This window comes from Chiloscyllium plagiosum, chromosome 22 (assembly GCF_004010195.1).
Source record: "Chiloscyllium plagiosum isolate BGI_BamShark_2017 chromosome 22, ASM401019v2, whole genome shotgun sequence".
Taxonomy (NCBI): Eukaryota; Metazoa; Chordata; class Chondrichthyes; order Orectolobiformes; family Hemiscylliidae; genus Chiloscyllium; species Chiloscyllium plagiosum.
In genome coordinates, this window is record NC_057731.1 from 35,754,132 (window position 1) to 36,008,156 (window position 254,025).

The window sequence follows — 254,025 nt, forward strand, 5'->3', positions numbered from 1 at the left end:
AGGTCGCCACTGATGATGTTACCTAGCCGGGTAACAAAACGTTGGATATCAAATCTACAGCTCAGTGAGCAAACCTACACCCTATAGTGGATTTTGTTGCAAATTCAGTTGAAGGCAAAGGTTTACATCTAGGACCTGTAAGTTAACAAAGTACAACTTTTAATTCCTAAATCATAGCAATCTGGAGCTTGACCCTAAATTCTCGGAAATTGCTCAGTATGAAAGGGATGTTATTACATTAAACCTTTTATTAACTGGTACCAAGGGACCAGTAGTGTGCCTGTTGTTCAAGTATTCTGGTTGATTAAGAAGTCCATGTAATCAATGTAAAAACATATACTAAGTAATAGAAATGTAATGCAGGAATTATAGACATCACTGTTATATTTTATTTATTGCATAAATCACACAAAACATAATGCAACTTTGCCTTAAGTAAAATTTACTGGCAGAGAGCCTTCTCACTCACACCCTCAACTGACTACTCGGACATCGTGAAGATCGTGATAATACAGTAAAATTCTGGTATTTGAGGTGCACAGTTTATTCTAGTTGATTTAGAGTGCCAGTTCTTAAGGTGCCAGCTAAAGCAAAGTTTGCTGTAATATTGTTTCAAATTCTGATTCTCAAAGTCTGCTAAGAGCTGCAGTTTGTTGTAAGTATTTTAAAAATGCAGGTTTAATTCTGGAAACACTCTAGGATTGACTCTGATGGAATTCGGCTGCTGACCCTGTAGAAGGTCATAGAATAATCTGTTTTCAGAAGTGTGAAGGATATAGATTAGCAAGAATGCTTCAGTGTATGTACGTACTCTGCTTGAATTTAATTTCCTCTGATGTTTGTAATGTGCTGTATTAAACTGATATCGAATTCTAACTTGTGATTCCCTTATTTTATCTTGCAATTGTTTTGAACATTAAACCTGGTCTTGACTTTGTTCTGCAGAAATATACAATTTTAAGCAATGTCATCCTAATATTAATATCATGAAACTTGAATGGAAGTTTGATTTAAACAGTCATATAAAAGTCCCTTCTTAGAACTAAGATCATGTATCTGTACTATATTGGGCTTGACATTGTTTTTAAACTTACATAAGAGAAAAAGCTTTTAGTTTTTTTTAAAGTTAATTTGATTCCAAGTTTATACTTGATCTGTGTTTGAATCATTTCAAACTGGCCACTCCAAGCCAGAAACCCTCCTCTGTCCAGTTAGCTAGCCAGTCCTTTCTTAACTATTTCATAAATTTTCAGGTGATTTATGCACAATTCAGAAGTGGCAAGGTTATACTTTTAATTTAAATTCATATTTATATTATTATAGTTGTAAATACAATGCAGAAGCTGGATGCAGTTCAAATAAACCATAATATTTTAAGTTTGATTTGATGTTCAAATTCACATGGGCAAATGTAAGTTTTCAGCTGATGTGATGCCAACTGCAGAGTACCTCTTGAGGTGGGGCAATAAAAGGAAACGTGGAACAAATCTTGCCTGGCAAAATGCATTCAAATGCTCTTTTTAAAATAATTTAATGTATATGCTTATGGTATTTGTATCAGTATCAATAATCATAATCAGAGTTACTTCATACTGTTTTACAGCTCAAAGATTCTCTCTAAACATAAGCTAATTATGAATAAACAGTATATATAATTGTACAGTCGGACGTCTTCCAAAAATAAGTAAATGCAATATGAAAATGCATGCTTGTCATTAATATTTACCATTAAAATACCAATGGAAATGTACTTTAAAGAATGATCATGTTAACATTTTACTTGATCATTATTATGTTTCTCTTGCACCTGACCAGCAAGTTTTCACATTTAATCAGTGTATGTGAGAAGTCGGCATTCTAGGCCATCAGATTTCATGACATTTAACATGATTTTCATGATAAATATAGAAATAATTTTGCACTGTCATATTTATTTTGTTAACTGCTGATATCTTTTTGAATACAAACAAATATCTTCTAATTTCCTAAGTTATAGATGGAGCATAGTTGTGTTGCATTGGAAAATATCATAAGAATAAAAGAATTCACTTTGTAACATTTAAATGTTTTACACATTTTCCAATGTGTTGTTTAATCCCATTCTCTTGCATTCAATTTCATGTTGCAAATGTTTTTAGTCACTTTAGTTCTCAGGTTTAAACAGAAGAAAGCCACTCAACAATTAACAATTGTGCAGTTGGCTCAGGCACTCTTGATTTTTGCTGAAGCAAATGTTGAGTTTTCTTCAAATGTGGCTCCATTACCTCAGTTTAAAAATTGCTAAACTGGAAAGGTGTTTACATTGTTAAACTTATTGGGTAGAAGTTACCTTCAGCTATAATTGCAGAGAATTTTTAAAAAAATTGAAATTAATTTATTTTTTCACAGGTTACTATCTGTAAAAATAACAAATTACTAAACAGCTGGACAGAAACATCAGCATGTAAAGGGTGTGCTTCCGTAAAGCTTTGAAGGTGGCAGGACATGTTGAAAATACTGTTTTGAAAAATAAAAGGGATATGTGATCCTTGGCTAAGGTTGGGAATTCTATGAAGAGTAATTCACTTGTTTATTCCCAAAGGCTGTATGTCATCAACAAGGCACAAGCTAGGAGTGTGATGGAGTATTCTCCACCTGCCTGGATGCAACTCCAACACTTGAAAGCTTGACACCATCTAGGACAAGGCATAGGGAAGAAGGCAAGTTGTGAGAATGACACAGAGTCTGCAGAGGGAGATAGACAGATTTCTTAAGCGGACAGTAACTTGGCAGATGGAATATAATGCAGGGAAATTGGCAGTTATGCATTTTGGCAGCAAGAATAGAGGAGCTGAATGTTATTTAAGCAGAGAAAGACTGCACAAAGGTACAGCACAGAGGGATTTGGACATTCTCATCAATGAATCACAAAAATAGAGCATTCAAATTCAGCAGGTAATGAGGAAGGCAAAGGCATGTTGGCCTTTAATTCGAAAAGAATGGAGAATAAAATTAGTGAGTTTTTGCTAAACCTGTTGGCTCAGACCATAGCTGGAATACTGTGAACAGTTTTGTGGTCATTATCTAAAGAAAGATATACTGGTATTGGAGGTAGTCTAGAAAAGCTTCACTAGGCTGATACCAGGTATGGAGGCACGGTACAGAGGGAAGGTTGAGTAGGTCAGGCCTGTAGTCAACTTTAGAAGAATGAGAGGCTACCTTATTGACAAATACAAGATTTTCAGGAGACTTTAAAGGGTTGATGTGCAAAGGTTGTTTCTCCTTGTGGGAGACTGTGGAACCAGATGTCAGAATCGCAGAATAACAGGTCCCATATTTAAGACAGAGATCAGAAGAAATCTCTTCTCTGAGGGTATAGAATCTGCAGAATTCTTTACTATAAAGGGCTGTTGAGGCTGAATCGTTAATTATATTCAAGGCTGAGGTTGACATTTTTAATAAGCAAGGGATCCAAGGGTTATGGGGAAAAGGGATGAAAGAGAAGTTGAAGATTATCAGATCAGCTATGATCTCATTGAATGGCAGAGTAGACCTGATGGGGTGAATGACCTACTTCTGTTCCTACGTCTTATGGACTAACCCACATGATTGGCCCCATCCACCACCTTCAGCATTCACTTCACAGCAACACACAATGGCAGCAGTGTGTCCAATTCAGAAGATGCATCATCATTTCAAAGTTCCCCTCCAAGTCATAGACCATCCTGATTTGTAATCATGTTTGTTTCTTCATTTGCTGATTTGAAATGTTTAAATCCCTTTCTTTGACAGCACTGTGGATATGCCTTCAACAAACTGTTGTAATTCAAAAATACATTGCTGGCCTAGCTGTAGCAGCAACATCAACATCCCATAAAAGTTTTTTTTTTAAGAACGAGGGATAAAGGTAGGAAAATGATCAAATATTGGCTCTGCCCAGGCTCAAGTATTGTCAGTGTTTCGAGGTAGAACATGTTTGGCACGATGTCAACATCTCAGACATGTGCAAGCAAATTAATTTGAATGGGAATAAATATTTGCCAACTGCAAAATATGCAAATAGTTAATGGTAATCCCAATTCAGAATTAATTTCTGATAAAATATTATTTTTTGAATATTTAATAGTCAAGATAAATAAGTTGAACCAGACTAAAATGTAAGATTTTCTTTGCTAATAAGGGAAGTTTTTGGTTTGGCAGAAAAGCCATTTGATCCGTTTCTGAAGAGCTTTGCTTGCTCTTGGCAGCAAAGCCTCAGTTATGGAACATCTTAATGGATGGAATTTATACTAATAAAACATAACGTCTTCGACTACATTATATATGCCTCTGAGCTGAACAGTAAGAGTTACTGACATCGTTGTAATATTTGGTAAAAGGAGGATTTTGGAGAAAAATCAAAAGTAAAGTGTTGATTTAAAGAGAACTATTACAGGCTAGCAAAAGATTCCTCTTACAGGGTCATAGAGTCATATAACATGGATACACATACCTCAGTCCAACTCATCCATGCCAAACATGTTTTCCAAACTAAACTAGTCCCACATGTCTATATTTGGCCCATATCCCTCTAAACCTTTCCAATTCATGTACCTGTCTAAATATATTTAAAAGTTGTGACTACCTTTCATTCAATATCTTTGGATTTTTTTGTTTTTTAGATAGTCTTCAATTTCTTGATAGCTTTCTAATTTTATTAGTTCATGAGTTTTACCAATCATTTATATAATGACTACACAATTTTGGAAGTTCTTGGTTCAGAAATAAAGATTATTTTGACACATTTTACTTAGACCAGTGTTCACTTAGACAAAAAGTACACAGGAAAGAAGAGGATTATCATCCCATTTCAAAAATTAATGTATTCCCAACTGTTTTAACTTCAATAAACATATGCACAGAATTATATGTATGTATGTGCATAGAACAATGATTTTTTGTAATGTATTTTATGAAGAACTGTTTTCTTGTAAGACAAATTGTTAATATCATAGATGTGATGATGCCACTCCTTTAATAAGGTGTGATGTCCTTGGTTTTTTTTTCAGAAGGTTCATAAATGCAGAGTTGCCAAGAGCTCTGGCTTGGATGGCTTTTGAAGCCAATTTAGAGTCTTAGAGTCATAGAGATGTACAGCATGGAAACAGACCCTTCCGTCCAACTCGTCCATGTCGACCAGATATCCCAACCCAATCTATTACCACCTGCCAAGACCTGGCGCATTTCCCTCCAAACCCTTCCGATTCATATACCCATCCAGATACTTTTTAAATGTTGTAATTGTACTAGCCTCCACCACTTCCTCTGGCAGCTCATTCCATACACGTACTACCCTCTGTTTGAAAAAGTTGCCCCTTACGTCTCTTTTGTATCTTTCCCCTCTCTCCCTAAATCTATGCCCTCTAGTTCTGGACTCCCCCACCCCAGGGAAAAGACTTTGTCTATTTATGCTATCCATGTCCCTCATGGTGGGGGGGGGGGTGCGGCCAGTTCTCCCAGCTCCGTTTTTTCTGGTTTGGTTTGGTTTCAGCAAGCAATTTTCTTTGAGGCTGCTGCTCTAAGAAATAGCTCCATGGAAGAAGGTGTTGCATGCCGAATATCTCTGCCATTTTCTCTCACCTGTGTTTGATTTTACCTTTTTTTGGCCAAGGGATGGTTATGGGAATTGTTGTAGGAATTTAGAACAGCATTATTCAGTTGGGATAACCTGTTGGGTTTTCGGATAGGTTAAGTTATTCCATTTTCTGTTATCTTTTGTTTGTGTTTCATTCGGTAAGCTTGCAAATAAATTCTGTTTTTAAATTAAACAGTTGGGCCAGCTGCATCACCCCTGGAATATCCACTCACACCTGCTTAAAACAACTCGCAAATTGAGGGTCCAGGCTACTTATTTTGAATTGTTTTGAGGGGCTCTGGCCTGGTCCATAACAGATTGGAGCCCTTTGCAGAATTTATTCTATAGTTTCAATTGGGATTAGGGTTGCTGGACTCAAAGGCAGCAAGTGGTAGGTGTTCATGTCTTTTGTTCTGGTGTTGATTTTGGTTGGTTGAAACAGTGCTTGGGATAGCAATGTCTCTTTCTGTCAGTAAGAATTTTCTGGGGGTGGAAGAAGTGACTTTGGCAAAAGTTGAATGAGTCATTCCTGAAGAAGGGCTTATGCCCGAAATGTTGATTCTCCTGCTCCTTGGATGCAGCCTGACCTGCTGCGCTTTTCCAGCAACACATTTTTCAGCAAGGTTGAAGGTAAGCTTAGTGAGGAAGAGAGTGAGGTTGACCGAACCCATGGTAGCCAAAGGCCTGGTGAGAAACTTTAAATATATTTAAGCTTTGCCTAAATTTGATGAGAAGGATGTGGAAGTCTTTTTCATCTCATTTGAAAAGGTGGCAAAACAAATGCGATGGCCAGTGACCATGTTTTGATCCAAACAAAACCTGTAGGTAGAGCCAATGAGGTAATTGCTTCACTATGGGACATATTAGGAGGTGAGGAAAGCCTCTTAAGTGAATATGAGCTTATTTCAGGAATCTAAGGAGTGATTCTGATCAAATCTACATTGAGTTTTAAAGGATCAAACAAAGTAATTTTGATAGGTAGATCAGGGCATTAAAATAGAGCAAATCTATGACGCTCTCTTAGAGAGACCGTTATTTTGGAAGAGTTCTTACTGAATGAGTGAGAAGTCATGTGGAAAAGCAGAGAGTTAAAATGGCAAGATTAGCAGCTAAAATGGTTAATGATTCATTTGGGCAATAAATCAAAGTTTGGGTTCCAAAATCAATTTCAATCCGTGAGGGATAGAAATTGGGAAAAAGAGAAATCCTCGATTGGAAAGCGAAAGGTCGATCTCAGTGAAGATCATAAGGATAACTTAGCATACGGTTAAAAAGGATATCCTTGAAGGGGAATGAGAAGTTAGAAAGCTCTGATGTTAGCAAGTTTTGAGAAGTTTTGTAGCTCAGGTTGAGGTTCTGGATATAAGTTTGCTCGCTGAGCTGGAAGGTTCGGTTTCAGATATTTTGTCACCATACTAGGTAACATCATCATTGAGCCTCTGGATGAACTATTGGTGGCATGGCCCGCTTTCTACTTATGTGTTTAGGTTTCCTTGGGTCGGTGATGTCATTTTGTGTGGTGATGACATTTCCTGTTCTTTTTCTCAGGGGGTGGTAAATTGGATCCAAGTCAATGTGTTTGATGGTAAAGTTCTGGTTGGAATGCCGTGTTTCTGGGAATTCTTGTGCGTGTCTCTGTTTGGCTTGTCCTAGGATGGATGTGTTGTCCCAGTCGACAAATCTACTGCGTACCATCCAGAGTCACAGGGAGCAATAAAAAGGTGGCGTCAGACGTTAAAGACCTTGTTGAGGACTTATAATCAAGGCTATCCAGATGCTTCAGATAAAGGAATTCCATTTGCACATATTGCAATCAGAGGTGCATGAAATTAATCAATCAAATTCAGTCCATTTTAATTAATTTTTCAGCATAAAGCGAGAGGACCGCTAAAATTGATTAAGAAGAAATTGGTAAGTCGTAATTCAGAGACCACATATTTGGACAAATTTTAGGGAGCAATTACATAGATTGGGGGAGTTGACTAGACAGCATTTAAAATTTTCACAGCATACAATGAAACATGAAGCAGACAAGAAATCAAAAACTTGCTATTTTGCTGTCGGAGATAAGGTGTTAGTGTTACTTCCAGTGATCGGTGAACCTTTAACAGCAAGGTTTAGTGAACCTTATCAAGTCAAAAGGAATTGAGTGAGGTGTACTATTTGATAAGGACTCCAGACAGAAAGAAATCTCAGAGTGTGTCATGTGAATATGCTCAAAAGGTATTTTGACAGAGAAGGAAAGCCAAAGGAGACTGTATTTATGGTTACAAAACAGAGGTAAGAACCAAGTTCAGCGGATTCTGAATTGGGCATGTTTCAAATTAAATTGGACAATGAGCAAGTTGTCAAAAATTGGGATATATTATTGAGTTACCTTCCAGAGGAAAATCAAAATGACCTGAAAGAGTTGTGATTATTGCATGAGGAGATATGTAGAAATAAATTGGGAAGTACTAACCTAATTATACATAATGTAGATATAGGTGATGCTGTTCCAATTAAGCAACATCCTTCTTGGTAGCACCCTCTAAAGTTGGCACAGGTTCAAAAGGAGATTGAATGCATGCTTCAAGGCGATATAATTGAAGTGAGTTACGGTGACTGTAGCTCACCCATAGTAATGATGCCAAAACCAGATGGTACCCAATAGTTATGTGCGGACTATCGCAAAGTCAACGTAGTTACAAAAACTGATGCATATCCAATTCCGCGTTTGGAAGGCTGTGTTGAAAAGGTGGGACACGCAACTTATATTTCTAAGTTGGATTTGCTCAGAGGATACTGACAGGAACCTTTGTCCAAAAGAGCGAAGACAATTTTGGCTTTCATAATGCCGAATGGACTGTATCAGTTTAAAGTCATGCCATTTGGTTATGAAAAATGCACCAGCTACGTTTCAGAGACTAACCAATAAAGTCATTTTCAGAGAAAATAGAAAGACCTATCAGGTACTTCTCCAGGAAATTGAACATTCATTAGCAGAAATATTCGACAGTTGAGAAGGAGAGTTTGAGCTTGGTGTTGGCATTGCAACATTTCAATGTTTATGTTACCAGTAATGTATCTCAGGCATCCTATACACTGATCATAACCCAATGAATTACAGACTGTTTAGATGAAGCTTGTTGTTATAGCCATTCAATTTGAAAGTTGTGCATGTGGCCGGATGAGAAAATGTGATTGCCGATGCATTGTCGAGACTTGAATGAGAAACTGAGGCATTTGATGGCAGGAGAAAACAGACTGAAACAAAATGTAGTAGTGCATCTTTGCATGATTATCGTGTAGTTTATATTGATGACCTGATGATTTGTAGTCACATATGGAAGGAATATTTGCAACATTTATCAGAATTGTTTGATCGACTTAAGGAGGTAGACTTGGTGATAAAGCTGGCTAAAAGTGAATTTGCCAAAGCCCAAGTCACCTTCCTGGGCCATGTTATTGGACATGGACAAATGGCCGCATGCGATGCAAAGACACAAGCAACTGGGGAGTTTCCCAAACCATTGACAAAAAGAACGGTACTACGATTCCTGGGATTGAGTGGATTTTATCGAAAATTTGTACCAAGTTTTAAGTGTGGCTGCTCCACTCACTTCTTTGCTAAAGAAAGGCAAGAAGTTTCAATGGACAGTGAACTGTCAGAAGGCATTTGACAGGCTGAAAACTGTGTTAACCACTGTCACAGTATTATCCATGCCTAATTACACAAAGCCATTCAAAGTGGCTATCGATGTGAGTAATGTAGGTGTCGGTACTGTGCTGCTACAAGAAATAGAAAGAGCTATCAAGTACTTCTCCAGGAAATTGAACATTCATCAGTAGAAATATTCGACAGTTGAGAAGGAGAATTTGAGCTTGGTGTTGGCATTACAACATTTCAATGTTTTTGTTACCAGTAATGTATCTGAGATTATCATATACACTGATCATAACCCATTTAAGTTTGTGGAGAAATCTAAGGATTTACAGACTGTTTAGATGAAGATTTTTGTTACAGCCATTCAATTTGAAAATTATGCGTGTGACAGGATGAGAAAATGTGATTGCCGATGCATTGTCAAGACTTAAATGAAAAACTGAGGTGCTTGGTGGCAGGAGTAAGACAGACTGAAACAAACTGTAGTGCTTGATTATTGTCAATGTAATGTGTATGGTGTTTTAGTATACTACCAATTTAAATTTCAGGGGTTTGAAATGAAGCCATCTTTGGATATTGATAGTCCTTTCTTTTTAGGGGGGGAGGGGGGAGGTGTGACGATGCTGCTCCTTTCATGTGGTTATGTTGTCCTTGGTTTTTTTTCCAGAAGGATCTGCTCCTTTCATGTGGTTATGTTGTCCTTGGTTTTTTTTTTCCAGAAGGATCTTAAACGCAGTGTTGCTGAGAGGTCTGGCTTGGATGGGTTTTAGGGCCAATTTGATTATAGCTAACTGATACTGCCTCAGGCAAAAGGCTTTCACGTTTTAAAAAAACTTGTACATGAAGGGGGAGTGGCCAGTTCTCCCAGCTCAGTTTTCTTTGGTTTGGTTTGGTTTTAGCAAGCAAAAAGCTGCTGCTCCAAGAAACTACTCTATGGAAGGTGTTGCATGCTGAATCTCTGTGCCATTCCTCTGTCTCCTGTAAAACCCTGTGTTTGATCTTTACCTTCCTTTTTGCTAATAGATGTTTATGGGGATTGTTGTAGGAATTTGGAACAGCATCATTAAGAAGGGATAATCTGTTGGGTTTTCGGATAGATTAGGTTATTCTACATTCTGTTCTCTTTTGTTTGTGTTTCATTCAGTAATCTTGCAAATAAATTCTGTTTTGTTTAAAACTAAGTGGTTGGGCCAACTGCATCACTCCTGGAATATCCACTCTACACTTGTTTAGAACAACCAGCAACGTTAGGGTCCAGGCTGCTTGCTTGAATTGTATTGAAGGGATCTGGCCTGGTCTATAACCTAGATCACAAGTCCGTCTTCAGATTGCTACTTCAAGGTGTACTCTTTAGCTTTGAAAACAATACTTCAATACATTTCAAGATAAATTGTAATGGCTTCTTACATTTAATATTATGAACTGTAATAAACAATCCACGAGATATGATAAACAGTTTAGAAAAGGTCACAGGCATTCTGGTAAGTGTGTTAAGGTAATTAAGGTACAATGAGAAATGGTAGAAGATGTAGTTTAGTGGTCACGATCATTTGAATGGTGGAGGAGGCCCAGCGAAACAAATAGCCTTGACCAGCTCCTATTTTCTATGTATGTTTTGGGCACTACTTTATAATTATAGGTATATTTATCTGAAACAACTTGTGTTGCAAATTTTTAATTATAGTTTAAAAATTAAACATGGTGAAATGTGATCAACTAGCTGTTTACTTGGTAAGTAGATCAAAGCCAGTCATGTATTTTTTTTAACAGACTGATTCATTAGGTATTTAACTGTTGCCACTTGGCCCTGTCTGCAGAGATAATAAGACAAATCTAGTGTGACCTGTGCACTCATTTAATTTTTAAGCGGATGTTGCGTCTGTCTCTTGATGTGAGACACACTGATTTCATGGTTGAATTAAACTACAGAAACAAGTGATTTCATTAAATTTAATTCTATAAGCTTTAGAGTTTTAATATTTCCACAGTTCAATTGATTTAAACTCAAAATTTTCAAAAACTGTTTATTTGTTATGATTTGTAGATCTGAACAAAACTGGATGTTATTTCATTTGTAATCCTCTTTTACTTGCTGAACTTACAAACATGCAAGAGAGTTAGCATCATGGAATACTTTGATGAATAGTTTGACAATTAAACTTTTCTTTTTATCTTGTTATTTTAATAATTTGCCCAGATTTTAGAATTATAATTAATATATTTAAACTTTTGCAGCCTATTAGTACAGGAATTCTTACATTATTGAAAAGTGAAATACTAAACTTATTTTACGAATTGTTATCTTGAAGATCGGCCAAATGCAACACTTGATGCTTTCAATATGTATTTTGTATATTTCATATTTGTAATTGCTAAAATTTTGTGTTTGAACTATTCCCTTGAGGCAACCAATAATCTACTCAAAGCACATTCTAACTGCATGGCTGTGTGATTGTTATCTGCAAGAGGAAAACATTATTTTGGATTTAGAACAGTACAGTACGGGAACAGGCCTTTCGGCCCACCAGATCTGTGCTGACCATGATGCCATTCTGCTATAAATGGTCCATAACTTTCTATTCTCTGTCTGTTCATGTGTCTGTCTAAATGCCTCTTAAGCATTGCTATCATATCTGCTTCTACCGCCTCCTCCTGTCTAGATTCACCCACATGAGGTGTAGGAAGGGTAGACAGGAAGAAACTTTCCCTCTTGACAGAGGGATCAATGATTGGGAGCATAGATTTAAGGTAAAGGGGCAAAGGTTTAGAGGAGATGTGAGGAGAAACTTTATCACCCAGAGGGTGATGAAAATCTGGAACTCACTATCTGTAATGACGGTAAGACAGAAATCCTCATACATTTAAGAATGGGCAAATCTGTAATGATATTAAATTTTCTGGGCACACTCCCAGTCACAGCTAAAAATATTAGACTTCGGGCACAGAAAGATCCAGTCCTTTCAAAATGGTGATGATGGGGAAAAAGCAAAGGGCCATCAAAACTAGAATCAAAACTATTTTAACCTTGAGAGACCAGCTCATGGTCGAGGATGTATTGTTATAGGGAGCTGTCTATTTCTATGTCGTATGACACTGAGGAAACGTCCACCCAGTCAAATCCCCTTTGCTCCCAACTATCTTCTATTAAGTAAAATTTGGTGTATATATTGTTTCCAACACCATTCAGCATGTTAGACAGATAGTGGTGCTAGTCATGTCATTCATAATCATCAATTATAATAACTAGATGCAATAAGCTAATTCTGCAAACTTAAGTTCAAATATCCATTTTAAACCAGCAAATTTCAAGAGAATTTGGGTAGAGTTTTAAGAACTGAAATATTCTAAACCATATGAAAGTGTTTCATATTAAGGCACATCAATTAAAAAGAAAGCTGTTTAAGTCAAATTCTAAATTGATATAGGAATAATTGCCTCCGTAGAAATATTATTAAAACTCCGATCTCGTGGGTACCATTATTGAGGCAAAGACTGCAAAATTATTCAAGATGAATTTTTAAAACTGAGAAAACTTCACTCCTCCAGAAAAATTATTTAGAGACCAAATAGTCTCCCTTTACTAGTATCTATTTTTTGTAATCTCTGTGAACATGTCTTTACTGCAACCTTTATTTTACAGTAAGTACCATAAGTGGTATTTCCAGTTAATATTCAAGTTAAAAGATGATGCCAACCTCCAGATCTATCAATCAGTGTTATGCTGTCATCAGCATAAATGAATTGATAGCTAAAATCAACATGCAGAGGGTTGAAAGGTGTGCATTTGTGAATTTCTTCCAACAAACAGCTTTTAAATATAGGAAATTTAAATAAGAATTGCTTTGTGTTGAAAGTATTCCCTCCAGCAAACATATGCTTCCTGTTAAAACATAAATTTATTTTTTTTCTTGCTATGGATTGGAGAATGAGTGTTATAATAGGAGTTGTTTTTTTTCCATTACATGGTGAAACATGAACAAAGCCGTAAGCAAGATATACCAAATGCAGTTTTATCATTGCTTTTCAATTTCATTGTCTGAGGTGTTGAAAGGGAAAAAGATACCAGGCTGACTTTTCCACGTGTCTGCAGCAGTTTTGAAGGTGATATTTATAAAATCCAATGTGTGGATCTCCTGCCATTTATACACCCATCCTCAACCTGTGTGAAGCTTAATGGAAAGCCACTTCAGGGCCTTTCCCACCCTGTTGTTATCTTACCTGTAACAGCATTTGTTGTGTGAGCTGATATTAAGTGGGATAGAAAACTACCTATGCGGGACTGTTATGCCAGTTGGAGACAGTTCTCCCACAAGATCACACTTTTTCTTCCAAGTTTCATTTAGCCTCTCAAATCCAGCCTTAAACCTTTCAGTGGAAACTCTCAGCCTATCTCTTAGAATCCAACAATGTACCCGCCACTGGTATCAGACTCGCCGGTCTGTAATTGTTAGGCTTTTTCTTACAGCCTTTCTTAAATAAAGGCACAACATTAAACAACCTATAGTCCTCCAGCACCTCACCTTTGGCTGTAGATGTTACAAATATCTCTCCTAAGGGCCCCACAATTTCTTGCCTAACTTTCCACAATGTCTGGGATACACTTGATCAGGTCCTGGAGATTAGCCACCTTTATGAGTTCTTAGAATCGGCCCAACAAGTCCACACTGACCCTCCAAAGAGCATCCCACCCAAACCCATTCCCCAAACTCTGCATTCACCCCTGATCAATGCACCTAACCTACACATCCCTGAACACTATGGGCAATTTAGCATGGCCAATTCACCTAATCTGCATATCTTTGGATTGTGGGAGGAAATTGGAGCACCCGGAGGAAACCCATGCAGACACCGGGAGAATGTGCAAACTCCACACACAAGTCACCCAAAACCAGAATCGAACCTGGGTCCCTTGTGCTGTGAGGTAGCAGTGCTAACCACTGAGCCACCATGCCACCATGTTTTTTTTTTAAGGCCTCCAGTATGTCCTGTTCTGTGATGTGGATTCTTTTCAAGACATCAATATTTATTTCCCCAAGTTCTCTAGCCTCCATTTCTTTCTCCACAGTAAAAACTGACGCAAAATATTCATTTAGTATCTGTCCCATCTCCTGTGCTTCCACACATAGATGACCTTGTTGATCTTTTGCTCTTAATGTACTTCTAGAATCTTTTTGGATTCTCCTTAACCTTATCTACAAAGCAAACTCATATCCTCTTTTTTACCCTCCTCGTTTCCCTCTTAAGAATGCCCCTATACCCTTCTACTCTTCAAAAGATTCACTTGATCGCAGTTGTCTATACCTAATATATGACTCCTTCTTCTTCTTCTTGACTGGAGCCTCAATATCTTTATTCATCTTTTGTTCCCTACTCTAACAGGGACATAATGTCTCTGAACTCTTGTTATCTCACTTTTGAAAGCCTCCCACTTGCCAGTCATCCCTTTGTCTGTAAATAGTCTACTCCAATCAACTTTGAAAGTCCCTGTCTCATACCTTTAAAATTTGCCTTACTCCTATTTAGAACTTTAACTTTTATGCAAGGCTAATCCTTGTCCATTACTGTTTTAAAACAAATAAAGATTATGATCACTGGTTCCAAAGTGCTCCCCCACTAACACTTCAGTAACTTACCTGTCTTATTTCCCAAGAGAAGATCATGTTTTGCTCCTTCTCAAGCACATGCATCTACATATTGATAAAGAAAATTTTCTTGAACTCATTTAACAAATTCCTCACTATCCAAGCCCTTAACATTATGGCAATCTCTGTCTATGTTTGGAAAGTTACAATCCCCTACTATTACAATCCTGTTATTCTTATGTATATCTGTGATGTCTCTACATATTTGCTCTTCAGTTTCCCGCTGACTATAGGGGGCCTATAGTACATTTCTGAGTTCCACCCATATAGCTTTACTGGAATATCTCAGAAATATCCTCTGAAATATAGCAGTGATATTTTCCTTTGTCAAAAATACCACTCCCTCTCCTCTCTTGCCTTCCTTACTTTCCCTCCTTTTTTTTTAATCATTTCTAAATTTAAAACATTGCAATGTCAGTCCTATCTGTCCCTCAGCCATGTTTCAGTAATAGCAATGATGTCCCAGTCCCAAGTTCCCATATTTTATACCTTATGTTTGCTCATACGTGCTGTCTACAAACTTAACTTGTTTTTGTAATTCTTGTGTTTTTTTTTATTATAAGCTCCGTTATCCATTTAACAAAAAACTTCATATCATGACAGAAGTCATCTGCCCTTCAAAGGAGTTTGTTTATTCTGTAAATTGTTTTATTCCAGCACAGAGTTAACACTTCTGGTACTGCCAAAATCTGCTTTGTTTGATCAAGCATTAAGTTCAAAAGGCTACAGTGAGTTCAAATTTCCCTCCTTTTTCAATTATACACCACTGCTTACCCTCACCAGTAAAAATAAGATCTGTTGGAAATGAGAGCATCTTTCCATATCTGGGACCCACCCACCATTTTTAAAATCTGCAGTGTCTTCTGGATTCATTTCAAACCAGTCTAAACTATAGCTGGTGTGGGATCCTCTCAGGATCTACCCTGCTCTGTCCTTTGAGATTTGTATATGTTTAAAAGAGATTGTCTCTCATTCTTCTAATTACGTGATCTCTCTTACAGCAGACAGTACCAAAGGTAGTCTTCTGTTTATTGCAATGGCAGGAACTCATCAAATATGGGTCATTTTTCTAGAAGATGGAAAACTTCATAGTGGAATGTAAGTAATTGTTGACAATTTTTTATAACAATATTCTCCATATATAGAGAAATATTTGATGGACATTTGAGTGTACTTCTGAAGGCTTTCTTAAACTGTATTAATTTACACAATATATATGGCTTCAAAATGGCTCACTGACATAGAGTTATATATTCATCACCTGTATAGTTCTTTATCAGACTGGGATTGCATGCCCCTTTGAGAACATTTTTAATTTGCTGCAAACCAGATAATGATAAAGTGATTGATACTTCAAATCCTCTAAGCGTGTTTTAGATAGTACTGTTTAATTTCAGTTTACTGTATTTTCAATTCATATCCAAGAACAAATAATATATTCATCAATTAAACACCCTGTTCCCTTGCAACATTCTCCAATTGTAGTACTAAAGTGCATCTGTATTTCATAATTGGAAAAGAATGAAAGCCATGTAATTCAGATTGAATTTTTAAGAACCGTGTTATTTACAAAAGTACAAAGAAAATTACAGCACAGGAACAGGCACTTTGGCCCTCCAAGCTTGTGCCAATCCAGATCCTCTATCTAAACCTGTTGCCTATTTGCCAAGGATCTGTATCCCTCTGCTCCCTGCCCATTCATGTAGTTGTCTAGATACATCTTAAATGCCACCTCTGCTGGCAACACATTCCAGGCATCCACCACCCTCTGCGTAAAGAATTTTCCACATATATTTCCTTTAAACTTTTCCATCTCACCTTGAACTTGTGACCCCTAGTAATTGAGTCCCCCACTCTGGGGGGAAAAAAAGCTTCTTGCTATCCACCCTGTCTATACATCTCATCAGGTTCCCCCTCAACCTCTGTCTTTCTAATGAAAATAATCCTAATCTACTCAATCTGTTTTGATAGCTAGCACCCTCCATACCAGGCTACATCCTTGGTGAACCTCCTCTGTACCCTCTCCAAAGCATCAAGATCCTTCTGGTAATGTCGCAACCAGAACTGTATGCAGTATTCCAAATGTGGCCGAACCAAAGTCCTATATAACTGTAACATGACCTGCCAACTCTTGTACTCAATACCCCATCCAATGAAGGAAAGCATGCCATTTGCTTTCTTGACCACTCTATCGACCTGTGTTGCCATCTTCAGGGTGCAATGTCATATTCATCGTCTTCAGTAAGGCATTTGATAAGGCTCTCCATGGTAGGCTGATGGAGAAAGTGAAGTCGCATGGGGTCCAGAGTGTACAAGCTAGATGGATATAAAATTGGCTGGACAACAGGAGACAGAATGTAGTAGTGGAAGGGAGTTTCTCAAAATGGAGAACTGTGACCAGTGAACACTCAGATCTCCTTGTACATTAATGTTCCCCAGAGCTTTTCCATTTACCGCATATTTCAGTCTAGAATTGGATCTTCCAAAATGCATCACCTCGCATTTGCCTGGATTGAACTTTATCTGCCATTTCTCCATCCAACTCGCCAATCTATCTATATATATTACAGTCTCCTTCAGTATCTGCGATTCCACCAATCTTCGTGTCATCGACAAACTTGCTAATCAGATCACCGATACTTTCCTTTAGATTATTTATGTATATCATAAACAAAAGTGGTCGTAGCGCGGATCCCTATGGAACACCACTGGTCACAGTTCTCCATTTTGAGAAACTCCCTTCCACTACTACATTCTGTCTCCTGTTGTCCAGCCAATTTTATATCCATCTAGCTTGTACACTCTGGACCCCATGCGACTTCACTTTCTCCATCAGCCTACCATGGAGAGCCTTATCAAATGCCTTACTGAAGACGATGAATATGACATCTACAACCCTTCCCTTATCAATCAACTTTGTCACTTCCTCAAAGAATTTTGTTAAGTTGATAAGACATGACCTTCCCTGCACCAAACCATGCTACCTATCACTGATAAGTCCATTTTCTTCCAAATGTATATAGATCCTCTCCCTCAGTATCTTCTTCAGCAGTTTCCTTACCAGTGACGTCAGGCTAACCAGTCTATAATTACCTGGATTATCTTTGCTACCCGTATTAGACAAGTGGACAATATTAGTAATTCTCCAGTCCTCCAGGACCCCACCCATGATCAAGGTTGCTCCAAAGATATCTATTAAGGCCCCAGCTATTTCCTCTCTCGCTTCCCTCAGTAACCTGGGATAGATCCCATCCAGACCTGGGGACTTGTTCACCTTTAACTCCTTTTAGAATACCCAACACGTCCTTTCTCCTTATGCCGACTTGACCTAGAGTAATCAAATGTCTATCCCCAACCTCAACATCATGTCCCTCTCCTCGGTGAATACCGATGCAAAATACTCATTAAGAATCCCACCTGTTTTCTCTGACTCCATGCATAACTTTCCTCTTTTGTCCTTGAATGGGCAAACCCTTTCTCTCATTACCCTCTTGCTCCTTATATATGAATAAAAGGCTTTGGGATTTTCCTTAATCCTGTTTGCTAAAGATATTTCATGACCCCTATTAGACCTCTTAATTCCTCGTTTTAAATTGGGCCTGCTTTTGCGCTATTCTTCCGAAGGTTCATCTGTTTTCAGTTGCCTAGCCTAAGTATGCTTGCTTTTACAACTTCACAATTTCACCTGTCATCCATGGGTTCCCTAATCTTGCCATCTCTATCCCCCATTTTCACAGGGACATGTCTGTCTTGCACTTTAATCAACCTCTCTTTAAAGGCCTCCCACATATCAAATGTGGATTTACCCTCAAACAGCTGCTCCCAATCCACATTCCCCAGCCCCTGCTGAATTTTGATATAGTTGGCCTTCCCCCAATTTAGCACTCTTCCTTTAGGACCACAGTCATCTTTGTCCATGAGTATTCTAAAACTTACGGAATTGTGATCACTATTTCCAAAGTAATCCCTTACTGAAACTTCAACCACCTAGCCGGGCTCATTCCCCAACACCTGTATGGCCCCTTCCCGAGTTGGACTATTTACATACTGCTTTATAAAAACCTTCCTGGCTGCTTCTTACAAATTCTGCTCCATCTAAACCTCTAACACTAACTGAATCCCAGTCAATGTTGGGAAAATTAAAATCTCCCTGTTGCTCCTACATCTTTCCATAATCTGTCTTATATATTTGTACCTCCATCTCACACTTGCTTTTGGGAGGCCTGTTGTACAGCCGCAACATTGTTACCACACCATTCCTATTTCTGAGCTTTGCCCATATTGCCTCACTGCTAAGAGTACTTCATAGTGCCGTCCTTCAGCACAACTGTGATATCCTCTCTGACCAGTAATACAACTCCTCCACCCCTTTTACCTCCCTCTGTATCCCGCCTGAAGCATCTATACCCTTCCCTTAACCAAGTCTCAGTAATAGCAATAACATCATACCCCCAAGGTACTAATTCAAGCCCTAAGTTCATCTGCCTTATCTACTACACTTCTCATATTAAAACAAATGCACCTCAGATCACTTACCCTTTACTTTCATCCTCTGATCCCTGCCTCGTCTTCCCCTTAGTCATGCTGACTTCATTATCTAGTTCCTTACAGGCTTTAGTTACTACCTTCTTACTGTCCACTAACATCCTCATTTAGTTCCCATCCCCCTGCTACATTAGTTTAAATCCTTCCCAATACCTTATCGATAAGAAAAGGATTCTGCTCAAAAAAACGTACAGTCTGTCGTCTTGGATCAGTGATCTGTTTGACTAACTGTGAAATTTATATATCATAAGTAAGAATTTGAAAAAAAAGAGGGTGAAATTTTCCCATTTGTAGGTAATGTTTTGTTAAGTGAGATTCACAGTGCCATGGTTTGGATTGATTTTTCTGTTGCAATCTTCCACTTCTCATCTCATTAACTCAGATGTGTTGGGTACCTTTCGTGGGAAAATTGCATAGCTGGAGGGGCGGGGGGGGAGATTCTCACCACTGTTAGGAATTTCTGGTTTTCATACCTCTGGTGCCATTTTCAAATCCCAGCTACACATCAGTTCAGCAGCTGCAAGATAGAAAGGAGCTCTCACACTTTGGTGTTCATCTAACATTCAACATATAGCCCATTAGAAAGGAAAGTTGCTGCCTGCCCGGCCGAAAGGGATCCTGACATGCAGATGGCTGGACTGATAAAGAGGAGTTTCTGGATTAGTGGTGCTGGAAGAGCACAGCAGTTCAGGCAGCATCCAAGGAGCTTCGAAATCGACCTTTCGGCTTTTGCCCGAAACATCGATTTCGAAGCTCCTTGGATGCTGCCTGAACTGCTGTGCTCTTCCAGCACCACTAATCCAGACTCTGGTTTCCAGCATCTGCAGTCATTGTTTTTACCTTGATAAAGAGGAGCACAGTACTTTTTCCTACTGATATATCCGCCCCTTTTGTTTTGCTAAATGCACTCCCACCATCACAAGTAGCCTCTCTATCTCTGTCTGCAATAAAAAGCAATTTAAGCCACAGAGGATGGCAACCTGTAACTTAGCTCTAAAGATTGTTTGCACAATGAAAGTAATGCGGGCCACTGAGATTAGCAGCCTGTAGGTCAGTACTGAAGCTAGTGAATGTGCCTTAAAGTGATGTGAAGTGTGCAAAGGCTGGCCCAGGTTAGCAATAAACTGAAAAAGTACTAACTAAACAAACTAAGTGCACTAAGATGCTTCCCATGCACATGCATGAGATGCATCAATGTCCCTGCACAGAAAACAACCTGAAAGAAGCATGTAAGTCATTGGATGTTTCTGAGCTCCAAAGTGAAGTGTTAATGGTTGAAGTGATGTCTGATATAGACAGGCTGGAGGCTGGAAGAACACAGCAAGCCAGACAGCATCAGGAGGTGGAAAAGTCAACCTTTCTAATGTAACCCTTCTTCAGGACTGGGGTGCACGTAGGGGGAGCTGCAGATAAAGGGTGTGGTGGGGACAGGGTCATGAAGTGAGGATAGGTGAAGACAGGTAGAGGGTACGACTTGGTTAATGGGAGGAATTAATCTTGTTGGTAGGGCAGGGAGGAGTGGTTGAGTTGGGGAGGATCTGGGAAGGGAGGTTATTTGAAATCTGAGAACTCAATGTTGAGTCCTCCAGGCTGTAGGTTGCCCAGGCGGAAGACAAAGGTGTTGGAACATAGAACATAGAACAGTACAGCACAGAACAGGCCCTTCAGCCCACGATGTTGTGCCGACCATTGATCCTCATGTAAGGTAAACCTAATGTATGAACCCTCAAGTTTCTGTGAACATATGCATGGCCAGCAGTCTCTTAAATATCCCCAATGACCTCGCTTCCACAACTGCTGCTGGCAACGCATTCCATGCTCCCACAACTCTCTGCGCAAAGAACCCACTTCTGACATCCCCTCTATACATTCCGACAAACAGCTTAAAACTATGATCCCTCATTTTAACAATTTCTGCCCTGGGAAAAAGTCTCTGGCTATCAACTCTATCTATGCCTCTCATTACCTTGTACACCTCAGTTAGGTTCCCTCTCTTCCTTCTTTTTTCCAATGAAACATGTCCGAGCTCAGTCAACCTCTCTTCGTAAGATAAGCCCTCCATTGCAGGCAGCATCCTGGTAAACCTCCTCTGAACCCTCTCCAAAGCATCCACATCTTTCCTATAATAGGGCGACCAGAACTGTTCCTCCAATTTGCAGTGTGGTTCATTGTGGCAATGGAATAGGCCAAGGATGGTCATATCGGAAAGGGAGTGGTTAGGGGAATTGAAACGGGCGGTGACTGTGGGGTCTGGTCGGCCCCTGTGGGCTCAGCTACGATGCTCAGCCAAACAGCATAATGACGTGGTGAGGCTGGTAGTTTGCAGAGTTGCATGGACAAAGGGTGATGAGGGTGGGTGGCCTTGGAGCATGCAGAGACTTTGTTCTGTTCTCTGAAAGAAAAATTAGAGACACCTGTGATGGGCACTGGGCTAGCTGCAACTGCCCAGTATTTGTTCTTCTTTGCTTGTCGGGAATTTGCACTGGCTAGTATCTTAATGAAGGAGAGGGGAATACTCATGGTGTATTAGTGGGGAGTGTTGGGGCTTGAATGAGATGAAAAAATAATAATAACATACTCAAAATCACTCAGTGGTAAGATTCAGAAATCGCCATTTAAGCCCCAACAGAAAAATCAGGAAAAATGATTCTCAATGTCATCTGTCAGATTTCTCACTCTTTCTGCATTACCTTCCTTGCCATTATTCACACCACACTGGGGAGAGGAAATTCCAGCCAAATGTTTCATTGCTCAATAAATGTTGCCTGAAATAAAATTTGGAATTATTTTGTGACTGACATCATGGATGCATTTGAAAAATAACTACTACTTTGTAGTTACATTAAACCTAGAACATGACCAAAGACCATTCTCATTTAGATCATTTCAGCTATTATAACAGGAATGGGTTAATTGGTGTAGCAGTGTATTTATATCTGCTCAGTGTCAGTAAATGTAAACAAAGCTTCACAAGCATGTCCTAGTGGAAACAATCCATACAATTTAAATCTCTAGGCCATGAGTTGTTGTCGGAACAAATCCAAAGTCATCTACAGTTAACAAGACTTGCCCTTACACATTTAAGTGAATTTTTTACATAGCATATTTTTGAAAGTTGATGATGGCACAGGAAAGGAAGCCAGGCATGTGAAACCGGTGTGAACAGAGCATAACATTGCTATCACTTTAATCAATCAAATTAAAGTATTGTGACATGAATAGTGCAAGGACTTAGAAGTGAGTGAATTCAAAACCAACTCAAGCAAAGAAAGATTGTTTTATGACCAAAAGGAAAAGTTTTATGTTCGTGAAATCTTCAACAATAGTTCATACATGAAGAAATGAAACATACTTGTAATAATTAATTTTCAGTGCTAAAGATCTTAATTGATGTAATTAGCACTAGCCTAAGCAGTGTTTTTTAAACAAAAGGCAACTGGACTGGAATGAATAAGATATAAATTTCAGTGGTAGATTAGGTTCATCAAACATGCAAATACAACTAATTCACAATGATGAAGCAGGTAGCATGATGCAAGTTTCTTGAAGGTAATTGCACACATCTTGGACAACATCTGGTTATCCATGTATAATAATACATCCATCCTCTGCTTGAATTTGTTGTACATTAACACATAAATAGCACTGAGCAGCATCAGTTTCATAACCAATGGCCTAGTGGTATTATCACTGGACTATTAATCAGAAACTCAGGTAATGTCCTGGAGACACAGGTTTGAATCTTGCCATGGCAGCTGGTTAAATTTGAATTCAATAAATATCTGGAGTTAAAGAGTCTAATGATGACCATGAATCCATTGTCGATTGTTAGAAAAACCCATCTGATTCACTAATGTCCTTTAGGGAAGGAAACTGCCATCTTTGCCTGGTGTGGCCTCATGTGACTCCAGACCCATAGCAATGTGGTTGACTCTTAACTGCCCTCTGGGCAATGAGGGACAGGCAATAAATGCTGGCCTAACCAGCAACACCCTCATCCCATGATTTTTTAAAAATTGCCAGTAGATTTTAACCCAATGTCTCCTTGACATGGAATAGTAGAAGGAGGAAGAGTTTTAGGCTGACTGAAATGATATATTCCACTAGTATGCCAGCCGTAAAACCTACAATTTATTCCTTACGTCAATGAATTTTAATAAGGGAATACAAGAAATTATAGATTTAATTATCCATGAGTTAGGAAAATAATGTGTAGAGTATTTCGATACAGATTTCCATTGAAGTTTAAAAATGAAAGAAAATCTTATGAGCTTGTGCATCCTTTTTCTTTTGCGGAATAATTAAGGCATTAGTATATTTGTTGACTACTGAAACTGGCCATGGGTAATGATGATTAATATGTTAAGAATATAATCAATCTGCTTGGCCTCTGATTCAAAACATTTGAATGTGATCTGGTACAAAAACAGATTTTATGATTGTGTTCAAGTCAGGATTTTGTGCAACACTGGGGATCTCAGATGCGACTTTTCTCCACTGCCATGAACCACTACGGTTTCTAAACCAAAAATAATATCTGAAAGTAGCCACATTGTTCTCTGGCTGCTGCCAAATCTGCTTAGGCACATTGCAGGCAGTGGCACAGCCTGAAAAATACTGGGTAATATAGCTTCCAAAGTGGTGGTGTTTTTGCAAAAAGAACAAGTTGATATGTTGTTCTATCTGAACAGGATCCAGTTATTTTGAAGAGATTATGCAGTTTATAATTTGGATTGGACCATATTCAAAAATTTACAATAACGTGAAGTTTGTAACCAGTTGAAATATTGCAGTAGTACTTTCATATCTTGGTACACTTACAAAATTTTTGAAGAGAAAATGTTTCTGAAATTGTTTCATTCATTTTTTAAGACAAAGTATAGCTAAAAGTACAACTTCAAAATTTATGTTAGTGTTACAAACGTGTGTATGTATATGTTTCTCCTAGTGAGTATAAAAAGGGAACATGCATTCGTTTTGCTGGGAGTGGGAATGAGGAAAATCGAAACAATTCCTATCCTCACAAAGCAGGATTTGCTCAACCATCAGGTCTATCTGTAGCTCTTCCAGAATGGAATTGCCTTTTCATTTCTGACAGTGAGAGTAGCACAATCCGCTCTGTATCCCTGAAGAATGGTGCTGTAAAAAATCTTGTGGGAGGAGAAAGGGATCCTCTGGTAAGTAAGATCTTTCATGTTTTAAATGAGCTTTGGTTGAGTAAATTTGTCATCTTCAATGGTACAAACTATTAGTTACTAAACCCAGTTATAGGAATTAAATACATAGCAGCAGCATCTCAGAACATATGCAGTTGATTGAAGAAGATAACATTTTAGAAAGTTCAGTAGCACCACTTATGTTTGAATACTATTTTAATATGTGACCAGCAAGTTGTAAAAATTCTTTCAGTTGTTAGAAATAAATGGCTGATGAGGCCCAGCCGAGTTGCTATGCACATTTCATTTTTCAGGTAGTTGCTACTATCCAAATTTACTTAAATGGAAGAAAAAAAAATGGTAGTAAATACAGTGGGACTTTTAAAAATGGGTTTTATGTAATTTTTTTCCTGTGTTAGCTGCAAGAATGTTATAATGAAGTACAGGCCATTCTGTTTTAAAGCACATTTCGTTAGCACGAATTAGCTGTAATACAATTGACAAATTGTGGACATTGTTTGGATAATGCAAGTGTTCGACTGACCGGATATAGCCATTTTCTATTCGTGATCTTCTACAGTGTGATTTTCTATAGCGATTTTCCATAGTGCGATTTTCTATAGCGCGACGTCGCAGAGGATCACATCCGTCACCTTATAGCAGAATGACCTGTAGATTATAGAATCTCAGAGTGTTCAAATATGTACAAACTCATTTGTTTCTGTTTTATCAAACTATATTATGCTATACAGCATGAGTTTAAAGTATTCAGATTAAGAGTAAATGGAGCTTGATTTGGTATGTAAAATTATGTAACACTTCCCAATATTTATTTGAATTCTGAACAGTTGTCACAGATGTGTGCCATAAATAAAAGCTTTTCTGGTTAGAAAACAAAAAGCTCAAACATATTAAGTTATGTTACACTCCATGAATGTAGTCCAGATTTGAAATATGCATTTTGATATTGATGTGCACATATGCTATATGCATGTGTCTATTTATTGAAGCTTGCATCTTGCTTGTCCATGTCCATTATGTGATAGTTTGGATGTGGCACTTGACATGCTAATTTCGTGCAACCTGTTTATAAATGAGCAACAAATCACATTTGCACAACAGCAGGGAGCAGAGCTCATAAAATACCAGTAACTACTAATGATTTACAAATCAAGCATGAGTAGTGAAAACTTCAACTAATTAGTAAGAGTTATTTAGCCAACTAAATTGCTGAAAATTATTGGCAAGTTGGTTTGAATTACCATATTAAATTTTGTCCAAAATTCAATTTTACTGCTAAACATAAACTCATAAAATTTAAATTATTATTTTAAAAGTATTTATTCTTATCCAACCAAAATTTTCAGCATGAAATGACTTGCCACAACTGTTGAATACTTGGCTAGAGATTAAACCGTTGCTCGGACTTTGCACTGATCAAACCAGATGCTCAACCTGAGCTCTCAATGTTATCCAGTCGGCTAATGCTTAGACTACACCACATGAAACAAGGAAGAGTCCACACTCTACATTTTGTAAAGTCTGTATCTTTTTTATTGTTTGTATTTTTGATTGAGGACTGAAATGAAGAAAGCACTGTTTTACTAACCAAGACAATGGAAGAGATTGCTGCACTTTTCAAAACAAGCTACCAACGCTTATTGTCAGTGTTATCTACATTGCTGCTTGTTCAAGCAGTGGAGTTGAGGTCACTCCAAAAAGCTAGAGCCAAGGGGTGTATATGAAAGGAGATTTGGTCAGCAACAAGTAAATGATTGGTCTGTGGAGTGATGACGGTTATCAATAACAAAGGCCTTCTGCCTTCCCTGCTATGCCTTGCCTTGCTTTTTGCACTATATCCCCTCAGCTAGAGCTTCAAGGCTCCTAGTATTTCTGTCTTGCTTTTTTAGCACAGACATGCAGCCAGGCAAATTCTCTTGTTTGTCAACAGTCATCAGTTAAGGAAGTGGATATTTTTCTGTACATCATCATGCTGTCTCAATCTCACACCTGCACTATGTGCGTGAAGCATTAGTGACAAATGCACTGCTTTTCCTTCAGCCAAATGATCATGTCTCAACATAATCCTCAGTCATAACAAGGGAGGCATCCTTCAGTCTAGGGTCATGGGATCATACAATCCCTACAGCGTGGAAGCAAATTATTCGCCCTCAAATCCACAATACTCTGCGAAGAGAATCCTGCCCATCCCCAACCCCCTGCCCTGTAACTCTGTATTTCCCATGGCTAATTCTTTTAACCTACACATCTCTGGATACTGTGGAAAATCTTGCATGGCCAATCCACTTAACCTGCACATCTTTGGACTGTAGGAGGAAATGGAGCACCTGGAGGAAACCTGGGGAGAATGTCTTCATGGAGTTTGCACAGTTACTTGAGGCTGGAATTGAACCCAAGTGTTTGGGTCTGTGAGGCAGCAGTGCCACTTTTGCACATGGGTCTCAGCACAGTATGTCAAGTGCAGCCTCTGATATTATTCCAAGGTTAGTTTGCCATTTGGGACAGTCAGGGTCAACAACCTCTCCTCGTGTGGATGAAGAGCACCCCACCACCCATCTTGGCTCTTTTTCTCCCTATATTGGGCCTCTCTCTTCTCATGCAGGGTATTCCTTTAGATTGTGACAACTGTAGACCAGGCTGGCAGCATCTGTTTTGACAATCCAGAGGGAAGAGGGCAGTCTCCTTCACATCAACTCCTTGTCCTGGTCCCTGTCAGTAAAGTGAAGTGCCAGTTTTCCTCTGTCAGGTGTGTTTGAGGCAATTCACACTGATCATGAAGAGCAGTGCTTCACTGGGTGCAAGGCTGGGCTTTAAAGAGTGTGGAGATCCGAGGAGTGGCAAGTATTTCCAACGATGAATGGGAAAATACAACAAGTGGACCACCATAGAGGTATGGTGCATTGGTAGTGAGATGAGTTTTAGAAAATAGTATTAAGAAACTTGATAACCTTTGTGGAGAGAAACAGTTCATGATACAAACGAAAATTGACACTAAACTGATTTCTGGTAAAATTCAATCCATTATCTCACGAAAGTAACACAAAATGCAAATGGCTATAGGCAAAACATTTTGCACATTTAAAACTCTTAAGATCACCGCAATTGTAAAAGTAAGGAGGAACTTTCACCAGCTTGATATGTTATCGAGTCGCAGTCACATAGCATGGAAACAGATCCTTTGGTCCAACTCGTCTGCACCAACCAGTTATTCCAACCTGACCTAGTCCCATTTGCTAGCAATTGGCCCATATTCCTCTAAATCCATCTGATTCCTATAACAATCCAGATGCCTTTTAAATGTTGTCATTGTCCTTGCCTCCACCACTTCCTCTGGCAGCTCATTCCATATACGCACCACGCTTTGCATGAAAATGTTACCCCTCTGGTCCTTATGCCTTCTAGTTTTGGATTCCCTCAGCCTAGGAAAAAGGCCTTGGCTTTTCACCCTATCTATGTCCCTCATGATTTTATAAACCTCTGTGAGGTTACCCCTCAGCTTCTGACTCTCCAGGGGGAAAAAGCCTCAGCCTAATCAGCCTGTCCATATAACTCAAACACTCCAGTCCCAGCAACATCCTTATGCATTTTTTCTGCACCCTGTCAAGTTTTAAAACATTCTTCCAATAGAAGGTTGATTAGAATTGATTACTGTATTTTAAAAGTGGCCTCACTGATGTCCTATACAGCCACAACATGACATCCCAACTTGGATACACAATGCTCTGACCAATAAAAGTAAACGTGCCAAATGCAGCCTTCATCACCCGATCTACCTGTGACCCCAATTTCGATGAACTATGCACCTACACCCCTAGATCTCTTTGTTTGACAACATTCCCAGGGACCTGCCATTATTTGTACATGTCGTATCGTGGTTTGTCTTAGCAAAATGCAACACTACATTTATCTAAATTAAACTCTATCTGCCACACCTCAGCCCATAGGCCTATCTGATCATGGGCCTTTTGTACTCTGAGATAATCTTCTTCACTGTCCACTACACCATCTATTTTTGTGTCACATGCAAGCTTACTTATTATACGTCCTACATTCTCATCCAAATAAGTGATGAAAAGCAGTGAACGTACCACCAATCCTTGTGGCACACTGCTGGTCACAGGCTCTAGTCCGAAAAGTACCTCTCTACCACCACCCTCTGTCTCTTACCTTCAAGCCAATTTTGTATCCAATTTGCTTGTTCTCCCTGAATCCCATGTGATCTAACCTTACAAACCAGTCTACCATGCGGAATCTTGTCGAACACTTGGCTGAAGTCCATATAGATAATGTCTCCCACTCTGCCTTCATCAATCTTCTTTGTTACCTCATTTTAAAAAACTCAGTCGAGTCAGCAAGGCATGATTCCTCACTCACAAAGCCATGTTGACCCTCCCTAATCAGTGCTTGCCTTTTCAAATTCATGTAAATTTTGTCCCTCAGAACTCCCTCCAACAACTTACCCATCACCGACGCATGGCTCACCAGTCAATAGTTCCTGGACTTTTCTTTACAGCCTTTCTTAAATAATGGTACTACATTACCAATCTCCAGTCTTTTGGCACCTCACCCGTGGCTGTCAGTGATACAAGTATCTCAGCAAGGGGCCCAGCAATCTTTTTCCTAGCTTCCCACAAAGTTTTGGGAAACACCTGATCAAGTCCCGGGCATTTATCTAACCTTATGCATTTTTAAGACCTCCAGCACTTCCTCTTCTGTTATATGAACTCCTTTCAAATTTTATGTTTATTTGTGATTTGGCTATTGCTGTAGTAATTACTTTGGAAATGGAAATTAAATAATGAAAGATGTATACAATTTTAATATAGTATTTGTGAAGAAACATTCAACGTCAAATACCATTGATCATTCAAATATCACATAAAATGGGCATTAATAAATTAAAAATAAAATGTTGCATCATTTTTTTAATTAGTGCAATGTGTTGTGGTTCTGTTCGCCGAGCTGGAAGTTTTTGTTGCAAATGTTTCGTCCCCTGGCGAGGCGACATCATCAGTGCTTGGGAGCTTCCTGAGAAGCGCTTCTTTGATGTTTCCTCCGGTGTTTATAGTGGTCTGTCCCTGCCGCTTCCAGTTGTCAGTTTCAGCTGTCCGCTGTAGTGGTTGGTATATTGGGTCCAGGTCGATGTGTTTGTTGATGGAGTTTGTGGATGAATGCTATGCCTCTAGGAATTCCCTGGCTGTTCTGTCTGGCTTGCCCTATGATAGTAGTGTTGTCCTTGTCGAATTCATGTTGCTTGTTGTCTGCGTGTGTGGCTACTAAGGATAGCTGGTCGTGTTGTTTCGTGGCTAGTTGATGTTCATGTATGCGGATTGTTAGCTGCCTTCCTGTCTTCAACCGGAAGCGGCAGGGACAGACCACTATAAACACCGGAGGAAACATCAAAGAAGCGCTTCTCAGGAAGCTCCCAAGCACTGATGATGTCGCCTAGCCAGGGGACAAAACGTTTGCAACAAAAACTTCCAGCTCGGCAAACAGAACCACAACAACGAGCACCCGAGCTACAAATCTTCGCACAAACTTTAATGCAATGTGTGTGTCATTCCCAAGGCCACAATCATTGCCCATCCTAATTGCCCTTGAGATGGTGGTGAGCTGTCTCCTTGACAACTAAATAACTTGCTGCTAGGCCATTTCAGGGAACTATAGACCAATGAGTCTTGCGTCACTAGTGGGTACTTTGTTGGAGGGGATTCTGAGGGACCGGATTTATATGCATTTGGAAAGGCAAACACAAATTAAGGATAGTCAACCACAATGCAGTGGAATCATAATGGACCAGACCCATCACATGGACTGTAGATTTCCTTCTCAAATAGATATTTGTGTACCAAATGAATATTTACAGTGATGTGGTAGTTACATGGTCTGCATCATTCATACTAGCTTTCTACTTGAAATGTATTTCATCAACTGTAGTTGAATTGTCCAGCTGCAAATGAAGGGATTTGAACTTACTTTTGAATCTTAAGTCCAGTCCTTGGATTTTAATTTGCTCTTTCAATGTAAAACAAATCAAAACTCTGCTTACATAAGAAAATTGCATCATATTATGAGGTCATGCTTCATGCTTTTATATTTGATGTTCTCCAGTGGTGTGTATCTGACATACTTTCACGTAAACATGATCAGCAATGAAACTTCTGTAAGATTATGAGAGTACTTGGCAATAGGCAAGCAATAAACATGCAGTCTAGCAGTAATATGTAACATACACACATGGCAGTTAGTAATTAGCATTGATGAATACATACTGAGCCAGCTTAATTAAACTATGCTGTCATTTTCCTTATACCATCTTTTATACCACTTGTGGGAAATGAGTAACAGTGTGACTGTGGCTGTTTTCTTGTATCTTTCCATGCATAAGTTACTGGTATCAGTGGTAACCAAAAACATTAGGATTTTAGCATGTTGGAAAATAAAGTTTGCAGAATGTTAACCTGAGTGCTAAACTGTTAGGACTGAAGCAATCATTCTCTTGAAGATTTAGTTAGTAGACCATTTTGCAAAACAGCTTTACATGTTCCACATCCTCCAGGAAACAGTTGTGTCGGGCCCAAAATCCTTTTAAGAAACCTAGTTATGCACTTCATTAGTAATTATCCTTTATTCTACTTCAGTTAATGTCTTGTTTGAACATGTTCCTGTTTTTTATCAGTGGCAGCAGTCTCAACTGTCTGTACACATTGAACAAGCAAAGACATCTGCATGTATAGCTTTGTTTAGACAATTAGTTAATCAAAACCTCTTATCAGAAACTTGTATATGTGGGCACCTGAGCCTTGCTTGCAAAGAGAAAGTGCTAGCACGTTAAAAAAAAAAGTATTCTTGTAGTATTTAAGACACAGGGTAATATTTTGTGTGGAGAAGCATTTCAGATGCTGCTGATTGATTTCTAAATTTTGACATTTTGTGTAATTATTTCAAATTCATTATTTCAATATGCTAATTTTCTTTAATAACCCAGGCTTTTAGAGACTGGATTTCTTCATAGATTAAGACAAATCCCGGCCATCGAACACAAGTAAGCTTAAATATCCACCTGTTTCTGACTGCTAAATGATCAGATTTGCTCCCACCAGAACACTTCAGCATCACTAAATTCAAATGTGTTGCTTCAGTGAAAGATGCATATTGTTGTTGCCTATGGCTGAATATGACAAAGTAGTTATTAGGGATTTTGTTTTTAACTGACACAGACATTCAAAGGAAATTTTAGCTGATGTAACATTTCATATAGTTCAAATCATGGCCTTCACAGCCAGACAACAAAATGCCTCTGAGTCTTCGTAAACTGGGACTAGAATGCAAGCAGTAAGATTCTGATAAGGCAGCTCAAATGAAAACCATCTGATTTGAAACTTCCGATTTTTATATGAAATAGAAAGGAAAAGCTTGACCTACCTAGATGAGGCTTTTAAAATAATTATAATTACATATTAGAGTAGACACATATTCATATAAGAATGAGTTTAAATTTATTAGATATTGGGGAATTAAATTTATGAAGGCAGTTAGCCATGAATGCAGACATTAGTTTCAATGAATACCTTGAAAATGTTTTCATTCTTAGCAAGGTTAGAACAACAAAAAAGTATAAACAAGATAACTTCATATGAGTACCAAGAAATAATATGGCAAAAGGGGCAGAAATAATTTTGAAATAGGTCACTATAACCTTGAGAGAATAAATAATTTTTACTTTGCAAGTCGGATAAGAGGGAAGCTGTTAACAAAATTGTTAGCTTTGTCACAGAATCATACTAGGTTTAACTATGTATAGCTTTATATTAGAGTTGATACTACAAATATTATAACAATGTTAGAAATAAACATCCTTTTTAATCTTCTGGACTAAGATCAGCAAGGGATGTAAATTGCATATCTGAAAAGTCAACAGTAATAAGCAAGTATATGATACAGCTGGCAAAAGTCTGGGAAGCGACATAACAATCGGTGTTGGAATGTGGTCAATAATCATAGTAGCCCAAGGATAGGTGATAGGGTGTCTGGCAAACATCATGAGATGATGGGAGGACCATGAAGTTGTCCATCATTGATCGTGTATTCATAGGATTGGATGTGTAGGTCAGAGGGGATGTGGCAAACACTGATGTTAATATTGCATGTAACCATTTTAATGCGGTATGTCTAAATATCCTGTACTTCATTGGAAAGGTAGAGTGTCACTAACCTCCAACCTGAGTTAGGCCCCATATGAAAGCCAGATCTCGAATGGTCTCAGGCCCCTCCCACGTGGTATAGGGGCTCCAAATATAGATTGGTTTGTGCGAAACTCAGTCCTCTTTAAAACCCCTCTCCAACAATTGGAGTTGTGAGCAGGGTATTGCAGTGTTCTGCTATCAACTGTGTGGTCTCTAATTGTGTGAGTATGTTTGATATTGCAACTTTTTTAGTGGACAAACCAGCTAGTTGATCCCAGCTATAAATTATGGTACTAAAAGAACTAAGGAAGAAAAGGGAATCTTGCTGTATATGGTGGTCATTCGATCGGCCCTAGTTCACCCTGGGGACAGTAAAGAACCCCATGTTAAACAAGGAGAGGACAAGCCCTAGTTCATCTTGGGGACAGTAAAGAGCCCCACACTTGAACAGGGAAAGAAAACAATGTCAAATGGGGTCTGGAGGGATCCGAAGTCATGACTATAGTCGACCAAACATACAAAACAATTGACCAAATGTTCAAAACTAATTGGAACCCCATAAATCCAAGTGGTTTGTAAAGAAAGTGATTTTAAAAAAAGGAAACAAAGAAAACAAGGCAGTTTGAGCTCATGTAAAATTAATAAAACATCTGAATCATTTTAGAGAGAAACAAATGAGTCCAAAGTGATGCCATCTGAGGCAGTATTGGCAGCCCCTGAACCAAGTGGAATAATTAAAGGAGCGATACGGAGGTAAACTCCCTTATTGTGACTGTGTGTTAAAGCTGCTGGTTCTGGAATATGAAAAAGTGGATGTAAAACTAGTTGTGTATCTAATGCTCACTACAAGCAAAGTAGAAAGTTAAAAACTGAGATTGGAAGAAAGTAAGAAAGTGTTCATAGTTGTAGGACAGAGCGAGACCAGTTTTGGTGTTATGGTCCCTGTTGACTCATGCTGGTCTGATTCGTGTCCTTTTTCATTTATTAGCTGTTAAATGTTGTCTTGTGTAATTTGTGTTTTCACTCCCTAGAGCTTGAAATCTGGGGATACTTTGACGATGACGATGTAAAAGTGTAGTGTGTATGTGTGTTCTTATCAGTTTGAAACATGTATAGTTACAGTGAGGACCCTTATAAGGAACTATCAGTGGTTGCATAAAAGAGAGGCCTTTTATAAATTGATTTCAAATTTGTTTCTCAGAGGCTTGTTTTTAAAAATGGATCTTTTTGGAATCTTTTGAATAAAGCCAGTTGAAGGAGGAAAAATCAAGTGAGATAACTTATTTCCCCTTTCCTTAAAATACTGGTCAGGAAATGAAATTCCAAACATGATAATTCAAAGATTTGCTCATCTTAAATGTTGATTCGTGTGAATTATACTCTAACAATTGGGAAAACTGGAATTTCTGTAGAGAAGGAAGAGGGGCTGATGACATAACTACATACAAGAGGTTTCACTCTACCTCTTTAGATCAGCAGTAAGCTATCTGCACAAAGAATTTATATATTCCATATGTATAATTTTTATCGACAGAGGTACTTGGACTAATTAACCCATTCTTCTCAAAGTGGGATGGAAAGCTACTATTCTGTTTTTCAGATAACTGCAGATACAGAAAGTTTTTCCAATGGGCTTTGAATTTCTAAGTTTTGCTGCAGACTTACAACGTCGTAAAACAGTGATGGATGAGTCATCCTTAACCCATCAAGCCACTTGTGAACAACACACTTCAATGTCAGAGAACTACTATGAAAATATCAACTATATTGAGTATCAGACATTTCAAACCACTAAGCCTGGGCACATTTATGCATATCATAATAAGAAATTATATTAAGATTTACATGTCTAGCATTCTGAAGGGAATAATTACCTGAAATTTAAAAAGATTCTGGAAAATAATAAATACATGCACACCCGTCTAGGTAGTTTCAATGCACAGAAAACAAAATTGTTAGCGTCTTTGGAGGAGTAAATTAAATATTGAATTTGGACAAATTTACATAGATATGTTAAATATCCAGAGAGAGCTATCAAGTAACGTTTCATAAAAGAAGTCATTTATGAGAAAAAAATGAACAGTGGATGTTATTATCTGGAATCAAACAAAAATGTTTGACTTCTGTTTTAAGATATTATAAGAATATGTTTCCTTGGACTGCAAATCTCTCCAGGATTCCAGAATGTGATAGGATGGTGACTAGTTAAATTGCAAAATTGGATGAAAACAAGTGTTGAAAGAGTAGGGTAGTGGCAGAAGAAGCCAAACAAAATTATTATGAGTTATTACTGCAATTGGGGTTAATATACATTCTATTGAAAGGAAAGTTTTAGATGACAGAGCACTAAACTGATAGCTTTCTCTTAGTTAAAAACTGAAAGAACTGTGAATGCTGTAAATTAGAAACAAAAATTGCTGGAAAAGCTCAGCAGGTCTGGCAGCATCTGTGAAAAGAAATCAGAGTTAAAGTTTCAGGTTTGGTGACCCAAAACAGCAGCCTTCTCTTGGTGATGTTTGTGTCCTTGTCTTTCCTTTTAAGAGAATTGAATTTGATGATTGAGCCACCACCTGAGGCATTGGAGAGATAAGTAAAACTCACAGATCTTTTGATGAGAATGTGAGGCATAAAAATGAGTTACAGCATATAAATGTGCAAAGATATTCTGAGACTTGTCCAAAGTAGACTGGTAAAAAGGAGGGAAAATAAATGCACTGAAGAATGGGTTTCAATCATGTTCACCTACTTGAAAAGCAGTATGGCATGAAATGGTTATTGTAGCCAATAAAGTGAGAAAACGTCTTAATCTACAAGACAGTGGACGCCTACTCCCTAGAGAAACTGAACATAAAACAATTGGCATAGAGTAAAGAGTGGAATTGCGAGGAGAATTTAGATTTAAACAATCAAGGGCTTTAAGATTAGAACACTTAGTAAAAAGTATCCTTAGGGCAGATTCAGAAGAAAGAGAACTGGAGAGTTTTAAGTCCTTGTATGATGCTATTTTATTGTTATTGATCTGTGAATGGAGAACTGGAAGAAAGCAAACTAAATTAAGGAGCATAAATCTGAAAGAAAGTGCAAATGTAAACAATTTGAGCAGATCACCACAAACACCAAGGGGAGAGGAACAGAATGTCTGAGAGAAGTCGATGATGGAGAGTAATTGGCAGGATTGCTGAGAAACTATTGGAAGGAGATGGAGTTATTTATAGATGGATCTAGAAATTATTATAAGGGACCGCTCTGCATTGTGTGGGATGTGGTAGACATTGAGGGAGACTTGAAAGTAGGAGTACAGATCCCTCAAATTTACTCAGCCCTAGTAGCAGAATTAAAAGACCTGATGAAAGCATTGAAATTAGCCAGGGATGAGAGAGTTAACATATACACAACATGTAACCCTCTCATGAAGCCTATGATAGCCTGTACTCTGCGAGGGTGTATCACTTCATCCAGGGACCACATGCAACATGAAGAGAAGGTTAAAGATTTAGTGGAAACTGCAAAGCTCCCCAAACAAACTATAGTAATTAAAATTATGGAAAGCATTGTACCCAATATGAAGAAGAGCCTGTGATAAACCCAACATTGTGACTGAAAAAATTGGATACTCATATTGAAACTGGTGGTGAAAAAAATCAAAACATGTTTAACAGAAATCTGTGAACTGACAGCAGCAAAGACTGTCACCTTGTAAACCTTAAAAATATTATTGGCAGCATTCCTCCCCCCACCCCCACCGAGTTTCATCTCTGTGTACTGAGACAAAGCCAAGGTGTAATGTCACCTATGAGCCAGAAATTGTGGACAAAGGGGTACAGTTAGAGAAGAGATCAACTAGTTCCTTTTCCCCAAGTGAAGTTAAAGAAACCCACTGTGAAAATTGGATTGTTATCACAGAGAATTACCATAATAGTTAAAAAGAAGAACATTCTTTACATTTGACTGAAATCAGTACTAAAACAAGGAGTAGTCCAAAAGTATCATAAATTCAAGACTTTCAAATCTTATTTTATTGAATACTTTAAAAAGTCTTTTTTAAGCTGCCTGTAGAAAAGATGTTGTGGAAAAAGTGGTTTAGCTTGTTCTCAAAACAGATATATCTTTTTGGAAGACATCCAATTTGAACTCTGAATTTGGAATGAGAAATGTTTTGTCTGTGTACCTACTTAGAAAATGTTTTCTTTAAGACAATAGAAATTTAAAATGCAGTTTGAGATTATTAAAAGATTTTCTGACAGTTTTTAGAAAGTGAATTCATGAAAGTATGACATATGCCACCTTGGGACTTGGGCTCAGCCCCTTCTGAGACCAGCAGAGTTAATTCCCACTGGCAGTTTTAAATCTTCTCATACACCCCTTCTGTATGGTAAGATGTATTTCTGTGGATATTATTAACCCACTGCGCTTCTTCCAGTCTCAGTGGATTTTATGTTTGAATAGATTTCAAAAACATAACAAGGTAGCTGGAAATCTTGTGGAGGTAAAGTCTTTTCTGAAATTGGGATTGATAAAATTACTTGATACATGTTCAAATACGCAATGGGAAATTCAATTGAGTGTTAAACATCAAACAAATTTAAATTTTAAACAAGAGCCCAATGGAAACAGACTAGGTGGTGTTAATGTGTATCAGGAAAAGTTGTGATAGATTATTTTGGAAGAAATTAATTGAAGCCTGTTAGCCTAACAACACTGCAAGGGCTGTACATAAAAGAAACTTGAATCAGTTGTTGTTGAGTTTGAATTTAGAATAATTTTGAAAAGAGGAAAGTCAAGTATAACCTGACAAGTCGCATTTGAGAAAATTGTATGTATTTTTTCTAAGAAAGACCAAACAAGTGAAATTTGGTAATGCTTGAAATCACACAGTAATAATAATTATTGCCTGACCTGCTGTGGATTTCCAGTGCCACATTTCTTGACAATAATGATTGTTTGTCTCATTTAAAACTGTTATGAAAACATGCTTCTTTTGCTTAATACTCTGTACAGTAAGGTTTGTCCAGGGTTCCTGAATCATCATAATGGTAATTAATGGGGTATTTTTTAGAATAAAAGAATAGTAACAGGAAAAAAATAGTAACACTGCATCAAATGGATTTTGGAATGACTCACCTTGGGTGTAGTTAAATGGAATGTATCCAATGAAATCAAAGTGTAGATAGAATTAGATAACTAACAATATTCTCTTAGAGATCTGCATGGAAACTTCTTTATGCAGAGGGTGGTGGGTGCCTGGAATGCATTGCCAGCGGAGGTGGTAGAGGCGGCACGATAGCGTCATTTAAAAATGTATCTAGACAGATACATGAATGGGCAGGGAGCAGACGAATACAAATCCTTAGAAAATAGACGATAGAAGAGTTGGATCAGCGCAGGCTTGGAGGGCCAAAGGGCCTGTTCTTGTGATGTAATTTTCTTTGTTCTTTACATGTAAGTCCTGAGAGTTTTTTTTAAAGGAAACTAAATTGGCTGATTTGTCCACTGTTTGGAATAACATACCAGGTAAAAAGGATACACAGGCACGCACTAGAGACTTTTGATCTTTCACAAAGATCACCTGGAAGTTAAAAATACATTACATGATCTTGTGAAACCATTGTAAAAACGCATGATGGTTGTTACATCCGAAGTAATTAACATGCAGGAATGCATGACAAAACTGCACTGAAGCAAGGGCTTCAGACATGTACACCTACTTAACAAAATGATTAATGTGGCCTGGAAGAGCGCACAAACATAGTTTAAATAATATGACATTCTCACATAAGCTGACTTTTGGGTGTTGGTGAGAAGAAGGCAAAAATTACAATTTTAGATGGAAAAATACTGAAGAAATATCCACAAGATGGGTAAAAATGAAAGAACAGCTGGAGAATCTTTCAAGTCCATCCACAATCTTTCTCCAGTTAAGCATGAGCCGATCTTAAACTTTATCATATGTATAATCAGCTTGCAATAATAGAACAAAATGAACATGCTAATATAAATAGAGTGTGGGGTGCTGAAAAAGCACAGCAGGTCAGGCAGCATCTGAGGAGCAGGAGAATCAATGTATCAGGCAAAAGCCCTTCATCAGGAATGAGGCTTGTGAGCCACGGGGGTACAGAGTTAAATGGGAGGGGATGGAGCTGGTGGAAAGGTAGCTGAAAGTGCGATAGGTAGATGGAGGTGGGGGTAATGTTGACAGGTCAGAGAGGAGGGTGGAGCGGATAGGTGGGAAGGAAGATGGACAGGTCATGAGGACGGTGCCGTGTTGAGAGATTGGATCTGGGATAAGGTTGGGGAGGGGAAATGAGGAAACTGGTGAAAGCCACATTGCTGCCATGTGGTTGGAGGGTCTCAGGGCTTATATAAGGACCTATTACAGGTTGGACATTGTGATAGGGTCAAAATGATATCTTCAAAACATTCCACTAAGGGTGAATCATTAAAGGTTAATTGGACATGACAATGAGCAATTGGTTAAAAAAATTGGAAAAGTAGACAGAAGAAAGTTGGGAAAACAGGCATTATGACTTAGGTCAATGATCATAAGATTTAGGCCATCTTGGTACTAAGGATAAGAGGGAAGCTGTTTGCAAAATGGTTAGCTTAGTCACAGTATTAAGTTTAACTATGTATAATTTTATTGGTTACTTTATGTCAGAGCTGAAATTACAAATATTATAACAATTGGTAAAAATTAACATCCTTTCTAATCTTTTGTACTAAGATCAGCAAGGGATATGAATTTCATAACCAATTTGAAAAGTCAGTAGTAATAAGCAAGTACGTAATGCAGCTGGCAAATATCTAGGAATGGATATAATAATCCGTGTTGGAATGTGGTCAATAATCCTAGGAACCCAAGGACAGGTGATGTTCGTGTATTCACAGAATTGGATGTGTAGGTCAGAGGGGATGTGGCAAACACTGATGTCAATATTTTATGTAACCATTGTAACGCAATGTGTATAAATATCCTGTACTTTACTGGGAAAGTTAGAGTTTCACTAACCTCCCAATCTGAGTTATAATAAAGAAGGCAACTGGGCCCCAAATGAAAGCCAGATTTAGAACGATCTCTGGCCTCTCCCACACGTGTGGTAAAGGAGCTCCAAATAAAGATCGATTTGTGCTATTGAACACGGGAGTCAGACTCCTCTTTAAAATCCGTCTCCAAAATGCAAAATTCATGCAAAACGTTGTACCCAAATTCTTGATCTGATGGCTGTATTTCTACATTTCAAATGCGCTTCTGCATCTGAATTGCTTGCTCAGTGATCTCTGTTGACCCAGTATGTTGATGTCATGGGGTTATTTGAAACACAAAGCAGTCTGTAATGTACAACAGCAACTTCTGTCTCACCTCTCAACCTGATGACAGGTTTCTACCTTCAAACATGGTATTCATGGAACATTTCAAACTCGAAACGAGTTTAGACAGATGTTGACATAGTTGTAAAGGAGATAAGCAAGGAAAGATTCCTTTTTATGCTGCTCTGGCAGAACCCATCAGGATACACAAGTTATGACAAGTAGATTATGTATTATGATTAGATTAGATCAACCATCAAGACTTGATTCTTCACATAGCTGTGGCCTTTTCAATAATTTAGGTTGTCAAGCTATCCTCCTTGGCAAGTCTTTTTCTAACTAAATTTCTATAGAATCATCTGCAAATAAGTATCCATTCTCTTCTTTTTTGGAAAAAGCAAGGAGGTATTTTGTGCCTTCCATTCTATGCTGTGGATAATTTCACACATTTAAGGTAGAGCAATCAAGGACAAGTAAAATCTAGCCTTCTTGCATTAAGCATCACACCTATTAGATGTTCCAGCATAGCTGAACAACCATACAATGGAAATATAATCTTGATGGCTCAATTTGCTTTCATAACCATTACGAGTCTAAAATTAACCAAACAAATAATTGTCAAGGCAATTGCGGAAGTCTGAAAGCTAACAGCAAAATTGAAGAACTTCACCACAGGATGTTGAACTACAGTGACCGTTTATTGGATTGAAATATTGCATTGATCTTTATATAAGTGCTAGATTAAGTTTTCAAAATTAATTTGCACAGTCAAATTGCAGCTAATTTGCTTATAGTCTTTTATTAGTGAAAAATCTAGTTAACGACACAGATTCATGAAAGGCGCTAACCCTCAGATTAGTCTTTTTCTTCACCAATTTAACTATAGCTTGAAATTTGAATTTGACTACGTCAGAATGTTTTGAATTGATGACCATAAGATTCTTGTGCTTAAAAATATCACTCTGCCACACCTTATTTAAGAATGCATGTATGTAAGGCAGTTCCCAGGCTGTCTCTTTTATTACTGTTGCAGACTGTTTTGAATTACACTTTTCTCAAGGAATCATTTAGCCAACTAGCTTATTTAGTTTACAGTAGCTATGGGTATGACCCCTGAACAAAGTAGGAAATGGCATGATTGGAAAAATTAGATTTGCAGCGTCAAGAAAAAAAAGTCCAATTTTCAATCCCAGATTTCAGCAACACGATGAGAATCTCATTAGTGAGTAGCAAGAAGCCAATTGCATGAAGTATTTGCAAAGATTGTGTCTGTGGCAGTCTAGTGCATGTGCTTCATAGTGTTGGCAAACACAGGCAAGTTTTTATTCAACTGGCTGCTTCTCAGGATCCACTGAGGACCAGTGTGGGACCTCTTAGTTTTCAACCTGCAATGCATCAAGACTGTTACCTATGCAGTTTGTGCCAGATCACACTGCTTCATCACATTTCCATAAGGTCAGTGCTGCAGCCTGAGCATTTGGCTTCGCTAACGTAGATGCAGGGTGCTATAATTTCAACACGTGTTGCATTGAGAGCAATGTAACGTAATAGATTTTAGTAATAGAGAAGCCTTCCATTCAGCAACTGTACGAGGAGTTTTCACATTCTCCATATGTGTCTGCGTGGGTTTTCTCCGGGTGCTCCGGTTTCCTCCCACAGTCCAAAGATGTGCAGGTGAGGTGAATTGGCCATGCCACATTGCCCATAGTTTCAGGGATGTGTAGGTTAGGTACATTAGTCAGGGGAAATGTAAAGTAATAGGGTAAGGGAATGGGCCTGGGTGGGTTATTCTTTAGAGGGTCGGTATGGACTTGTTGGGCCAAATGGCCTGTTTCCACACTGTCGGGATTCTATGATTGGTTCATTACATCTTAGTGTGCACCAGGTATCCTGGAAGCTGCCACGATGCCTCTCCTGAGGAACTCTCCTGTTCCTAACAAGAGTGGTTACTGGGAGACAAGGGCTGCCCTCGACAACCATGTCAGATAATGCCATTACCCGATCCCTGACTGAGGTCAAGTGTTGATACAATGCAGATTATGGGCCGCCAGAAAGTGAGGTTCTGATTCTTCAATTTGTCTAGGGGATCTTGCAGTTTATTCCCTAGCATGTTGAATAATCCAAACAAGCTATGCTCTGCATAACTGGACCAGGCAAACCGAGAATGAGACAGATGCTGAAAAGCTGGGAGAGCAGCAAAAGTCTTCTAGGGGAAAATTGAGTTGGAAGAACATCACCTTCACCACAATAGATTGCTTCACTGTTGGATGCAACGAGACAGACAGGACTTAATTGACATCTAGTGCTAGTAGATGTGAGGTGGGTGCATTTGTTGACTGTAAATTTGTTGTTACCCAAAAGCCTTGGAGTCCTTCTTTCTTCCCAGAAGCAAATGCTGCTTTTTGGGCTTTTTTATCCTTCACTTGCACTGTTGTTTAAAAAGATTTAATGTTTTCATTTGTTTGAAGGCATTCCAGCCTGTGATTCTCCCACAGTGAACATAGAAAAGATGTTATGCTGCCCTGGATATTAGTAAAAGAGTCGCACTGCTTTTGTCAGGGTTCTACGTATGGTATGGTACGAAGAATGTGCAGCATGTAATACTTGTGTCATGTAGCTGCAGTTCCAATTACAGTAAGTCAGACAATTGAGCTTGTATTTGCAGTGAAATGTCACTTAAGTACCCTCAGAAAATTTTCTTTTTCATTTCCCCCTCTCTTTGCAGAGTGTGAAGGGCTATCTCTGGTTGGTAGATTGAGTTGTTCAGCAGCTGGACTGCAAATATGGTGCTGGTGCGAGAAATCACAGGAAGTCCCAGCACTGGCAATATTTCTGCTGGTGAGCATACAATAGTGGAGTGCAGCACCGTAGAAGCATGGTGTATGCATAATAGGTGAGCTGTGTAGAAAACTTACTAGGGCCTATAGAGGGACATAGAGTCATAGAGATGTACAGCATGGAAACAGACCCTTCAGTCCAACCTGTCCATGCCGACCAGACATCCCAACCCAATCTAGTCCCACCTGCCAGCACCCAGCCCATACCCTGCCAAACCCTTCCTATTCATATACCCATCCAAATGCCTCTTAAATGTTGCAATTGTACCAGCCTCCTCCACTTCCTCTGGCAGCTCATTCCATACCTGTACCAAACTCTGTGTGAAAAAATTGCCCCTTAGGTACCTTTTATATTTTTCCCCTCTCACCCTAAACCTATGCCCTCTAGTTCTGGACTCCCCAACCCCATCCTCCATGAAATTTCCCAAAATTGACACTTAAATAATTTTTAATAAAATTCAACCCTGTAAGCCTAGATATAAGTGGAGTTCACTGAAAATTAGCCTCTGCACTTTAACCCACTATTACAGGTTAGTGTTTGAAAGGTAAAAACTGAAGCCAGGTAAATTGGTAAATATTGTAGCTCATCATAATTGTTTTTAAGACTGGCCCTTTACTTATCAAGTCTACGCCATTATGAATTCCAGTTGATTCTTCTAGTCTTTGCCTGCTTGAATATTCAAGGATCTGTCAAATTTCATCATCAGGGTTTAGGGACTCCATTGTAGAGAGTTGTACATATAACCATCTCTAGAAAATAATTTCTTCTATCTTTTCCTAATTTATCCATTATACAGTAGATCTCATTTTAAAATTAATTCAAAAATTATTCTCTTGAATACTTTAACTGAAGAAATAAATTATTATACTGTGGATAAGAACTTATTTAAATGGCTTATGTACGGTTGCTTGCTATGAGTTCTGTCAGAATCTTAGGTTTTGTTTTATTTTATATCTTAGAACTTAATATGGTGAATAATTATTTAAATGTAAATATTCAATAGCTTTGACAATCATTTCAATTTCACATAGTCATGTTACACCTTATAATTTCTAAATGTTTTTATTTTAATTTTAGTGCTAATCAGTTAGAATTAAACTTATCGACAGAACAACTGAAGTCTAGTTAACTTTGTCTACTGTTAGTTTTAAATATGTTTTGAGATTAAATTAAATGTCCTGTTAGTGAGCAATCTTCACTCATTTTTATGGATGCGTTTATCTATGGACACCTAAGAATATAAAATTGTCAAACTGCCTGTTTTAACTTAGTACAAGTTTGTTCAAAATCAGTGCTGAAAGTGGCCTGATATGATTACAATTGCAGTCTCATTTCTTCTCAAGGTCTAGAATGTTGATTACAGTGAACAAAAGGTGGTTTGATGATACTCTCTTATGCTGTCATGCTAAAGTAGTGTGAAAAGTTTACCTTGCAGTGTACTGTTAATGTTTTACACTTGGTACTGATTCAGTCATATGTCTAGACCTGGAGAGTCATTGCTCAGGTCTATTTCAGGTATAGGATGGAAAACTATGTTGAATATATCACAAAGATATCAGATCTAAGGTAATGTGTTCTTAGTAGATAATTTTGTAAATACTTTGAAAGGAACTTGCCTCTGAAGCTTAAAACTAAATTTGATAATTGAAGACAGTTTAGTGTAAAGCAATGTAGAAAGAAAAAAAGTTTTAAGAAGTACCTTAAAGCTCACTCTTGCAATTTGCTCAGCCTCCGAGCAGAGTTTTTGTCTGTCCCCATCTCAATAAAAAGACTACAAATTGTAATGGTAAGGTAGAGGTTAAAAGGATTGGAGGAGCTTATACAGAACAACCTCGATTATCCAAACGTGACAAGCGGGGAGTATTTTGTTCGTATAACTGAGAGTTTGGATAGCGTTTTTATGGGACCTTGAGATCTTGTTCGGATAATTGATATTTGGATAACTGAGTTTGTTCTGTCAATGTTAAAATATAATTCAAAATTGGTCAAAACTTTATTTTAATAATTTCATAAAAGCAGCTTCCACAAGCAGCTGGATAATCTCCAAAATTGAATTTCTACTTGCCACTCATGAACCGTCAGTAAGTACCATAAAACTGGAATTATAAGGAATGTGTGAATAAAGATGAAAGGGTGTTTAGTTGGCTCCTGCAATGACCATCAGAGTTCCTTGGAGTGGGAAGGAGAACAGATTTACTTATGCACACCACATGGCCTTTAATTTAAACTTCCATTTTTGATGTCATTTACTGACTACAATGCATTCATCCTGGGGAAAATCGGAGGAGGTCTGTATTTGTCCTGTTGCAGAGAGCCCAGTTTTTGTTAGGGACCCAAGACCTGGGTTAAGGCCCTCATTAGGATGTGCACAGGCCTCAAAGTAACACTTGGACCTGCCAGAAGAATTACTTTTCGGGTGTCGTCTTTTGTCCCTGCAATTGCATTATGTTGCATCTCTTTTAAACTGGTGGAAGTCCAGATCTTTCCACCAATTTTAAGCCATTAACTGCCATGTAAAATATTTTTTTTAATATAATTTTGCAGAATCTATTTGCTTTTGGAGACCTGGATGGTATTGGAATAAATGCAAAGTTACAGCACCCTCTTGGAGTGGCTTGGAATGAAAAGAGGAGTCTGCTGTATGTAGCAGACTCTTATAATCACAAGGTAACTGATTTTTTTTGTCTTAAAACTAAAATAACAATTACTTTGTTTCAATATTTGTTTTCAAATTCAAGAGATAAGTTCAGCTGTGATTAAGCTATTTAGATTGAAACAGAGCAATTAATTAGTGCCTTATAAAAGGCTATATGAAATCATTTCTTTATCTATAAAATTAAAATAATTCTAAATGTAATCTATTTCTTAGTTTAATTTATGCTCTCACTGATAATCTGAATTTGCATTTTTAATTCAATAGGGAAAACAATATTAATGCCAAGTAAAAAGGGAAATGTAAATACCTAATTCATGAGATTAAGAAATAGGGCAAATCAAATAGGTTTAATATCTTGAAAACAAATTATCACAGACTATGGATTTATTACTGACTGTGTATGATTTAACTGCCTACATTAAACATGTCTCCTATTAAAGAACTGTAGAAATATTTTTATTGTCATCTGTTATGTTCACAAATATCTCAAATATTTATAATTGGTATTTTAAATGTAGCACACCAACTTTCATGGATATATTTTGGAAGGGCACTTTTTTAGAATGTTGGGTCCTTAGCATTCCCATACTTGGTGTGATTATTTTAAGCTATGAAATATCTTATTTAGAGAATTAAAGCTGTCTTTAAGATTCTGATTGTACATCTGTTTTCATTTACTATGGGACTGAAATATTTACTTGTTTCTCAGATCAAAGTAATAGACCCGAAAACAAAACAATGTACTACACTAGCAGGAACCGGCAAACCAGACAATGTAATTGGTGCTAAATTCAACCAAGTTACATTCAATGAACCAGGAGGTGTATGTGTTGGTGAACATGGGGATGTGCTATATGTGGTGGACACAAACAATCACAAGGTCAAAGTGCTTGATTTGGAAATGCAGACAGTCTCTGTGGTAAGTTACATTTTCTTTCACCAATTACAGTAAATAATGTAACATAAGTTTGTAATTAAACAATTTTGCAGTGTTAGACTAAGGTTGGAGGGATGCACCAATCTCTCTTTAGTCCCACTCCCTCACATTCTTTTTTATTTAACCAGAGTAGTAATATGGCTAATTATACAGATATCTAGATTTGTACAAAAAGCAAGTCAGCCAGGTTTGTTTAGTCAACAAAGACTAGCAAGTCTAGTACAAATAAAACCTACTCAAACAAACATGGAAATATTATTGAGATAACAAGATTTAAATTGTGCTATGCCAAATCGAATTTATATTCTGACATCCCAAGATTAATATGAGACCAATATGAATAACATTATAAATTATGATTGAACACCCCACAGAAAATATCAAACAGCAAAAGCAATAAATAAATCATGGAATCCCTACAGAGTGGAAGCAGGCTATTCAGCCAATCAAGTTAACACCGACCCTCCAAAGAACATTCCACCAACACCCACCCCTCTACCCTATCCCTGTCATCTTGCATTTCCTATGGCTAACCCACCTAGCCCTTCACATCCGTGGACATTATGGACAATTTTAGCATGGCCAATCCACATAACCTATGCATATTTGGACTGTGGGAGGAAACAGGAGCACCCGGAGGAAACCCACGCAGACACTGGGAGAACATGCAAACTCCACACAGACAGTTGCCCAAGGGTGGAATCAAACTTGGGTCCTTGGCACTTTGAGGCAGCAGTGCTAACCTCCCTGACTCACCATGCTACCCCTTGTATCCTATGGATTTTTTAGCAATCTTCCTGCTCTATATATTAGTGGCACTGTGGGTAATCAAATATCATTGGAACATCACAAGGGATGAGGAATCTTCCCTTTTGATGATATAGCCATGAAGCATCCTCAGAATTATTCCATCACAGATTGCCTTAATGATTTTTCTATTTCTGGTGGTTTACATTCCTTTCCTGGAAGCACACTTCCTTGGATTCGGTTTTTTTGTGCTTTAATCTTGCTATGTTATACCAAGCAGTTATTACTTGTGAACGTTCAAACCCCAATATCTGCTGTATTGAACGATTAATAGCATACCGCCTCAGTGCTCGCAGCATTTTTCTGAAGCCCAGATTCCTGATTCCATAGCTGCCTACTAATTCCTATAGCTTCTTGCTGAATTCAAACAGCACAGAACTATCCAACTGCTGGTGACTTCTTACGGAGTCCCCTACTATATAGATTCATTGTTGTTCAGTTGCCTTTTTCGAAGCCCAGCTAAATAGTTTTTTTTCTGCATCAGGTTTGCTTCTATATCTATCTTTTTTGACTAATTATGATGACAGAATTTATCTCCAGTGACCTTTGAACTGTGTTAAGTGAGCTATTGAAAACCTTCAATCAAGCCCTACCCTTGTTTCTAGGCAAAATTGAATGTAACTGATATTTTGGAACAGTCAGTGTAGTAATCAGCAGTGGGACTTGACACTAACAACCTCCTTGAGTTGTCCCCAGAATGTTTGTGTTACTGAGTACTGGTTCTGACAGCGTAGAAATGGAACTGGTCACAATAGGGACCACCTTTGGATTGCTGAAGTGCATTTTGTGAAAGTGGGCAGACTAAAAGTACGATGACGATTAGCTTCGTCAGTTGGCAGGAGAAAAGTGATCCCAATAAAATATACAATTACCCTGATCCAGTAATCAAAGCAAGGATCAGAACCCTCAACTGTGCAGAAGCCATATCTAAGAAATCAAAAGAAAACTAAACGATTGGGGAAAAAAAACTCCACCTAAACTGCAGGCTGTTATTTCAAATAATCTTAATCCTTTAATCTTAAAATAAAGGAGTTTAGCTAATTCTAATGAGAGGGAGAAAGAGAATATCCCAAAATATGATCTAATAAGTAGATGTCTTCCTGGTACATGGAAATTTTCCTTTGTACTTGGTAGAAAACGTCAACTTTTTCTCGAAGTGAAAATACATGTCGTTATTTGATCAGACATTACACAATCTGTGATTCATCTGTCTGTGGGTTAATAGTTTGATCTCTTTCAGTGTCTCTCATTTTAAATGTATCTATCAAATTCTGGACATACGCTTTGCATTCAAACTTTTTTAATTCATGTAGATTAGGTGTTCTTTATATTAATGATAAGCACAGAATTCAAAATGTCATCGGCAATGTAAACCTATTTAAAAACTTAAATCACTTTCAAAATTGTGCATGAAAGTACCCTACTCCTTTTGGTAGTATCTCTTGCATTTTGTTACTGACCCCTAATCACATTTAGTGTCCTCTGTTTTAAATTTTGCAACACTGCTTTCTTCTTGCTTCTGCAGTCAGCATTGGCACACATCTAATCCCATCTTTGATGCTCCTACCAGTCGTTTCAAATCAGACTGACTGCCTACTTTAGTCTTCCACCCAGCCCAAAATCTATTTCCCAACTTGATAATTTTTCTTCATCTTGGATTTGAGCATCAGTGCATCATGACCTTAAATCTCCCTGCTGTTGACTTGAATTAAAGAGTAAATGTCCAAAATCTCTCTTTGATGGATTCAAAAAGGAACAGCTCCAGCTTTCTGGCTGGCAGCAGGTGAAAATTGACCACTATTACTTATCCTTAAAATTATTTCCATTACTTATTTCTGACTGCATGGCCCTTCTTTCACTTCAGGCCATCAATTACTTCAACACTAGATCAAAATATTCACTCAACAACGCATTTTTTCCTCCCAGAATTTCACTCCGTTTTGCTGCTTTGTTTTTCACTCAATCTGAGTTCAAAGCCTCAATGTATTTATCATTCATCAGCCAACAATATCCAGTCCCAACTTAACACTCACTCTAAAATGAGCTATAGGTGATTTTAGCCTCTTGTGCTCAGAGACCGAGAAATATGATTAACATAGTCTCGCATTAAATCCAGCACTTTCTTACTGAAAATTTTAAACAAAATAATTTCAATGAAATCATATAATTATCCTTCAGGTCATGCATATGAAATTGTTATACTTTGCTTAGGAGAGATCTTTGACTGATACCTTCCTGCTTGCTTCACCAGGATTCTTCCTGACACTACATTTCTTCTGTCTTCTTTCTGGAGAATTCCTATGTGGGCCTTTTTTCCAGAGTTTACAGAGGTTTGACATATCCTAATTTCTGAGTCCAGGCATGTATAAATCCCTGAAACTGGAATTAACATTTCATGAGTCCCTAGTTAAGAAGTCACCATTTCTTACTTCCCAAATCCACAATGAGTTCTTGTTCTGTTCCCATTTGCTTGTTTTTAAAAATTTCAGTCAATGTCAAAGCCTGTCAATACTGTAACCAGCAACAAATGTGTGATAAAATAACGAAATGTTAAATTACTCTTGACAATCAAATTACAGACCTTAATGTAAAATAGTGTGATACTTGTGGATTTTTTGTTTCATTTTTATACAGTTGGCAATCACTGCTGCAGTTGCTGTGGATGCTTCCAAATCTACAAAACCGATGAAAATTTCTAGGTTACCAAAATCTGCGCATTCATTGCAAATGGTTCCATTAGTTGTGTCATGTGGTCAGACTGTGCAGTTCTGCCTGAAGATTGATCTACCAGAAGGAGCAGAACTCACAGAAGGAGCACCCAGTTACTGGGCACTCTTTGCAGAAGGTAACGTATATTTTAAATGAATACATTAAACAGGAGAAGGCTCAGAAGAGATCTACCAGGATGTTGCCTGGAATGGAAGGTTTGAGTTATAAGGAGAGGCTGGATAGACTAGGACATTTTTAACTGAAGCATAGGATGATCTCATAGAGATTTATAAAATTATTGAGGGCCATAGATAACGTGAATGGCAGGTGTCTTTTCTTTAGAGTTGGAGATTTCAAAACAAGAAGGCATATTTTTAAGGTGAAAGATGAAATGAACTTCCAGGGAAGTGGTGGATGCAGGTAAAGTTACAACATGTAAAAGACATTTGGATAAGTACATTAATAAGAAATGTTTGGGGGGATATGGGTCAAACATAGGCGGGTGGGACTAGTTTAGTTTGGGATTATGGTGGGAATGGACAAGTTGAGCCAAAAGGTCTGATTCTGTATTGTTTGACTATTACAAATGCTATAATATTTTAGATTAGATTAGATTACTTACGGTGTGGAAACAAGCCCTTCGGCCCAACAAGTCCACACCGGCCCGCCGAAGCGTGACCCACCCAAACCCATTCTCCTACCTTTACCCCTTCACCTAACACTACGGGCAATTTAGCATGGCCAATTCACCTGACCAACATTTCTTTTGGATTGTGGGAGGAAACCGGAGCACCCGGAGGAAACCCACGCAGACACGAGGGGAATGTGCAAACTCCACTCAGAGAGTCGCCTGAGGAGGGAACTGAACCCGGGTCTCTTGGCGCTGTGAGGCAGCAGTGCTAACCATTGTGCCACCGTGCCGCCCACAAAGTAACTGTACAATTTATTTTCTAAACAAGTAAATAAGGTTAGCACTGCTGCTTCACAGCGTCAGGGACCCAGATTCAATTCCCACCTCTGGCAACTGTCTGTGTGGATTTTGCACATTTTCCCCATATCTGTGTGGGTTTCCTCCGGGTGCTCCGGTTTCCTCCCACAATCCAAAAGAAGTGCTGGTCAGGTGAATTGGCCATGCTAAAATGCCCATTGAGTTAGATGCATTAGTCAGAGGTAAATATAGGATAGAGGAATGGGTTACTCTTTGGAGGGTCGGTGTGGACTTGTTGGACCAAAGGGTCTATTTCCATACTGTAGGTAATCTAATCTAATCTAAATGTGTGCCCCATTGATCAGTTTTTAGGATTAAATATTGCACTTGTTAATTTTTGTTTTGAGACATAATAAATTATGTCGGGGCAAATCTTTTGTTCTAAAATTTCAGGAAGATTTGCTAGCCCTTTGTGGAATAACTATTCATTTGACTGTGAAAAAATTGCATTATTTTCTGTTTTGACTGAAATAGTTTGCATATACATCAGTGTTGAAGTTGAGTTCAGACCTAAAAAGAAGTACAATCGGCACTGGAAAACCATTGTGTCCAATCACAGAACTAAGTAATCAAAGTAGATCAAAGTATAAAATCAGTGAAGGAAAGGACATTGAATTCGCCCATAGCTTGACAATCTTGCCCCATTTTATGCTTCAAAATCTCAGCATTAGCAGCAACAAGGGAACTTCAAATTCCAGGGTGTCAGTTTATCTGCTTCCATCATGCAAAGTCTTCCTGAATATGCAGAAATACTTTGTACCTTAATATTACAAAAGACAAAGTTGAGTTAGTCTTCAAAAATTAAAGTATTATTCCTTTTGAAGAGTCATAGAAGATTAGAATAGGATATCACTTCAGGTATTTTGTATCTACAGAAATAAAAAGTAATTAGCAAGAAGTTAAGAAACTGATACAAAAAAAAACTTGTATAATGGTAACAGCCATGATATACATTCTGTGGTAACTCTGGAAATTGTGTGCCAGAACTTAGGTCAAATGTATAGATATTTAAAAATATTCCATTTGTTTGTGTTGCTAAAGTAGAAAATCACTTGGCTTAGACATTGAAACATTATTTGGACATTAATAAGACATAATTCTAACAGACATTTTAGTTATAATTTGCATGCTAATGTGGTTGACCATTGTTTTGGAGTCATGGAATGGGTACAAAATATATGATGTCGATCTTGCAATTCTATCGAGGCTAAATATCAAAGAACCTGATATCCCAGAATCAGTGAAGGAGTAAAAGAGGTGATGGAGGAGTTGAATCAAGTGTCATCAGCATACAGTTGGAAGCTGGTTGTTTGTCTGTATAAAGTCATTGTGAAGCAGATATATTTGGGTATAAGGAGGAACGAAGGAAAGATCCCTGGAGGAACTTAGAAAAAATGATGCAGAGCAGAAAGAGAATCATTATTGGAAATGCTCTGGCAACAATCAACTGGATAAAAGTGAGTTGGACAACAGAGGAAGGGATTGGCAAAGGATAGTATAATTAACCACACCAAAGAATGCAGATCAGCCAAGAAATCAAGACTGAGAATCATGAAAATCTACAAAAAAATTGTAATATAGTGTTTTGTCACACAGAGAAAATCTGAAAAAGCTCAGGACATTTTGCCCAGTTTCTTTCTCAAAGAACTCTAGTGTTGAAGTAAATATAGGAAGAATTGATGAGTGATTCTGAAATTTAAAACTCTTTGTGGAGAGTTTTATTCATCCATAGGATGTTGGTGTCATTGATACAGCCAAAGTTTATTGCTTATCTCTAAACAGCTGCGTGGCTTGTTAGGCAAGTACATCACATTGTTGTGGTTGTCGTGTTACATACAGACCATATAGATAAGGATGGCAGACTTCTTTCCCTAAAGGATATTAGTGAACCACCTGGACTTCTACAAAAATTCTGAAATGCCATGGTCATTATCATCCATTCTAGCATTTTTTTTTCACATTTATTCGATTAAAACAAACTTAAATTCCCCAGCTGTTGTTATGAGATTAGAGTTCATTTCTCTGGCTCATTTGTCTAATAATGATACTTCCTACAGTCAGGTTTTGCTCACGTATTTGCTCCTTTTCTTTCAGTTCAACTGGAATTAGGGTTTGTTCCATAAATTTCCATATTCCTTTTTTCTCTTACTTTATTTGCAGGTGAAATTATGATCTTTGAAGGTTTCCCTTCAGTTCAGGCATTATTCTACAAATGAATGAGCTAGTTATTCATTTCTTTCCTCCTCTCCTTGTACATTTATTATTCTCTGGCTAATCATTGGAACATAGGATCAGGAGTAGGCCATTCAGCCCTTTGAACCTGCCATATCATTCAATACAATTATGAATGTTCAAACACCTCAATGCCTTTTACCCACCCCATCCCCGGTCAGTTATGCAGGTCATTGGTGAGAAGCACCTGTACAGTGCTGGTCACCATGTTTAAAAAAGGATTTTAATGCATTGGAAGCCATTCAGAGAAAGTCTCCTGGACTAATACCTGGAATGAGCAGATTGTCCTATGAGGAAAGGCAAGCCAGACTAGGCCTGTATGTTTTGGAGTTAAGAAGAGTCATGGTGAAAACACATTAATTGAAAACACACAGTATCCTGACGCAACTTGACCAGGTGAATCTGAAAGCATGTTTCCTCTTGTGGAAGAATCTAGAACTAGGGGTCATAGTTTAAAAATAAGGGGGTGCCCATTTAAAACAGAGAAAGGGAAACTTTTTTTTCTGAGTTTAAGAGTTTTGTAATTCTCTTCCTTAAAAAGTAGTGATTGCAGAATCTTTAAATATTTTAAGGCAAAGGTAGGTAAATTGCTGATTACCAAGTGGATGACAGATTGTCAAGGATATGCAGGAATGCAAAGTTGAGATTAAAATCAGGTGAGCCATGCTCTTATTGAATGGCAGAGCAGACTTGAGGGTAGAGTGGCCTACTCTTGTTCCTATCTCTCCCAAAATACCATCAATAATCAAAAATATACCAATCTCTATCTTAAACATATTCAAATACTGACCCTCCACAACTCTGCATGATTTGGAGATGTCAGTGTTGGACTGGAGTGTACAAAGTTAAAAATCATACAACCCCAGGTTATAGTCCAACAGGTTTAATTGGAAGCACTAGCTTTCGGAGCGCTGCTCCTTCATCAGGTGGTTGTGGATTATAAGATCGTAAGGCACAGAATTTATAGCAAAAGTTTACAGTGTGATGTAACTGAAACTATATATTGAAAAAGACCTGGATTGTTTGTCAAGTCTCTCATCTTTTAGAATTAATATGTTGGTTTCAGTTCTTTCATATGTAAATCGCAGAATTTTTTTAAAGTTACATTCTCAAGTGAACTTTAATAATTTTTGTCATGTCGGCCCAGATAATGCCCTGTGTGAAACTGTCTGTGCCATAATGTTCAGACTGATTCTAATCTAAAAAACAGATTTATGGAATCTCACATGGATTCATGCAGCTTTTGAGCAAAATAGAATTAATTCTGCAAGTACAAATTCACCCATCAAACATGTGTGTGTGTATGGGGTGGTTATGAGTGTTTGAGAATGTTTGTGAGAGTGAGTGTGAATGTAAAGGGGTATAAAGTCTGTGAGAGGGTTCATGTGTGCGTTGGAGTGTATGTGTGAGCATACGAAAGAGGATTTGTGTGTATGTAGTGCAGTGGGGTCACCTGTTGTGTGACATGAACCCAAGGTCCCAGTTGAGGCCATCCCCATGGGTACTGAACTTGGCTATCAGCATCTGCTCGGTCACTTTGCATTGTTGCCTGTACTGAAGTCCACATTGAAGGACAGTCACCCGAAAGTCTGAGGTCGAATGTCCTGGACCACTGAAGTGTTCTCCGACGAAGAGAAGGACATTTTATTTTGCTCAAAAACTGTATGAATCCATGTAAGATTCTGTAAATCCGTTTTTTTAGATTAGAATCAGTCTGACCATTGTGGTACAGACAATCTCACACAGGGCACCTCACACCTTAAATGCACTATCTGGGCCAACATGACACCAATTGTTAAAGTTCACTTGAGAATGTAACTTTAAAAACATTCTGCAATTTACAATATAAAAGAATTGAAACCAACATGTTCATTCTAAAAGATGACAGACTTAACAAACAATCCAGGTCTTTTTCAATATATAATTTCAGTTACATCACACTGTAAACCTTTTTGCTATAAATTCTGTGCCTTATGACCTTATTCTCCACAACCACCTGATGAAGGAGTAGCACTCCAAAAGCTAGTGCTTCCAAATAAACCTCTTCAACTATAACCTGGTGTTGTGATTTTTAACTTTGTACAGCTCTGCATGTTACTGAATTCCAAAGTTTCATAGTCCTCTGACTAAAACAATTTCTCCTCATCCTAACCTAATTTTAAGCACTTTACAAGTTTCAGAATATTGAAATCAATATATTTAGTGTTCATTAAAATGGAATATAGGCAATACATTTATTACCTACATAGCTTTTATATTGATGTAGAATACAGATGGTGGTGTTGGAGGGTTGTCTTTCAGACTGGAGGCTTGTGACCTGTGGTGTGCCACAAGCATCAGTGATGAGTGGACAACTTTTTGTCATTTATATATATGATTTGGATGTGAAAATAGGAGGTATAGTTAGTAAGTCTGCAGATGACACCAAAATTGGAGATGTAGTGGACGGCGAAGAAGGTTACCTCAGTGTACAACGGGATCTTGATCAGATGGGCCAATGTGCTGAGGAGTGGCAGATGGAGTTTAATTCAGATAAATGTGATGTGCTGCATTTTGGAAAAGCAAATCAGAGCAGGACTGTTAAACTTAATGATAAGGTCCTAGGTAGTGTTGCTGAACAAAGAGACTTGGAGTGCAGGTTCATAGTTCCTTGAAAGTAGAGTTGCAGGTAGATAGGATAGTGAAGAAGGTGTTTGGTAAGATTTCCTTTATTGGTCAGTACATTAAGTATAAGAGTTGGGAGGTCATGTTGTGGCTGCACAGGACATTGGTTAGGCCACTTTTGGAATATTGCAGGCAATTCTGTTCTTCCTATTGGAACTATGTTGTGAAACTTGAAAGGGTTCAGAAAAGAATTACAAGGATGTTGCAGGGTTGGAGGATTTGAGTTATAGGGAGAGACTGAATAGGCTGGGGCTGTTTTCTCTGGAGTGTCTAAGGTTGAGGGTGACCTTATAGAGGTTTATAAAATCATGAGGGGCATGGATAGAGTAAATAGACAAGGTATTTTCCTTGGGGTGGAGGAGTCCAGAACTAGAGAGCATAGGTTTAGGGTGACAGGGAAATATATAAAAGGAACCTAAGGGGTAACTTTTTCACGCAGAGGGTGGTGCATATATGGAGTGAGCTGTCAGATGAAGTGATGGAGGCTGGTACAATTACAGCATTTAAAAGGCATCTGGATGAGTATGTAAATAGGAAGGGTTAAGAGGAATATGGTCCAAATGCTGACAAATGGGACTCGATTAGGAAAGTATATCTGGGTGGCATGGACAAGTTGGACTAAAGGGTCTGTTTCCGTGCTGTACATCTCCATGACTCAAAGAAAAAGATCAAAATGTGAGAAAAATACTTTAAAAAAAGCAAAATAAAATTAATACATTACAATCCAGTTTAAGACAGAAAAAGTTCCTCTGATCATTCAGTTTAGTCATCTCACAATACAGTCCTGCTGTTGTCTTCTCACAAAGTCCTGTTTATTTAAAATCATTCCTATGTCCTAGCTTCACAAGTTGTTGAACCTCTTATGTTTTCTTTAAAATATACATTAACATTTTCCTTTCACCTTGATGGTACCCTACAATACTAAACTCTGTTTAGAAAGAGGAAGGAATATATTCTTAGCGGCAGATAGAAATTAATTCATTAAATAATTGAAGTATAAAAGCAACAAAAGGAGCTGTGGGAATGAAAGATATTGGGAATATGTTTAGTTCAAGACTTCCTGTTATAGTTCTAGATTATTTAGTGATTTTTAGAGGCTAACACAATTACTGATTGTGATGTAATTCCTTTGTATGTTTTGGCCAGTGATTTATAATGTTGATGAAATAGCATAATTTTAAATTTAGACTTCAATTTTTGTTTTTTTTTTCCAATTTGCAGGGCATGACTGGCTATTTGCTGGACAGAAGATCAGTGGAACAATTGTTGATCTTGCAAATCACCCTGGAGTGTTCTTTGTCATTCCTGCTCAAGTAAAGACAAATGCACTTTTGTTATCTATAGATGTGTGCCTCTATTTTTGTAAAAAGAATGACAATAGTTGCCAAATGAAGGGAATTTCATTTCTACAACCATTACAATTCTCCAACATCTGTCAAGGTACTATTTCAAAAGTGAATCTCAGTTTCAGCTTTTAAAAAATATTTTAAAGAATGATCTCGGAGATAGTAAAATCAAACAAATGTATATCTTTTAGTTCTAGACCATAAAGATCTTATTAAACATTATTTTTGATGGCATAGCAGGTTAATAAATTCTTGATTTATTTATAGTTACCAAAGTTTGAATCCAGCCCAACCTGATAAGTTGAAAATCTTGGTGTGACTTTATACAACCTAATTCCAGGCCCCATTCATTTTTGACCTATTATAGCAAAACTCTTGGCATTAATGGCATTGAAATTGGAAACTTCGCATGCGCCATAAAGAAGGCTGGGTTCAGAAATGGACATACTGTAACATCCCAAATAAAGAGATTAATCTCCTGCAGTTATAGTTGGGATACATTTTTAACAAATTAAAGAAGCTTTACTCTACAGCTAGCTGTACTGTACCTAAGCAAGAGAGCTTAAAGTTGTCAACACTGTAATTTGAAATTATACAATTCCTCAACACAGGCCCCACTTGCTTTGCTAAACATAATGTTCACAAAAAGTTAACTAAGATTAAAAGAAAATCCATACAAGACAATTCTTCTTCTAAAATAGAAACAAATAGTTTCCTGATGAAAAGATTTTTTTAATATAATGAAGTATACAGGTAAAACTAAGGAAAACACATTTAACCAGAATTCAGGCAGTTCTGTCCAAATTCTCAAGAAATGAAAGAATACTTTGCAATCCTCAGTTGAGCTTTTAAGTATAGCCAACAACCAATAGAAACTGGTTAGAACAATAAGAATTCTTGGTGCTGTCTCACAATTGTAATCAGTGCAGTCTTACTTATAAAATGCAAACAGCTGTTGCTAAGAATTGGAGTGATATAGTACCATATAAAATCTTGAGTGCGCTGACATCATTTTCTTAAAAAGCTTATAAATACCAAAATGTTTGTTTTTTTAAGTTTATTATTGTTTAAGCTTCAACCAATGAATAAATGAATTGGATGAAAATGAAAGAAATATTGTATGTATTTAAATCAGATTATGAATAATGGCATACTAAAAAAAAACTGTTAACATTGATAAATGAAAGCAGAAAGCACTTTGAATTCTGATAAAATGAAGTGCATGATTTGTAAGCCTAAACAGTATATAGTTTAGTCTGATTATGATCCGCCAAACCTTCTTTTGACAATATATAATTAATTTTATATTCTTATGATATTTGAGTTTTGCAAATTAAAAACAGTGAATACAGTGCTTTCTGTTAATTTTTATATTGCTTGTGTTTGAAGCACATTTTGTCTCACAGTCTTGTATTTTGCATACATTTTGTTGCATTGTCTGAAAGAAAAGTGTCTTTGTATTTAAGTTGAAACAAGTAAACCTAAATGTTCAGAATTCTTTCCACAGAACAAATTTATTACATTAATGCTGGGTATATTGAAGCAATAAAGCTGATCACTTTTTAATGTAAAAGTGAAGTTCAGTTGTCAAGTCTGCAAATACTCATGAAGTAAATTTACTTGGTCTCAAACCAAATTAAGTTTTGTACATATGACAGTGCTAAAATCTTTGGGACGTGTAGACTTATAAAATGATGAACTAGTAATTACTATTAAGTGTTCTCTGACCTGGTAAGTCACTCAGTTCAGGGGCAATTAGAAATAGGCAAGAAATGCTGGCATCCAAATGAAGACAACTTCAACTGGTAAGGCTGTATTTCTGGAAATTTAATTCAACATAACTTGATGCATGGGGGGGTGGGGGAAGAGATATTTTGAGTAAAATTCACTGAAAGAAGTAAGATATACTGAGTGAAGAGTTTGGTGAATGGAGGGAAGGAGAATTTTGTTTTTTCTACTACTTTTTTCAGGCCCTAGCATTTGACTTTCAATTTTAGTCAACAAGAGAAAAACATAGATTAACAACTAGTATTATTAGAATCTGGAAGTTTTATTGTAAATTTTAGTGACAGTGCCAAAACCTTTTAAGTGATATAGGCTGTATTATAAAATAATGAATTAACATATCACTGTCCTGCCATTTCTAATATGATGCAGTTGCAAAATGTGAGACCTTCTGGGTGTCATTGTGATCAAAGTGAATATATCTTAGGATTAAATACAAGAGAGGAGTGGTTATGTTTACAGGGCATTAATACTAGTTACTGTACTTATAGAAGGATGTTGACCCATTGGAAATAGTTCAGACAAGGTTTACTTGCTAATATTTCAAATAAGAGGATTGCCTTATGAAAAAAGGCTAATCACACTAGGCCTTTACCCAGTGAGGTTTAGAAGAGTCAGAGGTGACTTGATTGAAACATAAGATCCTAAGGAAACCTGACTGGGTGGATGTCAAAAGGATGCTTCCTCTTGTGGAAGTATCTAGAACTAGGGGCCATAGTTTAAAAATAAAAAGTTGCCCATTTAAGACAGATGAGGAAACATGTTTTCTCTCAGTGGGTTGAGAGTCTTTGAAATCCCTTCCTCAAAAGGCAGTGGATGCAGAACTTTTCAGTAGTTTTAAGGCAAAGGTAGATAGATAAATTCTTGATTACCTACGGCATAACAGACTTTGGGGGAATGCAGCATTATGGTTCAAATCAGATCAGCCATGATCTTATTGAATGGGAAAACATATTCAAAGGCCAAGTCGCATGCTCTTGTTCCTTGTTCATATGTTCAGATCTATGATAAGTAATATTTGGTTTGATAGCTGTTTGGCAAATTTTGCAGAGATTTTGGCTAAAGCTGGATATGTAAAACAATGGTTCTTAAGAAAAGTAGATATTTCTGAACAGTTCTAAAACTATGTTACCTCAGCATAAGGAATTCAGTTCAAAGTTCCAGTCCAGAAGTATTTGGTTAAAACTCTCGAGGGATTATTTGAGGCTGAACAAATCTATGCTCAGTTAAATAAAGTCTGCAGGAAGAGGCTATCAGAGTCTCAAGACCAGATATTGAAATATCGGTTAAGTCAAAGCTTATTTGTGATAGAGCAGGGAATTCCCTCTCTGGCGTGAGTACTATATAAAGGAGTACTGTGGGATTAATGGGTTTGTATTTTACTGTATTTCAGAATATTTAAACTCATGTTATATGTAAGTAATTTGTTTTATTCTACTTTGTCTTCAGTTACTTTGCATAATAAACTTCTGTTTTGCTCCTGAAACCAAATTGAAGCATTGTGTGCTTATGTTTGGGTGGGAGACTACCTGATTAAAGCCCCCCCCAAAAAAAATCTATCAAGCCAGATTTCAGTCTGGGTTCTGACTTGTCCATCACAAGTGTTGAGATTGTAACAGTGAAAAAGGTCAGTCTTTTCGGTGAGTCCAGGACTAAGGGATGATTTTACAATTAGACACTGTCCTAATAGGACAGAGATGAGGGGTATTTTCTTTCTCCAAAGAGAGTTGTGTGACTTAGGAACTCCCTGCCTCAGTTGGCTGTGCGGGCAAGATTGTTTATTATTTTTAAATTAGATAGATCTTTGTTAGGCAAGGGAATCAAAGGTTAATGGGGAGAGATGGGGAATGTGAAATTCAGAGCACAAACACATCAGCCATGATCTTATGAATAGCCTACTTCAGCTTCCAATTTGTAAGTTTGATACTCATGTCCCATTAAAGAATAAAAGAAAACTTGACTTTTTTTATTGAACTAGTATGTCGGAAACTGAAAGTACATCATTGGCAATGACTTTTTGCAAGAACACTCCACTCAAAGACCTGAAGTGTAGTTATGTTGTTTGCCCATTATGCACCATATTGATGGTTGATATATTAAATAATTGCATAAAGCAGAGAAAAAAAATAAAACATGAACCATGCCAAAGTGATTTTTTTTGTAGTAAATATTAACTGAAACGGGTGTTGAATATGTGAATAGCCTACCAGTTTCCTACACGTATACTTATTCCTGGTTGGGTTCATCTTCTTTAATCAGAATTCCATACCCTTGAAATACATCTATTCTTGATTCAAATGCAAAATAGAGATTCCCAAATATAGAAAATTATTTAGCGAGATTGCCTCTCTTGTTGTCACAACCAAGATTCTCTCATTCAGTATACCCAGTTACTTGGCATTTTCAAGACCATTAGTTGCACAAGCGATATGCTTTTAACATGTACAACATTTTAAATGTATAATATTGTATATTCCTTATTTGGACTTTGCAATGCTGTGATGCACACTAACATGTATCTGCACTCTTATACCACTAGATGGAGATTTTTAAGCTCCAGACACGAGAGATCTCCGCATCTATTCTTATTGCATCATTAGTAAATTATGAGCTGGACTGGATATCTCAGATATTGGAGTATTGTGCTTAATAATGCTGACAACACAAGTTCAATCCCTGGACTAGGTGAGGTAGTTTTTGGGGATGTCCCCTACATGTGATATCCTAGCACATTCAGCCATGTTTAGCGGCCCTCAGAAAACCAAGGCTGCAATATGAGGAAAAAGTAAGTAATTTGTAAGGAAATTTTGCTTTGTCTTTATTTTCTGCAAGTATAGGCTAAGATCAATCCACAGGTACAAAATATAATATACATTGGCCTAAATAGTCTAAGGTTGTCTGCACTCTACACAATTAATTGTTGATAATTTCATTGAATGATTTTTTTTAGAAAAGGTAACTTTATCTGCTACTGCTAATTTAAAGAGAAAAACATCTGAATTAATTTTGTAAATAACAATTTTTGCTACTTTGTATTGTAGCATTAACATAAGTGACCAACAAGCCTTCGGCATCCAATCTGTAATTATTACAAAGGATTGTCAACTTTTCAGCTGTTCTAATCATTTTAAAAGTCAGTCTTTTATATGTACATGTTAATTCTCAACTTTGCTGCTCCTCCAATGCTGTCTGATCTGCTGTGTTTTTCCAGCTACACATTTTATTGACTCTGACTTCCAGCATCTGCAGTCCTTACTATCTCCAAACAATAGGGTAAGTTGGCCATGGCTCACCAATGACCTTCTGGGTGAATGGTTCAAGATCAATCTTCTCAACCCACCAGCAATGGCCTTAAGCGGTCAATTAATGGACACTTAAGTCCTTCAACTTGCCACTTAAATGCTTTCCTAGTAGATAAGAAAGGCAATTAGTTTTCTGACTGGGAAACCGGGGCAACCTGCCTGTTGAAGAGGGGACTGGATTAATTTCTCCGATCTAGGAAAAGTCTGAGGTGTTGATGGGACAGGAAAGAGAATACCCTGTGAAAGCTCCATCCCTGCTTATAACTCTAATTCACCTGAACTCCACTCCCTCCAACCCGCAAAGAGTTGAAGAAAAATCAACGTCTCACCATTTGGTTCCCCAAGACTGGTGGCCTTTTGACCTAGAAGCTGCCAACCTCTGGTGAGTGAAGACACCAACTGTTGTGGCCTGCCCATAGACCAAAAAAGCTGCCCACACTTGGCTATGAGCTCTTAATGAGTTGATTGCTAAATGATTGGGATTGGTGGATTAGTTGCCACCTAACATGGTTGTCCTCGGCCTTTAAACAAAGATCATGCTGTTACAATATTACTTGATTGATTTCTTCTCACAAACTGTGATTTAGTTATTACAGTATTACATGTTGGCCTCCGTTAATTGCGGAGTATCAGATTGATTGATACAAAATTACTTTGAAAGTGAACAATTGTCTCAAAACAGCAGAAATTATTATTAGTGTATGCTTCTAACAGACACGGTATCCAAATGGGAAAACAGACATCTGACATGCATATTTTCTGACTTTTCAACAAGTTTTGCCAGGAGTCAAATTTGCCCACTGGTTGTACAAACATAAATTTGTTTCTGATATATATTTATATCCATATCAATGGAGAAAACGTGACAAAGGAATCCTGCTTTGGACATACTGGCAAAAGGGGGAGTAGTTACATCAGAACAGGTTCTGCTTAAACCAGACAGGGAACAGTGAACCAGATTTTCTGAGGAATGCCATTCCACCCCTTTTCACAAAAGAAAAGAGCTCCACATTTCTATCGGTAACCGCAAGGTGATACCAATCAGAGCCCCTTCCGAAATATAGAGACGGATTTCCATTCTGCGAGTTCTCTCTCTGTGCAAGACTGTCGGAAGAAAGCAAACATGCCCCCTTTTCACAGCAATCAGCTGCTAAATTCTGAAATTTAAAAGATCCAGAATCACAGCCACTTTGACAGTTGCTTTCAAACAGTACGTTCGTAAGGTAATAGGAAGTTAATGGGCACCTTGCCAAATGGGTAGGGGGCTTGGAGTGCTAGGTTGGTAGTGTGCCAGGGTGGGATGCCAGGTGTAGAGGTAAATGATCCAATGTTTAGAGCAGGTTGAAGTGGGTGAGAGAATTTTGCATGGGAAAAAGGGTTTGGGAGAGGAATGGAGCAGATTGAGTTTGGACCTGGAGAAGTGGGGTTCATGTCTGGCAGCAAGGGAAGGGATCTGGTCTGGAGCAGGATAAGGGTGGGATTGGGCAAAGTAGCAGAGAAAGGGAGCAGGTAAGAGGGAGTGTGACATTGGGGGAAGGAGGTTGTTAAAACTCAGGGATTGCAAATGGTGTGAGCTAGGTTGTTAGGAGTATGAGAGTTAAATTCTCCAATTTAAACAGAGTCTTTCAGAGGATTCCAAGCAGAGATGATTTACACAGCAGAATCTTCAGTTTCCTGGGCAGTTTCTTTGGAGTCTTTTACAATGGGGATTCCACAGGATCCCAAAGCACAACTCTCTGGTTGGAAAGTCCAGGCCACACTCAAATCTAATAACTCACGCTATGAATAAAACTTTTAACTAATAGGAGGAAGAAAGTTTTGGTGAATGGAAACATATCTTTAAACAGCAAGTAAAGCTGTGTGATGATTGGATAAAGTGTGCGACAAGGAGGAACATGGTCTAATGATGAGAATGCAATGAATTAATGCAAATGTCAGAGAAATAAGTTAAAACTAAAGACAATGTAGATAAATGTGAGGAGCTGCATTTTGGAAAAGCAAATCTGGGCAAGATTTAATGGCAAGATCCTGGGGAGTATTGCTGAACAAAGAGACCTTGGAGTGCAGGTTCATACTTCCTTGAAAGTAGAATCTCAGGTAGATAGGATAGTGAAGAAGGCATTTAGTATGCTTTCCTTTATTGGCCAGAGTATAACAATTTGGAGGTCATGTTGCAGCTGTACAGGACGTTGGTTAGGCCACTTTTGAAATACTGTGGGCAATTCTGGTCTCCCTCCTTTAGGAAGGATGTTGTGAAACTTGAAAGGGTTCAGAAAAGATTTACATGAATGTTGCCAGGATTGGAGGGTTTGAGCTATAGGGAGATTCTAAATAGGCTGGGGCTTCCCTGGAGCATTGGAGGCTGAGGGGTGACCTTATAGACATTTATAAAATCATGAGAGGCATGGATAAGGTAATTAGACAAGGTCTTTCCCCTAAGGAGCAACTTTTTCAAGCAAAGGGATGGTGCGTGTATGGAATAAGTTGCCAGAGGAAATGGTGGAGACTGGTACAATTGCAACATTTAACAGGCATCTGGATGGATATATGAATAGGAAGGGTTTAGAGGGGTATGGGCCAAATGCTGGCAAATGGGACTAGAGTAATTTAGGATATCTGGTCGACATGACGAGTTAAACTGAAGGGTCTGTTTCTGTGCTGTACATCTCCATGACTCTATGACACTTGATCCAATTCACAAAGTATTTGTAACTTAATAGACAAAATAATTGCACAAATACAAGTAAATAATCTGAAACCATTACAGAGAAATGCTGCATGATGTCTAAGGTTGGGAGTTAAACATTCCAAGATATTCAACATTTCATGAAGTCAGACAAAATGGAAAAGGATTGAGATAGCAACTCTGACAATAAAACATTTCGTAGAAAGATGGTTAATGAGGAAGCATACTGGCTCAGAAGTGCAGCAAGTGGAATCAAATAAATGCAGATAAGAAATCAGGGAAACAAAGAGAAGGAAGGTGTAAGATATAGTAACCCACCCAGCCTCCCCCACCCCAATGCACTCCCCCAGTCTCCTCCCCATGTAAGTCAAATGGTAAAGCATACTTGGGAATGTCAGGGATGCCTTGCTCTGACTAAGAATGGATAAACCAGTTTGGCAGGGGGATGGGAATTGGAGCTACGGATCAGAGGATGGGGAAGCTGGTGATCAGGCAGATATAGTGTGCGGAGAGTCTGTGAGAGAGGATAGACAGTTGGGAGGGCAAAGTTGCAGTCATTGTGATGGTTGAAGTGTGTCTATTTTAACACAAGAAGTGTCAGGAATAAGGGTGATGAACTTAGAGCATGGATTAGTACTTGGAGCTACAATGTTGTTGCCAATACGGAGACTTGGATATCACAGGGGTGAGAATGGTTCTTGGATGTTCCGTGGTTTAGATGTTTCCAAAGGAATGGAGAGGGAGGTAAAAAAGGGAAGGGAGTGGCATTGCTGATCAGGGATGGTATCACAGCTGCAGAAAGGGAGTTCATTGAGGAATGTTTGTCTACTGAGTCAGAATGGGTGGAATCCAGAAACAGGAAAGGAGCAGTCACTTTATTGGGAGTTTTTTATAGACCAGCCCACGCGCCCCCTCCTCTCCCCAATAGCAACAGAGACACAGAGGAGCAGATTGGGAGGCAGATTTTGAAAAGATGCAGAAATAACAGGGTTGTCATGGGTGACTTCAACTTCCCTAATATTGATTGGAATCTCCTTAGTGCAAATAGTTTGGATGGAGCAGTTTTGGTCAAGTGTGTCCAGGAAGGGTTCCTGACTCAACATGTAGATAGGCCAACTGAAGGGGTGGTCATATTGGATTTGCTTGGCAAAGACCCAGGTCAGGTGTCAGATCTCTCGGTGGGAGTGCATTTTGGTGATTTTGATCGCAACTCCCTGACATTTACTATAATTGTGGAGAAGGATAGGAGCAGATGGGATGGGAAAGTATTTAATTGCGGGAGGGAAAATTACAATGCTATTAGGCATGAAATGTGGAGCATAAATTGGGAACTGATAATTTCAGGAAATACACAACAGAAATGTGGAGATTATTTAGGGAGCACTTGCTGTGAGTGCTGGATAGTTTCTCCCACTGAGACAAGGAAGGGATAGTAGAGTGAAGGAACCTTGGATGACAAGAGATGTGGAACATCTCGTCAAGAGGAAGAAGAAAGCTTACTTAAGATTGAAGAAGCAAGGATCAGTCAGGGCTCTAGAGGTTTACAAGGTAACCAGGAAGGAACTGAAGAATGGACTTTGGAGAGCTAGAAGGGTGCATGAGAAAGCCTTGGCGGGTAGAATTAAGGAAAACCCCCAAGGCATTCTACACTTACGTGAGGAACAAGAAGATGGCCAGAGTGAGGGTATGGCCAATCAGGGATAGTGGAGGGCACTTGTGCCTGGAGTCAGAGGAGGTGGGGAGGTCCTTAGTGAAGACTTTGCTTCAGTATTCACTAGTAAGAGGGGCCTTGTTATTTGTGAGGACAATGTGAAATAGGCTGACATGCTCAAACAGATTGATGTTAAGGAGGATGTGCTAGAAATTTTGAAAAACATGAGGATAGATAAGTCCTCTGGGCCAGTCGGGATATACCCAAGGTTGCTACAGGAAGCAAGGGAATAGATTGCTGTGCCTTTGGTGATGATCTTTGCATCCTTACTGTCCACTGGAGTGTTACCAGGGGGTGGCATATGTTATTCCCTTGTTCAAGAAAGGGAATAGGGATAACCCTGGGAATTACAGACCAGTCAGTCTCACGTCGGTTGTGGGCAAATTATTGGAGAGGTTTCTGACAGGGTTTATAATTATTTGGAAAAGCATAGTTTGATTAGAGATAGTTAGCATGCTTTGTGAGGGGGAGGTCATGTTTCACAGCTTTTCTGAATTATTTGAGGATGTGACAAAATGCGTTGATGAAGGTAGAGCAGTGGATGTGGTGTACATTGATTTTAGCAAGGCAGTTGATAAAGTTTCCCATGGTAGTCTCATTCAGAAACTGAGGAGCCATGGAATACAGGGAAATTTGGCAGTCTGGATATAGAATTGGCTGGCTCACAGAAGACATAGAGTGGTAGTGGATGGAAAGTGCTCAGTCTGGAGCTCAGTGACTAGTGGTGCTCCGCAGGGATCTGTTCTGGGACCTCTGCTCTTTGTGATTCTTATAAATGACTTGGATGAGGAAGTGGAAGGGTGGGTTAGTAAGTTTGCTGATGACACGAAGGATGGAGGAGTTGTGAATAGTTTGGAGGGCTGTTGTAGGTTGCAAAGGGAAATTGACAGGATGCAGAGCTGGGCTGATAAGTCGCAGATGGAGTTCAACCTGGAAAAGTGTGAAGTGGTTCATTTTGGAAGGTCAAATTTGAATGCAGAATATAGGTTTAAAGGCAGGATTCTTGGCAGTGTGGAGGAACAGAGGGATCTTAGGATCCATGTACATAATTCCCTCAAAGTTGCCAGCCAAGCTGACAGGGTTAAGAAGACATATGGGATGTCAGCTTTCATTAGCAGGGGGGGTTGACTTTAAGAGTCGTGAGATTATGCTGCAGTTCTATAAAGCCCTGGTTAGACCACATTTGGAATAATGTGTTCAGTTCTGGTCACCTCATTATAGGAAGGATGTGGAAGCTTTAGAGAGGATGCAGAGGAGATTTACCAGGATGCTGCCTGGACTGGAGGGCATGTCTTATGAAGAAAGATTAAGGATCTTTTCTCATTGGAGTGAAAAAGGATGAGCAGTGACTTGATAGAGTGTAGAAGACAATGAGAGGCATAGATAGAGTGAAATCCAGAGACTTTTTCCCATGGCGAAAATGGCTATCACAAGGGAGCATAATTTTAAGGTGGTTGGTGGAAGCTTTAGAGGCAATGTCAGAGGTGGTTTCTTTACACAGAAGGTGGTGGGTATGTGGAATGCACTGCCAGCAGTGGTACTAGAGTCGGTGGTGATACGGGTCATTTAAGCAACTCTTGGATAGGCACATGAATGATAGTAAAATGAACGGTATGTAGGTTAGTTTGATCTTAGAGTAGGATATAAGGTCGGCATAACATCAAGGGCTGAAAGGCCTGTGCTGTACTGTTCTATGTTCTATGATTAGAGCACAAGTACCCACAACAAATCTTCCTGTACTATCAACCTGTCAGCATGTAGTTAATGCACAGTATGAACAATTCATAAATACGCAAATGCTTGGCCATTGTTAGATTTACTGAGTCCTGTGTGGCACACCAATTTTTAAAATATTTTTGCTCCATTAGGTTCCCAGAGAGAAATCATTTATTTTCTAAGATGTGAATAACTAGCTCTGGATTCCTGTCAGATGAAAGTAATTGTAATGCTATGAGCAGTTAATAGTCTTTGGCAATTACTAAATATGGTACTTGAAATCTTAAGATATTCATTGATTAAAACTGTTCTGAAGGATTTCTCCACTGTTGAGAAAATTTGAATCCTGTTCCAAATTCCTTCCTCACTGCAACTTTGTAGATTAGCCTTTTAATCCAAGATTTTACAGCTGTTTTATTAGATTGTGGAAATGGATTACTCCTGGAGTATTTGTGCAAAAGGTCCCGACTGACTGTGCCAACATATCTATTTCCGTACAGTGAAATCTGATTGATGGTCTTATTTAAGCAGTTTAAAGACGTTGCACATGCAGCATTCACTGTCACTGTTTCTTTATTTTGTTAGTGGCTTAAATGGGGTGATAAATTCTCCGAGGGGAAGATTAAATATTGCTCTGCAGATGGATTTGTGTATTGCTAAAGATTTTAATGATGGGCAAATGGATCCTGAGCCAGAATTACTGATATTGAAGTCTCAAGTGATTTATAAAACAAATAGGTAGACATTGGCTGTTACAAAAACGTAGAAATCTTAATCTATAACTGCAATTGTTTTTGTTTATTCTTATTCAGTCATTTGAGATTTTGTTTGAATTTGTTTTCATTCACAGTGATCACATGAAGTTTTATTCCTTCAGATTTGCACAAGGTCTGATAGAAAACACAGCCCCATGAACCATGCTGGCATTAGTTCAAAACCCCAGGGGTCAATTATCTCAGTTACCCATTTGGCTGCTTTGCAATGCTGAGTGATGCCAACAGTGTGGGTTCAATTCCCGCACCAACAGAAGTTACTGTGCAGGACTCTCCTTCTCAACCTCACCCCTCACCTGAGGTGCGGTTAAACCACGACCAATCATGGAAATATTTTCCTGTCTGATCAGATTCAAACCAAAATTCCCATAATGGAGGGAATACTTTGACCCATTGTAACCTTTCCCTGTGTTTTAAACCTCTAATTTCCCAAGAATGGGATTAATCTAGACCAGTGTACACGCTTGCCCAGAGAGCAGATCACACTCGATTTTCTATTTGAAGACTTTGCCTTAATTTGAATGGTCAACCAGCAGATGGAAAGTTTGCCTAGAGAGTCTGACCTAAAGCTCATCCGACTGATGGAAAACCCACAGCAGGCATAAGTCTGTAAGTCTGAGGAGTGAATAAGGTTGACCAAAATGGTCCAGTGAAGACCAGTTGATAGTTTTCTCTTTGCTGAGATTCTGGAATGGAGGCGCATCAACACAAATGAGCATATTTAGGGTTCTATTTTACATATTAATGAAGGCCCAGGTTTGAGTTTGGTAAGGGCAATTCACTGACGTGGTCATGCAGCCATCTTGGTATGGAACTTGGCTCCCAATAACAAAGAATTGTCATGAGAATGGTAGGCAGTAAAGGGATCAGTACTTCTCAAATTTGCTCATTGTTTGTGAGCCACCTGAGCCATGGTACCATCGGTCGTAAGTTATAACAACAGAGTTAGGCCATTTGGCCCAGTGATTCTGCTCTGCTATTTGATCATTGCTGATATGTTTCTCAACTCCATTCTCCTGCCTTCTCCTCATAGCCTTTGATCGTCTTACTAATCAAGACACTATCAATCTCTGTCTTAAATACACTTGATGGCTTGGCCTCCACAGCCCTCTATGGCAATGAGTTCCACACATTCCTCCCTCTGGATGAAAACATTCCTCCTATTAGTCCTATAGGGTCATCCTTGAGGCTGTGCCCTAACATCTTAATCTCTTTGACTAGTGAAAACATCTTCTCCACATCTATTCTATCCAGGTCTCTCAGTATTCTGTAGGTTTCAATCAGATCTCTCCTCCTCTTTCTAAACTCTATCAGGTATATACCCAGAGTCCTCAACTGCTCCTCATATACCAAACCCTTCATCTTGGGATCATTTTTGTAAATCTCCTCTGGGGAACCCCTCCAAGGCCAGCACATCCTTCCTAAGAAACATGACCCAAAACTGCTCACAATATTCCAAGTGCAGTCTGACAGAGCCTTATACAGCCTCATCAGTACATCTTTGCTCTTGTATTCTAGTTCTTTTCAAATGAATGCTAATGTTGCATTTGCCTTCCTAACCACCAACTGCAGTACCTGCATGTTAACCTTAAGAGAATCCTAAACTAGTACTGCTAAGTCACTTGTGCTTCAGATTTCCCAAGCCTTTCTCCATTTAGAAAATAATCTGTGCCTGTATTCTTCTTTCAAAGAACATAACCTCACACTTTCCTGCAATGTACTCCATTTGGCTCTTCTTTGCCCACTCTCCTAGCCTGTCCAAGCCCTCTGCAGCTTCCACACTTCCTCAATATGATCTGTCCCTCCATCTATCTTTGTTTCATCTGAAACTTAGCAACAATGCTCTTAGTTCCTTCATGCAGAGTATTAATGTATAACATGTGTATAACATGAATAGTTGTGGTCCAAACACTGACCCCTGTAGAACTCCACTGTTCACTGGCTGCCATCCTGAAAAAGACCCCTATATCCCTACTCTCTGCTTCCTGCCAGTCACCTTGCCCCTAACACTATGGGCTCTTATCTTATTTACCAACCTTCTGTATGTCAAACTTTGTCAAAGACATTCTGGAAATCAAAATAGATCACATCCACTGGCTCTCCTTTGTCTAACTTGCTCGTTAACTCCTCAAAGAATTCTAACAGATTTGAAAGGCATGGCCTCCCCTTGACAAAGCCATGCTGACTGAGCCATATTTTACTATGCACTTCCAAGTGCTCCGTAATTTCCTCCTTAAAAATGGATTCTCAAAGCTTAACAATGACTGAGTCAGGCTAACCAAACTAAGCTTGCAACTGGCAGCACCCTCCTGTTGATTTGGTCTTTACACATGTTTTTTTCATTATGTTAAAATTGTGTAGTTTTTGCTTCTGAATGTAGTTGTGGCAGGAAAGAAACAGGAAACATAGTATTTCAAATCAAAACTATTCTCTAATGTTAGAGGCTGTTCCAACTAATTTCCTTCCATAAATAAAGTTTCCAAGGAATTGTTTCATTAACATGAAAACGTTTTATTTTCTTTGGTGAATTTTGTGCTGAAGTAGAATGTCATCATTGAGAAATCAAATGCTTCTGAGATTAGGCAGCAACAATGACCGATATAACAGTCACATTCAGAGCAGCAATCCAGCTACATTCTCCCCTGTAATGTTGGAAATGTGGTCCCTGCAGAAACTGAAATAACCGAGTTCATCTGGCTCCACAAGGACATTTTTTAGAGATTGTTTTCTTGAAACCTAGCCTGTTGGTACCAAACTGCGGTGGCTGATGGATACAGAAAGAATAGGACTGGCTCCTATTCTACACCCAGTGGGAAATAAATGTTTTTATTTCAACAGTAATGCTTGGAAATGAATGTGCTAGTTGTGTTTGAGCTCCATTGTGAAGTCGGACCAGAAAACGTCATTCTCCAGTTGGACTGTTTTTTTTCCTCCTGGCTCTACAAAACCTAACCCTGGGCAGATATGAACCCTAATGCCTGTTCTTGCCTTCATCAGGTACATCAGAAAAGTAACTTGATCCTATATTCAATAAGACATCACCCAGGCATTGTTTGGGCGTGGGAATGTTGATGCATGAAATTGTGGGTCTTTAATATACTTGTTTTCACCTGTATACTGGCACAAGGTCCCTAATTAATACAACTAATTATGTTCTGTAGCAAAACATCAAAGTATTTAATTTGAAATGACTACCAGGCTTCCCCTTCCATTAGTGATAATTTGTTGTGAATAGACATTAGCTTTATGGAGGCGTGAACTTCAAAAATTGCATTAAGCTATTATATCAATGTACCCTCATTTCAATGTATTTATGAAGCTCTCAACTCTTTCAGGTGGTCACTTCCATGACCCCTGCTCCAGGGCTTGCTGGATGATTAAGCAGGCCACACAATGGTTAGAATTAAGATGAAATCGATTTCACAGTCTATTATACCCATTTGCACCTGTTTTCACGAGGTGACCAACAACCAAAACTGTGCCACACCAACAGCTTTTATAACAAAGTTACTCGGTTAGATTTTCAAGCATCTTTAATTACCGTTGACATAAGCACATTGAATAGAACTGGCAGCTCAATAATAAAGTAGAGCTGTAATATTGCAGAGGTTACTCGCTGTGTGCCAAAGGGCTACAGTATTTTATATTCTGATTCACCCACAATCCAACCAGAACCCTTTTGGCATTTAAAATCAGCAGGCCTCAGTAAATATTATTTGTAACCCTTGGATGCAATCATATACTAGTATTTTTAACACGGGTTTTCTTTCAGTTAGGTTACTTGAGAAAGCAGAAGTGGATATCCTGACTATTTATATGTGGATGGTCAATGTCTCTTCTTCAGAAAAGCTCTTCTCATATTCCACGTACATTCTAGCATATTTATATGGTTCTTTGGTAATCGAGAACCATTTAAATATGTTTTATATGAATTCCAAAGACCACATTAAAAATAAATATTTAATTAACTATTGGTCGCTTTCAATGTCAGAGAAAAATTATTATTCAATAGAGGGTAACTGAGCAGACTCCTTAATTCAACATGGTCCATGTTTTTAATAAATTCATTTGTTTTGACAGAAGGCAGAAGCCAATGGTCAGAATAACTTTAAATATATTTTAGATTGAAATGGTGACATACAAATTACTAACAAAGAGAAAATGCCTGAGAGCCACAATATTAATTAAATTTAATTAAAACAAATAGTTTAATACTACATTTCCAAATTCTAACACTAAACGTTCTGAACATTTGTTTATTTTCTACTACTTTACTGCTCAAACTAAAAATACAATGGTGTGACATGTATTTACAAACTCTGAAGTTCAGATTCCATTTTCATTGCAGAACAAACTGCAGATCAGGGAATGTGGTTCGTAGGGCAGCACGGCTCATTTACAGCATTTCTGATTTTCTAGCTATTTATTATAATGGCTGGAAAATTAGAATCACGTGGATCAAGCACGTTTGACCTCACTGTTTGATTCTCCAGTTTGCACTCCTCTATCTGAGAAGCAAAGTCACACCATTTCAAGACTTATATCTAAAGAATGAAATGTAGGTTACATTCTATGAATATTATTTTTTAACAGGTCTCAAAGCATGATTAAAACCCAGAGTTCTATGTAAAAAGTACTTATTCAGTAATTGGTTGAGGCTCTATTTACCTTAATCAGTCCAAATGGGCATTGATCCAAGGTATCCATTTAATAGTGTTACCTTTGGCAAGAAAGTACATTAGTTTGCTGAAGACCAGCAGGCATTACCCATAAGGTTGTTCATACTATGCAAACTTTTACACAATGAAAACAGTAAACAAACATAATGGGTCACTCCTAGCCGTTCCAGAAATCTAACCTGCCTCAGAAGCTCCGAAGAAGCATATTACAGACTTGCGAAAATATGTGTTAGCCATAAACACAGCTACTTTTGTGCATTAATGCCTTTTTATAAACTTAATCAGTGAGCAAAGCCATTAATCTTTTCTTAAAAAGACTGCCATTTGTGTGAAATTTAAGTTGCAACTCATTTCCTGATAAAAATGTGCCAAATGTCTCAGCATACCGAGTTATAGAGGACTGTTGTATATAGGACAGTCAACAAGTTCTGATGTATCAAATGTGATTTATTTCACATTACTCAACAGTATGTAGTTTGAGCTGTTTCTTTCATATATTTTAATTTTACCTTTGGATAATGTACAGATTAAACAAATGTCTTAAACTGCAAAAGTTTCAATGACTATGTTCAGGAAATACTTCAATATTAACATATTAGTGCCTTTACTTTCAGCACGCATGTTCTCCCTTGGCTCTCTTAAACAAGAGTACTCTTATAAAATACTCACCAACAACTCATTAAAGCAAGCCAACGTTTACAAAGTCACACCACAAATAGTTAGGGCCAGTTTTACAGTATAAAATGTGTAATTATTAAACAGCAGCTCCCCAGCTTCATTTCATTAGGTGTCATACCATTCATATTTGTTGCTCTCATTAATTACAATATTTGTGTTTTATCTCCAGAAATGAGAGTCTATCAACCAAATTGGTGTCACTTTCTAAAATTCAATTTCAGTCCCATTTCCGAAATTGAATATATCAAAAGTTACTCCCTGGACCAGATTTCCCCATGGCAGAAAAGCATCTGACATTCATTAGATTTTCACTTGCGTGTTTAGGTTTTAATATTTCATAAGTTCTGAATTGCAGAAAACTAATCTGATATTAGTGAAGCAAGGAAAACAAGGCATCTGGGGCCTGAGTGAACACTGCAGGTAACTTTATACTTCTAAAACCAGTCAAATTCAAAGATTGAAAGGAAGTGTAAATTAGAATGAATAAATTCAATTTCATGACAATTAAACTGGACTGTGCACAAGAGACCAGAATAAGGGCTTACAGATGCGCTGAAGGGGGCAGACACTAGAGGGGATTACAAAGTTGGAGGGATTTGAAAACACACACAAACATTTTAACATCAAGATGTGATTTACCCAGACAACATTGTAATTCAGTGAATCTACGGATGAAAGGAAATTAAGACATGTTGCAAGTTAAGACATTAAAGCAGAGTTTTGGACAATCACGTTTACAGAGTTTTTCTATCATAAGGTATTTTATTAAAAATAATGGTAAATCAGGTATTCAGTCTGTAATTCACCACTTGCTGGACTACTAGATTCAATTAGGAGAAAGTGAGGACTGCAGATGCTGGAGATCAGAGCTGAAAATGTGTTGCTGGAAACGTGCAGCAGGTCAGGCAGCATCCAAGGAGCAGGAGAATCGACGTTTTGGGCATGAGCCCTTCTTCAGGAATCAGGTTCCTGACCTGCTGCGCTTTTCCAGCAACACATTTTCAGTACTAGATTCAATTGGTTTACCAAATAAATTTAAGCAATAAAAAAGCATTTATTTGTAGGGACTATTGGAGGAAATATTACTATCCAATTTTTCCAATATTAACAGGCTGACACAGGTCGATCGATTGGTTCTGGGCAGGAATGAATTTGCAGAGCTGGTAAGAAATGATGACTAGAAATTGGCTTGTACAAATCAGGTGCTACTAACTATTGCCAGTGACATTTTACTATTGAAACAGGAATCTGTTGTATATTGGCTTAGATCATCCATTCTCTAGATTGTTAGAGATTAGACATGCTCCAAAGATATACATTGAGATCCCCGGAGATCTTAATGCACTGACTAGGTGGGAACTGGCAAGAGGTTTAAACTTCGAATGGGAATTACTCTGCATTTGGAAATATCCAAAAGTATCTCCAACTCTGAGTTAGGCCACTTTTGGAATATTGTGTGTGATTCTGGTCTCCTTCCTATCAGAAGGATGTTGTGAAACTTGAAAGGGTTCAGAAAAGATTTACAAGGATATTGTCAGAGTTGGAGGATTTGAGCTTTAGGGACAGGCTGAATAGGTTGGAGCTGTTTTCCCGGGAGTGTCGGAGGCTGAGGGGTGACCTTTAGACGTTTATAAAATCATGAGGGGGCATGGTTAGGGTAAATAGACAAAGTCTTTTCCCTGGGGTGGGTAAGTCCAAAACTAGAGGGCATAGGTTTAGGGTAGGAGGGGAAAGATATAAAAGAGACATAAAGGGCAACTTTTTCGTGCAGAAGGTGGTGCGTGGATGGCATGAGTTGCCAGAGGAAGTAGTGCAGGCTGATACAATTGCAACATTTAAAAGGCATCTGAATGGGTATATGAATAGGAAGGTTTAGATGGATACGGGCCAAGTGCTGGTATTTGGTGACTAGATTAGGTTGGGATAGCTGGTCAGCATGGACAAGTTGGATTAAAGGGTCTGTTTCCATGTTGTACATCTCTATCAGTCTGTGTGCAGGTTTGGTGGATTGACTCTGCTAAATTGCCCACAGCATTCAGGGATATGTTAGTTAGGTGCATTCGTCAGTGATAAATGTAGGATAATAGGGTATGAGAATGGGTCTAGGTGGGTTACTCTTCGGAGGGTCGGTGTGGACTTGTTGGGCCGAAGGGCCTGTTTCCATACTGTGATTCTATGATTCTGTGGGCTAAAGGGCCTCTTCCTTTGCTGTACTATTCCATGTTCTATACTGAGAGCAGGAATAGGCTTTTTGGCCTCATGGCCAGGTCCACTATTCAATAAGATCATGGCTGATCTGATTGTGGTCTCAACGTGACTTTTGTCCTTCCTCACAATAATCTCTGACTCCTTTATCAGGCAAGAAACATCCCTTCTCCACCTGTCTCTGGAGGAGAAACTTCCAAAGACCAGTGACACTGTGGAACAAAAAAATCTCATCACCATCCTTGCTAGGAGACCCCTTATTTTTAACCCATGCCCCTCGTTCTAATCTCTCAACAAAGGCAACACCCTTTAAGCATGCACTCTGTTAAGGCCCTTCAGGATTTTGTATGTTGCAATTAAATCACCTCTCAATGGATACAACCACAGCCCATCCAAAATAACCAGAAGATAACCTCCCACTAAACCCCACCAATATCAAGTGAATGAACTTTCTCTGAACTGCTTCAAATACTTTTACATCCTTTCTTAAATATGGTGATATTGTGGTAATGTCATTGGACTGATAATGCGGAGGTCCAGATTAAGGCTGTGGGATGTCAGCAAATACTGCAAATGATTGAAATTTGAAATAAGAAGAGAAACTCAGCTGGTCTGGCAGTGTCTGTGGAGACAGAAACAGAATTAAGGTATTAACAAGACCTTTCTTCAGAATGCTCTGGGACTTGATTTCAAATCCCATAAGGGCTTCTGGTTATCAATCAATAATATCTTCATTCAAAAGTTAGTCTCCATAATAGTGACCATGAAGCCAGTATAAAAACCAACATGGTTCATTAATGTTCTTTAGGGATGGAAAACTGCCATCCTTACCTGCATGTGACTCCAGACCCTCAGCAGTGGGGTTAACTCTTCCTCTGAAATGGCCTAGTAAGTCACCCATGGGTAATTAGAGATGGGAAACAAATGTTAGTTTTGTCAGAAACACTCACTTCTCATAAAACAATTTTTAAAAAATGCACCTGTACACAGTATTTCTGAGATCCACAGGTTCCCGTTTATCTACATTGTTTGGTACTTCCTCGAAGAAATCCAATAAATTAGTCAAACACAATTTCCCTTTCACTAAAACATGCTGATTCTGCATGATGCTTAAATATTTTTCTAAGTGCCCTGCTGTATGCCATAAATAACAGAACCCAGCATCATCTATATGTCAGTTGTTAGACTAACCAATCGGAAATTTCCTGCTTTCAGTTCATCCTTTCTTGAATAGAGGCGTCATATTTGTTGTTTTCCATTTTGATGGCACCTTTCCAAACTGAGGGAATTCTGGAAAATTCAAAGCAATGCATCTACTATCTCAGTTGTAGCACTTTTTTAGAGAGATATAACTTAATTTCTGAATTGACAAAATACATCGTATTGTAGCCTACTGTTCAATTCTCTAGGACGTTTTGATGCAGGGCAATACAGCTCCCAGATCTACAGAGGCACAAAGAGAAATGAAGTCCTCACAATCTAACACATCAATCATCTATTTGGCTGCAAACTACTTGTTAACTATTTAGCTCAAAGTATTTACAATACAATTACTTAATGTGGATCAGCAGTGTGTCTTGGATATGTGATACAGTCTACTGTGAGTCTGGCTGGTTTCTGTGGTGGAAGTTATCTGGCAACTTTACCTTCAGGAATCTGCATGTTATGTATCAATAAAATATTTTTATACCTTGGAATGACAATTTTATGCCGTTTCTAATTTCCAGGTATATATTATGTATGTTTGGCACTTAAAAGAATTAATATTTTGGAAATCCCATTTCTTAACAAGTAAGTCATGTTAAAATCTCCTATTTACACTGTAACTAGACTAAATGGCAACACCGATGGGAATAATTTGTCAACACAAAATATTAACTAATGTGTCCTTGTAAACTAAATCTAGTAGTGTTTCCTACTATTTCTGAGTGATGTCATTACAGGGTTTATTGTTATCATAATTGTGTTAATTGCAACAATACTATTGCCTGTATAAACAGGGTTTATAGAAACGATTTTAAAAATGTGGACGTTGGGTGTCTGAAACAAACAACAACAGAAATTGCTGGAAAATCTCAGCAGGTCTGGCAGCGTCTGTAGAGAGAAATTAATGGTCAATAATATTATTGCAGGTCTGGAGTCACATGCAGGCCAGACCAGATAAGGACAGCAGATTTCCTTTCTTAAAGGACATTAGTGAACCAGATGGGTTTTTACAATAATTGATAAATGGTCACCATTAGGTCAGTTTTTCTTATTGAATTCGAATTCAATCATCTGCTATGCTGGGATTTCAACCCAGAATATTAGCCTGGGGTTCTGGATTACTAATCCAGTGACATCACCTTCCCTGCATTTAACCCTAGTTTCCCTTGCAAATCAAAAATCTATATAACTCTACCTTAAACATTTTTAAAGACCCAACCTTAATGGTTCTCTGGGGTAGAGAATTCCAAAGGTTAATGACCCTTTTAGAGAAGAAATTCCTTCTCACCTCTGCCTTAATTGGGAGACCACATACTTTGAAACTGTGTCCCCTAATTCTTGCCAGTTCATGAAGTGAAGCATTCTCTCAGAATCTATCCTTTAAAACTCCCTCAGAATCTTATAGGCTTCAATAAGATAACCTCTCATTCTTCAAAACTATAAGCAGTAAAAGCTCAACATGTTTTGCCTTTTCTCAAATGACAATCCCTTAATTCCATGTGGCAGCTTAGTAAAATGTCCTTGAACCATTTCCAGTGCAAATACATCCCTTCTTATATAAGGAGACCAAAGCTGTACACAGTTATCAAGGTATAGTCTCGCAAATACCTATATTGTTGTTGTACATCTTCTTTGATGTTATACCCACCTTCCATACAATTAAGGCTAATGTTCCTTTTTTTTATAAATATTCAAAGGTGCCCTTACACATTTCCCTCCATCACCAAATCACCATGACTTGTGTTTCCAATTGAATCATTTACTTGTAAAGCTGTCAGGCAAAAGTTTCATTTGCTTTCCTATTATTTGCTATATCTGCATATTAACTTTTTGTGATTCATGCACAACATCACCCAGATTCCACCATACTGTCAATTCTCAGTTGGTGGAGTATAGTCATTAGACTACTAATCCAGCTATCCAAACAAATATTTTGGCAATATGGGTTCAAATCCCAATAGAGCAGCCAGTGGAATTTGAACTAAATGAATAAATCTGGAACATAAAGCTAGTCCCAGCAATGGTGATCATGGAACTATAATCCACTGCAATAAAAGCCAACTTGTTTACTCATATTTTTAGGAAAGGACACCTGTCACCTTAAGTCAGTCTAGCTTATTAGACTCCAGACCGATGGTAATGTGGTCTATTCTTAACAGCCCTGTGAAATAACGTAGTTAACTACTCAATTCAAGGGTAGTTAGGGATCAACAACACATGCTTACCTCCAATTATTTGCAAATTATTATAAGCATTATCTTTGGATTAGTGTTAGAATTACGGCTATCAGAAATGATATTATTTAACGGGCAGAATTTCTAGAAATAGTAGTTTTAGGACCTGTATCAGTATTGATGATAGTCTTGGCTCCTCATACATTCTACTACTGGTAGCAACTCTTTTCAATTACCAGCTAGTTTATTTTTTAACCAGCCCTTTAAAGATAGGCAGGAAGGAGAGCTTGTTAAAATGATGGTAGAAAGCTTAAGGAGAGAAGTTTGATGTCCTCTTGCCACCTTGACATATTTCCAAATGCAGAATGCCATTGGTATATTAGAGGCAAGCAGCAAATTAAATAAAGTAACTGGCTAATTAATTACCAAATTTGGACTTGTTGACCTTTTCCAAACAGTGGGATGGATCCCTGTGTTTGGAGGAGACTGCCAAGTAAATCAAGGTAACATACCCGCCTGTTCCAAGAGGAACTATCCTTTATGCTTGATCAATGGCTCTCTGTTGGGTAGCCAAGTGTTAATAGCCACTCTCATTGCAGGAAAGCCACTCATGAGGGTTTGACCCAGTCTCCTGATCACCAGGATCTATCTGCCTGGCCTGGCACATTAAGAAAACTCTCCTTTCTGCAGTGTCAGCAATATCCACCTCTATTCTTTATCGCTGGCACTTGAGAGATTGCCAAGCTTTGATTGGGCCAACAGTTCTGAGAGGTGGATGTCATCCCTAATTTGACCCAATTCCAGTAGCAGCCTCTTAACTGGCCACTGCCACCATTCCAAATATCCCAGCATCCACTCACATCGACGCAAGACCTACTTCAACGCCAGGAGCAAAATGATCCACCTTTTGGAAAAGTCTGGGCCATAGCACTATGCTCAAAATTAATGTGCAAGGTACAGTGGAATTTAGTTGATTATCCAAACTGTGAGAAAATTGCAGACACTTTGTATTATAATTGTGAGATTTATTGATTTTATTAACTTATATTTCTCTTTATTCTATTTCCTTTTAAAAATCCATCCAGGATTTCCTAGATTTTATTTGTGGAAATACTAAAGGTTTTTTTTTAATGCCTAATGGCTTTCCCAATTGAGCATTATTTTCAATAGCCTACTTTTACTATATGCTATTGTTCCAAGAAGGTTTCTCCTAATTCTCCATAGATATGCATTGGGCCACTTAAGAATCTAAGAAAAATGAAGGGTTTTGCCTCCAAGATTGATCACATGATCTTTGCACCATCAATAGTGCATGCAAGTGTTATTATATTTACAGAAACTAATGTACATTAATTTGTTTACTTACTATTGAATATCATGGGAACTAGAATTGAAAAGCAAATTGTTGTCCATTCAAAATGAATGCTTCAAACTTTTTAAAACCGCATGTGTAAGATTATCTGAAGATATAAAATACATATTTTGAAGTATGACTGCCAACTGTGATGTGGACCATAAAAGCCAACATTAGGCGATGTACCTTGAGAATTGTACGTGCTGATTCACATGGCATGCTTTTTCTTCTTCCTGTAATTTTATCTAAAGGCTGTCATTATCCAGGCAGACCTTTAGGTAGCTTATCCTTTCATCTGTCACTTTTCATCTACTGGTGTTGTTGCCCAGGAACACACTCACAGAGACATAGAATATTTGAATGACACCTCACTGTTAAACTGTTAGGTCTTGAATTGATGGATTATGACTTGTGGTTCTAATATAAGCTCCCGATCTGCACATAGTCAGTTATTATCACTTCAGTTATTTGTTCCTTTTGTTATACACTAAAGTCACTTAAGCAGATTGTTTTCCTAATTTGATCTTGCCTTGCCTAAAATGAAAGAAAGCTTTCTTGTGAGTAATGTTCACTTAAGATCTGTTGTGTTTTAAATGTAATTAACATACATTTTGAAGACATATGTATTACTCTGCCATTTCTGTCAAGATTAATCTATTTGTTAAGATAATTGTGCCTAATTAGCAAACAGACTCTGACAGTCACCTGCTTCTTCGAAACTGGTGTCCATTGATATACATTTCACATCAGTACTTCCACTATTCATGACAAGAATAAAGTGAGTCACAAAGATGTTGATTTTAATTTATGTTTATCTTCAAACTACACTGTTCTCCTAATTACAAATCAGTGAGTATCTAATTTCAAAAACAAATTAAATGGTGAAAAGTGAATTATAAATTATATTTTTTACAACATGGTCGAAAGGTTGTGTTCAACTGCAACACAATGTCACTTGGTGCTGAGCACGATCAAATCTACGTGGCATCGATGAGCCTCTCTTGATGCTCATTTGAACATAGCACCACATTTGGCCCTTTGTATCATCCTCTCAACTTGCTTTCCAACCTATCTTTGTGCCATCAGCAAATCTGGCTACAATATATCTGGTCTCTTCATCCAAGTCATCAATGTTGACTGCAAATTTGGCAAATATGATTTCCCTTTCATAAAACTATGTTAACTCTACTTGCCGGTAGTAGGCTTTGATGTATTAGTTACTACATCACTAATAATGGATTACAAGAGCTTTTCCAATCACAGATGTGTGGCTAATTAGCCTAGATTCTCACTTTCGGTCACCCTTCTTCATTGAAGAGACACAATGCATTTACCCATTTTCCAATCTACTGGGATCTTCCCACAACCTAGGAATTCTGAAAATTATGAAACATATCTCTATAGCCATTCTTTTAGTAAGTGTGTCATCAGATTCAAAGATTTGGTTAGCTCTTAGTCAAATGCTAGCAAATGAGACTCAATCTGATCAGCATGGATGAGTTGGACCAAAGAGTCTGATTCCATGCTGTACAACTCTATGACTCTAGTCCTACCATGACTCCATTTGTCAAGTACATTTTCTCCACCAATGATATTGTTTTAAGTTCACCCCCTCCCTTTTAAGCCCTGATTTTATTACTACTATTATTGCGATCCACTTGGTGCCTTATAATATGTTTATATGAGTATATAGAGTCATAGAGTCAATAGAGACGTACAGCATGGAAACAGACCCTTCGGTCCAACCTATCCATGCCAACCATATATCCCAAGTCAATCTAGTCCCAACTGCCAGCACCCAGCCCATATCCCTCCAAACCCTTCCTATTCATACCCATTCAAATGCCTCCTAAAAGTTGCAATTGTACCAGCCTCCACCACTTCCTCTGGCAGCTCATTCCATGCGCGTACCACACTCTGTGTGAAAAAGTTGCCCCGTAGGTCTTTTTTATATCTTTCCCCTCTCACTCTAAACCTATGCCCTCCAGTTCTAGACTCCACTACCCCAGGGAAAAGACTTTGCTTATTTACCCTATCCGTGCCCCTCATAATTTTGTAAACCTCTATTAGGTCACCCCTCAGCCAGCGACGCTCCAGGGAAAACAGCCCCAGCCTGTTCAACCTCTCCCTACAGCTCAAATCCTCCAACCCTGGCAATATCCCTGTAAACCCATTCTGAACCCTTTCAAGTTTCACAACATCTTTCCGATAGAAATCAAAGTTAACATTTCGGGAGGAAGGGTCATGGGACCTAAAACATTCACTTTGATTTCTCTTCACAGATGCTGCCAGACCCGCTGAGCTTTTCCAGCAACTTCTATTTTCGTTTCTATCTTCAATCAATTGTAATTCCCTTTTTTAAGTTTAAGAATGAGTTTCAGACCGAGGTTTCTCACTCCATAAGTGAATGTGAAATCCTACCATTTTGATCACTTTTCCCTACAGCATCCTTTAGCACATATAGAACATTACAGCACAGTACAGGCCCTACGGCCCTCGATGTTGCGCCGCCCTGTCATACTAATCTGAAGCCCATCCCACCTACATTATTCCATGTATGTCCATTTGCCTGTCCAATGACAACTTAAATGCACTTAAACTTGGCGAATCTACTACCGATGTAGGCAAAGCATTCCATACCCTTACTACTCTCTGAGTAAAGAAACTACCTCTGACATCTGTCTTAAACCTACCTCCCCTCATTTTAAAGTTGTGTGCCCTCATGTTTGCAGTCTCCATACTTGGAAAAAGGCTCTCCCTGTCCACCCTATCTAACCCTCTGATTATTTAGCATGTCTCTATTAAGTCACCTCTCAACCTTCTTCTCTCTAACGAGAACAGCCTCAAGGCCCTCAGCCTTTCCTCGTAAGACATTCCTTCCATACCAGGCAACATCCTAGTAAATCTCTTCTGCACCCTTTCCAAAGCTTCCACATCCTTCTTATAATGCAGTGACCAGAACTGTACACAATACTCCAAGTGTAGTCATACCAGAGCTTTGTACAGCTGCAGCATAACCTCCTGGTTCCGGAACTCAATCCCTCTATTAATAAAGGCCAAAACATTGTATGCCTTCTTAACAACCCTATCAATCTGGATGGCAACTTTCAGGGATCTGTTTACATGGACACCGAGATCTCTCTGCTCATCTGCACTCCCAAGAATCCTACCATTAGCCCAGTACTTTGCATTCCGATTACTCCGGCCAAAGTGTATCACCTCACACTTGTCCACATTAAACTCCATTTGCCACCTCTCAGCCCAGCTCTGCATCCTATCTATGTCTCTCTGCAACCTACTACATCCTTCGTCACTATCCACAACTCCTTAGTATCATCCGCAAATTTACTAACCCACCCTTCTAAGTCCTCATCCAGGTCATTTACTATGATGAGTAATTAATCCAGTTTTGTTATATATTACCAGATTAAAAATATTCTATTCTTTCTAATATAGTGAGAGCCCTGACTTTGTATATTTGTGAATTTCAACTAAGGATATTTGTCTCCATTCTTTCAGGTTTTACTGCCACTAATGAGTACTATATCTCTGCAATTCTCAGGGCACTTATATCTATCAGGAACTAAACATCTCAGATGCAGAAAGAAAAGGTAATAAGCAACTTTTTGGGTCCAAATAGTACTTCCGTGTGCAGGCTCTTATATCACTTGTATTGTGTTAGGAAATCGCCACAGCAACATTATAGCCTGATTGGGAGTCAAAGTATTGGTTTGTCCCGCACTATCCAAACTTGCCATTACTTTCCACCCAGCCTCTGCCTTGGCCAGCTCTCTTTGGCACAGGCTCTCTCACCGAAATCATTGTAAGCTATTTATATTTTGTGAAATACATGTTGAAATATTTCATAAAGATAAAAATAGCCTATTCTTTGGCTGGCTCCAATATAATGATTTGAAAGCCTCATGCAATCATATTCTATGATTTTGTACTTTAGGCTATCTTTACCAATTTGATTCATCCAATCTATATGGGGATTAAAGTTACCCATAATTATTGCGGTACATTAAATACATCCCTCATAATTTCTTGTTTTATACTTTCCCAGAGTGTAACTCCTGTTAGGATCAGTGGAATAGTTCCACTAGGGACACATTTGTTTGCCATTTCTTATCTCCATCCATACTAATTTGAAGCACTTGAGATTCTTCAATGGTTCCTCTTACTTTGTACGCCATTACAAATCTCACAGTGGAATCTTTCTAGCCCTGAAGGATGTGGGCCATAGTGAGAACATTTAGAATATCATGTGAAAGTCCAGCAAAGACCTATTTGACATTGACAGCAAAATGTGCTATATTCCAACCAAGTGTTGGATATCGAGAGTTGGATGTGCCAACCTTGGACTGGTGTGTACAAAGTTAAAAATTACACAACATCAGGTTATACTCCAACAGGTTTATTTGGAAGCACTAGCTTTCAGAGCGCTGCTCCTTCACCAGGTGGGAACGCTACTTCTTCATCAGGTGGTTGATGAAGGAGCAGTCTCCGAAAGCTAGTGCTTCCAAATAAATCTGTTGTACTATAACCTGGTGTTATGTGATTTTTAACTTTGGATATAGAGATGAGGTTCTCACTAAAGAATGGCAAGATGCCTATTTGCATGTACTATTGCTTGTAAACAGCCTCATTGCTAATTAATCCTGCCATATTAACATGCAGTTTCATACTCTCCTACTCACCAAACAGACATCGACAATTCCCAATATAAAAGCCAGAGCTCGTACTTGGTGACTCGAGCTCACCACTTGCTCCAGTTTGACAACAATGACTCAGGGCACACTTCATGGGCAGCGAGTGCACATCCCATTTCCAAGCACCTTCATATTTGACATGTACCTGCCTCACCACATCATTATGGCACAAGTCTAATGGTTCTGAACTTCAATGCTGCACTTTGGATAGCCCTGATACCTTTCATTGAAAGGCTGCTGCAAGGATGCTTTATGTAGGGATGGGCACCCAGTTCATGGTTTGAACCAAAGTGCACCTCAGACCTGCTCTCTTAGTACTCACTCACCTTCTGCCTATTTTGAGACTCTAAGCAGTCCTGCCTACCCTTACCATTCGACACTTTTCTCCCTTACCTTAACAATCCACTGTGTTTTACAGCATGGTAAAAGAGAAGTACAAGCACAAACCAGGCAGCTTGTTAACAGGCATCCATCAAGGAGTGGACCTGTTACCTGACAGGACCATGCCAATGTCACAGAAACAACTTTCATAGTAAACACACTGTATTTGCTTCAAGCAAATAGCCATGTCTCAAAGTCTAAAGGGAGTGGTCCTCAAGCAAGCCAAGGAAGACTATCACCAGTCAGGGGTCCTAGAACAGTCCGTCCATCTCAGGTGATCAAGAGCAGGGGATCAGTCTGTCTCACTGCAGCGCAGGGAATGGGTCATTGTCCTGCAGGTCCACTACAAGCAATGTTTCACATTGCCAGTCAGGGAACTGCACAAAGGGCAGTCAGGGATTGTCCCTCTGGATCAGTCAGGAGGGTGGACCACAATCAGTTCACAAGGTCAGCAGAATGAAAGTAAAGGCAGGTTAGCAGGGGCATTGTGGTAGGAAGGTGGGGTACTCAATGCTATGGATTAGAGGCAGGACCTGGGATGGAAAGGGGACATGGACAGTGAAGGAGGGAATTTAAAAGGGTGGGGGGAGGGGGGGGTGAGGAAGGGGATGGATAGTAGTGCATGAGAGGGGTTGCAGTGGAGGGGGGGGATGGGGAGGAGGTTATTGACAGTCAGCACCATTATGGCCTTGCTGCCTGGTGTTTGGGGCTGGGGGTGGAGTGGAATATGATGGTAAGAAAAACTAAAGTGTAGAGTTCAGAAGCAAGGAGGATTTACAAATAACATTCATGTGGTGGATGGGAACATGTGCATGATCAATTGTGAGGGACTGACCAGGGTGCGTCAGCTAGAAAGGGACTTCAAGGTTCAAAGGGGATTTGATGACCAGGCTGGGCCTGTGGCTGCTGGTGTCTAATGTGAGTTGGCTGAATTGCCTTCCAGGTTCTCTCAGCTTCTCAATGTGAACGATGAGGTGTGTGCCCAGACCCAAACTGGGTGGAGTCATTGTTGTTTTGTGTTCTAACTCACAGTCTCCACTTGTGAATGACGGGAGCCCCTTCATGTGGCAACTGCATCAATCTTGCAGAGTACAGGTTGATGTATACATTTGCAATCATAGCATTGTAAATGTGAAATGCATGCAGTGTCCAACTGTGTGGATACAAATACTGGTCACAAACAATTCTTGACCATTCCTGATGAAGGGCTTTTGCCCGAAACGTCGATTTTCTTGCTTCTCGGATGCTGCCTGACCGGCTGTGCTTTTCCAGCACCACTCTAATCTTGATTCTAATCTCCAGCCTCTCACCTTCGCCTAACACTCTTGACCATGTCACTGGTCCTTGTAGGTTGAAAGTGAAGCAGAAGTGTTTTTTTTAGATTAGATTACTTAGTGTGGAAACAGGCCCTTTGGCCCAACAAGTCCATACCGACCCTCCAAAGAGCAACCCACCCAGACCCATTCCCCTACATTTACCCCTTCACCTAACACTATGTGCAATTTAGCATGGCCAATTCACCTAACCTGCACATCTTTAGACTGTGGGAGGAAACCAGAGCATCTGGAGGAAACCCATGCAGACATGGGGAGAATGTGCAAACTCCACACAGACAGTTGCCCGAAGCTGGAATTGAACCCGGGTCACTGGCGTTGTGAGGCAGCAGTGCTAACCGCTGTGCCACCATGCTGCCCTATTGCCATCGTGCCGCCCTATAGGTGACTTTAAAAATAGCACAATACACAAAGATACTGCAAAATCTCATTAGCTGCAGAGAGCCATGGAACTGATTCCCTCTCACCTTGAACTGGAAATATGGTATTCTGCATCAAGCTCTTATCTAAAATGATGCTTTTATTGGGTGATGGAGCTTGGACCACCAGGCGTCAGTAGCATTTACAAACCCCTACTGTCTCTTTGTGACAGGATAGTGTTGCAGAAGTGCTATCGAACACAGAGACCTAACCATTCAGGTACAAGGTTCCTTGAAAATGGCATCACGGGTCGACAAAGTGGTGAATAAGGCTTGCTTTCATTGGTCAGAGTATTGGAGTTGGGCTGTCATGTTGTGGTTGTACAGGACAATAGTGAGGCAATTTTTGGAGTACTGTGTACAGTTCTGGTCACCCTGCTATAGGAAGGATGATTTTAAACTGGAAAGGCTGCAGAAAAGATTTACAAGGATGTTACCGGGACTGAAAGGTTTGAATTATAAGGAGAGTGTAGATAGGCTAGGACTTTTATCCCTTGGAGCATCAGAGGCTGAGGGTTATAAAATAATGCAGGACATTGATAAGGTGAATGGCTTAGAGTCTTTTCCCCAAGGTAGGGGAGTCCAAACCAAGAGGGCATAGGTTTAAAGTGAGAGGGGAAAGATTTAAAAGGGACCAAAAAGGCAAGTTTTTCACCCAGAGGGTGATGTATGTATGCAATGACCTGCCAGATGAAGCGGCAGAGGCAAATACAATTACAACATTTAAAAGACAATTGGACAGGTACATGAATAGGAAAGAGGGATATGGACCTAATGTAGGCAAATGGGAATAGTTAAGTTTAAGATACCTGGTCAGCATGGACAAATTAGACTGAAGGGTCTGTTTCCGTGCTGTATGACTCTATAAATTGCAATGTCAAAATACCACAGAGAAGCATCATATGGCCCTCCCTGTCAGAATAGTCTATGTCACACTGTGTGGAGGAGTTTGGTAAACCATTATTTGCGTGAAATGTGAATGCTGACTGCTCTCATTACTAAGGGCCTGTTCTGTTTTGGATATTCCCCACACAGGTTCATTTAAAGTGTGACTGATAAATTGGACTACAGGTGGCGTTACTGTCACTGGTGCTGTGGGGGTACAGTAAAAGCATAAAGAAATTGAGGAGAAAACAGATCCATCAACAAACCCAGGATCAACAGCAACTTCCAGCAGCTACTAAATTGCCTACACATGAACTGATTGCATCTGAGAGTCCCCTCAGGATGTGCAGGAGGTACAGATTGCCCAGAGACTAGCATTCTCTCTGCTATTTCCTCCAGATGTGATTGTGCAGACTGTGGATATCCAGAGGTACTGTCACAGAAATGTACAAAGCTGCTAGAGCAGGACCTGGGCAGGAAGTGGTGGGTGACCATCCCACAATGATGGCTGTCAAGGTGACAGACTGTACTAAATGTCTATGCAATTGGACGCTTCCAATGATCCACTGGGACCCTTGTTCTCATAGTGGATGCTTTCAGGTAAACATTGACCCTTTCCTACTTCTGAGCTTGGTCAGTCTCCTTGGCCAACACCCATTCCACTCCAGCCTCCACCCTCCCCGATCATCATCCGTTGCCCTCCCGCAACATTGACTACCAAGGCATGGCATAGGTGAACACTCCCTAAGAAGGACAAAGCAGAGGCTACTCACTGCAAAGGTCAGAACAATGACACCTGCTGCATACCACTTCCACACAGTCAAGAATCTGAAGGCACATAATGTTCATTCATAAAACTTATTTGGGCAGGACAAGTTAATTCTGTGGAGCTCGCCTTTTAATGAGCATGCAAGACACGCAGAGGGACTTCTCAATGATCCACCCAAAATGTATCAAGGCTGTCACTGATGCCTTTTCTGCCAGACCACATTACTCAGTATCATTTTCCCATGGTAAAGTCAGTGCTGTAGCCTAGACAGCAGTATTTGACAACACCACTGGGGTAAGGTACAATAAACTGAACACACATCACATTGAAAGCTTGCATTGAATTCATAAATAGAAAGAGGTTCCAGTACATTAATTTGCAAGACCTCCATTCATTACTACCGGATCCTACAAGTACCTGCACCAGGTAACCCTGGGAGCCGGCATGATGCCCATTTCCTTCAGAACTCTCCTGTCCATATTTTGATTCAAGAGCTGGATGCCTTGCAAGGATGGTTATTGAAAGACAAGGGCTACTGTCTGAGACCTCAGCAGATGATTCTGTTACATAACCTCCAACTAAGGCCAAGCATTGATATTTTGCTTCAGATGCACAGGTGGGCTTCAAAGATAGCGCCAATGTCAGTGTTTCCTAAGATTATTCCGGTAGTAGCAATTACTCCTGCCTACAGTAAATGGATGAAACATGCTAGTATCAGATGAGTAGGACATCACTGGGGTATGGCACCTAGTTAATGAGATGAATTTGGGATGGCTGAGAGAGAAAGTTCTTGCCTTGCAGAGAGAAACTTTCATGAAGCTCAACAAAAATTACATATGGCCAATTTCTGGTAAGATTCAGTCTTCAGTTACATTTCATTAACAAAATGTAACTTGTTTTTGTTTTTTTAAACAATGATATTACAGGAGAAAAGGAGAATCACTACTGCAACTTTGTGGTCTCCATGTTTAACAGAGACTGTAATTTTGGTTACAGAGAATGATAAAGAAGAATGCCAACAGTTCCACAATCATTACAACGTCCAGGTTTTTGAAACAGATTGCTTATATTAGTCCATATCTGAGTAATTTAACTGTCGCAAACATTTTCATACTTCACAGTTTAATAGACAAAAAAGAATGTAGCATTCCTTGTTGATGATGTCATTACCCTGGTACTCAACAATAAGGAATTAAATATTAGTAGGAACTTTGATGCAAGTTTAGACATAAATTTTGTCAGACTCTTCATATTTTGACACCATGGGCAGAAGCTTCCACTGTGAAATACAAGCTCACTCATAGGCATGAAAGTAAGCATCATTTACTCTCAGGGACTACTCCACAATTCTGCCACTGTCAGCTCAATACAAGTTCTTGTGTGAGGAGTGTGAATAATCTTGCTGTGGGACAGGCAGCAAATCAATGCTCCTGGCATTCCTTACAGAGGTGATGACTCTGTCAAAATCATTTTTGAAGGGCACCTGGACAGGCATTCATACCTCCAAGCCACGAAATTCATTTGGGTTCTCAGAGTGGATGCTGGCATTGACCCTTTCCCACTTCCCCAATCAGACTTCTGAGCTTGGTCAGTCTCCTTGGCCAACACCCATTCCACTCCAGCCTCCACCCTCCACCCTCCCTGGTCATCGTCCATTGTCCCCCTGAAACATTGACTACCAAGGCATGGCATAGGTGAACACTCCCCAAAAAAGGACAAAGCAGAGGCTACTCACTGCAAAGGTCAGAACAATGACACCTGCTGCACACCACTTCCAAACAGTCATGAATCTGAAGGCACGTAATGTTCATTCAAAGAACTTATTTGGACAGGACAAGTTAATTCTGTGGAGCTCTCCTTTTAATGAGCATGCAGGACATGCAGAAGGACTTCCTCACACTTGCTTTGAAGAGGCTCAGCCAGCCTTTTAAATTGTAAAAATGTAACTGCAAACATACATCCTGCTGGCAGGAATATTATTTTTGTCTCCATCCACCCTGCTTTCCACTTCTGGAAGTAGCAGACAATTCTGCTCTTCATTCAACAAAAAAAAAACTTTGGATGCTGGAAATCAGAAACAATATCGAAAATTGCTGGAGAAACCCATCTGGTCTAGCAGCACCTGTGGAGAGTAAGCAGAATTAATGTTTCAGGTCCAGTGACCCATCAGAACTGACACTTGCTGACCCATTCTGATGAAGGGTTACCGGACTCTAAAAGTTAACTCTGCTTTCTCTCCACAGATGCTGCTAGACCGGCTGTGATTTTCCAGCAATTTCTAATTTTGTTTCCATTCTTCATTTTGATGCATGCTTAGCAAGATTGTTAAGGGTCATATGGTGTATAGGCAAATGGTACTGTGATTCACAATATATCAGTTGGATTTGTTCTTCCAATTCTCTGGTACAATTACTGATACCCTTACAAGTCAATTTCTCAGTATGTAGAATCATCGAATCCCTACAGTGTGGTAACAGGCCATTTGACCCATCGGATCCACAACAACCATCCAAACAGCCTCCCATCCAGACCCACCTCTCTGCCCTATCCCTGTAACTCTGCATTTCCCATTACTAATCCACCCAGCCGGCACATCCCTAGATACTATGGACAACTTAGCGTGGCCAGTCCACCTGACCTGTTCATCTTTGGACTGTGGGAGGAAACCAGAGCACCTAGAGGAAACCCACACAGACACAGGGAGATCATACAAGCTCCACACAGTCGCCCAAGGCTGGAAGTGAAACTGGGTTCCTGACACTGTGAACAGCAGTGCTGTCCACTGAGCCATACTGCCGCCCCTTTAGTTACATTCAAATGCATTTCAGTGGCTATGATTACTTACTTTACATTCAGCTAGCAGAAAGGAATGTTTCTGTTTCCTTATCACTGGCAACACTGAGAAACTTCTGCATAAATTACATTTATCTCAAAGTAGCCAGCTCATATAGAGTCATAGCAATGTACAACACAGAAACAAACCCTTCAGTTCAACTCGTCCATATCGACTAAATATCCTCAATTAATCTAGTCCCATTTGCCATATGTTATCACTTGACACCATTGAAGAGACACACTTATCATCCTCAAAAGCACCATTTCTGACTTTACAAACACACTTATCTAAGAATTGTCACACAAATATAAATACAAGTAGACCATTTTTATATAAGCACTTTTAAAAATGCATTTTGGAGAAAATATTTTAATTATAATGTTTCAAAGAGTGATAACATCTATTATCTGACCCGTAACTAGGACATTATATTCATAGATCAAAAGAAAAGGAAGACTCGCAATTATCTATACACAAATAACATATAAATTGACTTCCGTAATCCGTTGCTGTCCTAAAATGCTTTATAAACAGTTATGTATTTTAGAAGAATAAACAATTTAATTTAACCTTAAAATTAAAAATCCTTAAATTAATTTAAAATCCAGGGTTAGAAAATATTTACAACATAAATTCAGATGAGGAATACTGTTCCACGCGTTTAATCTTCTCCTTACAAATATCAAATCTACCAATGTCCCATAACATGCTTTCATTTAGTTCATTTTCCAAATAATTCCAGTGGCCAGCCTTAAATATGCTTCCTGCCTTCGTTGTTGCTTTCAATTCTGATCAGTTTGAAAATAAATAAATAACTGATTGTCTCTGCAGATTTAAACTCAAGGTAATTTGGAATATAATGTTCTTCTTGCACGGTACCACATTCCACTGTTTATGTGAATGCCCAAATAATTAATATTCCTTGATCTCTTTAAATTTCCACTCTGACTAGTTCAATCCTTTTCAGAAAATTATGTTTTTCTCAATTGAACTTAATTTGCCACAGATCAATACAGGTGCAAAGCTTTGAGTCTCCTCAGTGATATTTTGAGTGCATTCTCAAGTAGGTTGTTTTAAAGCAATGATTTTAAAAATATGATGCAAAATTATTACAGCCAAAATAATTCAGTGAAAAAAAAATTGAAAATAATACATGTTGGATGAAAATAGTTTAATTAATACATTTTCAGTTTAAATTGCTTAAGTCATTTAAAAAGAAAATATGGTATTCAATCCCTGTGTGTATTGCACAAGGGTCAGAAATGTAAAAAAAATTAAGACCATCCAATTCAATATAAGTCATTTTCCAATTGGTCAATTATCATTACATATTCAAATTTCTGAATGTACTGAAGAGTTTGAGTAAAACTTTCATGATCAGAAAAGGCAAAATCTAATACTGTGCCAGGATATATGTTATTGCAGTTACTATCTGCATGGATTACCTGAACCAGAAAATTAAATGCAAAATCTTAAACAGAAGAAAACTGCAATATACAATTTAACCTGTTAATGATACAGAACTCGATAATAATCAACATATTCACTGACACACAAAAAATGGATACCTCACACCTCTCTTACTTCTATTAAAGTGAATTATAATAAGGAGGAAGCATAGCATGGAATGAGTTCCAGGCAGATTTGGGAGGTGGTGTAATATTTCCAGAACTAGATATTTATTTTTAAATTTTAAATCCCTATTGAGATTGCCATTCAATTAAGAAGTGTCAATTATAGTCTATGAAAGTAATGACTGGAATTCAAAATATAGGGTATAAAAGGCACTGCGTTATCCTTGTAATTACCAGTTAACATTGATATGAATGAAGTATCTAGATGACTGCAAATATGGATAACCCTAATAAGTTGCGCTTAGTAACTTGAACAACAAGACAGAAGTCATAAACAGGATTAGAATAAGCACCTAGTGCTATAAAAGTGAAAACAAAAGCTTGCAACAGAGTTCTGAAACGTGTTGAGTCATAGATGAGTCAAGCCTTTCAGTTTCTGATCCAAGCTTCTGTTGACCAGCTGCAAAATCTGTTGTTGTTCTGAGGTGAGAATAAGTATGTATCGAAAGGGAATGTTGACTTAACTTACTACTGTATAAAATATCATTTTGAGAATATAGAAGATAAACACACTGTACCTTAGACAGTTCTGGTATTATTAATGGATTAGTTTTTTGCACAAGCAGTATTTTTGGCCTCTCATTATGCATGTAACTGTATTTTGTTTCACAGGCTGTAAGAGGTGAATTGGCATTGAATTAACTGCAAGCTAGAAAACTGGAAATTGCCTTGTTAAAATAATGATACACAGACAACACCTGACTGAGCTCCAATAACAATACCTAGCAGAGTTATTCTGGCTCCCATGCTGTATTTACAAATGACATGGAGCATTTTTTAATTAATATATAATTTGCTGTTAGCACAAAGCTAGATGTTGAAGTGAACAATGTTAGGAAAATTTGATAAGAGTATCAATGGCATTGACGTATTATGCACCTTAACTACAAAGTTATTTTTAAGTTTTTATATTGCCCAGTGATTAACTGTTTGCTTCTGTAGGCCATTGGCCTATAAAAGTTGATACACTTGACAAAGGTAACTGGGAAATTATTTTTCCTTTTCAAGTATTATTTTATTTCAGATACTTTTCTTCTTGTCATTCTTTTTGAAAAGGGAACTCACTTCAATTAGGTTTTAATTGATTCAATATGGACTCCAGAATTGTTAGAAAGATATTGAATGTTTTGGAAGGAATGCATGACTGGTTGATGGAATGTAATGGCTATTCCTTCTTTAACATCACTACAAAAAAAAAAGACTATTCTGTGCGAGTATCTAGATCAGCATTTTTCTCTACTTGAGATGCCTTATTCCCGATTCCTCCTTACACCACTTTTTCAAATAACTCATCACTTGCAAAGTAATTTGTAGAGCACTTCAGCAAATATTTTGGGTAGTATTTGAAGATTTGTTTTATTTCCACTCTCCTTTTTTAAATTCTTCTCATGGCGCATCTTAAATTTCTAATACTCTGGTCACCCATTCAATAGCCATTGGAATATCCAGGCTCATCTCTGGCCAGGGATAATTTTGATAGAATAGAGGAGCCTAATTGGAAATAACAAAAAAAAACCCAAAAATATTTGGAATTATTAGCTACTTAACAAAAGTAAAACATAAGTCAACATAAAAGTAAAAAAAAGGCTCTGGAACACATATTAATGTACTTGAGTAAAAAGTAAAACCTCTTTTATCCTGTATCATGCGCTGGTAGTTTTACTTGGAATAATGTACAAACTGCTGGTGCAGGGAGATTTGAGTGAGTTAAGACTGTATGGAGAAGGGCAGCATACCATTTCATTCTGGAAATCTAAAGCACACCACAAACAAAGAATCAGAACTAAATTAGTTCTCATTCAAAAAAAAATTGGAAGCATCCCCCACCCCCATCAAAAGATTAATTGCAAAGAAGTAAGTGAATTACGTATTTGAAGTAATCAGTGAACCAGAGTACGAATGCAGAATTGGCAGGGTACAGAGAAAATCAGAGGAACAGAAGATATTGTCCCTTTCAACAGAATGAACTATCAAAAATGTTTAATCCAATGCTAAACAACCAATTAAAAAAGAACTGGATGAATACTTCAGTAGTAAAAGTTGACAAACTCTGTGGAATAACAATCCAGTTATTTTAAAGACCTGGCACAGACTCCAATAGACCCTGTCGATCCTGATTGATTCTGTCACTCTCAAGAACAAGTGATGCTGTTGTAGAGCCATGGAGATGTACAGCACTGTCACCGAAATGTATTCTGCGGTATACAACTGGTGAGGGTTGAAAAGCTGACTATCTATAAGAAAATAATGTTTCACGTTTATCCTCAATGTTTAAAGTACAGGAGTATTATCCTTAAAATTTTCTTAGATGCTTAAATAAATAGAACGTACAGAAAAGCGTAAATTTGTACATGGCATATTGAGTAGAATGGACTTCGTGGATCTAATTCATTTGGGTTATTCTTTCTTGTGATGGTAAAATCCTCATGTTAAACGTCTTAGTGAGTGGTGAAGTTTTAGTCTGGGTGAGAAAGAGAACGAGGGACTGGCAACTTGAGAACAGCCAGCGATCTTAAAATCCATTCCGACTTCTAAACTCATAGTAGGGTTTCCGTTCTCTGTACGGCAGATAATCTCCTCAAACAGTTCTGATATGGAAAAGGGCGGGATCTCTTCCACTGCTACTGAAATTCGAGCTAGCAGCACGGTCTATTCCTGGCCCCCAAAAAGTATTCACAAGGACTTACCGTCACTGCCCGAGTGGTTGTCAGCACATTAATCCACGTGAATTCAAAACTAAATTTACAAAAAGGTAAAACGCCTAGTGGGGTAAACATTTGCAAATACAAATTGTGATTAGCCCAGTCTTGTGTTTCTGTAAAATTCACTTTTTTTGTTACACCAGGACTTCAAAAAGCTTCGTGAAGAATATATACCAGAGGTAATTGGTTGAAAAAAAAGTTTTTTTTCTCTCGCGCCCTCAACTTGTACTTGGGGCACCCTCACTGAAGTTAATACTCTGTAAATGGAAGTTGGGAGATGTGGCGTCAGGAGGAGGATTATTGGAGGAACTCTGTGTGCGACATGAAAGGGGAGGGCGCTGTGCTGCTCTGACCCCAGCTCCAGGTTGTTGGTGCCGCCACAGCGAGAGGATGAAGGAGGACAGGAGCACACGCAGCATCTGTGGGGACATCCTCCGGTGAAAGCGAGTTGAGCTCCTGGTTCGGCCAGCGGCACTCTGCACAATGGGAGACCGCCTGTCCTCCGAGGATTGTCACAATAACAAATCCAGCACCATCCTCTTTGTTAATCCTGCAAACGGGGTAAGTCCACATGTGCCTCAGCAAGAGTTCTCTGAGCAGTGGGTGATAGGGATGGGCACAGTTATGGCCAGCATCGTCCTGATCATAGTCCTCGGCAACCTCTTGGTGGTCTTTGCCATCGCCAGAAACCAGCGGCTGCAGACGCTAACCAATGTTTTTATTGTGTCTCTGGCCTGTGCAGATCTGATTATGGGCTTGTTGGTGGTGCCTTTCGGGGCGACCTTGGTCGTTCGAGGTAACTGGTTGTACGGCTCGGTTTTCTGTGAGATCTGGACTTCGGTCGATGTCCTGTGTGTGACGGCGAGCATCGAAACTTTGTGTGTGATCGCCATCGACCGCTACGTGGCGATCACTTCCCCGTTCCGCTACCAGAGCTTACTGACTAAAGCCCGAGCTCGGGCCATCGTGTGTGTGGTGTGGCTCATCTCTGGCCTCATCTCGCTGTTGCCCATCATGATGCACTGGTGGAGGGATGACCAGCCCGACGCCATCCGCTGTTACAATGACCCCTGTTGCTGTGACTTTGTCACAAACAAAGCCTACGCCCTGGCTTCCTCCATCATCTCCTTCTACCTGCCTTTACTCATCATGATCTTCGTCTATGCCCGCGTCTTTCAAGAAGCCAAGAAACAAATGAAAAAGATTGATAAGTGCGAGGGCAGGTTTTACACCAGTCACTTCATCCCAAACGGCAGGTCAGCTCGGAGGAGACCCTCCAAGATTATAGCCATTAAGGACCACAAGGCGTTGAAGACTCTGGGGATTATTATGGGAACCTTCACCCTCTGCTGGCTGCCCTTTTTTCTGGCCAATGTTGCGAAGGCGTTCCGGGCTGACATCGTGCCTGGCAAACTCTTTCTGTTTTTCAACTGGCTCGGCTATGTCAACTCAGCTTTCAACCCCATCATTTACTGCAAGAGCCCAGACTTCAGAGCCGCCTTTAAGAGGTTACTGTTCTGCCCCGGCCAGGCAGACAGTAACAGACTGTGCTCGGGCTCCGGAGAGTTCTCCCGGTGTTCGGGCGTATTTGGCAACACCCTGGACCCCAGGAGCCTGGAGACTTGGTCAGAGTGGAACAGCTGCCAGGAGGCGAACGGGGGCAGTTTGGATCGGCACCTGGGGGAGAGCCCTGAAGACCAGGAGTCCCAGTTCTAGGCGCGGGTGGACCGAAACAAAAACAAAGTCGTTGGAAAAGCTCGGCAGGTCTGGCAGCATCTGTGCAGAGAAATCAAGAGTTAATGTTTCGGGTCCAGCGACCCTTCCTCTTTCGGTTTTTATTCAGCTTCTAAACAGAGGTCGGTGGGGGGGAAAAAGGCGTTAGAGACGAGACAGAGCAGTCAGTGCGGGCTGCCTCAGTACATCATTGTAGGAAACACGCACTGAACCCAGCAGACTAATTCGCGGCGGATTTCTTCCATAAGCGATCGTTTCCCGCAGTTCTGAAGAACGGAAGGCCAAAGTAGATTAACACTAAGGTTTGAATTCGGAGCAATCACAGACTGCAGAAGGGGACAGGCATTTCCGAAATCCGCTGATTTTCATCAGACTAACCAAGAACCCACCATCACGAATGGTATATCCTGGTTAAATCACATTCCATGGTCAATGGCAATTTCCAACGTGCATTAAAGAGGAGCTCTCCGTGAACGCTGCTATTTACATCAACAATCGCCTTGTCCCCAGAATAGCGGATTGAAAGGACTTATTATTTTCAACGTTTTGGATTATGTTAAAGAGAAACCACAAGTTTCATTGTAAAACAATTTGAGTAAACAAAGGTCCACATGTCTAAAATAAAAGATTTCAGATTTTTCTAACAGCTGGTCATGACCGACGCCTCGTATCGGAGTGGTCCATTCCGAGCAGTCCATCCTCAAGCCATGGATCAAGGTGTTGCTGCCAATTTGATGAAACCCCTCTCTCTCACTGTAAGACTGTGTTTTGAATAACACTACCTCCAGCTGTACAGATTATGTACAGATCTATTTATATTAAACATTGTTTATATTAAACAAATCGCATTTTATATATTTAAAAACAGACAAAGCGACGCGCAACCTCAGTTGACCGGTAAAGAGATGAACGAACAGGGGTCTGTTACTTATTTAAATAATTTAAATTCCACAGGACCAACTTCACCTGCACTTTCCTAAGTGTTGAAAGTTGGTATTTCTCAGTACAAAGATTGTGTGCGCCACGTTGTAACTATGATGAATATTTTACAGCTCATCTTATATGGACAGAACCAAACAAAAATAAAACGCCCGGTAACTTTTCGAAAACGAAACGAATAGGTACAGAAAAGGGAACTCGTGTTGAATGATGATGTACTGTAACGTTTACCTGATAAACCAAAAAAAAAGCGTTTCCACCCCGCGTTATGAAATTCACGTTCAGCTGTGAGTGATGTAATTGTCACAAAGTCTGCTTTCTCGCACATATTTATATAAAACGCAGCCCAATACAATGTGTGGATATTTGGTATATGTGCAATAAACATCATTTAACAGTACACGTGTATATTTATATAACTTACTGCAAAAGATTGAGAGCAATGTTTGCCCGCGCTTCTACTATCATTCACAACACAGCCATGTTTCCGAAAATATGTTCTTCAGTGTAAGTGATTTGGTGCTGTGGGTGTTTTATTTTCTGATAACATTTGAGTTTGCAATATTATAATAATTTAGTATCGTTCTAATTTTAAAACGTGCAAAAGCTGCAGGTTATTCAAGTGAAGGAAACGGTGTACAAATTTAATCCACTGCCTAGTCCCAGCCTGATACCAATGAGAAATGTTGCAGCATGTTTTTGCTCTCCCTGGAGATAAACAAAACCAGGTAATCATTGCCGCCTCCAGGTTACATTCGGAATGCCCACGAAATTCTAACTGTGACGACCAACGTTGAACTCTTATTACCAAAAAAAAGTCACATTCAACAGGGAGGTTCATAGCTCCATTTTACGCTAACTTAAACATTTTCTGATCAACCTGTTCAGAGATTATATTATCCACCTCTGGAGCAGGTGGGACTTGAACCCAGGCCTATTGGCGCAAAGCTAGGACATTACCATAGCACCACAAGCGTCCCCTTCTGCGCTGTCCTCCCCCCACCCCCTAAATTTAGAGTGAATCAAAGTGGTTGAAGACTAGCAATACATACCTCAGTCGGAGGCCACTCAGCACCTCTGGAAATATTTGCAAAACGATGGAATCCGCTGTCACGCTGTTTTATTTTTCAGACTGATTGATTCAGGAGAACTGTGGGGATTTTTACTAATATTGCTTTCTGCGACTGCTAAAATTTATTGTCTGTTTGGCAGCGTTAACATTCCGAGCTGATTTATGAACAAACGGAGCAAAGCAAACTGGGAAAGGTTAAAGAAACTCCCATTCTTACTAAACACCCCACCAACCTCCCTGCACGGCTCGACTAGAGCAAAACGTAGACAGAAGTGCCATATATCCTACTAGTCAGGAACAAGCTTTTAAAAACTGAAGAAATGTTAAAATATTCCAAAAGCCTGCTTCGAACCCTTTTTCTTTTTAGCAGTTGAGATTTTTCCATTTTGACTAGCGTGTGAAAGACAGAAAACTAAAAGGGTTACAGAAGTGCCTCAACTCAACACTAGATGCAAAGCAGATTGTAAAAGCGAAGTCTTCGCCGCCCACTGTAATTTCATCAACAATTTGACAGGCATTTTAGAACAGAGCTCCCGAGGAGTGGGGCAGCGCTAACCTCAGCACTTCAATGTTCTTCTGCGGGAACCAATTGAGTGCTATTGCCGTGTTCTCTGCCCGAGGCAGCTTCTTGGCTGATTGGATGCCGATGCCTCATTCAGACCCCTGTGGCCTGACAGATTTAGTCAGCAGCGGTCTGTCATTGTTCTCCGGGGCAGGATACTGGCATTATTCTGAACCGCTACATCATTGAACATCACTAGCCACCTAGACAAGTGTCCTACTGCTTTAAAATGAAAATAAGGATAAAATATAGAAGCGAGTTGATATTTTAGAAAACAAGCAAGAATGTTCTTTTTTGGATAAAATCACATCACCTTCTGGAAGGCTGCAGGCTCCTCCTGCTGGGACCATGATCCGTTTTTAAATTCCTTCTTCTGACAATGGCTTTTTTGGTCCTTTCTAATATCACCAAGGTAGTAGCATTTTTCTCGAACTGCTGCTGTCCACGCGGTGTAGTTGCTTCCCAGTTAGTGACTAGTGAAAGAACAGGAACACGGTTCCAGGACAGGATATGAATACTGAACCTTGCAGCTTGCTACAATGTCCAATGACACAACAGGCACCACTCCCACGTCCCCAGGTAAGGTTCTGGCGCCCTGGGTTCTAATCTCACCATGGCAGATGATGGTATTTAATTACCTATTTTTAAAAATCTGAAATTAAGAGTCTAATGATGACCATTTTCCACATTTCCAAATGTCAGAAAACCCATCTGGTTCACTAATATGCTTTAGGGAAGGAAACCAACATCCGCACGTGGTTCGGCCTACATGCGACTCCAGATCCACAACAAAGTGGTTGACTCTTAACTGTCCTGAGCAACTGGGGATGGGCCAGTGACACCCTCATCCCCTTAAATGAATTTTTAAAAACTATCAAAACACGATGAGCCTTTGTACCATAAAAGATTTTCTCAATAGCAGACACTTGAATCCAGCAACAGTATAGAATCTGCTGTCAAAGAAAATTGATCAATGAAAAGCTATTACATGAACAAAGTAATGGGAGAGAACAATGCTTTCTGCGATAAGGTAAATAGATCAGTTTGTTAAATTCTTTTGAGGGTTGTGAACAACACCAGCAAGGTTAGCATTTATTGCCGATGCCTAACTGTCCTCAAGAAGGTGGTAGTAAGCTATCTCTTAATCAAGTGGCTTGCTTGGCCATTTCAGAGGGCAGTCACAATGTTATGGGCCTGGAGTCACGTTGACCAAATTAGAACAGGAGACTTGCCAGCCCGATTGGAAAAATATTAGTGAACCAGATAAGTCTTTACAACAATGTGATAATTTCATAAATACCATTACTGAGACTAGTTTTATTTTCCAGTTAATCAATTAGATAAACATTGCTAAAAAGAGTCAAAAGGTTGAAGCTTTTCATCACAAGCTCATCAGAATCAGGATGAAATATACCTGAAGAAAGACACCATTTTATATATACATGAGAAGAGGGCATTAATTGGCTGTACCATCATTGTTGTGGATATGCAAGTACAGTTAACTGTCAATCTTAATTCTCAGACCTGGCAGATCAACCCAAATTGGTCTGGATGTCGTCATAGGGACATAGCAGATTTTGGCTGTCTCCACTACCTCTTTATTTTTGAAAAAGGAGGAATGTATGTACAAATTTCTTTTCCCTGCATAAAAGAGGGTCCTGAGAATTTAAGTAGCTGCTAGCATGCACAAATTTTGGGCCTGGCCGATGATCTTAAACTAGTTTCTGATGCAACTTTTAGCAGTCCAGACTATTTAATAAATAGTTTTCAGTAACTGAATCACGTCTAATGGTAGATTTACTTTTCTCAGCCATGCTCACGAGCTACAGAACATTATATCCACCACTAAATGCAATTCAGTCAATACCGTGACCAATTGGAATCTGCCAGAGATTGACGCTTAACTGTTCTGGTTGCATCACCATGCTAATTACAGCCCAACTAATCAGCAACTCCTTCACATTCTGTATAAAATGCTTTTTCTCTCCAGTTTGTTTCCTGTATCCTAATTTTGATGCGTGCAAAATGAAAGTATTCAATTTTTCTTTTTAGCAATCAATTATATTTACATTTCATTGGCCGTTATGTTCATGTCTCTGGAACATCAGTCCCAGCCTTTGGATTGCTAACGCAATAACATGATTGTGACAATACAATCTCATGCCCTACATCCAGTCTAACTTGGTATGGCAAGAGGTAATTATTTTTGTTAACTGTCTAAATTCATTGGACCACACATTGTGAAACAAAAGATTGTAAAGAGTTCTGTGGCCTTATGCAGTTGTTAATTAAGAGGAATTAACTGAAAAATTCTTCAGTTGACAATGTACACACTACACACTGGGTAATCTTAAAACCATACAAAATTACTCAAATTTCACCAAGTTGATCATGCATCTTATATAGTTAAGCAGTATGGGCCAAAATCCCTTTGCGTTAGGAGAAGAAAATAATAAGTTTCTTCCCACTGATTTAGAACATTATAATTAGGGAGATAGTGATCAAATGATTGCTGGTTCATACCAATGCCAACAGGAGGCAAGATAGTCTCAACTTGGTCTGTTAAAGAAAATTAGTCATGGAGTCATAGAAATGTACAGCATGGAAACAGACCCTTGGTCCAACTCGTCCATGCCGACCAGATATCCTAATTAAATCTAGTCCCATTTGCCAGCATTTGGCCCATTTCCCACTAAACCCTTTCTATTCATGTACCCACCCAGATGTCTTTCAAAATGTTGTAATTTTACCAACCCCTACCACTTCCTCTGGCAGCTCATTCCAGACACGCACCGCCCTCTGTGTGAAAAGTTGCCCTTTGGGTCCCTTTTAAATCTTTCCCTTCCTGCCTTAAAACCAAATCCTCTTGTTTTGGACTCCTTTACCCCAGGAAGAAGAACTTGTTTATTCACGCTATCCATGCCCCTCATGATTTTATAAACCTCTATAAGGTCACCCCTCAACCTCCGATGCTCCAGGGAAAACAGCCCCAGCCTACTCAACTTCTCCCGATAGGTCAAACCCTGCAATGGTGACAACATCCTTGTAGATCTTTTCTGAGCCCTTTCAAGTTTCACAACATTCTTCCTATACCAGGGAGACCAGATTTGCACGCAGTATTCCAAACGTGGTGTAACCAATGTCCTGTACAGCCCTGTACAGCCGCAACATGATCTCCCACCTCCAATACTCAATGCAGTGACCAATAAAATTATTTCAAAAGAAGCCCCACCCAGCACAGAATGGCTGGCAAAACAATCTTAGGAGTTATATTCCAGGTGCTCATTAGAAATGATTTCTAGGAGAATCCATTAGCTGATAAAAAGAACAAAGTTTTTAAGCATGTGCCCAGGCAGTAAGTTGTTTTAGCGAGAGCCAAAAGATGTGCATTAATGCCTTACTACGCCCTTGAACAATTACTATGAGTGGGCATTTCAATATAGTGCAGAGAGTATTGCAATGAGAAACAGCAACCTGACAAAATGCTGAGGCAATGTATGATCAATGAACTCAAGGAAATATAAAAGATTCCTCCTGCTTGACTGGAATCTCTTTAGGTCAGTTTCATTCATATAGTCTGCAGCCGCAAAAAGACAAAATATACCATATCACATTATGTAGCATCTAAAAACACAATAGGTTTGTCCTCACCATTGTATTGTGAGAAGTATGGTAACCGATTTCCACATAGTAAATTGTCACAGCTAATTAGCATATCATCTGTTTTTTTGGTTCTACAAGCCTATGTGCCTACTTGAAGGGCACAGTTACAATAGCAACAGTTACATGAGCAGTCCGATTTTTATCCCTACATACCACTATTTAAACTGTTCTGAGGTGATTTGAATGGATGAAGTGAGAAGAAGTTTTGTACAATTTTATTTGAATAGTCAATGGAGAGGGGAGTCAGGAGGGGTGTAGCACATTCTAAGGCACTTCCAAAAGTGGAGAACAGTTAACATTGGTAACAACCAGATAGATTCTTTGAAAAAAAAAATAACATGCCAAATGAGCAAAAACAAATCATCCTTTGCATATTCAGGAGATGATAGAGTTCTCTTCCATTTGAGAGCATTATTAGCTCAAAATATCCAATCACATCAAATTATAAAAAATGAATCATCAAAGTCTCCAATGCCCTACCCTGTCCAAATTTAAGTTGTACAATATTGTTGAAAAGTAGCACAGTAACATAAGGTAATCCAAAAGCTCCCTTCAGTAAGGCAAAGCCCAGCTACTTTAAAATTTATCTTAAATCATTCACCCTTTTCCCTGCTAACATTCCTAAAAATTAAAGAAGTTCCATACTGATTGGATGATAGCAAAAGCATATCATTACCTGTGGAGAGGAAATCAGTCAGTCGCCTGAGGCGGGAATTGAACCCGGGTCTCAGGCGCTGTGAGGCAGCAGTGCTAACCACTGTGCCACCGTGCCGCCCACTGCCACCGTGCCGCCCACAATTCCATAAGTTCCATACTGATTGGATGATAGCAAAAGCATACCATTACCTGTGGAGAGGAAATCAGAGGATTTAACAATTCAGCCTAATAGGGATGTTTTTCTTTAAAATCACTTCTACCTTTACTAATATATTGCATCAGAGTTACAAAATGTCATCTCATGTTGCAAGCCTGGAAAGTAATCTGCTTGCATCTCACTCAATGGCAGCGACGTTGCAGTATTCATAATGTAATGCTGATTTCAACCCTATATTAGGCATTCTGCCTCTTACGTTCTTTCACAAGAAAATTAAAATGTTGAACATGGAAAAACACAATGGTATCATTCACAGGATAGTAATCTAATATCATAATTTTCATATTTTTGCAAGCTTTGGAAATGTTCATTTGAATTGAATCATCTCTAAGTGGAAAATTAATTATAACGGAGTATGCATCTTTCTACACAGGCTTTGTGAAACATCATCCAGTTCAAATACTTGCTCTTTCCAAATGTTCAATTTATTCTCTCACATTTCTTTAACTATTCAGTTCTTCCATAGCATTCTCTTTCAGACACAGTTAGCAGGAGTGGCTTGAGGTTTCAAACCCAAGTATCACTTCCAGATAACACTGGACTCATTTTATGCCTCCAATGCTAATAGAAATTAAAGTTTAGTACTTATGGCAGTAACAGAGGTGTTACTTCCTCATTAAACAAATTGGCAGAAATGCAGAACATCTTTTAGATGAGATATTAAATGGAGTCTGCCCGTCAGGTGGAATGAAAAGATTTTATGGCATGATTTCAAAGAAAAGTAGGGGAGCTATTCATAGGTCCTGGTTTATACTTATCTTACAAATGTCATCAGTAAAACAGAAGATGATCTAATCAATATCACTCTGTGGACCTGCCTATTCACAAATTGGCTGCCATGTTTCCTGCATTATAACCTTTCAAAAAAAAAATACATTGTTGACTATAAAGTGCTTTGGGACAAACTGAAGTTGGGAAAGGTTGGGAAAGGTGCCACAGAAATACAAGTTCATTCTTTTTTCCTACAAGGATGATAACCTGCTGGATAAAATGAATTTGTTAATTCAACTTGGAAGAAGTTTCCCTGATTGCATTTTGCTATTCTGCATCTAACACAAGACATCAGGTAGAAACCAGTCAAGGAATCATATTTCAAGCACAGAACCCAATGCAACATCCCAGTTATTGAATGAATACTCATGTCTAATACTTAGAGTCAAGTGAGTTTAATCAAGGTTCACTGCTCTTTGGAAATAAGTGATATATAGGCCGAAATACATTTTGAATGAAGTTACTCCTCCAATAAGCTAGCATAACAAAATAAGACAATGTAATTTATTAATCCAGTATTCCATATATACATATTATAGATTAACACTTTAAAAACTGTGCTCTTTATACAGAAATGTATCTACAACTTAATTATACAAATTAATTTTCAAAAGAGACTACAACATCACTTTCACAACATTATGAATGTATTGCAAAAGAAACAAACTGAAAAAGGTGGAAAAAATTAAAAAGGTATATGGACTATGATCCATAACAGATACATACTGTGCAATTTGGAAAGTAATAATTTAAGTTTAAAGTGCATTTCTACTACATTTTGCAGGGAATAATTTGGTTTCATATAAAATAGTCAACTTTCATGCAATGGTAACATCAAATTCCTGATTAAACAAGAGTATTGATTAGATGACTGACAAATTTGAAGTTGTTGGATTGATGAATGCACACTATTTGTAAGAAATGGGTAACTAGTTATGAATCAAATAATTCATAATTACTCTGATCATCATCTTAGTTTCCTTTTTAACAAAACATGATCATCCTTCTTTCAAAATTTTATTTCAAAAGTTGAACTATTCTGCAATAATCAGCATATATAACATACTATTATCGTATTGGAAACTTGTTTCACAAGGACATTTGATTATTCAATAACTAAACCAATTTATGGATTGGTTTATGGATCAGTTAATTGCATCAATAGTTCAGGTTACCAAACAATACATTCATACTGCAATGTAAATGGAAATGAAAGCTCAATAGCAAAAATGTCATGGAGAACCTTTCATGTCAAAGCAAGAAAGCAAGATTTGGCAGACAACAGGATGGGTATGCACTTTATTTGCCTCAGCAGTGTAGGAATTTAGTTTACCATTAATTCAAGTTGGCTCCAAAATTAAAAATCACTTTAGCTGTCTGCTAAAAAAAAATGATCAGGTGTCGCTCTGTATAATTGCACCCCAGTCCCCAAAATGTCAGAAAAAAATTTAAGTAAGAATGCACAATGTTCATTGCTTTTTTTTCCTTAAAGACCAAAGAGCACAGAAGAATGGTCAATATCCACTAATTACTATGCTTGCAGGTTCAGCAGTCATCTTTCATTATTTTTGTAGCAGATCACAGGAATGCATGTGGAAATTTAGAAATGTTAACTGAAAATTCGTTTCAGAAAGTAAGGTTCCAGAAAAATCAGTTCATTGCAGCATACTGAATATTTCAAACCTGCATGTTGGGGGAAGCAACATTATCTTCTTGCAGGCTGCAGATAAGATATACTTGTCCGAGTCATGAGTGATGTGAGTTCTTTGCCTGTCCAGCACCTGTTCTCTTGAATTCACAATGGAGTTGCTTAAACAGACATCAGTGCCAATTCAATGCTTTAGTTGCTGCTGTAATTCATGCTGGCACTTGATCAGACGTTCTATTTCTGTTCCCAGCGTCTGCAAGTTTTCCTGTAATTAAAAGTCACGATGTGAAGTTTGTGGTATATATTTTGTTTCATCCTTCACACAAATTTTGGTAGGTGCAATAGGTTTAGGAATTACTGAAAATTAACCTCCCACTCAGGTATAGTAGATTATACTGACTGACTATTGTATAATCTATGTAACTGCAGTCCAATTTTAGCAAAGTGGATCCAACTATATAGTACAATACTGCAGCACCATCTTCTGCAAAAATGAGAAAAATCTACTTCAATGGCTAAATTATTCCAGCAGATATGATTTTTAAACCCGTTCAGTTGCATGTTAATTATTCTCATAACTTATTCCAAAGCGACCTTCTATGGAGTATAAACATGAAAAAAGAAAAATCAGATGTGTCATGTGGGTAAAATAGAAGCCACACCAAATACAAAAATACTTGTCAAAGCCATTTTGTGACATTTTTCCATTCAGTCTGCAATTGCATTTGTTCAATTTTAACATCCAGTCAAAGCTGAAATGGTCAGTTGTACAGGTGTAATGAAATGGTGTAAACTCAACTAAACTAAACACTCCTCTAAAATTTATTTCACTCATGAATCTGATTATCTTCACAAATTACAAAACTCAGCATACTGGAGAAGAACAATATTTTCTTACTTAAATTATTTTATTCAAAGACAGAAACTACTGTGAAAGGCAAGTGGTTGAAAAACACAAGTTACAACGGGAAGTACTGGTGATATTAACGTCATATTGCCACTTAACAGAATTGTCATGTTATTGTTAACTGTGTTTTTGCCATAACCATCACAAAGCAATCATGTAACACAACTGAAGGCACTGATTATATGGATTAAAATTAACTGGGAGCACGCAGTTGACAATGGCAAATTTACTGGGAGCGCGCAGTTGACAATGGCAAATTTTTGTTTTCTACCCTGAGTAGCCAAAGCTGAAGAGAGATGACAAAAGCACTTTTTAAGCGTACGCAGGAATAGCTTCTTCAGCAAAACATTAGGTCAGGTTCTTTTTAAAAAATCAGAAACTTCTCTCTACAAACTAAGACTTCAGCTGTAGGAAAAATATAAAGTAACATACAGTACCACTATATTCATTTACCATCTTTAAAGATCCACTGTCACAGTGTTGAGATTTGCTATTGAAATCATTACTGATTGTATCGAAGATCAGGGAACATGCTTCATTCCCTTGCACAAGCATCATGAATTTCAGCATATATACTTTTAAAATTACTTCAATTCACAAATGCACATTTTTTTCCTGAAGTGGAACCTGGGACATAGCACATACTCCATGGGTAGTCAAGATTCCAATGAAACCTTTAATGCAAACTCATGTCCCTATGGCAGATAGTATGCACAAACCATAATATCTTGTACTGCTACTGTTAGCAACAACATTATATATTTATATAACAGTGAATGTCAGAAATGTCACAAGGGCTTTCACAGATCCAAGGAAACAGACAGCAAGGCAGAAAATAGACAGTTAAGAATCTTAGCTTAGTCAAAGGAAGTTATTTTGAAAAAAAAGACGAGAAGGAAAAATTGGTACACAGTTTTAAATAAATAATCCAAAGATTAAGACCAAAGCAGCTGAAATTCTATTGCCAGTGATGGGACAAGAAAGAATGTCGCATTGCACAAAATCAAAAGTCAGAAGAATAATATAATCAGGACAGAGAAGAAAAATATATTGAGCTGGAAAAATAACTGCAGAGTTAAGTAGTCTGAGGACACAATTCAAAGATAAGTTGAACGATTCGGAATTGATTTGCACTGTAAATAAGACTCCAAAGTAGATCAGCAAAGAAAGACTGACCAAAGGTCAGATATGAAGATCACAACTGCAGGTAGTATATGAAGATCATCATAAATTTTAGCAAATGCTACTAAAACAACTGCATTGCTCAGGACTTTTAAATAAAAATGTTCATGGTGAGAATACAACATTTTACAAAGAGAACTTGGCAATGTGATTAGACAAGACCTTTATTACTGAGAATTTATTGGTTTTTCAGTATCAGGTTCCAGATACTTAAAATAAATAACTTGATTTTTTGCTGTTTCAATTTCTCTCAGCTAAATTTAAAAAGATTTCGAAACTTTACCTGGCCATTGATTTTGCAGTCACTTTATGCCTTTATATAGAAAAAGGACGAGTATGGTGACATCTACTTTATATTAATTTCTGTGAATCATTAACAATGAGTGGACTTACTTTAGATATTTCAAATGCAAAGTGTTGCCATCAATGACCATATATACAAACGTTATGTTTGCTAATAAAATTTATTTGATTTAAAATTACTCCCTTCAATAAAGGTCATTCTAAGGAATATAAGGTAGATAATGCAGAACGCAAGAAATTAAATGTCAACTTTTCAGTAAGCAAGATCACAGATATAGTTAATGGATCAAAATTATCATAATGAATTGCATTTTACAAAGTATTAGTAACACATAAAAAAAAAACAAGTTATTTTCTAGTAACAGACATGCAGCTTGTAGCAAAAAGGCTAATCTTTCCCCCCACGTTCAGCTTGGAGACAAATAGAAAAAAATTCTGTTGAGAAAAGTAGACAAAATGGGAGGGGAAAAGCTACCTGGAAAGTGGCACGATTTCTAGGATTCATATTTTTAAAAAGTGCAGAGTAAGAATTTTAAAGAAACCTGCATATCACTTGAGGCAGAACCACATTTTAAAGTAAGATAACTGCATGTCACTGTTATCAGTAATATAATGGAATATAGTGCATGCATTTGCTAATGGTGTAGTTGTCTGCTTTGCTTAATGTTTCATAACAAGTTATGAAGTTAACCCTTTGATTGTGACAAAATGTTACAAGTTTCCTTAAAACAAAATCTTCTATCAAAGTTAAAAGAGGTCTTTATTCTTATGCAAAAATATGCAAATGACATACAATTAAAAGTCAAAGTACTTTAACCTAAAAAAAAGGTTGAAAAGAACTCAGCTTACAAACAAAAAATGTCTTAAGTTTATTATGCTTATTATCCAGTTGGTGTAGATTTACAGCTTAAATGGAAACTGAGTATAGATGTGATACTCCCATATATAGACCCCTGCAGAGAGGTTGACAGCAGCATCAGTAAAAATGAAAATGGGATTATTGAATTTTATGAATTTAAGATAGCATTAAGTATGTTGCAACTAATAAAGATGAATGACTGGTAATGGATATCAGGGACAGGAGAAAAAGAATAAAAAGTTCTGAAAGTGTTTCACAGAACTGAAAAAAAAAGACGCATGAAAAGAGATCATAGAAAGGGTCACAAAAACATTTTCAAACAGGGGATTTTAATACAGATTGTGAGAGAGGAGAGATGAAGCTGTTTTAAGAATCAAATTCCAGAACTGTGGAACAGGTATGTTGAATACATATGAAACTTGTGAAAGAGGGTATGTTGATAGTGTAAATTCAGCAATGGTACCGCCATTGAAAAATGGTTGTATATTTTTCTTGTTGGTAATGGCATGAATATTATTTGCTCCTTATCAACTCAAACCTGAACAATGTTCATCATCTTGCTGCTTTTGAATTCATGTTGCTTCAGCATCTGAGGAGTTGCAAAAGGTGCTGCAATTATGCAAACATCCACAATTCTATCCTTATAATGGAGGGAAATTCATTGATGAAGCAGTTTAAGATGGTTGGGCTTAAGATAGTGAGGAACTCTTGAAAAGATGTCCTGGAAGTGAGATGATTGACATTTAACAAGCATTACTTCCTTCTTTTGTTGGAGTCATACCTAGCACAAACATAGCATGTTCCCTAATTGCCATTGACCCCAGGTTTGCTAGGGTTCCTTGATGACACACATTATTAAAAGTTGCCTTAGTGTCAAGACTGGTTACCCAACTTCCTCTTTTGACTTTATTGTTTTTGTCCATGTTTGGATGAAGGCTGTAATAAGCTCAGGATTCACATGGGTTTGGCAGAACCAAATGGAGTGCTGGTGAGCAAGTTATCATAAGTAAGCACAGTTGATATACCTTATATCATTCTGTTAATGACTGATGGAGTGGTAATTGGCTAGATTCAATTTGTCCTGCTTTTTGTTGAGAAGACATTCCTGGGAAATTTATCACATTGGTAGGTGTTAATGTTGTAATTGTATTGAAAAAAAGCTTGGCTATGGGTACGACTAATTTTGCAGCACAAACATTCAGTACTATTGCTGGAATATTGTCAGGGTCCATAACCTTTAAAGGTATCCAGTATTTTCAACAGTTTCTTGACAAAGTGTGAAATGAAGCACCCAACTCTAAGATACCTACACTCCTATATTTTTGCCCTTTTAAGCACCCCTTAGTCTCTCCTTTTCTGATGACATAGCCTTCAACTGCCCAGGAAATTAGCTTAGATTAGATTCCCTAAAGTGTGGAGACAGGCACTTCGGCCCAACCAGTCCACACAGACCCTCCGAAGAGTAACCCACCCAGACTCTTTTCCCTCCGACTAATGCACCTAACACTATGGGCAATTTAGCATGGCCAATTCACCTGACCTGCACATCTTTGGACTGTGGGAGGAAACCGGAGCACCTGGAGGAAACCCACACAAACACGGGGAGAATGTGCAAACTCCACACAGACAGTTGCCCAAGCCTGGAATCAAACCTGGGACCCTGGTGCTGCGAGGCAGCAGTGCTAACCACTGACTATGCAATTCTTCCACAAATATCCGCCTCTCTCCTTCACTTTTTTCTTTTAACACACGCCTTGAGACCGACATCTTTGATCAAGTGTTTGGTCATCTGCACTAACATCTCATTTTATTCCTTATCTTCACATATTCCTCCCTTCCTCCAATAAAAACAAGCTTTTGGAGGGCTTCTCCTTCATCAGGTGAAGAGCTTGTGATTTCAAACAAACCTGTTGGACTATAACCTGGTGTTGTGTGACTTCTGACTTTGTCTTCTGCAGACCAACACCAGCACCTCCATACCAATAAAAACAGACATCAAAGTGCTTTCAAGAAAATTATTTGATTTCAGGATTTAATTTGTCAGGGGCATTTTTACCACCAGTCAGAACTCTGAGTTGAACTCCTATTCCAGGGGCAGATCCTTGTTGTTTGAGCTTAAGTTTATAGTGATAGAAAAGAATAGGAGCGAGAGAAAGACAATCATAAACATGTCAATATCCATCTGGTCATTTAAACAGGAAATAAACCTTCCAGGCAGCACCCCATCCTTGGGTCTGAAATGTTATCAGTATGTTTGGGCCGCGGTAAACGGCAGATTGAGTAAATCTGAAAACCTACTAGAGTGGAGCATGACAACTGGCAGACTGTAAGACTCAGAACGGAGTGGTATGGCCAACTGACTGGAAAGCTGGAGCGGATTGCAACAGGCAGGCACGCTGACTAATGAGTGTTGATCTGTAACTGTGAAGAACTAGAGTCAACTTACACACAGGATATATGGAAAATACAAGGTGGTTTTGGCCAAAGTAAGGGGTCATCTTATACATGAGATTGACTTATACACGAGTATATATGGTATTTGGTGCTTTTGTTGTGAATTTGGGTTTTTGGTATTGAGTTAGTAACACATGAGTTTTCTGGATGTCTGAGTTAATAATTAAATTTTAAGGATTTCTGTAGCCACGATGATTTTTGAAAATGGTTTTGAAGCCTAGCTTTAGAGTGAATGCATTTTCATATATAATCATACAGTACAGAGCCCTTTGACCCACTGAGTCTGTACTGCCAAATTTGCAGTAAATCCACACTGGCGCTACTTTCCTACTTGTAATGACATTTCAAGTTTTCATCCAGGTGCTTTGTAAGGTTGCGAGGTCACCTCAACTATCTTCCCTGACAGTGCATTTCAGACACTCTGGGGGAAAAAAATTCCTTAAACCCTTCTAAACCTCCTTCCCACCACGTTAAAGTTGTGCCCCTTGTTACTGATCATTCAACTAAGGGGAACACCTGCTCCTATCCACCCTGCCCATGCCTCTCAATCTTACACATCTCCTTCAAACAGTGCCCCCCACCCCACCCCACCCCTCCAACCTCAAACTTCTCTCAAAGAAAATAACCAGAGCCTATCTGGCCTCGCTTCATAACTAAACTGTTCTATTACAGGCAACATCCTGGTGAATCTCCTCTGCACCCCCTCAAATGCAATGAAATCCTTCCTAAGGTAATTGGAGGAAAGTTTGGGGGAGATGTCAGAGGTAAGTTCTTTACACAGAGTGGTGAGTGCATGGAATGCACTGCCAGCAGTGGTAGTACAGTCAGATACATTAGGGACATTTAGATTAGATCCCTTCAGATTAGATTCCCAACAGTATGGAAACAGGCCCTTCAGCCCAACAAGTCCACATCCACATTCCGAACAGTAACCTACCCAGACCTACCATTTATTTTCCCCTGACTAATGCGTCTAACACTATGGACAATTTAGCATGACCAATTCGCCTTACCTGCACATCTTTGGATTGTGGGAAGAAACCAGAGCACCCGGAGGAAACCCATGCAGACATGGAAAGAATGTGCAAATTCCACAGTGTCCTTGATGACATCATTAAACTGCTTTAAAATCAGAACAAATTCCAATATTATTAGATTCCCTACAGTATGGAAACAGGCCCTTCAGCCCAACAAGTCCACACCGATCCTCTGCAGAGTAATCCACCCAGACCCTGACTAATGCACCTAACACTATGGGCAACTTAGCATGATCAATTCACCTGACCTGCACATCTTTGGATTGTGGGAGGAAACTGGAGCACCCAGAGGAAACCCACGCAGAAATGGGGAGTGCAAACTCCACACAGACGGTTGCCCAAGGTGGGAACGGGACCCGGGTCCCTGACACTGTGAGGCAGCAGTGCTAACCACTGAGCCACCGTGCTGCCCATTTAAGTGACTCTTGGATAGGCATAAGGACATTGGTACAAATGAAAGATATGTAGGTTAGTCTGATCTTAGAGTTGGATAGGTGGCTGGCACAACATCGAGGGCCGAAGGGCCTGTACTGTGCTGTACTGCTCTATGTTCTATAGTGTGGTGACCAGAACTGCACACAGTACTCCAGCTCTTCTCAAACCAAATCCTGTACAGCTCCAACATAACTTCCTGCTCTTATAATCTATGCCTCAACTGACAGGACAAGTATCTCGTATGCCTTCTTATTACTACATTAATTTGCCCTGCTACCTTCAGAGATTTGTGGACAAGCACCCCAAGATCCCTCTGTTCCTCTAAGCTTCTAGTTTCTACTATTCATAAGTACGGTTTGTCTTGTTACTTCTTTCTAAGTGCATGACCTACACTTTTCAGGGTTAAATTCCATCCATCAATCTGACCAATCCATTTATAGCTTTCCTGTAACCAAAGATCATCTTCCTCACTGTCAAACACTCAATCTTCACATCATCTGCCAATGTCTCCCCCCTTCTCTCCCCCACCCCCCCCCCCACACCCACATTTACATTGACATAATTTATATATATCATGCACAATAAAAGGGGCCTGGCACTGGTCACTATGGTACACCGTTGGATACCACCTCCAGTTGCACAAACAACATTCTACTACCAGACTGTTTCCTCCCACTTTTGGATCCCACTTGACAAGTTACCCTGGATCTCATGCTTTTGCCTTTTTTATCAGTCACATCGGTGAGCCCTGGTCAAAGGCCTTGCTAAAATCCATATAAATGACATTAACTGCACTATCCTCATCTGCACAGTTATCTCTCAAAAAATTCAACCAGATTTGTTCAGCAAGACCTCCCTCTGATCAAACTTTGCTTCTCTAAACGGAGATTCATTATCTCCTTCAGAATTTTCTCCAATAGTTTCCCTACCACTGATGTGAGACACGACTATTGAACTTCTGTTAATTTAGATTGTTTACTTTGCTGTGTCACAAAACTATGGGCAGTCAAGGTTTCTCGAGTGTTCTAGAACTGAGCTGAAGAGAAACACCCATTGCCAAGAAAAAGAAATTTAATTTTTCTCTTTTACCAGTACAGTCTGTGAACTCCTTAAACTAGGAAGGATGTGGAGGACAGTGCTCCAGAAAAGGGAAAAGATATATCGTAAACTAGGTTACCTTCAAATGAGGAATTCATGTTAGTTTCAGATGAGACATTTTGAAATAGAACCCTGAAGAGTTTACTTCAAGTAGAGTACACTTAAGCTGGTGTATGACACTTCCAGGAAAAAGCTCTCTGTAGTTTCAGTCTAAAACTGAAGACACGAGTAACTTAAACTTAACAAGGTATAAGATACAAGGACATTGTGGTAGGATTGCACGAGTAGAGTTTTAAGTACTATACAGGCTGTGCTTAGAGATGAATAGGACTGTGCCTCTACTGTGTGTTTAAAATTTTTAATTTATCTTATTAGTAGATAGAATAATCCAAAACTATTTTATCTTCAGTTCTTTTGTAATAAACCATCATTTTATTATCAAAGTAACACCTGTAGCATTGTGTGTGTTATGAATATGTGGGTGTACTATCCCTTTAAAAGAGTAAAAGTGAGCAGTGACAGCACCAAGTGTTCTCAATAAGACACAGTGTAACGTGCTCCAGCTACTGGGGTAGCTAGTTGCCTGGGAATGACAAAACAGATTTGAATTAAGCCAATCAGTTTAAATTACACTCTGAAAAATACCAATTTCCAATCAAACTTTGAATTGAGTACACTGACAATCTTAAAAGCTAATGACACAATCTGATGCTTTAGGGGACAAGACCAGTTGGGAGGAGAACTGCCACCAGACCAACAGCTGCAGGCTGCTAGTCAGAACTCTGAGACGTACCTGTCTAGAGGAGCAGTTTGCACAGAGAAAAACCTCAACACTGACCTGGTGAGCCAATCTACTGATGAAGATTTAACCGCTGTCTGGTTTTAAAATTTGAATTTTTCTGTAAATCTTAATTGGTAGTTTAATGGGACTAGTATTACAGAAGGGAATGTAAAAAATAGGTTAGAGGAAGGAATTGTAAATAGTTGTTAGTTAATTCTTCTCTGTTATACTTTAAAAAATAAAGTTGTTAATTTTAACTTTAATTCTTGGCCTATCAAATTTTTACAGATTACTGCTCGGGATAAATCATGCTGGTTTTAAATTAAACAGGAGGGTTTACCCAGTGCTGGTTTTAAGTTAAACAGGAGGGTTTATGCAGTGCTGTAACATGTGCTTCTGTTTCCATGTGTGATCACTTTGTTAAAACAAAACAAATAAAAATCTGATCTATCAAGACAGGTTCTCAACTAGGATCTGACTTGTCTGGTACTAACACAGCTGAGATCATAACAGGTGTTGTAGGCAGAAATGTTTTACATTTGTGAAAGACATCAACAAACGTTGATAGGTAGGTGGGACCATAGAGGCAACAATGCAGTAAGAGGAAGAGAGGCCATTCCAGACAGACAAGGATGGATTCAAGTAAGGGCAATCCCATGGAGTTTAGTGATGGAGCTGGTGAAAGACAACTGTGTGGTCAATCAAGTCAGTAGATGAGAAGAGCAATCATGTGGAGCAATCACAGTCACAGGGATTGCAATTTGTGCATTGCTGCAAGATGTTCTGATGCTACAAGAGAGTAGTAATACCACGGGAATTATGGGAAAAAAAAGTGGGCATTGATTTGGCAGGCAACACATTTGTAAACTGCTGACCACTGAAGGGAATTTTAAATCCTCTGGGGCAGTCACTGGAAAAAAAAAAGGTTTGCACACTGATACTGAAGTATACCTTAAAGTAATAGAGCTACTCAAGTGTCAAGAAAAAAAACTATAATATTTATCTAATACAACTAAAATCTTGTACCACATTTTTCATTGAAGCCTCTTTTAGTTATCCCAGTTCATATTGCTTGCCTTGTTCGGTTTCTTCATTTTCTCTTCTGTTTTAAGTTAACAGCATTCCTAGTTATACATTTCAACATTTCTATATTTTTAAACCTGTAAACCATATTTATTTACTCTACTTTAAGCCTCCTGTAGTTCACCTTCCAACACAAATGCGAGATCCAACATTTTAAAAAGTCATCTGAACAGCTTTAGAATTATTGAAGGTCATACTTCAACTGATCAAACTCCAGACTGCAAACTGTTGCACCAATTTCCAGTCTAAATCTGCATGCAAACATGTCACTGGGAGAGTTATTTTATGTGCAGCATTAGTAATGCTAAACATGCTCAAAATTTTCCAGTCATGAAATTAAAGTGAAGAAATTGAAAAAGTTTCAATGACTTTACTATAAATCTATTCTCTTCCTCATAATCAATGACTTACATTAACAGATCTCTTTGCATTTAATTGTTAAAGTAGTATCGGAATGTTACAATGTTTATTTAATGTTCTGCTAAGGTAGAGATACATCTTGAGTGTTAAGCCCACTTGTTATACATAAGGAATTAGGGGATAGAATCACTTCGCACTGATGTGGCTGTTATTCAGAGGGATGTTTTGCACCCTGCTGTTATCAATGGCTGGAAGTATGAACAAAAGTCGTAATCTCTTACAATTCTAATATATTCCTAAACACAAATCAAAAATGCAATCTTTTATATGGGATTTGAACAAATCATATAGGTGTTCATAGTAGTTTCAGTTCCTGAAAATACAGTTTGAAACATTACATGTACTGTATGTTACCTCATCTTGAGAGGCATAAATTGCACTAGTTAAGCGGAAATAGCCTGACAACCTTCAATCTATTTGAAAACAGGTAAGTGCATCACGAGCACAAATTTGGCAGCAATTACCACTAAACTCTAAGATCATTAGACAAAGAAGCAAAAGTAGGCCATTCCGCTCATCAAGTCTGCTCCACTATTCAATGAGATCATGGCTGATCAGATATCCTCATCTCTCCTTTCCTGCCTTAGCCCCATAAAACATGACTGTCTTACCGATTAAACATTCGCCCATCTCAGCACTGAATAGAATTAATGTCCTAGCCTCAATAGCTCTTCACATTAAAATAGTCTACAGATTAACAACCCTCAGGAAAAGAAAACTCATCCTCATCTGTCTTAAATGGAAGATCCCTCACTCAGATTTTTCCCTCTTGGTCCTTTGCACTCTCACATGGCAAAACAACCTCTTGCATCTACCCTGTCAAGCTCCCTGATAATCTTTATGGTTGAACAAGGTCTCCTCTCATTCTTCTAGATTCCAAATAAGTACAAGCCCAATATATTAATCTAAATTATCTGGAATTAGAACTGTATCCGCTTAACTCCAAACAAAGACACATTCTCACATCAAAGACGACTGTAGAGATGATGTTCCTAAAAAAAAGAACAAAATAAAAAAACATTTCTGTTGGTAAAGGATCTGAAAACAAAGAATAGAATGTGACTTCTCTCAATCCATTGAGTTTGTGTTCAATTAAATTGAATTGCTGACTGTCATAGACTGAAAGCAACTTGGATCATAGTCTTTAGAATATGGCTTCAGTTCAATTTTCCAGGATTAATAATGTAGTCAGAAAAAGTGATATTTGAAAACCTTATAAAAGATCCCAGAAACTTCTGAGAGGGAGATACACTTGCAGCTCCTGGAATTCCTTCCTTACTGACGCCTTAGTCCTCCAGATCCAAATTCTCCGAGATACCTATACTCCTGTAATTATGCTCTCTTAAGCACCCTAATTTAGTCTCTCCTTTACTGGTGACTGAGCCTTTAGCCCAGGAATTAAACTATGGAATACCTTCCTTAAATTTCTGCCCCTTTCCTTCTCTTTTCTCTAACATATCCCCTGAAACCCACCTCTTTGACAAACTATTTGGTCATTTGGGCTAACATCTCATCTCATTCCTCATCTCCACTTCTCCTTCTCCCCCCTCCAATAAAAACAGACAAAACCCAAGTCTGGGAATGGCTGCTAGGCTATTAGTTTGAGGAAGCCCATATAGTCTTTTAAAGTCAGTTTCCAAGCAATTAAGATCCACCCACCTTCCAATTTATTTGGTATTTTAAACACCATTTCTTAATACCCTAAAAGCTTTGCTTATCTTACAAACAGCAAGTAAACCACAACTCTCGTTAAACTGTGGGCTTAATTCCCAAGAAACCACATATTAAACACTTTTCAATCCAGAAAGTGTCCACAGTTACATATTTTCCAGTTTTGTATATTGCCCTTAAATATAAAAATATATTCCCAACACCACCTAAATTGTGGCTTTTAAAATAGAACACAGTACTCCAGATGAAGCCTAACTTGTGTTTTAATAAAGATTTTATGACTTTATAAAGTGCTGAAAATATTGTGGCAGCAACTGTGGAAACAGAAAAAGTTAATATTTCAGGTCAAATATGACTCTTCTGCAAAAGCCTTCCTGTTTTCTGGTTATGAAGAAACAGCATTCAATTTAAAGCATTAGCATGTTTTCTTGCTCCACAGATGTTGCCAACATTTGGTTTTTATTTCAGATATCCAGCACCTGTGGTGCTTTGCATTAAATTTATCTTAACATCCTTGCTTTTGTGCTCAACGGTTCCATTCAAGTATCTCATTCAAAGCTGTTTTAAACAGTATTCTCATTGTTGTGGTTCTGTTCGCCGAGCTGGGAATTTGTGTAGCAGACGTTTCGTCCACTGTCTAAGTGACATCCTCAGTGCTTGGGAGCCTCCTGTGAAGCGCTTCTGTGATCTTTCCTCTGGCATTTGTAGTGGTTTGAATCTGTCGCTTCCGGTTGTCAGTTCCAGCTGTCCACTGCAGTGGTCGGTATATTGGGTCCAGGTCGATGTGCTTATTGATTGAATCTGTGGATGAGTGCCATGCCTCTAGGAATTCCCTGGCTGTTCTGTTTGGCTTGTCCTATATTGGTAGTGTTTTTGAATCTGCCGCTTCCGGTTGTCAGTTCCGGAATTTGTATTATTACTATTGTATTATTACAGTACTATTATAGGACAAGCCAAACAGAGAACAGCCAGGGAATTCCTAGAGGCATGGCACTCATCTACAGATTCAATCAATAACCACATCGACCTGGACCCAATATACCGACCACTGCAGCCGTCAGCTGGAACTGACACCCGGAAGCGGCAGATACAAATCACTATAAATGCCGGAGGAAAGATCACAGAAGCGCTTCACAGGAGGCTCCCAAGCACTGAGGATGTCACCTAGACAGGGGACAAAACGTCTGCTACACAAATTCCCAGCTCGGCAAACAGAACCACAACAACGAGCACCCGAGCTACAAATCTTCTCACAAACTTTGAACAGTATTCTCAACTTATCCTGTCACTCAAATATGTACATGAATATTAGTCTCTTTCTGCAGCCTTATTAAAGCTGTACGATGTAGTTTGTAGCACCTCTCCTCATTTTTCCTAAATGTCACATTACCCTTCAGTGCTAAATTCTGTCTGCCAATTTGTCTACCTATTTCACCTCTTCAAAAAAAACACTAAATAAAGTGCTCCGTGTTTTATAAATCTCAGAGCTCTGCGTGGATGCTGCCTGATCTGCTGCACTTTTCCAGCAACACATTTTCAGCTGCGTTATCTGTAAGCCTTGCAACAATGCTTTATACACCCAAGTTCTCATCATTAAAAATATAAAAAATAGTAAATCATTCTAATATTGACATGTGGGAGCATGAGTATTTCCTTCAGTCTGAAAAATAAATTTTGACCACAACTCTGATACCAACCCCTGAACAGTTTTCATAAATCACACTGCCACTGTACCTTCTTTAATCTTACAATTGGTACTTTGTCAGGCAACTACTGGAAGTTACATACATATCTTGTTCACAACACTCATTGCTCTCTCCTTCATTACTGCACCAAAGAGAACTGTATCAAGTTTTGCTTTTAACCATAGAATTTCATTTATTGATTCAAAATTTTCCAAATAATTACCTCTGAAAATTTCTTCACTATGACAGAGGTTAATTGACCTGTAACTTTTTTTTAAGAAAGGGTGTAATATTCACAATCCTGTAGTTCCTTGGCACAAACACATTCCAAATATCCAAGACGAGTAGGACATAGCTTCCACAATTTCACCCTCATCTCTCAATAACTGAGGGTGCATTGTAACACATGATGACTTTTCTATTTTGTGTACCGTCAGTCTTTTAAATGCCACCTCTTTCTCTATTTCTATCCTATATGATACCAGTAAATCTCTCCGTGTTAGCCATGACACCTCTAATAACACTCAATTATCAGTGGGTTGACAGTTCAGGTCCCACTTCAAGTGTAGAGAACAAAATAACATAACAGCTGACACACCAGTCTAAGTTCTGAGGGACTTCCGTAGTGGTTGAAACATTAAATTGAAGCCCCTCCCCCAAGTCCTCCTCCCTACCTTTTATCTTAGCCTGCTGGACACACTTTCCTCATTCCTGGGAAAGGGCTTATGCCCGAAACGTCGATTCTCCTGTTCCTTGGATGCTGCCTGATCTGCTGCGCTTTTCCAGCAACACATTTTCAGCACATTAAATTGATACCCCATCTGATTTCTTGTATGGATGTGAAACATCTTGTTCTATTATTATTTCAAAGTGCAGCAATGGAGTTATCAATATTCATTTCCGCAAGATGAAAAATAGATTATTTGGACAGTATCATATTGATGTTTGTGTGAGTCTACTGTGCACAAACTGGCCACTGTTATTTGAGCAACAGCACTGACATTTCAAAACTACTTGATTGGCTGTAAAATGGTTTGAAGTAACTGTGGTCAGACAAAAGGTGACAAAAATCTGTGTACTGCTACATTAGGCCACATCCTGCACTACTGTAGTCAATACACACTTGTCCACAAACCTCCTTTTAATGTCCATAGCTGGCTCCATCCAATTATCCTCTATTCGCCTCACAAAGCAGCACTGAGGTTCCCTTTTGTTAGTTGCTAATCTATTATAATACATGTTGCCACACTTCACTGTTTTTCAGATATCTTCTGTGAGCTCTATGTTCAGTTTAGTTCTCTATTAACATTTGCCTTTTTCCGTTTTAAATATCCATATCTTTAGTCATCCACAGAGCTCCAACCTTGAATACCTAGTCTTTCCCCTTCATGGGAATGTATATATGCTGTATCTGAACCAGCTCCTCTTCATAATTTTCTCATTGTTTCAATTACTAGTTAGAAACATTCCCAGCAGCACTCTGAACCCATCAATACCCCATTCCAGTAAATTCGCCCCAGCTCGGAAATGTAACCAGTCCACCTTGGCCAGTCATAATGATCAGGAATCTCGAACCCTCCTTCCTGCAGTATTTTTCCAATACATATTGTGGGGAATTAAATCATGTATAAAGAAAATTAATGTCTGATTCAAGCTGAAGTTAATTCAGAGTCAATGGAAAACCAACTGACCTGACAAGCAGCAGAAGAGTATCATCCATATTCTGAAGTGTTCCTTCAGTTTTGGATTAAAGTATAGAATATTGTACTTTAGGAAAGGTATATTGGTCTTGATAGGAGTATTACTCAGATGAACTAGAATAAAAAGTATTAACCTTTGATTACAGTTACATTTGCCGACAGACATTTTCACTGGGGTTTCGCTGGAAGCTGCTATGATAAAGTCACTATGGTCCAGGTGGGATCACTCAGGTGGGATCTTGGAGCTATGCTAACAGGGCAAATAACTGCATTTTTCCTTGAATGACAGTAAAATTGATATTAAGAGAAATGGAAGAGATGGAAAACCTAAAAATATTTAGCATTAGAAGAAATGAAACTTCACACATTTAAAAGTCAATTCTCTGTACCAGACAGTTGTTTGATAGTAACTAAGACATTAGTTACATGACATTAAAGCTTTACTTTGGGTGCAATTTTTCCCTCCCTGGAATGGTGATTTTACAAATCTGGGTATTGTCCAAAACCAATAGTAGTATGTTTTCAGAAACAAAACCAGAAATTGCTGGAAAAGCTCAGCAGGTCAGGAAAGATCTCTGAAGATGAATCAGAGTTAATGTTTCAGACCCGGTGACCTTTCAGCAGAACTCAGTAGTATGTCCCCCCACCACCACTTTGTGCCATTTAGAAACAAAGTCATTACTTTTTAACTCTTCATTTCTTCTAACCGTTCTTAATAACTTTTTATTCAGCTTTATGAAGTGCACATCCAATCTTTGATCAAATCCTAAGCTTTAGTACTATATTTAAAGTACTTTTAAATTAGTCCCCCTAGATTTCTATCCCTTCCTAATTCTTTACTAGCTGACAGAACCAGATGAGATTGGTGCAGTGACCACTCTTCATGTGCAAATGCAGACATATAAACACAGGGTATAATGCAGTTAAATTGAATCCTGTCTCTGCAGGTTACATATTAGATGAAAAGAAGTCACCTTATTGACACAGAATGAGAGCTCCACATTCAAAATATAATCTATGACTTACCTTTAGTGTTATATTCTTTAACAATGTGTCTTCGAGCACAGCTTGCAACTTCCTGTTGATTTCCAATGAGAGCTCCATTGTTAACCCACTGTCTGCTGGATGTGATGTATAAAGTGAAGCCATGATTCCTCCACGTCTGCTCAACTGGGCCTTATTGAAATCAGATGCTTCTGAGGACAGTGCACCAGATTCTTCCCTCAGAACATATGTCTGAATGATTCTGCATTGAGAAAATATTTTTGTAATAGTTGAGGAAATATTAACAAATATATTGTTTGGCATTGATTATGGAAAAGCTGGATTACAGAACCATGCAAGAACATCCACAGGAAAGGCCAATGGTCAGTCAGTCAGTAAAATAAGGCAACATTGTAAAAATTTGAGTTTCGTGCCAACATTTGAACAGCAAGACAAGAATCTCACCTGTGCAGCAAGCATGGCTACTGCTCCATTCTTCCACCAGGGTCTGTAGAACAGACAATAGGCTTCATGAAGATGAGGGCTTGGACTATTGTATTTTTTTTTGGGGGGGGGGCATTGCCTTACAATGCACTCCAGTCAGTGTGCCACATTTTTCTTGCATGCTGTGCTCTAACAACCCCTGGGAGCAGCAAATAGATCATATGATGGACACTGAATAGCTGGGAGAGCAGCAGCCTTCCAAGGTAGAAGTTGAGGACACTGAGCAAGTGGATCATCGTCATTAACACGATGGTACACTACTATATCAGGTGCAACAAGCCAGACAAAGCTCAATTGACACCAGCTTCCAAAAGATGCGAGTTGGGTGAGGTTATCGTTCACTGACTGCAAATTTGTTATTGAAAAGCCAAGGGGGCCCTGTTTATTTCCAGAAGCAAATGCAACACTTTTATTACCTTTGCTTTTCATTGTTCAGTAAATATCAACATTTTGAACTGTTTGCACAACATTTTATTTTATGCTCCGCTGCACTTTAGTGAAAGAGGAACACACCTTTAGACAGAACTCTAACACGTTATGATGCCAAGGAAGAGTATTCGCTGCTGCTTCAAGATGCAGCACGAGAGATAGACATGTGATAATAAACATTTATTTACTAATGAGATTCTATTTCCAACAGAGTGTCTTCAATGCTACCTATGAGTCCTCATATAGTTTTCTTCATTGTTTCCCTCCCATTACATGTGCTGCGAAAGGCTATTTCAAGCTCCCAGGGTTTGACCTGGAGCACAGCTGGGTTTTAAAATTTGTGCCAGTGATGTGAATTTGGAAGGTCCCATCAGAGAGTAAATTACTGCTGTGAAGTGCATATCAGTATGAATGCAGTGACTTAGGGAATTGTACATACATAAATGAGGTGAGCAACAGAGATTTGCGAGAGTAATTCACTTGAGCTCACTTGAGCTTCATGAAACTCCCAGAAATCGACAATTTCATTTTTGGTAAAATTCAGCCCGAGGTAACTACAAACCTAAACCAGTTTAACCTCAAATCCAGATGTGTAACTGAAATCTGACACCAGGTACAAGATTACCGAACATTTGGATGTGTATAAGCTATTTAAAAAGTCAATGATTTATGAAAGATTAATTTTATCTATTTGTGATTATTGAGGAGGGTGCTGGCACAGTCTCTGACTCTCCAGAATGCCTCTGGAAGTTATCTTGATGCACCCTTAGGAGGCATTTGCTAAGTTACTCACAAGTCATTCAATATCAAAACACAGAATTGCAGACAACCTTGTCATAGACTAGTAACTGTGTGGGATACAAGACATAACAGCGTATGGATAAAGTGAATACACTTGGATTAGTGTAATGTAAGTGATATTTCACAAGCAATTTTTCTGCGTCACAGCATTTCATGATGTCTACTAATGACTTGGAGCAAGGTATTGAATAGATGTACACATCTGAAGTTGCAGATAATACTAAATAATAAAGTGCAGCAAATTGTGTAGGTGGGAGGAGGAAGCTAAAAAGCTGGAGACAGATGAATTGAATGGATAAAACTGCAGCAAATGGCTTTCAACACAGGGAAGTATGGGCTCATCTAATTGTGAGAGAAATTAGAATATTTTCTCAGTTAGAATGAAACCATGGAACAGGAAATGAATTTGATGTCCTCGTACCGAAATTGGTAAAAGCTTGTGGACAGGTACAAAAGGCAATCGAAAAGGTTATTTTAATGTTTTTCTTTCTCTCAAAAAGTCTGAATAAAAAGTAGCGAAAATTTCCTTCTGGTTCATCAGAATAATTCTGTGGAGGCTTGGCATCTCAAAAGATGGTGGCATCAACACCGAAGTAGTTTCGCATGACATGATAAATGGCAAAATTCTTGAGCAAAAATCACCACCACAGGTAATGCAGGTACAAACCATGGGTCCAGAAGCAGCAGCCTCAGTCTTCTTGACTCCTGAAGCACTTTTCTCTCTTATCTCTTTTTAAGATATACAACTTTCCAGTGAGATCTGTTGTTAGCTATATCTTCTCAGTTAAAGAATTAACATTAAAAGGTGTACAAGTATCTCTTTGAACCTAAACCTAGGTTGACCCCAGGAATAGCCCTTCACAGTTGTATGTACTGTAAACAGCTATTCCTGGCACACACCTCGGCTTTAAATATGATACCAACAGCACAAATTCTACAAGGAGCTATCTTAAAGTCTGCCACACAAGAGTTGCTGTGGGGTATGCCCATTTTTCATCTTGGTTTAGGTGACCAAGATAGTTTATAGGTACAACAAATTTACCCCTTCCAAAACTACTTCACCGTATCAAAGAAGGGTTATAATGCAGGAGACCATTCTGACCATTGTGCCTGCACCAGCTCATTAAATGCCCATTATTACATACTGAAAATGTGTTGCTGGAAAAGCGCAGGTCAGGCAGCATCCAAGGAACAGGAGAATCGATGTTTCGGGCATAAGCCCTTCTTCAGGAATTATTACATACTGCCAACTTGCTGTTTTCCCCAGACCCTTGAGAGTTATTTTCAGCCAAAGCATCATTCAATACTCTTTTGAATGTCTCAATTGAACTTGCCTCTATAACACCTACAGGCAGCCCATTTCATAGCCCAACTACTCATTGAGTAAGGTTTTCCTCACTTCACCCTTGTTTCTTCTAACCTCTATCAAGTCTCCAAGGAAAACAGTCCCAACACCTTTAATCTATACTCATAACTGAAGTTCTTCATCTGTGGGACCATTCTTGTAAACAGCTTCTACACTTTTTCTAATGCATTGAGCATCCTTCCTATAATGTGGTACCCATAACTGTACACAATACTGTATTCCAGTTGAGTCCAACAAAAGTTCTTGTATCTTATGCCCCTCTTAACTTATCATGCTTTCCACCTGTCCTGCCACTTTCAATGATCAATACATATATACCCAGAATATAATATTCTGTAGATATTTATCTGCTCTTTATTGAGAAAATAGCAAACCAAGTGGATATGGAAACAGATCAGCCTTTTCACCAGCCTGTTAAAAGTTTAGGCTCTGCTGATGTTGCTGTCATTTGAAAACACATAACTCCAATATTTGATATACAGGCAGTCCCTGTTACAAACTAGTTCTGATCTGGAATCTGTTTGCAAGTAAATTTGCACGCAATTCAGAACATAATGCAGGATAATATAAAGGAGCCGTTAGCAAGTACAGGAAATGTTCATCTATCAAAATTATATCCCTCTATAAGATCACATTCATAAGTTCAAGCTTTCACAAGTCAAACATTTGCAAATTGAGGGGCTCCCTTTATCTGTATCTGATGGTCAGTGCCAATTTCCTATTATTAGGAAGTATAGTCAATTTACCAAACGTGACTTCTGACTTTCCAACGGAAGAACTCCTCCTTTTCAAATTCATTTATATATGGTTCATAATCAAGCTCCTTGATGATATATATCCTGAAGATTACATTTAGTGTTGCCTCAACAGTAATAGAGATGAGTAATATTTATCAAAGTTAACAGTGCAGCATTTTTCTATTTGGCTCTGTAAGGAATGAGGTTTCCATTAATAGGTTCAGGTGGGTGCAATCTTGACTGAAGGTCAGTTGCTTTCTTTATCCCATCTTATGTACTTTTTGAGACTCAGTTTTCAGAAATAAATTTGTACCTTCTCTTGCAGGTCTAGACCAGGAGCCAATTCCTTGCTGTTCATTGTAATTCATTTTTTGTCACTCTAAGGTTAGCACAAGTCTCAGGAGAGGGAATCATTTTGCAGTGATGATATTCCGAGGAGTTTTGCTTCAATAACTGTACCCACTTTCTCAGTAAAGTCTTCACCTTGTCAAGTATTTCTTTTTTTAAAAACAAACTAAATTTACAACTATACAAGCATTAGTTGGGAATGTTTGCCATGTTGCATCAGCAATCAAGAAGTAATAGAGCTTGAAACTCAGTAAATTTAGAGATACCTTTTTGTGTATTTTGAAACGGCTTAAAAATTTTCTAATACTTAGATCTGAATGCTACAAGTTCATAAAGTTAAACAGCAATTCATCTGACCTGTTTACAATAGAAAAATAATTTGATGGGGCAGATACAGAGTTGCAATCTCCTTCCATGAGAAAATCCACCAGCTAGCAAAAGACAATTTCATACAAAATACGTTAGAAGAATTCTTTCTCCCACAAAACTTATGGAGAATGGGTCAATTAAAACTTTCAAATTGATAAGATTTTTTGTTCAAGGGCATCAAAGGAATTGAAAACAAAAACAATGGTGAATAGGTCTGTCGCAATTAATAACAAGCAGAATAAGATGAAGGGATTACAAAGTCTACTCCTCTTCAAATGTTTCCACTCAGAATTATCTGAAATACATGTTAGTCAGAGTGTCATGCAGCACTGGAATATACCCTTAGGTCCAACCACAGCATGTCAACCATAAACCCCAACTAAATTAGTCCTATCTGCAAGGGCTTGGCCCATATCTCTTCAAATATTTCTTATTCACATTCTTATCTAAATTTCTTTTAAGCGTTGTAACGGTACCTGTACCTACCACTTCCTCTGGAAGTTCATTCTACACAAAATAGTCACCTCTCACGTCGATTTTAAATCTTACTTCTCTCACATGAAAAATATGCCCCCTCGTCTTGAAATCATCCACCCAAAAGGAAAAGACACCTTCCTTTCACCTTATCTAAGCCCCTCATGATTTTATAAATCTCCGTAAATGTCACCCCTCAACCTCCCATGCTCCAATGAAAAATGACCCAGCCTATGTTTATAACTCAAACCCTCCATTCCTGGCAACATCCTGGTAAATCTTTTATGAAACTTCTCCAGCTTAATAACATCCTTCATATATGAGGACAATATACATTGTACTCCCAAAAAGGCCTCGCCAATGTCCTGATTAGAGTGGTGCTGGACAAGCACAGCAGGTCAAGCAGCATCTGAGGAGCAGGAAAAATCGATGTTTCGGTCAAAAGGCCTTCATCAGGAATGATTGCTGATGAAGGGCTTTTGCCCGAAACATCGATTTTTCCTGCTCCTCGGATGCTGCCTTACCTGCTGTACGTTTCCAGCACCACTCTAATCTTGACTCTAATCTCTAGCATCTGCAGTAACCCACTTCTGTCTCACCAACGTCCTGTACAACTTCCACATTCCTAATTCCCTTACTCAAAAGGTCCGAGCAGTGAAGGCAAGCATGCTAAACACCTTCTTAACCACCCTGTCTAAATGTGATGCAAATTCCCTAGATCTCTCTTCTGCAACACCACCCAGGGCCTACCACTAATTGTATATGCTGTGCCCTTGTTTGCTTTCCCAAAATGCAATACCTCGCATTTATCCAAATTAAACTCCATCTGCCCATTGACCCAAATGATCAAGATCTCTGTGATCTTAGATGACCTCCTTCACCGTCCCCTATATCACCAATTTTGGTGTCATCTGCAAATTTACTAACCATAATCAAACCTTTTTTATTTTCTTTAGCAGAAGGGGTCTTCTCCCAGCCCAGGCTCAGTGAAGAGGAGGCTTCCAGCCCAACATTGTAGTCTTGGCCTGGCACAGCATTCTCCCATTGTGGAGGCCTCTGCTTGGCATGACCATCTCCAGGTTTAGCAGTCTTGTCCCAGCTTGAGGGTCTCGTTGAAGATCTCCTCCAGCAGCAGCTTCCTGGTGTTCCACTGGCACTGGTGGTGATCTGGTCCAGTCCCTGCGTGGAGGCCTTGTATTCCAGTATGGTCTCCAGTTGTAGCAGCCTTGTCCCAGAGAGGTGATCTTGGCTTGACATGGCAGTCTCCAGGTGTGGTGGTCTTGTCCTGGTAGGGTCTCCTTTGACATCAGCTTTCAGGTATTCCAGCGTTCATCATCTTAATCAACTTCCCCTGAACTGAAACTGATCGGAGATGAACTTGTCTTAATTTTTACTTTTCTCTTCTCATCTTTGACTTCTGTCATTAATTTGGTGACTTACAAAAGTTTTCACTTTTTTTTGTAAAAATTGCATGTCACAGTAAATTGCTTTGCTATTCTCTAATCTCATCGGAATCATTTATATAACTGACAAAGAAAAATGGTCCCAGCACTGATCCCTGTTGAACACCAACTGGTCACAGGCCTCTAGTCTGAAAAACAAGCACTCTGTCTCCTACCATAAAGCCAATTTTGTATCCAATTGGCAAGCTCACCCAGAACCTCATGTGATGTAGCCTTACTAATTAGAGTACCATGCGGAACCTTGTCAAAGGCTTTGCTAAAGTCCATGTAAACAACGTTTACCATTCTGCCCTCAATCTTCTTGGTTACTTCCTCAAAAACCCAATCAGGTTTGAGACATGATGTCCCTTACACAAAACCATGCTATCATTCTTTACCTATCCAAATGCATATATTTTTTCATAATCACCAACAACTTCCCTACCACTGAAGTCAGACTCACAGGTCAAGAGCTCCCAGGTTTCTCCTTACTTTCCTTCTTAAACAATGCTCAACATTAGCCACTCGCCATTCATCTGGCACCTCAGCTGTAGTTAAAGAGGATATAAATATTTCTATAAGGGCACCGCAATTTCCTCCCTAACTTCCCACAACATCCAGGGATATGCTTGATCAAGTCCCGGAGATTTATCCACCTTTACATTTTATGAGACCCCCAGCATACCCTCTTCTGTAATGTGAGCTGTTTTCAAACTATCAATATTTATTTCCCTAAGTTTCTTAGCTTCAATTTTTTTATGCACAGTTAAAAAAAAACACAGTATTCACTTAGTATCTCACCCATCTCTTGAGGTTCAAAACAAAGACAATCTCGTTGATCTTTAAGGGGCCCTACTCTCTCATTGTTCTTCATGTATTGTAGAATCGCTTTGGATTATCCTTAACCTTATCTGCAAAGTCTCTCTCATATCTCTTCTTTGCCTTCCTAATCTCCCTCCTATGAATGCCCCTACAATTTTACATTGTTCAAGAGTGTTATGACACAGGATAAACCCTCTTGCTTAATTTGAAACCTGCAACACAGAAAAGATTTATCCTGTGCAGTAATCTGTAAAAATTCGAGTGGCCAAGATCTTTTTGAAGTAACAATTAACAACTTTAGTTCTTAAAGTATAAGAGAATAATTAACTAATAACTATGTACAAGTCTTTATTCTAACCTTTCTTTTACCTTCTTTTCTATAATACTAGTCCAATAAAACTCCCAATTAAGACTTACAAGACAACACTTATCTCAAAACCAGGCAGATTTTGGTCCTTCTATTCGATCTTCCTGTGTCTTCTTTTCTTCTTCTTAGGAATTTCTGCGTCACAGGTTACTGATTGAAAAGGTACCTTTTAAGAGACCTATTTTTCAGGCAATATGTTTACATGTTGGGCTTGGCAGTTCTCCTCCCAAATGTTCAATTTCCCTCCGGTCTTTTAGCCATTGTGTCATTGGCTTTTAAGATTGTCAATATACTTAATTCAAACTTATTTGGTATTTTTCGTGGTATAATTTAAACTGATTGGCCTAATTCTAATTTTTTTGTTGTTTCCAGGCAACAAGCTACTCCAGTAGCTGGAGTGCCTGTTATATTTTATCTTAGAGAACATTTGGTGCTGCCCACTGCTAGCTTATAACTCTTAAAAAGGCATAGTTCACCCATATCTTAATAACAGATTCATTTAATTCCAGTAGTATATATCTAATATATGATTCTTCTTTATTCTGGACTAGAACCTGAATATCTTTATTCATCCATTGATTCTTATTGCTACTGGCCTCATTCACTCCAGCAGGAACATAATGACTCTGAACTCTCATTATCACACTTTTGAAAGCTTTCCATTTGTCAGTAATCCCTTTACCTGCCAACAGTCTACTCCAATCAACTTTTGAAAATTCTTGTCTCATATCATTAAAATTTGCCTTACTCCAATTAACTTTTACAGAAGGCTTATCCTTTTCCATAAATATTTTGAAACTAATAGAATTAAAATCCAATTCCAAAATGTTACCCAATTAATACTTCAGTCACTTGCCCTGCCTTATTACCAAAGGGAAGGTCAAGTTTTGCTCCTTCTCTAGTAGGAACATTTACATATTGATAAAGAAAATATTCTTGAACACATTTAACAGATTCTTCGGCATCCAAACCTTTAACACTATGGCAGTCCCAGTCAATGTTTGGAAAATTAAAATCACCTACTATTACAATATTATTCTTACATAGATGAGATCTCCACAAATTTGTTCTTAATTTCCCGCTGACTATTGGGGGAGGTGCTACGATACAAATCCTATCAAGGTGATCGTTCCTTTATTTTGATTTCAACATGCACTTGCACTGGACGATTTTTCAGAAATATCCCCTCTAGTTACAGTAGTAATGTTTCTCAAACAAAAACAACACTTCTCTTTTGCCTCCCTTTCTATCCTCCCTGTAGCATCTGTAACTTCAAAACATTGAACTGCCAATTTTCTCCATCCCTCAGCCAAGCTTCTGTAATAGCTGTGACATCCCAGTCCCACATTCTCAAACATGCAGAGTTCATTAGCCTTACCTGTAAGGCCTTTTGATTCACCCTGTAAAGCCTTAATCTTTTCCCCAACTATACCATTCCTATCAATGTGTACAATCACAACTGGCTTCCCTCTCTCCCTTTTGACAACCTGTATCAAATGTTTTGAGACATCCTTAATCCTGGCATCAGGAAAGCAACAGACTAGATTCATGCTCACTGCGACAGAATCTCCTGTCTGTGACCCTGACAGGAGAGTCCCTTATAACAATTATTCTTGGAAATTTTGTCAAACCCTGCCAAATATAACATTCATCCTTAGTGCCCAAGATATGGCTGCATCTTCTACTTTTCCTCTGAGAGATCATTAAATATTAAAGAATATTCTGATTCTTTGATCCTTAGAATAGTTGGTAATGTATTACATCAAAAAGCGCCCTACATAACATTACTGTGTAGACTGTTTAGATACCAATTAAAATATAAAATGCAGTGCTTTCTTTGAATTATCCTTTGTTTTAAATACACTATTCCTGATGGAGAACAGTGGGGGCTCCAAAAATATGGTGGCTTAATGACCTTTATTAGAATTTCAATGGAGTTTCAGAAGATGTTCTTTCGACCTGCCTTAAACAAATTGCACTTATCCAAGAAATTATACAGAACACTCATTCTATATTAGTTACTACAGATATAGAGCCTGTATAAACTTAAGAGCATCCATATAACTCAAAAAAGGTTAAATAACTCTCACCTCGGTTTAGCACACATGGGCAGAAAATTATGCAGTTTTTCACACTTTTCCATTTCTACTTCATAAAGGTTGAGCAAGAAAATATTTTATTTGTAAAGAGCAATAAAATGTAAACAGTGGTCATCTAAAAATACAAAAGGAGATTCATCACCCTCAAGCAATAACAACTGGCATAGTTATCATTTGGAAAAATGGAACTTCATATTTAGCAGTTTACATGGGGAAGAAAAACCCATCAGATCACAATTTTCTAAACAAGGAATGTATCAGAGGCTGAGGGGTGACCTTATAAATGTTTATAAAATCATAAGGGTCATGAATAGGGTGACTAGACAAGGTCTTTTTCCTAGGATGGGGGGAGTCCAAAGAAGAGGTTTAAAGGTCAGAGAGAAAAGATTTAAAAGGGACCTAAGGGGCAACTTTTTCACGCAGAGGATGGTGTGTATACAAAATTAGCTGCCTGAGGAAGTGTTGGAGGCTAGTACAATTACAACATTTAAAAAGACATTTGGATGGGTACATAAGTAGGAAGGATTGAGGGGGATATAGGCTAAATGCTGACAAATGGGACTATAATAATTTAGGAGATCTGGTTGGTATGGATGAGTTGGACCGATGTGTCTGTTTCAGTGCTGTACAACTCTATGATTCGAAGTTGAAATATATTAATATTAGCATCAACCAATTGACTACAGTATAATACAGCAGGATAAAACTTCACTTGCACACAAATTCTAAAAAATAAACAACCATGCCAGAACCAAAAATGATTTATAGCATTGGAATTCAAGTGCTTTAACTGAAGTAAGGCAATTGGTCAGTTCTTCTGTACATCGTAAGCAATCTTTGTGATAGCCACTGCTGAGCCTCAATATCCTGGGGACTGATTTATGTTACTCTGCAGCTGAAAAATTGAAGCTTCTTCTTAAAAAATAAACTATCAATTCGTTCAAAGGGAACGATGTTAGTACTGTTACTTCTCATTTTTAATCTTTTGAATTGAAAAGACAGGATGATCAGCTACCAGTATCAACTGACTTCCTCAATATTTCTGGTCACACAGTGATGTTAAATTTTTATTTAGTATATTTAAAAGTAAATCACATATTCCTCTACATATTTTGCTCTTAATCACAAGTTATGTCAGAAGCATTAATCAAGCACATGCTCTTGTATAGTAGCGGTTATGACAATACTATGGTTTTAAGAGATGTATTTTGTCCTTTTTTTTTAAAAAGAGAGATTTTGAGCCTTAGGTTGCAAACTCTATTCGAAGCAATACAGTACAGCTTGACACACCTTGGGGGCTTTTTTTTTTGTAAAATATTGGACAATAGAAGCAGCATGAATGGGTGGATTTAGGCTCCCAGAGAACCAGTGCTTTAGTTTGGCTTTCAGTAGTTCTTGGAGGTTTGAAGATGGCTGTGGAAGCTGTTACATCTCCTTGGCAACAGCAAAAAGTTAGAGTTCTCGCTTTCTACCAGAATCATCTCTCTCTACTGCTCGCATCACATGTGAGACAATCTGTTTTAATGCCTTTGCCAAGAGTGTGTTTATTGGATGTTACTATATTGGAACAGTTGCTGGTTTGTAGTTAAAAAACTATTATTCTGTTAAGTTGTACAACAGAGTTAAAGTTATCCCAATTCTTCTTTCTTTTGTTTGTATTTTAACTCTAAGGTAAGAATCAAGTGTGTTTTGCTTAAAGCCGAGCAATGTAACCAATCGAATTATATCAGAAACACAGCATCTTGCACTTGTATTTAAGAAAGATAAAAGTTAGCCTAAATCCTATTGCCTCGATATTTGAGAGGGGATTTAGTCTGGTCCACAACACAGGTGCACTACTTCATCTTCAAAATTGCAATTTTTTTGAGTTCATTTGTTTCTTTTGATATTACTATTTGAGAGGGACAGTTGCCATTTTTTGGAAAGAAAAGAACAGGAAGAGGAAAAGAGACAGCAATGTATACACATGCTCAGTCATGGAGTCATAGAGTCAGAGAGATGTACAGCACGGAAACAGACCCTTCAGTTCAACTCATCCATGCTAAGCAGATACCCGAATCTAATCTAGTCCCATTTGCCAGCACTTGACCCATTTCCCTCTAAACCCTTACTAACATACCCATGCAGAGGCCTTTTAAATGTTGCAATTGTGCCGTCTTTCACCACTTCCTCTTGCAGCTCATTCCATGCAAGCACCACCCTCTGCGTAAAAAGGTTGTCCTTTAGGTCTCTTTTATATGTTTCCCCTCTCACCCTAAACCTATGCCGTCTAGTTCTGGACTCCCCTACCCCAGGGAAAAGATCTTGTTTATTTATCCGACACATCCCCCTCATGATTTTAATAAACCTCCATAACCTCCTTAGCCTCCAACCCTCCAGGGAAAACAGCCCCAGCCTATTCAGCCTCTCCCTAGATGTCAAATCTTCCAACCCTGGCAACATCCTTGTAAATCTTTGTTGAACCCTCTCAGGTTTCACAACATCCTTCTGATATGAAGGAGACAAAAACTGCAGGCAATATTCCAAAAGTGGCTGAACCAATGTCCTGTATAGCCGCAACATGACATCCCAACTCCGATACTCAATGTTTTGACCAATAAAGGAAAGCATACCAAACACCTTTTTCACTATCCTATCTACCTGTGACTCTGCTTTCAAGGAACTATGAACCTGCACTCCAAGATCTCTTTGTTCAGCAACGCTCCCTAGGACCTTACCATTTAATGTGCAAGTCCTGCTCTGATTTGCTTTTCCAAAATGCAGCACCTGGCATTTATCAAAATTAAACTCTATCTGCATCTCCTCAGTCCATTGGCCTATCTGATTGAGATCCTGTTGTAAACTGAGGTAACCTTCTTCACTGTCCACTACACCTCCAATTTTGGTGTCATCTGCAAACTTACTAACTCTACCTCTGATGCTCACATCCAAATCATTTATATCAATGACGAAAAGTAGTGGACACGGTACCGATCCTTGTGGCACACCACTGGTCACAGGCCTCCAGTCTGAAAAACAATCCTCAACCACCATACTCTGTTTTCTACCTTCATGCTAGTTCTGTATCCAAACGGTTAGTTCTCATTGTATTCCAAGAGATTTAACCTTGTTAACCAGTCTACCATGGAGAACCTTGTCGAACGCCTTACTGAAGGCTACATAGATCACATCTACCACTCTGCCCTCATCAATCCTCTTTGTTATTTCTTCAAAAAACTCAATCAAGTTCATGAGACATGATTTCCCATGCACAAAGCTGACTATCCCTAATCAGTTCTGCCTTTCTAAATACATGTAAATCCTGTCCCTTAGGATTCCCTCCAACAACATGCCCACCACCGATGTCAGGCTCACTGGTCTATAGTTGCCTGGCTTTCCTTACCACCTTTCCTAAATAGTGGCACCACGTTAGCCACTTCCAGTCTTCCTGCACCTCATCTGTGACTATCGATGATACTGATATCTAAGCAAAGGGCCCAGCAATCACTTCCCAGCTTCCCACAGAATTCAGGTGCACTTAATCAGGTCTTGGGGATTTATCCACTTTTATCCATTTCAAAACATCCAGCACTCCCTCCTCTGTAATCTGGACATTTTCCAAGATCTCATCATCTATTTCCCCACATTCTATATCTTCCACGTCCTTCTCCACAGTAAACATTGATGCAAAATACTCATTTAGTATCGCCCCATCTGCTGCTGCTCCTGCACAAAGGCAGCCTTGCTGATCTTTGAGGGGCTCGATTCTCTCCCTAGTCATCCTTTTGCCCTTAATATATTTAAGGAGTCCCTTTGGATTCCCCTTACCCGTATTTGCCAAAGCTATGTCATGTTCCCTTTTTTGCCCTCCTGATTTCTCTCAAGTAATACTTTAAGGATTCACTAGATCTATACTGTCCGTACCTGACATATGCTTCCTTCTTTTCTTAACAAAAATCTCAATTTCTCTAGTCACCCAGCATTCCCTACACCTACCAGCCTTTCTTTTCAACCTAACAGGAACATACTTTCTCTGTACTCTCGTTATCTCAATTCTGAAGGCTTCCCATTTTCCAGCCGTCCCTTTACCTGTGGACATCTGCCCCCAATCAGCTTTTGAAAGTTTTTGCCTAATACTGTCAAAATTTGCCTTTCTCCAATTTAGAACTTCAACTTTTAGATCTGGTCTATCCTTTTCCATCACTATTTTAAAACAAATAGAATTATGGTTGCCAGCCCCAAAATGCTCCCCCACTGACACCTCAGTCACCTGCCCCGCCTTATTTCCTAAGAGTAGGTCAAGTTTTGCACCTTCTCTAGTCGGTACAATGCATACTGAATCAGAAAATTTTCTTGTACATACTAAACAAATTCCTCTCCATTTAAACCCTTCACACTATGGCAGTCCAGTCTATGCTTGGAAAGTTAAAATCTCCTACCATAACCAGCCTATTATTCTTACAGATAACTGAAACCTCCTCACAAATTTGTTTCTGAACTTCCCTCTGACTATTAGGGGATCTATTATACAATCCCAATAAGGTGATCATCCCTTTCTTATTTCTCAATTCTACCGAAATAACTTCCTTGGATATATTTCCAGGAATATCCTCCCTGAGTACAGCTGTAATGCTATCCCTCATCAAAACCGCCACTGCCCCTCCTCTCTCATCCCCCTTTCTATCTTTCCTCTACCTTTGTATCCTGGAAAAAATCCATCCCTATCCTGTCCATCCCTGAGCCACATTTCCGTAATTGCTATGATATCCCAGTCCTATGTTCCTAACCATGCCCTGACTTCATCTGCCTTCCCTGTTAGGCCTCTTGCATTGAAGTCAATGCTGTTTAATTTATCTGACCTACATTTTTCTCTGCTTTGTCCCTGCCTGTCCTGACTGCCATTTCCCAACTGTATCAGTGTCAGACTGATCTCTTTCCTCACTATTTCCCTGTGTCCCCACCAACCGCCCCCTTCTCCCCTGCACCAGCTCCTCAGCTATGCATTGATCTGCTCTATTGTCCTCTTCCCACCCTCACTTGCTCGTAGCCCTGGGAGTAATCCAGATATTACTACCCCCAAGGACCTCCTTTTTAAATTCCTGCCTAACCTCCTACATTCTCCCTTCAGAGTCTCATCCTTTTCCCTTCCTAATTCGTTTGTTCCAATATGTATAATGGCCCCCAGCTGGTCCCTCTCCCCTTGGAGAACATTCTGCATCCTCAGATATCCTTGATCCTGGCACCAGGGAGGCAACACACCATTTTGATTTTTTGCTGTTGGCCACAGAAATGTCTGTCTCTGCCTCTGACGAGACAGTCCCCTATCACAATCAATCACTTGGAACCCAAAAATTAGAGCCAGTCTCGGTACCAGAAACTTGGCTGTTCGTGCTACATTCCCCTGAAGGTCCATCACCCCTGACATTTTCCAAACAGCAAACTTTTTCAAATGGGGACAGACACAAAAGACTCCTGCACTATCTGCCTACCCCTCCTACCTTCCCTGGAGTTAACTATTTACCTAACTATGTGTGGTGTTCCTCCCTTCCTACAACTGCCATCCATCACACCTCTTAGCACTTATAAATTCCTCATTATCTTTAACTGCTGCTCCAAATGATCCATGTCACTGAGTCATAGGTTGAGGAGTTCAAGGTAGAGACACAAAAAGGGCCGAAACTCTCAAAAATATGCCTGGGGTTAGAAGAGATTATATAATTTTAAATATCTCAAACCCACTACTTGGTCCTCCCACTAAGATGCCCTTGAGTGTTTGGGAGAAGTAGGAGAACGAGTAAGTAGACAACCTGTCATCACAAGGTTCATTGTACACTCGGGTATTTTAATCTACAAAAGGAATAGGAGCAGCGCTAGTCGTAGGGCCTTTCAAACCTGTTTCATCATTCCATATGGACATGGTTCATCATCTGTCCAAACTCCACTTTCCTGCCGACTGGTCATGTGTTAATTCCTCGAGAGACCAAGTTTTATTTCATGACGGAGCATCCATAACACTCTGGGGTAGAGAATTCCAAACTTGTACAACCCTTTGAGTGAAATAATTTCTGATCTCTGTCCGAAATGATCTGTCTCTTATCCTGAGACTAATCCGCATGTTTTATTCACTGACTAGCAGAAATAATTTAAGATCTACCCCATCCAACCCTTTCAGAAGAAAATTTCAGTGACCTTCTTTTAACAATGGTTGGACAGATGTGCCAGATCTCAGGAAGAGCCAAAGAACTGAAGTGAAGTTGGGTAGCTTTGCAAAGACAGGTATGTAGCACTGACTTACGTGTACCTGCAGCCTGCTCCAGAGTGGATATTGAGCTTGTCAATCACACTAATCTCTCAGTGGAGAGAATTTGTCAAACCAAAAATAGGCACAAAGTAGAATTAAAACTCTAGAAACTATACTCCCTGTCATAATCCACCCATTGCTGTCAAGAGTCAGGTCAGAGTCAGATATAGGAACAACAACAACACAAAGTATGTGAGAGGTAAACAGAGAGCAAAATAAACTTCTATTGAAAAACAACAAATCACAGGAGTGACAATGAACCCTAAACTTTCTTTGCAAAAAGCCTCACCTTAAACCAGATTTGAAAGAAAAATATCTAAAAATTGCAAAGCATTGAACTGCAGTGTTGAGTTTTCAAACAAATTCACTGCTTTCAGTTGAAACATGACTCCAATTTCTACAACAGAAATGACTGTTCTTCAATATCTAAACTGTACAACTGTCATGAAATTTTTCTGCAAACAAAATCAAGTATCTGGGAAGAAACTACTACTCACCATAATGACTGCTTTAAAACAACAAAGTGATCCAGATACAAACGGCATCTGCAATTGGATCTCAAAGAATCACATTGGATTCAAATGTTAACTGTTTCTCTCTCTACAGATGTTGCTAAACCAGATTTCCTCAATCATTTTGTTACTATTAGGGAACTGGGATTGACACTCAATTGATCTTTTGTTGAGTGAATGACGATAATTTTCACTGGCACCTTGAATCAACTCACCTGGTTTTCTTTCGGATTTCCTCTACCAGCTGTTTAATATGGTCCTCCATAAATTCAATTTTTTCATTTTTACGTGCGTGAGCTTTTTGCAGTCGCACAATACGTTCTATCAGTAAAGTCTTGTCCACTTCAGGGAAACTGTCGGCCTGCACAATACAACCAGCATTTTCCGGAGATCGCTCTTCTTTATTGCACCGAGCATCAAGAGAACCTGGAAGACAATACAAAAGATGATTTCTGGAGCAGATAGAAAATAATGCATATGCATTTACTTAAACATTAGGAATATAATACCTTGGGCTCAGAAAATGAATGCTTAATTTCTGATAGGAAAATGTTATGAAAAGGGGTTTTCTTTTACTGCAAGGAACTCAATAAATTCAGCAACTGAACACTTTCTAAGCTGGGTTCAAGAAACTACTCTTAATACAATGTTTCGTTCTTTTAAAAAAAAGACTTTTCTCAATGAATGGTGGATAACTGAATTTTCTCATCAAATAATCATATGATAAACACTTGCAAAGGCTAGCACATTGGAGGTACTAATTTGTACCAGTTACTAAGGCCAGGAGCATAAAAATCATTTCTAGTCATTATTCTGCAACATTTGTTTCAAACAAGTTATGCCCATTTTAAAATGCACATTTTTCACTAATGTGGGTGTTGTGCCCCATTCTCATTTGAATGGTCAGATAACCAACTCTGATTACAATAGAATCTTGATGAAAGGTGTGGAAAAGAAACCTGAAAGGAACCCACTTGTTTTTATTCTAACACATTGTGGAAAATTTCTCAGTTTGTGTTGAACAGACCTCACAACAACTCAGCATGTGAAGTATCAGTTACAGTTATAAACACTGAGTTTTCAAAACTGCTATCCTATCACTACTGCATCTCAACTAACCCTGGCAAATTCAATAACTTTGCCAAGACAATTCCCCATTAACAATTCTAAACATCAGTGACAATTTTGCTGTCAATAATGAAGGAAAAGCACTTGTTGGTCAGCTTACAGAGTGTTCATCTCATGGTGAGTGGCTGGCTACATTTTTAGGAGTTTTTGGGCACAGACTGGTTTAGACCCAACATCTGATCCAGTATGTGTAACCTGCAGAGCTTCTGCAAGCGGGTCAAAAAAACACCAGCAAGGCTATTCGCTCAGTTTGAAGAATCCCCACTGAGACAAAGCCCATTATTTTTCTTTTGATAAACCCCCTCCCACTTCCCAAGTATAGAGATGCGTGTGTGAAGATGTCAATTAACACACCATCCTCACCAGTCAGATAACTCACTGGATTGCCTGCCAATCAGTACACATGGAGGAGACAGGCAGAGCAAGGGAGAATATCTCACTCTATCATAGGTCTTGGTACTTGCAACCTGGGTCAATAGAGACTGTGAATCAATACAAAGCCAGCAGTTCCTGGTCCTGAAGTCCGCCAATTGACATTTATTCCTTGAAGGATCCAGCAATGGGAAAGTTTTCACTTCTCACAGGGTTTGACTTGTTGGAGATTGGGACTGTGTGCATGTGTGTGTGCAAATGCGCGTATACGCACGTGTAATAGGTCAGCTTTCAGAAGCCAGCCCATTGCCCATCACCCATGCCTCAGATTGCATTCAGACTTCAAACACAGTAGGCAAGTTTCCTGGTTTTCCAGGAAGCAAGCTTAACAATTTCTCTCAGCAGCTGAGGAGAGAAATGATAGGGGAAATGGTGGGTTGAGGCCTTGATGTGGTCAGTGGGGGGAGAGTGAGTGAGCGAACGAGAGTGATATGAGACAGACATCGACTATGTGTGTTTTTACTGTTGTTGAAACTTGACGTTAACAAAACATTTCATCTTAATTTCTCATTGAACCCCAAGCTAGTTAGGTAAAAGTTTGATGATGCTTTCATGGTTTTTTTATCCTCCTAGTGTTAAGATAATAAAACTTCATCAATATTTGTTAACAACTATATTTATATTAAGTAATGTGTATTTACTTTTTCTTTTACCTGATGAACTTGAACGACTTCCCATGCTGCTGGCCTCTTTGCTGTCATAACTGCCATTATCTATTTGCTCTAACCGCCGTCGTGCTGGAAGAAATCCACAATGAGTTAAAATTACGTTGGTGTAACCGTAGACCAGAATTTCAGAAAACAGTGAAAATCTGATCAACTCTGGAAATAATTGCAGTATTGCAAATCAAAACCATAACACTTCTCCAATTTCCACCTACCTTGCTGAAGCTGTTTTGTGAGGTCTTTAATGTTACTCGCTTTCTTTCGTTTCTGCGTGACAAGCTCATCTTTAAGTTCTTCCACTTGTAAATTCAATTTACTCACTTCTTTCCGTTCAGAGATCACCTCATTCTGCAGAGCTTTCACATCTTGCTGACGCAGTTCCTGTTCTTTCTGTAATCTGTCCATCTGTGTACAAATAAAAGTCCATATATCGAATGACACTGAGCTATACATTTGAGTGCACATTTCAAATATCAATTCAAAATGTTTCAAAACATTGCAGTATTTATTGGATTTTACAATGCCAAAATGAAAAAAATTACCACCTATTGAACCCAAACACATAAAACATCACTTTTTTTCAATAATATTAAATTAGCTTAGAAACTAAGTGCATAGTTTACTCCATGCAGTTTCCTGGGAGAATTGTATACACGGAGTGAATAGAAATTTACCTAAAAAAAATGGATTTATGCCTATGGATTGGAAAACTGTAAACTATTAAAACATTGAGAGATTAGAACCTAAAGCAGCCCTTTAATATGGAATGGTAGTTAGGACGCAGGTAAGGATAAAAACAAACAGTCATTGTCCAATTGACAGGATTCACCAACTGGTGCTCCCTATGTGACTGTACAAAGGCACTGGTTTCTCACCAAACAGGTCATTCTGCACTTCCTGTCTATGCCAGCTCTTTGAAAGAGTACCCAATTAGTCCCTCTCAGTTGTGCTTACTCTTAGCTTGACTAATCTGAAATTTATTATTAAATCTGTTTGCATCACTTAAACAGAAGAACATTTCAGATCGTAACTCACCACGCAAGATTTTTTTGTGTGTTGCATCGGACTCTTACCAATGCCCTTAAATCTGTATCCTCTGATTGTTGATCAGTCCAGCATGAAAACAGTTACACCTCAACCTATTTTGTCAAAATCTCAAATTTGAGCTGCTCTTTGAAAGCACTACCTAATCTTCTATAAAGAAGAACTTGATGTTGAATTTACATTTTATGCATTAAGCTGGGGGAAAGACAGGTTCTCGTTTTATTTTGTAGATTTGCCTTGTGAGCTTAGTGCCAAGAATGGAGGCCTGTTTGTTTACATGCATTTTTAATTAAGATTTACAATTCTTGAAGAGAACAGGGATAGAAGTTCAGTGCATTTTTGAAAAGGAAAGTTGCCCAGTGACAGGTTGAGTAACACATAGAAGAAAATCTAGAAAGTAGTCAGCAAATATCGTGTGCACCAGAGAACATATACAGGAATTTTAAACTTTCTCGTAAAAGATCCTGCAAGATTGCTGAAAAAAAAATTTTAAACGGAATTCATTGGTTTGCTCTGATATAGACTGTAGCTCAGCCATTTTCAGGTGCTTCATTAATGACCTTCGCTCCATTATAGTTCAGGAGTGGGGATATTTACTGACGATTACACAATGTTCAGCAGAATTTGTGACCCCTCAAATATTTAAGCAGTTCATGTCCAAATGCAGCAAGACTTGGCTTGAGCGGACAAATGGCAAGTAACATTCATGCCACACAAGTGACCACTTTTATCAAGTGACAAACTAACCATTCCTCATGACATTCAATGGCATTACAATCACTGACATCCTGGGAGTTACAATTGACCATAAATCAAAATGGACTAGCCACAAAGCATGTGACTACAAGAGCAGGTCATAGGCTAGGAACCGTGTGGTGAGTAAATCTGCTCCTAATTCCACAAAGCAAATATCACCACTATTTACAAGGCACAGGTCAGGAATGTGATGAAATATGCCCCATTTGCCTGGATGGGTGTAGCTCCAACAACACTCTAAGCTTTCCACCATCCAGGAGGAAAGTAGCCCATTTGATTAGCATCACATCCATAAACATTTACTCCCTCTTGCACCAATGTTCAGTAGCAGTAGTGTGTACTATCTGCAAGATGCACTGCAGAAATTCGGCAAAGATCTCAACACTTGGCTCTATGTAACAGAAGTCTTTAATCTCTGGTACAATTCCAATAAAGCTCCTCCAAGGCTACGGCATTAAGTTGGATACTCAGAACTGACGACACTAATAACCAGTTTTTTATAAATGTTTGCAAATACTTGCTTGCTTTTTTACCACAGTTCATAGAGAGCCAAGGATCCTTCATACCTTGTTAACAGCCTTTTCAACAGTCCTTCACATTTAGAGATTTATGAACCTACATCTGCCAATCTCTTGTAACTAGTGTACAGAGTCAATTGTTACGTTCAAACTATTAAGTTTAATTAATAAAGGTAAAGGGGGATGAGGAATATGGAATTAGGTCAAAGTTAACCACGATTGCAATGAGTTGTGCAATGGGTACAGGGCTACTCATATTTAGGAAGCTTCTTTAGGTATATGTGAAGAGAAAAATAATAACACAGACAAATGCAGGTCTCCTACATGAAGGATCTTTGGGAACATTATAATGGGGAAACAAAGAGATGGCAGACCAAATTATATACATACTTTGGTTCGGTCTTCACAAAAGAGGGGACAGATAACATCCCAAAAGGATTAGCAACACAGGATCTAGGGAGGGGGAGTACCTGAAGAATGAGGGGAGATCAATTAGAGATACAAAAGATGTCAAAGGGGAGTGACAAAGTAGAAAAAAAAAGGAAGTTTCTGCACGTGGGGCAATCTAGAACACAAGGTCTAGATTTAGGATACAAGATAGCCGATGTTAAACAGATTAGGAAAATTACTTCTTTCAAATGGGTCATGAATCTGTGGAATTCACAACTCTGACAACAGTGGGTGTTAGAACACTGAGATAGCAAGATTTTTAATTAGCAATGGATCAAAGGGTCATGGCGGGTGGGCAGAAAAGCAGAGTTGAGATCTTATAAAATTGGCAGCAGGTTGAGCGACTGAACTGCCTACTCCTGCTCCTAGTTCTTATGTTCTTATGAAGGAAATCAGAACCAATAGGGAAAAAGTGTTGGGGAAATGGAAATTGATAGGATGAAAGACCGATGAATCCCCACACTTTGATAATCTGCAGCCCAGAGTACTTACGGAAGTGGCATTTGAAAAAATGAATGCATTGGTGGACACCGTACACAATCTTATAGACTCTGGAACAGTTTCTATTGATTAGAGGATTGTTAATGTAACACCACTATTTAAAAAGCAGGTTGAGAGAAAACAGATCATTTAGCTTAACGTTGGTAGTGGAGAAGAGGTAGGTCCATTATAAAAGATTTAACAGCAGACTTCTTGGAAAACAGTGACAGATCACTCAAAGCTAGCATGGATTTACAAAAATGAAATCAAGTTTGACAAATCTACTGAAATCTGAAATTTTTCATGGATTTAGAAAACTAGTAGAGTTGATAAGGATAAGTCAGTGAATGCAATTTACTTGGACTTCCAGAACGCTTTCATAAAATCCCACATAAGAGATTGGTATGTAAAATTGAAATGTATGTAATTGAGAATAATGTACTGACATGGATAGAGACTTTAGATTAGATGAGATTAGATTACATTACAGTGTGGAAACAGGCCCTTCAGCCCAACAAGTCCACACCGACCCGCCGAAGCGCAACTCACCCATACCCTTACATTTACCCCTTACCTAACACTATGGGCAATTTAGCATGGCCAATTCACCTGACCTGCACATCTTTGGACTGTGGGAGGAAACCAGAGCACCCGGAGGAAACCCACGCAGACACGGGGAGAACATGCAGACTCCACACAGTTAGTCGCCTGAGGTGGGAATTGAACCCGGGTCTCAGGCGCTGTGAGGCAGAGTGCTAACCACTATGCCACCGTGCCGCCCATGTGGCTGACAACCAGGAAACAAAAAGTGGGAATAAACAGGTTTTGTTTTAAACCAACAAGTGGCAGGAAGTGACTAGTGGAGTCTCGTAGGGATCAACTAGGAGAAAGTGAGGACTGCAGATGCTGGAGACCAGAGTTGAAAAATGAGTTGGCACACCAGCCTCATTCCTGAAGAAGGGCTTATGCCCGAAACGTCGATTCTCCTGCTCCTCGGATGCTGCCTGGCCTGCTGTGTTTTTCCAGCACCACATTTTTCATCTCTTAGGCATCAGTCTTTTGAACCACTACATATATTAATAATTTAGACGAGGGGACTAATGTAATATCTCCAAGCTTATAGACAAAGTTGGGTGGGAAAGTGAGCTGTAAGGAGGATGCAGAGATACGTCAATGCAATTTGGACGAGTTGTGGGAGTGGTAAAATACATTGCAGACAAAGTACAACGTAGACAGATATGAAGTTATCCACTTTGATAACAAACGGAGGAAGGCAGCTTGAGAGATCACAGCTTGAATATTCAGTGCAACTTTGGTTTTCTTTGGTTTTCTTCTGCCAGTGGAGGGAGTGCTCTGAAGATGGACCAGACTGATTCCTGGATGGTAGAATTGACATATGAAGCACACTGGATTGGGTTAACACTATATTTACGAATGAGGGGCATCTCACAGAAACCTAAAATGTTCTAATAGGACTAGACAAGAGAAGGACAGAAAGTTGGCCTTTCCAACTTCATACTAACCATTTTTGCTTTAACTTTGAATGATATTGCATTAATGTTAATTTTTTCATATTTTAATATAGATTAGTGTCTATTAAGAAATAAAACAAACTGTACTAAAAATCTCTTGTGGCCAAACTTTCCTCATTTTAAAATATACTTAATTTATTTTATCATATTTGTGAAGTGATGAGCTTCACACATTTGTCAATTAACTATTTTCAGACATTTCAAAGTATACCAAAGTTTAGCAACTACCTGCCTTTCCCTGAACATAAATAACTAACTGATTTCTGTTAAATGCAAAATATTCTATTACAAAACAACATAAATACAAGTGTATAAATTCAAAGCACACGACAGAATTTAACCCAACACTTCTTGGAGGTCAAATCCTCTTCACAGTCACAAAGCGAGGAGAGGAATAAAAATATAACTGTATTCCAATGGGATTTTGCTTCCACAAAGATAGTTTGAAGTTTCCATGAGGGCTTAATGGAGAGCCACAAAACACTAATTCCCACTGGAAAACATTGCTCAGTTCATTCAAATCAGGTTAGGCATGGAGGTTGGGAGTCAGGAGACAGTAAGTTAATATCTTGCTTTAAACAAATTCAGAAGATAATGTTAACATTGCATTAGAAAGGTTTTTCATTGCAAGGAGGAACATATACAGATTTTCTATTGCAACACATTGTACAAACAGCTCAAAAAACCCTATATGGATTTATGTTCTGCTTTTAATTAAAAATGCTTTCCACTACTCAACAATGCTGGACTTTCTCAAATGAGACACCATTCACTGAGTTGAGTTAAGGGAAAAAAAAGTCCTGAAGTTTCATTATCTCAAGTCCTTCTTTTTAACTGCAGGCTTACCAATTCAACATTAGTGTGTCCTAACTCTTCAAGTTGCACACTTAGCTCCCGCTCACGAATATTCAGCTTGTCAAGCTGCATCTGCAACGTGTTGTTCTCAGATTGAAGTTGGGCATTTTTGGTGGTCAGCCTCTCTGTAAACAGAAGCAACTCAGATTCCTTTTTGCGACTCCCTTCAATGTCTTCCTGCAGATCTGTAACGAATGCGTTCAGGCTGTCAACCTCCTCTTTTGATGTCTGAAGCTCTTGTTCATTTCTATGATGCAATCACATTAAATTATGTTTCAGTAGTAGTTTGCACTTTGCTAGAAAATAAATGTTTCTAAAACTAATCTCTTCTTGCGAGAACACCAAAACCTTAATGGTTACATGAATTTATTAAAAAAAAAATGACAGGCAGGTCAAGAACTTGTGGAACATCATAATGAAACTCTTCCTTCCCCCACCAGCTAATGCATTTCCTTGGATAATGAGACAAGAGAAATCCTTTGGTAAACAAAAAAAAACTCTGAACAGCTCCTTTCTGAATCACAATACACACACGCCCATCCCCACACCCCTGTCGCCACCACCCACGTACTCAAAACCAATGTAGGAAAAATTTTCAACCTAGCATATCTTAACCATTAATACGGTAAATAAACTAAACTATTAAATCCAATCAATTATATATCAGAGTTTTTACCTTTCAAGCTGTTCTTCCAAGTGGTTTACAATCTTTACTCGTTCATGCAAAGACTGGCATTCTGCTTTTTGCCGGTTGATAATTTCTTTATATTTTGACAGTTCATCTTCAGTCCTCAAACGCTCATCCTCAAGACACCTTACCTGAGACAGGAACAGATAACAAGTGTTTTGGATAAATGATATCACAAAAATCAAATGCGTAGCTAACGTTAATGATTAGCAACAAGAACTCAGTTTGATCTTAAACTAATGGAGGGATATAATAAGCCAAATAGAGTGCTCACTTTAGTTAATCCAACAAAATATTTTTGACAAATCTAAGCAGGTGGTGTTAAGTCACTTAGAAGGGTTAGACATAGTCAACGTGACGTGTAAAAGAAACATCACATTTGACTGTTCGAAGTTGAGTTTGAGGAAGCAATTAACAGGATAGATAAAAGGGAAAAACCAAATGTATTATTATACTGAAGTTTTTGAAAAGCCTTTGACAAGGTGCCACATGTTGTTAAAAACAGCTGAAGGTATTTGGGGAAATCTATTACAATAGATTGGGAGATTATACATTCATTTAAATTGAACCTTAATTTTAAGAAGTATGAAATAATAGGTCTTTGTCATGCTATTATTCTGAATAGAGTGCAGCAAGGATAAGCCCTGAAGTCTCAGCTATTCATAATTAATATTAAATATCTAAGAATATAAAATGTTAAACAGAAATAGGCCATCTAACTCTTCAAGTTTGCTCCAACATTCAATGAGATCATGCTGATCTAATAATCCTCAAACCCACTTTCTGCCATTGCCCCATAGCTCTTGATTAAAAGTCTCTCTCTCTCTGCCTTGGATATACCTAAACGACTCAGCTTCTGCACTCCTCTGCAGTAAAGAATCCCACAGACTGACTGGCCTCAGAAAAAAAAATTCCTTCTTCTTTGTCTTATTCTGAGAATACTGCTAGACACTCATTCAGGGGAATAACCTCTCTGCATTTACCCTATCAAGCCCCTTAAGAATCTTATATTTCAATAAGGTTGCCTTACATTCTTCTAAACTCCAATGACTGCAAACTCAACCTGATCAATCTCTCCTGAGAAGAGAACAGCTCCACACCCAGGGTCAACTAGAGAGCCTTCTCTGCACAGCCTCCAATGCTAGTATACCTTTTCTTAATTAAAGGGGATGAAAACTGGTCATAGTATTCCAGGTGTGGTCTGATTAGTGCATTGTAAAGTTTTAGCAAGACCTCCTTATTTTTATAGCATACTTCTTTCAAAATAAGGGCCAACAGTCTATTTGTCCTCCCTGTGTGATTCATGCCCCAGGCCCCCAAATCCCACCATGCTGCAGCCTTCTTCAATCATTCTTCATTTAAACAATATTCAGCTCTTCTATTCTTCTTACTGAAGTACCCAAGTTCACATTTTCCCAAACCATCTTCCAATTACCAATTTTATCCCCACTTAACTTGTCCATATTCATCTGTAGACTCCTTATATCATCCACAAATGGTGATTGTAATGCATTCACTTTCTTACTCCAAGTCATGAACATTTTTATAAATAACTGCAGCCCAGCACTATTCCCTGCAGCATTCCACTAAGCACATGCTGTCATTCTGCCAATGCCTCCTTTGCCCCAGTACACTGGCCTCTATCAATTAGGCAATCCTCTCTACACACTAATAAACCACAGGTAGCCAACACTATTGGTTCTTATCTTATTAAGTAGCCTTATGTGCACTAACATATAAAACAATCTGTTGGAAATCCAAATATATTACATCAACTGGTTTCCCCTTTGTCTCCTGATTGTCAACATCTCAAAGGGCTGGAATAACTTTGTCCGGCATGATTTTCTATTCATGAGCCTTGTTGACACTGCTTAATTATATAATACATTTCAAAATGCTCTGCTATTACATCCTCTATAACATTCTAACATTTTCCCCAATGACTAGCAGACCTATAGTTGTGTTTTTGTCTCCCTTTTTGAATCAAAGTTTTACACTGGCATTGTTCCAATCCTCTGGGACTTTTCCAGAATCTAAGGATTCTTAGAAGATAATTACAAGTGCATCTATTAGAATTTATTAGGATGTAGCTAAAATAGATGCTAAGATGTAGCCCATCAGGTCTGGGCACTTATCGGCTTTTAGCCTCATTACTTTCCCTCGGAGTTCATCTCGAATGATAGTGTATTTATTTCCTTCCTCCCTTTATCCCCTTGATTTAGTATTTTGGGAATGTTATTTGTGTCCTCTACCATGAAGACTGATGTAAAGTATTTATTCAACTCCTCTGCCATTTCCTGGTTCCCCATTATCATTTTCCTAGCCTTGATCTCTAATGGGCGTATGTTGCCTCTCTATCCATTTGAAAATTTAAGTAGTCATACTGTTTGTTTTTATATTAGTTATAGTTTGTCCGCTTGGTTTATTTGCTCCCTTTTTATTATATTTTTGCTTAGCTTTTAAATCTTTCCCAATCCTCCGGTTAATCATTAATCTTTGTCACATTGCATTTTTTTCCTTCCAATTTGATATTATTTTAACATTCCTTGTTAAGGATGTAAGCTTATCCCCCTCTTAGAATCCTTCTTCTTTACCAGATGTGGAGGGTCATGAAATATTTTCTTAAAAGTCTGCCATGGTCTTTTCTGCAAAACACCTTTGCCAATTCACTTAAGCCAATTCTGTTGTCATTCCTTTCTAATTAATCTTATTTTAGTTTAGCACAGTTGTTACTGACCCAGATTTCTCACTCTCAAACTGAATGCTAAACTCTACCATGATATGACCACAGTTGCCGAGGGAATCTTTTATTCGAAGATCATTCATTAAACCCATTTCATTGCACATTATCAGACCCAAAATAGCCTGATCGCTGGTTGAAGCCACAGCAGGATTGAAGGGAATTGTATCAAATACAGCTTATGAATTTTTTTCATTGTCCCTTAAGTTATGAAATGGTTCTGAGTATAATGTAACTAGGTTTGCAGACTAAGAAAGCGAGGTGGAAAATAAGGTACAAAGGGGACAAAGATTCTGGAAAGGGATGGAGATACATCAAATGAATGAGCAAAAAAGTAGCAAATGAAGAATAACCTGTTTAAAAAAAAGTGCAATTAATAGAAAATAGAACTATTTTAAATGTGAAAGAAAAAAATTGCATTTACATTGTGCTTTTCACAACAAACAGATATCTGAAAGTGCTTTATAGATTATCACTTTTGAACTATAGTCACTGTCGAATTTAGGCGTTCACAGTCAATTCACATATAGTGAGCTCCCAAAGACAGTAATGTGACACTGATCACTTAATCTATTTTAAACATGTTTGTGGATGGATTAACAGCAGGAATAACTCCCCCAGCATTCTTTGAGATAGTGGGAGGGGATACATAATGTCACCTGAGTGCAAGTGTCTCTCAGTTCAATACCCCATGAAAGATATGGCTTCACCAAAACTGCAGCATTCTTAATACTGCACTACAGAGTTAGCTTTGAGATTTTTGCTCATGTCCTGCTTGAGGCCAAAATCTTGTTTGCCAAAACAGAAAATGCTACAGACTGAACCATGCAGGAATTAAGTATGAGTAATCAGTGGGATTTGGATTTTCCTGCATGTAAAACACAAAGTTATCATGAATGCACTGCAATTAAAAATTTGATGGTATACTGGTTTGACTGCAAGAATATAAATTTATATTGTAGTATAGAGTTTTGTCCGTATCTAAGAAATTGATTCAATTGATTTTTGGGATAATTGGTTTGTTCTATCCCAAGATAGCCGTTATCATTATCCCTGTAGGCTCATGGGGTCAAAGGACTTGCTTATGCTCCTAAAACAATTTTTTGCTTTCTTTTTTGGACAGGAAAATAAGCACGCACCATCAGTAAGTAACAGACACAAGACAAAGAACAGACAAGAAAACTGGGGGCAAGCTATTCTTGAAAATGAACTTCTTAGTTATTCAAACAATACAGTGGCAAACTGAAAGTATAGAAGTTCTTCAAAGTTAATTTGAAAAGAGTTCAACAGAATTTACAAGATAACTACAAAAGACAAACAAATGAACAACAGTATTCACCTTAGTTCTCAAAGTATGCAACTCATCCATTCCTTCCTTGAATGTTTTTTTCAGATCATCAAGTTCCTTTATTTTAGCATGGCGAATCTGTTTTTTTTTGGTTGGAGAAATACATTAATTAAGAATCTAATAAAATGCTAAATTATCACAATGGAAACATGAGATGAATCAAACATAGTCATCTGTACCAGCCTCTTACCATGTCATCTGTACCATGATCCCTCTTAACAAATTTCAAAGTTAAATATTTGTGAAGCTTATGTTGCAAGATCATTGGCACAAAAATTAATAGAAAATACCTGCTGCAAATTAAAAATACCTCTTAATTTTAGTTGTTAGAAAATATCCTCTATAATAATTGGCAGAGAGGAAAAATGATGCAATGATTATTATTTTATTGCTATTGGCCCATTATAAAACATAAAACATACATTATTTCACCTTGGCAAAACTAGAGTCAATGGGAATTGGGGAAACTCTCCATTAGTTATTCCTGAAGAAGGGCCTGTGCCCGAAACGTCGAATCTCCTGTTCCCTGGATGCTGCCTGACCTGCTGTGCTGTTCCAGCAATAAAGTTTCAACTTTGATCTCCAGCATCTGCAGACCTCACTTTCTCCTCGAAACTCTCCATTAGTTGGATTCAAAAAAATGATCAACCAAAAAGAAAGTGGTTGTGGTTGTTGGCAGCCAGGCATCTCAGTTCAGGGCTTTTCTGCAGGAGTTCCACACGGTAGTTTCCGAGACAACCATTTTCATGTCAGAAGTGGGAGTATTCTTTGAAGTTGCACAATGTTCAGCACCTTTTCTAACTCCTCAGATACTGAAACAGTCAGTGTTAAAATACAACAAGACCTGGATGATCTCTGGCACTTGTACAGTAAGAAGGTCAATTACACTGGTCAGCCCAAACTTGGATAATGACCATTCCAACAAAAGAGAATCTAAACATTAGCCCTTGGCATTCAATTATGTATTATTGCTGAAATCCCAGTATCAACATTCCTTCAAAGGGTGAAGTTGTTTTGGAATGCTCCACCCCAGGGATTTTGGTTCTGATTCCATTCATTATTGTCACATGTACCTAAGATCAGTGAAAAGTTTTGTTTTGCAAGCAGTACAGGCAGATCATAGCAAACAAGAACATACAGATCATAGGGTGCTTTTCAGGACAAGACATACAAATTATTACTGCACAGGAGTTGCACAAAGCAAGGTCAACATTAGTTTTGAAATTATAGAGGTCCATTCAACAGGCTAACAGCAGCAAGAAAAAAAGGGTCTTCTTGAATCTGTTGATGCATGTGTTTAAGCTTCCATATCTTCTGCCTGTCGGAAGAGTTTGAAAGTATTACCGGGGTGGGAGTGGTCTTTGACGAGGTTGGCAGCCTTACCATGAAAACTAGAAGTGCAAATAGCATCCATGGATGGGAGATTAGCTTAAGTGATAGACTGTGCTGTGTACACAACTTTCTGTAGTTTGTATGATCCTGGGTAGAGCAATTGCCATACCTTATGCACCCAGATAGTACATTCTCTATGATGCATCTGTAAAAGTTACTGAGGGCCCTCGTGGACATGCCAATTTTACCAAACTGCCTAAGGAAGAAACACTGTTGTGCCCTCTTGACCGTCACATCGACAAAGGTGGCCCAGGACAAATTGTTGTTAGCGTCACTCCTAGGAACATGACACACTCAACCCTCTCACGGTGGCTCAGTGGTTAGCACTGCTGCCTCACAGCACCAGGGTTCCAGGTTCGATTCTGGCCTCGGGCAACTGTCTGTGTGGAGTTTGCACATTCTGCCAGTGTCTACGTGGGTTTCCTCCGGGTGCTCCAGTTTCCTCCCACAGTCCAAAGATGTGCAGTCCAGGTGAATTGGCCATGTTAAATTGCCCATAGTGTGAGGTGCATTAGTCAGAGGGGAGATGGGTCTGGGTGGGTTGCTCTTCAGAGGGTCAGTGTGGACTTGTTGGGCCGAAGGGCCTGTTTCCACACTGTAGGAATCTAATCTAATCTCTCCACCTTAGCTCCATTGATGTAGATAAGGGCATTTCCTCCTTTTTTCTTTCTGAAGTCAATGATCAGTTCTTTTGTTTTGCTGACATTCAGAGAGAGATTGTTATCATTGCATTATAACACCAAGCCCTCTATCTCCTTCCTGTATTCTGACTCATCGTTGTTGATATCCGGCCTACAATGGTGGTGTTAGCAACTTGTAGATGGCTGTCGTACAGAATTTGGCTGCATGGTCATGGGTGTACAGGGAGTACAGTAGTGGGCTGATTACACATCCAGTGTTGGGGATTATTATGGAGGAAGTACTGTTGTTTATCTTCACTGATTGGAGTTGCAGAAGTTTAAACACGGAGCATGTTCAAAGCGACAGACTTCTAGAGATTAATGACATCAAGGGCCATGGAGGTAGCTTGGGAATCTAATTGAATGGCAGAGCACACTTGACAGGCTGAATGATGTGCTTTTGCTCCCATGTTTCTACCTGCAGATCCAACTGTAATGCACTGAGAATTTTCCGAGGACTCTAACCACTCACATAACAACTGCTCCTTAATGACCTCCTCTGTATATCCAACCTTGTTCATTTCATTCATATTTACACTGTACATACATTATAGTTAGCATTGATCACATACACTGCAATTTCGCCTCAGTGCAAGTTTTGAATTTTCTCTAAAGCCTCAATGATCGAATGAGCTACTTTTCTTTCAATTCATCTATTACATAGTTTCTTACTTTTCACTAACTTTACTCTTAGTTCATTATCTACTGATTTTCTTAACTCTCGGATTACGCAAAATGGACTGAATACATGCCTGCAACCAAGCAATCGCGTTCTCTCACTTGGGACCTCAGAAATCCAAATTTTAAAAGAAAATCTATTTGATGAATATCCCTACATAGGTTATGTGCCTTGGTTATATTAGAATTTAGTTTGCCTTTGTTTTACAGCTGGTAGTCCTCTTGTAAATAGAACATAGAACAATACAGCACAGAACAGGCCCTTCGGCCCACGATGTTGTGCCAAACATTTGTCCTAGCTTAAGCACTATCCATGTACCTATCCAATTGCCGCTTAAAGGTCACCAATGATTCTGACTCTGCCACTCCCACAGGCAGCGCATTCCATGCCCCCACCACTCTCTGGGTAAAGAACCTACCCCTGACATCACTCCTATACCTTCCACCCTTCACCTTAAATTTATGTCCCCTTGTAACACTCTGTTGTACCCGGGGAAATTGTCTCTGACTGTCTACTCTATCTATCCCCCTGATCATCTTATAAACCTCTATCAAGTCACCCCTCATCCTTCACCGTTCCAATGAGAAAAGGCCTAGCACTCTCAACCTATCCTCGTACGACCTATTCTCCATTCCAGGCAACATCCTGGTAAACCTCCTCTGCACCCTCTCCAAAGCTTCACATCTTTCCTAAAGTGAGGCGACCAGAATTGCACACAGTACTCCAAATATGGCCTTACCAAGGTCCTGTACAGCTGCAACATCACCTCACGACTCTTGAATTCAATCCTTCTGCTAATGAACGTTAATACACCATAGGCCTTCTTACAAGTTCTATCCACCTGAGTGGCAATTTTCAAAGAGCTATGAACATAGATCCCTCTGCTCCTCCACCTTATTAAGAACCCTACCGTTAACCCTGTATTCCGCATTCTTATTTGTCCTTCCAAAATGGACAACCTTACACTTGACAGGGTTGAACTCCATCTGCCACTCCTCAGCCCAGCTCTGCATCATATCCAAGTTCCTTTGCAGCCGACATCAGCCCTCCTCACTATCCACAACTCCACCAATCTTCGTATCATCTGCAAATTTACTGACCCACCCTTCGACTCCCTCTTCCAAGTCATTAATAAAAATTACAAACAGAAGAGGACCCAGAACTGATCCCTACGGAACTCCACTTGTAACTGGGCTCCAGGCTGAATAGTTACCACCTACCATCACTCTCTGACTTTGACCGGTTAGCCAGTTCTCTATCCAACTGGCCAAATTTCCCACTATCCCATGCCTCTTGACTTTCCGCATAAGCCTACCATGGGGAACCTTATCAAATGCCGACTAAAATCCACGTACACTACATCCACTGCTCTACCCTCATCCACATGCTTGGTCACCTCCTCAAAGAATTCAATAAGACTTGTAAGGCAAGATCTACCCTTCACAAATCCATGCTGGCTGTCCCTAATCAAGCAGTGTCTTTCCAGATACTCAGAAATCCTATCCCTCAGTACCCTTTCCATTACTTTGCCTACCACCGAAGTAAGACTAACTGGCCTGTAATTCCCGGGGTTATCCCTATTCCTTTTTTGAACAGGGGCACAACATTCGCCACTCTCCAGTCCCCTGGCACCACCCCCATTGACAGTGAAGATGAATTGATCATTGCCAACGGCTCTGCAATTTCCTATCTTGCTTCCCACATAATCCTAGGATATATCCCGTCAGACCCGGGGGACTTGTCTATCCTCAAGTTTTTCAAATTGCCCAACACATCTTCCTTCCTAACAAGTATCTCCTCTAGTTTACCAGTCCGTTTCATACTCTCCTCTTCAACAAAACGGTCCCTCTCATTTGTAAATACTGAAGAAAAGTACTCATTCAAGACCTTTCCTATCTCTTCCAACTCAATACACAGTCTCCCACTACTGTCCTTGATCGGACCTACCCTTGTTCTCGTCATTCTCATGTTTCTCACAAGGCATAAAAGGCCTTGGTTATCCTTGATCCTACCCACCAAAAATTTTTCATGCCCTCTCTTAGCTCTCCTAATCCCTTTCTTCAGCTCCTTCCTGGCTATCCTATATCCCTCCAACGCTCTGTCTGAACCTTGTTTCTTCAACCTTATGTAAGCCTCCTTCTTCCTCTTTACTAGACATTCAACCTCCCTCGTCAACCAAGGTTCCCTCACACGACCATCTCTTTCCTGCCTGACAGGTACATTAGTGTAAATGCTGAAGAAAAGTACTCATTCAAGACCTCAAATGCATCAGTGTAATTTCTTCCAAATATATTTGAAAGCCCCACCTCACCTCCATTTGATCAGACTGTTCCTGCAAGTGTTTTTCTAGTTCTCCTTTAGTTTCACGCAGTTTAGCATCCAACTCATTGGATCGAATTTCCTCCGACTCCTGTGAAGAAAGATAAGGTCACTAATGTCATAAAGCAAATGATGAAGTGTAAGACTAATATTTGAAATGAAGATGTAAAATATTAGAATGTGCAGCTTTCTTTAGACACTGGCGATGCCTGGGGCCTGTCTCTGCTGTGATGCTGTACATAGCAAAAGGAGCAGATGTACTCTCAAGATAAAGTTTTGAAATACAGTTTTCATTTGTCTGAAAACGTGAAATGATAAGACACATTTTGATTCACATGAATTTTTAAGGATAATCACTGCCAGACTGGTCCTACTGCAAGAGAACAGAAACTAGGAAATATCCGTACTTCACTTTGTCCACACCAATCTGTTCCCAACACAAATGCACCTGCCCATGATAGGACTGATAGGAGTGAACAAGGCACAGCCTTGTGGAGATAAAGTTGCATCTTCACAAAAAATACCCTCCATCATGCTTTCTGGCACTACCATCATGTCAAAAGTTATGTCCATGAAACACTTTCGGATGTCAGTTGTCAGAGTATAGTCACAAATTACAACACAGTCTGACAACCATGCTGAATGGCAGAAATAGTGTGCTGTTTGAAGACAGGAACAGCCTTCATGAACATGTCCATTCTCAATGATTACAATATCCAGGGGGTCAATGCAAAAGACAAGGCCGGAACATCTACAGTCCTCCTAAGCCAGAAATAGCAAATAGATGATCCATTTCAGCTTATGTGCAAGCAACTACGCATCAAAGATGCCTGTCTTCAGCCAAATTGATTCTCTCCGTGTAATATCAAGAAACAGAGAAATGCATCATATACAGAAAAGGCTACAAGCCATAAAAATGTCCTGGCAATGATTAAAAGTTTTGCTTCAGAACTAGCCTTCTTCATATTCGCCATCCTGTTTTAATATATATGCAATACTGACATCTATAGACAAAGTAGAAAATTACTCAGTTTCTCTCTCAAATGCAGGACTGATTCATTCTGGCCAATTATCATCACTACTGTGCTCTCAATCAGCAAGAAATGATGGAAGGTAGCACTGACAGTCCTAACAAATTGCACTTTCAACTCATCAACAACCTGTTCACCAATGCTCAGTTTGGGTTCTATATTACAGCTGTGGTCTAAATTTGGACAATAAAGTTAAATGACATGGATGAAGTGAGAGTGACTGCCCTTTACATCAAGTAAGCATTTATCTAAGTGGGAAGTCTCAATAAAACTGTGTCAATGGAAATTCGGGGAAAGATTTCTACTGGCTACAGTCACACTGAACACAAAGAAGTATGATTATGGTTGCAAGAGGTAAATCATTTCAGTCCCAGAACTTTTAGGAGTTCCTTGGGGTAAAGTCCTAGCCCGCTACATTGAATCACTCCCGCCACACTGGGAATATGACTGTGCACAGATGAACAACTATGGCAGGCAACCAAGTAGTCTTGTCATTTGCTCAATACCTACTCTACACAAAATTCTATTAGCATTTTTCATGCTTAAAGAAGCCTACCCAAGTCTCACATCACACCCACTAAACTTTTCCATTTGTCTGGAACATTCTTTAACATAATAAACATCATTTTTGATAAACATAGGCAGAGTTTGTCAACTGGGGTCCATTAACCAACCATTGCAACTTTAAACTAAATATTACACATCTTAAAAAATTGTAAAATGCAAACAAATCAACAAAAGCAGCAGGATCTTATTAGATGGAATACCAAATGAGACACTTGGACACTTGCACTCCATTTGGCTGGTTCACAGATCATACAGCTATCCTCCAATATGTATTATTTAAGACAAAACACTTGCTGTTTAAAAAAAAAAATGCATTGCAAGCAACATGCCCTCTAAGCTGCGCCATTACCCAGTTGCTGAGAAGGCCTGCACACATCAATAGGCATGCCATTGCAGGGCTTCCACTTCCAGTGGCTCCTGCCATTTGCAGACCTCACAGGAGGGGTGAAAAACAACCTTAGGGGAGCTTTGCTTGCAAGGTACAGGGAATGGCTTAACAGATGACAAAGTGTATGGCAACTGAACAGAATTTATAAAGTGCGAGTTATGACAAATATCAAACCCTAACCAACCTGATAGGTTTTGATAATGTCTTGACAGTTTCTTCGAATTTGTTCAGCCTCTTCTTTAGCCTGAGTTAATTTGACTGTTGTTTCCTTCAATTTTTCTCTGGTTTCCTATAACAATGCAAAGAACATGCATGTTAAATTTTACTCTGGTAAAATGGCTGGATACTACAAGTACTAATTATTCCACAATATTACAAGATTTCTAGTCAACTATGTCAAATACTTTAAAGTGATTCTATTACAATCCACTAAGTAGTCATAAATATTCTATACTTTCATGATTTTTACTCTCTCCTTCATCAAGATATCTTAAGCTATAAAACTGCATAACTGAAAAACAAACTTTGCAACCCCCCTAAACATCTCTACCAATGAAACACTCAACAGTCCAAAAGTATTCTGAACAACAAAGATAATTCTCAGAATCTATCCAGTACCACTAATAAGTCTACTTAAATCTGCTGTGCCTCTCCCCTCTTGCTCCCCCTAACAAGAAAGTGCAAGGATTTTGCTGTAATGAGGTTGGAGGTTGTCCATTCAGTTGCCTCAGCTGCTTCTCACCTCTTTGCATTCCCGTAAGTCTTAGTAAAAGACATGGTCAGGGCTAAGTTCTCATTTAACAGACTTTGAAGGGAGAATATTCACACCATTTCATGAAACAGTTGTTCTGCAATTTCACATTTAAATAGTATTCTTCAAAATGTTATCCTTTTGTTCTCCATAGCCCATTTTTGGATTTCTCTGTTACAGCTTAATCAAAGGAATACAAGTACAGTTAATGGAAACTTCCATGATATTTTACCATGTTAAACATTGATATCTTCTTGATAAATTGCCACTGAATCCTTTGCCCTCATTCCCAGTAAGCTGGTCACCCAACTTCCCTACTTCATTTCAGTCCAAGCGGATTATGCAAATAGTTTCAAGGTCCTCAGGTACCTTCTTCCCCACCAATTTAATAAAAATTAACTCCTTCACCTTCGCTAACAACCATTATAAACATGTCCCATTGCAAACTATAAATTTGGAGGTGGACTGTCTTACTTCTCTAAACATAAAATAAGGACACAAAACTTTGAAGAAATGGGTTGTTCTGCCCTTTGAGCTTTTCGCTATTCAATAAGACAATGGCTGATGTGGCGACAGCCTCGACTCCACTTTCGCCTAACCATCTCCTAATAACCTATAACACCCTTGTCTGTCAAACATCTGTGCAAATCTACCATGGCTAAATTCAATGACCCGCTTTCACTGCGCTTTGAGGAACAGAATTCCATCTAAAGATTTAGGGTGTAGGTTTGCTCGCTGAGTTGTAGGTTTGATACCCAGATGTTTCATTACCTGGCTAGGTAACATCATCAGTGGCGACCTCCAAGTGAAGCAAAGCTGTTGTTTCCTGCTTTTATTTATATCGTTCTCCTGGATGGGGTTCCTGGGGTTTGTGGTGATGTAATTTCCTGTTCATTTTCTGAGGGGTTGATAGATGGTATCTTGATCAATGTATGTTCCTGATGAAGGGCTTTTGCCCAAAACGTCGATTTTACTGCTTCTTGGATGCTGCCTGAACTGCTGTGCTCTTCTAGCACCACTAATCCAGAATCTAGATCTGTGTGTTTGTTTATGGAGTTGTGGTTGGAGTGCCAGGCTTCCAGGAATTCTCTGGCATGTCTTTGCTTAGCCTGTCCCAGGATAGATGTGTTGTCCCAGTCGAAATGGTGTTTATTTTCATCCGTGTGTAGGGCAACAAGGGAGAGAGGGCCATGCCTTTTTGTGGCTAGCTGGTGTTCATGTATCCTGGTGGCTAACTTTCTTCCTGTTTGTCCTACATAGTGTTTGTGGCAGTCCTTGCATGGAATTTTGTAGATGACATTGGTTTTGTCCATGGGTTGTACTGGGTCTAAAGATGCTAGAAGAGGAAGAAAATCTAATCTCTACCATTAAAAGCAAAACCTTTCATTCTTCAAATGTGTCCCATTGTTCTTGGCTCACCTACAAGAGGAAATACCCTCAAAGAGTCCATCCTGTTCCAACTATAATTCTTCAGAATTATAGTTCTTAAGGCGAGTCATATCTGACTTGAAATGTTAACTAATGTTTCTCCCTCCACATATACTGTCAGACCTGCTGACATTCTTCAGCATTCTATTTGTTCCACTATCTCTATCTGTCCTTACTTACATTGTTGATTCGTGGTAAAGTTTCAGCACTATGTTTAAACCGGTTATCAACTTGCTCCTCTAAACCCGAGCTGGATCAGGATAGAAGTGAAAAATTCAATTGCACAACAGGCAAATTAAACAAACAATTTCAAATTAGCTGGAGTGGTTCCAGCATCAAACTTGCTGGCAATCACCAGAAATGCTTAAGGATTAGCATCAGCAACATAAATTATATATCCAGTGCACACAGGCATGAAAGGACATTTCATCCAGTATTTGCACAAAGTCAACTTCTGCAATCTGTTTTTTTGCACTTCCAATTTTTGCCACTATTTCAGGAGCTTCCAAATAGAATGTTAAAAGCAATCAGTGATCGGATTACGAAATTAAGAAACTCTGTCCCTTATTTCTGTTATCACTGCATGTTTAATCTGCAAATACATTACAAATACAGCAATTATTTGCAATTTGCATCCAGGTGCCATCTAGTGGTGATATGTTTCAAACTGCTCGAAGACAAGATATGGAATTGGGCTGAATTTGTAAATTCATAATGTCCTAAACTTGAACTAACAGTACTTATTTTAAATAGTCACAACTATGACAGCATCAAGTTGAATTTTCCCCCTTGAAAGCTAAAGAATTTCAAATTACGAAGCAAGTGCAATAAGTGATCTGGAATCCTAGAATTTTATATAGAGTCAGAGATGTACAGCATGGAAACAGGCCCTTCAGTCCAACTCATCCATATCGACCAGATATCCCAACCCAATCTACTCCCACCTGCCAGCACCCAGCCCACATCCCTCTGAACCCTTCCTACTCATATACCCATCCAGATGCCTTTTAAATGTTGCAATTGTGCTAGCCTTCACCACTTCCATCTTGAAAAACATTATCAAAAATGTACAAGTAACAATCTGCAAACAAAGATTTGAGAAGCTCATGTGCTACACTATTTAATATGTTGAAGTGATCTCATCAGTCAAGAATAGGAAAAGGCTAGACAAAATAAATTCAGAACATTAAAGTTAACAGTAAGACATAAAGCAAAGATACACAAGTAGTTCTAAAACCAAAAATTATTGCTTCACTCAAAAGGTGATGAGTGTTTACACTGGATATAGACATTGGATATAGGAGTGAAACACAGCAACATAGAAAAGTTAGAAGCAGACCATTTGGTCCTTAGTCCTTTATGATACAATATGCCAAATGCAAATCCAGTAATTTTTTTTCAAATGTGATGACTATTTCTGCCTCAACCACCACTTCAGGAACAGGTTCCAGAGGATAAAAATAGAATTCCTCGATTATGGGCGGCACGGTGTGTGGACTTGTTGGGGAAGGGCCTGTTTCCACACTGTAATCTAATCTAAAAAAAAATCTAATCTAATCTACTTCTGAAGTGGGAGATGACATGGGGCAGGGTGACACTACGCACACAGATACAAGATGGCCAGTGAGTAATCAGTTGACACACAAGATGGGCACTGGACCACAATATGGAGAGAGACAGCAGAGCAAATACAGACACTGCCTGAGGCCACCAGAATGCTAGCACAGTGCACTCACAACCCAGTTAATTAGTTTAAGGCAGGGGGGGGAGAGAATACACATGGGTAATGTACACTGCCCACCGAAGTGTCTGGGTCCAGCCAACACCTTTTATAGAAATGCTAACAGTTTGATATAGACTCAATACAAAGTGCTAATAGCCAGGGTTGCAGTAATCGTCCTTCTCAGGATGAGCATTTAGTGCCAATTACTACAGCAATGGACTTCCGTGCAGACATTGAAACTGACAATGTCTGCATTGAAACTAACAGTGACCACATTGGAATTAACAAAGGCTGCCCTGGTACTGACAATGACTGCACCGAAACTATCAACGATTCTGCAATGCGCCGAAAGCTTGGTGATTTCAAATAAATCTATTGGACTATAACCTCGTGTTGTGTCACTGCTGACTTTGTCCACCCCACTCCAACACTGGCACCTCCACATCGTGATCACCTTTTTATGCACTGTGTGGATCAGTTTTGATATTCCATAACCTGGAGTCTATGAAGATTATCACAATAATTTGTTATTGCACATTACCATATTATTCAATTAAGTAACCCAGAGAAGTCTGATTCATAAGCTTTTCTGGATTTCATTTTCAAGTCTTCTCTTGACAAGTAGGCATTTAAAAAAATTCTTTTGTGGTCTATTGACACGGCTAGCTAAGTCAGCAATTATTGATCATCCATAATTGCCCTGGAGATGGTGGTAGCGAGTGTTCTTCTTGGGCCTTTACAGTCCTGATGTAAAAGTACACCACCAGTGCTGTGAGGAAGGGAGAACCAGCAAGTGAAGGAATAGTGATACAGTTTTACGTTACAATGGTGTGGAACTTGGAGGGGAACTTATAAGTGGTTATATTCCCATGCATCTGCTGCCCTCGTGGCATAATGCGAATACGTTGATAAATATGAAGTTATCCACTTAGGACCAAAAACTGAAAGGCAGATTATGATCTGAATGGCTATAATAGAGAGAGGAATGTGCAAGTTGGCCTCAGTTTCCTTATACACCAGTTGAAGGTAAGCACGTAGGTGCAGCACGCATTAAAGAAGGCAAATGATTATTCAGTGTTTTCACAGGTCTGGCATCAAGCAATTTTGAAGTATCAAAACTGCACAATGGGGAAACGTATGTGAAGCACTATTCTAAGTGGTAGATGTTGAGTTTGGAAGGTCCTGTCTCAGGAATGTAAATGAGTTGTTGTAATGCATGTTATGGATGGTATACATTCCTCCATTTTTCAACTTTGGTATAGGGGTGAACGTTGAAGACGGTGGATGTAGGACTGGTATGAAGTTGAAGGAGTGTACTGTACTTTTAAGAGAGAAAGAATGTTGTTCTGAAATGAGAGATTATAAGCACCTGTATATATGACTGGATGGCAATCCCAGAGTGTACTGGAAAATTGAAAATATGTAAACATTTGGCTGTGAAATGGATACCCGAGTTTTGGTTGTGTTTTGACAGCAATTTAAATTTAACCAGTTTAAATTATGCCCCAGGATGCTAAAACCCAATCGCATTTGAATTTATTGTTTTGCCAACATTGAACCAATGAGACAATCCAATGTTGGGGGTTATAAAAAAAAAAGGAGACAACTTGAAAATTGATCAGTGAGTAACTGCCATAGGGACAGAAACTGGAAAGATAATTTCCCATCTTGCATCTTGTTCTTAAAGAAATTAGAAACACTCTCTATCAAAGGTACCTTTTTACGTGAAACATACTCACAGTAAAAAAGAAACATGACAACCCAGGGAGATCCTCAGCCAGAAGAGTGAAGACATAGAAGACAACGGAGACGGTGTGGTTTTGAAATTAAGTCGATGCAATTTTATGAAGTGTCTTATTGGAACAGCATATTATTATAGAGTTAGAGGCAGATAGCAAGCAGTTAAGAGGGGGGGGCTTAGAGATGTGAATAGTTGTTGTTTACTGTTCACTTTTAGAGTTTGAAAATAAATTGATGTTATTTCTTTAAATAGTGGAATTTGGGAGTTGTCACTCATATTTTAACAGAATACAAGGTGAGGGGAGGTTTTCTGGGTATTTGGTTTATTTAGCAGAGGGACTCACCTTCATGTTGTAACAGTGGCCATTCAAGTGGACTGCTTTGTACAGGTGATAGTGAGCTTCTGGACTCTTATTGGAGCTGCACCCATTCAGCATTCTATCACAAACTTGACTTGCATTGTCGATAGTGGACAGGTATTAGAGAGACTTGAAGCAAATTACTTGCATAGAATTCCTAGCTTTTTTGATTTGCTCTTACAGCAGTACTTAAACGGCTGGTCCAGTTCAGTTTGTTGTCAATTATCATTCCATAGGTTATTGGTAGTGGGGGACTCAGTAATGCACAAGCCACTGAACAAGAAGCTGAGATGGTTAAGACACTCTCTTGTTGGAGATGGTCATTTCCTGGTACTTACATGGTGTCAACATTGCAATTTAGCCCAAGCTTACTGCATTTAAACATGAACTGTTTCAGTATATCAAGAATGGTGAATGACACTGAATAATGTGTAATCATCAGTCGTCATCCCCAGCTGGTAGGCATAAACACAATTCCAGGAGAAAGCTTTATTTTTTCGGCTAAGACAAATGAGATACCAATTTTAATATTGTAAGCATTTTTGACTCCATCTTTTCAAAAATAAAAACACCATAATCCAACCTTCAATTCCCTGTACTCCTGTAATAACATTCAATGCTGTAGAGAGAAGACTGCTTTTCAAATGAGATGTTTTACGAACTACGTTTTTGTTGTTTCTGGATACAATGATATAAACAGTTAGTACACTAACCTTGTGCGTATCCATTTCACTTTTCAATTTGTTCTGGGCCCATTTCACTTTGATGATGTTGGAGTTGATGTCTTCTTTTAGTTTTTCAACATCTTTGTTGAGCTTTGCAGCTTCGCCTTCCTGTAACCATGAAACCTGCAGCTTTGAATGCAGTTCTGAGAAAGGGTCACTGGACCAGAAATGTTAACTGATTTCTCTTCACAGATGCTGCCAGACCCATTAAATTTTTCAAGCAATTTCTGTTTTGTTGAACATTCAGTTTTTATCCAATAATTTCTTGTCTAATGCTGTCTCTAATATAAAGACAACCGTGAAAAGATGAATCAACTGCTCCCATTAGTGATGTTACTTTGAATCTCCTCCCTGATTCTACTTCAAGATTTTGAGTGAAGATCCCTTTCCATTAAGTTAAATTAGATCATTCTTTGTTATCACGGGTAGCCTTCCTTTTCTATCCTGTGTATACTGTAATATTTATTTTCCAACTTTAATTAACTTTCATCCAAGTCTCTAATGATAATCAGATGTAAAACATTTATTGATATTTGTGTCAGTAATTCATCTATCTTCCGAAGTAGTGGCATTGGTTTTTGCTGGGTACTGTTCCCTACATTGAACTTACTCGCTCTGTTCTGTTACCATTTGCCTCTCTGCCTTACTCACCTTATCTTTATGGACAGGAATGCACTTTACTTTTGTTTTAAATTTTATCTTTGGTTTCTCACACTTATTTTAAAGCAATCTTTTCCACCCTGACCTTATTTGCTGCTGCACCTTATGTTTGTTCACTCCGTCATGCCCTGGTCATCTGTGCCTGTAAAATATTGCTACCCTCCAAGACTGCATCTTTTATTTTTCTTTTAACTTTCCAAATCTCACCTCATATGATCCCTTCAACCCTACTGTTTAGTTGAAACTCTCTCGACAGTATTAGTTACATGACTTGCCAGGACATTTGTGCTAGCATGTTTCATGAAAAGCCATCCCATTAGTACTGTTCATGATTTGCCCAAGGGTGCAGCCATTGTCCCTTGAATTGAAGTCCATTTCTCCCACATCAGCTTTTCAGCCATGCATTCAACTATTTGATCATTGACTCTATACCAACTTACGCTTCATAGATGATTACCTTTTTCAGCAGTACCTTATTAGTTTAGCCCTTAACCACTCTCATGCTGTCACAGCAGAACCTCTTTCTTAGTCTTAAATATGCTGCTGACATTCTCATGAAGCACAATAATGAGATTTTTCTCTCTAGCCATGAGGAAATGTCCTGGATCCTTGCACCAGACAGCCTTTGGGAATCACGCTCTTTGCTGCGGGGAACTTGATTCTCCTCCTGACTGCACAGTGGCCTACCATGACTCCATTTGTTTTACTTCCCCAAATATTATGACTCCTGTCACCAAACAACCATCAGTTTGTTGACCCCACTTTTGTCCACCAAAGTTTGAACCTATTAGACAATTTCAGGAACGGAGGGTCTAATGACTTCAGGATCTCCATAACTGAATTATTCATTCAGTCACACTTACCTGACCCTGACCACTCATACTCCCTGGGATTATTCGTCCAGTGACATTACCAATATTACACCACCTCCTCTAACATCTTGCTCAGCTCACCAGCAAGAATTATGAAAATTATGATAATCAAAGAACAATGAATCTCACCCCATGATACCTCATTGATAAATACAATATGCAAAGTTGACAACTGAGGTATTAAAGGCTATCCTAATGAGGATGTTTCATGTCCTGGGTTGCCTGATCTATTGCCTGCACAGTTGGTGCGTGCTTATGCGTGTACATGTGTGTGCGCACACATCTGGGAAACGTGGGGAGGAATTTAAAAAAAGACTATAATCTGGAAAACGTAGTAAGGTGGTGGTGAGGCAAAGCACAAAAAGCCATTTTTTTCTATTTAATAAGCAACTACTCTTGATGGAGACACTCATTAGTCAAGTACGATTTCAATGGGTCTCAAATGAATAATTATCATCCAGTTTAATTGGAAGAATAGGCAGTCGTAGGATAGGCTCCAGTTTGTGGGACCATATGCCACTTGGGTAGACTTAGGTGAGAAAATGAGAGCAAAACTGGGATTAAGAATCTTAAAAATAGCTTATTGCAGTTCACAGCAATGTGTACAGTCTCACTACATGACTTAAGACAAATTACCTTTGCCTCATAGAGTTGCTGTAATCTTGCCTTCTCTTGTGTGAGTTGTTTGGTCTTCATTGTCAATTTCTCCAGTTCTCTGTTTGCGTCCCTTAATTTTTTTTCAATTCCTTCCTTCTCTTTTCGAAGGTCAAGGGCTTCTTTCTCTCCTCTAACGTACTTCATTACCATCGCTTCTTTCTCCTGACGAGCCTCCTCACATTTTTTGTTTGTCTAAAAAGCAAGAACCAATTAATTTCTCAGGTTCATTTTTAGAAATACATGCTTTAGGCAACATCAGATTGCCCATTTATGTTATAATGCTCAAGTAAAGTAACTTGAATTTAGGTTACAAGCAAATGTGATTCACTAATAGCTAACCCAGTCTTGAATATAGTTTTCCTGACATCTCACTGTATTCCTATGCTTTGGACTTTACTCCCCTGCACTTACTTGTGTGTTATAAATGACATTGCAGAATGTGAGCAAAGACAACTGCAATGAAGACCAATGTGTAACTGCTGCTTATAGTTTTGGAGTCTGTCAAACTTTAAAGAAATCTACCGGAGGAAAAATCAGAAACTTTACTTGCCCTAATTGGTACTCACTTTGCAAGTGATGGCTAACTGTGGAATTCATCATATTCTTTGAAATTTTCAATGGCATTGATTGTGGGTATGTAACATCACAGTAAATCTTTCTATATTAACTTGCAACATGATCTGCAAACCATTGGCAATAACAGGCTATCCATAATTGGGGGTGAAGTGAATATCAATTAATATACTTGATGTAATTGGTTGAGGAAGAAATATTGGTTCAAAACACCAGAATTCCCTGCTTTTCTTCATGTCGCTTCACAAACTCTTCAACATGGATCTGATAATGTTGATGGATTTTTTTTATCCTATCATACTCAATTTTTATGTCAATGTAACACAGATTTGAACACACATGAACATAAAAGTGACAGCCTAATGAAATTGCAGGATTAAGATATTTTTAAATAATTAAATCATTTCAACTTGGATTAAGCAAATGAGAAGTAAATTTATATTTGTTTGATTGTGGTTAGCTGCAAAACACTGAGGCTGCTTTCATGGTTCAATTTATTGTAAATTTTTGGCTAACAAATATAAAAACTTTGCAGTATAAGGTTGCTATTCAAAGGACATGGTTATGTTTTTAAAAGTTTAGTTTGTCACTGAAGTATCTAACTGGCCTAATCATTTTGTGTGGTAATCTTAAATTTATTTAGACATCAATTGTTACAGTGGTTAAAAGATATTGTTGGTTTGTTAGCACATTTTGATTGATTTTAAAGTCACTAAGATATGGCATTATACACATACTCCAGGGCAGACACAAATGGCTTCATTGGTGCCACATTATCAGTAAGAAGTTGGCCGGTTGATGAAGATAAGCTGGCACAAAGGGGCTATTTTTCAAACTGATTAGCATATCAGAAAGAATTAGATCAGATAGCAGGAAGTGACATCACATAAATAACCATTACTTTTAGAGAAACCAGTCAGGAATTCGGCATAAATGATAAATTTGAATTATCACATGCTGTCCATGTTTTGGCAAGCCAATTAGAGTTCAGGGCACCTTTGATTACAATAAGAGTAGTGGTTAGGGGATATTTTCTAATCAATCTGTTCAGATATGTTATTGCATACCTCTGGAGCAGACAGGATTTAAATCTGGGCCTCCTGACTCAAAAGGTATAGATAATACCATTACACCATTAGAACGCAGGGTAGTGGCCATCAATGGTTAATAATCAGTAATTCTGAGTGGTTTAGTGCACAAGAAAGGAGGATTGAAAATAGGAGAACTTCAATTAACAGAAGGGAACAAGAAAAGTGTGTCCACCAGAGTAGCGAGGTGGTGTTCCAATGTCAATTGACAGAAAACTGCTGCTTTCATTATTACTACCAGTACAAAATAAATAATACTTAAAGTTGATAACTTCTGAAAATACACTTGGAATGAATCTTAAGACTAAAAATTTAGATTTACTCTCATGTTCAGTCTATAATTTATTTGTAAGACTCAAGTTAAAGTGAACCCCAAAAATCTTCCACTACAGTTCAGTGCAGCTAACACAAATCCACCAAAAAATCCTTTCACGCCACCAAGTCTTGCCACTTGTAGGGTATAACACTAGTATGGTGTAAAGCCAGAATTAAAATGTAACCAGAAGTCTAGTAAAAGTTCCAGGAAAATTTATCAGATTATTGCAGTTATTTTAAAAATATTAGAAAGTGATCCATTCCATTGTCACCTACCAAAGCAGTAAGACTGATTTATGCAAATTACCATGCAATTAGATTCTCCCTTACAATGCAGATCACAACTGACAGCCAGACATTCCTCAATTTAATACCGGTCTTACTAGTTGCAGTTCACAGATTGGCACTTCATTATTACAACTTCAGCTTGAGCTGAAGTTGTAATAAACCGCAGTACACAAAAAAGAGAGGCACAGCATTAAATACTCTCACTCCTATATAATTAGTTAAAAATCCAACTTCAAATCTTATCAAACTAGCTTTTAAATTGCAAGTGACACAATCGATGCCACCAGTATCATTTGTCCTGGTGTTTAGACATACAAAATAAAATCATGGTTAGAGTTGTTGTGACACAGTGGCAGCATCCCTAGATTTGAGCCAGAAGGCCCAAGTTCAAGTCTCACTTCCACTGGAGGTGTTTTGTAACATCTGAACAGTTTGATATTAAAATAACCAATAAAATATTATTGTGAAGGAGATTTTAAAAGACGGCTTTTCATTAGTGAAGAGATTCCTCCTCTCCTATAGAAGCTGCTACTCAGGACAGCACATTTTTCTGACAGATGCAAACCTTTCCTAATTTAGCTACAAAACCACACCATGTCAATTCAGATTGTATATATAGAATAAATGGATAAAGAAGATGGGATAAACAAAATAGTACAAGCAGAATCAAGTTAGTTCTATTGAATCTTTTGCATCAAATTTTATCTTGTTCAAAACTAAACAGATGAATCCAGAAAATAAGTTTGAGTAAAACTCAATGACCAACATATTAACTCAGTTTTCTCCTGTTTGATTGGAAGATATTCAGTTCATTCTATCCCCAGGAAAATGTCGGAAGAGCTCACAAGATGGAGACCAAAATAAATAAATCATTTCTATACAAAAATATAATTTTTTTTTAAATTACACTTATGTTTTAACCCGGGACCTATAGACCTGAGAGTCTGACTTTGGTTGTGGGTAAACTATTGGTGGTGATAATAAAAGATAGGACTTATGGACATTTACAGAGGCAAGAATTGATTAGGAATAGTCAGCATGGTTTTGTGCAAGGAAAATAGTGTCTCAAACTTGATTGAGTTTTTCAATGAAGTTACCAAAAAGATTGATGCTGATGTTGGTTACATTGGATACATAATTGGCTTAACAGCAGGAAACAGAGTGATGGTGGAGGGTTACTTTTCAGACTGGAAACCTGTCTCCAGTAGTGTTCTACAGAGATTGGTTCTGGGTCCTCCTTTGTCTGTCATTAATATAAATGATTTGAATGAGAATATAGTAGGCATGGTTTGTAAGTTTGCAAACGACACCAAAATTGGCAGCATAGTAAACAGTGAAGAAAGCATCCTAAAATTACAAAGGGATGTTGACCAAATAGGTCAATGTGCTGAAAAATGGCACATGGAGTTCAATCTGGATAAATGCATGGTATTGCATTTTGGCAAAACAAACAAGGATCAATGGGCTTATACAATTAACGTAGACAGGGTGGTTAAAAAGGCGTTTAGCATGCTTGCCTTCATCGCTCAGTCCTTTGAGTATAAGAGTTGAGAAGTCATATTGAGGTTGTACAAGACATTGGTGATGCCTCTTCTGGAAGACTGAGTCCACTTCTGGTCATCCAGTTGTGGGAAGGATGTTATGAAGCTGGAGAAGGTGCAGAAGAAACAGGAGGTTGCTGGGTATGGAAAGTTCAAGTTATTCAGAAAGGCTGGATAGAATGGGACTTTCTTTCACTGGAGCATAGGAGGGGTTGAGAGGTGACCTGATAGAAGTGTATAAAGTGAGGGTATAGATTGAGTTTATGGTAGTTGTCATTTCCCTAAGATGGGGGATTTCAAGACTAGGGGCACATATTTAAAGGTGAAAGGAGAGAGATTTAAAAAAGACATAAGAGGCAAATCGTTTACACAAAGGGTGGTTAATGTGTGAATGAACTTCCTGAGAAAGTTGTGGATGCGGGTACAATTACAAATGTTTAAAAGGCATTTGGATTGGTACATGAACAGGATAGGTTTGGAGGGAAATGGGCACAGAGCTGTTTGGCATGGATGGGATTGGATCGAAGGATTTGTTTCATGCCGTATGACTCTATGACAAGGATGAAGAGGATTCCTACTTGTTCTATCCGAAAAGTTACATTTCGTTGCAACTGGTGAATGGCATTTTTGGCAGCAGCATCCTGAGAGATCAACCGCTCCTTTGTCATTTTTATTTCCTTCATGAGATCTTCAACTTGGATTTCCATCTGAAACAAGTAAGAGAATCCATAATTAGTTATTTTCCCCTTTCGAGTTTTATAGTTTGATAACCTAAATAAAACTAAGTTTGAACGACAAGTAAATGGGAACCAATAAAAAGGTCTCAATTTCAAAATAGCTGTTTATTCTCTTCTGGGTTTACAAATTTCACATATTTCTTTTGCACACTAGTATCTACTTCCCCATTAATTTTTCCCCATTATGTCCACTTTTAGAAACTACCTATGTTAATTTGTGTAGCGAAGGTTTGTAATTTTAATCCAAGATTTTCATCAGGGAATATCTAAGTTTTTGGAAAAGACAGCCCTGTGCAAGGAAGGAAGAAAGACATGAGGCATACAGCTCCACAGGATCAATTCTTCAGAGCAGCAACTCTCTCCAAAGAAGGACTAAACAGAAGTCGCTTACCCCAACAACAGGTTCAGCCACAAAGACTTCAACTAAAGGAGGCAGTGAACGTTTCATCCACAGCATGCAGAACACTCCCCCAGCAACGTGTGCAGAGTTGCCCTGCATTTCCTGATCAAATCTTAGGCAATCCTGGGAGCTTAATTATGGTGAATAAGGAAACCCAGAGGATCTTAATTTAATGGAGTCCATGGGGAATTAATCTATTTCACTATCAGTTATGAAGAATATTTAGCATTGATTGTGCCATATTGAGATTCATTGTATACATTAAAACATATACTTAGGGGTCAAAGGGCTGATGGTCTGCTCCGACTCCCTTTTACAATGTTTCAAAATCTGAAACCTGTGAACCTGTATATTGCATTATTCATCATCCATCAATATTGTTCAGAGATAAACCCAGACCTTCAACTGTAAATAAGTGACTTCAGTTGTAGCCAGTAAAGCTGAACGACACTCACTGATCAGAAACACCCTACAGTAAGTTGCTAATTAGTAATTCTGATACTGCCAATTACAACATAGATGCAAATCTTGTAACACACAATTCTAAGCAGTAAAGCTGTGCATAAGTTTAAAAACAGACATTGCCCATTTAACACAGAAACTGGGTGAATTTTTCCATTTTGTAGGGCCCTAAGTCTTAGGATCTTTCCCTGAAAAGTCAGTAGAACCAGAGTCTTGAGTATTTTTAAGCCAGAGGCAAATAAATTCTTATTAGGCAAGGGATAGGTAGAAATGTGGATTTGAGATTACAATCAGATCAGTCACGTCTAATTGATTGGAGGTGTTGGTGGTGGACTGGGGTGGACAAGGTCATAAGTCACATAATACCAGGTTATATAGTCCAACAGGTCTATTTGAAATCACAAACTTTCGGAGTACTACCTCTTCATCACAAGGACTGACTTCACCTGCCAAAGGGGCAGCATTCCAAAAGCTTACGATTTCAAATAAACCTGTTGGACTATAACCTGGTGTTGTAACTTCTGACCATGATCTAAATGAATGGTGGAGCCGACCTGAGGGACTGAATGGCGTACTCCCTTCCTAATTCAAATGTTATGAAATCCATAATCTCAACATGAAATTGAAACAATAATGTCGAAACATGTGTTCTACCAAAGGGACACCATATCATTTATTGCTTCTTATAATGATTTATAACATTCAACTGTATATAAAACCAACTCCAAGATAGTGGAATTCCCTACAGCTGCTTGCAGTATCATATTAAGTACCCAAGCTATTTGGGAATGGGGTGGGGTAGGGTGGGAGCGTCATACTCTCCTCAGGTGTGGAATACACACTGTGGGGGTAGATCAGAAAAGGAAGAAAAATAAGCACTGAAGTACAAAACATCAGCTGAATTCAAGACTTTGTAGGTGCCCAGCTCCAATAGGTTGCTGTTATTGAAACTGCAGTTTTACGTATGTGGAGTGTTCACAATTTTATACCTAGGAGCATACAATACTTCAATAATGTTGCTTTACACGGTTGAGATTTCCTCTCAGCCTGACCAGGGTGACAGCAGTTATAATCAATGAACATTTACTGTTAGAACTCCCCCCCACAACTCTTTAATGTTTGTCCATCTCTTGCTACCTCCTCCTAAAAGCTCAAAAGTGAGGCTGAGGCAAATGTCTCATGTAGAGTTGTTTACCATCAGGGTAGTTTAGACAGACAGCACTGAATATTTAAGATAAAAATAATTAAATCTTTGTTGCTGAGGAAGAGCTGGAATTTATGGTAGCCTTCCAAGTTCCTCTACAAGCCAAACACATTCTGACTTGAAATGACATGACTGTGACTGAGTCAACATCACTGTGGATGTCCCTACATCCCATGGACTGCAGTGGTTCAAGAAGGCAGTTCACCAAGACTTCTCCAGCACAATTAGGAATAAACACTAAATTCTGGGCTAGCCAGCAACACCCATACCAGTGAATTAACATTTATGTGGAGAAAAGAAGGTAATGGGATTAATGTCCGATCATTCTTTGGAATATCTGGCAAAAATATTAAAAGGGCTCCACTGCTTGTCTTGCTAATTATTCACTTTTTGGGGTTTTATTAAAAAAGGTATCAAATTATTTCAACCTTGCAAAGGATTGATTTCAGGTCCCGCAAGGGATCTGATCCATTTTCAGGTTTTGCCGAAACAGATTAAAAGGATCAGCTTTTTAAATAATAATTGATTATCAACATTTGGCTGTCCACATTCAGGCGGCCAGTACATCCCTGCTGCATATAAGGAATGCAAGTTCTTTGCCAACTTCGGAAATGCGAAGTGGAAGCCTGAACTCTCTTCCGCTAACTCCCAGAGGACAAAAGAGAAATGGGAGTTCAAGTTAAAAAAAAAGCACAAGATATAAAGTTTGTTTTATTCCTTACATATCAATTGAGGAATAGGATCAGAAGCTGACTAGAAATCTTTTAAACTGCAACAGTTTTCTTTAAAAAAAGAGAAGTCGAGAAAAGAAACAATACCCAGATTTTACAGATTCGTGCTTTGTAAACATCATCAAATTGGAGTGATGTCTTACCTGTTTTATGGTAGTGATGTGTTGCTTTTCTGTTTCAGACCGTTTCTTCAATTCATCTTTCAAGTTGTCTTTCTCTGCACATATCTCAACAATCATTTCCTGATGTTTTCTGTTTTCTTCCATCAGTCTGTACATCATACAAGGGGTGCAAAATAGATATGCAAATGTGAATCCTGAAACTTTGAAACATCATGAAAAAAGTCACTATAATTTGGTTGATAATAAGTTTATTCATAGTTTTACACAATCATCTGAGCATTCCTGACTAAATCATAGAAAGTTAGTGCAATGTTAATTACAACTGACAAACTTAGGATTTTCAATTAAAAAAGGTGATTTAAGCGATATGGGATATGTTTTTAAATATAAAAAGTGGTGATTAGAACCAAATTCAACTCTGATCAATGAACATGTGCATCCAAAGTAAGAGTTCTAATCAAATTTTATCTTAACCTAATTTTTTGAGCAGACAACTTTTGGACAAAGCTATCTATATTTCAACATATTTGACAGTTAGTGTGAAAGTTTTAACAAAAAGTCATTTTATAGAATCTTAGCTCAGGGAGGGAAAAATACATAATGCATTTCCAAGGTAAGGGTTAAATTAATCATTTCATGCTCATTTCCTCCAATTCAGATTGTTGTAACTTGTGACTTTTCTATCTACAGAGGAACTTCGATTATCCGAATTTTGGATTATCCAAAGATGATCTCAAGGTCTCGATAGAAACATGATATCAAAGAAGCGTTTCCAAAACTGATGGAGTCTTTTGTTTACAATGATTAAAAGTGAACTCAGCTTACTGAAATGGTGCCGACAACAGTGCTGGACATCTCTAAATGACTGACCAATCTCTCTCTCTCTCTGGAGACCTACACAGACGTGTACCCTAAATCCCCCTGCCCCAGATAATCTCTTCAAAATTGTCCTGTACAAGATAAAGGTGGAACTTGTCAAAACGTTGCAGTAAAATGGTGCGTGTGTGTGCGCACTATTTTGAGACTCACCACCCCCCTCTCCAAAAGGCAGCAGTAGTCTTACTGTTGGTGTCCAGTCCGGCTGCCCTGGAGGGGAGAGTGGGGCAGACAGGGGGTGGGTTTGGACACGGTCAGAGGGTGGATGGAGGTGCGGGTGTGGCATGAACAGGTTTGGATGTGGTTGGGGGCAGGGGCGTGGATAAGGGGTGGGTTTGGACAGCAGACGGTGTGGGGTTTAAATAGGTTGGGGGAGGGAAAAAAAAGTGTGTTTGGACAGGGTTGAGAGGGGGCAGCAAAAGGCTTCAGCAATGCTGCAGGTCCCTTACACACAAGTGTGTCTCTACTCAGAAACAAACCCTGAGACTGAGACAGGGAGCAAGGCAGGCAGAGTGAGGAAAAAAGAAACTTCAGAAAACTCCAAGCCCTAAAGGAGAGGCATTGAATCAATTAACCAAGTAATCAATTATCCGAACAAAACAGTGCCTGCCAATTTAGTTCGGATAATCGAGGCTCCTCTGTATTACAAAATTACAAAAGCAGTAAACGTTTTACATGAAGCATATATACAATAATAGTCATACAGCATAGAAACAGACACCTTGGTCCAACTAGTGCATGCCAACTATGTTCTCAAATTAGGCTGGACCCACTTGCTTGCATTTGGCCCATATCCTTCAAAGACTTTCCTATTCATGTACTTATTCAACGTCTTTTAAATAATCTAACTGTACCTGCATTCACCACTTCCTCCGACAGTTCATTCCACACCCAAACCACTAGGTAAAAAAGTTGCACCTCATATCCTTTATAAAACTTTCTCCTCTTACTTTAAAAATATGCCCTCCAGTTTTGAACTCACCCACCCTAGTGAAAAGACCCTTGCTATTCACCTTATCTATGCTGCTCATGATTTTATAAACCTCAATAATGTCACCCCTCAACCTTCTACCCTCCAGTGAAAAAGGTCCCAGCCTCTCCTGATAACTCAAACCCTCCATTCCCAGCAACATCCTGGTAAATCTTTTATGAATCCTCTCCAAATTTAATAAAATTCTCCCTATAGCTGGGCTACCAGAACTGCACAGTACTCCAGAAGAGGCCTCACCAACATGCTCAACATGACCTCCCAGTTCCTATACTCAATGATCTGAGCAATGAAGGCAAGCGTGCAAAACATCTTAATCACCCTGTGTACATGTGATGCAAATTTCAAAGAACAATGTATCTGAAGCCCAAGGTGTCTCTGTTCTGCAGCACTTCCCATGGTCCTACCATTAATTATAGAAGTCGTACCTTTGTTTATTTTACCACAATTCAAAACCTCATATCTACCCAAATTAAACTCCATCTGCCATTCCTCAGTCCATTGACCCGATTGAGAGAGATCTCTTCATAATCTTAGATAACCTTCATCACTGTTCCCAATATCACCAATTCTGGTATCATGTGCAAATTTACTAACCATACCTTTTATATTAAAAGGCTAATTTGCTCTGCTAACCTGCAGGAAATTGAATGGCCTGAGGCTAGGGTGGGATGCCTCTGACTTACAGGTAGATGGTAAGGAATTTACATTCCCATCCCTTGCCATTCATAGCCACTTACCTGGCCATCTCCTATTATTCAGAGATACTTGATCTTTGCATCATCCTATTCAGAAATCAATAACATTACAGTTGACTGCTCTCTGTAATTAAAAAAAACGATTTGCAACAGATTTGACCATTAAGGGATGATTTACATTAAATTGTTTCTGGAGATGATTAGGTCACTGCATTGTGTCTCGAGTGGCATGGGACTGTGAGGGAGTGGCTGGAGGTTGTCTTGTGGTCATTATTGACTGTGATGTAAAGATATTCTATCAAGGAAGGACTGTTTCCTTTGTTCAGGGAGAGCTTTGACACGACTCCGCAAGCCCTGCGAGGTGTGTTAAAAGATCCTCCAGCACGTTTGTACTGTACTGTGCTTAATGGAAATTTGGTCGTTCACAGAAGTTGGTATGTTGCAGTTGCATCAAATGTGAAGAATCTCAAGAAGGACCACCTAACATGCCTTCTATATTCTCATCCAAATTGTTTATATAAAAAAGTGACAAACAAAAGTAGTCACAATACTGATTCTTGTGAGACACCCCAGTCACAGGTCCCCTACCCAAATAATTACAGGTCTCACTCTCTCCTACCATCAAGCTAGTTTTGTATCCAACTGGCAAGTTCCCCCTGAAGCCCATATGATCTAACTTTACGAAGTAGTCTACAATACAGAACCCTGTGAAAAGCTTCACAAAAGTCCATGTAAACAATGCGTACCGCTCTGCTCTCATTAGTTCTTTTGGTGACTTTCTCGAAAAACTCAATCAAGTTTGACAGACACTATTTTCCTCGCACAAAACCCATGCTGACTATCCCTAATCAGTCCTTACCTCTCCCAATATAGGCAAATCATATCTTTCAGGATACTTGAGTATTCACAAACATTTTTATATTTTAAAAATCTTAATGCAATAGTTTGGAAGAAAAAAGTTCACACTTCCTCTCAAGTGGAAAGTATGGATGTACAAAAAGTTAAGAACAGCATTTATAATCAAGAAGCACAGAACAAATTTCCAGAACGAGGAAGGAAAGGGTCAGGACTTCAACTTCAGGCACAGCAGATAAGGGACAATTATGAGAAGGGTTGGTCAACACCTGGGAGTTGTATTTAAACGCGTACAACATAAAAACAATGTAAATGTGTTTGTAGCACAAATTGAAATGCGCAAGTCTAATGTTTTGGGCATTACAGATAGATGTCTGGGAACTAGATACACGTCGTATCGAAAGGGCAGGCAAATGGGCAGAGGGGGAGGGAGTGCCTTGTTGGTTAGAAATTAAATCAAAATCGATAGCAAAAAGCAACATGGATTCTGATGGTGCGAAATCTGTGTGGGTCGAGCTGAGGACTCACAAAGGGAAAAAAAAGAACACCCTGATGAGAGTAGGTATTAGGCCCCCTAGCGTAGTCAGGATGTGGAGCAAAAAATCAGGGAGATGTAAAACAGCTTGTAAGAAAGGCACTATTACAATAATCATGGGGGACGTAAACATACAGGTGCAGTGGGAAAATCAGGTTGGTAGCAGATCCCAAAAAAAAAATTGGTGGAACGTCCACACGATGGCTTTTTTTGGAGCAGCGAGAGGTAAAACCTATTATGGAATAGGAAATTCTGGATTTGGTAAGGTGTAATGAGGTAATTGGTAATGAGGCAGACTTAATTGGGGAGCTTAAGATGAAGGAACCCCGAGGGGCAGTGACCATAATATGATAGAATTCACTCTGCCGTTTGAGGGGGAGAAGCTGGTATGAAATGTAAAAGTATAACAAGTGAGTAAAGGTAATTACAAAAGACAAGAGGGAGGAGGTGGCCAGAGTTGATTAAAAGGGAAGTATAGCAGCAATGACAGTAGATTCTCGGGGTAATTAGGGAGACAAAACAGAAATCCATCGCAAGGAAGCAGCAGCAAACTAAGAGGAGGAAAAGACAACCATGGCTGATAAGGGAAGTCTGGGACAACATGAAAACAAAAAGGAACAGCAAACAATGTGGTGAAGGTCATGAGAAACCAGAGGATTGGGGAGGCATTAAAAATTAGCAGAAGATTACTAAAAAAGAAATGGATGGAGAGAAGATGAAATGACTGTAAGCTAGCCAGTAATACAAAAAAGTTTTGTAATTCAAGTTTTTTTTTAAAAAGACTCATTAAAAAAAGAGAGGCAAGAGTGGACATTAGATCACAGGAAAATGAGGCTGGTGAAGTAGTAATGGGGAACAAAGAAATGGCAGAGAAAGTGAACAGGTACTTTACGTCAGTCTTCATGGTGGAAAACACCAGCAGCATACCAGAACTTCAAGTGTCAGAGGACAGAGGTGACTGTAGTGATCATAACAAAGGTGAAGGGCTGGGGAAGCTGAAAGGTCTGACGATGGATAAATCACTCAGACCAGATGGATTACACTCCAGAGTCCTGAAGGAAATAGCTGAAGAGACTGTGGAAGCATCAGATGGAACTTCAGGCCCTGGAACACCGAGTGCAGGCCTGGGAAGAGCAAGTCGATGACCTCAAAAATAGAGGTCATCAGAAGAACATCTGGTTGCTGGGGCTTCCTGAACGGGAGGAAGAAGGTCAGCTTGTCAGCTTTTTGGAGCAATGGCTCCCACAGTTTCTAAGGCTGGAGATCGAGGGTAGACCAGGTGTGGACCGAGCGGGCCCACCGGGTCGTAGTGCACAGTCACGGATTGGACCAGAGCCCCCACCCAGTCCTAGTGCGACTCCAGCATTATAGAGACAAACAAATGATGCTGGAAGCCTCGAGACCACTGGGGAAGGATCCCCAGGCTATGGTACATAAAGGACCACGAATCATGCTTTTTCAGGACTTTTCCCCGGTCATCATTCGCAAGAGGATGGCCTTTGATGAGATTAAAAAATGGCTGACAGACCTGAATATCCAGTACTCGGTTACATATTTGCCGGTGCTGCATTTCAGCCACAGAGGGTCAGTGTTCAACTTTGATTCACCGGAAAAGACAAAGGATTTCTCGGATGCTCTAAAATAGACTGACTAGCCTGAATTATATGGACAATTATTCTACTACCTGTAATTTGCCTGGCTTACTTAGTTGTCAGGGGGCAATCTTGGTCTTCCTTGTAATATATGTCAGGCCTTTATTTTGGTTCCCTCTCTCCACTCTTCCCTGCCTGTCATCCTTTGTTTGGATTGGGGGAGGGGGGGTGGAGATAGAAGCGGGGAGAGTTTTTTTCTTGTTCTACCAGGAGTGCCTAAGATTACAGTATAGAGGGGATGAGTTGGGTGCCCACTTTTAACTGTCTTGTCATAAGATATTGATATTTTTTCCTTACTTTGTGTTGTCTGGGGCGGGGGCATGGCTTCAGCGAAAAGGAATCATGGTGGGATTAATGGATGATATGAGCGCCCCTTGTGGACAAGGGGGAAAGTCTCCTTTCAGCTATGTTTCATGCTGTTATGTTGTAGAAGTAGTTGTTAGAAGTTTTGATTTAGTAGTTGCACTTTTAAATTTATACGTATTGTTCATGGTTTTCACTCAGCACGCTGTTTTGGATGACCATGGCTAGCCATTCGTTTAAATGGTGCACCTGGAATGTTAAGGTGAGTCATTCACCCATTAAGAGAAAAAAGATACTGTCAAGTCTTCGAAAAGTGAAGATCGATGTCGCCTTGTTACAAGAAACACACTTCACCGATAAGGAGCATTTGGAGTTGCAACAGGTAGGATTTGGCCAGGCGTTTTTCTCATTTTTAACTTGAGAAACAGAGGAGTGGCTATTCTCATCCAGAACAACCTCCCATTTCAAATGCTAGGCCAAATTAAGGAGGAGTCTGGGCGATTCATAATACTTAAAAACTTTAATACATGGAGAGGAATATGAGATTCTGAATGTATATTGCCACCCGGCACATCCCTTTAAATTTGTAATGGATGCGCTATCAAGATTGATGGTCCTTGGGGCGCGTGTCATACAATTATAGGGGAAGACTTTAATTGACTCCGAGGTGGACAGGATGCCTAGGGATCTTGCAGGTATATCTCCATAATCCGGGCAGTTGGTGGACTTGAACATGGAGTTGGGGGTTGGAGGATGTATGGAAATATCTTCACCCCGAAGGTAGGGATTTTACCTTTTTTCCTAATCCACATAAGTGCTATACTAGAATTGACATTTTTTTTGTCCCATCGGCCTTTTTGAACTCGGTTCTGTCCTTCAGAATAGGGAATGTAGGAGTATACATGATTATGCATGTATATGGAGGTCAAGGCCAGAGGTGGTGGGGCTGGTTCCTGGCACTGGCACATGGACCCTTTCCTCCCGAAAGATAGCAAGTTTAGAGTATTTTTTGTGGGAGCTTAACATTTTTTGGGATATCAATTCAGGTATGGCCATTGGTGCTGTGGGACACTGCCAAGGCCTACGCACAGGGTTTAATTATTTCTTACTTTGCGACCCAGAAACGACAGAGGGGAGAATAGCAATGTTTGCTCGAGGTTTGCCTAAAGGTGGCTGAGTTAGCATATTTTGATAATCTAACTAAATTACAGAAGATTACAGCCCTTAGGGCTACTTTGAATGCTGCACTTACCCAAACAGCAAATGGGGGACTCTCTTTTGTGAAACAGAGATTATTTGAGTGATAAACTAGGTAGATATCTCGCATACTTGGCCAGAAAGAAGAATGCCCCCAATCTATTACATCCATCACAGAGAGGTGCTTGTCCTCTTACTTGCATTGTCAAAAAGATTGACACAGCATTTAGAAAGTTTTATTTTGAGCTCTATCAGTTGGAGGGCTGTGAGGATTGAATGAAGAAGATGAAATCATTTAAGGCCTTGGACCTTTCGGGTGTAACCTCAGAGCAGGCGTCCTTTTTGAATGTCCCCCTGACAATTCAGGAAGTACAGGAGGCAGTGAGGCTGCTCCAGAATGGCAAAGCGCCTGGACCAGATGGATTTCAAATGGAGTTTTATAAAGAGTTCAGAGACAAGCTGGCCAGGCCACTCTTGGATATGTACAATTACTCATTCAGTCAGGGCTGCCTCCCATCTTCGAGAGAAGCAAATATTTCTGTTATCCTTAAGGAAAAGTCCTAGAAGATTGCACTTCGTATAGGCCCATATCATTACTGAACATGGACTTTAAAATCCTGTCGAAAAGGCTAGCATTAAGGCTGGAGAGGGCATTGCCTTTTATTGTAAAGGAGGACCAGACGGGTTTTATTAAGGGTCATAGGTCTTCTAATATTATTGATAGAGTATTAAATATTGTCCAAATATGTCAGCAAAGAGCAATACCAGGTTTGGTCATCTCATTGCATGCAGAAAAACCATTTGATCGGATGGAGTGGCCGGCCATACCTCTTATGCCTTGGAACAGTTTGGTCTTGGAGAGTTTTTACTGAATGGGCGGTAATGCTGTATAGTGAACTAAAGGCAGTGGTACTCACTATTGGCATAGGGTCAAACAGTTTTAGTGTCGGTAGGGGCTGCCGTCAAGGGTACCCTCTCTCGCCGCTAGTATTTACATTAGTGATCAAGTCATTGGCGGCAGCCATTTGGATAGATTGGAATATAGACCGGAAGGCAAGGTCAAGCAGGCATAAAATTACTCCCTATGAGGATGACGTCCTTCTCTTTTTAACCGATCCAATGACATCTGTGCCCCGCTTAACACAAGTGATTAATCTATTTGGTTTGTTTTCAGGTTATAAAGTTAATTTCATGATATCAGAGGCCATGTCTGTGGGGGTTCTTACTTGTATATCCAAGTTTGGGGATGGAACCTGTTTCCCTTTCCGGTGCTCACAGGGAGGTTTTCTGTACTTAGGCATTTTTATTACCCCGTTTTTGATCAATTATATAAAGCCAATTATGAGCAGCTACGAGAGAAAAATCAGGCAGGACCTTCGGCTTTGGGAAGATCTTCCGATATCTTGAGCAGGATAGCTCTGGCTAAGATGAATATTCTTCCTCGTTTATTATACCCCATGAGAATGCTCCCTTTGATGCTACCAAGGCAAACACTGCGCAGTCTTTAGAGCTGGCGTGGACCTTTTATTTGGCATCACAGGCAGCCTCTTATTAAGCTGGATAAATTGCAGCTTCCACTGGAGTGGGGGGGGGGGGGGGGGGGGTGGGAGTCTAAATTTTCCAGACTTTCGGAAGTACTAACCGAGTTCTTTGTTATCCTATGTGGCTGAATGGGTCTGTCATGATCCGCGATCAATTTGGCTAGACATTGAGGCCTCCCAGACAAAATGCACCCTCATTAATTTGTTGTTTATGGACAAGATGAGAACTGTTATGGATCACTGCAAAAAACCCAATCGTCCTAAACACAGTTAAAGCAAAGAGAGTTTTACGGCAGGGCAAGGGCAATTTACGAAAAACTTCCCCTTTTATCCCCATAGTGGCAATGTCAGGATTCCAGCCAGGTTCAATGGACTCTGGCTTTAAGCTCTGGGAGCCCAGAGGAATCTCCTGTTTAGGACATCTATTTGACGGGGAAGTCATGATGTCCTTCGAACAGCTGAGTCAGACGTTTAGGCTACCGAGGGAGGATCTCTTTCATTACTTCCAGGTTAGGGACTTCATACAAAACAAAAAGACTACATTGGTGGTTAATGATGGGCAAGCTGTTGGAAGGAATCCTGAGGGACAGGATGTACAAGTATTTGGAAAGGCAAGGACTGATGAGGGATAGTCAACATGATTTTGTGTGTGGGAAATGTCTCACAAACTTGATTGAGTTTTTTTGTGGAAGTAACAAAGAGGATTGATGAGGGCAGAGCGGTCGATGGGATCTGTATGGACCTCAGTAAGGCATTCAACAAGGTTCCCCACGGGAGACTGATTAGCAAGGTTAGATCACACGGAATTCAGGGAGAACTAGCCATTTGGATACAGAACTGGCTCAAAGGTAGAAGACAGTGGGTGGTGGTGGAGAGGTAATTTTCAGACTGGAGGTCTGTGACCAGTGGAGTGCCACAAGGATCGGTGTTGGGTCCTCTACTTTTTGTCATTTACATGAAAGATTTGGATGCGAGCATAAGAGGTACAGTTAGTAAGTTTGCAGGTAACACCAAAATTGGAGGTGTAATGGACAGCAAAGAGGGTTACCTCAGATTACAACAGGATCTGGACCAGATGGGCCAATGGGCTGAGAAGTGGCAGATGGAGTTTAATTCAGATAAATGCGAGTTGCTGCATTTTGGGAAAACAAATCTGATACACAATGGTAAGGTCCTGGAGAGTGTTGCTGAACAAAGAGACCTTGGAGTGCAGGTTCATAGCTCCTTGAAAGTGGAGTCACAGTTAGGGAGGATAGTAAAGGTGGCGATTGGTATGCTTTCGTTTATTGGTCAGAGTATGGAGTATAGGAGTTGGGAGGTCATGTTGCGGCTGTACAGGGCATTGGTTAGGCCACTGTTGGAATATTGCATGCAATTCTGGTCTCCTTCCTATCGGAAAGATGTTGTGAAACTTGAAAGGGTTCAGAAAAGATTTACAAGGATGTTGCCAGGGTTGGAGGATTTGAGCTATAGGGAGAGGCTGAACAGGCTGGGGCTGTTTTCCCTGGAGCGTCGGAGGCTGAGGGGTGACCTTATAGAGGTTTACAAAATTATGAGGGGCATGGATAGGGTAAATAGGCAAAGTCTTTTCCCTGGGATCGGGCAGTCCAGAACTAGAGGGCATTGGTTTAGGGTGAGAGGGGAAGATATAAAAGAGACCGACGTGGCAACGTTTTCACACACTGGGTGGTACGTGCATGGAATGAGCTGCCAGAGGATGTGGTGGAGGCTGGTACAATTGCAACATTTAAGAGGCATTTGGATGGGTATATGAATAGGAAGGGTTTGGAAGGATATGGGTCAGGTGCTGGCAGGTGGGACTAGATTGGGTTGGGATATCTGGTCAGCGTGGACGCGTTGGACCTAAGGGTCTGTTTCCATGCCGTACATCTCTATGACTCTATGAGCTGGGTGTAGGAGAATCCCCCAGGACACTCAATTTAGCATAGTCATGGAACACATACTCCTGGACTTCCTTACGGATATGGTGCACCAGAGAGCGGAATTGTTTTACAGAACATGGCGGCCCTTTTTGAATTATATTGATGTAGATATATCGGCTATATATTATTTAGGGCCATGAGGACTGTGTCTGTCAGTTTAGGGACCCCTGGGAGGAAGAATCTCAAACAAATACAGGTCTATTTAGTCTTGCTCCCAGTGGTGGGGAGTTGTGATGAGATTGTTATAACTTGGTTTTAATTTTATTTCATCGATTTATTTTTTCTTCTTTCTCCTTGGTTATTTATTGGACTGTAGTTTTATTGGGGTTTTTTGCATTACTGTAGCCTGTAGAGTAGATAGTAGTTTGTTTTCTATTATATTAGCAAGTTGTCATACTATTTTGTATTGGTTTTGCAATTTTAGAAAAACAAAGTCTTCTTTTCAATAAAAATATCTATGGAACAAAAGAAAGAAATGAGATTGTGGAGTGCTTGGAAGTACATGGTAAAATGGGACTGAGTCAACATGACTTTGTCAAGGTGAGGCCATGCCTGATAAAGAATTCTAACAGATTTAAGGAGGTAATGAGTAAGTTAGCCAAAGTAGATTCAGTGGACATGATCTATTTGTATTTCCAGAAGGCAGCCTTTGACAAACTAAGTAAGGGAAAAGCCCATGGTTTTAGATGTTGGCAAGATGTTGGCATGGGTAGAGAACTGACAGATGTTGTTGACATCACAAGTATTTACATTATACATTAACAATCTGAACCAAGAAACGGAGGGCATTTTTGCTAAGTTTGCAGATAGGTGGAGGGTCGGTAGTATAGAGAAAGCCGGAAGGCTGCAGAAGGCCATGCACAGATAAGGAGAGTGGGCAAAGAAGTGGCAGACAGAATACAATGTGGGAAAAGTGTGAGATTAAGAACAGAGAGGTAGACTATTTTCTAAATGGGGAAAAGGCTTCATAAATATGAAGCACAAAGGTACTTTGGAGTCTGAGTTCAGGACTTAACATGCGGCTTCAGTTGGCAGGTAGGAAAGCAAATGCAATGTTAGCATCCATCTCCAGAGAAATAAAATGAAAGAGCAGAGATATTGCGTAAAGCACTGGGCGGAAGTGGGTACTGCAGATGCTGGAGATTAGAGTCAAGATTAGAGTGGTGCTGGCAAAGCACAGCAGGTCAGGCAGCACCCAAGTAGCAGAAAAGCTGATGTTTCAGGCAAAAGCCTTTCTTCAAGAATGAGACTGGGAGCTTTGGGGGAGGAGAGATAAATGTGAGGGGCAAAGGTAACTGAGTGTGCAATAGGTGGATGGAGATGGGGGTAAAGGTGATCGGTCAGAGAGGAGGGTGGAGCGGATAGGTGGGAAGGAAGATGGGCAGGTCTTGAGGATGGTGCTGAGCTGGAAGGCTGGAACTGGGGAAAGGTGGAGGGAGGGGAAATGAGGAAACTGGTAAAGTCCACATTGATACCAAGGGGTTGAAAAGTCCTGAGGCGGAAGGTAAGGCATTCTTCCTCTATCAGGTGGTAAGGGAGTAACGATGAGGAGGCTCAGGACTTGCATGTCCTCAGCCAAGTGGGAGGAACAGGTCAGACCACATTTGGAATATTGGGAGCAGTTTTGGGTTCCGCATCTAAGGAAGGATGTCCTGGACTTGAAGGGGGTCCAGAGGGGTTCACAAGAATGATCCCAGATATGAAGGGCTTGTCGTGCAAGGACTGGTTGAGGATTCTGGGTCTGTATTCAGTGGAGCTGAGGAGGGTGATGATGGTTCTCATTGAAACTTACAAAGCCTCAGAGTGAAGGCACAACTCTTTGTCGAGTCAGAGAGAGCATGGAAACAGTCTCTTCAGTCCAACTCACCCATGCTAACCAGATATCCAAAATTAATCTAGTTCCATTTGCCAGTGTTTGGCCCATATCCTGCTAAATTTTCCCTTTTCATATACCCATCCAGATGCCTTTTGAATGTTGTCGTAGTACCAGCCACCACCACTTCCTCTAGCAGCTCATTCCATAATCTCAATGCTCTCTGCATGAAAAAGTTAGTCTTCAGATCCTTTTTAAATCGTTTCCCACTCACCTTCAATCTATGCCATCTAGTGTTGGATTTTCCCGCTGTCAGAAAGAGAGCTTGGCAATTCACCCGATTCATGCTTCTCACGATTTTTTACAAACATTAATAAGGTCCTCCCTCAGCCTCCAGTTAATTCAGCCTCTTCCTATAGTTCAAACTCCCAGTCCTGGAAGTACTTTTGGAGTGAAGTTACTAATAACCTAGGAATCATGGTCACCATTTAGAACACAGGAAACTCTCACAACAATAATGTCATATGACTGAATGTGTTTGGGGAGTGAAGTTAATTGAAGGATAAATATTGGACAAGACATAATGATTAACTTGCCTGTTCTTCAAAGAAGTGTCAAGGGTTCTGTTACATTGCGAGTGAACAGACAGGGGCTCTGTTTAATATCATGCCCTAAAGGTGACACCATCAAAATTACAGCGACTACACTCCAAAACCTGGAATGTCAACTTATACTCAAAGTATCTAATTTTCTTGTTGACTTTGCCCATCCCTCCCAAAACATAAAACTTAAATGTAATAAATGTGACTCCAAACTTTTTCCAATTATAATAAAGTCCAATTTATTTGTTAATATATTTCCTCTAAGATTTTCAAAACAGAAATGCAAATTACCACCTTTATTGATCAGTTCATGGGATGGGGCATCATTGGCGAGACTAGCATTAATTACCCTCAAAACATGATGTTGAATCCTCTGCCTGCCTGGTGTAGGTGCACCCACATTATTGTCAAGACGTCACCTCCAATTTCCTGACAATGAAAGAGTGATAATTATGACTCTAAGTCAGGATGGTGAGTTGCTTGAAGGTGAACTTGCAGGTCGTGTGTTCCCACGTGCCAACCACCCTTGTCCCAGGTGATCGAGCATAGAGCAGTACAATACAGAACACTCCCTTCAGCTTTGGATGTTGTACTGGCCTTTTATCCTCTAAGATCAGACTAACCTACATAACCTTTATTGCACTATCATATGCCTATCCAAGAGTCACTTAAAATGTCCCTAATACCACTGCTGGCAGTGTATTCCATGCAAACACCACTCAGTATAAAAAACCTACTTCTGAAATCTCCCTAAACCTTCCACCAATCACTTGAAAATTATGCCCCCTCATGATATCCATTTCCCCAAGGAAGAAAGTCTCTGACTAACCACTAACTATGCCTCTCAATATCTTGAATACCTCTTTCAAGTTAACTCTCATCCTTCTTTGCTCCAATGAGAAGAGCATTAGCTCCCTCAATCTTTCTTCATAAGACATGCCCTCCAGTCCAGGCAGCATCCTGGTAAATCTCCTCTGCACCCTCTCCAAAGCTTCCATATCCTTCCTATAATGAGGTGACCAGAACTGAACACAATATTCCAAATGTGGTCTAACTAGGGCTTTTTAGAGCTGCAGCATAACCTCTCAGCTCTTAAAGTCAATTCCCCTGCTAATGAAAGCCAACACACCATACACCTTCTTAATAACCCTACCAATTTGGGTGGCAACTTTGAGGGATCTATGGACATGGAACCCAAGATCCCTTCTGTTCCTCCATATTGCTAAGAATCCTCCCTTTAACCCAGTGTTCTGCATTCAAATTTGACCTTACAAAATGAATCACTTCACACTTTTCCAGGTTGAACTCCATCTGCAACTTATCAGACCAGCTCTGCATCCTGTCAATGTCCGATTGCAATCTACAACAGCCCTCCACACCATCCACAACTCCACCAAACATCGTGTCATCGACAAACTTATTAACCCACCCTTCCACTTCCTTATCCAAAGTCATTCATAAAAATCATAGAGAGGGTCCAGAACAGATTCCTGTGGACCACCACTGGTCACCAAGCTCCAGCTTGAATACTTTCCATCTACTATCACCTTCCATCTTCCATTGGCCAGCCAATTCTGTATCCAGACAGCCAAATGTCCCTGTATTCCATGCCTCCTCGCGTTCTGAATGAGCCTACCATGGGGAACCTGATCAAATGCCTTGCTAAAATCCATGTATTTCACATTCACTGCTCAACCTTCAATGTGTTTTGTCACATCCTCAAAGAATTCAATAAGGTTTGTAAGGCATGACCGGCCCCTCACAAAGCATAGTTGACTATCTCTAATCAAACTACAGTTTTCCAAGTAAGCATAAATCCTGTCTCTTCGAATCCTCTCCAATACTTTGCTAACCACTGACCGAAGACTGACTGATCTGTACTTCTCAGGATTATCTCTATTCCCTTTCTTGAACAAAGGAATAACATTTGCTGCCCTCCAATCATCTGGTACTACTCAAATAGACAGTGAGGATGCAAAGATCATTGCCAAACATGCAACAATCTCTTCCCGCACCTCTGTGGTAACCTTGGGTATATCCTGTCTGGCCCAGGGTATTTATCCATCCTCATGTTTTTCAAACTTTTTGAACACATCTTCCTTCCTAAAATCAACCTGTTCTAGTACATCAGTCTGCTTCACGCTGTCCTCACAAATGACAAGCTCCCTCTCAGTAGTAAATACTGAAGCAATGTATACATTAAAGGGGTCCACTGAATGTAGTGCCCCTACGTCCTCCACGTCCAGGCACAAGTTCCCTCCACTATCTCTAATCAGCCATCCTCTTGTTCCTCGCATCAGCGTGGAATGCCTTAGGATGTTCCTTAATCCTAACTGCTAAAGCTTTTTCATGCCCCTTTCTCGCTCTCCTAAGTCCATTCTTCAGTTGCTTCCTGGCTACCTCTAACACCCTGTCTGATCCTTGCCACCTCAACCTTAAGTAAGCTTCCTTCTTCTTCATGACTCGATGTTCCACATTCCTTGTCATCTAAGATTCTTTCAACTTACTATCCGTTCCTTGCCTCAGTGGGACAAACTTGTCCAGCACTATCAGCAAGTGCTTCCTAATCAACCTCCAAATTTCTGTTGGGCATTTCCCCGAGAACATCCTTCTCAATTTAGGTGCCCCAGTTCCTGCCTTCCTATACCATCTGCTCCTATCCATCTCCGTGAGTATAGTTAAGGTCAGGGAGTTATGATCACTAGCCCACCGAGAGATCTGACACCTGGCATGGTTCATTGTCAAGCTCCAAATCCAATATGGCCTCCCCTCTAGTCGGCCTATCTACATATTGAGTCAAGAACCCTTCCTGACAAAAATTGCTCCATCCAAACTATACACACTAAGGAGATTCCAATCAATATAAAGGAAGTTAAAGTCACCCATGTTAACAACCCTGTTATTTCTGCACCTTTCCAAAATCTGTCTCCCAGTCTGCTCTTCTGTGTCTCCGTTGCCATTGGGCGGGGGGGTGGTCGATAGAAAACTCCCAATAAAGTGACTGCTCCTTTCCTGTTTCTGATTTCCACCCATACTGACTCTGTTGGGAAATCAGAAATTGTGGAATCAAGAGTTATGGAGATAAGGCAGGAACAGGATACTGATTAAGGATGATCAGTCATGATCATATTGAATGGTGGTGCAGACTCGAAGGGCAGAATGGCCTACTCCTGCACCTATTATCTATTGTATTAACCCTCCTTGCTGACCTCTCTTCCTGCAGTTGTGATACTACCCCTGTGATATCAAAATCTCCGCAACAGCCACAACACTATAGTTCCAAGTGCTGATGCATGCTCAGAGTTTGTCACCTTTATTCCGAACACTTCCTGCATTAAAATAGAAACTCTTCAATCCATCACACTGACTGCACACCTTTGCCCTATCAAGTGCCTATCCCTCCTCAGACTCTCTGCACACTATCTGGCTGTTCACTACCTACTCCAACATCTGATCAATAGCTCAGATTCCCACATCCCTGCCAATCTAGTTTAAATCCTCCCAAACAGCTCTGGCACACGTTGCACCCAGGATATTGGTGCCCCTCCAGTTCATGTCCAACCCTTCCTTCTTGTGCAGGTCCCACCTTCCCCAATGATCCACATACCTGAAGCCCTCCCTCCTGCACCATCCATAGAGAGAGATTGAGAGTTTTGAAGATACTGTTAGAAGGAATCCTGGTGAATTTAACATGTAAACAACTGTAATTGTTACGTGCCTATTTGTCTAAGTGATAAATTACTCGCTTTAAACAATTAATTTTGTTTCCTGTTCAAACACAGTAATTTTACTGAGTAGTTGCTATTAGATTTGATAAATGACAGTTTAATTCACGGTGTGTGAGTTCAATTTAAAATCTCCAACAAAATTAGCTGAATTTACATTTGGAATGTGTACTTAGATAATCTATGATTCGGAGATGCCGGTGTTGGACTGGGGTGTACAAAGTTAAAAATCACACAACACCAGGTTATAGTCCAACAGGTTTAATTGGAAGCACACTTGCTTTCGGAGCGACGCTCCTTCATCAGGTGATTGTGGAGGGCTCGATCGTAACACAGAATTTATAGCAAAAATTTGCAGTGTGATGTAACTGTAATTATACATTGAAGAATTGATTGTCTGTTAAGCCTTTCATCTGTTAGAATACAGTGATAGTTTCATTTCTTTCATGTGTAAATCACAAAACCCTTTTTTTTAAAGTTGCATTCTCGGGTTAGCTGTTAACAATGGTGATAGCTAGACAATGTGTTGAAGGTGTTAGCCCCCTGTGTTCTGTGTCTATGACCTGATGTTTAGATTGATTCCAATCTAAAAAGTGAAATATCAGAGTTTTACATAAATTCATGCAGTTTTTGAGCTCAGAGCTCGACATGAATCTATGTGGTTTATGAGCAAAGTGCAATGTAACTTTGTGTGTGGTGAATTTTTTTGGTACAAAGTTACATTGCACTTTGCTCAAAAACCACATAGATTCATGTCGAACTCTGAGCTCAAAAACTGCATGAATTTATGTAAAACTCTGTTATTTCACTTTTTGTATTCTAACAGATGAAAGGCTTAACAGACAATCAATTCTTCAATGCATAATTTCAGTTACATCACACTGCAAATTTTTGCTATAAATTCTGTGTTACGATCGAGCCCTCCACAATCACCTGATGAAGGAGCGTCGCTCCGAAAGCTAGTGTGCTTCCAATTACACCTGTTGGACTATAACCTGGTGTTGTGTGATTTTTAACTTAGATAATCTAATGTATGTACCATTTAGTAGTCAAACACTGGGTGAGGTCCTCTTTTGGCCATCTGATACACCGGATTGGTCTCAGAATGATATAACGACCATCTCTTATTTCTCCCTTTATTTGTGAATTCTGTGGCAACTGTAGGACTGCCAAGTACTTCATCTCCCATTGTTCTGCTCCCCCTGAAATAGTTTCTCAGATCTCAATTTCTTGCTACCTTACTTAACGCCCTTTCCGTCAAGGGTTCAGCATTTAACATATTTATGAATTACATTTTTAAAATCAACTTGAATACAAATCAGCAGTGGAGACCTCAACACCAATTCTAGGAGCACTACATTCAGTGGACTCCCAACCATGGATCATTCCACCGACTGCTGCTTTCTCTCTTCTAGCCAATTGTATCAACTAGGGAACCACTCACCTTGTTGTTCTGAACACAAAATAATTTCTCCCAGTTTCCCTTTTCTAGCATGTATGTAAACCTTCAAGGGTCTCACTATAAATCTATTCGAGTTACAGATTAAGTAGCACATTGTATATTTCCCAGCTGGAGCAAAATTATTGCAGAGCTGGAATCTGTACTGAAAACAACAAATGCTGGTGATCACAGCATGTCAGGCAGCATCCATATAGGGAGAGCAAGCCAATGTTTAGATTCTAAATTCAAAAAAAGTTAGCTTGCCCTCTCTCCATGGATGCTGTCGGACCTTCTGTGATCTCCAGCACTTCTTGTTTTCAGTATATTTCCAGCAGTTGGCTAATAAATTCCACAAACTCCAAGTTTTCTTCCACTGAACCCAAATTACATACCACCTCCACAATCTAAAATCCTACAAACTAACTTCAATAGTTACGAAGTTCACATTATTCACAAAGGACTTAAAATATATTAATTTGTTCATGGGAGAGGCCAAGTCAGCCAATTCAGTTATAAACTTCACTGCATGTTTGACATCACACCTCCAGTGTTTGAGAAACTTATTTCTAATTTGTATTCAAATATTTCAAAAACACTATTGCTCAACATACTCCAAATCAGCGATACTTTGGGAAGAATTAGACAGCAGCATAGTAGAATACTTCATGGAAGGTTTGCAGCAAATCATCAAGTTTGTTCTGATCAGGAATAACTCTTCTTGTCTAGTTTCACAGAATTTGCAAAATCTCCAAATTGTAAAGTAGTATCTTTTCTGTTACTGCTACTATTGCAAAATCTACAACTTGTATTTCGTTCAATCATTGTTAAAATGAGGACAGTGCTACGAATGCCAGCATTTTTCATTCCCATAGATGATACAAATGCTACAGGAAGGATAGAAAGGGAGGCAAGAGAGGAGGGGGAGTGGCGTTTTTGATAAGGAATAGCATAACAGCTGTGCTGAGGGAAGATATTCCTGGAACTACATTCAGGAAAGTTATTTGGGTTGAACTGTGAAATAAGAAAGGGATGATCATGTGATTGGGATTGTATTATAGACCCCCTAAAAGTCAGAGGGAAATTGAGAAACAAACTTGTACGGAGATCTCAGCTATCTGAAAGAATAATAGGGTGGTTATGGTAGGGGATTTTAATGATGACCTACTCTTATGAAACAAGGCAGGGCAGGTGACCGAGGTGTCAGTGGGGAGCACTTTGGGGCCAGCGACCATAATTCTATTAGATTTAAAATAGTGACAGAAAAAGGATATTCCAGATCTAAAAGTTGAAGTTCTAAATTGGAGAAGGTATTAGGCAAGAACTTTCAAAAGCTGATTGGGGACAGATGTTCACAGGTAAAGGGACAGCTGGAAAATGGGAGGTCTTCAGGAATGAGATAACGAGAATCCAGAGAAAGTATATTCCTGTTAGGGTGAAAAGAAAGGCTGGTAGGTGTAGGGAATGCTGGATGACTAAAGAAATTGAGGGTTTAGTTAAGAAAAAGAAGGAAGCATATGTCAGGATAGATTGAGTGAATCCTTTGAAGAGTATAAACGAAGTAGGAGTATACTTAAGAGGGAAATCAGGAAGGCAAAAAGGGGACATGAGATCGCTTTGGCAAATACATTAAGGACAAAAGGGTAACTAGGGAGAGAATAGGGCCCCTCAAAGATCAGCAAGGCGGCCTTTTTGTGGAGCCACAGAAAATGGGGGAGATATAAATGAGTATTTTGCATCAGTATTTACTGTGGAAAAGGATATGGAAGATATAGACTGTAGGGAAATAGATGGTGACACCTTGCAAAATGTCCATATTACACATGAGGAAGTGCTGGATGTCTTGAAACGCATAAAGGTGGATAAATCCCCAGCACATGATCAGGTGTACTCGAGAACTCTGTGGGAAGCTAGAGAAGTGATTGCCGGGCCTCTTGCTGAGATATCAGTATCATCGATAGTCACAGGTGAGGTGCCGGAAGACTGGAGTTTGGCTAATGTGGTGCCACTGTTTAAGAAGGTGGTAAGGACAAACCAGGGAACTATAGACCAGTGAGCCTGACCTCGGTGGTGGGCAAGTTGTTGGAGGGAATCCTAAGGGACAGGATGCACAAGCATTCGGAAAGGCAAGGACTTATTACAGATCGTCAGCATGGCTTTGTGCATGGGAAATCATGTCTCACAAACTTGATTGAGTTTTTTGAAGAAGTAACAAAAAGAGGATTGATGACGACAGAGCTGTAGATGTGATCTATGTGGACTTCAATAAGGCGTTCGACAAGGTTTCCCCATGGGAGACTGATTAGCAAGGTTAGATCACACGGAATTCAGGGAGAACTAGCCATTTGGATACAGAACTGGCTCAAAGGTAGAAGACAAAGGGTGGTGGTGGAGGGGTGATTTTCAGACTGGAGGTCTGTGACCAGTGGAGTGCCACAAGGATCGGTGCTGGGTCCTCTACTTTTTGTCATTTACATTATAGATTTGGATGCGAGCATAAGAGGTACAGGTAGTAACTTTGCAGATAAAACCAAAATTGGAGGTGTAGTCGGATAGCATAAATAGACAAAAGTCTTTTCCCTGGGGTCGGGGAGTCTAGAACTAGAGGGCATAGGTTTAGGGTGAGAGAGGGGAAAGATATAAAAGAGACATAAGGGGCAACGTTTTCACACAGAAGTTGGTACATGTATGGAATGAGCTGCCAGAGGATGTGGTGGAGGCTGGTACAATTGCAACACTTAAAAGGCATCTGGATGGGTACATGAATAGCAAGGGTTTGGAGGGATATGGGCCTTGTGCTGGCAGGTAGGACTCGATTGGGTTGGGATATCTGGTCGGCATGGACAGGTCTGTTTCCATGCTGTACATCTCTATGACTCTATATGCCATTACGTGGTAGTGATAGGCATTCTTGAACCACAAGTGGGTCATGAGGCTTACTTCACTTGAGAGGGGGTCAAAGAACTACCATGTCAGTACAAGACAGGAATCTCATATTGGTCCCATCAGTAAAGACGACAACTTTTCTTCCCAAAAGGACATTGTGAACTTGTAGGATTTTTGAAATTTTCCTGTAGCAACTTTTTATTTTCAGATTTGGTTTTTAACCAGTTTATAAATAAATCAATCACTGTTAAGCCTGTCAACAAAACCCAGAGAGAAATATTTACATTTCATCACAATATCAGTGGTTTTCTCCATCTATTTTCTGAATCAATAGAAATCTCACTAGATGTGTTCTAATAACAATTGTGTTGACAACATTTTTCCCTTGAAATTGCTACCATTGTTTGGATATTAGGTAGGCAAAGATTCACTGCATTTTATTAGAAAGGACCTGTTATTAAATACGTCCATACCCAGCATCTGCAGTTCTATAAAATGGCAGGGGGGCGGCGGTGTACAATATCTCACTCACATCAACGTAACTATAAACTATTCTCAACATAGTTACCATACTTTTAAAAACTTACTTGTTTATTTTCTTTTCTTGAAGAAATTTACTTTGTATGGACTCATTCAACATGATTACGGCACTGTTTTCTTTTGTAATTCCATTGGGTAAACTGCAGCTCACGGAGGATTCTGTTGAAAACATGTTGAACTCTGATTCTAGCTCATCCAACAATGCATCCTGAGAGGATTCTTGCTCCATCCTGGACATCAGGTCCTTGGTTACTTTTGTATCAAAGGGACTTTCAGATTCAAATTTGTTAGAGGGGGATGATGTGCATTTGGTCCAATTAATAGGATCTGTCTGTTTTGATGTCTCTGATGTAGGACTGTATTTTTGATTGACAATTCTACTCAATTCTGTACAGTCAGCATCCTCTGACCCAATTTCTGATTCTTTTCCTGTATCAGTTTTAAATGCAATTAAAGCACAAGGTTCTCCACTTCCACCATGGTCTGTCACATTATTCATATTCTGCTCAACCTCTGGCGTCTTCAATTCTACCTCAGCAGTTTCAACTTCATCTTTTGTACTTATATCCACTCTCAGTACTTTGACTTTTGAATCAGTTTCTGATTCATGACATGTGTTATTGAATGTGTTTGTTTCTGCTGCATCACTTGTGGAATTGTCAATCAACAAATTTTTTTTATTATCATCGCTGCACGACAGCTGTTCATTGACCTGCGGAGAAACCTGCTCACTTAGATCTTGTTCCATTCTCAGTCATCCAAATATTTATCCTGCAACAATAAAATCAAAAGACATGATGAAATGGTAAAATCACACATGAACACTAAGTAACATATTGAAAATGAAAGGTCAAAGCCCACACAGCTGCTTTCTCCATGACATAATAAATTCCAAAAAAATTAATGTATTTCACAATAAATTGTTTCAGGCACAATGACTGCAATATCTATAAGATATATTTTATAAATTGTTAAATAATAAGCTCCGACTTTTCTATTTATAAAGGCATGTTGGAGGCTCTAATATGACAATGAGGAACAGCCCCCTGCCCTCAGCTAGCCAGCTTCCCCACACCATACCCTGCCCCATCCCACCACCTTCACCACAGCCTGCAAGTGGACATGACTGTTTTACTGATACCTAACCTAGAGCCTCAATCAAACACAGGCTGATAACATTAGGATCATAAGAACATGTATACTTTTTTCTCCAAAAGGATTTGTATCATTCAACAGTTAAGAAAACTGAAACATTTGAGTCACTTAACACAATTAATTGTTAGTCAGTCCAAAAATGACCCAAGTCTAGGAAAGAAATGTTCAAAAATCTCCTTCACTTGAATCCACACCAATAGTTTAAAGATATTGCACATAATAGATTAAAAAGGAACAAACTTGTATTTACATAGTTTCACCATGCCGAAGGCACTATCTCAAAGAATTTTACAGCAGTATTTCTAAACACCAGGCTACACAAAAAGGGGATCTCATGGGAACGGGAGTAGGGACATTCAGCCCAACTTTCAGAAATCAGTATTCAGTATTCAAAAATCTGGTCACTCTAAACATGCTTGATGATTGAACTTTTCCAAACATCTCACTGACAAGGTATAATAGTGTAGCATATATGGCAATGGGTTAAGAATTTCAGGGCCTTGCTCATGACCTGGAAATGGGAATTCAAATTTCCATCATGGCAGCTGGGGAATTTATGTCCTTAGGGCAGCAGGAGGATATCCTGGTTAAGTGGTTTGGCCATGCGAGATTACCCATTGTGTCCAGGGTTGTGCAAGTTAGGTGGATTAGCTATGGGAAATGCAGGGTTACAGGGATGGGGTAGAGGGTTGGGTCTGGGTGGGATGCTCTTTGGAGGGTCAGTGTGGACTCAATGGGCTGAATGGCCTGCTTCCACAAAAATTCTAATATATAGCCTAAAGTAGCAAAGGCTGCACTTGAGTCATTAGTAAACATGGTCAAATGTAAGAGGACAGTATCAAGAGGAAGAAAAAGTTAGCCCTCATAAAAAAAGGATCAACCATGAGTGGAAACAGATAAAAAAGGTAATTTGTAGAAGCAGCAGATATGTTGCCTCATTAAACGCTTTCATTTGGCAAGCCATTATGATCTCAAACACACTGCTGGAGACAAATTCAATTGATGCACTCAACAGGGCATGAGATTATTAAAGAATATATTAAAATACTATGAATGGACAATAAAGAAATTATCTACTAATTTGAAGGAAGGAAGATGATAAACATCAGTGACAAGGGAACGGAATAAGATTGAGGAGAACTCCTCTATGGCTTCAAGGTAATTGAAAAAAGGGGAAAAAAAATGAGACCTAAGGTATATCTTGAGGACCTAATGGTTCCTACTCCAAGATATTAAAATAAATAAAAGGACACTGAATGTGCATTCTTTTTCCCCCACATTCAAGTGTACCTACAAGATTAGGAAGATTACAATTTCAATACATTACTTTAATCCCTCCACCCTTAAATAGTTAACCAGAACCCTGTCAATTGATAGAATCTATCAACAGAGACAGAATGACTGAGGGTTTAAATATGTATGAGCCAAACAACAAGTGTTCGCTTGAATTACTAATGCAGTGACTTACGTCTGACCAATCCAACCGGTCGAAGTGCTTACTGGAAGGGTGGATATGAGTATATCAATGACTTTTGTCAAAAATCAAATGTTCAGAAGGCATTTGATAACAACTTACATAACCGATTATCAATTAAGGATTTGGAAATAATGTTGTGATAGGGAATAGCAATTGGTTGAGAGGTATGAGATAGAGTTGTGATTAAGGTAGTGTTTCTGATTGGCAGGATGGGACAAGAGATGTTTCTTTGCGAATCTCCATTGGTGTCAAGATTTTCATTTTAACTGCAAATAACTCTGACAAAGGAACAAAGAGTTGCATATTCGAGTGTGCGTTTGACTAAGAAGCCAAATAAGAAACTCTAAGTTACGAGGGGATGTGCAAAGATCAATGAGTGGGCAAAACATGGCAGTAGAAGTCTATAAAGGAAGTCATGATTCGGAGATGCCGGTGTTGGACTGGAGTGTACAAAGTTAAAAATCTCACAACACCAGGTTATAGTCCAAAAGGTTTAATTGGAAGCACACTAGCTTTCGGAGCGATGCTCCTTCATCAGGTGATTGACAATCACCTGATGAAGGAGCGTCGCTCCGAAAGCTAGTGTGCTTCCAATTAAACCTGTTGGACTATAACCTGGTGTTGTGTGATTTTTAACTTTATAAAGGAAGTGCAAGCCATTTACTTTAAATCAGAAAAAGAAATACTAGTTGTCTTTCGGAAGAGGACTTACTGGACTCAAAACTTTTGTTTACTCTCCATAGGTACTAACAGACCTTCATTTCTCTGGCAAAATCTGTTTTGTTTGTTTCAGTATTTTAAAGGTTGGGAGCTTGGCAGTGTAACATTTAGATGTCAATTACATAAAACTAACTTTCAGTATACATCTCTGAAGGCCGACCAAACAAAGTTAATGGGCGAGTGGTTTTAGGTGAAAAAGGTTGAATTGGCAAAGTAAAGCTTCAGGAATACCTTCCTCAGATTTCACTTGTAGTCAGTTTTGAGCTCTCTGGAAAACTCTCATGGTCTTGAAGAAGGTACAATGCAGAATTCACCAGGCCCCAAAGGATAAAATGTTAAAGTGAATTGCATACACTTGGTTTGAGGGTCATGGAAACTCTTTTTGGTACAGTACATACAAAGATGTCAAACAATTAAACATATGTAAACTTAGAGTGAAATCAAGTTTTATTCTATTTCATGAAAATGGTTGTAGGAAACAGGAACTCTTTGCTTAGAGTGCTGCAGGTCATGACAAATAAAACTTTGTCAGACAGGCAACCGTTATGAAGGGATATGGAGAAGAGACAACGAAACGGAATTGTCTGTCATGGTCCAAATTAATGGGGGAATTGACTGAAAATAAAATGTAACCTACCATTTTTCTTGTATAATTTTTCTCATATTAGAAATCAAAATGTCAAGAAATTAAAATGGCATCAGGATTTTAAAAATGCTCAAAGAAAGAATAGTTAAAAGTACAAAAAGAAATTCATTACCAACAGGGTGAAATATTCTCAAACACCTTCAGCTGTTCACAATGTAAATTAACAACCTCCACCCTGACATCACCCCAAAACAACATGCGAAACACCAATACATTGCAGTTTCAATTGTTTCAGCTTTGTATGTACTCCTCCACAAAATTTGGTACTCCCAGTTAAAAATGCTAAAAGCACATTTAACAACAATTATAGATTGATTATATTTGAACTAAGTTTTCAACAGCTTATGCAACATTTGTTGTCATTCCTCAAAAGTCATAGCAGTACATTTTAACAGTGTAGTATTATGTGAGTTTCATTTTGGAGTAAACAAATAATCTATTTCCACTTATTTATCAATAAGCAGCCACAAAATCAGCAGGCTTGTTCAACTAAGCAGCACTGGTTTCACATCTTGACTCAGGGAGATGTGCTAGCTTAGATTAGAGTGGTGCTGGAAAGGCAGAGCAGGTCAGGCAGCATCCGCGGAGCAGGGAAAAAAAAAATCAATGTTTCGGGCAAAAGCCCTTCAGCATCGGCAGTCCTTGTTTTTACCGAGATGTGCTAGCTTACCAGGGCTCTTAAGAGAACAGGTTATTTTTCATTCAGATTCTTCAAAGTGTATCAGAATGGGAAATGCTGAATTCTAATATCTTTCAAGTTTCTGACATGTTTGAAACACTCAACATTTGCTTTGTTCAGTTGATTATTAGTGAAAAAGAATTATATTCTTCTACTTGACAGAAATGCAGAGTAACCATATTCCTCAACAGAATGATGAAATTAATCCATTTGATTAAGTCTACAATACATTCAATTTCAGAATGGTTAGATGCAAGAGTTAGGAAGCTTTTCAATGCACAGAGGAACCTCGATTATCCGAATTTGAGATTACCCGAAGATGATATCAAGGTCCTGATAGAAACATTATGTCAAATAGCCGTTTCAACTCTGTACCTGTAAACAAAAGACGCAATCAATGATTAAAAACAAACTCGGCTCACTGAAATACTGCCAAGAACAATCCTGGACAGTAAAGGACTGACCTCCTGCCCTCTCTCTCTCCCACTACACTTTCCTGGAGTTCGACACAGGGGTGCACCTTAAACTCCTCCCCCACCCTTCCCCTAGGTAATCTCTCCAACACTGTCCTGTACAGGGCAAAAGCGGAACCTATCAAAAAGTTGCAGTGAAAACGTGTGTGAGACTGTATGCGTTATTTGGAGACTTACCCCACAAAGGCAGCAGCAGTCTTACTTTGGTGTCTAGTCTGGCTGACCAGTCCTGTGGGTGTTGGGAAGCGGGGGCTCATGCACGGTGTGCTGCTGCCTAGTCTCCTGACTGGGGAGCAGTCTTCACAGAAAACTCAGAGACCCAAAAGAAATCAATTAACCGAATAACCAATTATCTGAACAAGGTAGTGCCTACCCATCTTATTCGGATAATCGAGGTTCCTCTGTATTGAAACCTTTCGTAGACAAAACTCAGCTTCAAGGAACTTCTTTTCTTTTTCGGCCCAACCATAGTTAATCTTCCCAAATCTCTCCCATTTGCCTTAGCTACAAGCTAAGTTGTTGTGGTTCTGTTCACCGAGCTGGGAATTTGTGTTGCAGACGTTTCGTCCCCTGTCTAGGTGACATCCTCAGTGCTTGGGAGCCTCCTGTGAAGCGCTTCTGTGATCTTTCCTCTGGCATTTATAGTGATTTGTAACTGCCGCTTCCGGGTGTCAGTTCCAGCTATCCGCTGCAGCGGCCGTATATTGGGTCCAGGTCGATGTGCTTATTGATTGAATCTGTGGATGATCCAGAGATTCAATAATAAGCACATCGACCTGGACCCAATATACCGGCCGCTCTAGCGGTCAGCTGGAACTGACAACCGGAAGCGGCAGTTACAAATCACTACAAATGCCGGAGGAAAGATCACAGAAGCGCTTCACAGGAGGCTCCCAAGCACTGAGGATGTCACCTAGACAGGGGACGAAATGTCTGCAACACAAATTCCCAGCTCGGTGAACAGAACCACAACAACAACGAGCACCCGAGCTACAAATCTTCTCCCAAACTTTGAACAAGCTAAGTGTTCATCATCTGTCCTCCCTCCTCCTAAATCACATCGAATCTTGGCTTTTCTTAAATATGGCTTTCAAACTCTTCTCAACAGGAACACAATTCTTCTGCACTTCATTGCCTAAGACTCAATTGCTGTGTCTCTGACCTTCAGCACAGAGTGAAATTTAAAGTAACAAATCAACTGACAGCCCTTCCCTCCTTATTGTTATTGCATTCTGAACCTGTGACTGGCCAAGTGGTTCTACCGGTTTTGTCGCTTTAGCTGCAGTCTGGATTCTGTCGAGAATTACATGCTTCTGGGTCAAAATACTTCATACACATCTTCTGGCTTCTCAGTGATCGGATCTTTTTCTACCCTACAACAGGATGTACTTATCACCAGGCCTTTATTCCTAATGAAATGTTTTCACCTGTACTTGTTCTGATACCCTGACCTTCAAACATTTCTCAACTTTTCCAAATTTATAAAGTGATAAGGGAATGGCACTCATTTATCCCACCAAAGGATCTCTCACTTCAACGCTAGCCTCCCTCTTCACTGCTCACATTCTCCGAGCAAGTCTGTAACCAAATAACTGCTCATAACTATTGTTGGTATTTTGGTTTCTGCTCCAGGCAGAAACCAAATTATTTCTACTTCCATTTTTTCTCCTCTCAACTTCTTTCCATTTGCTAATCCTAGATTCACCTCTCCTGTCATCACTATCCCAGGCTCATGTCCCAGCTCCCAGACAAACTTCCAAAGAGACAGGTCAAACAACATAGGCCACTTCGAAATTCAATGTGCAGAGATATTCATGGGGAACCAAGGAAATGGCAGAACAGTTAAACAAATATTTTGCATCTGTTTTTAATGGTGAAAAATACTTTAAACATTCCATTAATACTAAAGAACAGGGGAGGAATTAAATACTACCACAACCACAAAAGAAGTCTCAACTACCAGTCAAACTATTGGGAATAAACGCACTTAAATGCCTTGGTCCTGTTGGTTGGCATTTGGGATCCTAAAATTAAAGCTATGGAAATATTGGTTATAATTTTTCAAAAATTGTTGGATTCTGGAGAAGTACCAGATAATTGGGGGGAAAAAAACTGCCAGTGTGGCGCTCCTGGTCACAGGGTTCAGAAGCAAAAAGTGGATAACTACAGAGCAATTAGCCCAATATCTATTGTGGGAAAAATACTGGAATTAATTAAGGAATAGCAACATGTTTAGAAAATCATAATCTAATCAAGCAGAATCTACGTGGCTTTGTGAAAACTTAATGGCACACGCTTTTTCTATTAGAGTTCTGAGGAAATCTCAACCAGAGTGGATTGAGGAGAACCAAAATGTGTCGTATTTGGATTTCCAGAAGATGTTCAACAAGGGTACTCAAAAAAGGTTACGTCGTAACAGCCCATCACATTCAAGGCAGTATACTGGCATGGACAGAGAATTGGTTTATGAGCAGGAAACAGCGGGTGACGATAAGGGATTCTTTTCAGGTTGGCAACCTGTAACAGAGGGATTCCAATGTAACAGGACTGGGACCACAACTGTTTACAATATATTATGACTTAGAAGGAATCAAATGTACTGCAACTAAATTTGCAGATGACTCAAAAATAGGTCAAAGGATAGGTTGCAAGAAGGATGCAAATAGTTAACAGATATTAATAGGTTAATTGGACAAGAGTTTGAACAATGGAGTATAATATGGGAAAACGAAGTTATTCACTTTGGAAGGGAGGATAAAAGAATAGAATATTATTTAAAATGGAGAGAAACTACAGAGAGCAACAACACAAAGGGACAAGGACTTGGGTGTACTTGTGCACAAAATACACAGCTAGCCCGCAGGGACAGCAGGTAATCAGGAACACTGATGGACTATTGGCCCTTATTTCAAGGGGGTTGGACTATGACAGTAGGGAAGTCTTACTGCAACAGTACAAGGGGCTGTGAGATCATATCTGCTGTCATGTGACCTTTTTTGTTCCCAATCATTGGGAGCAGCACACTAGGATGATCCCCAATATAGACGGTGAAATAGCTCCACAGAGGCAGTATCCCTTCTCCAAGTCACCCTTTATTTCCACATGGAAAATTCTTGACACTGATCCAGCTTCCTCACATCCAGCTCGGAGTGAACAAAATATCTACAGTCAGGACTCCCTGATTAGACCAGATTAAGAACCGCAGTTAAGGAACTCATTCTGATGTCCACCTGGCTGACCTTGTTGCAATCACTTACTCACTGGATATTAGAAGAAAGAGAGGTCATCTCATTGAAACATACTGGATTTTTAAGGGGGCTTGACAGAGTAAATTCTGAACAGATGGTTTCCCGAACGGTAGAGTCTATGTTCTGAAATTGTGCCCCTCCTGGTCAAAGGGACGCCAATTTAAGACTAAGATGAGAAGGAATTTCTTCTCTTAAAGGGTTGAACAACTTTGTCGTTTTAAGGTGGAGATAGATAGATAGATTCTTGACTAGTAGAGGAATCAAGGGATGCTGGTAAAGGGCAAAAAGTGGATGCCAGGAACATCAGATCAGCCACAATCCTATTGAATGGCCTGAAGGATTGAATGGCCTTGCCCTGTTCCTATTTCTTATATAATTGTGTTCTGCCTCTTTTGGCATCAAGACGGTCAATGAGGCACTCTGTGCTGCCCCTAAACAAGTGACAATCCAACTCCGCTGCAGCCAACTTTTTCCCCATTGCACCTTCTGAGGCCGATCTTGTCACCTTCCTTCATATACAACTCACCATCCCATGTGCTGATCTCTGTAACGCTGCTAGCAAATCAGTTACCAACAGCACTCCTTTCATAATACCCATTTAATTGCGAATAAGGCCCTCACCATCCATTGGCTTCTTACAGCAAATTGCATGGTCATGGCTTTATAAAACATTGTTGAGGGAGTCATAACTTCATTTCCCAAAAATAGCTCCTCCATCTTGTAGTATTTCCCCCACCCAGACTCTAACAGCAAGAGTACAGTTCTTATCATCAAGTCATATCTTTTTCCTTCTAGTCTTGCGGTACCTTTCTTTCCAAGCATTTCAGCTTGTTCTGCCCAGTTTTTTCCATTTATGATGGCTATACTTCACCATTAATGAAGTGCCAAAAAAGTTTTCAGAGTAGAGTATTCTTCACAGCTTTCCTCACCTCACTTCTGCATTAAACATCTCAATCTCAGTAACTTGAAACTCTATTTTAGTGAATGGGGCAGCACGGTGGCTCAGTGGTTAGCCCCAGGCACCCAAGTTCGATTCCAGCCTTGGGCAACTGTCTGTGTGGAGTTTGCACATTCTCCCCGTGTTTGCTGTAGGTTTCCTCCCACAGTCCAAAGATCTGCAGGGTCGGTGAATTGGCTATGCTAAATTGCCAATAGTATTTAGGATGTGTAGGTTAGGTGGATTATTCAGGGATAAATATAGGATAGGGGAATGGGTATGGGTGGGTTACTCTTCAAAAGGTCGGTGTGGATTTGGAGCCGAAGGGCCTGTTTCCACACAGTAGGGATTCTAATTAACATCATGATGTCTCAGAGTTCTCACCTTCTGAGATATCTGTAATGCATGTTCATTGCTAACCCTTTATCATTCATGCCATGAGATTTCACTGTTCCATTGTGTCAATTGTGGATCAGGCCATCTCTGGCCACTTCCTTCGTCACTCTCCACCCACATCACTTTTTCCCTTCACACCCTACCTGCTTCTGTCTGCTCTGGAACAATTTCCTCTCCAAATCCTCACCAAGGAGCATGGACATCAACAGCCATGATGGAGCCTGATATTAGCCATTAATCACAAGATCAGGTTGGATTATGTAAAACACCAACAAGCCCTGCAATTTTCTGCTAAAATGAGTTCACTAATCCAGGATCATCCTGGGGTGAGGAAAGAATTAGGAGAAAGTGAGGACTGCAGATGCTGGCGATCAGAGCTGAAAATGTGTTGCTGGAAAAGCGCAGCAGGTCAGGCAGCATCCAAGGAGCAGGAGAACTGACGTTTCGGGCATGAGCCCTTCCTGAAGAAGGGCTCATGCCCGAAAACTCGATTCTCCTGCTCCTTGGATGCTGCCTGACCTGCTGCGCTTTTCCAGCAACACATTTTCAACAGTGAGGAAAGAACTACCCCAGATTCTTTTCTCAACAGCAAATCACCTTGTTAAACAGTTCTCTTAGTCTCCTCCTTCAACAAATACCAAGTATACCCATGTACAGGTGTAGTTTGAAACAAAAACAGGGAGTTGCTGGAAGAGCCAGCATGTCTGAAGAGAAATCAGAGTTCACACTTCATGTCCGGTGACCTTTCCTCAGAACTGATGGTAGCTAAGAAAATGTTGGCTGACATGCAGAAGAAAAAAAGGTAGGGGGAGGGGGCAAGGAGTAAACAATATGTGGGGACAGAGTCCAAAGAGAGGGAAGAACAGTTGGACAGACAATGAAGTGGATAACGATCTGTCTAGGAGAACGAATAGCGATTAAATGGAGACAATTAATGGCTAACAATAGGTCATGTGTAAAGGCAGACCATGTGATAACAAGGCCTGGTATGTGGGACTGGGGGCTCGGACATGGGAGAGTTCAAGTCCTAAAATTATTGAACTCAATATGGAGTCCGGTGGGCTGCAGGGTCCTAAAGGGGAAAATGAGGTGACGTTCTTCCAGCTTGCACGGAGCTTAAACAGAAGCACTGCAGCAAACTTGAGAGAGATGTTGACCAGGGGACAGGATGGTGTGTCTAAGTGGCAGGTCATTTTTGCAGAACTCAGCTGTTCCACAAAGCAGTCACCCAGTCTACGTTTCATTTCTCAAGTGTTGAGGAGACCACATGGTGAGCAGCAAATGCAGTAGATTAGATTGAGTGAAGTGCAGATTACGTGTTGCTTCACCTGGAAGGTATGTTTGGGCCCTTGGTTATGGAGGAGGAGGTATTTTAGGTGTCTGTGCACACTTGAAGGAAGAGTGAACCAGGATGTCCCAGAGGGAACAGTCCCTGCGAAAGGCAGACAAGGGAGAGGAGGGGAATGCGTGTTGGGTGGTAGTATCTCAATGGAGATGGCAGAAACAACAATTGATGATTTGGTATGTGAATGCTAGTGGGATGGTAGGTAAGCACAAGACAAACCCTACTGCTATTGTGGGAGGGAAGACAGGAGGTGAGGGTGGAAATGCGGGAGATGAGTCAGACCTGGTTAAGAGGCCTGTTAACAACAGTGCTGGCGAGTCCTAGGTTTTGAAGGCTCCCTTGTCGAGGTTGGCCTCATCTGAACATATGCGATGGCGACAGAGGGATTGGGAGAATAGAATGGAGATTTTACAGGAAGCAAGGTGAGAGGATGTATCGTCTAGGTCGCTGTGGGGAGTTGGTGGTTCGAATGTGGATATTAGTGGCCAGTTTATCCCCAGAAATGGAGAGAGAGAGATGTCTAGGAAGGGAAAGGAGAAGTCAGAGATGGACCAGGTGATAGTGAGGTGAAAATGAAATTGGAAGCAAAATTGAAATCCAACTTTTCTAATTCTGGACGAGAGAAGGAAGCAGTAACGATGATATAATCAGTACATCCAGAGAAAGAGCCAGTCCATCTAATCAGTTTGCTCTACCACTTCCTGTGCCCACCAGATAAGCTTTCAAAGCCACTATCATTTCCAGGCCTGAAATCAAAATTTATTTTCCCTAACCTTGCTTTCCCCCGAGCACATCTCATCTTGGAAACCCTACTTGTTCCTTCAATATACTCTCACTGAAACACTAACAACTGAAATTCACTTTCTAGCTCCCTTGTTAGCTGATACTGAAAGAGAGCAAAAATTGTTAACTGTATGTCACCAACATGATTCCTCTCAAAGTCATCTCTTGCTCCTCTGTTCCTGTAAACTATCGTCCTGTTTCCAACTTCCCTTTCTTCTCCAAAATTCTTGAACGAGCAATCACTTCCGAAATCTAATTCCCAAAATTCAATATCATAAGGCCTCCAACCAAGTTTCCACCTCTACACAGTAAAAAAAAAACTGCTTTCCAAAGTCGCAAATGATATCAACACTGATTGTAAACTCTCTCCTCAACCCATCTGCAAGTCTTGGACATGGCTGCTCACAACATCATCATCCAATGCCTTTCTGTCATCCAAGGGGATTGCTTGCTTTGTTACATCCTCCTCTGCGGTCATGCTAGAAATTCACTTGCAATTGTTTCTCTGCACACTCTTGTGCCCCTCAAGGATTCATTTTGGCTCTTTCCTATTTCTTTTTGACATGCTCTTGCCCAGCAACATGATCCAAAACACAAAAATTTTCAGATGCCTGCTAATGACATGTAGCTTTATTTCACTTAGAGTCAGAGATGTACAGCGTGGAAACAGACCCTTCGGTCCAACCTATGCATGCCGACCAGACATCCCAACCCAATCTAGTCCCACCTGCCAGCACCCATATCCCTCCAAACCCTGCCTCTTAAATGTTGCAATTGTACCAGCCTCCACCACTTCATCTGGCAGCTCATTCCATACACATACCACCCAGTGTGTGAAAAAGTTGCCCCGGAGGTCTCTTTTATATCTTTTCCCTCTCACCCTAAACCTATGCCCTCTAGTTCTGGACTCTCGACCCCAGGAAAAGACATTGTCCATTTACCCTTTCTATGCCCCTCATAATTTTGTAAACCTCTAAGATCACCCCTCAGCCTCGAACGCTACAGGGAAAACAGCCTCAGCCTGTTCAGCTCAAATCCTCCAACCCTGGCAACATCCTTGTAAATCTTTTCTGAACCCTTTCAAGTTTCACAACATCTTTCCATTAGGAAGGCAACCAGAATTGCACGCAATATTCCAACAGTGGCCTAACCAATGTCCTGTACTCACTGCTGTGACCAATAAAGGAAAGCATACCAAACACCTTCTTCACTATCCTATCTACCTGCGACTCCACTTTCAAGGAGCTATGAACCTGCACTCCAAGGTCTCTTTGTTCAGCAACACTCCCTGGGACTTTACCATTAAGTGTATAAGATTTGCTTTCCCAAATTGCAGCACCTCACTTTATTGCATTTCTCTCAACTCTATCAATTGTCAGACTGCTCGTCTAACATTTAGTACTGAATGAGCAAAAGTTCCTCCAAGTAAAGATTAGCAAGACAAAATCCATTGTCTTTAGCCTCACTTCAGTCTTTGAGCTACCAACTTCATCCTTCTCCCTCACAACTGCCTGAAGATGAACCAGATTATTTGCAAACTTAGTGTAATAGGTGGCACAGAAGTGTTGAGAAGCATATTTTGAGCCTATAACGAAGAATGCCTATTTCCAACTTCATAACTGAACTGACTCTTCTTTACTTCATTGAATCCACATTAGAAATCCTAATTTTTGGTTATAATTTGAACACTTAATTTTGCACATCTGGCTGACTATCCTAAACTCCAAGTCACCCAAACCTCTGTTGCTAGTATCTGAATTAGGTAGACAAGCAGGAGGCTGGGAGAAAACAAGCCGGGCAGCATCAGGAGGTGGAGAAGTAGATGTTTCAGGTGTAACCTTTCTTCAGGACAGGAGCCAATGGAAAGGATGAATCTCGTGGGTGACTGAGAGGAATGGAAGGGAGAGGCTGGGGAGTTAGGGGACAGGTAGGGAGGTTATTTGAAATTGGTATCCCATTCAATAATCAGTTCTTCACTGAGTTCCATGGGTCAGAGTTAAACAGCAATGCAATTTTACAACTCTTATTCTGGTTTTCAATTTCCACCACAGCCTTCACTTTCCTTATGTCTGGAATATCCTCCTGCATATGTTAAAGCTCTAAAACCCTCTCAAATATTGCACTACTCCAATTCTGGCTTCTTGGGCAAAAACACTTTTAAACTGCTCTACAATTAGTAACTATACTTTTAACTATCCAAGCCTTAAGCTCTGCAATATTCTTTACTACTGATGGTTCAGATCACTAAACAACTGAAGTCATAGGTTAAAAATCACAAATTTCAAGAACACCCTAAGGACTTTAAACTGAATCGTCCTTTCATCTTTCCACGTACTAAACACTACCGCTCTTTTTTTCAAAATGGGTGTGTATGTTATTGCACACTTGACAGTGCATCATTACTCTTCGTAAGAGACAGCAGATAATAAAATTTCCCTTTCACTCAAGAAAACCTTGTAATCAACTCCTTGCTGCTACAGTGGAAAACTGCATTTTAACTACTGAGGGATTGAGCCTGCAGTAAAAAGAACAAATCTTTGTTATGGTTAATCAAGAGATTGAAAAGAGGAGAGTGACTTTATCCTTCCTCATCTCGGTCAAAATACTGTGTTAAAGGTTCAGTTTAAATACAAAATGTCATCTAGTACCACTCGACAGAAATGAATGATCTACCTCCATTGCAGTGTCAAGTGCGTGCTGTAATGTCAGATAGGAATCTTTCAATTGAGATTTTAAAAACAAAGCTACGTCTTCCTTGTCAAGTCAATGTCAAAGAATCCATGACACTACTCAGTTACAGCCAATAATTAATGCTCAGTTAACTTCACAATGATTATCTGGTCTTTACCACAGGGCCGGTTGTAGAAGCTTGCTACGTATACAAAATGACTGGCGTAGATCCCATATTGTCACAGTGACTACATAGTTCAAAAGTATTTTGTTGGCTGTATATTGCCAAGACACCCAGTAATCCAAGGCATTAAGGAATGCTAGCTTTTCTTTGTCTATAGTTCTAATACCAGAAAATATTGTCTGTCTGAGTTTCCATAGTACTTAGTAGAAAACAGAAGTTTAAACATGAGATTGTCATCACTAAAATGTGACTTTTAACATTTTAATGTAAGGTGTGGTTTTAAAAGATCATTGTGCAATTCTAAAAATACCTCACGATATGGACTGCACAGTGTCACCAGTGATGCAGAATGAACAACATCACCTGAAGGTGGGGAAACAGTTGAATATCTTATTCAGAAAGGTAGAAATTTCTGTCTTCTATGGTATTAGGCTTTTCCAAATATTGAAATAAAACATATTTCCTAAATATTGATACCTTTATGCAATCTGATAACTCTTCTTCAAACACCTTTTCAGGAAAAGTCAATTAAAATATGGTTAATTTTCACAATATAAAGCAAAAGGTTCCAGAGCCATTAAAAAACACACTAGTCACTGACAGGAACCCTTTGCCTGCTAAACCACAGAAATGTACAAAAAGATACAATGATGTACATACATATTTGCTGATCTTTACAAACAAAAAAAACCTAACGATTCTCAAGTGACACACAAAAAACCAACTATTTCAGTCTCTGAATAGAAGGTTTAGAAACTAAGTATGAGAAAAAAAGTTCAAAGGACCAGTAGAAATTGTGCACGTACAAAGGATTGGATAGCAATTCAAGCAACATTAAGTACAAAGTACAATGGAAGCTATAATTTTATTTCCCACATTAGTGGGAAGTCACAATGCAAACTTTTTTCCACCTCTAAAATGATTTTTTGACATCCTTACGTAAAGGTTAGATTCAAATTTCTGTCCTTTATCTTAAAGATGTAACTCTTTCCTTCCTCAAAAACCCCAAGAATGTACCATTATCTTTAAGGACACCCCTCGACCTTCCAAGCTGATGTCCATTACGCCACCTAAAATGTCTTGGAAAGTCTGACAACTTGTCAAATGATGCATGCATTTCTCCAAAATCCCATCTACCAGTCTTAGATACCAAAATATCATGAGCATAAAACCAGCATTTTGTGTTTCATAAAATTATAATGGTAGTCGTTGGGTGTCTGCTAAATAGGCTGCACAATCTTCATGACATTGAGACTAGAGTCTTAAATGTATGACAATCAGCATATTTAGTACTTAAAAAGGTAATTAATTGTGGAAATCATATGAAAGACAACAGAAGCACATGTATTAATACACTCATTGACTTTCCTGTACTGCATGGTCTGGAAAGTGGCTTGGAAAAAAAATGAACAGTTAAATCATTTTGAAGTTCAAATAGTGCTACACAATCCAAGAATCGTGATCCCTGTGTTGTAACAATGAAGCTCACGGGAAAGCAAATGAGAGATAACAATTATCAAATAAGCTAATACCTGAATATCTGGATAATAGAACTGTGTTCACTGGTTGAACCATGACATCAACTGACAACCTGCATTCCTTCAATCCAGCCATTTGAATTTAGGTGACATTAAACAACAAGTCAAAAATATTAGCACTAACCATAGCAAAGTTGCATGGTTAGCAGTGTAAATGGATGTGCCACCAATAAAGAGTTATTGCAATATTATATATTTAATCAAACAACAACTTGCATTTACGCTGCTTTTTAACACAATAAAACACACCAAAGAGCTTCTTAGGAGGGTTACAGGCAAACCTTGACACGTAAACACATACATTCATGATCAAAAGCTTAGTCAGGAAGTAGCTTCTAAGATGCTAGAATGGAAAAAGAGAGGGTAGAGGTTAAGAAAATCCAAAGATTAGGGCCTAGCCAGATGATGGCACATCTGCCAATGGACTGATTAAAATGAAGGATGGCAAGAACAAAATAACAAAGAACAGGACAGCACAGGAATAGCACCTTCGGCCCGGCAACCCCGGCCCAGACACATGACATCTTTTTAAACCAAAAATCTCTGGTCTCTATGCAGTCCGTATCTCTCCATTTCCTGCCTCTAAGTATGCCTGAATGCCTCTTAAACATTGGTAGTATATCTGCTTCTACCACTTCCTCTAGCAACACATTCCAGGCACTTACCACCTTATGCATTAAAATAAAACTTTAAGCTTCCTCACTTCTACCTTAACCTCACATCCTCTTGTAATTGACATCTCTACCCAGGGGAAAAAGGCCCTGAATATCTATTCTATCCATGCCTCTCAATTTTGTCAACTTCTATCAAGTTGTTGCTCAGCCTCTGAAATTCAAGTGAAAACAAACAAAGTTTGTCCAGTGTCTACTCATAGGTAATACATAGATAGAATATAGAACAGTGCAGTACAGAGCCTTTAGCCCTTGATGTTGCGCTGACCTGTAAAACCAATCTGAAGTCTATCTACCAACACTTTTCCATTATTATCCACATATTTATCCAATGACCATTTAAATCTGCTTAAAGTTGGCAAATCTACTATTGTTGCAGGCAGGGCATTCTCTGCCCTTACTACTCTCTGCGTCAAGAACCTACCTCTGACATCTATCCTATACCCATCACCCTTCAATTTTAAACCACGCCCCCTCGTGCTCGCCATCACCAGAGGAAAAAGGCTCTCACTGTCCATCCTATCTCACCCTCTGATCATCTTGTAGGTTTCTATTAAATCGCCTGTTAACCTTCTTCTCTAACAAAAGTAGCTTCACGCCTCTCAGCCTTTCCTCCATACCAGGCAACATCCTAGCAAATTTCCTCTGAACTCTTTCTAATCCTTCCACGTCCTTCCTATAAATGCAGCAACCAGAACTGTACGCAATACTCAAAGTGTGGCCGCATCAGAGATTTGTACAGCTGCAACATGACCTTGTGGCTCCAAATCTTAATCCCTCTAGCAATAAAAGCTAACACACTGTACACTGCATACGTATCCTATCAACCTGGGTGACAACTTTCAGGGATTTGTGTATGTGGACACTGGAGATCTCTCTGCTCATTCACACTACCAAGAATCTTACCATTAGCCCAGTACTCTGCATTCATGTTATTCCTTCCGAAGTGAATCACCTCACTTTTTCCACATTAAACTCCATCTGCCACCTCTCAGCCCAGCTCTGCAGCTGGTCTATGTCCCGCTGTGACGTGCAACATCCTTTCCCACTTTCCACAACTACACAAACTTGAGTGTCATTTGCAAATTTACTAACTCATCCTTCTACGCCCTCATCCAGGTCATTTATAAAATTGACAAACAGCACTGGCTCCAAAACAGATCCTGACAGTAACTCGTAACTGAACTCCAAGATGAACATTTCCCATCAACCACCACCCTCTGTCTTCTTTCAGCTAACCAAATTCTGATCCAAACCGCTAAATCACCCTCAATCCCATGCCTCCATATTTTCTGCAATAGCCTACCGTGAGGAACCTTATCAAACACTTTACTGAAATCCATGTCAACCGGTTTACCCTCATCTACCAGTTTGGTCACCATCTCAAAAGAACTCAATAAAAAGGTTTGTGAGGCATGACCTACCCTTCGCAAAGCCGTGCTGACTATCTCTAATCAAAATGATTCCTTTCTAGATGATTATAAATCCTCTCTCTTATAATCCTTTAACCATAACTGAAGTAAGGCTCACTGGTCTATCGTTACCAGGGTTGTCTCTATTCCCCTTCTTAAACAAGGGAACATTTGCTACCCTCCAGTTTTCTGGCACTATTCTTGTACATAATGAAGACAAAAAGATCGAAGCCAAAGGCTCTACAATCTCCTCCCTGGCTTCGCCAGAGTATCCTCGGATAAATCTGGCACAGTGGCTCAGTGGTTGGCATTACTGCCTCACAGCACCAGGGACCCGGGTTCAATTCCCACCTTGGGCAACTGTCAGTGTGGAGTTTGCACATTCTCCCCGTGTCTGTGTGGGTTTCCTCCGGGTGCTCTGGTTTACTCCCACAGTCCAAAGATGTGCAGGTTAGGTGAATTGGCTATGCTAAATTGCCCATAGTGTTAGGTGCATTAGTTCGGGGAATGGGTCTGGGTGGATTACTCTTCGGAGGGTCGGTGTGGACTTGTTGGGCCCGTTTCCACACTGTAGGGAATCTAATCTAATCTAAACATCCCATCCAGCTCAGGGAACTTATTTATTTTCACAGTTTTCAGAATTTCTAACATCTCCTCCTGATAAAACTCCATCCGGTCTAGTTTAATAGCCTGTATCTCAGATTTCTCCTTGACAACATTGTCTTTTTTCTGTGTGAACTCGGACAAAAAATATTCATTCAGTGACTCTCCTATCCCTTTGGACTCCATGCATAACTTACCACGACTGTGCTGGACAGGCCCTAACTTTACTGTAGACATTCTTTGATTTCTGACATAGCTTAAAAGCTTTAGGGTTTTCCTTGATCCTATCTGCTGAAGACTTCTCATGTCCCCTCCTGGTTCTTCTTAGCTCTCTATATAGGTCCTTCCTGGCTAACCGGTCACACACAAGCACGCTGACAGAGCCTTTACATAATACCTTCCAAATGAGCTAACATCCTGGTAAATCTTTTCTGTACCCTCTTGATTGTCACCACATCCTTCTGACAACACAACCACAAGAACCTCATAATATTCCAAATGTAGCCTCACTAAAAGTCTATACAGCTGCACATTACTTGCCAACTTTATACTCAATGCACAGACTGAAGGCAAGCATGCCATACACCTTCCTGACTACCTTATGCACTTGTGCTCCCACTTTCAGGGAACTGTGGACCTGGATCCCACTACATGTTAATGCTTCTAAGGGTGCTGCCACTTTTCTGCCCAAGTCTCCAACCTTTCTATATCCTGCTGTACCGTATGGAAATCCCCCTTACTATCCATAACTCTCTCAATCTTTATTTTGTCTGCAAACTTACGAATCAGGTCGCCTAAATTCTCCTCCAAAATCATTTATATACTTGTCACACAGCTTGTCCTTTTTTTTTCCTAAAAGCTGTTCCTTGGCTCAAGGATTCTCTGTCCTTGATGTTTTTCAGAGGGTAATAAACCAGGCCGGGCTCCAATCAGTCTGGCTTGGTACAAAGATGAAAAGGATTTTGAAGTCTTTTGTTAATATGTAAACAGATGAAACTTCAGGCCAAAGTGGTCATGTTTTAAACGTGACCTGTCGAATGAAATGGGGAGTGGTCAGCTCTCTAGCTGAGCAGTTTAGTTGAGTCCAGAACTGGATGGGAGTTCAACAGTGAGCTATGTGGAAACTCTCTCTCCTAACTTCAACCTGTAAGCATGTGTTCCATTTATACTAGTTTTGAAAGCGAGTTTACTTATTGGGACTGTTGTGTATATTCAGAACAGCATACTTCAGTCTAGTTTTGGATAGATTGAGTTCTGTACGGGTTCTTTATAGTATAGTTTTGTGAATGCTTTGTCTGTTTTAAACCTGGCAGTCAACCTCGCTAACTCACTCCAGTTAATTTTCACTGTACATTTACTGAAGCAAATTGCAAAGTTATGGTCCGGGCTGCCTGCTTAAGAACATTGAGTGGTTTGGCCTAGTCCATAACATAGCAAACACCAGGGGTCCTAGCACTGATCCTTACACTGGTCACAGATCTCCAATCTGTGAAAGATTAACCCCGCCAGTCTGTCTTCTATGACCAAATCAATTCCGCAACCATCTTACCAAGAGGCCAGTATGAGGGAAGCATAGCCAGCAGAAGGTTATCAGGTTGAAAGAGATTACCAAGAAAGAAGGGGCCAAGGCTGTTGAAATATTTGAAAACAAGATGAGGATTTGCAAATTGAGATGGTTGGGAACTAAAGAAGGACAGTGAGCATAGGTAAATCAAACTTGGTGAAAGTTAAAACAATGGGTGGAATCTCTGAATGACCTCAGGTCCAGTGGGGGTAACATGACTGGCCATCCCAGAGGGCATTCAAACAGTTTGGAGGCAAAAGGCTTGAATTAAGCTCTGAGGTAATAGCAGGATCAGACAATACAAACTGTCAATCTTAGTGGCTCTAACTACATATGTTCCCAAGTTCACTTTGGGCTCAAAAATGGCACCAAGGCTATAAACAGACTTATTCAGCAGTAGAAAGGCTGGTAGGGAGAGGAATAGAACCTAAAACGTATTACCATCTCTAACTATTTTGCCCACCACCTTCTCAAAGAAACCACAGAATAAGAATTTGTGATAACTTTCAAGTTATCACACTATCTCAGACATCCATGCAATTTGTTTAATTTACCTGCACTAATATCTTTTATAGATCAATGTCAAACAATGTTTGATAATGCTCATGTGAAGCATTTTACCATTTGAAAATACCATACAAATGTTAGTTGGTGTTGAGGTTTTGGGAATTCCTGGGATTCCAGAGTGTGATAGTCAGTTAGTTTGAGAACAACAATAGCAAAATCACCTCCATACAGACAAATCATTATTTAAAATTTGTTCATGGATTCTGCACATTGCTGGTTAACAAATATTTATTCCCATCACTAATTTCCATGGGGACCAGTCAAGAAACTACATGGCCATGGGTCTGGAATCACAAGTAGGCCAGACCAAGCAAGGATGAAAGAGTTCCTTCTCTACAGCACATCAGTGAACCAAATGAGATTTTACAGTATTCTGCAATAATAGTTACATGGTTGCAATGAGGCCAGCTTTTAAAACAAGCTGTAAAAGAAAATTGCTACCTGCCATGTTGAGATTTGAATCCACCTCCCATAGAAATTAGCCTGGAGTTCCAGATTACAAATCAAATGACGTTAACACTCTGCCACTGTGTCCTCTTGCTGTGAACTCTGTAGCTGCTAAAATAATTTATTTTATGACAGTGTAAGCTTTTACTGGATTACTCCTCAATATAATTCTTCATCTTCAGAAACATCAGCCAGTCTTTTTACTTTGTTTCTGAAACTTTTTCACTGAAGATATTGAAGAGAATGTAAATTTAAGAGTTTCCTATAATACTTTAAGTTATCAACTGAGGTTTGCTGAGATTTTTGCTTAAAAATTGCGTTCTTTCCAATGAGAATATCATAACTTCGTCACTCAACCAGTCCAATTCCTCAGGAGCACATGAACAGAAATCTGCTTCTATCAGGCAATGACAGTGCTCTGGTCACTCCACTTCCCCAATTGCTTTCAACACAAACCCATCTCAGTACCTGAATAATCGATGCTCCAGTCAATTCACTTCCCCAGGAATTTCCCAATGGGCCAGAAATAAACCAATCACTGACATGTCAGCAGTATAAAAATGACTTCCACTAAGAGGCTCTTGTTTGGAAATTGTTCATTTGACTTAAATTTGCTTTAACTCTTTTTCCATCTGAGACACAATGATTTCATGCAATCTTTGAAACTCTTGCCACAATCTGAGATCTCATGAAGCCAGGCTGAGAATCCTTGCGTTAAAATACCTTAATTGATCACAAACAACGCCTGACTCCAATAGAATAAATGTTTCCTGTCTAAATGTCATTTGCATAAACAGCTGCAACACAGAAGGCAGCCGTTTGGTTGGTTAACTCCTGCGGACAGTTTGCAAAGATATTAGTCATGATTTGGGGATGCCGGTGTTGGACTGGGGTGTACAAAGTTAAAAATCACACAACACCAGGTTATAGTCCAACAGGTTTAATTGGAAGCACACTAGCTTTCGGAGCGCCGCTCCTTCATCAGGTGATAGTGGAGGACACAATTCTAAGGCACAGAATTTATAGCAAAAATTTTCAGTTACATCACACTGTAAATTTTTGCTATAAATTCTGTGCCTTAGAATTGTGTCCTCCACTATCACCTGATGAAGGAGAGCGCTCCAAAAGCTAGTGTGCTTCCAATTAAACCTGTTGGACTATAACCTGGTGTTGTGTGATTTTTAACTTTACAAAGACACTGACTCACATAATTCCACTCCCCCAATTTTCTCCAATGCCTAGCATGTTTGCTTGGTGTTTCACCAATTATTTTCTGACAACCATAATTGAATCTGCCTCTGTTGTATTCTTAGATAATATTTTCCACACCCTAACTATCACCACAGATTTTATGTCACTGTTGGTTGTTTGCCAGCCATCTTAAATTAATGTCATCTGATTCACAGCCCTTCTTCTATTGGGAACTGTTTCTCAAGCTATTCTGTTGAGTCATCTTAAGATTTTGACTACTATCAAATCTCTTCTTAACCTTTACATCAAGGAGAAAAACTCCAGTATCTCAACGTATTCCTACAGTTAAAATCCACTGTTCCAAGAACCACTTGAGTAAATAGTATTTGGCTACAGAAACTGTCACATCGTTTCTGAAGAGTGGTACCCAGAACTGGCGACTATTCTCCAAATGAGTGAAAAGTAGTGACTTGCACAGGTTTACAACACATCCTTGCTTTTGTATTGTCAGTTTAAGTTCCCAGTTAAGCTACCTTCAACTTGCCTTTCTACTTTAAAATAGTGCATACTAACCACCAAACCCATGTCTTTCATGCCTTTAGAATGGTGCCCTTCATTTATGTTGCCTCTCTTTATTTTTTCTTACAAAATATATCACTTCACACTTCTTTGCATTAAAATTTTTCTGTAAGTGGCATATAACCATATGGTTAAACTCCTTTATACCTTATACCAACATTGAATTTCTATTAATTATCCTGTTGTCTTTTATCAATTATTACTGTTCCATTGGCAAAGCACTGCACTGTCACTGACTATATGCTTGAACATGTGTGCAACATTCTACTGTTCTCCACAAAAATCAATAACAAATGGGCAACATACCTGTACAGTTTATGTTAAAAAATACAATAGTCATCACAATTTTTAGGTTGTAATTTAAAGTTCATGGTTACAGTTAACATTTATATTAAAAAGGTGCCCAATAACCTGCATAGGTTTGGTGCATGCTAGTGAGCCAAATTATAGGTGGATCAGGAACTGTTAATTGCATTTGAGCTGAGAATTCACTCCAACCAATTTTCTGCTTGCTTAACAGTTCTGCAAATTTTACAACTTTACACCATGTTAGCTTCTTTTGTCACTGGTATTCAGCAATGATACAATATGATGTGGGGTGTAACAATGTCAGTCTTTCAGATGAACCAGAAAGTAACTTCCAAATAATATAATAGGATATCTGCTAGCACTACAAAGCAAGCTTAAGTTTAACTTACTTTTAAAGAGAACAAACAACTATTTGTTATGGGACTAGAAAGAGAAGAAAACAAAGATTAACATTACATGCCAGTTTATTGTTTCACCAACCTTGCAATGCCGTTTGCCTTGATCAATTATCTGACAACTACGTTTTGTAACTACATTTTTAAAAAAGAAAGAATATACAATTACACAATTGATATCCAAGGCTTCTGTCCGCCAGAGTTCAAAAACATTATTTTTGGGAGAGAGGTTCAGCTCAACAGAAAATATCATTGTTCCAAGCCAGAGACTGAAATATCAAGAAAACGTCATGGTTTCGCCAAGCTGGGAAGTTAATTTGCAGATGTTTCGTCCCCTGTCCAGGTGACATCTCCAGTGCTTTGGAGCCACCACTATACTGTGTCTTCTGGAATTTTTGTGGTTCCGTTTCTGCTGCTTCCAGCAGTCAGTTCCAGTTGTGTTGTTGTTGTGGCTGGTAGATTGGGTCTTGGTCTATGTTTGTTGATAGAATCAGTGGATAAGTGTCATGCTTCTAGGAATTCTCTGGCTGTCCTCTGTTGAGCTTGTCCTATGATCGTTGTGTTGTACCAGTCAAATTTGTGGTCCGTCATCTGTGTGTATGGCTAGTAAATGGTGATAACGCACTGCAGCACTCCAGACCTACAAAAGGGAAGAGGAACACCCCTAGAGTCTTCACCAAGAACAGATATCCCTGCAACTTCATCCACAGATGCCTAAGAGACAAACAATGTGACGAAGACATGCCATGACCTCACTCACTAGCTACGCTGCCTTACATTAAAAGTGTCTCGGAGTTGACAGCCAGACATATCCGGCCACTGGGATTCATGACAGCTCAAACTGACAGCCATGCTCAGACAGCAACTCACCACGACAAAAGACCCGATACCCATTGTGTGCAAGACTAACGTAATTTACGGGATTCCATGCAAAGATTGCACAAAACACTATATAAGACAAAGAGGCAGACAACTCACAATCCGCAATCACAAACACCAACTAGCCACTGAACGCAACGACCAGCTGTCCCTTGTAGCCGTACACACATGACAAGGAGCATAAATTCGACTGGGACAACACAATGATCAATCACAGGACAAGCAAAACAGAGGACAACCAGAGAATTCCTAGAAGCATGGCATTCAGACGGATTCAATCAACAATCACATAGACCTAAATCCAATATACTGACCATTACAACGAACAACCGGAAGCATCAGAAACTGAACCAAATAAATTCCAGAAGACAGTACAGCAGCACTTCAAGCAGGCTCCAAAGCACCTAACATGTCACCTAAACAGGGGATGAAACATCTGCAAATCAACCTTCCAGCTCAGTGAATATCCCCACAGCCACAACAACCAATACCCAAGCTACAAGTCTTTACATCAAACTTGAACATCAAGAAAATGTTTGTCCCAAATAAAAGCAGCTGCCAATCTCCACAATATGTCAAGATTCTGATAGGTGCACCACTCATGCTAGAAGGTCATGTGTCCAAATCACACCCCAGAAAAATACGTATATAATCTACTCTGACATTTCTGTGAAGGGTTGATGAAATGCTGCACTGTCGGAGTTGCAGATTTCAAATGAGACATTAAACCAAGGAACCATCTGCTTGCTCAAGTGGACACAAAAAGTATCATGATACTTTCTGAAGAGAAGAGTGGAAGTTTTCCTGCCAACATCACCAAGAGTGATTGGTGATTTATTTTGTTTCTGTTTTAACAGATTTCGTGTGTATAAATTTGTTGCTGCATTGCAATTGAGACTACAGCATACACTCCCAGCAGTACACTAATTGACTTTTTTTTTTACAAACAATCATCTTAAAGGATTTGCCAAGGTTACTTTGTCTTTTCTTTGGAAAAAAAAGTTTAACTTTAGGGTATTTGAAGAACTCTTTTAGAGCAGTCATATATTCATGGTCCACTCTTCTGTTGTAAAAGTCATTAAACTCATTTTGGGGAACCCAATATATGGCAATCACATTCAATTTAAATTATGCAACAGATTTCAGAAAATCTATGATGACAAAAATTCAAACACATGAATAAAATTGTTTAAGCTATGATTACAACTGAGATTTTCCGGACGTGAAGCTTGCAGCTGTGGAGGAAAAAAAGAATCAGTACAGAACACTAAAATTAATCTGCTTCACTACTAAAAGGCATCTACAGCAACCAGTGGAAAACTATTTATTAGCTGCTTGTACTGCTTCCTCTGAACTAAGCCTCAATTAGCATCTCTCAGTATGGTGACATACCTTGCAACTACAGTTTCAACTCTTTCACATATTCGGAACACTAATTAAGTCAAAAAGAAAAAAGTCTCAATTCTCAGCAACTTGAACAACTAAAAGACATTCCCAAAACCATACAGAGCCAATAAAAAAAATTGACATACAAGAAACATAACCATCTATTCATAGCAAATTCACAGATAATTTGATTTCATTAATAATGATTTACACTACAATAAGCAGCTTCATTATAAAGACAATCTGAAATATAAAGATAATGAGATGGGAAAGGTCATAACATCTAATCCATTAAGTCCCAGAATACCAGTAATAATTTGCATCATAGGTACACAAAAGTTAACCTTTCCATACCAAACTCGACCAGTAGCTTTCAGACTTACAGGTGGAGAATTCTCTCTCATCTCCCACAAACCAATCCCTACAAACACGGATCCCAACATTAAATTTATACAACGACTCAAAAGGAACACCAACATTACTTTAGAATTCAACAACAGAAAATGCATTTGCATAAACCAGCAAATTAGAGAAAAATGCAAGCCTACTGTATAGATTGCATAAGAGACTCTGGAATACTCGGATCCAATCAGGGTTCAGGCTAGAAAAACTGCTCTCTTCAATGTGATAACAATCAGTTCTTGAAAAAGGATTTGCAGTCATGGATACAATATTCACTGTATCTGGTGAGAGCCTACAATCTGGTAGATTGTAAAATCTCCATTGTCCTGCCAAACCATAGGGCCGCTCTCTCATTAGAAAGTTAACTGCTGATTAAACCTTTGGGTCACCAGGCCTCAGGAGAGGGGAAAGAGATGGAAAAGGGAGGGACTTTCGCAGTAACCTCAGCTGTGTTCAACCTAAGCTGTTGGCATCATTCTGCATCACAAACCAGCTGTCCAGCCAAGTGAACAAATTGACCCCCATGTATATGACTCTATAATACTGGTCCATAAATGAAGTACACGGACCTTCATCTGTGCCCAACTGATTTCCCAAAGTAAATTAGTCCCATTTGCCTCATATCCCTCTAAACCATTCCTATTCATGTACCTGTCCAAATGTCTTTTAAGTATTGTACCTATACACACATCCACTGGCAGTTAGTTCCATATACGAACCACCCACCGCCTGAAAATGTTGCCCCTCAGGTCCTGTTTAAAATCTTTCCCCTCTCACCTTACAATTATTCCCACTAGTTTTGAACTTCCCCAAGCTATTGAGGTGGAAATTAAGAATAGAAATCCTGCTCAATTTATTTTGCTAATTCTATCACGGCCCTTTAACACCATTTATCTATTTTGTAAACAAAGGGGAAAGATTTTGAATACTTGTAGCACAAAGAAATAATGCTATCACTATATTAGTATACTATTACTATTCTGCCAAATAACTTTTTTTTCAGTGTATTAGGCTTTCGGATTTTCTAGTCAAAAAAGGCAGGACACAGTGCGTCTCCTGACATCCTGCGTGATCACATGTAAACGATAATGAAGTTGTTGATTAATTACAGTTATCATTCTATAGTCAGCAACACACTGAAATGTGACAAGGAAACTTCCAGTTACAGAATTTTTGGTCACAAATACATCCAAAGTCACCTGTTCCTATGCTGTCTTCACCACACATCTCAAATTACATATTATATCCCAAATTATTTAAGGTAATTTTCATTTGAATTAATCAATAACATCTGCTTCCACCATCTTTCAATAGCAAGCCTATTGTATAGATTGACAATGCTTGCTCAAAAAAAGTTTCCATTAATTTGTTTTGAACTGGACTCCCTCAAGCATAAGCTATTTCCATTGGTCTCAGTATCCTTGAAAATGAGAAACAGCACGTCATGTTCTACAGTATCCAGTTCCTTTAGAATCTGAAAAATCCTAAGCATGTCACCTCTTTTCTCGTGAAGGCATGACCAATTCACATAAATGAATTGCATAGAGGAGCAGTTATCAGGTCAATTATTCCAGTTCTTTTCTGTTTCCTCTCCACAGCAGTAATAGCACCAATAGTTAACAGTAGAAAATTCCCAATATTTTAACTCAACGGTTGTTTTTCAGTCATTTCCACTTATGATTTGCTGTTTGTCAAAGCTTTTTGCAAATGTATTATCCATCTGCAATGTCAGGTCTCTTAACGTTCCAGGCACTTTATTTTTATTGCTTGGTTTTTTTGGAACCACAATTGAAGCACTTCACATTTCATCTGCCACCTGTCGATTTTGCAAATATAGATTCATTCCAACTGTCTTATTCTGCTCAACTTTGGACTTCACCAACTTCATTGGCTGGACTTGCAGATGCTGTAGAATTATTGTTATTCCTACCTCCAGATGACCTATGAAGGTTTTTTTTAAATTCCCATGGGACAGCTAACCTTCTCCCAGACTGATAACTCCAGTACTACCAGCCTCTTCATTTTATGTATTTTCAGTACCAGCTTTTCCAGAGGAACTACATCAAGAGCCTTACTGAAATTCAAGCACACCATATGTAGCTGATCATCTATAACACTGAACAGTTCAGTTGCATTGACAAGTCTTACCTTCAAAAACCCATATTGGTTATAACATACATATGTTGGGATGCTCTATGATTTTATTTGTACTAAAGGTTTCCTATAATTTACTCACATGGATGGAACCCTAGGAGGCCTGTCATTTGCTGTTTCTTTAAAAAAAAATTGGCATTTGTTTTTAGCAGTCCTAAGAGATTTGTGACGGATTTTGCAAACAAACGGGCCCCCTGAATTTCCCATGTACAAATAGACAAGAACTTCGTTATGTAGTTTTGGGAAAAATGATAAGATTTATATCCTCATAACCAAACAGAGCTCTATTATTGCAGCAAACTGTAGGTTATTTCAATAGGAGTATTAAATAATCCTTGAGCTGAACTTTAGAACGATCCATCTTTCTTAATCATTCAAAATCCCATGAAATACAACGTTTGAATCACTCCTCACAAAATCGCAGGGAAGACACATTCTTCCAGTATCTACGATACTGTCATTTGCAGCATGAGGTGTAAGCTATTTTAGTTGCAACACGTATTGCAAGTTTTAGGGCAGGTCAACAGTAAAATCAGATTTAAATAACAATAAAGCAGATGTGACGAAATACGAATTATTTTATAATCCAGGTGCAGTGATTAAAGGATCATGTTTGCAGCATCTGACTGTCCAACAATGACAAATACAGATTCACTCCCCCTAAGTGGAGATGGTCCGGGGACGGGGGCGAGCAGGAAGAGACAAACAGATCTCGGTGTACGACAAGTACAGAGCCTGTGGGGGTAAACATAAACCACGGGAATGTTTGATGCTGCAGGAGAACGGCAGAGGGACAGCAGCCGCAATCATGGGCCTGGTGAACGGCCCAGGATACGGCGGGGAGGTGGGGAATACAAGGAGGCACGAGCTGCATCTTACCCGGTCTCCGCAGCAACCCTCAGCCCCGTGCGCTCCACACGCTGCCAGCGGCCCCCACATCGGCCCTGTTGTCGGTCCCTCGCAGGGGCATCATCGCCGAATCCTGGTCTGTCGGCAATCAGAGCAACTCCCGCTTTCAGTCTTAACCGAGCCTCGGCCCCGATTGGCTTCGCAAGAAACACAAACCGCAACGACCTTGCCCACCGTTTTCCCCACCCACTACCGCTCGCTGCTCTGCAGGCCTATCCCTCAGCCTCTGCCGCAACTCCAGCTCCAGGCCCGGCCTCTGACACGACAACAAATACGACGTAACCACGGCCGCGCCCCGCCCATCCTCCACTAACCAATCATTGCTCATGTATCCCAATCATCATCCGACCCGGCAACAGAACAGCCAATAGTGAATCAGTGACGTGCAGACGTATTTGCCCGCCCTCCGCCTGCCAGCTGATTGACTGGAATAGTAACAAGTACTTGCGAGGAAATCCTCGCACTTAGCGTGGGCAGATCCCTGAATGATTTAACTCGAGAAGAGGTGTCCCTGTTACTCGACTTGTTAATGATTCTTCGTCACTGTCATTCATTAATAATTTTAATAATGTGTTTATCTGTACACCTTATTGTTTAACGTAAGTCAAGATTTGCAAAGGAAAGTTTTTCAGCCAAACCTGTTAGTATCACGCCCTTGATCGCAAATTATATCTTTGCTGATTTGTTTTCACATTTTCAATAGGCTTATGTTATGTAATAAGTCTATTGTGTTCTTGAGTATATAGCCTTTGAACCTGAGAAGTACTGTGAAACAATAGATCACGTTTCACTTGTTAATGTGAGTTGACTTCTTGTGAAATGATTTCGAGCTGCCGGTGTTGGACTGGGGTGTACAAAGTTAAAAATCACACAACGCCAGGTTATAGTCCAACAGGTTTAATTGGAAGCACACTAGCTTTTGAAGAGCAGCGCTCCAAAAGCTAGTACGCTTCCAATCTTGCAGCCATGCGCCGGTACCTACATTCCCTGCAACTCGACCTACCCCAGCTCAGGACAACTCTCTCAGACCTGTAAAGGACCTCTACTGTTCTTCACTTGCAGCCATGCGCCGGTACCTACATTCCCTGCAACTCGACCTACCCCAGCTCAGGACAACTCTCTCACAGACCTGTAAAGAACCTCTACTGTTCTTCGCCTATTCATGTATCAAAGTTGAAACTTTATTGCTGGAACAGCACAGCAGGTCAGGCAGCATCCAGGGAACAGGAGATTCGACGTTTCGGGCACAGGCCCTTCTTCAGGAATTCCTGACCTGCTGTGCTGTTCCAGCAATAAAGTTTCAACTTTGATCTCCAGCATCTGCAGACCTCACTTTCTCCACGCTTCCAATTAAACCTGTTGGACTATAACATGGTGTTGTGTGATTTTTAACTAGCTTTATTTGGAATAACTAGCTTGCAAAGCGCTGCTTCTTCCTTAGGTGGACATGCAAGCACGAGCTTAGAAGGCTAGTGATTCCAAATAAACCTGTTGGATGTAGGTTTGCTCGCTGAGCTGGAAAGTTTGTTTTCAGATGTTTTGTCACCATACTAGCTAACATCATTAGTGAGCCTCCGAATGAAGCACTTGTGCCATAGCCCGCTTTCTATTTAAGTGTTTAGGTTTTCTTGGATTGGTGATATCATTTTTGGTGATAATGTCATTTCCTGTTCATTTCTCAGGGGATGGTAAATGGAATCCAAGTCAATATGTTTGTTGATAGAGTTCTGGTTGGAATGCCATGCTTCTAGGAATTCTCATGCATGTCTCTGTTTGGCTTGTCCTAGGATGGATGTGTTGTCCCAGTCGAAGTGGTGTCCTTCCTCATCTGTATGTAAGGATACTAGTGAGAGTCGGTCATGTCTTTTCTGTCAAAGACCACTGCCACCAGTCATTCATCCAGAGGCTCACTGATGATGTTACCTAGTATGGTGACGAAATGTCTGAAAACGAACCTTCCAGCTCAGCGAGCAAACCTACATCCATTAATTCATACAATTGGCATCAACATGTAAATTCTAGAATAAATATGGTTGCAACTTAGAATTGCATAATTGTTCACAAGATCAATGAATGCTACTGTGCCTAAATGCACAAAGGAATAGACAACCAAAGAAGATGTGGGATTTTACGAAGTTAATAAAGGAGACAAAAGTGTAATTTTTAGTTGGCCAAGTGTAAGAAAAAAACTTTCTAAAAGTTTAGTTGCTTTGTATCATAAGTGTAGAGAGCCTAGGTGCCAAGTTGGAGGTATGGTCAAATCAATTGTTCTCCAGCATCAAAATTGCAGCAGCAATGCAACCCAAAATAGGAGAATAATATCCTTACCCCATTGACAAGAAGTTTAATTCTGTGATCACATTCGAAGACATACCAGTGCAAGCAAGTAGTGCTACTAAAAATCAATATCTCTGCCTATAATAAAGCAAAATATGGGTTTTTAACTAATAATTCCAGATCGCAAACATTCTGAAGATGAATATCCACAATGCACACTGCATTTTATTTTCATCCAATATTATCATGTTTAAATGTCCTCATTCCAAGCTGCTCAGAGTCACAGATAGAATTCATAGCTATCTTGTACAAAACTCGCATTCTATTTGCATAAAAAAGAACCTTGCTTATGAAAGTCTCAAAATCCTAGCTGCAGATTGGTAGAGCTAAAGCTTAGGAAGTCCAAGCAGATGCAGAGATGTAAGGAACTAAAATTGCATAGAACATTGGTAATCTCCTTATGCTTGTCTGAGCAGAGCCAACACATTTCCCTATCAGTTGATTGGCTTAGAGAGTGTCTGGAGTCAAACTGGAAAAATCCATGATTTGGAGACATCAGTGTTGGACTTGGGCATAACCTGGTGTGTTATTTTTAACTTTGGAAAAATCCAGGCACAGTGACCAGTGTACATCTTGTGTGTTAGTGGCACAGGCTATTATTGATGATCAATTATCTGAATTATATTTCTGGATTACTAATGTCTCCAAACATTTATCACAAGAGACCTGAGCACAATAATCTAAGTTGACATTATGTTGAGTTCTGAAGGAACATTACCATTACCAACTCTCAGTTGAGAAGTTAAACCAATAACATATCTGCACTCAAGTGGATGCTTGGGTAAGTTACTATATTGCTTAGAATGGAAACCCTGTTGCAGAGATGAGCAGAACTTATTTGAGGTAAGCATAGCAGGAAGAGATGTGGCAGTGGGTTAAACTCTAAATAAAAAAAACTAAAGAACTACAGATGCTGGAAATCAGAAACAAAAACAGAAATTGATGGAAACATCTCAGCAGATGTGGCAGCACCTGTGGACAGAAAGCAGAGTCAACATTTTGGGTCAGGTGACCCTTCATCAGAACTTCTGATGTTACCAGACTTGCTGAGTTTTTCCAGCAATTTCTGTTTTTGTTTCTGATTTCCAGCATCTGCAGTTATTTATTGTTTAAAATATTGATTGCCTCATCCATGAAACCACAACAGAAGCCAGAAGACTTCAAGAAAGGTAGAAAATAAATTAGAAGATATACATTGTAATACAAAGGGTGTAAATACTTTCCATTGCTTGTAAAATAAAGGTGTTCCAAGTTTTCCGTCTTGAGATGGAATTTGTGTGTCTTATGTGGACTCTTACAAATAAACCTAAAGTTTATTTAATGTTAATTTGTGTAGGCCAGAAGCATGTTAACACATCACAATGACTGGAGGTAGAATATTACCATTGCACATGTAATTCCTTCTTCAATTCTTCAATTGTTCATGCCACAATTATATCTAGTGGAGAAAAATAGCATGGATGCATTTACAAAAAGTTAGCTAATCAGAGGACAGCGAGGAATGGGAGGGACTAATCAAAGAAAGTGGGAGAATATTTATGTGAAACAGTAACATGGACGTAGACCTGTTGGGCTGGCTAGCCTGTTACTGTGCTATAGGTACTTTATAATACAAATGTTTTCTGTCACAGCCATGGTATATTTGAGCTGTAATGCAAGAACTCAACATAGTATGATGCATCATGATTCATATCATTCATTAACTATTTTCAAAAAATTAATTAAATAACAGGCTGAAAAATATTTATAGGATTCTTTAGGCTTGGCTTGTGCTGTTGGATGACAAATACTCCTGTTCCTCAAGACAGGGAGAACAGTTACAATAACCTATTGTGATTCTCCAGATTTTATTCCAACAATCTCTTGTGTTGGATTCTTGCACATCTATAGCCATATGAGGTGCAATATGGTCTCTACTAGGAAATTGATTCATTAAATTAGCACACACATAGAAATTATAAAATGTTACGTTTCTTATTACTAAAAATAGTTAATAGTCACACTGATAAAGGCACCATATGATTTGCTGATGATGAAGTTTGAAACCAGAGATGATGTTGAGGGGCAGTTCTCTGAATAAGTCTTCTTTGGTTTATCTGACAGCTCTGAATTGGTGAGCAGTTCAGGAAACACGCAATTGTTATTTTAGTGATTGTAGATTGATATCTTGAATTTAATTAACCTCCCTCTGTTGTGATTAGAACAAGGTCAGCCAGGTGGACCACTTAGAATATGAGTTCACTGATTGGGGCTGACTCTTTGCTAACTTTCTTTTTCAAGCATCTGAAGAAAGCTTTCCAATATATTGTTCTATTTCTAGCTAACTGTCTCTCATACTCTATTTTTTCCCTCCTTAATAATCTTTTAGATGTCTAAGTTCAGTTGTGTTATTCATCAAGAAAGACTGTCTTGGCTTACGTGGAGCAAGTATACTGATGCTTAAGCTCCAGTACTCATTAAGTATTCCAGGTGTGGTCTTAAGTAGTGCCTCATATAGGTTAGGCAAAACTTCCCTATTTCTGTACTACTTTCCGTTTAAATAGGGCCAAGAGTCCATCTGTCTTCCCTTTTAACTGCTGAAATCAGATGCTAGATTTTTGTGATTAAAGCAGAAGAACCCCCAACTCCCTTTGTTGTGCAACTGGCTGCTGTTTTTTCCATGTAAATAATAATTAGGACATTAATATTTCCTGCCAAAGGTCATAACCTCACAGTTTCCCACATTATATTTCATCCGCCAAGATTTTTCCCATTCATTTAACATGTCTGTATTCTTCTGTAGATTCTTTATTTTACCCTCGAAGAAGGGATCATGCCTGAAACATCGATTCTCCTGCTCCATAGATGCTGCCTGACCTGCTGCGCTTTTCCAGCAACACATTTTCAGCTCCTCACTACATGCCCTCCACCTATTTTCGTGTCATCTGCAATCTTGGTGACAACACATTCGCTTCTGCCATCCAGGTTATGAAGATATATTGTAAATAATTGCAATCCCAGCACAGTTCCCTGTGGTACTCACAAATTACAGGTTGCCACCTGGCGGCACGGTGGCACAGTGGTTAGCACTGCTGCCTCACAGCGCCAGAGACCCGGGTTCAATTCCCACTTCAGGTGACTCTCTGTGTGGAGTTTGCACATTCTCCCCGTGTCTGCATGGGTTTCCTCCGGGTGCTCCAGTTTTCTCCCACAATCCAAAAAATGTGAAGGTTAGGTGAATTGACCGTGCTAAATTGTCTGTAGTGTTAGGTGTGGGGGGGGTGGGTTGCGGGTTGGTGTGGACTTGTTGGGCCGAAGGGCCTGTTTCCACAATGTCAGTAATCTAATCTAAATACCCCTTTATCTCAACTCTTTGTTTTCCATTCACCAATCCTCTGTTCATATGAATATACTCCCCCTAAACCCATGGGCTCTTATCTTATTCAGTAGCCTTATGTGCGGAACCTTACTGAACGTCTTTTGGAAATTCAAATACATGGAATTTATTGTTTCCATTTATCTGTCCTGCTTGTCATCTCCTCAAATAGCTGTGTTAAATTTGTGAGCATGATTTCACCTTCATAGTGCCATATTTACTCTGCTTACTTATATTATGTATTACTAAATGCTCTACTATTACATGCTCTATAATTCTCTAAAGTTTTCCGAATGACAAATGTTAAACTAACTGACCTACAGTTTCTGGTTTTTTGTGTCTCCTTCTCTTTTAGAATAAGAATATTGCATCAGCGGCTTTCCATCCTCTGGGACTTTCCCAGAAAATGAAGATTCTTCGAAGATTACTACTGGTGCATCCATTATGTCTGTAAATACTTCCTTCAAAATCCTGGAATGCAACCCCACAGGTTTTAAAATTAATTCATCATAGGATGTGAGTATTGCTGGCTGTACCAGTATTCATTCAATTCCTCTGCCATTTACTGGTTCCCCATTATTTAACATATGCCACTGTTTCTCTGTTTCTCTCTTTTTCTGTTAAACCCCAGACTTGTCCACTCTAGCTAACTGTGCCTTCATCCCTATATCATTCCCCTTATTTAGGGTAGTACAATTGTGCCAATTTTCTTACTTCAAACTGATCTGTAACTTGATGTTGCCAGCGTTGGAAGATTTGAGCTACAGGGCAAGGCTGAATAGGGCGGGGCTATTTTCCCTGGAGCAACAGAGGCTGAGAGGTGACCTTGTAGAGATTTATAAAATCATGACAGGCGCGGATAGGGTAATTAGCCAAGGTCTTTCCCGAGGGTGGGGAGTCCAAAGCTTGAGGGCATAGGTTTAAGGTGAGAGGGGAAGTATGTAATAGGGACCGAAGGGGCAATTTGTTTCATGCAGAAGGTGGTCATGAATGAAATGAGCTATCAGAGGAAGTGGTGGAGGTTCACACAATCACAGCATTTAAAAGGCATCTGGATGGGTTATGAATGGGAAGCGTTTAGAGGTATATGGCCAAATGCTGGCAAATGGAACGAGGTTAATTTAGGATATCTGGTCAACATGGAGTTGGATCGAAGGATTTGTTTCCATGTTGTACAGCTCTATGTCTCTATTACTCTGAAATGCTGCACCTTACCATGTTATGTCACCATTCCCTTGAGGATCTTTTACACTGAAATCATTTACTAAACCTGTGACATCATATATGACCAGATAACAAACAGCCTGGTCCCTGGTTGAATCCACACATTTTGTTCCAAGGAACTGTCCTGAATATGCTTCATGAATTCTTCCTCTGGCTATCTTTGCCAATTTAGTTTTCCCAGTCTACATGATAATAAGAGTCATCCCTGATCATTGTACTGCCTTTTTTTAACATGCTCTCATTGTTTCCTGATTATTCTTTGTCCTATAGTATAGCTACTATTGTAGGTCATATTGGCTGCTCCCACCAGTATTTTCATCCCTTTGATATTTCTAACCACCATCCAATTGTGTTCCATATCATCTGAACGAAGATCATTTTTGCTATTGTACTTATTCCATCTCATACTAACAAAGCTACTCCACTGCCCTTCCCTTTCATCACTGTCCTTTAAAAACCTTACCTACCCCTGGACATTTACTTTCCAGCTTTGATCTCCTTGTAACTGTGATAAGATCATACCCATTATAATCAGAATTCATTGATATAGTTTTATATACCACACACATTTAAATAAGAAACTGTTCATTTTGCCCTTCTTCCATTTTCCCCTTTTGAATCTATTTGCTTTTTTTATTTTTTTATGTTCTGTTCCTTCTTTCACTCTGGGTATCATTATCGAAACAGTTGCCATGCAATGCCATCATATCCTTTTGCTTTGTAAGCTTGCATTGCCTCCTCCAGAACCCTCCCCGTTCTTAAATTAGTTTAAAGCCCTGTGTACAGCCTGCAGTACTCGGTTTGCCAGGATACTAGTTCCAGCAAGGTTAAAATATGTCTGATTGGAATACTTCCTTTCTACCCTTGTACTGGTGACAATGCACCATGAACTGAAACCCAATGCTCCCACACCAATCTTTAAGTTGCACATTTAACTTTTTGAGTTTATTTCCCCTATGTCAGTTTGCCCATGGCACTGATGGTAGTTCTAAGATGTTGAATGTTTTGCATTTTAGTTTAATACCTAACTGTTCAAAATCTTTCAGCACAACTTCCTTTCCAGTCCTATCAATGTCATTAATACCAGCATGGACAACAACAACCAAATTCCTTTCTAGTTGCAATTAAATGTCCCTAATCCTGGCATCAGACAGGGAACACAGCCTTCAGGACTCATGTTCACAGTTGTATCCTAATTTTAGTCCCCTTTCACTATCACTTTCCTGTTTCCTCTCCCTATTGAATGGTTCTCTGCACCATGGTGCTATGGTCAGTTTGTTTATCCTCCCTGAAATCTTCACTCTCAACCACACAGCTTGCACAAAATTCATAACTATGACACAACTGCTGAGAGAGAGGCTTCACGAGAGCTGCAACTTAGGGCCTGATACCTGTCTCATCTACTCCTGTCATTGACACAGACTATAAATTTGAATTTCCTAATTTAAGGAGTATGACCAACCAATGGAACAAATTGTCCAGGTACGTTTCCACCTCCTGATGTGGTACAATATCTGCAGCTTGGATTCTAGCTCCTCAACTTGAATTCAGGGTCGCAAGAATTGCAAATGTGTACAACTGATGTGTTCACAGTGGATCACTTTGGTGTCAAGTAACTTCCACATACTGCAGCTGCAGCACATCATCTGTCCTGCCATGTCTATCATATGTTATTTAATTAAATCATTCCAGTATTTCTGTTCTTTAAAATGAAGACCATAGATCATAAGACATAACAGCAGGAGTAGTCATTCAGCCCATCCAGTCTGCTCAGCTATTCAATAAGATCCTGACTGACTTGATAATCATCAAATCCATTTCTCAGCCTTTTCCCTATAACACTTAAGTCTCCAACCCTGCATTGTCTAATCTCATTCATTTGCCTGTTATGGGCACCTTATTGAAAATCTAGATAAATTATACATACTGCATGGTCATTTTCTATTCTCCTTTTTACCTGCTCAAAACTTCAGTAATGTTGATCAGGCAAGTTTGTTGCTATTTGAAATCTATGCTGACTATTTATTCGTATTTTTCTCATTCCTGGATGTTCTTCTTTTCTCTATCACAGACATTAAACTGACTGGTGGTACTCAGAATGTACAGTTTTGAGATTGCTAGGATATTCCAAGTTAAAAATCACACAACACCAGGTTATTGTCCAACAGGTTTATTTGGAAGTACTGTACTAGCTTTCGGAGCCATGTTCCTTCATCAGGTAACTGTGGAGCAGGATCATAAGACACAGAGTTTATAGCAAAAGGTGACAATGTGATGCATGCAACTGATACAATATAGACTGGTGTAATGCTATCCCTTATCAAAAATGCCAGTCCCCCTCCTCTCTTGCTTCCCTTTCTAACCTTCCTGTAGCATTTGTATCCTGGAACATTAAGTCCTGCCCATCCCTGAGCCATGTTTCCATAATTACTATGATATCCCAGTCCCATGTTCTGAACCATGCCCTGAGTTCACCTGCCTTCCCTGTTAGGCCCCTTGCATTGAAATAAATGCAGTTTAATTTATTAGTCCTACCTTGTCCCTGCCTGCCCTGTTTGACTCACTTCTGTTCTTAACTGTACCAGTCTCAGACTGATCTCTTTCCTCACTATCTCCCTGGGTGCCACCCCCCACCCCACCCACCACCTTACTAGTTTAAATCCTCCCAAGCAGTTCTAGCAAATTTCCCTGCCAGTATATTCGTCCCCTTCCAATTTCGGGCTCATCTCCAGCATCTGCAGTCCTCACTTTCTCCTGAGTTCTACTGTGGTTCGGTTCAAACTTATTTAATTTGATTCCTCTTTTTGGCATTTTTAAAGCTGTGAATAAACAGGAGGTTTGTATTGATGATGAACGAATTAGAACATATCTGATGCTGTGCCATATTGGTTGGGATGGGGAAGAGAACGGGGAGAAAATGAGGTTCAGCTGCATTTAAGCATAGTTTATTTTTGTTTGGATAGCAATCCAGCCAGTCTTGAACTTACATGGAACTGAGCAGCATAGTCTGACAGCACTAGGGTTGGCTCCTGGAGTTCAGGAGCAGTGAGAGTCTTTGATCCAGAATCACTGCAGAAAGGAACATGAAATCTGAAATGTAAACCTATGGCTGAGTACAAAATGTGATTGGAATATGAGATTTAATTAACTGGTGAATTACTAGATCTAAAGTGCCGAACATAAATCAAAAAAGAGCAAAGAACTGCAGATGCTGGAATTCAGAAACAAGAAGTTATTCTGAAGTAGGGTCACTGGATGTGAAATGTTAACTCTGGCTTCTCTCCGTGGATGCTGCCAGACCCACTGTGCTTTTCCAGCAATTTCTGGTTTTGTTTCTAGAAAATTGATGGTGTGTGCCAGTTTTCCAGGTACAAGAAGGAGTATTAAATATGAAATACGGAGATAGGTTTGAATGTTCATTCTGAGGTGGAAGTTTGTCTCCTGCTGTATCAATAAAAACAGAAAATACAAAGACTCAAGGGTTTTGCCTAATAAGCATCTGAAACCTCCTTTACAAATTGGCTATCATTAACACAACAGAAGTATGTACACTCCTGGCTTCAGAGTGATATCAAAAATTATTGCCAGCTCTTACTCATATGCCTACCCCAACTATTCCACTACACTCCTAAAACCTACATGAAGGGACCTTGCTTGTGATGCACATGATAAAGGTGTATAATACATTATTATTTTGGAAACTTGGAATTTTAAATAAGTGCCTAGCAGGTTACCTGTCTTGTCAATTCATGGAGTGTTTACAAAGTTGAATTTTAATAACAAACAGAGAGAGTAGGGCCCATCAGGGTTTTGTGTTCAATTCAGAAGAATTAGGTTCTAGTTCAAGATAACAGTTTTAACAACAGCAGACAGAATTATGTTCATAAATTCTAAGCTGTGAGAAGTTTATGTGGAAGTTCTCAAGCCGCAAGAACCAAAAAATGGTTTTAGACATCAGAATGGGAAAATGGCCCCTCAGTCATCAGATTTGGAAATTGTCAGTTAGTTAAGATATTAAAGAGCTAACATAGGATAGACAATTCAGCAAGATTGAGTCCCTGTAAAAGATATTGCTGGGAAACAGATTGAAACTTTGTTTTGCTGTTTATATTAAGAGTGAAAAAGTGTGGCACTGGAAACACAGCAGGTCAGGCAGCATCCAAGGAGCAGAAGAATTACGTTTCGGGCATAAACCCTTCATCAGGTGTGTGGGCCCACATTCCTGATGAAGGGCTTATGCCCGAAACACAGATTCTTCTGCTCTCCAAACGCTGCCTGACTTGCTATGTTTCCAGCACCATACTTTTCGACTCTGATCTCCAGCATCTGTAGTTCTCACTTTCTCCTGTTTATATTAGGATATTTTCGAACTATTGCAATTCACAAATGTTCTTTTGTTAAACGTTATTGATAGCCTCATGTGAGTATGTTCAATGACTAGCTTCTATAGTAACCAACTGCAAAATTTAAACTTTACCTTTCATTCATGGTTCATTCCTGCCATTCAGTTCTTTGTTCCCAGCATATAATATTTGCTCACACTGAATGGAGGTGCAGGGCATAGAATGGAAACACTCTAGAGGCATTTAATTTATAACAACTTTTATATGAAGTTTTTTGTTTTGCGATTGCTTTCTGGATATTTGTCTGTATTAGTGTATCTCACTCCCATGTGCACAGTTGTACAAAAGTTAAACATCCATCTATTATCACTATATCTCAAATGTTTACAAAATTCTGAAAGAAAGTCATGAAAACTAAAAAGAGAATTATTCTGTTCAGTTGCCCACATCTTGTCTCTGTGACTATTCCTCCTATATCATATAAGGTGTCATTGTATGGAAGGTATAATTCAACATAGTTTGCTTCAAAAAATAATTTAGTTTTGGGGTGGAATGCATTCAAATTAAGATGAGCATAAATAGTTTTTAGTGGTGGTTAGTATTCATGCAGGATTCATCCCCAAAAAACTATCCTAGAAAGCCAGCTTTGCAGTTCTTTTCAATTTAGCTTTAAATGTCATTTCAGATATAAAAAAGGGACTTGGAGTGCAAATAATATTATTATATATTGCCATCACTTGTGAAGGTGAATACAATATCTACTACTGTGCCTCTGGCAACGTCCATACTCCAAAAGCTCAGAGAAATCACTGTAAAATTACTTCACGTGTCACTTCTATTGTACAAGTATCAACTTCCCAAAGTCTACTCAGCAATAGCAGAGAACTGAAAAGCCATTCTATTGTACTATTGCAATACCTGAAGTTTACAAATGATGGATTGTTTTCACATTCCAATCTTTGATAGGTAGATATACCAAGTCTGTAACAGGATAAATTTCCATTTTATTAATATATTGGAAATGAAACATCATTACAGCTATGTTTGCCAATTCTCTAGCAGCAGCCATCACTCACTTATCCTTGTAATTCTTCAGTTTGTTAAATTTTATAGGTGGACAATTGGCTAATAATGGCTACAAAGGGCATAATCTTTGAACTTTAATGACACTTAATTTAACTTTGTAGTTGGAATCTTGTAGGGTGCTGAACAATGTGGACTATGGCCAGAAATATGGCAGGGTTGAATAAAAATTCTGCTGGGGCTTATCTTGATATTAGGGCCAACTTGCTGCACCACTTTTCACTGTACCTAGGTAGACGTAATAATATATGAAATAAATAAATAAATCTACCTTTTACCTAAGTTTTGTGCATCAAGCTAAGGTTCTCATTAGCAAGTTGCCTATGAAGGGGGTCTATTGCTTTTTAACAACTTTATTAACTGCAGATCTCACCTCATTAATATGCAGATCTGTAATGTACCAACAACGTGAGCAGACTAGATGCTGAGAATTCTCAACATGTAAGTCATACTGGATACCTGGCAACTTAGGCTCAACTTGCTTGAAAGAATCTCCATGTTAGCTGCCAGGCACATACCATAGACTTTGTCTACAAACTTTGGCATTTAATGAATGCCAGCCTCTAAAAACCCTTACAGCTTATCTCTAATCCACTTACAGTATGCTTCTGCACTTTAACACTGGACCTTGGGACGCATCGGCACCTATCATTGTATGGCGGAGAAACCCAGCAGGGCTGGCAGCATTTGTGGAGAGAGAAACCAAGTTAACTTTTTGTGTTTGCTATGATTCTTCTTTAGAACTATTTTGAAATTGTCGTGCCGTGGCAAGATCACTTTGCCCCCAGAGACATGACACCAGCTCATGGATTGGACTTGGCTACACGTCTTGTTCACTTCGAGCAACCTACTTTGAGCATATTTTCCTTGTCATGCCTTGCCTTTTTCTGCCCTGCTCCTCAGCCTTAGATAACAGGCTCATAGTACTGCCATATTGCCTTAGCATTTAATGCAGATACAAAACCAGGAAGTGTGTCATGTGTGTCAGCAGTACTCAATCAAGTCAAAGGAGATAACTTTCAGTCAGGAAGTCCCATCCCAATAAGTCAAGGGAAGCCTTTTATTGGACAAGATCTATCAGCCATTCAGGATGGTCAGGACTCTCTCCTCAATCGGGTTGAGGAGCCATATGTCAGGTAGCCCATTAGCTGTCTCGACTCTTTCTGCCCTTTTGTGGTTTTCTTTCCTCCTGGAATGAGAGAGAGGCAGGTATTAAATGAAGCAAATGATGCACCTGTTAGTGCTGTTGTAGGTGGGGATGTGACTCAGGATGTGAGTAGGCAGCACTGAGGACATGCAGACTTATTGCTGTGAGGGTGAGGCATGGATGAAAACAAGTGAGAGAAGATGTTGCAGACAGCATTGGGAGTGGTAGAGCATGAGTCTTGGAGAGAGGTGAGTACAGTAGCAGAAGTACAGTGTGTTTAAATAGGCTCTTATGCTGATTGAAGAACATCATTTGCTGTAATCCCTCCACATGGCTGAAATTGCACTGACCTGGGAGCCAATCTCAGACTATTCTGGCATTGTCTGATGTTGTATCCTCCTCTGCTTGTCCTGGGAACAGTAAACATCTCATGTCTACACCACCCGGTCCAGCAGAACCTCCAGGGCATTGCCCACAAAACAGGGCAAATATTAGGAATTGTGCAGGGCATCTCTGAAATGACAGTGCATTCTTTAAAGTTATAGAGTTATTGCCACAGGAAGAGAGAATTGATCCAATGAAGTTTACACTACCTCACTGCAAAGCAATTAATTCAGTCCTGTCCACACAAAATCTCTGTAACGGTGCAAGTTATTTTCTGTAATTACCATACAATCTCCTTTAGAATCATTGGTTCTGAATCATTGGTTTTGAACTATTTCCACAACCTTTTTTGTTTGTCCTCATCTATCACCACTATTATCCATCACTATTTCCAACAAAATGCCACTAACTATTGCATTTCCTTTCCTCTTTCATCATTCTGAAAGATGTTTTTCCTCATCAAAGCTTCAGTTTATCTTCAACCACCCTCAAAACACCTTCACTTTCCACAACATCTTTCTAAGCTACAAGAAAAGATGCAATATCCTCCCTTCTTAACCATCAGGACTCCAAACTCATGTTCTGTGTAAAACTGCAAATCACCTGTACTTTTCTCATCCCAGTACAGAACATTCAAAACCGCTTGCAGTCATGGAGATCAAATGTTGAGATTATTATCAAGTCAGAATCAACATGTAGTGAGTTATTGTGCGAATGTGGATTGTGGCAATGTCAGGAGGAATACATAGATTATATACCAACTCCTCATAGGGTGAAGTTTTGTACAAATTTTGCTGCAGAGGAATCAAGGTAGGATTTTGATGGGCCAGATATAGGGGAAAGTGAGGGCTGCAGATGCTGGAGATCAGAGCTGAAAATGTGTTGCTGGAAAAGCGCAGCAGATCAGGCAGCATCCAAGGACGTTTCAGGCATAAGCCCTTCTTCAGGAACAAGGAAAGTGTGTCCAGCAGGCTAAGATAAAAGGTAGGGAGGAGGGACTTGGGGGAGGGGCTTTGGAAATGCTATAGGTGGAGGGAGGTCAAGGTGAGGGTGATAGACCGGAGTGGGGTGAGGGTGGAGAGGTCAGGAAGATGATTGCAGGTTAGGAAGGCGGTGCTGAGGTCGAGGGATTTGACTGAGACAAGGTGGGGGGAGGGGAAATGAGGAAACTGGAGAAATCTGAGTTCATCCCTTGTGGTTGGAGGGTTCCCAGGCAGAAGATGAGGCCTCATGCAGATCCTTGGACTCCTCCATCGCCAGACCATGTGCATTTCTTGCGGTTGCAGGGGAAGGTGCCGGGAGTGGAGGTTGGGTTGGTGGGGGGTGTGGACCTGACGAGGAGTCACGGAGGGAGTGGTCTTTTCGGAACGCTGATAGAGGAGGGGAGGGAAATATATCACTGGTGGTGGGGTCCGTTTGGAGATGGCAGAAATGACAGCGGATGATACGTTGTACATGGAGGTTGGTGGGGTGGTAGGTGAGGACCAGTAGGGTTCTATCCTGGTGGCGGTTGGAGGGGCGGGGCTCAAGGGCGGAGGAGCGGGAAGTGGAAGAGATGCGGTGGAGGGCATCGTCGATATAGGGGAACACTAATAAATGTGCACAGTGGGATACTTGAAGCATTGTCAGGTCGAGGACAAATTCTTTGCCTTCAAGTACAGGGTTCCTCAAATTTATCTCACAAAATCTTCACTTTCCCCTTCTGAAAGTTACCCCGTTTCACCAAACACACTGCCACCACTAGTTAGCACTGTGTAAAAGCATTTAGACATGCAAGGGTACTGGCAAGGTAAGTGCTAAGTGAATGCAAATGATTGATTTTCTTAAGTTAGATATTTCTTATTGGAATTTTTTTATTATTCATTCACATGATGAGGGCGTTGTTGGCTTGGCCAGCATTTATTGCTCATCCCTAATTACCCAGAGGGCAGATAAGAGTCAACTATATTGTTGTGGGTCTAAAGTAACATGTCGGCCAGGCAAATAAGGATGGCAGTCTCGTTCCCCAAAGGATATTATTGAGACAAATGAATTTCTCTCAACGATCAATTCATGGTTGTCATTAGACTCTTAATTCCAAATGTCTTATTGGATTCAAATTCCACCATTTGCTATGGTGGGATTATGGACCCAAGTCCCCAGAAAACTACCTTGGCTCTGGATTAACAGTTCAGTCCTAATACCACTAGGCCATTGCCTTCACTCACCTCCAGTCCTCTATCAACACCCCTATATCAAAGGAAGATAATTGCCAATGCCTTTGCCCTTACTTTTCTGAGAATCTTCAGATATCTGATTCTGTTGACCCAGCAATTTTAAGTTTTTTTCTAATTTCTAGCCTTATCAATTTTTAGTTCATCCAGTATCTCAACTACCTCCGTTTTTACTATGACATTGGCAGCACCTTCTTCTTGGTAAACATGCAACAAATCATTAGGATTAGAATAGATGAGAGGTTGTTCTTGACTGGTGCGGACCTGATGGGCTGAAAGGCCTTTATCTGTGCCATAGATCTCTATGACTCCATCAAACCATCTAGGATTTGGGGGGAATGAGTGTGGTGGAGATAGATTCAATTATGGTTTGAAAAGAAAATTAGATAAGCACCAGAAGAGAAAAGAAAATTGCAGTCTCATGAGCTATGTGCATTTAGCTCAGTTGCTTTTGCAAGGAACCAACACAGGCAAGATGACCCTTTCTGTGCTGTAATTATTACAGGACATGGGATGTAAAGTCAGGTCGCAGATTAGCAATGAGCTGGAGTGTTCTATTCTCATATATATGGCCACTCACCATATTGACTTAGAAGTACATCATCATTCCTTAATATTACAAATCCTACAACTCTTTTCAAGTTGCTTCAAGAGAAAAATGACTTTAACATCATGAACTTATCACAAAGTTGTCTGAGGTTGAGAGTCTGAGTAAATTAGGTTGTTGTGGGTAAACCACCAGAAGTTACGTTTAATTCAGCTACTTATTAAGAAATCTCACAGACAACTGGGTACTGAACAATTACTTACACTTTATTGTATGGAGCAACCAAGATAAGACTAGTCAAATAAGCAAATTAGGCCTCACAATCCAACTTGCCTATTATCCAACTTTCATCCTTCAGGTCCACGAGGTGATTTATTGATGATGCTTAAAGTCCTTTCATCCAAAATATTGATTATCTTCCTTGAGGCCTGGAGTCTGCAGCTTGCTTCCTTATCAGAACTAACTCATTTTGTTCCTTGTTACATTTGGCCTTAACTGTCTGTTCAAAGCTTTCCTGTGTTTAACTCCTTAAATTCCTAAGCAGGCCAATTCACATCCTTTGTGGCAATAAAGAATCCAGTTTATCAAACAGGTGTCAAAGCAGTTTTGTCTGTGTTATCTCGGCTCCTTCTTTTCCAAGACATGGCTAATTGCTTTCAAGTCTGGTACAATTTTCCCCTTGTCCTTAATAGTTTATTTCAGACAGTTATAAAGTGCCTTGAGATTAGATTAGATTCCCTACAGTGTGGAAACAGGCCCTTCAGCCCAACAGGTCCACACCGACCCTCCGAAGAGCAACCCACCCAGACTCATTCCCCTACATTTACCCCATTCACCTTACACTACAGGCAATTTAGCATGGCCAATTCACCTAACCAGCACATCTTTGGACTGTTGGAGGAAACTAGAGCACCCGGAGGAAACCCACACAGACACAGGGAGAATGTGCAAACTCCACACAGACAGTTGCCTAAGGCGGGAATTGAACCCAGGTCTCTGGCGCTGTGAGGCAGCAGTGCTAACCACTGTGCCATCGTGCCATGCTGATTCTTTTGAGTTTCATGGTTTATCTTTGTTGATGCATTCAATCCATGAAGAGTTATTAAAATTCTTACGTCTATAACATCAGAGGCCCTATACTCTGTTTGAACCTCCTGATGAGGAATTGGCATCCCTTCCCTGTAATAAAAAAAAACTGAAGCCTTAAAAAACAGCAGTTATCATGTCCCACCAGTTCTTGTAAGCTGTGTCTTTTATAGTTTACAATGCATTCACTCTGTGCCTCCTGGAAGGAAGTGAAATGTACTTGGAGAAGAGTGGTGGAAGAGCACCAGGCCCTGGCAAACTAAAGGATCATCTTTGTGAACCCAGTCCATTAAACTGCCTTTCCCCAAGTATAACATCATTTTGTTTGTATGTATGCATGTGAAGATGTGTTTTATTAGTGGTTTCCAATTTTAACTAGTAGATTAGATTCCCTACAGTGTGGAAACAGGCCCTTCGGCCCAACCAGTCCACACCAACCCTCTGAAGAGTAACCCACCCAGACCCATTTCCCTCTGACTAATGCACTAATGCTGTGTGCAATTTAGCATGGCCAATCCACCTGCCCTTCACATCTTTGGACTGTGGGAGGAAAACCGCACAGACACAGGGAGAATGTGCAAACTCCACACAGACAGTCACCCGAGGCAGGAATCAAACCCAGGTCCCTGGTGCTGTGAGGCAGCAGTGCTAACCACTGAGCCACCATGCTGTAGAGTTGTAGGTTGACAGTTCATATTCTTTACCTGGATTAGAATCTCTGTATTTTATAATAAAAAGCAACTCTTGTTAATAACAGAACTTGGTTTGTGTTTTCTGTTAATCTGGATCAACAAAGATAGGTAAATAGGGAAATTTGCATACTTTGATAAATTCTTTAACTTTGGCTCTAGGAACAGCAGGGCTTGATTTCCAACATATTATCCCTGAGACACGACATTGGGAAAAGTATGATGCAGAGTCTCAAGATTAAGGACAACTCATTTACGTTTAAGCCAAAAGTCACACACCAGGTTATAGTTCAACAGGTTTATTTGAAATTGCAAGCTTTCGGAGTGCTACTCCTTTGTCAGGTGAAGTGACTTAGAATGGGGCTGAAGAGAAATTTCTGTACTCAACAGGGTTTGTGAATGTTTGAAATTCTTTATATCAGAGAGCGTGATGATTTTCATTGAATATATTTAAGGCTGAATTGGGCAGATTTTTGGTTACTCTGGAAATCAATGGATATGGGATACTGGTTAGAAAATGGAGTTGGTACAGATCGGTCATGTTGAATAATGAAGAGGTTGACTATTGCTCCTTTAACTTTGGTCTCAGATGTGTCTGACCATCTCAGTATTTTCAATATTTTCTGTTTTTATTCTCAGAAAACAACACAATACTTATATGGCTAAACGTCTTACATGCCCGTGTGTTAAAATTGTTTCGGAGAGGTACAGAGAATTATCAGACATTATGGACAGTGAGAAAGTATCCAACACCAATCAGATTATTTTCACCACATGAAAATGGAAGAGGAACCAACCAATATTGTTCTGCATCTCATCGAAGCTACAGAGTTGTTAGACAGCTGTGAACATACAAATTAATAGTAGAAGCAGGCCTTTTGACCTTGCAAACTTGCTCTTCCATTCAATAAAATCATAGCTGATCTGTTTGTGTTTCAAACTCCAAATTTTCATCTTCCCTCGATAACCTTTGATTCTCCTGACTAACAAAAATCTACCTGTCTCCCACTTAAAAATATTGAAAGACCCAACTCCCCTTTGTGAGGCAGAGAGTTTTGAAGTCATATAATCCAATGAAAGAAAATAATCTACTCATCTTTGTCCTAAAAGAGTGACCCTTCATTTTTTAGCAATGGTCCCTAGTTCTGGACACCAAGGACAAATATTATTTTACTGAAGTGTCTTGACAATGAGTAATGAGGGATGGGTATGGGAGGTGAAATTCTAAAGGAAAAGAATTATAGAATTATACAGTACAGAAGTGGCCCTTTGGCCTATCAAGTCTATAGTGTCAAAAATACAGTATATCTACACTTGTACCTCTTTCCTGGACCAGCCCCATAGCATTGAATGTTATGACACATTATGTATTTATCCAAAGGAAGTTAGGAGACACAAGAATGTTTCTGGGGGAAAAAAGCACCATGTGAACAGATGTGGAATCGAACAAAAATTTATTGGTCATGTGTACTTTTACATGAAAAATACGGTGAAACATTTTATATGTCACCCACCATGATGTCTACAGGCAGCACGGTGGCTCAGTGGTTAGCACCGCTGCCTCACAGCACCAGGGTCCCAGATCCGATTCCAGCCTTGGGTGACTGTCTGTGTGGAGTTTGCACATTCTCCCTGTGTCTGCGTGCGTTCCCTTCAGGTGCTCCAGTTTCCTCCCACAGTCCAAAGATGAGCAGCTCAGGTGTATTGGCCATGCTAAATTGTCCATAGTGTTAGGTGCATTAGTCAGAATGAATTACGGGTCTGGGTGGGTTACTCTTCAGAGGGTCGGTGTGGACTTGTTAGGATGAAGGGCCTGTTTCCACACTGGAGGGAATCTAATCTAATCGATAGTCACAGGTGAAGACTTGGGTATGGCTGACATGGTGCCACTGTTTAAGAAAGTTGGTAAGGAAAAGCCAGTGAGCCTGACATCAGTCATTGGTGGGAATCCTGATGGACAGGATTTACAGGGGCGGCATGGTGGCACAGTGGTTAGCACTGCTGCCTCACAGTGCCAGAGGCCGGGATTCAATTCCTGCCTCAGGCAACTGTCTGTGTGGGTTTCCTCCGAGTGTTCTGGTTTCCTCCCACAGTCCAAAAATGTGCAGGTTAGGTGAATTGGCCATGCTAAATTGCCCATAGTGTTGGGTGAAGGGGTAAATGTAGGGGAATGGGTCTGGGTGGGTTGCTCTTCGGAGGGTCGGTATGGACTTGTTGGGCCGAAGGGCCTGTTTCCACACTGTAAGTAATCTAATCTAATCAATTACAGTTACACATAATAACAAAAAAGAGTAAAATTAGATGAAGTTCATCACAGTTCAGTTAATGACCCCTGGGCTCAGGGAAAGCTGATTTAGGAATGACGGTATACATTGAAGATGCAGCTGAAATGAGACTGCCATACCAGGCCGCAGAATACTGGGCTGGAAGCCTCTGCTGAAGGACCGCCATGCCAGTCCGAGACCACCAATCCTGGAGAAGGTTGCCAGGCTGCTGGAATGACTGGATGCCAAAAATGAAGACCTCCACACCAGGACAAGACCGCTGTACTGTGATTGGCTCACAAACAAGTATACAATCTTTTGTGTTGAGTTTCCATCTGTGTGGGTATATTGTGTCTTGCTGAAAACCCACGCAATCGTTAAGAAGATGAAATGGAATCAAGAGTAGGTATTTTTAATCAGCCTGTACTTTCAAATAAACCTGTTGGACGATAACCTGGTGTTGTGGAGTTTTACCAGAAACATTAAGGTATACCTGTGGAACAAGCGAGATTTGAAGCCTGGCAGCAAACACAGAGACAGGGAAGCTTTAATGCATCACTATGCGTTCGTTGGCCAGGATTAAAATGATGCAGACATTTTTAATGAACGGAAGCAACTGTAACTTTCCGGCAGTGGCCTGGATGTGGGCGTGGCCAGGTTTGGCGCACGCGTGGTGAGAGGCACGTGCTGCTGTGGGCGAGTGGGTGGCGGGCTTAACGGTCAATGTTCCGCGTGGCGGATGCTTTCTGACTGTTAAACCTTCCCTGGATGTGATCCAGCTCCCCTCGGTCGATGGTACAGGAGGGGAGATTGAAACTGGGGACCAAAAGCAACAAAATCCTAACCTGTTTTCGTTGAACTGTCGGAATTTGGTTGCGGGCCCCAATTCAGTGGTTCGGTATTCAAGCCAAATCGACATTAGCAGGAAAGGACGAGCAAAGAAAGGTGCAAATTGTTAGCTTGAGGTTAGCTTGTTTTTGTTTGTTTAGATTTTTCGGGAGCCTCTTTGTCGTGAGGAGATTATTCTCTGGGTTAGGAAACATCCTGGGTTTAAGAGTTCAGATTTTGTTCCCTGTCGAATATTTTTTGTATGCAGATTAAAAATTCATCTGAACACCAAAGCCACAGAAATTACAATTTTTGAAAGTTATGGCCATACAGTATGTGTAAAGTAACAGGCAGAGAATTTTGCTATAATTGGAGCACACTGCTCAAAGATCCAACTCCGTTTGAAGTTTTGTTGATGATTTGGATTTGCAATGTGAAAAGGGGAATAACTTTATCCTGCGTTAGTTCTTTTACTCTAGCCTCATGATATTTCCTCATTTGTCCCAATCATGTCTTAACCCCTTTATGAGAATCTCCTAGTTGCAGCATATAAAATTATTTTCAGTTTTAGCATCAACTGAAGATACTTACTACATGGATCTTGATGATGTTAAGTAGCCATAACATATGACCAGAAGCTTTGGCCTGAAGCACTGGAAACAGTGTGAAGACTGCTTCAATTTCCCTGATAGATCTGCAGCTTGTGTTTGATCATTGTGCAGTTCATACTAATGGTGGCACATTAGGTGGTGATTATTTGGGCTTTGGTTGTATTTTCTTGTGTTCAGTGCTGTCGATAACTATATACAAAGTCTTCAGACTTTATTTAGGGATAATGGACCATAACTCGTTATAGCTGGGCCTTACATGGTATTTTTCATGAATTAAATTCATCCTTGTGTGTTCAGTTAAAAGATCACATGGCAAGCTGCTCTGAATTTTGTTACCAGTGAGGGAACAGTGCAAGCAAGTCTTCCTGCTTGACTAGTCAAATTAAAGGATTGGTAAATGGCACTAGGACTGGTACAGCAGTGTAAATGAGAGTATCCCTCATTTCCTGGCTAGTATTTCCCTTCAAGTTGTGAAAATATAGGACATGTGGTAATTTTTTACATTGTTAGGAGTTTACTGTATGTATTAACTATCATGACTCCTCTATTACAGCAGTTACTTAAAGCAATTACTTGGCTGTAAGCTATTTTGAAATGTCTGGTCATAGTGGACGATGTTGTATAAATGCAAATTTTTATTTTCCTATTGTTTCTTCACATAAGATGAATTAACTGTCAAGTCAGGTTTGGGAAGGTGAAGAGAGTTAAGAGACAAAAAAACAACATACTTTCAGCATGTTTTTAAAATTTATACAAATTGCAAAGGATTTTCACACTTAAAATAAGTTTTCAATGTCAGTAATGTTGTTTGGCAGTGATTAATTTACCAGGTCATTTAAATGGTAATTTAGCTAAAATTTACCTGGATTAATGTTCTGTGATAAGTTTAGTCTGTATCTATCATGTGGATGCAGGGATTTTTTTCCAATCAGTGTATTTAGTAATTAGGCATATATCGAATTGCTGCTTCAATGTTGTGATGTAGTGTAACTCAGAAGTTTAATGGTGCACCTTACCCTTGCTTGCTATGCCATAGCAAATGCCTTGACAAAATATTTTGTCTCCTAATCATTGGATGGCGGAAGGATAAACGCTAACTGACTACACCATGTACCCTTAGTAGAAGTGATATTCATTAACAATTACATGTTCATGAATATGGCAGTTTCACTTGTTCAAATAATTTCTTTTTTGGATGCAAAAATTCTGGGCATGAAAGTTGAGGGAATGGTGGTGAAGGAGAGTCTGGGAATCGAAACTACAGGGATGTGGGGGTGTAGAGGCTAGGGAATAAGGCTGCAGTAGAAGGGATGGAAAGACTTAAGGGTGAGGAGGAAACTGAAAGGTAGGGGTAAGGGACTCAGGGCTGCAGACATTAGTTATAAGATAATTAATATAACTGTTTCAGGTTAATAGGAAGGAAAGAGCTGTAATACTTCCAGCTAGTTGAATATTAAAAGCTGTGTGGTCTGCATGCTCAAAAATTGGGAAGATGAATGGATGACAAAAAGTTGTATTTATGAAGTGTTGAACAGGGAATTATATTTTGAAATGCTAACAGAAATATTAAAATGAAAAATACTTGAAATACTCAATATATTTGTTTCTCTCTGCAGATGCTGGCAATGATTAGATATCAAGTCAATGACTTTTTAATCTGAATTATAAGTTCATTAATACAGGGCATCTCTATGATCTAAAAATGAAGGCAAGAACCTGATGAACAGACTTAAGAAACTTGAAGCAAAATTCTAGTTGTTCAATATAGGTTGAACAAAGGGAGACTGCTGATAACAACTGTTTCCAGTATAGCAGGGTAATAATCCCATGCAACTCTGAATAATTTTCACAATGCCAAGCCTGGAAAAAAATCATGTAGTTGAAGTTGGGACAGGTTTTTAAGAACTCACTTCAGATGATTACATTTCTCAATTTAAAAAAAAGGTTTAATTATGAGAATTGAAATGAGTTAAATATTGAGTGGGTGTAAAGATTACACAGTAAAATGCATGTCTCCTCCTTACCTGGTAGCCATGAGTATTGCCCTGAAGGTTTTAACCATGCTGTTCATGTGCAGATTGGAGATGGCATTGCAAGAGTACTGCTTATTAAGTATGTATTGCAACCTTGGGAACAATTATAAACGTTTACATCAAAAAGTAGCTGAAATATTTTGGTATTTATGTGTAATGCATTTTGTGCTAAAAGTACTGTGGTTAAAGTAATGTCAATGTAACTAGGGCACAAATCTTGCATCTTGTAATTAGGGAAGTGAAGCATGTTAAAAGATCATAACCGAAAAAAAGACAGATAATATAATAAGAAATGGAGGGTTCTTTAAGAAAATAATGAAATAATAATTAGAGGGTGAACTAAATGAAGGAAAAATCCAGCTATTGAGAAAAGATATTATAGGTATCTTAAATAGTTAACCCACACGGAAGCAAACGTTTAGTTACTGCAAAATAATGATGTGCCGAGGTGATGAGTCTTTCACAACAATTGCTGAATCTTCCTTGGGCACAGAAACGATTACATATTAGTCAATGTCCCTGTTTAAAGAAAGGCAGGCAGGTCAAACTTTATAACAACAGACCACGAACCTAATGTCAGTCACCAGTCAATAATTCAAAATAAACCAGCAAGCATTTCAAAGTATATGGGTTGTAAAGGTAAGCTGTTTGGGTCATGTTGTGATTTTGTCAACTGACTAGGTCATGAGCCCATATTATCTGTGATTTTTGTGGGTTTTCAGAATCTTAGAGTCATAGAGATGTACAGCATGGAAACAGACCCTTCGATCCAACCCGTCCATGCTGACCAGATATCCCAACCTAATCTAGTCCCACCTGCCAGCACCCGGCCCATATCCCTCCAAACCCTTCCTATTCATATGCCCATCCAAATGCCT

General features: G+C 39.4%; 4 protein-coding genes and 1 long non-coding RNA gene across 12 annotated transcripts in view; 4 read left to right on the forward strand and 1 right to left on the reverse strand.

Annotated features, from left to right (window-relative positions):
• Nucleotides 1–59,804, forward strand: part of nhlrc2 (NHL repeat containing 2) — a 91,476-nt gene extending 31,672 nt beyond the window's left edge. For 2 of the 3 annotated variants that reach the window (XM_043712794.1, XM_043712793.1), the window contains 6 exons: nucleotides 15,883–15,979; nucleotides 24,375–24,603; nucleotides 45,477–45,599; nucleotides 46,298–46,507; nucleotides 49,967–50,177; nucleotides 57,147–59,804. In XM_043712794.1, the coding sequence (XP_043568729.1) occupies nucleotides 15,883–15,979; nucleotides 24,375–24,603; nucleotides 45,477–45,599; nucleotides 46,298–46,507; nucleotides 49,967–50,177; nucleotides 57,147–57,403 (1,127 nt within the window). In that variant the 3' untranslated portion in view covers nucleotides 57,404–59,804. The remainder of the gene's footprint in view (nucleotides 1–15,882; nucleotides 15,980–24,374; nucleotides 24,604–45,476; nucleotides 45,600–46,297; nucleotides 46,508–49,966; nucleotides 50,178–57,146) is intronic. The other variant, XM_043712792.1, reaches the window with a different exon arrangement.
• Nucleotides 59,805–61,612: 1,808 nt separating this feature from the next.
• On the forward strand, nucleotides 61,613–78,494 carry LOC122561209. Its single transcript, XR_006314944.1, has 3 exons — nucleotides 61,613–61,841; nucleotides 75,713–75,764; nucleotides 78,231–78,494. It is a non-coding gene; the product is annotated as an uncharacterized LOC122561209 (long non-coding RNA).
• Nucleotides 78,495–97,282: 18,788 nt separating this feature from the next.
• Nucleotides 97,283–100,287, forward strand: adrb1 (adrenoceptor beta 1). Its single transcript, XM_043712795.1, has one exon. The coding sequence runs from the start codon at nucleotides 97,696–97,698 to the stop codon at nucleotides 98,926–98,928; it is 1,233 nt and encodes a 410-aa protein (XP_043568730.1). The 5' UTR covers nucleotides 97,283–97,695; the 3' UTR covers nucleotides 98,929–100,287.
• Nucleotides 100,288–108,195: 7,908 nt separating this feature from the next.
• ccdc186 (coiled-coil domain-containing protein 186) lies at nucleotides 108,196–229,428 on the reverse strand. Of its 6 annotated transcripts, none has more exons than XM_043712785.1 (16): nucleotides 228,974–229,427; nucleotides 199,332–200,055; nucleotides 177,714–177,861; nucleotides 174,615–174,743; nucleotides 170,211–170,423; nucleotides 168,031–168,150; nucleotides 161,501–161,605; nucleotides 159,323–159,421; nucleotides 154,252–154,338; nucleotides 150,161–150,303; nucleotides 149,476–149,731; nucleotides 144,065–144,254; nucleotides 143,826–143,921; nucleotides 141,840–142,050; nucleotides 125,117–125,336; nucleotides 108,196–108,740 (listed from the first exon to the last, which is right to left on the reverse strand). In XM_043712785.1, exons 2-16 carry the CDS (start codon nucleotides 200,030–200,032, stop codon nucleotides 108,660–108,662), a joined length of 2,799 nt encoding a protein of 932 aa, XP_043568720.1. In that variant the 5' UTR covers nucleotides 200,033–200,055; nucleotides 228,974–229,427; the 3' UTR covers nucleotides 108,196–108,659. The 6 variants fall into 6 exon arrangements, with proteins under 6 accessions (XP_043568720.1, XP_043568724.1, XP_043568722.1 ...); XM_043712789.1 differs by having other exon boundaries at nucleotides 143,838–143,921; nucleotides 177,714–177,840; nucleotides 228,974–229,426; XM_043712787.1 differs by having other exon boundaries at nucleotides 177,714–177,840; nucleotides 228,974–229,426.
• Nucleotides 229,429–250,275: 20,847 nt separating this feature from the next.
• Nucleotides 250,276–254,025, forward strand: part of tdrd1 (tudor domain containing 1) — a 90,619-nt gene continuing 86,869 nt past the window's right edge. The window contains exon 1 of the mRNA XM_043713164.1: nucleotides 250,276–250,640. The gene's annotated coding sequence lies outside the window, so the exon portion shown is untranslated. The remainder of the gene's footprint in view (nucleotides 250,641–254,025) is intronic.

Coding starts and splice junctions, on each gene's coding strand:
- adrb1 (XM_043712795.1), top strand. CDS start 97,696: ATGGGAGACCGCCTGTCCTCCGAGGATTGTCACAATAACAAATCCAGC.
- ccdc186 (XM_043712785.1), bottom strand. CDS start 200,032: ATGGAACAAGATCTAAGTGAGCAGGTTTCTCCGCAGGTCAATGAACAG. Junction 177,862..199,331: donor CAAGAAAAGAAAATAAACAA/GTAAGTTTTTAA, acceptor ATATCTATTTTG/CACCCCTTGTATGATGTACA. Junction 159,422..161,500: donor ACATTATCAAAACCTATCAG/GTTGGTTAGGGT, acceptor CTTTCTTCACAG/GAGTCGGAGGAAATTCGATC.